Below are 288,358 nucleotides of genomic sequence, written 5' to 3'. Positions count from 1 at the left end.
TGGGATCAGCTGACTTAGCAGTTGGGGGAGGGAGGGTTACTAAAAATGATTTGGGGACACCACAAAAAAAAAGCCTCTGCCACTCTGCCTGAATTTAAAGCGATAATAACATTTCAAAACATTTTAGGGGGTGTTTGGGGTAAAGCACTACTATGGAGCTGATAAAATACATTGTTTTAAGTGACTACATTAGGTGAATATAGAGCCCGTAGAGCATGCTGGGGAGGTTAGTGAAGGACAATCTGTATGAAGGACCTAAAAAATTAATTACAGAAAAATCCAGCATGCATGAGAACAAAGGGGACATTCACAGCATATTCCAATCATGGTAATTAGGGAATGAGGAAAGAAATACAATACATTATCAAACATTAAATACAATAAAATGTGACATTAAAGGATAAAAATCTTACCTTCATATACTCCTTCTGCAGGACCTGGATGATGGCAGAACAGGTCTCTGGGATAATGATACCCAGAGCCTGGGGGGAGATGCCTGTCGAGAACTTCAAGTCCTGCAGACTTTTCCCTGTCGCCAAATACCGCAGGGTAGCGACGAGCCTCTGCTCCGAAGTGATGGCTTGCCTCATGCAGGTATCCTGCCTGCTAATATAAGGGGTCAGCGAAGCCAACAGACGGTGAAATACGGGGTCCGTCATCCGGAGAAAGTTCCTGAAATCATCAGAATTATTCTCACGGATCTCACGGAGCAAAGGCATATGAGAGAACTGGTCACGCTGAAGCAACCCATTCTTTGTCCATGAACTCCTCCCCACCCTGTTCATGGACTGGACTTGTGTCAAGGTCAGGACCCCAACACCAAGCCCCCGCACAGCACGAACTCTACGAGGAGTACGCATACGCAACATGTCTAGGAAACGGTCGGCTGCTCAGAACGAAGTAACAGAACGCACTGAAGAACAGCAAGGCCTGTGAAGAGCGACCTGAAAAACAGTAACGAACGCACAAGAACACAATGACTAAGTCACGTGGAACTTGCTTGCACGCATTGAAGAGCAGATACAAACCCACAAGCACAAAGTGAGCAGCAGAAAAAGATCTGAAAACCACAAGTCTGAAAAAGCGCGAATCATCTCTCACCAAACTTTTACTAACACGAGATTAGCAAAAGGAGCCCAAAGGGTGCCGCGCTTGGTTCTGAACTGGCCTTTTCTAGTCTCGTCGTACGTGCTTGACGTCACCGCGTTGTTGGCGTTCGGAAATTCCGACAACTTTGTGCGACCGTGTGTACGCAAAACAAGTTTGAGCCAACATCCGTCGGAAAAAATCCTAGGATTTTGTTGTCGGAATGTCCGAACAAAGTCCGACCGTGTGTACAGGGCATTAGAGTTGTGAAAATGTGGAATAGACTCCCTCCAGAGGTGGTTCTGTCCAGCTCAGTAGATTGCTTTAAAAAAGGTGGATTCTTTCCTAAATGTACATAATATAACCTAAAAAGCAAGTACAGAGACTCTAGAAATATTGAGGTAGGAAGGCGGGAGTTACATCCACTACCAGTGGCGACAGTGAAGAAAGGCAAAAGTATAGACATGTGTAATTTGTTTTCGCCCGAATACAGTTTCGGTCAAATTTTTGGCTATTCGGGGATTCAAATTTATCCAAATCTCTGAATTAAATGCTGTAATAACAAATTTTGTTGAAATTCATTAACATTTGTTTTGTTTATTTGTTTTCTAACGAATTCCAAATTTTCACAACGATCCAAATTCGGATCGGTCAAAAAATGATCGACCGATTCCAATTCTGTGTGAAGAATAGCTGGTTGTTAAGCAGCGGCCTGGGAAGCCGGTCACCACATCCTTAACAACCAATGACTCATAGGCTGTCAGCGGGCTTCCCCGCTGAGAGCTGAAATGTAAACAGAAGAAAGCCGGCAACAGAAAATTCCAGAAATAAAACAGTGTGGGGGCCCACGCCTAGATTAAAAAAAAAAAAAAAAAACAGCAAAGGGTCCCCCCCTAATTCCATACTAGATCCTTATCTGAGCATGCAGCCCGGAAAGCCAGGAAAGTGAGGGGGGGTGAGCGAGCACCCCCCCATGAACCATGCCAGGACACATGCCCTCAACATGGGACCTGCCGTCCCATTGGGAATCTGCTATGGGGGTACTTATCGGAATCTGGTCGCCACCTTTAACAAGAGGGCCCTTAGATCCCGCCCCCCTATGTGAATTGAGTATAGGGTACATAGTATCCCTACACATTCACTAAAAAAGTGTAAAAAGTGAATAAAGACAGTACACAAGTTTTAGACAATTCCTTTATTAAAAAATAAAAAACAATGTCCCACCGGTGTAGATCCATCGTCAATCACGCTGCCCGCCGCCACCGCCGGACCAGATCCAAATTCAAATCTAAAATTTTGAATTTGTTAGAAAATGATTACACACAACTAAATTTAACCAAAACTAAATGAAACTAAACTAATTCTGAAATGAATCAACGAAACAAAATTAGTAACATAACTAATCTATACAAAACTACACAAATTTTATGATCTGCACATGTCTCCAAAAGTACCTAGATTCCATAAATGTCTTACCCCACAACAAACCACATCCACTTAGGAAATGTTGTGCATTCAAGGGAAAAGCATTCAAGGGAAAGCCCTTGGAAGAATGCAAATACTTTCAAGAGCATCATGCCATTTGCTTTAAATTATTCTACCAAAATACTGATGTTCATCAGTTCATGGACTGTGTAACTTTTAACTCTAAATTCCTTTTCTATTTCAGTAGATGCTACAGAGTTGTACAAAGCAGACTAGTCCATGTCTATTAAGAAACTACATCTGACAACTGCAAAACAGTAAGGTCCCTATGCTTAGACAATCTCAATGAGAGTTCCAAAGATGTTGATTTCAAAGTCTTGTAACACAGTCTTGGCCTAAGCTGCAATTTAGCTACAGGTTTGGCCATCAAAACCCAAGCTGCTACACCTGACAGCTCAAGCATTATTATTGTTATAGGGTATTTATATACAATTTTACAAAGTATATGGACAGGGCCGTCTTTAAGGGCAGGGCAAACGGGGCACCTGCCCTGGGCCCAATCTTTCTTGGGGGGCCTAAAGCAGCTGCTGCTTGAGCCAGCCCTACCCACGATTTGGGGCCCCGATGACAGCTTTGCAGAGCGCACAGAGGACACGGGAGGCTGTATTCCCGAGCTAGCCAGCAGAGGGTGCGGGGCCGGGAGCTCCACTGACGCTCTGACCCCGCCCCATGCAGCCTGTATGCTCGGAACAGAGCGGCTGTAGTGAGAGCAGTGATAGGCCCCCACCCTCTCTATACTGGCTGGGGGTGGGGCTGGGAGCTCCACTGACGCTCCCACTTTGATCACTATTCTCACTACAGCCACTCTGTTCCGAGCATACGGGCTGCATGGGGCAGGGTTAGAGTGTCAGTGGAGCTCCCAGCCCGGCCCCCTCTATACTAGCTGGGGAATAGAGAGGTCTGGGGGCGGGGCCGGGAACTCCACTGATGCTCTAACCACACCCCATGCAGCCTGTATGCTCAGAGGGGGAGCAGTTGTAGTGAGAGAAGAGAATGGAACACCTCTGAATGTATGTAGTGAGCTCGGCTGGCCAGGTATGCCCCTACACCCATAGAATGCCTAACTGCTGAAACTCTGAGCTTTATTATTCAATTGTAAAGCCGTGCATTGCTGAAAGTTCTCTCACCATCTCCTGTATAATGTCCACAGTCTCTGATTGTCTCCTGTAGTATGTTCGCAGTCTCTGATTGTCTCCTGTAGTATGTCTGCAGTCTCTGATTGTCTCCTGTAGTATGTCCGCAGTCTCTGGTCATCTTCTGCAGTATATTTGCAGTCTCTGATGCTCTCCTGCAGTATATTTGCAGTTTCTGATGCTCTCCTGTAATATGTTTGTAGTCTCTGACCCTCTTCTGTAGTATGTGTATTAATGTGTCGCTTTGCTTGCTCACTTTTTTGGGATTGTTCCACTGCTAAGCGAGGGGTAATCGTGTGCATTAACCTGTAGCAACCAATCAGTGAACAGTAGTGATCTGCTGTAATCTCTAGCAACCAATCAGTGAGTGGTAATGATGTGCTGTAACCCCTAGCGACCAATCAGTGAGCGCTAATAATGTGCAGTAACCTCTAGCAACCAATCGGCTGGCAGAAATGATGTGTTGTAACTTCTAGCAACCAGATAGTGAGCGGTAAGGATAGGCTGTAACCTCTGGCAACCAATTACAATCGCTGTGTGACTTGCTGCAGTAAACTGATTTTGAGTCTACCTGCTATTTTTTGTATGTTTCAGAATGGAGGAGGGGCAAGAAAATGTTTGCCCACGGCCCAATCAATGTTAAAGATGGCCCTGTATACGGAGACAGTACAGTTACAATACAATTTTTTACAAGAGGAGGACCCTGTTTGTGAGAACTTACCATCTAAATGGAGTCGCAACTGATGATAACTACATTGGGGAAAGAGTTGATGGAGAAAGTAAAATTCCAGTTGATAGGGAGAGGTGGAATAGGTTTCCCTAAAGAGTTGAGTTTTTATGAACCAGAGTAGGAGATAGCCAGATGGATTGGGGTAGGGAGTTCCACAGGAAGGGAGAAGCTCTGAAGAAGTCCTGGAGACAAGCATTGGAGGAGGTGACTGGGAGGCGGGGATAGTTTGGGTGATATTATGAAAGCATCACACCAGGAGTCTCCAAAAGATGACCCCGTGAAGAAGTTTCTTCAACCAAATTCCCCACTTTCATCTCTAAGGGGCCCAGCAAATCTTCCTACCTTTGAAGAAGTGACCTTATGTTTCAAATGCTGTTCCAAATATCATGTGTGCAATGCTGCAGAATTTATCAGAAGACTTCATCCGAGCTTCAATAAACCCCTACATACAGTATATGTTGGCAATTTTCCTTTCTCTATTATGCCTATTAAGTAGAGAGCATAAATCGTGGCTTATAGAGTTGGACTGATGTTATGTTATAGAGAAATCTAAAGATGGGTAAAGTTGTGTCCCACCTATGATATATTTTGTGTAATTGAATAACTCAGGATTGAGGCTCCAAGGGCATAATGCAAGTGGCCATAGGTTTACTTTAAATCTGTCAAGAAAAAATAATTAACAAAGTGCACATAGTCAGATACTGTACGAGTTTATAGCTTCATTCTAGCCAATTAAATTTGTTCAAACCTCCAGTGGGCTTACAGCACTAACTCAACTCAACACCCTAGAAGGTAGTTTGGATTGTCAGCTAAGTTGCCCAAAAATGACACAACCACTTTGAAATGTTGTTTATTCTATGTGCTTCATGTGCCTAGTGTGCTTTGGCAACATTTGTTTTTGGTTAAATCTTTACTGCAATATCACAGAAAATATGTGTATTTTTTAACACTTGGCAGCAGTAACCAACAGAAGTGAAATTACTAATAATTTTACCCTGTGTCTCAGACTACAATAGACAAAGTAATGAAAGTATGGATGGAACTTATAAAGCTTATTTTAATTCTAAGGCTGATGTTGACTTAAATATAAATTGAAAATTGTATAGTCATAAATGTTCTTCTTCTCTTCCCTCCTAGAGACGTGGTTAACCGATACGTATCCTGTGTTTATAAAATTCCAGAAGGTTTGTATCATTGTAGTAGCGGTATTAAAGCCAAAGGAAGGATGAAGAAATGCTCTGAATGCTGAACTGGTTCCACTCCCTCCTAAGCCCTGAACCCAGACATTCATCAACTCCGTGGAGTTTGAACATTGCGCTATCTGCAGATCAAATGAATATGTCTCAGAAATGTCACTTGCAAGTAATATTCTAGCTTTGCATATATTGTTTAATTTTAAATAAAAAGTAACACTGAGGGGTTGATTTACTAAATGCAAATAGACCATTCACCTTCCAAGGAAATTCTCCCCAGAGCTTAGTGAAGGAGGTGCAGCTCTCTGACTTTCAGCGTCCAATCATGTGCAAACAAAAGTCCTGTTTTATTTTTCTTGCAACTGATTGGGTATTTTGTGAAAAGTGAAATGTTACCACATTCACCCAGCTCTGGGGGAGATTTGCTTACAAAGTGAAGAGTCTTTTTGCCTTTAGTAAATCAACCTATGAGCCTCTGTTATTTTAACTAAAAAAAGGGCACACTAGGTGCACAAATATTCTTGTTTAACCACTTACCGGCGTAAGTGGTATACCGGCGTATAGTAATATGACGGCCACAGATGGGATCTCCCATCCTGGGTGGCCGTCGTATGATGTCCTGGGCTTCCCGACCCATCTAGGGGGTGCTCGCCGCGTTGCTCGGGACCTGGTGCGCGTGCCCGGCGGCTGCAATGTCCGCCGGGCACCCGCGATTGCCCATTAACCAAGCAGGACCATGATACAGTTAGAATCACTCCCCTAGGAAACACATTTAACCCCTCGTGACCCCCTAGTGGTTAACCCCTTCTCTGCCTGTCACATTTATACAGTAATCAATGCAATTTTATAGCATTGATCGCTGTATAAATGTGAATGGTCCCAAAAATGTGTCAAAAGTATCCAGTGTGTCCACCATAATTTCGCAGTCATGAAAAAAAAAAAAAAAATCGCAGATCGCCGCTATTACTAGTAAAAAAAAAAAATAAATACATTTTTTTTAAAAATGCCATAAATCTATCCCGTATTTTGTAGACGCTAACTTTTGCGCAAACCAATCTATATACGCTTATTGCGATTTTTTTTTACCAAAAATATGTAGAAGAATACGTATCAGCCTAAACTGAGGAAAACATTTTTTTTTTTTTTTAAATTGGGACACTTATTATAGCATAAAGTAAAAAATATTGTGTTTTTTTCAAAATTGTCGCTCTTCTTTTGTTTAAATTGACATCCTTTTTCCCACAAATAGAGCTTTCTTTTGGTGGTATTTGATCACCTCTGCGTTTTTTATTTTTTGCGCTATAAACAAAAAATAGCGACAATTTTGAAAAAACACATTATTTTTTACTTTTTGCTATAATAAATATCCCCAAAAATATTTAAAAAAACATTTTTTTTTTTCCTCAGTTTAGGCCGATACATATTCTTCTTACATATTTTTGGTAAAAAAATCGCAATAAGCGTTTATTGATTGGTTTGCGCAAAATGTATAGCGTCTACAAAATAGGGGATAGTTTTATGGCATTTTTATTGATAATTTTTTTTTTACTAGTAATGGCGGCGATCAGCGAATTTTATCATGACTGCGACATTATGGCAGGCACATCGGACAATTCTGACACATTTTTGTGACCATTCGCATTAATACAGCGATCAATGCTAAAAAATTGCATTGATTACTGTAAAAATGTCACTGGCAGTGAAGGGGTTAACCACTAGGTGGCACTGTAGGGGTTAAGTGTGTCCTAGGGAGTGTTTCTAACTGTGGGGGGAAGGGGCTGTGTGTTACACTACACTGATCACTGCTCCCGACCACAGGGAGCAGAGATCAGTGGCAGTGTCACTAGGCAGAATTGGGAGATGCTTGTTTAGATTAGCATCTCCCCGTTCTTCCTCACTGTGAAATGATCGCAGGTATCCCCATGGACATGGGGTGGGTGCCCGTGAGCTGCCTCTTAAAGGGCAACGTACAGGTAGATTAATCTGCCTGTACGTGCCCTTCTGCTGCAGTATATCTGCGTGAGGCAGTTGGGAAGCGGTTAAGATAAAAAACCTTCTGTGTGTAGCAGCCCCCCTCAGCCCCCTAATACTTACCTGAACCCATCTCGATCCTGCGATGTTGTACAAGAGACTCGGCTGTCGGGGACTCTCCTTTCTCACTGGCTGAGACACAGCATTGGGCGCCATTGGCTCCTGCTGCTGTCAATCAAACTCAGTGAGATAATGAAGAGAGAGAGGGGGCAGGGTCCAGTCACGGCTCTGTGTCTGAATGGGCACAGGGAGCTGTGGTTCGATGTGGGTGCCCCCATAGAAGAGGAGGATTTGGGCTGCTCTGTGCAAAACCACTGCACAGAGCAGGTAAGTTTAACATGTTTGGTATTTTCATTAAAAAAAACAAAACAAGACTTTAGTATCACTTTAAGGCACCAAAATCACTTTCTCCCCCCCCCCCTCGTCCACCCCAGAAGCACCTGGGGTGGACGGGGGGGAAGGAGGGGCCGGCAGGAAGGAGCGTGCCATGAGAGGTCTCAGTGCAACATAGGGCATCAGCATGGGGTTTGTCTCCAGATCTCCCGACTCTGTCCCGCCCCCTCCCCTGGCCACAGTCAGAAGATGGAGCAGCTACAGGGGCCGTCGTGGCCGTACTCCATTTGGCCACTTGGGTTGCTCTGTCTGTGGCTGAATGATACTCCCAGCTGGGAGATCTCCCGGGGCTCGCGGTTGTCCGGGAGCCCGCAGTCAAATACGGGAGACTCCCGCGACTCACGGGAGACTTGAGAAGTCTGGATAGAAAGTAATGAGAAACAATACAATTGTTACCAGTACAGGGGAAGATAGGAAATTGTTCAAAGGGCACATCAATTTCTATGAATCCTATCTAAGGCCTGGTTCACACCTATGCATTTTTTGTGTCTTTTAAGTTTGGCAGAAACCCACTACAGTCAATTTAACATGGTTTCCTATGGTCACGTTCACATCTGTGCATTTTATGAAAAGGGCCAGGGACTTTCTTCTGTTTTTTGGTTTCATAGACTTCAGTGGATCAAAAATGTGTATTGAAAAAGGCAAACTGCACCTGGAATATGCAAACTGCAACCTGCAACCTGGAAGTTATAAATTTCTAACTTTCTGTTATGACCATGAACAAGAATAAAGAGAAAGCCCTGCATTCAGCAACACAGATACCAAGAGCTTGGAGGTTTGGCAAGCAGGGAAAATAGTTGCACCCAGCCACATTAATGCCAGACTAAAAATGAAAGCTACACAGCATGTAGGTGTCCCCCGAAATAATTTAAATGGAAAGTATTTATATGTATGTACCCTTAAATTATTAAGAAGAATCAGAAAGTTCATTAAACTCAGAATAATAATAATAGATTAGAACATACTGTACCTCTGACCTTGTAATCATTCTGAAAGAGATATATCTGACAGCAAAACATAGATGACCTGGAAAAACCAGGGCCCTTGGAAGCCTTCTGTATGCAAATGTTCTCTGTAATATATGCAAGGGTGGTTCAGATAATGTTCTTTATTAAATTCATGCATTGCTGTACCAGTTCAATCATCACACAGCTGTGAGGTAGACTATTAAATCAACAAAGATTACAAGGTGATTGCTCTGCCAAAAGTCACAACAGCTACACCCTATATATACAAAATAACACCACAGCTAGTGCTAGCAAATACGCTGCATTGTTGTCTAAACATGGGTGGATATCCAGTATATGACAGCCACCATTGCTCGCTTGGGTTATAAAGCTGCACATTTCAAGGTCGTTGCTGTTAAAGGGAGGAAATGCTCAGGGTAGAAAATAAACTGAAAACTGAGCAAGTGCAAAGTTACCACCACAGCTGCAAAATCCCTAGCTGAATTGGATACATGAACAGAAGGTGGAGATAGAGAGCAGCAGGATCAACTAGGTTTTTTGCAGAGTACAGAAAACAAAACTTATAGTGACTGAGTGAGTATAAACAGCATGTCATACAGCATTTATTGATAGCTTTTTATGATGTGGGTTTAGTGACACTAACCTAGAAAGGCATGCAGCCAGTGAAGTCACCACACTGAGCCTGCAAACCATAGGTTAGGTTTTTATTGCTAATTGGGACAATAAAAAACATGACAGAGGTTCTAACTGTTCCCCACTCTATCCTAATAAGGTTTGGTTGGAACACAGCTATTGCAGTGTATCCATATATGGCTGGATTTATTTTGAATACCACTAATGTGGATAACAAAAAAAAAAAAAAACTTATTGATGGCCCTAAAATTTTTATTAACTGTCAGAAATCATGAATCAGACTGAGACAGAAGTACAGTTAAATTACACTTGTTTAATAATACTAATAAAAAAGGTAAACTGAGTAAACGTAGTCAAAACATAGTTCCAGAGTTCAGGAACTGATAGTCGGACAAGCCAAAATGTCAGGGAGCCTGAGATGAGACAGGAGAACAGCAAACAGGACCTGGAGCCAGAATGAATGTCAGCCAAGCAAGTCTTTAACAAGAACACAGGAGAGCGCCTCTAGAGATGTGACCAAGGCGAAGGCAAAGATCATCTGGGCTGGATGTCTTAGAGCCTATTCACACAGGGGCAACATGAATTCCAGCGCGACTTTGGGAGGCAACTTGGACACGACTTGAGTATGAATCACAGCACGACTTGGGGCAACTTACAACACAACTTGAGGTCGCCTCCAGGACAGGGAACTTTACAAGTGGCCAATCAGAGCTTATCAGCTGTGTGTGAGAAGGAGGGGGCTGGCTGTTTAGTGGAGTAAATTACTTTCTGTTTCCTTTCTGCTTCCTGTAAAGTTGCCTCAGTATGAACAGTGATCAGACTTGGAGGCAACTTCCATTGAAATCTATGGGTACAAGTTGCCTTCTAGTCAGATTGAAGTAGTACAGGAACCTTTTCTGAAGCGACTGCAGTAGTGTGCATTGAGACGGATCCATTCACTTACACTGATTTTTTCATGTAGCGCGAATTGAGGCGACTAGGGGCGACTTGAAGTCGGATCCAAAGTTGCCCCTGTGTGAATGGGCTCTTAAGTAGGCAGGACTGACGAGCAGGATATTATCAACAGGTGAGTCACTGTGGAGAGAAAGGAGCTGGCAATTAGCCGATAGCTGAGCGGCTAGCTTTGAGAAGGAAGGGCCGAGCCCAGCCCTGACATTAACCATTTAACTGTTGTAAAGTTTATTTTTTTGCTGTAGCCAAAGTCAAGTCTGAGTGTCTCATATAGGTTATTGCACATGGCCTACATCACATTACCTTAATAAATAAGCTAATTTGAATGCAATGTCAGGAATGAAGGGATGCACATCATTGACTTCACTTGTTTCAATAAACAACGTCTAAGAGTGTAAGGGTGAAACACGTCAGTAGGGTGGTCTCTAAGCAAGGATCTGCAATATGGATTGTACGGACCAAAAGTTGATTGAAGAAAGTGATGAAATCAGTGGCAACCCTTCATTCTTCTGAGTGAGGACAGACTCTTGTGGCCGACAACCAGCGTTCCCATAGTGGAGGGAAGTTATTGAGGCCGTGGGGTTTTCAGTGATCTTAAAGCCAGTTTGAATTTTATTAAAATCTGATAACCTCTACTAAGGTTTTTTGAAAGATAGTTTCTTTGTTTTTCTTTCTTTTTTTTTTTAACCATTTACCCTTAATATGGTATATTGCAAGTTGCAGCCAGCTTGTAATGTGTGCCTAGCTTTGCTGCCTGACCATTCTGTACATGTCAATTCATCTAATATTTGTATCCTTAATATAGGATAAAAGAAAGTTCTTTACAAAATTTGATGACACAAATTATGACATGTATGGCAAGCTCAACTATCTGCTAATTAAAATGTCCCAATGTATTCAATCATTTTTTTACACAATGGCAACTTTTTTTATGACTATATTAAGTGCTATAAGAACACAGATTTAAGATTTTCTCTGCAATTCTATCTAAATTTAACAGATTATACAGTTTTATTGTATGCTGTCCTTTGAAGATTTATTGGGGTGGATTTATTAAAGCAAAACAGACTGTTTACTTAGCAAAGTGAATATTCACTGAGCTTAGTAAATTAGATAAAGTTGTATTCATTTCAATCAAGCAATTTAGCTAGCAAAAATTCTCTTGTTTTCATTTCCTTGACACATGATGAAGTATGTTTACATGGGTTCTACTTCTTGTGACTACTAAAGGTGCATTGGAACCCTACCTGTGAATAATAAACGCTTACATAAGCCCACTGAAGTTACTAGCCTCAGATGATACTCAAGCGAATGAAGCAAATCCTCCCACATAGGATGTACCTCTTTATCTACAGCCCTCTTTCCTCCAGAGCCTTCCAAAGTACACCAATCAGATGGTACTTCTCAGCTTTCAGGAGGCAGTGGGTGGGGATCTGACACCACAAACCCTACACAGCATAGAGAAGAAAGCTGAGTGTAATCTGAGACCTGAATGGAAGAAATGCACAGATACACCTACCCCTCTTCATAGACTCATAAAGAAACATGCACATCTGAGGTTGTCAATCACCTGCTATGTGCTAGAACACAGGTGGCAAACACAAGGCCCGCCCACTTGGCCATGTCATGTGGCCCACGCCTCTGGCCGCCACCTCCTGCTCTCATGGCTGTCTGTTATTTCCGATGTCGTGCCAGGTCTCCTAGGCAACAAGAATAAACATTTCCCGCTCTATCCCCTTCAGGCCCGCAAATGGCAGGCTTTATGTGAGCTGAGCGCATGCACGGCCAGTCAGTCTCCTAGGCAACAAGGATACAAATTTCCTGCTCTCTCTCCTCATCAGTCCCTCCAGCAGTGCCAGCTTTGTGAGCTGAGCACCTGCGCAGTCGTTCCGGCATAGCTGTCAGTGGCGGAGGTTCCTGGCAGCTCTGGCGACTGTGTCTCTTTACCATCCAGCAGGCTGCATCCTGAGAGCGGGCTTTTGGGGACTTGCTTTATCCAATAGTGGCGATGAAGAGAAGGAGTGCTGTAAAAGCCTTGTACATCTTACTCATGAGTGCAGTTGCTGCTGAGCAGAAAATGTTGATTTTGATGCTGAAATAGGACATATAGGGCAGAACTAAACACTGCCACTGGAGCTGAACGCACAGATCCGCCAACACAGGGAGGTACTAACTTGAGCCCAATACACATGGAAGGAGCCGCCTATACTGTACTAGAACTGGAGGAGAGAGTACAGATGTGAGGAAGCTTTGGTAAGAGTGGGGGGGGTTGGGGTGTTGAGGGTTGTGGAGGCAGATGTGTGAAGTAGGGGGGAGTTGGGAGGAGAGTGGTGGGAGAAATGTTGCACACTGTGCATAGCAAACTCCTGAACCCTGCACTTTGTACATAGCTCACCCCTGAACCCTGCTCTCTGTAAATGGTGCACCCCTGAACCCTGCTCTCTGTACATGGCGCACCCCTGAACCCTGCACTCTGTACGTAGCGCACCCCTGAACCCTGCACTCTGTACGTAGCGCACCCTTGAACTCTGAACTCTGTACATAGCGTAATCCTGAACTCTGCACTCGATACGTAACACACCCCTGTACCCTGCACTCTGTACATAGCGTGACCCAGGTACAAGCGGCTGCTGATGCGGCTTGTAATGGAATTGAGTTTGTCACCCCTGTGCTAGAGGGTGAAGCAGGCCGTCACTATGGATTGTCTGGTGTCAGAAAAACTGTCAGAAGTGACGCATGCAAATAGCAAGGGAAGGAGAGAGCAACAGGGATCCACACTAGGTGCTATGGACTGAGGCAAGTACACTTTATTTGAGGATTTGCTTTGTTAATTTTTCATTTCAGAGGTTTACAGCCACGTTAAACATGACCTCCAGAATAAGAGAATGTTAGGGAAGAAAGGTCTGGTCATTGTTTTAAGAAATGGAGTGGGAGGCAACAATGAGATTTTTGGCCCTGGCCCACACTTTCCTTAAAATGCCAGTTTACCTAAGCAAAAGAAGATAGCACAGACTATCAAAGGTTGCCATACTTTGTTGTCTCTATCCTATTCTGGTACATAGGAAATGGGCTATGGGTGCGTTTTAGTAACTTTAGCCCTGCAAAATAAAGAAGTGGGCATCATAAAAGACATACCATACTTAAGAGCATAATGATTCTGGAGAGGATTGAATTGAAAGTAAGTTTGTTTGTCTGGGAGGTATAAATGTGTGCATGACATCATGGTTCATAGTGCGCAATGTTCTTACTGTCTCCTAAACTACAGCTGCAGAGAAAGTAATATTTGGCAGATGAAGTGGAATGTCTCCATGCTAGGTGTTACTAATTTTCTTGTGTTGTGCTTTCAAATGTTGGCCTCACTTGAAAGAAAAAGTGATATTGGCTTAGCTAAACAATGACCAGAGAGGTCAACATTCTGTGACAGAATTTTAGAAATGGACTCAGTCCACTTAGTCAATGGGAAACCAAAAGACTTTACTGGAACCTCAGGGAGCTATAAAAATGCATTTAAGCTTTTGCACCTGTATAGCACTTATGAATCAATGCAACTTTCATAATTCAGCTATCAGCCTACTCATTCAGCAATAACTTTGTCATTACTTATGATACCGACATAATATTTTTGGAACAAGCCATTTTTTTTAGCAATATTGTCTTCCGAGTATATTATTTTCTTTGCTTTCTAAGGACAAAAACACATAGCAACATCAAAAATACAAAGAATACACCCATATGCTATACACAAATTTACCTGAGTATTGGGATATACTGGCATGCACCCACACACAGCCATTTATTTGCATTAGCAGCTGTATGCACACCTGTACTTTTTGAAAACAGAAAAACTAATTGAAGTTTGTATGAAAAAAGTGACCATGTGTATGAGACCAAATAACAGTATTCCCTCTCCAGAATAATTCCTAAGTTGCAACAATGACATTGGATGATCTGGTGACATTTGTGCTGCATCAAAATGCTCATGTAATCAAATGCAAAGTCATTGAAATCTTTAGCGAAGTCTTGGTCATGCTGCCTTGTGCTCTCATTAACCAGATTTAATGTTATCCTAATATTACAATAACAATTTATGCAAACTTCATGCATCATAATGTAACATCAAAAGGGGAACAAAGTTCTCCTAAAATAAAAACACATACATTCACTTTGAGATTTATCATTAAACTACATTACATAAAAGTTGCACTAATGTGGTGTGATTTTAATCATCAGAGTTTCTTGATTATATCTGAGATAATATTATGAGCATGCGCAAATTGCCCAGATAGCAAGCAATTGTGCTGCAAGTTTAAAAATGACTTGATAAGCTATTGCTAGACTTGCGAGGCTTCACAACTTTGTTGCACAATTGCAGCAAGTCCGCATTGCATGACTCCATATCAATTTTCTTTGCAAACATTCTGCAAGTTTGCTGCAAGTTCTGGTAAAGTTATGTTGTGCAATAGCCATCCCACCACAGGGGTCACTGTGGCTGAATTTTCGAGCTGTAGACTTGCAGAGACTTTCCTTCTGTAGACTTGCTCTTTCTAGAGACTTGGCACACATATTTGCTACAAATTGGACACATACTTCAAGTGCTCTGCAAGGGTACAACTCGCCAGTGAAAATGTGCAGCAAGTTAACAGACTTACAATTCAACACTGCAACAAATTTGTGGCAAGTTCTCTTTGCTATCTGGGTACATAAACATTGCATTGGGAATACTACAGAAAAGTGCATTTTTTTCTAAATAAAACCAAAGGAATTAAAAATATAGGTATCCATAATTGCTACAAACTAAAACTCTTTTTTGTCCTTAAAAAATTATGTACATTAGAGTAGACATTGTCGAAACAGAAAAACATTCTGGGAATCAATGTGATTTAGGTTCACTTTAGTGTTTTGCTACACTTTATAAAAGTCACACCAATGTGATATCATTATAATTTGCAGACTTATATTTTGGGGCAAATTTATGATGGTGTGCAAATTATGTAACTACTGGACAGGAAAGTGCAATTTTTCAAATTTTTTACTATTTTCAATAAATACTAAGGAAATAAAACATATAGATATACACATTTTCTACCAAATTAAAGCCCTATTTGTCCCAAACCTCCCAAGTTCCCACCAATTGACTAAGGCATACTTGCACTGCATGTATCCTAGTGCATGGGAGAGCTGGCTGAGCATATTGTTGGATACAATGTTTGCTATGCCATCAGTGAAAATTTTGTGTTTATTTTTTTTCCTAATCTTTCTGCCAAGAGCATTCTGAAAAATTAAGGTTCAAAGTGCAAGTTATATCTCTTCCCAAAAACCTTTAGAAGTCAACTTTTCCAAAGAGTAATTTGGGGGACTTTTCTAGGATCCTGACCCTTTTGAGCCACTGTAAATGCGGTTTGTTGTCAAAAAACAAACATGCCAGTTTTCAGCCATTGACAGCCAAAACACATACCATTGTTTCTGGCAGTTTCTTTTGACCTGTCATGCTCCCACCAAGTGACTAAGACATACGTATAATCTCAAAGGTGGAAAAATCATCAGTGATAATAAAAATCCACAGTGGTGCAAACCAAAACACTCCACAAATAAAAATATGTAGAAATAAGTCCTTTAACCACTTCACGGCCACCCTATAGCAGTTTTACTGCTACAGGGCTGGTACTGTAGTGGTACTCCCCCACTTCCAGGTGGTGGGCGCAACTGTGCGCCGCCAGCGGCTCAATCCTGCTCTTGCTGCAGATGAATCACCTTAAATCCACCACCAAAGTCAGAAAAATGCGTTCCACTCCCTGTAGAGTAACACCCACCGGACCAAACTGCCATTCATTCTCATGAGTGGCAATAGTGCTTAAATGTTGTTCAACTCCATTTCAGAAATTCAAGCTCAATCTCCAAAGCCCCTTTTCCACTCTCAAGAGAAAGGGAACAAAGATGCCTCTGATAGTGTATTACTTCAAACTACAAGCTTTTTATTCAAAAAGAAGTACACTCACATTCAAAATGATAAAATCACGCATTTAGCATATTATGGCGCCAGGTAATGTTTTTACAGAAGTTTCACCACTTTCATGCTAGTTGGGATGGCTGCTGTGTTCTGTTATTATAATAATAGTATAAAGTATTTTATAGCATCACAACCTACTTATAAGAAATTGAAAAACAGCTAGAAAGAACAATTTTGAATGTATTTTCATTGTTTTGCTTTAAAATGGTTGTAAACCTCTGACATGAAAAATGAACAGATCATATCCCTCTGTAGTGTGTACTTGTAGGCAGGTTAGTGGGAAGGTTGGAGTCAATTGTGTTTCTCAGGTCTTTCTTTGTGGGCTTTCTTGGGTCCGACCCCCCGATTCTGTGTGCTTTAAAAGGGATGGAGGACCGGACCGTGGGGGTCCTTACTAAGAAGAGAGACTGGGCCTTGCTAACTTGTCGCGGACCCACTCACTCCCGTTGCCAGAGTCTGAATTCCCAGTGCCATGCTGAGGTTGGAGTCCCTGCCACTAAGGTGAATTGTTGGGACTTGCAGTCCTCGCTGAAGAAACCAAGCATGGACTCTGCCAAGACTTTTTCTTATGCAGGTATGCTGGGGCAGTCACAAGCTTGAAGATGGGGACTAGGGATATTAGGGAAAAGACTGCAATTTATTTTTTAACAGAATAGAATGTGGCCTGGTTCACCAATGATGTGCCTCCATCCCTTTATTAATATAGCCATACAACAATCGTATTTGTCCTGGGACTTTAAATGAGGCACAACATATATGACCAAAGAATAACTAGTTTCCAACATTGTTGTTTAATAAATGAATAAATATTGCATACAAAAAGAGGATGAAATGGTACCAAGCTGATCTGTAATGAATCTATATTAAATTCAATGTTGACCATATACAATTCCAAGACAAATACATTGGTTGTATGCAATTTATTTTGGACTGTTGTCTGTGTATGTCATCATGTTAATTTATTCAAATAAAATGTTTGAAACTATGCCTGGTCTGAAGTGACTAAAGGTGTGTAATGCATGGGGAGAGTAGCTACAGCACACAGCCTGTGATTGACAGCCCCAGCTGTGCATGTTTCGCTATAAATTGTGTGGGGGGGTAGTACATTCCCTCCATTTAGGTTTCAGATTACACTCAGCCCTCCTCTCTGAGCTGTGCAATGTGTGACATCACATTCCTGCCCCTGCCCCTGGAAGAGCAGAAAAGCTGTGTAAATTCTGGACTTTAAACCAATGTAGAGAAGAGATTGGTGCAAATAAACAGATACAACTCCTGTAGGAGGATATGTTTCATCTCTGTGTATCACTTGAGGCCAGTCACTTCACTGGCTATATGTAAGGGTTTACAACTGCTTTCGTTTCAATTCCCCTAATATAAATCGATTATTTACAAATGTCCAAAACTTTCACAACCCAACACTTCCGACTTTTTTCTGTTGAAAATGGTGCAATTTTTTTTTTCAATAATTTTTCAAAGATAAGGCCTTATCATGTTATAGGGTGAGAACAAAAGCTCTGAAAGTAAAATTTTAAATGTACACCATTGTTTCAACAGCATATATTTTCCCCATAACTTGAATGGGCAAATTTGATATTGTTTGATTCTAAACAAATTAAAAATGTATTTCAGAAAAGAAAACACTTTTTACATTTTTATGTGGTGTAAATGAACAAAAAAAAAGTTTTATTATATTTTTCGCAATGTATTACTCATTTCTAAAATTAAATAAATGATATAATTTAAAGTATGGTCAAGGCCAGATTAAGGACATCATGGGCCTGGTTCTGAGGATTTTGGTGGGGCTTTTTATAACAAAAAATGCAAACAATTTTTTGTTATAACAAATTAAATTAAATAGAGAGAGGGAGGATGAGATAGAGAGAGAAAGGGGATGAGAGAGGGGTAAGGGAGGGAGCATGAGAGAGGATGAGCATGAGCATGCATGGAAGTGACATCAACACAGCCTGGGCAAGGCAAGTGAGCAAAGGCACAGAACCCGGAAGGAAGACCGGGTGAAGATGGAAGCGCCCATGACCCACCGGATTGATCACAGCTCAGCGCTGGAGGGCTCAGTCTGACAGGTATGTTTATCCTAATGTGCTAATATGCTGTGCATAGTTGTACATTATGGCATAACCTACCTCAGGGCCTCTAAAAAGTAGTAATGTTAGCGAAGTGGATGGTGAGGCACTGGCTAGTATCAGAGCCAGATACACACAGGTTACATATGCCACGAACGTTAGAGCAAGAGCAATCATTCTAGCACTAGACCTCCTCTGTAACTCTAAACATGTAATCTGTAAAAAAATGTAAAGCGTCGCCTATGGAGATTTTTAGGTACTAAAGTTTGGCGACATTCCACAAGTGTGCGCAATTGTAAAGCGTGACATGTTGGGTATGTATTTACTCGTCGTAACATCTAGACATGTGCAATGCGTTTTGTAACGAATCGAAATTCAGCTGAATTTTGCATCTTTCAGACATTCGGATGCATTCAAATGTCCAAATAAAAAATAACGAATTTCAACTAATACGAAAGAAATTATAGGGAATATAACAAATTTGACATGATTCGGTAATTAGTTAAAGATCTAATGAAACAAAAGGTCAAATCAAAGTAAATCTTACAGTCCAATCAGCTGATTAATTTTGGGCTGGAGGTTGGATTACTGGCAAAGTGCATTCCTGAGAACTGAGTGAGAAGGGTGTTGTATTGTATTTGAGCAGAGGAGAAGAGATATTGTCATTGTGTGTGTGTGTTATTTATATTTATATATATGTGTGTGTGTGTGTGTGTGTGTGTGTGTGTTTGTGTGTGTGTTTGGGGGTTCTGGGTAATTTTCTAGCAAAAAAAATGATGATTTTTACATGTAGGAGAGAAGTGTCAGAATTGACCTGGGTGGCAAGGGGTTACTTACCGTAAGTAAGATACAAATAATTATTATATATTGTTTTTAAGGTAATTTACTATATTTTCAAAAACTGTACTCAAGCAGGTGGCTTAACGGACAAATTACTGAAGTATGAAGTTATAACAAACTAGAAATTTCACAGTAAATAGAGAAATAATACATTATTATGTTATAACATATAGCATAATAATATAGTTACATAGTAGGTGAGGTTGAAAAGACAGTCCATCGTGTCCAACCTACTGTATGTGTGTGATAATATGTCAGTATTACATTGTATATACCTGTATGTTGTGGTTGTTCAGGTGCTTATCTAATAGTTTTTTGAAACTATCGATGCCTCCCACTGAAACCACCGCCTGTGGAAGGGAATTCCACATCCTTGCCACTCTTACAAAAAAGAACCCTCTATGCAGTTTAAGGTTAAATCTCTTTTCTTCTAATTTTAATGAGTGGCCGCGTGTCTTGTTAAACTCCCTTCCGCAAAAAAGTTTTATCCCTATTGTGGGGTCACCAGTATAGTATTTGTAAATTGAAATCATATCCCCTCTCAAGCGTCTCTTCTCCAGAGAGAATAAGTTCAGTGCTCGCAACCTTTCTTCATAACTAATATCCTCCAGACCCTTTATTAGCTTTGTTGCCCTTCTCTGTACTCGCTCCATTTCCAGTACATCCTTCCTGAGGACTGGTGCCCAGAACTGGACAGCATACTCCAAGTGTGGCCGGACCAGTCTTGTAGAGTGGGAGAATTATCGCTTTATTCCTGGAGTTATCCCCTTTTTAATGCATGCCAATATAAATATCATATAATATATGACTTAGCTTGATTAAACAGTACCTTTTCAGCAGCAGAAGATTCTCATTCTCCCTTTTAACTGTGTGAGAAAAACATGGGATTATGGGTAAACCTTATACCCATAAACCCATGTTTTTTCCTTCTAATTAAGAGGGCTGGGCTGGAAATGCTGCCTCCACTGTTGTTACTTTACCATTGGTCCAAGGCTCCAAGCTGAACTCAGTGCCTCTGACAAGAAGTGAGAGGCACTGTGAGCTCATCCTCTTAGTCTGCTGCAAACAGAGTGTGCATGCTTGTATTTAAACTGTCCGCTCTGTATGTAGCTTCTGACAGACTGCACAAGAAGCCCCGTATCTCCAGAAACAGATGATAGGAGCCCCAGTGGTGGGGTAGGTCTTTGGCTACCTACCCCCCAAATTTGGTGTCTGTACGACCCTCGAAATTCGATCCTTTTATTTATTTATTTATTTTTTTTTGGCAAATGGCCCTATCTTACAGTAAGGGGCCTGGAGCTGCAGCTCCAATAGCTCCTATGGTAATCTAGCCCTGCAATGATCCACTGTTTTACCATCAGATATCAGTCTGCTCAAGATATAAGGCCAGACAAGCCTGGACACACACTCTTTATGTGTCAGCATACATGCTGCTCCTGCAGCAAATCTATTCCTAGTAGCCATTATCTACCAGGGTTCTCTGGAATCCTAGGGACCTTCCAGAGGTTCTTTGAGCTGTGGCTGATTGACCTCCAATTCAGTGGTGGTGCCGGGGAGGGTGGTTGGGTGTGCTATAGCATCCCCAAAATATCATTAAGCACCCCTTTAGCACCTCCTTTAGTAGCCACCATCAAGCTCAGAATTAGCAAAAATAAAGTACCAGAAACGCTATGTGTTCTAGCACATTGCCTGTGCAGCCTTGTTCCTCTTTCGACGGAATGATCGCCTGCCCCACAGATAATTTAAATTCCAGCAGCAGTGCAAAACAGATGCTTCATTGGAGCAGGTGCTCAGAACTGAACACCAATTTCAGGGTTATTGATAGGGGCTATTACTGGCCCTGACATTTCCTGGAGGTTATTGCTGGAAGCTCTTGCAGTTTGAACAATCTGCAATTTATTTGAGGGCCTGCTTTGCTGAAAACTCAGAGAGTAGACTTAGGGACTGTCGTCTGAGGATCTAGTCTAGTATCACAGGGTTAACATGTCACAAGGATATTGGAGTGGTTTTTGTCGCTACTGGTAGTGACACAGAAATTGGTGGTTTATTTTTGAGACTCAAAAATATTATGGTATCAGAACTCCATTTACAATGGGATATAGTTTTCTTGGAGCAATATGTATCAGAACATATGGTCCCCCGGAGCCTCAGATGGGATGTTCACCCCCAACAGGGTGATACCGACCTTGAGTCATGGTATATATATTTTAATGAGGCTGGGACAAAATTCTTGAATTTTCTCATTACCAGGAAGCGTAACCGCCTTTCTACTCTTGACAGAGAGATCAAAGAGCTTAAGGACGGTCTCCTGGTGTATAAGAATTCTATTGAATACAATTCTTTATCTTCAAATCTTCAAGCTCACCTTATTAAGGAGGATAGAGATCAGAAAAATAAAAAACATAAGAAATACTCTAGGGATATTGGAGACTACAAATCTGGTACTGTATTTGGGTGGCAAAAATCACTTATATCGGATCCAGCTATGGAGGTCAGTGCTGCCCCCTCCATTCAACAAAATGAAGGGGCCACAGCTGACCATTCACCCAATCCAACCATTCCCCCAAGTATCAATACTAGCAAAGGGCATCCGCCTAGAGAGGATAATTCCTCTCAGAAAGGACGTTTTCCAGACATGTATACCCCTAATAACACACATAGAGGTAGAGGTCAACATTCAAATAGGAGGGGTGGTAGAGGCTCCTCTAGAGGTAACCACTCTGGTTCTAGGAATTCTCAGTATGAACCTGAGACATATTACCAGAGAGGTTCCCCTGCGCATCATTATGATGATCGCGTCACTCACCCCAATCCTCTTTGAGATCATTATAATGATGAGCCACGCTCATACTCTTATGGTAATATTGACCAATCCCCGTATGGTTATAACCAATCTAACCCTAACTTGCAAGGAAACCAGGTTTTTACGAGGACCCCCACGGGCGAAAAAGGGGTCCAGACGTAAGAGAGGTTCCAGAGGAAGGAGGAGGTATCAGAGGAGGAAAAAGAAGGTGAACATAACCTGTTTGGGAGTGTTCAACCTCAGTAACAAAGAACTCACGAAGTAAGAACAATTTGTTCTTGATAAGGGCCTTAAATTCACCCCTCCCAGGAGACTCGATAAGTTTAATACCTTTATCGATATCCACAAATACATTAGAGAAGTAAACATCCAAAGGTATTTGATAGCTAATCTCTGTAGAAATTTGGCTAGAGCAGCCACATCGGGAACAGTCCCTTCTGGATTATCCAACACGACTCTTTTTAACCCCCCTTCCCAGTTAGCCCCAGCTATCAAAATGTTTAGGAATTTAGTTCTGCAAGACCTTGCGAGTTTACCATTAAAAAGAACTCAGGTTAACCCTTTGTCCAGTGCAGGTCTCAAATCTCTGTGGGAACAGAAGGACTTGGTGATACGTTCCGCCAACAAAGGTGGAGGTATCGTATTATTGGATAAAACAGATTACGTTAATAAAACGTACAGAATCTTGAGTGACCATGATACTTGAAGGTAATTGCCTAATAACCCTACATTTAAATATAAGAAGGATCTCAACCTTTTGATTCAGAAAGGGTTTGACCAGCAATTACTTAACATCAAAGAAAAATCATTCCTAGTCCCTCTAGCACCAAGAATCCCAATAATGTATTATTTACCTAAAATACATAAAAGTTTAACCAACCCCCCCGGCCGCCCAATCATTAGCGGGATCGATTCCATCATGTCACATATCAGTCGATACATCGACCATTTCCTCCAACCTCTTATCCAAAAAAATCCCTCATATCTTAAAGATATGAGGGATACAATCAGATTGTTGGAAGCAGTGAATGTCAGTGGTGACTACATTACAGCCACGGTAGATGTAGCTTCACTGTACACCTGTATCCCCCATCATAAAGGTGTAGAAGCGGTATGCTAGCTTCTTAGAAGAGGCCATATCATCGCAGCTCCACAGGCCGACTTCATAATTGAACTGCTTGAGTTTGCTACTCATCACAACTTTTTCTGGTTCGATAATCACTTCTATTCGCAACAGAAGGGGGTGGATATGGGGGCAAAATTTGCCCCTAGCCTCGCTAATTTGTTTATGGCCAAGTGGGAGGAGGATGTCGTCTATGCGGAACATCGGCCTGAGCTCATTTTATGGGCTAGATACATCAAGGGCATCCTCCTCCTATAGGATGGCACTTTTGAATCCTTGGCTCAGTTCTTTGCAACTCTAAATACAAACAATATAAATATTGTTCTCTCTTATGAATGCAGCCAGACCAAAATAAATTTTTTGGATCGTGAAATAGAGCTATGTGCACGTCAGTTTAGGTTTAGTACATATTTTAAACCTACTAATCGCACAGTTTTTCTTTTTTAATAAGTCTGCAAAAATGTCAACAATTCTGTGTGTTTCTGTCAATATGGGGTGCTGTGTGTACATTAATGAGGAAAAAAAATGAACTGAAATGATTTTAGCAAATGGCTGCAAGATAACAAAGAGTGAAAAAATTAAGTGGGTCTGAATACTTTCTGTCCCCACTGTGTATATATATATATTTACCAAGGATTGGTTGATGAGTTGACAGTTGCCCCAAAAAACAGTCCTCTGGCACAAGTCTCAACCTATAAAAGGAATAGAGGATGCATCATTAGTGGGCAGAAGACAAGGATCAAAAAGGAGCATATCTGCGCTTACCTGTTATGGAGCATTTACTTCGCCTAATGATGGACCGGGCCGCAGTGGAAGATGGTGATAGCTGGATTCATCAGTATCTCTCTCTCTTCCTAGACCTTCCTCTGTTCTGGGTCATCCACCTGCCTTGACCGCTTCTGTCATGTTCCCCCCTGGATCCATTGTGTCTGATCCCCCGGTGCCGTGGACTGGAACGTATTATCATCTTCCTCCTTCCGTTCCTAATGCTGCCTCTGGATCTTCTGTGTCTTGGTATCCTGTGTTATCAGCACTGCCTGCGTCATCTTCATCTTCGGGCTGGCCTCCAGTCACGATTGACGCTCGGCCTTCAACTTCGGCAGAGATCGCGGACGCATGCGCAGCTAACAAGCGACCTTGCAGGTTCGATTCCCCGGCTGATCCAGTTACTAGGGGAACAAGAAAAAAAAGGTTATTTAAAACTAGAGGTACTAAAGTATCTCAGGAAGATGTGTTAATGTTAATAATTATTCTGCTTCTCAATTTAACCCTTCTAGTGCTGTTGCTTCGACTGCAATGCCACAGACAACTTCTGAGGGTCCTTTAAAGAGATCAGATCCTGTTGTCATGGTAACTGGTAGTGGACAAATGTCTCTTGAGCAGGATGGTTCGCCTCCATTAATGACGGAGTCGATGGGCTCTCCCATTCCTGTGATTTCAACTCCTTCTGGTGAGTCTAATGATTTTTCACGGTTTAAGGATTTTCTATGTAATTTCTCTAATTTTATGTCTACGTTTGCTGCTTTGATACTGGTAAAAGTCAACCCCAGTTGAATTCTAATGTTGCTTCAGTGTGGCTGGATCCTTTATCTGAGCCAAATAGTGTCCCTATTGCTACTTCCATTGCTACGGCAACTGTAGCTCAAGATGCCCCTGTTGTAGGGATTCTTCAGTTGTCCCAGAATCTTGTTTAAAAAAAGTTTTGACTCGCAAATTATCTTCTCTAGGCTTTCATTTATCCGGGGCGATAAAAGAAAAAAATTGGAAGGGGGAATTTATTGAAATTCTATCTTTACTTCTGTCCACTCAGGAATATAGATCAGATAAAAAAGAAAGTGATCGTAAGGATGAAAAATGCCCCACATTCTTTTAATAACTGGCTGCAGGCGTTTTACATTTACGCCAGTGTGTTGGGTGAGAAGCGCCCTGATATGTGTTCTGGTTTATTCAAGCATGTAGAGATTATTCTGAAGGCGTACAAACATTTTCCAGGTTTTTCGTGGTTTTATTACAACGAGGCCTTTCGCCAAAAATTATCTGTACACATATCAATGAAGTTTGAATTTTATTGCCTCAAAAACAAATGACAGTTAAGGTTAATACTTCTGTCAATGCAAAAGAAAACACAATAAAGTAGCGTTTAACCAAATCAGTAAACAAAACATCTGAAGGCCGGACGTAGGGCCCTCCCACTCAAGGGGGGGTCCTCAGACCGCAATCTAATGTCCCAATAAGTGACTGTATCCAAAAAAAGGGGGGCCTACGTGGGGAACGTGTGCCAACACAGGGAGGAAGGTAGGAAGTCCCATCCCCGTCCACCGCATCTTACAAGGCATTAAGAGCAGGTGAGGGGGTTAGTTTGGTTTGGGCAAATGTTCACGGACTCCTAGTAAGAGGCTGGGTGGTAAGGTTGGGGAGCCCCATGTATGGCCCTGGTAGGGGGCAGCAGATTGCAGCTGTCAAGGAACCAGGAACAGCATCTCTCTTTTCCTAAGAGGGCCAGGGTTCCAGCTGGTTCAGACCTAAAGGTCAGACATGAGTGTCAAGTTACATGGTTCAGTCTATGAATGGGCTCTATGTATGAGGGCAAAATCCCCCATAGCAACTGGACCAGAGAACGGTTACCACCAATTATCCAGGAAGGAGAGACGTCAACATCAGTCTCGGGTAGTAGATGGGACCATCGAAGGATCATGATTCGGGTGCTGTCTATCTCTCCTTCGGTTCTTGAGCGTAGCTGTCGACCATGGTGGAGGGAGTTTTATCCCAGGTGCGTCAGGTGTTCCCCTCCAATCTGGGAAGTCCACAGGGTCCAATCCAAGAGATGAGAGAAAGTGAGGGAGATCGTCTTTATTGCGCAGGGTGACCTGTCGGCCATCTTTAGTCACCTGCAAGAAGAAGGGGAAGCCCCAGCGGTAAGGCAATCCTGCTTCCTGGAGCATAGTCAGGAGGGGTCGGAGAGCCCTGCACTGCATAAGGGTGTGCCTGGATATATCCTAGTAGAAAGATAAACGTGCACCATCAAAGTCACAAAAGGGCTTGCCGCGCATTTTTTGCATAATGTCGTCTTTAAGAGTGTATTTGTGGAGCTTACAGATTATGTCTCTGGGGTTGTCCACATCCTGAGACGGGGGTCTTAGTGCTCTATGCGCCCGGTCAATTTTTTTGGGAGCAGAAGCTGGCAAGCCCAGTATATCTCTGAAAATATCCATCAACATGGGAATAATGTCTCTGGGAGCTGTGGCCTCCGGCAGGCCCCGAATCCTGATATTAGCCCTCCTGCTACGATTTTCAATATCATCCAGCTGACACAGCAGGGATTCAATCTGCTGATCTTGCATTTGGCACTTAGACTGCAGCAGCGCAATAGTGGGGAGAACCTCCTCTAGATTCTCTTCTAGGGATTCCACTCCGTTGCCTCAATGTGAAGTATCAGCCTTCAGCTGGGCGATTTCTTCAGTGAAAGCTTTCTCCACCCTACATGATAAGGCGCCTGATGTCCTCATCGCCCAGGAAGTCAGACACTTCAGAACGGCCATCCAGGGATACAGGGGAGACTGGGGGGGCTGAGGCACTCACCGACCCTGGGGATGGAACTGGAGACTTTGGGGAAGCTGTGCCTTTCAGCGGCCGAGCCGCAGCCGCGGCTGGCTGAGAGGATTTTGCAGCTCTGTGTTTTCCCGGTCGGCGCCATATTGGAGGCCTTGTCTTCAGGTACCCGAGAAATATGAATCCAGCTGTCCCTGCCGAGTTTTGTTGGTCCGTGGAGGTTGGGAAGACTGCCATGGTCGCTGTGACATGGGGGAGCCATTAGGTGCAGGCAACCCCTGTTCTAGCTTTGGTAAAAGCGGCGGTGGAGCGGAGCTGAGGCAAAGCACCTCCTCACTACTCCATAGCTAGGACACGCCCCCAAGGTTAATACTTCTACTAATACTAAGCTGTATAGACGAAGGGTGCCTTTTCATTTTAATGATGGGCTATGCAAATGGCCTAACAATTGATAATATAAGCATGAGTGTAGTTACTGTGCTGGTTCACTCCCGGCTTTGCGTTGTTTTAAGAAATTGTCGACCAGTAATTCTGCTCTGTCTAAGGAGCTTTTTCTTAAAAGCAACAACGCCAGTGAGAATAATAGGCATGTTGCCGTGGCTTTAAATATATTCAGAGCCTCAGACGGCGCTCGTCTTGCGTGATGGTTTTTTATTTGGCTCTCATTTACCTACTTTTTCTGGAATAGGTTGCCACATCTTTCCAAATCTACCTTTAGTTTCTTTTCACATGGATATTGTTTGTGAGAAATTGCAGAAAGAATCGCATGAAGCTAGGATTGCGAGTCCTTTTTCTAATCCTCCTTTTGTCACTTTTCGTGTTTCACCACTAGGTATAGTTCCGAAGAAGGAACCAGACACTTTTCGATTGATACATCATCTATCTTTTCCCATTGGTTCTTCTTTAAACAATGATATTGATCCAACTTGGTGTTTTGTGCAACATTCTTCTTTTGATGACGTGCTTTTCAAAATTAGAAAAGTTGGTGCTTCTGCTTTACTTGCTAAAGCTGATATTAAGTCAGCTTTTCGGCTACTTCCTATTCACCCGTCAGCATTTAACTCTTTGGGTTTTCATTTTCAGGGTGAATATTTCTTTGATAAGTGTCTCCCGATGGGATGTTCACTTTCGTGTCATTATTTTGAACTCTTTTCTACATTTATTGAGTGGGTTGTTAGTTTTCGTACGGGTTCAAATAACTTATTGCATTTGGATGATTTTCTTTTTATTGGTAAGGCTAGTTCGACTGATTGTTTGTATTTATTTACTGAATTTAGGATTGTGTGTAGAGAATTTGGTATTCCATTAGCTCATGAGAAGTTTGTCTACCCTATGTCTTGTTTGGAATTTTTGGGTATACAGATTGACACGGTTTTGATGGAATTTCGTCTACCGGAAGAGAAGATTATTAAAATTCAGATATTATTAGACTTGGTTCTTTCTAAAAGTAAAGTTCGATTGAAAATCTCGCAATCTTTGCTTGGTTTATTGGCATTTGCGTCCAGAATTTTATTGATGGGTCGCGTTTTTTCGAAAAGATTGTATGGCGCTATTTCTGGAATTTCCTCTCCTTCTCATTTCGTGCGGATTACATGTGGGGTTAGGGATGATCTTAAGGTTTGGTGTTGTTTTTTATCGACATTTAACGGTTGTTGTTTATAGCAGACTCTTTTTTGTGCGGCTTCTGTGCTTCATCTGTATACTGATGCCGCTGGATCTTGTGGATATGGTGCTTATTAGAATGGGCATTGGTCTGCTGATTTATGGCCTGATTTTTGGAAGGATTCTGGTTTAACATCTAATATTGTTTTATTGGAGGAGATTTTTCCTGTTTTAGTTGCTTTGGAATTGTGGGGTGCTCATTTTCAGAGATCGTCGAATTTTACTTTACTTTGACAATAAGAGTGTTTTTTGCTCTTAATTGTTTATCATCTAAATTTCTTCCTGTTCCTGCTGTACTTAGATTATTGGTGTTTATCCTGTCTTCATAGCTATTAAGGCTTCTTTGTGGGTGGGGTATAAAGTCGCGTGGTCCTTATGGTGTTCCTTCTTGTTTTCCTTTTCTAAAGGATTGATTTTCTCCTTTCTTAATGTCACGTGGTTATTCACATTCGCATATTGTTAAGACTCTATCAGGTGTTTCCTTTTTTATCCGTATGCAGGGTGGCAGATCCTGTTTGTCCTTTTTTCTCTGTTAAACATGCTTTGAAGGGTTACAGAAGAAAATACTTGGTTTCTGATACGAGATTACCAATCTTTGCTGCTCTTTTGGGTCGTATTTGTGACGTTTGTAAGGATGTATGTTATTCCCCTTATGAATCCTTATTGTTCACTTTAGCCTTTTTGTTTATGTTTTTCTGAATTACTGCCACATAGAATTGCTGATGACACTGGTTTATTGTTTAAGGATATCTTTCTTAAACTGGATTCTGTTCAAGTTTTGTTATGTAAAAGCAAGACTGATCCTCTGGGTCATGGTCGATGTATTACTCTGCGAGCTAATCCGGGTGCTCGCTATTGTGTTTTCTCATTGATACGCCAATTTTTGGAAGTAAGACCTGTGTCTCATAAACAATTTCTGATTCATGTCACGGGTGCACCGGTGACTATTTATCAATTCAAGGCTGTTCTGCGTAGATGCCTTAAATCATTACGTTTCCAACATCTACGAATTTCATCTCACTCATTTCGTATAGGTGCAGCCACTGAAGCAGCTATGATTGGTCTTAATGAATCTGTTATTAAAAAGACTGGAGGTTGGCGGTGTAATTGTTATAGAGCATATGTTAGACCTAAATTTTGTTTTTAATTTTAGATGCTCTCTGTAACATCTGGATTATTGGACACTCTTATGTTTTTTGGGCTCAGAAGAGAGCTGAGTGGAGAGTCTATGGTAATAATTTGGGATTACCTTCTTCTGGTTTTAATATACATTGGTATGGAAAACGTGGTATGCGTTGGAGAGATTTATGTCCTGTTTTATCTCATTTACATGATTGCTGGCCAGCACCTCAAGTCATTATCATACATTTATCTGGTAATGATCTTGGTAAACGCAAAACGTTAATTTCTCAAAGTAAGCTTGATCTGTTATGCTTGCATGCTATTTTACCTAATACTGTCTTAGTTTTTTCTGAAGTAAGCCCTCGACTTGATTGGTTGTTATGCTCTGAGCGTAAGTATTTGGAAAAAAATCATACAAAAATTTAATAGGACTATGGATAAATTCATGCCTTTAGTTCATGGTTTGTCGTTTCGACATGTGAGCTTGGAAGGCGGTTTGCCTGGTTTCTATAGACCAGACAATGTGCATTTATCTGATATTGCTCTTGATATCTTAAATTTAGATTTTCAAACCTGTGTTGAATTGGTGTTGCCATGGTGGGGTGCCAGGCTCATTAAGGATTGAGGTTAGTTTATGGGACATTATACTTAATGTTACAGTTATAGCTCAAGCTTAAATGGCTTAGCTATATATATATATATATATATATATATATATATATATATGTGTGTGTGTGTGTAGCAATAACTCACGGTGGAGCTGCTGATTTAAGCGGGCCTGTTACCTCTCGATACCTCTGTTTCACCGGTACCGGGTCTAGGGTACTGGGTCTCACTATACCTCTCAGCAAATAGCTTGGGGTGTCTACCTTCCAAAATGGGGTCATTTGGGGGGGGGGGTTGTGCCACCTGGGCATTCCATGGCCTCTGAAACTGTGATAGGCAGTGAAGAGTGAAATCAAAAATTTACACCCTTAGAAATCCTGAAGGCGGTGATTGGTTTTCGGGGCCCCGTACGCGGCTAGGCTCCCAAAAAGTCCTTGCCTCTCAGCAAATAGCTTGGGGTGTCTACTTTCCAAAATGGGGTCATTTGGGGGGGTTTTGAACTGTCCTGGCATTTTATGCACAACATTTAGAAGCTTATGTCACACATCACCCACTCTTCTAACCACTTGAAGACAAAGCCCTTTCTGACACTTTTTGTTTACATGAAAAAATTATTTTTTTTTGCAAGAAAATTACTTTAAACCCCCAAACATTATATATATTTTTTAAAGCAAATGCCCTACAGATTAAAATGGTGGGTGTTTCATTTTTTTTTCACACAGTATTTGCGCAGCGATTTTTCAAATGCATTTTTTGGGGAAAAAACACACTTTTTTAAATTTTAATGCACTAAAACACACTATATTGCCCAAATGTTTGATGTAATAAAAAAGATGTTCTTAGGCCGAGTACATGGATACCAAACATGACATGCTTTAAAATTGCACACAAATGTGCAGTGGCAACAAAATAAATAAATTTTTAAAAGCCTTTAAAAGCCTTTACAGGTTACCACTTTAGATTTACAGAGGAGGTATACTGCTAAAATTACTGCACTCAATCTGACCTTCGTGGTGATACCTCACATGCATGGTGCAATTGCTGTTTACATTTGACGCCAGACCGACGCGTGCGTTCGCCTTAGCGCGAGAGCAGGGGGGGACAGGGGTGCTTTTTTTTAATTTTTTTTTCTTTATTATTTTTTTGCTTTTTTATCTTATTTTTAAACTGTTCCTTTCATTTTTTTTTTAAATAATTTTTATTGTTATCTCAGGGAATGTAAATATCCCCTATGATCGCAATAGGTAGTGACAGGTACTCTTTTTTGAAAAAATTGGGGTCTATTAAACTCTAGATCTCTCCTCTGCCCTCAAAGCATCTGACTACACCAAGATCGGTGTGATAAAATGCTTTCCCAATTTCCCAATGGCGCTGTTTACATCCGGCGAAATCTAAGTCATAAAATGCTCGTAGCTTCCGGTTTCTTAGGCCATAGAGATGTTTGGAGCCACTCTGGTCTCTGATCAGCTCTATGGTCAGCTGGCTGAATCACTGGCTGCATTCTCAGGTTCCCTGTTGAGACAGGAGAGCCAGAGAAAAACATGGAAGATGGTGGGGGGGGCATTCCCTCCCACTGCTTGTAAAAGCAGTCTAGAGGCTAATTAGCCGCTAGGATTGCTTTTACATGAAAGCCGACCGCTGACTGAAAAGAATGATACCAAGATGATACCTAAACCTACAGGCATCATTCTGGTATAACCATTCAAAGTCGTGAATGGCGTACCTGAAGACAAAAAAATGGTTAACAATAAAGAACAGTAAACGGTAAAGTATAAAAAATTGCATACCTGAAAAGCAAACATGATAAAACATAACAACAATAAAACACTGCAGAATAGAATACAGTAAAAAAGAGCAGAACAATAGGGAGAGAATAGAGAGAGAGAGAACAATAAAACGACAACTATTTTTTAAAATTTCATATATTTTTTTGTTTTTGTTTTTTTTTTTACACTTTTTTTTGTAACTAACTTTTATAACTGTAACGGTTCCAGGTTCGGGTCTCTCAAAATGCGATGGCATCTTGGGAGACCCTGTGAAAGTGTGCCTAGTCTGTGCAATGCTGTACCCTACGCAAATACTCAACTAGTGCATGGTAGCGTTCAAAACATTCACCAATGCAAAGACCAGGATTGTCAGGACAGGGGGGAAAATAATAGCGGGTGTCACGTCTATATCCACGCTTGTTGCAGACACGACATCTTTTTTGGAGGGGTTCGTTGGGTAGGGGTACTCGGGAGGACATAAAGAAAATGCCTCTCATGCAGCCGACTGCATTTGGTTGGGGATGTGAATGGGGGAAGTACGGTTGCTGCAGAAGTGGTGGGTTCCCAATTAGGATTGGCGAATGCAGCAGGAAGGGCACTATGGGCACGGCGGGCCTGTGTTTGTCTTCTTCTTGGTGGCAGCGGGACACTACTTGTGCTTGCCACCTCACCAGCTTGAACTGCACTTATGGGACTCGCCACGTCACCAAGTGTTACTGCAGTGCTGGTTTGACTACGACTGGGGTGTACTAGGCCGCTGGTGCTTGCCAGTTCACCAAAACGCTACCAAAAAAACTGTTAGCGATCGCAGGGATCAGGCCTGACTCTGCGAACGCTGCAGTTATGCGTTTAGTGTTTTGTAAGTGACAGTGATCGATCGATACTGCACTTGGGTGGGCTGGGCTGGGCCGGGCGAAGGGGCAAAACGCAGGTGCTAGCAGGTATCTGGGCTGATCCCGCTAACACTGCGTTTTTGGGAACCCTAAACTGCTGGGGACGCTAGTATAGATCTGATCGGATCAGATATTGATCCGTTCAGATACTATACCACTAAGGGAGGTGTACGGTGCGTGCGTGGGTGTTAGCGGAACTGGCGCTAACCTGACACTGCTTGGGGCTGGTGCTTGCCAGTTCACCAAAATGCTACCAAAAAAACTGTTAGCGATCGCAGGGATCAGGCCTGACTCTGCGAATGCTGCAGTTATGCGTTTAGTGTTTTGTAAGTGACAGTGATCGATCGATACTGCACTTGGGTGGGCTGGGCTGGGCCAGGCGGAGGGGCAAAACGCAGGTGCTAGCAGGTATCTGGGCTGATCCCGCTAACACTGCGTTTTTGGGAACCCTAAACTGCTGGCGACGCTAGTATAGATCTGATCGGATCAGATATTGATCCGTTCAGATACTATACCACTAAGGGAGGCGTATGCTGCGTGCGTGGGTGTTAGCAGTACTGGCGCTAATCTGACGCTGCCTGGGGCGATGCATATCACCGCTGGGCGATCAGGGGGCTAAACCTTTATTCGGTAATAAACGGCGGGTGCCCTGACACTATAAAAAATAAACGATCTAACCAGCGTCACCCGTAACGGTTATACGGTGATCAGTGGTGAAAGGGTTAACTAGGGGGCAATCAAGGGGTTAAAACCTTTACTAGGTAGTATATGGGGGTCCCTGTCGCTATAAAACACTGATGGTGAACCTAAATATTTACCTCCCTAACTAGCGTCACCAGCGACACTAATACAGCGATCAGAAAAATGATCGCTTAGCGACACTGTTGACGGGGGGTGATCAAGGGGTTAAAACTTTATTAGGGGGGGTTAGGGGGGTACCCTAGACCTAAAGGGGGCTAACACTGACTGCCCTAACACACTAACTGTCACAAACTGACACCATGCAGTAATCAGAAAAAAAAAAAAAAAAAACTGCTTGGTGTCAGTGTGACGGGGGGGGGGGGGTGATCGGGGGGTGATCGGGGGGGTATTGGGGGGTAAAGGGGGGTGTAAAGTGTGCCTGGCATGTTCTACTGTATGTGTGTGTGTTGTGCACTCACATTACAGTCTTCTCACCTCGGCGCCGGAACGGAAACTGCCGAGCCGAGGAGAGATGACATCACATCCTCTGCCTCTGTGTACTACACAGAGGCAGGGGAAGATTCCGATTGGCTGGGAGCGATCGCAAGGGGGGGCCACGAATGGATGGCCTCCCCCTCATCTCTGATCACTGCCAGACCAAAGCCGAACGCCTCTGGCACCGGGGGGGGGTCCGATTGGACCCCCCCGCCCGCGGGAAGGCAATCACGTACAGGTACGTGATTTTGCCTGCCCGTGCCATTCTGCCAACATATATCGTCGTTAGGCGGTCGGCAAGTGGTTAAAATCTACCAGCGCTACATATACACATATATATATATATATATATATATATATATATATATATATATATATATATATATATAGTTATTAAGAAGATTTTAATATATGTTATGTATACTGATTATTTACAAATTTATTGTAAGTTGATATAAATTCAGGTTTTGGTGTGTTTTCTATTATTTATTTAACTAATGGAATATTTTGTTTAAATAACAATTGTTATTGAGTTCTGACTACGATCCCATAAAGTTGAAGGGCAGAGCATGAAATGTCCCCGCCCCCACCACCTGTGGCACGAGTCTCAACCTAGATAGACCAATAGAGGATGCGCCATTAGTGGGCCGAAGACGAGGATCAGAAAGGAGCACATTCTACTGTCCCTTCCTGTCGTGGCCCATTTTTATGAGGTTTTGTCCCTTCCTTTTGGAAAGGGACATTATAGTTAATGTTACAGTTATATGTTACAGTTATAGCTTGAGCTTAAATGGCTATATATATATATATATGTTATTAAGAAGATTTTAATGTATGCTATGTATACTGATGTAGCGCTGGTAGATTTACAATCTACCGCAGGTTAGGTAAATTTAGTGAATTGTGCGTTAGGAAGGTAAAAGTCTGACTCTGTTCCAGCTTGGCTGACGTTGTGTGTGTTTCCGTGGTGACCGGTGGGTGTCGCTGTTACCACTAGTCAGTGTTGGAAAGGCAACGTGTCGAAGTGTATAGATGCTCCTCTGTCTCAGAGACAAGCTCGGTGGGGGTGGTCCTCCGAGTTGCATTCTGGGAAGAGGGTATTTATGGGACAGATGCCATGTTCTAGGTTCGTTTTACAGCCACCTGCTGGCCCTCCTGGCCGACAGGTATGCGTTAAGGAGCTACCTTGTGGTCCTCCGATCGGGAGGCTCACGAGTCTACGGCGCAGGGGTGGGTCCAGAGGCTTGTCTGGGGCCTACCACCACGGCCGAGAAATGGTCCTGAGCTGTCGGTCCTGTGTGACGAAGCTGGACAACCGCGGAGATCCCAGGGGAGGACCTGTCTTGGAGAGATCACGCGGTGAGCTGGTCTATAGAGGGGCCTGGTGACTCGGTTGGAGGACGTATCCAAAAGAAGTAACCATACAGCATAGTGTTGCCGGTTCGGCTTAAAGGTTCAGGCACTGTGACTGACTTTCATTGCAAGGAATCTGATACATCCTGTGGCAGAGGATCGTATGGATTTGTTCCCCCAAACAAGTCTGTGGCAGAGACTTTTGACTCGTGCTGCGTACTGGCTGCTAGACCGGTGAGAGAGGCCTATCCAGATGAGCAAGGAGTGTGTCCCACGAGGGGAGCGCATTCCACATAATTATCTGAATTCTACCAGGACATTTCTCGCTAAGATTCTACAAGAAGATATTTGAGTTTCTCCTGAAAGTTTCCTTTTCCGTCTCTTTCCTGCTACTTCCTAAAGTTTGTCTGTTCAATAAAGCATTGAAAACGTACTCCAGTGTTGGTGCGTGTGTCGCCCAGAAGTAAACTCAACAGAACCCCTAGACCCGGTGCCGGTGAAACAGAGGGAAACAAAGTGAAGGTAACAGACCCACTTAAACGAGCATCTCCACCGTGAGTTAGTGCTACATGTGGGGGTGTTGTCCGGGATTTGTAGACCGACAATTATTGCAACCCAGTGGAGTGTTTTACCGGGAGTTTACAGAGAGAGCTGGACTTTGAAAAAAAAATCTTTTCAGGAAGAGGAAAGGTTAAACTGCAGGACTTTGCTTTTGAGTGCGTAGACGCTGGGCGCCAGAAGAGGCCCGGGAGCTATGTGACTGAAAGAACAAGTGGGAGGAGTTACCCTACTTGCTACCGCGTGGGACGCGTGTAGTGTGCTTGGCGCCAGAGGAGAAGCCTCGTGATCGTGCTGAAAAGATCAGAGTGTGGCCATGTCTTTTCCGGTGTTGCAATCGGTTGTGGGACCCAGAGTGTTCCCTGCAAGCACCGTGAATACTGTGTAATCTGGAACTCTGCTCACAGATACTGGAGTTCAAATGAAGCTGCAGGGGATGTTTGTCCTATATACCTCGGGAGATGTTGAGGGACCGGGCATGACCTGCCATCAATGTGGAGTATTGGCCGTACATCTTCATCCATTTGGCCGATGTCCGCAGTGTGGAGAGTACTTGTTTGTGGTGGAGCCACCTACCGTGCCGCCACGTGCCTATCGGATGGATTGGGTGATGGGTATCGCTACGGTGGAAGCTGTTACCGCTGCAGAGAGAGAGCGACGGGGCGCTACTTTGCCTGTTGCTACCGAAAATGTTTCAGAAGGAGACGCTGCTGCTGCCGTCTCATCAGGAGACATTACCTTGATTTCTGAGTCCACTACGCCTGCTCCTGTGGTGCCTACTCAGAAGAAGGTGGGCTATGTGAAGGCTTCCCGCGGCCGTGGTCGAGGCCTACCCCAGAGGTTACCTGAGCTGGAGCTACCAAAGTCTACGCCGGGGACGGGTAAGCTATTGTTGGGGACTGTAAATAAGTATTTGCCAGCAGAAGAATTGAGAGACTCGGAACTAGAATCCATGTCGGATCTTTCCGGAGATGATGACTTGTTTGAAACCATGTCACAAGAGCTATTGTGGTCACAAGGCGAGGATGTTGCCTCCACAATTACTTTTCCTGAATGGACTGCCATGAGTTCTGGAAAGACATCACCCTGTGTGGAGACGCACAGTGTTGCTGGGACTTCGTCAAAAGTTATCGTTTCGCTACAGACACCGGCTGGTTCTATGGTGAAAAAGTCATTAGACTCCTGTGTACTGCCTGGTATGGGGAAAGACAGATCTTTGCCAAAACTTGGTCGCTTGCAAAGGATGTTAAACAAGCGCGTGGCCGCAGAGTATGGTTTGGAATTCCCCTATGTGCCCCAGGATGTCATGCGGGAGATTGAAGCTAATCGGGAGCTTTGGTACAATGAAGCTATTTGGGACTACTTGTCTGTGCCTAAGCCCTTTAGAAAGACTGGATGTTCTGTTCGGATGGATGAACGTTTCAACGGATGCTTTGTACATTGGAACTATGGCCGGCATATCTATGCTGATAAAGTGGTAATCTGCAGACCGGGAAAGGACAATGCTGTGTACTTTATTACCACTGTAGATAAAGAAGGAAAATATGTGACTTTGCCAGATCCTCGGCTTTACTGGTAATTATGGACACTACCACTTTAAAGTTACTTAGCTAGATAGTGACAGGGTAAGGAGATCTGCGTGGTCAAGATCTACAGATCCTGTTCATTGTTTAAATCCAAGGACTTCTTTTGCTAGCCGGATTTCTTCTATAGGAAAAAAAAAAAGAGTTCTTATACAGGGATGGACTCCAAAAGTTTTGCAGTATAGATTGTGGGAAGAGAGTTTCATTTTTTAATGAGGCTTTGCTCCTACTGTTGTATAGGATATGTATATATGTGTGCTTAACTATGTTTCCTTTTCAGGGATCATTGGATCATATGTATAGCTGGGAGGCTTTTCAGCTAGTTAGTTAGTGAAGTTGTGTACAATTATATTGTGGTTTTGTTCGCGCCTGTGAACATAATGTTTTATAAGATATAAGTCTCATAATGTCTTTAAACTGTCCTTTTTCTCTCTCTTTGTCTAAAGTTATGAGAAACTCAAATGCTTACTCTCAGGCTTGAGAGTTACTGTTACTGTGTTCGGGACAGACGTTGGGGATAACGTCTATTGTAGTGGGGGGAGTATGTAGCGCTGGTAGATATACAATCTACCGCAGGTTAGGTAAATTTAGTGAATTGTGCGTTAGGAAGGTAAAAGTTTGCCTCTGTTCTAGCTTGGCTGACGTTGTCTGTGTTTCCGTGTTGACCGGTGGGTGTCGCTGTTACCACTAGTCAGTGTTGTAAAGGCAACGTGTCGAAGTGTATAGATGCTCCTCTGTCTCAGAGACAAGCTCAAGTGGAGGTGGTCCTCCGAGTTGCATTCTGGGAAGAGCGTATTTATGGGACAGACACCATGTTTTAGGTTCGTTTTACAGCCACCTGCTGGCCCTCCTGGCCGACAGGTATGCGTTAAAGAGCTACCTCGTGGTCCTCCGATCGGGAGTCCCACGATGCTACGGCGCAGGGGTGGGTCCAGAGGCTTGTCTGGAGCCTACTACCGCGGCCGAGTAATGGTCCTGAGCTGTCGGTCCTGTGTGACGAAGCTGGACAACCGAGGAGATCCCAGGGGAGGACCCGTCTTGGAGAGATCACGCGGTGAGCTGGTCTATAGAGGGGCCTGGTGACTCGGTTGGAGGACGTATCCAAAAGAAGTAACCATACAGCATAGTGTTGCCGGTTCGGCTTAAAGGTTCAGGCACTGTGACTGACTTTCATTGCAAGGAATCTGATACATCCCGTGGCAGAGGATCGTACGGATTTGTTCCCCCAAACAAGTCTGTGGCAGAGACTTTTGATTCGTGCTGCGTACTGGCTGCTAGACCGGTGAGAGAGGCCTATCCAGACGAGCAAGGAATGTGTCCCACCAGGGGAGTTCATTCCACCTAATTATCTGAATTCAAACCAGGACATTTCTTGCTAAGATTCTACAAGAAGATATTTGAGTTTCTCCTGAAAGTTTCCTTTTCCGCCTCTTTCCTGCTACTTCCTAAAGTTTGTCTGTTCAATAAAGCATTGAAAACGTACTCCAGTGTTGGTGCGTGTGTCGCCCAGAAGTAAACTCAACAGAACCCCTAGACCCGGTGCCGGTGAAACAGAGGGAAGCAAAGTGAAGGTAACAGACCCGCTTAAACCAGCAGCTCCACCGTGAGTTAGTGCTACACTGATTATTTACAAATAAATGTAAGTTGATATAAAAATATAAATTGGTTTAATATTTATACCTAGAAATAAAGGGCTATGGCCAATTTAAACCACGGGTTTTGATTGAAGTGTTTTTTTATTATTTATTTACTAATGGAATATTTTGTTTAAATAACAGTTATTGAGTTCTGACTACGATCCCATGTTTTTGCACAAAATTGTGTGGAGCAGTAGGGTTGATTTACTAAAACTGGGGAGTGCAAAATCTATGCAGCACTGCATAGAAATCAATCAGCTTCCAGGTTTTATTGTCAAAGCTTAATTGAATAAGCTGAAGTTAGAAGCTGGATGGTTTCTATGCAGAGCTGAACCAGATTTTGCACTATCCAGTTTTAGTAAATCAATTCCTGTGTGTCAAATGCTGATAACAGGCAGCCTCATCCAAGGAATAAAAACACTCTATAGGGACAGTCAAGTATTTCTACAAGATGTGCAGGATACACACTAGTAGTTGTGCTGGTTCTTACAAATCTATTAGGTCCTCGGGCTCTTACGCTCCAGTTAATTAATTCACACTGTTGGCTTTTGCTGACACAAGACCTGAATGCAATGTCAGAGCTTGCAGATATGAATATATTGTACTAAGTATGCACACAAGCTCAGACGCACCCCAGGCACCTGGAGCTATAGTCTCGCTTACTTTACTTTCTTTTTTACAACTCATTACCACAGGTTAGAGCATTAACAGCTTCCAGGAACATCAGGTAAATATTCCCACAAGCCACAAGACCAGAGTTGGGGTGTTTCACTTGCTCCCAAAATAGTCATTTACTCCATATTTTCCTCACCTGTAGGAGGGCCTGAGTCCATGGGCTACGGCTTATGTTGATGACATTCGTTTGGGATGCTTCAGCGATCATTCAAAATGTATTCACTGGTGCATTTGGGTTGCAGTTGACCTCTTTCTAACTTCCATGTGACCAGGTTTTACGTTCTTATAGATTGCTTTAGACAGATTTTACATGTCCATACCAAACAATAGCTCCTCAACACAGGCCCCTAGAAAGGTTTCCCATACTTGACTACTGAATGAGCTATAACTTTTTTTTTTGTTGGGGAACTCCATTAAAAGAATACAGGAGTTGACTTTGGAAGCCTTTACCTTACTCCTCGCAGTAACAGGACATTAGTAACATATATAAGGTAGAAAAGGACTGGGCCAGATCTAGCAACAATAGATACTATTTGCATTACGATGTTGCCTGGGTTTTGAGGTGCCCAGTGAGTTTACAGGGCTACAGGTGAAAGAGGCAGGTGTCTTCTATTCAGAGTAATTGAGACTTTAACCACTTGCGGCAGGTTGGGTCGGCTGCGCAAATCGACGTAGCTGTACGTTGGCCGCTTTAAGAGCAATAGCAGGCGTGCGCATCACCAGAGCCGATGTGTGTGGCCAGCCACCCGCGATCACTCCACAGGGAGTCAGAATGGGGATCTTTCAATGTAAACAAACAGATTAGTCCTAATGATCAGGAACAGCAATCTCTTTCCACTGCCCCCACAGTTAGAGACATCTCCCTAGGGAACACTTAACCCCCTGTTAACCCCTACCCTGCCAGTGCCATTTATACAGTAATCAGTGGCTATTTTTAGCACTGATCGTGTATAAATGTCTCTGGTCCCAAAAAAGTGTCAAAAGTGTCCAATCTGTCCGCTGCAATGTCACAGTCCCGCTAAAAATCGCTGATCGCCGCCATTACTAGTAAAGAAAAAAAAATAATAAAAATGCCGTAAATATATCCCCTATTTTGTAGACACTATAACTTTTACGCAAACCAATCAATATATGCTTATTGTGATTTTTTTTTTTTTTTTTTACCAAAAATATGTAGAAGAATACATATTGGCCTAAACTGATGAAGACATTTTTTTTTTTTTGGATATTTAGCAAAAAGTAAATTTTTTTTTTTTTTTTCCAAAATTGATTTTTTTTTGTTTATAGCGCAAAAAATAAAAACCGTAGAGGTGATCAAATACCACCAAAAGAAAGCTCTATTTGTTTAAACAAAAGGACATCAATTTTGTTTGTGTACAACGTCGCATTACCGTGCAATTGTCAGTTAAGGTGGTGCAGTGCCACATCACAAAAATGGCCTGATCATTAAAGGGGTAAATCCTTCCAGGCTAAAGTGGTTAAAGGGATAGTCCTACTTATGCAGGTAGGGGGCGCCTTTAGATAAAAACAATCTGTGCAGCTTGGATCAAATACACCTTTGCTATATGTATAGACCGTTTATGTACCTCCTGAAAGCAGACTGAAAGATTCCCAAAGATGGCATCATCCCATCCTGCCCAATTGCTAGGATGTTGCTAAGACACTTTCAGCTGATTCAAACTCGTTTGCATGTGCTCTCTGTTTCCTGTTGCAGTAGCTCTAAGCTCAGTGAAGCCACGGCAGGGACCACACATGTGCGGGGATTTGGGTGCTCGCTCCTGTGATGGTGGGGATGAGAAGGAATGGCTTGGAGTGTCATGGCAATGTCTTAGCAACAAGGCAGGACAGGAAAATGCCATCTCTGGGAGTTTTTTTTAGTTAGTCTTCAGGAGTCTTCAGGAGGTTTGTAAATGGCCTACACCTACAGTAAGGGCATTATTCGACTTTAGTCAACTTAAGTCAAATCTGCACAGTTTGTTTTTATGTACAGGGGTCCCTTACCTGCGTAGGCAGATTTTTAGTAAAGGTGAACTAAACCTTTAAAAAAGCATTTACCACAGCTTTGCTTTACAGTGTACTGTATGTAAACCTTAACAATAAACTTCTCTTTCCACCCTTTTGGTCTATTAAATATACTACTAAAAAGCATTTCGTTTTATCTGTTTTATAAGTGTAAAATGCCTGTGGATCTTGTCATAAATTCAGAGCTTGCCTGTGTTATCTTAAAGAGACTATTTAGCCCTCTATGTTTTTATCTTGGACCGCAAGTCAATTAGTCCCTATTGGAGTGGATAAGTACTTTAGCAAAAAAACAATGGGCAGGTCTGACACCACTTGTTCTACAAAAATTCTGTGTGTTTTCAGCCCACGATAGAAAATGAAGAGTTGGCAGATCAGCAGGTATTTTTCAGGATCTTTAAAGTGTCATTAAACCCACAGTCACCCTTTCACATGTATGATAACTTTACATAGCAATATAAGCATTCGTAATCATAACTGACCTTTCCACATACTTTATTTTGTTCTTTATAGATGCTGGTCATGTGCCCTTTATCCACTTGCTCCACACCATAATGTACAATCGATGGGGGGGGCAGCAGTAAGCCTTTTACGTATGCAGACATCAACGCAGGAACTTTTCTTGTGGCTGCCCACCGTTGATTGTCACTGTTGCAGTCACAAGGTTTCATTGAAAAAAAATTAAAATTGATATTAAAATGAAATGCCAATCCTGCAAGCTATTATTAATCCTGAAAATAACAGCTGTAATACAATTTATTAAATATTAAATATGTTAACTGGTGGAGGAGGGGTTTGTTCTGAAGTACAGCCCCAGTCATCATGTGGGCCGTAAAGGAGGAAAGAGGGGGCGAATGTCACTCAGGTGGTTTGTGCACCCCGTGTGACTCTTTTGTGGGGCGGCTTCAGCTGCTTGAGTGACATGCACATAAGAGGGGTACATAGGAGAAATGAAGGAGTGAATGTCACTCAAGCAGCTGGAGCACATGGGGCGGTGCCAGCCGCTTGAGTAACATTCGCTCCCTCTTTCCTCCTATGCACCCCACATGACTGGGGCTGTACTTCAGAACCAACTCCTCCACCACCAGTTAACATATTATTATCTAATAAATTGTATTACAGCTGTTTTTTTGTTTTTTTTCAGGATGAATTGTGGCCTGCAGGATTGGCATTTAATTATTTCATGGGGCAAAAAAAAAGAAAATGAGTGCCTTCTCCCAGCAGGCTGTAGGGGGAGCATGCGCACCAAGTGTGGCAACACAGCGACAACAGGATCGGCTGCATTTAGGTTGACACAGACAACACAGGTATTTAAAAAACAAAAACAAATAGACGATAACATACATATGCAAACAGGTACAAGGCAAAATTTTAATGATATAAACACAAAGATTTTTTGAAGGCTTATTGACACTTTAAAAAACATGGGGAAATGTCCATGTTGCAGACCGGTGCTGTATGTGTGTTTTTTTGCCTTGACATACACTTTAAGACTTATGGGTAAAAGTTTGATTAGTTCAGTGGCAGCATTATTGTGGCAGCCATCGATGTTCTGTCAGGCTGGGTTCACACTAGTGCAAATTGGATGAGGGTTTCCCCGCATCCAATTTACATGTTAGGAGACTGTGACCAGCTTTCAATGGAGCCGGTTCACACAGCTCTGGGATGGCTGCAGAGCGGATTGCACAGGAGTCCTGTGGGTCTTCTGGCTCATTTCAGGTTCAAATCCAGTCAAAAATTCATCCCTGATTCATCCCTGAAAAGGAGAACAGGGACGCACTAGACCCCTGCTGTGGGCCACCCCACACAGCAGTGTGAACCCAGCCTAAGGCTATCTTAAGCGGCCCATAGATGAATCAGCTTTTTTTATTTTTTTTTTTTTGTTTAATCAGCGGGTTGAACAAATAAACTGACCCGATTCCCCTATCCACACATTTGATTTGGATAGGAGAATCCTCCCCTCTGTGTCATTGTATTCTGACAGCGGGGAGACTTGATCCTGACATCAGAATACACTGATCAGCATTGTAGGTTTTAGCCTGCGGTGCTGATCAAGCGGGGAAAATCCAACAGGGTGGTTGTACGACTTCTGTACAATCACAGTTCCCATACATGGATCAAAATTTGGCTGGTTCCTCCAGAAGCGGCAGAATTTCAATCCATGCATGGTTGCCTTAAAGCGGAGTTCCGCCTGTGTAAAAAAAAAAAAATTAAAAGTCAGCAGCTACAAATACTGTAGCTGCTGATTTTTAATATATGGGTACTTATCTGTCCAGGGAGACTGCGATGCCGGCACCTGAAGCCGAACCTCGGCTCCGGTTGCAGGCACCGGCATCCTTACTAAGGGAAACAGGAAGTGAAGCCTTATGCCCCGTACACACGGTCGGATTTTCCGATGGAAAATGTGTGATAGGACCTTGTTGTCGGAAATTCTGACCGTGTGTAGGCTCCATCACACATTTTCCATCGGATTTTCCGACACACAAAATTTGAGAGCAGGATATAAAATTTTCCGACAACAAAATCCGTTGTCGGAAATTCCGATCGTGTGTACACAAATCCGACGGACAAAGTGCCACGCATGCTCAGAATAAATAAAGAGATGAAAGCTATTGGCCACTGAGCCGTTTATAGTCCCGACATATGTCACCGCGTTTAGAACGATCAGATTTTCCAACAACTTTGACCGTGTGTATACAAGACAAGTTTGAGCCAACATCCGTCTGAAAAAATCCTAGGATTTTGTTGTAGGAATGTCCGAACAAAGTCCAACCGTGTGTATGGGGCATTACTGCGCATTCGCCAGTCCCGCTGCGCTTTTTGAATGGTCCCTGCTGTCTTCTGGGACCTGTGTATCTCCCAGAAGGCAGCGGAGGGAAGGAGGAGGGGCCAGACATTGTGTAGTTCTCCGCACAAGATTGCGATGATCTTTCCCTGGAAGTGTGAGCAGATACCTGGATTTGACAGGTATCCGCTCCCCCCTGAAAGGTGTCAAATGTGGCACCGGAGAGGGGGAGGAATCTGATCTGCAGAAGTTCCATTTCTGGGTGTTTAGGTTTTGTCACAGACAACTGTGCAAGTAACGGGTGACAGTGATTATCAGCAAAGTTACAACATTAACAAAGGAGATAGTACTGGTGTGAGGTGTGGTTATTCATGGCAGTAGCACAAAAAAAGTTACCATGGAGATATTTAAAAACATAACAAAACAACCAGCTCTGTACCTCAGTATCACAGTAATGTGATAGCTTGGTGAAACAACAAGAGACTATTTTTCCTTAAAGTGTAACTCCACTTTCGTGGGGAAAAAAACTATTAAATAAATAAAATAAAAAATTACATAGCAGGGCGTGGCCTGGCACCGGAGCGAGATGGCTGCTTAGTTGGAGACCTCCGCCATCCAGGGCTTCTTTTCAGCTTCAGTACCAGGTAAACCTAGATCTACGAGCGGTAAAATGACGGGTAGGAGCCAGTAAGCCACCTGCTCTCAGCTGGACCCGTCTACCCAGCTGAGCAGGAACATACCAGCGATGTTCTGCACCCAGCACACGGACTCAAGCTGCGGACTGTAGTTTAACTGGCTATGCGGCAGTGGCTGACACCCCTGCAGTCTCCCAGGCAGGCTCGTCCTCCTCACAAACCTTTCCCTTCCTATACCTGGCGGACCTCCAGAGTGTGGCCCTGGACATCAAGAGCGGCAATTGCAGACCTAAAATTGGAGCTTAAAGCCGTTGCCTCGCGGGTGGAACATGTGGAGTCGGCGGCCATGACACATGGTACAGCCATACACCAGGTGCAGCAGGCAGTAAATGTACACAGCCAGCATCTCTTGGACATGCACAGGCATATGGAGAATCTCCGTGTCAGGGGGATCCTGGAGTCAATTTGAGGGCCCCCAATTGCAAGCTGTGGTCTGGGCTATATACCCTTTTGGGTAGACCACCAGATGCACCAGTGGAGATGGAAAGATGGCACAGAGCGTTGAGGCCAAGGGGTGGAGACACTGATCCACCCGGGAATGCCGTTTGCTGTCTGGTCAGCTTTACCCAGAAGGAAGAGATCCTACATCTGGCCCGAAATCATGTCCACCTGAAACATGAAGGGGCACGTATCCAGCCATTCCAGGACTTGTCCGCCATTACCCTACAACACAGGAGGGATCTCCGTCCTCTTCTAAAAGTTCTGTGAGAGAGGCATATTCCCTATTAGTGGAAGTTCCCATTCTGCCTTCAAGCGACGAACTGCAACTGCACGGCTCAAATGAGAATGCCAGCGGACTTGCGGCCTTTCTGTGATACCCTTGGCATCCCAGTGGCCAACTCGCCCCCGAGGCGCCGCGCTGACATGGAAACCGATGAAAGTCCACGTGTTTCCCCATCATCTGCCAGGCGCAAAACGGACCACTGAGTCACAGGTTCCGAGATTGTGAGCTGTTCCATCGCTTTTACTTGTCCCTTTGTATCGCATGTGAGGTAAGCTGGGTCACAACTTTGTGCCTATGGCCTGCACTTGGCGACTGACTGATGAGGAACTGTGGGGGTTCTTGACACCTGCTCAGGTATCTTAACGATCGCTGTGATGCGCACTAGTTCATGCTGCCATTGACAGAAGTGATTTCAAACTTGTTCATGCAGTACTGCCATCAGAGAATGCAACGGGTGATCTTACCAAAGGTCCCTGAACTGGTGCTATGCAAAGGTACGCCACTAACTTAAAGGAGATCTTAACACCCTTGTGCTATTCCCGGCTCAGGTCCAATCACAAAGAGAACTCTCTCATCCAAGGCGGGAGTTGTGTCTTGGAAAAATGTGTGCTCTTTCCCCTTTTGCTACACTAACTCTCTAGGCTAAAGGTGGACAGTCACTGACTGATAAGACTGGCAATCCCCTGCCGTCTACTTAGCTTATGCTACCCACACACAGTGTCCGGTTTCCTGGGCATAGCTATCTCAAGGTGTTATGTCAATCAGGCTTCTGTCGGTGGCTGCAGCATTGGAATCTCTGATCCTGATATCACCCCATAGCCAAACACCCCCAACCCCCCTACCCCCCCCCCCCCCTTGGGGGTAGAGGGGGCCTGGACTTGCCAATATGTGGCCGTTTAGAGACTCGTATATTATGCCACTGTCTTAGGCTCTAGTGATGAGTGTCTAGCTTGGCTCAGCAAGATTGTATTCAGTTTGTTCCTTTTACAGATGGTGTGTCATTTCATTTCATTGCCTTATTCAACATTATGACAGCTTAAAGGTCACTCTGAAGATGTTGGGCTCTATCCCTTGCATCTATGACTGGTTGTGGATGTGAGGGATAGTTGCCCCAGAAATCCCAGAGTCAGGGGAGGTCCTCACCCCGTTCTCACTGGTCCTTATAGGCTATAGGTGCTTGATCCTTGCCTCTGTTTCTCTTTCTCTTTACCCCCCCCCCCCCCTTTTTTTTTTAAACATTTCCTGGACAGTCCAACGAATAGAGAAAACTTTACGAAAACTGCTACTGTATTAGAATCACTGTGCTCAGGCTCCTCTTCCCAGAGTCACCTAATCTCAGGGCTTTATTCCACAATGTTTGGGGAGCCTTATGCCTCCCTGAGATCGGAACATGCCTATTGGGAGACTAAGCTGGATACAGTGATTAATGATACCGCTTGGGATCGAGTGCATTTGTATATCCACAAGGGCTCCCTTAGCACTTGATCAGCTGTCAGCCAATGACAGCTGATCATGTGATATAAACAGAGCCGGTAATCGGCTATTTTTTCTCCTCATGTCACCGGCGGCTGTCAGAGGGATATCAGTCCCCATCAAGGAGAGCAGCGTGGAGTCATCTGTGCCCACCAGTGCCACCTGCCAGTGCCACCAGTGCACAACAGTGCCACCTGCAAATCCTCTTGTGGATGAAATAGATTGTTACATAGTTAGTCAGGTTGAAAAACAACAACTTAGGTCCATTTAGTTCAGCCAATAGAAAACTTCCCTATACACTATCCAATACCCACAGTTTATCCAGAGGAAGGCAAAAAGACAATAAAACATCATCCAATTTGCTCCAGAAGAGAAAAAAATCCTTCCTGATCCCCCAGGAGGTAATTGGATAATCCCTGGATCAACTAGTGGTGTTATTACCTATAAAAGTTAGGATCTAGCTATATTTTGTGCCCTTCCCTGCACATTCCCAAGTTCTGCAATTCCCTTTTTGTGAACTGGTGCCCAAAACTGAACTGCACGAATTTCAGATTAAGTCTTACTAATGATTTATACGGGGCAAATTTATGTCTCTCTCTACGGAGTCCATATCTTTTTATTACAGGAAAGTATTTTACTAGCTTTAGAAACTGCAGCTTGGCATTGCATGCTATTATTAAATCTATAATCTACCAGAACACCCAGATCTTTCCCCACCATTGACTCCCCCAGCTGTTCTCCTAGTATGTATGATGCATGCATTTTTTTAGCTCCTGACTGCATAACTTTGCATTTATCAACATTAAACCTAATTTGTCACATAGTTACCCAATTATATATTGCATTGAAGTTGGCATATAAGTTGGATGAAAAGATGAGACCAAGATAAACTTATTTGATTCAGATTGTGTCAAGCATGTGTGGTGGCAACCAAGGGAGGAGTGCAAAGACAAGTGTGTCTTGCCTACAATCAATCATGGTGGTGGGGGTGTCATGGTCTGGGGCTGCATGAGTGCTGCCGACACTGGGGAGCTACAGCTCATTGAGGGAACCATGAATGCCAATGTGTACTGTGACATACTGAAGCCGAGCATGATCCCCTCCCTTCGGAGACTGAGCCGCAGGGCAGTATTCCAACATGATAACGACCCCAGACACACACCTCCAAGATGACCACTGCCTTGCTAAAGAAGCTGAGGGTAAAGGTGATGGACTGGCCAAGCATGTCTCCAGACCTAAACACTATTGAGCATCTGTGAGGCATCCTTAAACGGAAGGTGGAGGAGCGCAAGGTCTCTAACATCCACCAGCTCTGTGATGTTGTCATGGAGAAGTGGAAGAGGACTCCAGTGGCAACCTGTGAAGCTCTGGTGAACTCCATGCCCAAGAGGGTTAAGGCAGTGCTGGAAAATAATGGTGGCCACACAAAATATTGCACAATTTGGACATTTTCACTTAGGGGTGTACTTACTTTTGTTGCCATTGGTTTTGACATTAATGGCTGTGTGTTGAGTTCTTTTGAGGGGACAGCACATATACACTGTTATACAAGCTGTACACTCACTACTTTACATTGTAGCAAAGTGCACTTTCTTCAGTGTTGCCACATGAAAAGATATAATAAAATATTTACAAAAATGTGAGAGTTGTGCTCACTTTTGTTAGATACTGTATAACTCTGAGTGTATATCAACACTGTATAGTCAATGAAATTTATTTTATTAATCATAGAGCAGGATCAAAGTTAACATCCACACTTATGCTTTTCAGGCAATCTTGACCATAAGCATAGCAATGTTGGAGTTCAGCTTAAACCCTTATTACCACCCCTTATACCCTGGAACACAAGTTTAATTCAAGGCTGCTGTAGGCCCCTTTCACACTGGCTGTCCGATCAGGTCTGCCTGTCAGTTTTTCAGGCAGACCTGATCGGACTTTGCAGTGTCCTTGACATGTGTCCGCTGACACCCGCCGCTATCTGATTCTGCCCACAAAAACCAGACCATGGTGGTCCTATTTTCCATCCTTCTGGCGGATCGGATAGGATCGGATGGAAACAGACAGGCGGTCTGTTTCTTTCCAACCTCCCCATAAAGGAGAGCAGGACTGGGTCCGTCCCCGCTCTGCACAGTTAGAGAGACCTGTCATCTGCCTGCTCAGCAGGAATCCACTGTACAGAGGCGCCCATGTGAAAGGTGCCTGTAAACGCATAAAAAGACAAAAACACCAACTTCATATAGGATTGGATAGGTTTAGAACCACTGAGGTTTTATTGCTGTCTGTGTCCCCCAGGGACGAATTTCTGCATACCCAACATAGGGCACAGCCTAGGGTTGGTAGGACTTGCAGGGACAGCACACAGCCTACCACACATCATGTTACTGCCAGATATTAATTTGCTTTTGTAATAAAAGGATCCTGTCTGCCGTACCACTCTGCAAGGTTTTCATTGTTGCTGTTCCTGCATTTTTGTTGGTGGAAGAATATATGTACAATTCACCCACTCTGGGACAGTACTCCAAAAACCACCCTGTAATGCAGAGTAGGGTAACAACTTACCTTACTCATGCAGTCAGTTGCAGGCATACTGATGTGGTATGGCCAAAATGTTTCTTTCTGCCTCTCCAGCCTGATGGCTATGACATCTTATTGTAGTATTGTGATACAAATGCTAACCAGTCTACTGGAGAAAGGGGGGGGGGGGGGCATTTGGCCTAGTGGAGCAAGAAGTGTAAATCTTGACCTGGGGTTTTATTTGCCCTGGTGATCACTGTCACTGAGACAATAGTGATAAGAATTTTCATAGTGATGTTGGTTCCATTGTTTATTTGAAAATCTACTGTTGTATGGCAAAGCTTTACATTCACTACCCCATAGTGTACTGAGATAGCAATTTCACCAACTGATCCTTCATTCAGACAATTTAAAAAAGTCTGCAGCCTGCTAAGTAACTAAGTACACTGCTTAGTAACACCACAGATAGAACAATTATTTTTACGGTTATCTGTCCTCTGGGTGGCAATGCCCTCCTTAACATCCATGGATGTCTATGTAGTTTGTAATGTAGGGTTTGTAAACTGTTAAAGCGAAAGATGCTAATTGTGCACTGCACTGTGCGGGACTACATTTCGTTTTAAATAATGTCCAATAGTGTCTTTTGCATTGATTTAAAATGAACCTGGCAGCAAATTGTGTAATAGTGAAGTCAGAACTCCAGACCTGTATACTAACTCGAGAAGAACTGAAGCCAATAGACCAACATGTCAGTCAGGCAACTAGCATTTTCAGACGTCTTCAATGTCAGCTTCCATATTTCTTTACAATTAAAACAAGGTGTGTGCCACTGCCAGTACAGCGGAAACACCCACAAAATGATCACATTTTGGAAAGCAAACACCCCAAGGTATTGTCTACAAGGCATAGTGAGTCTTTTGAAACTTGATTTTTTTTAGAAATTTCAAATGTATTTTTTTTTTTACACAAAGTTGTCAATTTAAAAATATATTTTTAATACACAGCACAAACATACTTAGAATTACATTAGAGTATGGTAATATGTGTGAAACTTTTTTTTACAGCCTAGCTACAGAGAAGAGCTCAACATCCAAGGAGCACCTTCATGTGTTTTAGAGGCATAAATTACACATCGAATTTCCTGACTACCTATCACTAGGGATGGTCCTGATTAGAGGTCGACCAATATGGGTTTTTCTCTGGCCGATGCCGACACCGATGTTTAGAAATTGGGGCGGCTGGCAGGCGATATATGATGCCGATTTTTGTGGCCGATATTTTAGGCCGATTAAAAAAAACAAAAAAACCTCACCTACTCCACTCCTCCCTGCTTGCTCCTGTCACTCTACCACACACTTGATGTCCTCAGTACAGATGGTACTGGCTGTGGCAGGTGGCACTGGTTGGCTTAGGCAGGTGGCACTGATTGGCACTGGCAGGTGGCACTGGCTGGCACTGGCTGGCACTGACAGATGGCACTGGCAGGTGGCACTGATTGGCAGTGGCACTGGTAGGTGGCACTGGCTGGCACTGGAAGGTGGCACTGGTTTGGAACTGACATGGCACTGGTTGGCACTGGCAGGTGGCACTGGTTGGCAATGGCAGGTGGCGCTGGCACATGGCACTGATTGGCAGGTGGCACTGATTGGCAGTGGCACTGGTTGGCACTGATTGGCAGTGGCACTGGAAGGTGGCACTGGTTGGCACTGGAAGGTGGCACTGGTTGGCACTGACAGGCATTGACAGGTGGCACTGGTTTGAAACTGGCAGGTGGCACTATTGGCACTGGCAGGTGGCACTGATTGGTGTGGCACTGGCAGGTGGCACTGATTGGCGTGGCACTGGTTGGAGGTGGCAGGTGGCACTGGCAGGCACTGGTTGGCACTGGCAGGTAGCACTGATTGGCGGTGGCACTGGCAGGCACTGGTTGGCAATGGCAGGTGGCACTGATTGGCGGTGGCACTGGCAGGCACTGTTTGGCACTGGCAGGTGGCACCGGGTGGCAGGTGGCACTGGCAGGTGGCACTGACAGATGGCAATGATTGGCACTGGTAGGTGGCACTGGCAGGTTTCACACTGAGCCGAGTAACTGTGTGTGAAACTGACAACAGAGAGGAGATGTCAGAATTGAGATTACTGTCGGGGTGGGCGGGACTCGGGACCCGGCCGGGGTGGGCAGGACCCAGCAGCTATCAAACAGCAGCCAATAATTGGGCTGCTTAAGAAAAGGGGTAGGGCCACATATACGTAGCGGCCCGCCCAGATCCCATCCCATTGGCTAGTGTTTGATAGCGGCCGGGCCCGCCCACCCCCGACATCAACCTCAATTCTGACAGATCCCGCTCTCTCTCCTCTGTGTTATGTGTCAGTTTCACACACTCAGCGGCTCTGGTAAGCATCAAGTGCCGCGCTGAGTGTGGAGAAGGGAGGAGGAACGGCAGTCAATGTTAAATATCAGCCTAATTTTGATAACAATCGGCCGATACCGATTATCAAAATTAGCCAAATATCGGCCGATATATCGGTCGACCTCTAGTCCTGATGTTCGAGTCGAACGTCGTAAGTTCGGCTCGAACATCGGGTGTTCGTTTGTTTGCAGAACAAACTAACATATAGGGCATTCGTGGCAAATTCGAGAATGCAGTGCATTGATGGCTGCTGATTGGCCAAAGCATGCACCTGACCTGTATGCTTTGGCCAATCACAGCGAAAACTGCTGTGAGAGCCATGATTGGCCAAAGGCACCATGGCTCATGGGGCTAAGTCCATGCCCCACACTATATAAGGCTGCTTACATGGCGCCCGTATGTAGTGTGAGATGTGGAGGAGACTAAGAGAACTTGAGCTAGATTAGGCAGGTTAGTTAGTGGCGTGCAGGCAGTTTAGTATATATATATATATATATATATATATATATATATATATATATATATATATATATATATATATCAGCGTAGACTCTATATACAGTGCATTCAGTGTAGACTATATACTATATATACAGTGCAGGCAGTCTAGTATATGTGTATATATATATATATATATATATATATATATATATATATATATATATATATATATATATATACACACATATAGTGCAGTCAGTGTACAGTATATAGTACAGTGCAGGCAGTGTACAGTATATAATACAGTGCCGGCGGTGTTGTACAGTATATAATACAGTGCAGTCATGTACAGTATATAAGTGCAGGCAGTGTACAGTATATAATACAGTGCCGGCGGTGTACAGTATATAATACACTTCAGGCTGTGTACAGTATAAAATACAGTACAGGCGGTGTACGGTATCTAATACAGTGCAGGCAGTGTACGCAGTATATAATAGTGTGTACAGTATATAATACAGTGCAGTCGGTGTACAGTATCTAATACAGTGCAGGCTGTGTACACAGTATATAATACACTTCCGGCGGTGTACAGTATATACAGTGGGGACAGAAAGTATTCAGACCCCCTTAAATTTTTCACTCTTTGTTATATTGCAGCCATTTGCTAAAACAATTTAAGTTAATTTTTTTTCTCATTGATGTACACACAGCACCCCATATTGACAGAAAAACACAGAATTGTTGACATTTTTGCAGATTTATGAAAAAAGAAAAACTGAAATATCACATGGTCCTAAGTATTCAGACCCTTTGCTGTGACACTCATATATTTAACTCAGGTGCTGTCCATTTCTTCTGATCATCCTTGAGATGGTTCTACACCAGGGATATGCAATTAGCGGACCTCCACCTGTTGCAAAACTACAAGTCCCACCATGCCTCTCATGCTTGTGGCTGTCAGAGTCTTGCAATGCCTCATGGGACTTGTAGTTCTGCAACAGCTGGAGGTCCGCTAATTGCATATCCCTGCTCTACACCTTCATTTGAGTCCAGCTGTGTTTGATTATACTGATTGGACTTGATTAGGAAAGCCACACACCTGTCTATATAAGACCTTACAGCTCACAGTGCATGTCAGAGCAAATGAGAATCATGAGGTCAAAGGAACTGCCTGAAGAGCTCAGAGACAGAATTGTGGTAAGGTACAGATCTGGCCAAGGTTACAAAAAAATTCTGCTGCATTTAAGGTTCCTAAGAGCACAGTGGCCTCCATAATCCTTAAATGGAAGATGTTTGGGATGACCAGAACCCTTCCCAGAGATGGCCATCCGGCCAAACTGAGCTATCGGGGGAGAAGAGCCTTGGTGAGAGAGGTAAAGAGGAACCCAAAGATCACTGTGGCTGAGCTCCAGAGATGCAGTCGGGAGATGGGAGAAAGTTGTAGAAAGTCAACCATCACTGCAGCCCTCCACCAGTCGGTGCTTTATGGCAGAGTGGCCCAACGGAATCCTATCCTCACTGCAAGACACATGAAAGCCTGCACGGAGTTTGCTAAAAAACACCTGAAGGACTCCAAGATGGTGAGAAATAAGATTCTCTGGTCTGATGAGACCAAGATAGAACTTTTTGGCCTTAATTCTAAGTGGTATGTGTGGAGAAAACCAGGCACTGCTCATCACCTGTCCAATACAGTCCCATCAGTGAAGCATGGTGGTGGCAGCATCATGCTGTGGGGGTGTTTTTCAGCTGCAGGGACAGGACTACTGGTTGCAATTGAGGAAAAGATGAATTCGGCCAAGTACAGGGATATCCTGGACGAAAACCTTCTCCAGAGTGATCAGGACCTCAGACTGGGCCGAAGGTTTACCTTCCAACAAGACAATGACCCTAAGCACACAGCTAAAATAACGAAGGAATGGCTTCACAACAACTCCGTGACTGTTCTTGAATGGCCCAGCGAGAGCCCTGACTTAAACCCAATTAAGCATCTCTGGAGAGACCTACAAATGGCTGTGCACCAACGTTTACCATCCAACCTGAGAGAACTGGAGAGGATCTGCAAGGAGGAATGGCAGAGGATCCCCAAATCCAGGTGTGAAAAACTTGTTGCATCTTTCCCAAAAAGACTCATGGCTGTATTAGATCAAAAGGGTGCTTCTACTAAATACTGAGCAAATGGTCTGAATACTTAGGACCATGTGATATTTCAGTTTTTCTTTTTTCATAAATCTGCAAAAATGTCAACAATTCTGTGTTTTTCTGTCAATATGGGGTGCTATGTGTACAATAATGAGGAAAAAAATTAACTTAAATGATTTTAGGAAATGGCTGCAATATAACAAAGAGTGAAAAATTTAAAGGGGTCTGAATACTTTCCGTCCCCACTGTAATACAGTGCAGGCGTAGTACAGTATCTAATACAGTTCAGGCGGTGTACACAGTATATAATACAGTGTGCACAGTATATATACACTTCAGGCGGTGTACAGTATATAATACAGTGCAGTCATTGTACAGTATCTAATACAGTACAGGTGGTGTACAGTATATAATACAGTGCAGTCATTGTACAGTATCTAATACAGTACAGGTGGTGTACAGTATATAATACAGTGCAGTCATTGTACAGTATATAATACAGTGCAGTCATTGTACAGTATCTAATACAGTACAGGTGGTGTACAGTATATAATACAGTGCAGGCGGTGTACATAGTATATAATACAGTGTAGTGCAGTGTGAAAAAAAAAATCCCCATCATGTCCGGAAGGCCATCAAGGAGAGGCAGACGCTCACAGGCCACTAAAAGAGGGCAAGCAACCTCTGTTTCTACAGTGAAAAGTGGTGGTAGTGGACATGGTGCATCCTCTGCAGGCGGGGCACACTTGTCCTTTTTTTCTGCTGCTGGCCTTGTTATTGAGCCACAACATGCAGAAGAGTTGGTGGAGTGGATAACTAAGCCGTCCTCATCCTCTGTCACCCAGGCTCATACTAGTTTGCCTTTCAATGCAGCTGCCAAAGCGGCCTATTCCACTGGCTCCTTGTCCACTGTTACTCCTTGTGTAGCCCCACCATCATGCATGGTAGAATTATTTGACCATAGTGTTGGTTACATGCTGCTGGAGGATGTGCAGCTATTTGAAGGCTCTGATGTTGGTTCCCAGGTAGAGGAAGGGAGTAACGTGAGCCTAGAGAGAGGGGGTGCTACAGAAGGACAAGAAATTGGGGGGGCGTGGCCGGCTGTGAGGGAAGATGGCCGCCTAAACTGGCTCTGTGACAACCGAACTCCCTGAAGCAGCTAGAAGCCATTTAAAGCAGCCCTGGACACACGAAATAACCCTGAAAGTAAAAGGAACCTGACAGACATGACGGGAAAAAAAAAAGAAAAGAGACTCGCCCCGCAAATTGAGTGAATACTGGCATTCGGCCAGGACTCAGAGAACGGAAGATGGCGCTAGAATCTCCTCACAGCAAGGCGCAAGCAGTATAGAAGTACAAGCTGTGGAGAATGTAAAAGTGCAAATGGAAATGCATTCTAGTGACAACGAAGAATCTCATGATGACACTAATTACTCACCTCAACAGAAAAGAAAACTGGACAAACCTACCACAGGGCAGCCTGTTTCAGACTCGACCATTAAAGAAATTGTAATGTCTTTAAAGGGAGCCCTGCAACAAGACATGCTTAATTTCATGCAACAATCTAAAAGAGACATAGTGAAAATTGGTGATAGAGTAGACTATGTTGAAAACAAATTGTGTGAACTCACTGACGCACATAATGATCTGGTTGAAGCCCATTTTGATGTGGAAGAAGAATTAATAAATCTTAAACTGAAAGTGACAGATTTGGAAGATCGAGCTATAAGGAACAATGTTAAGTTCTGAGCCATCCCAGTGAATGTAAAATCTCCAGATTTTCTCCAACGGATGTTGGCTCAAACTTGTTTTGCATACACACGGACGCACAAAGTTGTCGGAATTTCCGAACGCCAAGAACGCGGTTACGTACACCATGTACAACGAGACTATAAAAGGGCAGTTCAGAACCCAGTGCAGCACCCTTTGGGCTCCTTTTGCTAATCTTGTGTTAGCAAAAGTTTGGTGAGAGACGATTCGCGCTTTTTCAGACTTGTGGCTTTCAGATCGTTTTCTGTTGTTTAGTTTGTGCTTGTGGGTTTGTATCTGGTCTTCAGTCTGTGCAGTGAGTTTGTATTTGATTATTCAGTGCGTTCTTGTCTGCTCGTTGCTGTTTTTCAGGTCGCTCTTCATAGGCCTTGCTGTTCTTTAGTGCGTTCTGTTACTTCGTTCAGAGCAGCCAACCGTTTTCTAGCCCTGTTGCGTATACATACTCCTCATAGAGTTCGTGCTGTGCAGGGGCTTGGTGTTGGGGTCCTTACTTTGACACAAGCCCAGTCCATGAACAGGGTGGGGAGGAGTTCATGGACCAAGAATTGGTTGCTCCAGCGTGACCAGTTCTGTCATATGCCTTTGCTCCGTGAGATCCGTGAGAATAATCCTGATGATTTCAGGAACTTTCTCAGGATGACGGCCCCATATTTCACCGTTTGTTGGCTTTGCTGACCCCTTATATCAGCAGGCAGGATACCTGCATGAGGCAAGCCATTACTCCGGAGCAGAGGCTAGTCGCCACCCTGCGGTACTTGGCGACGGGGAGAAGCCTGCAGGACCTCAAGTTCTCGACAGGCATCTCCCCCCAGGCTCTGGGTATCATTATCCCAGAGACCTGTTCTGCCATCATACAGGTCCTGCAGAAGGAGTATATGAAGGTAAGATTTTTATCCTTTAACATCACATGTTTTATTGTATTTAATGTTTGCTAAATATATTGTATTTCTTTCCTCATTCCCTAGTTACCATGATTGTAATATGCTGTGAATGTCCCCTTTGTCCTCATGCATGCTGGATTTTTATGTTTGTTTTTTTTTGTCCTTCATACATATTTGCCTTCACTTACATCCCCAGTATGCTATCCTGGCCCTATATTCACCTCATGTAGTCACTTAATAAGGTATTTTGTCAGCTCCATAGTAGTGTTTTACCCTAAATACCCCCTAAAATGTTGTAAATTCTGGCAGAGTGCCAGAGGCTTTTTTTTGTGTCCCAAAATCATTTGGAACCCTCCCTCCCCCCAACTGCTAACTCAGCTTATACCAATCATCTATCTGCTGACTTTGCCAAACCCATACACACTATACCCACCTCTTTTGTGGTCATATTTATGGATGAATTCCCCAAAGCATGTAGTGCAAGGGCCTGCCAGAATACTTTCAAATGGTACTGTTCAAAGTTTTTGTATCCTATTATTATCTTGATAGGTAATATCAGAATGTAAAAATGTCCTAAAATGTGTACAGTGTGTATTTATCTCTTTGTATTATGACACTTCTTACCTGTCCAGTGGGCTGCCAATAGTGTAAAGTAAGGAGGGGCTGACCAAAGTAATACACATTATTTAGGCATTAATCTCTCAATGAAGTGGAGAGGGTTACCTGTCCAAAACATCTCCCCCCCCCCATAAAATTTTACAAATGGCCCATGGGGGGGGGGATCTGATAGGTGAACCTTATACCTTTGTCTTTAAATACTCCCTAAAATAAATGATATACTGATGTTGGCCAAGAATGTTTGTGTCTAATCTGCTTTCCATGTTTATGTGCAAAATGATTAATTTATTTTTCTGGTTTTACTCCACAGTTTCCTTCCAACCCCCAGGAATGGCAGACTGTGGCCTCCCACTTTGCCCAGCGGTGGGACTTTCCTAACTGCGGAGGGGCAATTGATGGGAAACACGTCCACATCGTCCCACCATCCAACTCGGGGTCATACTATTACAACTATAAGGGGTTCAATAGTATTGTGATGTTGGCAGTGGTGTCGGCTACTTATGAGTTCCTGTATGTGGACGTGGGGAAGAATGGCCGGATGTCAGATGGTGGAGTCATCACCCAGACGGGGTTCTACAGGCGTCTCCAGAATGGCAGCTTGGACTTGCCACCTCCAGAAGACAATGTGGAAGGACTCCCATTCGTCTTTGTTGCAGATGAAGTGTTTGCGCTGGGGGACCAACTTATGCGGCCATTCCCTATGAGGACCCTCACCCCGGACCAGAGGGTTTTTAATTACCGGCTGGCCAGAGCCAGAAGAGTGGTGGAGAAAACGTTTGGAATCATGGCCAGTCTGTTCCGCCTATTTCTTACACCCATACATATGGCGGAGTATAAACTCAATCATATCATCCTGGCTTGCTGTGTTCTCCACAACTTTTTAAGGAGAAATTCTGCGAACTATGCTGGCTCAGTTGGGCCTGAATCCGGAATTCATGTAAATGAACCAACCCTGACGGCGCTTGAAGCTGGCTGTCCTGGCTTGCCCCCCCTGAGTGCCCGCGAGGTCCGTCTAAGATACCTTGAATACTTTGCAGGTAGGGGGGGCCATCAATATGCCAGACAATGTCTGAGACATTTTTTAAGTAAAAAACTAATTTTAACGACTAAAATATTTGCTGAGATTTACTGCTTGGTTTCTTTAACTGACCCTGACTGAAATTTGGGTAGTCCTGAAAATGGCGTTATTGTGTAACATTAGAAAGCACTGTTGGGTGTTATTTACTAAAGGCAAAGACACTTTGCACTACAAGTGCACTTGAGACTGCACTGAAACTGCACTTGTAGTGCAAAGTGGATTTGCCCTTAGGAAATAACCCTCATTGTCACAGAAAACCACAATTGTACCACAACATAAGTTTTGGAGCATTGAAACAATAATCCACACATTCTTGAGTATCAATCTTTTTAATACAAGCACAATCACATGTGCATTTATAAAAGGTTTTTAAAACAAACCAACATGTTTGTTGTATAAGAATTTTTTGGGTCACATTAATAAAAGTAGAAATGTCCATTTAAGGTAAAACAGGCATGTTTAAAACCAACAAGAAATACACAAATCTGGAACTTACAAAGTTCAACTTTTATAGAAATTGAAGGCAATATCAGACATGAGTATTTATAAACTGTTTGATATTGCGTTCAGATGGGGTGAAGTCACCCCTGGAAAAGCAAAATTTTGAAGATGCACACAAATTGCTGAATGTCAACATGTGCTAGCTGCCATCACAGGGGATCAAGGGACGTGTTTTGGGGGTGCAACCCCTTCCTCTCAGCTACTTTATTATTGAGGAAGGGGTTGCACCCCCAAAACGCCTACATTGATCTCCCGTGATGGCAGATAGCACATGTTGACACACTGTGTACATCTTCAAAATTTGGCTTTTCTATAATATGTCAAAAAATGTGAAAAATTTTTAGATTCAAATAAGCACAAAAAAGTAAGGGATTTGGAGGTGTTTTAAACTCTCCTTAAAACATCAATGATGTTCTTCATTTTGTTTTGAACATCATTGATGTTTTTCTGGATGTTTTCCAAGTCCCTATTATACCCCATGATCTCCCCGATCAGGATCTGTGCACTGGTGAAATGACCTGGATCCACAACATCATGATCACCTAAAAATATAGAAACAAAAACACCATGTATTATAAATATGCAGGCATCCGTCTCTTACCTGAGCCTGTGGTTGCAGACACTCACCTGTTGTGGTGACAATTTCCACCACGTCTCCTTCCTCCTCCTCCTCCTGTTGGCTTTGGGGGATTTCCACTTCTTCCTGAGGTGGGGGGTCTGTTGTCTCCTCGGATGAGTGGTGTCCCCCGAGTCTTTTCTCCCCTATGTCCAAAAAAAAGGTATACTTAGCACACAGATATTTGATGGCAGAAATAGGAATATGAAACATTGCTTGGAAGTGGGGTACAATTGTCTATTTTGGCAGAGTTCCAAGATGAAGAAATATTGTTTTCCTTTGTCAAGCTTGAATACTTACTTGTTTTGTACAAGCTTCATAGATGGAGACACCCCTATAGTATACACTGGAGCACCTGTGTGGGCACCCTAATAAAAAGGGTGTTCTGGTGTCCCTCACTAGTGCTCCAGCGTCCAGATGTGTAAACAGTTGCTGAGTGTCCTCTTCTTACACAGAATCTAGTTTGCATTACATTCTAGTTCCAAACCCATCTAGACACCAAAATTATTTTAAGAGAAGTAGGCTAGCAAAAATGTATTCAAATGCATATGGCCAAAACATGGTGTTTTCTATGCCGAACGAAAAAAGTTTCATACGAACGAACAATGTGCCCATGAGCATGAAAGTTGCCATTTTAAACTGTACAACAGTAAAGAAAAGCACATGGAGCAGCACGAATGTTATAAAAATAAAGAATAGGAACACAGGACAACTACTTACTTTTTTGCAACACTCTCCTGATCCTTCTGTACTGCTCATGCTCCCTTAAATTGCGGTCTGACCACCGCTTCCTGAGTTGATCTTTCGATCGTCCTACCCCAAAATTCCAGTGCAGACTCTTGACTACTTTAGCCATTATCTTGGCCTTTCTGACATTGGAGTTGGGGTAAGGTCCACAGTTCCCACCATAGTCGGCCCTCTTCAGGATGTCGACCATCTCCAACATCTCCCCAAAGAACATATTTGAGGCCTTAAATCGTCTCCTCCTGGATTCAGACGTTTCAGGCTCCGGGCTTTCCTCCTCCTCGTTGCTGTAATTAGCACGCACCTGCTGTGTCTCCGCCATGTGCTCTTCCCCCACCGCGCCGAACGAGAAGGGGCAGGGAATAGACTAGAAAGAATGTCAGGGGCGGGCGGAGTTTCACACATGCGCAGTGTATATAAAGCGTAACACGCGTGCGTAGTACTTACGATCTGTGAGCGGAGGAAGGAGTATCGGAGGCGACGATCGTGATAACGAAGATAAGATTTAAACTTGGGCCTATGCTGCTCTAGATTGAGGCCTATATTTTTACAAGATTAGGAGTCTTTAGCCTGACATTAGGGTTTGTCTTGTGTATTGCAGATAAAATGGATGGCTTCAATGACCACAACTTCCTCCCCCTTTTCATAGACAAGTACAGGGAGCTGCCCTGTATGTGGCAGATCAAACACCCCCAATACAACAATAAACAAAAGAGGCAGGCAGTGCAGGAGAAACTGCTGGAGTTGGTGAAGCCGGTGGTCCCCACGGCAACCATCCCCTATTTAAAAGCCAAAATTGGTGGCCTGAGGAGCACTTATCTTAGGGAGCGCAAGAAGGTCACGAATTCCCAGAGATCTGGAGCTGTAGCAGATGACTTTTATGTCCCCAGGCTGTGGTACTATGAGAGACTGCGATTTCTGCCAGACCAGACTGAAGTCAGGGAATCCCTCTCCACTCTTCCTTCCACTCTTCCTTCCACCCTATCTTCCACCCCAGCTGTGGCTTCCGATGTCCAACCTGGGACTTCCAGCCAGGAAGAAGTGGAGGAGCCCAGCTGGAGCCAGGTATAGCATTCTACTACAGATTTCTGGTCAATAAATAAATGATGTTTACTAGATTTTATTATTGATCACTAATTGCTGATTTAATAAAGTGTTTGACATGTCAATAGACAGTAGTGGGCAAACAAAATTGGGACAAGAATGAAAAATGCTGGTCTCAGAATGATAATCTGTTATATTTGTTAACATTCAATTTGCAACAGTCATGAGGTGAAAATTGTGTGTGATTGATGAAGAAAAAACTAAAACTATGTCCCTTTTTCATACACAGGAAGACCTCAGCCAGGAGGAGGAGGCTGTGGAATGTGGTACACAGGAGGAGGCGGGGTTAGTGGCAGCCAGGAGGAGGCGGGGCTAAGTGGTAGCCAGGAGAAGGCTGGGCCCAGTAGGAGCCTGACAGAATTGTAGGTCCCTCCCCTCCGCTTTCCAAACAAAAGACCCAGGAAGGGGAGTAACGTGCAGGATTCAGCACTCAGGCTGATTCAGGAGGCTGCTGTGTCCCTCAGAGCCTTCCCCACTCACGAAGAGGCCTTTGCCTCCATGGCTGCCACGAAACTGCTGGACATGCAGGAGGGTCAACGCCTCATGTGTGAGGACCTTCTTTATAAAACCTTAACTAAGGGGGTGAGGGGCGAAATCACACCCAATACCCACCTGTGTGAGTTGGACCATCCTCCTCCTCCTGCCACAAGTCCACCACCACAGACACAGCGTGGAAGGAAGCGTGGAAGGAAGACCAGAGAGTGATGACCTGGGTTCAGTTTGGTCTGACAAAAGATGCAGGCTCTTGTATGACCACAGCCTGGGGACATACATGTCATCTGCTGCTGTTCATGATCTCTTGGACTTCTGGACCGGACTGCATTCCCTTAGATATGGACTCCTCAGGCCACCAATTTTGCAGTAAAATAACTGATGTGTGCCCTGGGGGCCAAAGGCTTCACCAACTTCTGCTGTTTCTCCAGCGTTGCCTTCCTCTTTGTTTGGTTCTGAGCCCTTAATAGAGGATTTTTTTTGTTTCAATTATACTTGCCTATGTGTGTTTTCCTTCAAAAAGGACAGTTTGTTTGTGAGGAGGCAGGTACATTTCAAAAATACAATATATAAAATACAAGAGACATCAACACCAAGCAATCTCCTTGAGATTAATAAATAATACAAGATAAGAATGGTGTTGTGGTAACTTGACACACAAAACACACACCAAACTATTCTGGAGTTAAAAAAAATAAATAAATAAAAGATCAGGATTGAAAAAAATACTAACCAAAAAAAAAAAATTTTGAGTCAGATGTGACAAATAAAAATATTATATTGATGAAATCAACAGAAATAATAAAGAAAGAAGTTTGTGAGAAGTCTGTGTGAATATGAGCAGCAATAATACCTCATTCTTTAAGCATTATAAAGAAGAATAGAGTGCGCTGCATTAAACAATTTAAAACATTGCAGCCTGACGAAAGTGCTATATCCATTCCAAACGCTAATTTTACCAGACCGAGCAGTTCCGTCTCGGAATTTAGTCTGAGCATGCATGGCACTTTGTGTGTCGGAATTGGCCACACACGGTCGGAATTGACGAAAACGGAGTTTGTTGTCAGAAAATTTTATAGCCTGCTCTCAAACTTCGAAATCCGATGGAAAAAGTCCAGTGGAGCCCACACACGGTCGGAATTTCCGACAACAAGCTCCGATCGTACATTTTCCATCGGAAAGTCCGACCATGCGTACGGGGCATTAGAATGGAACTAAGATGTGCCTTAATAGCAGACCATGATAAATATCTAAAAAGAATTAAAATAAACTACTACTCCCAAAACAATAAAGCTAGCAAATTATTAGCATATCGATTGCGAGACCGCCAAAACAAGAATAAAATTATGAAATTAATTCATCATACTACTCAAGAAACACATTATAACCCCCAGAAGATTGCAGATTCATTTTCGGATTACTACGAATTATATATTCTTAAAAAAGATAAAAACACTCCGCAACCTACACCCACTAGTATAACAAGTTTTTTAGACTCGGTAAATCTACCTAAAATTGATACTATCACTCTTGAACAAATCAATGAGCCTATATCTCGATAAGAAATTCTTACTGTAATAAAATCCCTACCTAAAAATAAAGCACAAGGAATTGATGGTCTGTCTGCAGAATGTTATAATGCATGTGCAGATATCTTAATTCCACATCTAAATACATTGTTTAATCAAATCGCAAACACTAGACAATTCCCCTATCCCCCCCTTATTTTTTCATTAGCTATTGAACCTTTAGCGGAATCCATACGATCAAACTCAGATATAAAAGGGATCAAAATAGGACAATAGGAGCATAATATAGGATTATTTGCAGACGATGTTATAATCTCAATAACCAATCCTGATACTTCGTTACCGGTCGTACACAAAGTTTTAGAATTGTATGGAATTGCATCCTATTATAAGATCAACAGTAATAAATGTCATGTACTACCTATGAATCTTTCTGATGATACTGTAGTAAATTTGCGTGGAAATTATGATTTTAATTGGGAAGAATCATCTATATCCTATTTATGAATCAATCTTGCCTACCCTTCCTTCAAATTATATGGAGCTAATTTTCTGATTAGAAACAATCCACAAAGACTTACAGAATTTTCAGAAAACACAACTCTCATGGGTAGGTAAAATAGCGGCATTCAAAATGGTAACACTACCCAAAATCTTATATTATTTCCGTACCCTCCCTATCTTGATCCCTAACAAATTTTTTACGCAAATTGACATTAAACTCAAAGGATTAATATGGAATGGGAAGAAACCTAGAGTGGCATTTTCTGTATTGATTTCCTCCAAGTTAGTAGGTGGAATGGGTTTACCAAACATAAGAAACTACTATTATGCTTCCTTAATGGACCAGATGAAGCATTGGTTCCCCTCTTTGGAGGATAAATTATGGGCCGATATCGAACGAGAAGTAACTTTGGGACACAATATGTATGCGTTATTGCTGGCTACCCATTCTCTAAAAAAAAATGATATTCCCAACTTACTTAGTATTAAAGCCACTTTAATGGCATGGAAACATATCCTGTCCAAAACTAAAAGTTGGAGTGATAAATCTTTATTATATCTCCCTGTGAGCATAGTAGATTATTGTAAAATCCGCGTTAAGACAAGAGATTGGATTATACATAGTTACAATATTTATAAGGATTTACCCTCAAATTATAAAACAATGGTTTCGGGTAAAATTGAAAAATGCTCCTGCTTAAAAATCTTTAATCCAAATGATAAGATAGAATTTTTTTCAGCTGTCTGGGAATTTATATCTAACCATATGAATCAAAAGAGGAAAGGGATTTCACTATTCTATGATCTCCTCTCTGAATATCCTTTAAAATACAAAAGCCCTCATATGATAAAATGGGAAAAGGATTTATTGCAGACCTATACAGGAGAACAATGGAGGATCAATTTCTAAAAAGGCTCCTCTTGCATAGAGCATTGGGACAATTCCCAAAAAGTACTGAACAGATGGTATCTTACACCTTATAAACTATCTAAAATTTATCCTTCTTCTTCACCCTTATGCTGGAGATGTAATGAACACATACGAAATCTACACCACACCCTCTGGAGTTGTAAGAATTTACAAAGTTTTTGGAAAACTATATCCAAATTTATAGCAGATCTTACTGGCAATCTTATTGAACTTACTCCAGCAATGGCCCTCCTAGGATTAAATTTAGATTCCTATCCGAGTATGTTTAGAACAATAGTAACCCACATACTAATTGCTGCTAGAATCTCAATCTCCACTCTATGGAAATCCTGTGAAGCTCCAAACTTAACAACTGTTATTATTAGATTAAATATACAGGCACAATATGAATTGATGGTGGCCTATAAAAATGATCATATGACTACATTCAAAAAGAAATGGCAACCCTGGATTGCTCACCCTAGAGCCTCTCATTATTTACAAACCTGTCATGTGGAAGGCAATGTTTTGGCCTAGTTAGACAGGGAGGTCAGCAGCAAGGTTCATATTACCGCTGACTCATGGTCCAGCAGGCATGGTCAGGGACGTTACCTTTCCTTCAGGGTGCACTGGGTAACTATGCTGGCAGCTGGGAAGGATGCAGGACAGGGTTCAGTGGTGGTGCTTGTTCCACCACCACGCCTCCAAAAAGCTGGTGGTGATTCTGCCGCCACATCTGTCTGCTCCACCCCCTCTTCTTCCTCTATGGCCTCTTCTGCAGAATTGTCCTCTGAACCAGCAGTGCTCCCTAAGTGTTCAAGGGGCTACGCAAGCAGTCAGGCTAAAAGATGCCATGCGATGCGTCAGTTGGTTTGTCTAGGGGACAGGAGCCACACTGGGGCAGAAATTTTCAGCTCTTCAGGGGCAGGCTCAGACGTGGTTGACGCCACGGCAGCTTGAGCCAGGAATGGTTGTATGCGACATTGCCACCAACCTTCTATACGCCCTCCGACAGGGACACTTGACACATGTTCCATGCTTGGCACATGTCCTGAATTTGGTGGTGCAGCGTTTCTTGACCAGGTACCCAGGCTTACAAGATCTGCTGAGGCAGGCCAGAAAAGTCTGTGGTCATTTGCGGCGGTCATAGAATGGCAGTGCTCGGCTGGCTGACATTCAATGGGAATTCAACCTGCCCACCAACCGCTTCATTTGTGACATGGCCACCAGGCGGAACTCAACATTGGCAATGCTGCAGGGGCTGCACACACACAGCAGAGGCCCATCAATGAGTACCTGTGTGAGTATGGCACCAAGACAGGCTCAGGGGAGCTTAGCTTCTTTTCGCCACGCTAGTGGCTACTGATTAAGGATGCATGCACTGTCCTGTCACCATTTGAGGAGGCCACAAGGATGGTGAGCAGTGACATTGCATGCATCAGTGACACTGTCCCTCTAGTCTTCCTGCTGTAGCACACGCTTCATGGAATCATGAACAGGGCACTTGAGGCAGAACAGCGGGAGGAAGAGGAGGACTTCCTTTCCTCTCAAGGCCCCCTTTATGCAGATAGCATTCCTGAGGGGCCACCAAACACACAGGAAGAAGAGAAGGAGGACTGTGTTAGCATGGATGCAGAGAATAACACTCAGCAGTCTTCAAGGGATGGTGTTCAGTCCCCAGGAGGTAGTTCCTAACAATGTCATCCTTAGTGACCCAGAGGACTCAGAATCTCATGCCTCTGCAAACTTAAGCAGCATGGGCACCCTGATTCTGCAAAGCCTGTGAAAGGACCCTAGTATTCGTGGTATCAAGGAGACGGATCATTACTGGCTGGCAACCCTTCTTGATCCACGTTACAATGGTAAAGTTGCAGAGCTCATCCTGCCTTCAAAGAGGGAGCAGAGGATGAAACATCTTCAGGTCCCCTTGAGGAAAAGTTTGTGTAACGCCTTTCCAGACCCTGGGAAGTTACCATTTCCTGCACAAGTGGAGAGGCGCCTCTGGGTGCAGTCGTTTTTTTAAAAATCAATTTAGTAGACAACGTAAGATCAACTCACATGTAGTATAAAAATGAAAAGCATGGTATCAGAGAGTTGAGATGACGTTCCCACATCCTGTGACAAGATCCATGCTGTGTACGATGACCGGGGATCTTCCCGAATGATGTAAACGCCGGCTCCAGAAGAGCGGCCTCAGAACGAGGCTTTGAACACAGTGGACGGCTGGCAGCAGGGGGACAACGTCATCAAAAATGGACGCGTTTCATGAGCGTGCGCACTTGGATGCTCTGCACGTCGCGCTCTTTCCTCAGCAGACAAAGTCTGAATACCATAGAGAGGGATTAATTAAAGAAAAAAGACACAAGGGCGTAGCTGGATGAGTCAATGAGGGGGAGGTTGGAAGTGATAATGAAATTAGTAGACTAACCAAATTAAGATGTAAATACTATAATACTATAATATGCAAATAAAAAATATGGATATACTATGCTGGTCCGGACTGAGTATATATAATACTGGTAGGGGAGAAAAATATGTATATATAGTCTAAATTAACTAATGGACATATATAAAGTAGTAAAATAAAAACTGTTATTATATATGCTGGATATGAAATATGGAAAGAGAAGGACAAGCTAAACCCACAGAGCACCAATGCGCACGCATGGGAAGTATCCATAAATACAATGAAAATTATATAACATATGTAGGGATATATAAATAAAGCAATAACATTATTAAACATAGACGTACATAAATTGGCAGGCGGTACGCATGCTGAAAATGATAAATATATAAGACAGAATGGGTCTACATACAAAACATATATGATATAAATAATTAAGTGGGATAATATAATAGCTCGCAATATGCAGGGATAAAATGTAGTAATAAAACGCATATGTATATGCGTTTACACGCATATAAAATGCATACAAACGCACACACATACCAAATGTATCAATATGGAAATTAATACCATAAAAATATGCTGGGATAAAATGTGGTAATAAAACGCATATGTATATGCGTTTACACGCATATAAAATGCATACAAACTCACACACATACCAAATGTATTAATATGAAAATTAATATCATAAAAACATGTATATATAAGAGATATAATTAAAAAAAGGAAACAAAGATAGGCGGAAGTATACTAACAAAGATGACAGGTGGGTTTATATGATGGTGGAAATTTCTATACCTTCATTCATTCCACCAGGTGAAAGGACATCTAAATGATAAATCCAGTAAGTTTCTCTAGTGCAGAGTTTTTTGAATCGCTCTGCAGCTGGAAGAGAGTTGGGGATTTGTTTAATCACCCAAACTTGAAGCCCTTTCATGGATTGTTGGTGGGCTTGGGTAAAATGTTTACGCACACTGTGGGCCACCTTTAATTGGTCAATGCCACTTTTGATTGACCTCCTATGCTCCCCAAACCTTGTCCTGAGAGCTTGTATAGTATGGCCTACGTATAGTAGGCCGCAAGGGCAGGTAAGTCCATAAACTACAAAGTCTGAGGAGCAGTTGTAGAGGTCCTTCAGTGTATGGGTGATCCCCTATGTGGTGAATGACTTTTTACCATGTTGTACGTATTGGCACGTTTTGCATAAGGGTTTGCGGCACTGGAACATCCCAATTAGTGGAATGAGTATGGGCTTGTCCAAGACAGTGCGTCTGGATCGGATTTTGCTGGGAGCTATTTTCATTTTTAAATTAGGCGCTCTCCGATATGTTACCCATGGTTTATCTGTTCTCAGACTTTCAAAAGCTTTGTCAGTCCTCCAGTACCATCAAAACAAACAATTTGTCACCGCTAGAGACCAGAGCCCTTAAATCCTTGATGGAAGCCGACAATTTAGTTATCAAATCAGCAGACAAGGGTGAGGGAATTGTCGTACAAGATAAGAGTGACTATATGGAAGAGGCAAGAAGATTGCTATCTGATGCCACTACTTACCAGCCAATCAAGAAAGACCAAAGTTCTGAATTTGCCAAAGAGGTACATACCTTAGTGTCCACGACTTTCCATAACAATATTCTCAATAAATTAGAGAAGTCTTTTCTCCTTTGAGACTTCTACCAAATCCCCTACTTCTACCATCTCCCCAAAGTTCATAAAAGTTTAGACCACCCTCCCGGTAGACCAATTGTAGCAGCTATGGACAGTGTCACCACAGGCTTGCGTTTATACATCGATCATTTTCTACAGCCCATTGTCCAACAGCTACAGTCTTACGTTAGGGATGGGACACATCTCCTTGAACTTCTGTCTGCCTACAAGTGCGAGCAGACTTATGTCTGGCTCTCACTTGATATCAATTCATTGTACACATCCATCCCCCATTCTTTTGGCCTACTAGCATTAGAGTTTTTTCTAGCCAAAGATCCCCTTCTCAACCTGCGCCAGGCATCGTTCATTCTGGACGCTACTTCCTTCTGTCTAACACACAACTATTTTCAGTTTGATGGGGAATTTTTTGTACAAATACAGGGTACGGCTATGGGGGCAAATTTTGCGCCCTCCTATGCCAACCTTGCTATGGGCTACTGGGAGAACCTTTATATCCTCCACAATAACCTATATGCATGCAATATTGTTTTCTTTGGTCGTTACATCGATGACATCATCATCATCTGGAAATGGAGTCTGTGGACAGACGTACACTTTGATCTGTTACAAACCCTCCAGCAGCACTCAATGTCCATTCAGAAAGAATGCTGGATGCAGGACAGGCCCCATAAACACGTTGTCCAGCACCAGGAAATGGTAACTTGAACACAAGTATAGGCGCATCAACACAGAGATCATAAAAAGTCCCAATACAAATCTTCTAGTAATTGACAATATAGTCCATCTGGCATACACAGGCAAATCAGCTATGTAGTGGTATTGGGAGAGGGAAAAAAACATCCACAGGAAGCACACAAGGCTACCATCAATTTAGGGAAGAAACCATATTCCAAAGAGCTGAAAAAAAGCACAAGTGGAGAGGCGCCTCTGGGTGCAGTCGTTTTTTTAAAAATCAATTTAATAGACAACGTAAGGTCAACTCACATGTAGTATAAAAATGAAAAGCATGGTATCAGAAAGTCGAGATGACGTTCCCACATCCTGTAACAAGATCTGTGCTGTGTACGATGACCAGGGATCTTTCGAATGATGTAAACGCTCCAGAAGAGCGGCCTCAGAACGAGGCTTGGAACACAGTGGATGGCTGACAGCAGGGGGACGACGTCATCAAAAATGGACGCTTTTCATGAGCATGCGCACTTGGATGCTCTGCAAGTCACGCTTCTTCCTGAGCAGACAATGTCTGAATACCATAGAGAGGGATTAAATAGAGAAAAAAGACACAAGGGCGGAGCTGGATGAGTCAATGAGGGGGACATTGGAAGTGATAATGAAATTAGTAGACTAACCAAATTAAGATGTAAATACTATAATACTATAATATGCAAATAAAAAATATGGATATAGTATGCTGGTCTGGACTGAGTATATATAATACCGGTAGGGGAGAAAAATATGTATATATAGTCTAAATGAACTAATGGACATATATAAAGTAGTAAAATAAAAACTATTATTATATATGCTGGATATGAAAAATGGAAAGAGGAGGACAAGCTAAACCCACAGAGCACCAATGCGCACGCATGGGAAGTATCCATAAATACAATGAAAATTATATAATATATGTAGGGATATATAAATAAAGAGATAACATTATTAAACATAGACGTACATAAATTGGCAGGCGATACGCATGCTGAAAATGATAAATATATAAGACAGAATGGGTCTACATACAAAACATATATTATATAAATAATTAAGTGGGTTAATATAATAGCTCACAATATGCTGGGATAAAATGTGGTAATAAAACGCATATGTATATGCGTTTACACGCATATAAAATGCATACAAACACGCACACATACCAAATGTATCAATATGGAAATTAATTCAGTCCTGAACTCAAAAAATAATTCAGTCCTGAATCAGCAGCTATCAAGCCCCTGATGCTGATGTAACTGATTGAATTTTCTAGGGATCTGGGATCCCTTGAAGACTGCCTATGCTGCCTATCCTATTTCTTCTGAATCCTGATGCTAGCTTCCAACAATATTTTTGGTTTAGGGCACCACCAACACCCAAGGCCCAATTTTTTTGCCCCTGTTTAACAGGGGCATGTAACTTTATTTTTTAACACATTTTTAACAGCAAGGCTTGTTCCTGTGCCCAACAAGAGTAACTGCGAGGGGTTACAGTGTTCTGGCACCATCAACACCTTACCTTAGGCCCAATTTTTCTGCAGAGTATATAGTTCAGTCCGTATAGTGTATATATACTGCAGTTCAGATTATATAGTGCAGTCAGTGTAATGTATATATAATACAGTGCAGGGTATATAGTGCAGGTATATAATACAGTGCATTGAAGTGGTTAAGGGGAACCAAATAGCAGAATTTTGTAAAAAAACAGCAAGGGGTACCCCCAAAATCCATACCAGGCCCTTTGGGTCTGGCATAAAATTTAGGGGGAACTCTACGCTAAATGTTTTTTTTAAAAAGTGGTGTTGGGTCCCCCCAAAATCCATACCAGACCCTTATATGAGCAAGCAGCCAGACAGGCCAGGAAAGGGGGGGTGAACAAGCGCCCTCCCTCCTGAACCATACCAGTCCGCTTGCTCTCAACATGAGGAGTGTGCTTTGGGGTCTCCAAAGCACCTTGTCCCCATGTTTATGGGGACAAGGACGTCTTCCCGACAACCCTGGCCATTGGTTGTCGGGGTCTGCGGGCAGGGGGCTTATCGGAATCTGGAAGCCCCCTTTGACAATGAGGCCCCCAGATCCCGGCCCCCGCCGAAGTGAATGGGTACGGGGGCCAGGCAGCTTTTTATTGCAAAAAATAAAGACATACAAAGACTAGAAATGGGCCGCACACCCGCATTTTTTGTTTGCAGCAGAACTCACAAACAGAAAAAAAGTTCTGACCCGAATGGCGAACCCTATTAAAGTCTATTGGACCCAAACCTGAAAAATCTAAAGTCCCCATTTTGAAGGTTTATATGCAAGTTATTGGCCATAAAAGGGTATGGGGGTCCTGGTACTGCCCTGGGGATATGTGTCAATGCAAATTCTTTTTTAAAAAAAGATAGTTTCAGGAGAAGTGATTTTAATGATGCTTTAAAGTGCAATAATAAAAATGAAAAGTTCCTTTAAATATAGTGCCTGTGTGGTCCCCTTAGTCTGCCTGTAAAGTGGTGCATCTGTAGCATGTATAGCACATGCTGCAGCAAAAATGTCATTTCTAAGGAAAAAAAAATTAAATGACATTTAAATTTCCGGCAATAGAAAAATGTTAAAAAATGGCGTGGGGTCCCCCCAACATCCATACTAGACCCTTATGCAAGCACGCAGCCTTGCAGGTCAGGAAAGGGGGGGGCAAGTGAGTGCCCCCCTCCTTAACCACACCAGGCCACATGCCCTCAATATGGGTGGTGGGAGCTTTGGCCCCCTCACCCCAAAGCATCTTGTCACCATGTTGATGGGGACAAGGGCCTCATCCTCACAACCTGTGGTTGTGGGGGTCTGCGAGCGGGGGGCTTATCGGAGTCTGTAAGCCCTCTTTAACAAGTTGGCCCCCAGATCCCACCCCCCCCCATGTGAATGAGTATGGGGTACATATTATCTCTACCCATTTTCCAAAAAAGTGTCAAAAAGTAAAAAAAACACAGTTTTTGACAATTCCTTTATTAAAAAATACAAAATCAGTGTCCCCAAATGTAAAGCACACAGCACATGCATACCAATACACATGCAAAAATGCATGTTTTCTGGTGTGAATGGGCCCTACGCTGGGCTCACATCAGTACGGCGTGACCTAGCGTGCACATGCTTCTCCACATTGCTGTAGGGTAGCCCATTTCAATGGGCTGTCCTACCCGTGAGAAACACGAGGAAAAAAGTCCCCGATGCACATGATGCACATGCTTGCAGATGCATGGGGTGTCATTAACCACTTGCCCTCCGGAAGATTAACACCCCTTCATGACCAGGCCATTTTTTGCGATACGGCACTGCATTATTTTAACTGACAATTGCGAATTCATGCAAGGCTGTACCCAAATAAATTTATGTCCTTTTTTCACCACAAATAGAGCTTTCTTTTGGTGGTATTTGATCACCTCTGCGTTTTTTATTTTGTTGCCCTATAAACAAAAAAAACAAAAAAAGATCGACAATTTTGAAAAAAAAAAAAACATTTTTTTTTACCTTCTGCTATAAACATATCCAATAAAAAAATAAAATTTCCTAATGAATTTAGCCCAATATGTATTTTGCTACATATCTTTGGTAAAAAAAATCCCAATAAGCCTATATTGATTAGTTTGCGCAAAAGATATAGGGTGTTATTTACAAAAGGCACATCTACTTTGCACTACGAGTGCACTTGAAAGTGCAGTTGCTGTAGATCTAAAGGGGAAACTCTGAAATGAGGGGAGGCTCTGTTGATTTTATCATCCAAACATGTGCAAGCTAAAATGCTGTTTTTTATTTGTCCCCCTCAGATCTACAGCGACTGCACTTCCAAGTGCACTTGCAGTGCACTTGTAGTGCAAAGTGGATTTGCCTTTAGAAAATAACCCCCTCTGTGTCTACAAACTGTGGGATATTTTTATATATTTTTTACTGGTGGCAATCAGCAACTTATACTGGGACTGTGATATTGCGGTGGACAAAAATATGCACTGTCACTGTACTAATGACACTGGCTGGGAAGGGGTTAACATCATGGATGACCCAAGGGTTAAGTGTATTCCTAGCCAGTGTTATTCTAAACTGTGGGAGGTGCTTTTACTAGGGGAAGGCAAGGATCCTAGTCCCTGCTTTGCAGAGAGAAACACAGGATTAATGCCTTCCCTCCTGTCAGAACGGCGATCTGCCTTATTTACATGACTTATTTACAGACTGCCGTTCTGCATCTCTGCTTGATCATCGACGGGTGCTGGTGGACATCGAGTCCACAGTACCCGCTGCTGGGCTCCCACTGTGTGCGATCATGCGCGCCCCTTACCCGGAAGAAGTGGATCACGTATATATACGTAATCCGGTGTACAGGTGCCACCCTGTATCAGTAAAACTGCTATAGGGCAGACCTGAAGTTGTTAAGAATGAACACCACCCCCGTGCATCAGCAAAAGAGCATGTTGGGATTAGGCTTGCCAACCAAGCCTAATGGTGCCCATACACTCGATGAAAAATCATTTAAAAATCTGTCATTTGGGCCATTAGTTTGCTGTCCAGTTAATGGGCACAAATAGAAAGTCATTTTTGACTTTTAAGAGCCAAAAAAATCTAAGGAACAGGTTAGAAAAGTAATGCCAAATGAACTATAAATTGAAAGCTGAGCCCTCGTTCACACTGAATGAGGCTTTGAAAACGTGCAACTTCATCTGAAATCGCGCAATTTCAAAGCCGGATTTCGGTGCAACTTCGGGTCCGACTTGAAAGACATCTATGCGGCTTCATACACAGATGTCTATTGAAGTTGCACCCAAAATCGCCAAAAGTAGTGCAGGGACTACTTTTGCAAATCGGTGCGGTGCCGCACCATTGCCGGTGTTCTGCCGGAAACTCCAACTCACCAAAATCTCCAACCACGTCATTTCCGGTGAGTCTCCAGCAGCAATAATTGGAGATTTGGACGAGGTGGCTGTTTTCACTGAACACCGGCAGCGTATACACTACAGTATACGACGAGTTGGCTGTTTGCACAGTACACCAAGTAAGGAGGAACAAGTTGTCGCCACCTTGCAGGCGGCCATGTTGTTGGTTACTAGCGGGTGGACTAACAATGTCCACTTATTATATTGTGTACCGTAGTGTATACGCTGCCGGTGTTCTGTGAAAACAACCAACTCGTGGAAATCTCCAATTATTGCTGCTGGAGAGTCACCGGAAGTAACGTGGTTGGAGATTTTGGCGAGTTGGAGTTTTCGGCAGAACACCGGCAATAGGCAGCGACTTGTCATGCCATTTGACCTGTGAAATGGCATGACAAATTGCTCCAATGTGAACGAGGGCTTAATGTGTTTCTCACCTGTTAAAAATGTAACTGTTGGCACTGCTCATATGCGACAAAACAGACAAAAACTGATTCATTTATGTCCATTAGAACGTTTTATCATTTGAAAATCGGTCATTGCGCAATGGCACTATCGTTTGCTCTCACATACAAGATTTTCCATATAGTGTATGGATAGCATGAAATTCAAGGGGACGACTCCTAAAAAAACTTGCCTGTTCCTAAAAATGAAAAGCAGTTGTCAGCTAGGAAGAAAGAGCAAGCCAGGAAATAGGAGACTTCTTCTCAGCACAGCAGGATGAATGGCAAGACACAAATTTGGGGTTGATTTACTAAAGACAACTCCACTGTACACTGCAAGTGCACTACATGTGCACTTGGAAGTGCACTTTGAAATGCAGTTGCTGTAGATCTGAGGGGAAGATCTGAAATGAGGGGAAGCCCGCCTGATTTCTATCATCCAATCATATACGAGCAAAAATGCTGTTTTTTATTTTCCTTGCATGTCCCTTAAAGTGGTTGTAAACCTGAAGAAAAAAAACAAAAAAAAAAACAAACACTGTAAGACAAAGGCATAATGAGCTAGTATGCATCACATACTAGCTCATTATGAAATACTTACCTTAGAACGACGCTGTTTCAGCTGCGACCAGTGACATGTCATCCGGAGTCATTTCCGGGTTCGCGGGCTCCGGCGCTGTGATTAGGCGGAGCCGCAATGACGTCACTCCCGCGCATGCACGTGGGAGCTGCCGGTCACGGCACGCTGCTGAGGAAACGGCACGATCGAGCCGTTTCTTCAGTGCGCAAGCGCTGATGACGTTGGCGCAAGCGTATATGGTAAATATCTCCTAAATCGTAGGAGATATTTTCAGTACCTACAGGTAAGCCTTATTATAGACTCACCTGTAGGTACAAGTGGTGTAACTAGGTTTACAACCACTTTAAGACCCCTCTAGAAATAGCGCCCTTAAAGCGCCTGAAAACTGCCTCCCATTCATTGCAATGTGGGATTTCACACCCGGAGCGGTGCGCTTGCGGGACATTAGAAAACGTCCTGCGGGCAGCATCTTTGAGGCGGTTTGGGAGCACTGTATACAGCGCTCCCAAAATGCCCCTGCCCATTGCAAAGAACAGACAGCATTTCCGAAGTGCCTGAAAAGCGCTTCGGTAGCGCCGCAACATAGGAGTTTTTAACCCCTTTTCTGAGGTCAAAAGCGGCGCTTAAACAGTGGTAAAGTGCTGCTAAATGAGTGGCGCTTTACCGCAAACGCACGGGCGGCCCCAGTGTGAAAGGGGTCCCAGATCTACAGTGATTACACTTCCAAGTGCACTTGTAATGCACAGTGGATTTGCCTTTAGTAAATAAAAGCCCATGTGTACAGTGCAGGAATGAATGTTTGGTAGCATGCAGCACATGGTGTACTCCTCCTCCTCCATACTGCCTGTACAGTACTGAGCACAGCTATGAGCTCCATCACTGTGACTGCACCACACTGTCCCTCTGTCCAGGACGAGTTTTATTGTTTAAGCTCACTCTCGCGAGATGTCCTCTGTGTACCGGGGAAGGGAGAAGTTCTCGCCAGACTGGAGAGAGTTCCCACGCCTGTTGTGTCTGAGGATACGAGAAATCCTGCAGCTCTCCTCCGGGGAACTCGCAGGCAGGGGCTCTGCAGTAGGGAAACGAGAGCTTTAGTGCGTAGACACAGCTGTACTGTATACTGAGGCGTCAGGACTTTTATTGAAGCACACCATGTGCTTGTAGTGTCTGGGGTTGTGTAAAAGAAGATACAGCATCATAACACACTCCGTTCTTCAGCAGTATTAGGGCTCATGCACACTGCATCTCAAAAAAAAGCTGCTTTTACAGGCATTTGAGCTTTTATTTCAGCTTGAAGAAGCTTTTTTGTGCTCTTGTGCACTTTTTTAATGAGCTTCTTCAAGCTCCTTTGAGCTTCTTTCAGCTCTTTTTTTTAGCATAATCGTTTTCTTTTTTTTTTTTCACAAACCCTCCTAGAGGCTGGGTTCACATATGAGCACGCAGTGGCTCACAGCATGGGTCCGGTGCGTCCTCGTTCACCGTTTCATCAATTTCAATCTGAATTCGGACCTGAAATAGTCCAAAAGACGCACGGGACTCCTGTGTAAATCACACATCTCCGCTGCGGAGATGTGTGAACTGGCTCCATAGAGAGTCGGTCGCAATTTCCTGCTGTGTGAATTGAATGCAGGGAAACCCACATCCAATTTGCACTAGTGTGAACCCAGCCAGATAATATCTTCTTAACCACTGTATAAACAAAACAAAAAGCTGAAACAAATATTTTTGGGCATTTTTGAGCTTCTTTGAGCTTTTTTGAGCTCTTTGGGACACTAGCTCCTCTCAAAAACGCAAGTTTTTTTCTGCCTGTAAGAACATATGCCTGAAAACGCCTTAAAAAGCCATAGGGGTTGACTTACTAAAGGCAAATAGACTGTGCACTTTGCAAAGTGCATTTTCACTCTGCAAGTGCAGTTGCTTCAGAGCTTAATAAATGAGCAGAAGCTCTGCTGACTTCCATCACCAATCATGTGCAAGCAACAATGCTGTTTTTTTTTAATTTTCCTTGCAAGTGATTGGGTATTCTTTGCAAAGTGAAATCTTACCTTATTTACTAAGCTCTGGAGCAACTGCACTTGCAGAGTGCAACTGCACTTTTTAAAGTGCAGAGTATTTTTGCCTTTAGTAAATCAACTCCATAGGGTGATTGGACACATTGGCTAACATGGAGGGAAGTTTTCAGGCAGAAAAAATAAGAGCTCAAAAGCCTGTAGGAGCCGCTTCTTTGAGCTCCTTTGAGCTGCAGTATGCATGAGCCCTATGAAGCTCAAAGAATCGGCTCCTACAGGCTTTTTTGAGTTCTTATTTTGTTTTTCTTTATCATGTTAGCCAATAGTGTCCATGTAAAATCTGGTACAGCTGTGCATGGCAGCCAATCAGCATCTAACTTCAGCTTGTTCAATTATCCACTTCAGCCCTGGAAGAATTTACCCCCTTCCTGACCAGAGCACTTTTTGCGATTCGGCACTGCGCGGCTTTAACTGACAATTGCGCGGTCGTGCGACATTGTATCCAAATAAAATTGACGTCTTTTTTTTCCACAAATAGAGCTCTGTTTTGGTGGTATGTGCTCGCCTCTGCGGTTTTTATTTTTTGCGCTATAAACAAAAAGAAAGCGACAATTTTGAAAAAAACGCATTATTTTTTACTTTTTGCTATAATAAATATTCCCCAAAAATAAAAAATAAACCAAAAAAACTATGTTTTCCTCAGTTTAGGCCGATATGTATTCTTCTACATATTTTTGGTTAAAAAAAAAAAAAAAAAGCGCTATAAGCGTATATTGATTGGTTTGAGCAAAAGTTATAGCGTCTACAAAATAGGGGATAGATTTATAGCATTTTTATTATTATTATTTTTTTTACTAGTAATGGCGGCGTTCTGCTATTTTTATCATGACTGCGACATTATGGCGGACACATCGGACAATTTTGACACATTTTTGGAACCATTGGCATTAATGCAGTGATCAGTGCGATTAAAAATGCATTGATTACTGTAAAAATGTCACTGGCGGTGAAGGGGTTAACTGTGTTTCCTGGGAGGTGATTCTAACTGAAGGGGGAGGGACTAACTACAGGAAGTGACAGATTGTGGTTCCTAGCTAATAGGAACACACGATCTGTCACTCCTGTCAGAACAGAACAGTGAAGTGTGTGTTTACACATACTCGTCCCTGTTCTGTGACTCCTTGTCACGATCGCTCGTGGCCGGCGGTCTTTGCGACAGTCGGCCACGAGCATCGGCACTCCCACCGTGCGCGCCTGCTATCCGGACCTCGCGAGATCACATGCAGTAACGTGATTTCGCGCAGGGCAGCCAGCCTGAAGCGGTTAAGCTTTGACAAAAAAACCTGGAAGCCGATTGGCTTCTATGCAGAGCTGCACCAGATTTTGCACTCTCCAGTTTTAGTAAAACAACCCCAATGTAACTACGTAACTATATGACTACCTGGAGGTGTTCTGCACACCTCCAAAACATAATTTCCCGCTTGTGTGGTTGGCTCACCAATTGTCCCAGAAGTCTGCACTAAGATACAAGTCAGATATCAGGCATTCCCTGCAACAAAAAATGATGGTGAGATACTCCAAATAGGAATCACAGATAAAGGGATGCAGACTCAGCAGCTTTCCTTATTAGAGCCCTGCAGGTGCAGCAGCTGATTGATAATTATTAAACCACTCCCATTAGACTCCCTTTGCCACATGGACACAGACAAATACACAGGGAAGCATAAAAAATGGTAGGATTCTGCTGCAAACTTTGTTAATCCTTGTAATGTACACAGATCTCACAGAGGGGAATGTTTTTTCTCAACAAAAGTGGAGTTACGCTTTAATGTTGATCTAATGTAGCTGTGTACAGGGCTGGGTGAGCACACTTGAAATAACAAAGTCACTATAAGGCAGAAAACATTGGAACACATTTGAAGCAGTTACCCATAGCAACCAGATTGCTTGTTTCATTAAAAGATGAACCCTAACATGGAGCTATAACTAGCATCTGTTAGCTTGGTGGGTGGCATGTTTGTTTCCTAGTTCAGCAATGGAGTTTCCTGGATTGGGAATCAGCTGAGGGGAAAGAAGGAAAAGGAGAAGGGGGGGGGGGATGTGGAGGGGGGAGGGGGAGAAGGGGAGGGGGGGGAGGTTTATTAGGGGAAAGGGGAAAATGGTGGGATCAAGTAGAGAGGAGAAATAAAAATTGAACATTTAGAATTAAATAAAGGTGATGTGAGGAAAGAAAAATAATTGGAAAGACTGGTATACTAGATCACCGACCTATTATGTCAGGGTGTCCAATGTAGCACCCAGGGAAAAAGAGATACAGGAACGTTGATGGTTTCAACTGATTGTTGTTTAACAGTCTATTGCCAGGCAGTTGTTAGCTGGTGATTATTTAGCCGGAGATCTATTCATATTATTATTATTATTATTATTATTATACAGGATTTATATAGCGCCAACAGTTTATGCAGCGCTTTACAACATTAGGGCAGACAGTACAAGTACAATACAATTCAATACAGGAGGAATCAGAGGGCCCTGCTCATTAGAGCTTACAATCATATGGTATGTCTCAGCAAGGTAACATCCCCTGATAAATATACATATATATTGATCAGTGGGGAGAAGGGATATATACTACACGAGTTACATGTTTATATAATGGTTATTGCCTATAGCTCTGTGTCCGCTCATGGTGCCAAGCTTGGCATCCAGTGCACGGTTAGCATAGGGTCGGCACATGTATAAACAAAATACTATTGAATATAGTAGGACTCACAGTTTGTTTTCCTGCTTCCATGTAACCCCAGGGAGCGGCCGCCATACTAGGGGCCGTTCCCAGCATCCCTATATGCCTCCAATCCAGCTGACACTCATTACCCGGCGGATGACGTCGCTAGATCTAACTCTCCTCACTGCGCATGCGTGAAAATCGCGCACGCGTGGTAACCAAGTAGTGGGCGCGGCTGGCGGCCATCGTTCTGGTGGGGATGGATTATAGCTCTCTAACCATTCCCTGAAGAGGGAGCTAAACCTCAAGCTGTCTCACGCTGCAGTCAATCCAGGGGCAGTTCAAAATACATCAATTATAACAGTTTATAGCTTTGCATAACAATAGGATAGAAGATAACCAGGCTGTAGAAATTAACCGTGGTTATCTTAAAAGCCAGAATACATACAAATATATATATATATATGTAAAGGAATGTTAATATATTAACTCCGCATTTGTAGTATTTAATAGTTTCGATTCCGTATTGGAATCAAGAAAGAAGCATTGAATCAGTGGGTCTCACCAAAAAAAAAACATTATTAGTCCCGCACCACAGGGATGGGGACAGGTCCAGCCTAATCAATATACAAAGATATTTATCTCATAGTTACAAAAATGCTTTATATGTATGAGTTTAGTTTAGACCTGGGGGTATGTTAGCATTTAATTGCTCAATCCATACAGCTTCTTGCTGAAGGATTATGTGATCCCAGTCTCCTCCACGAGCATCCTCAGGGATTGTTTCAAGCACCACGAATTTGACTACTTTAGGCTAAAATCTGTGGTGCAGGCCTATGTGATGTCCCACTGTAGTGAACTTACCGTTGGTGGAAAATTATAGGTGATCTCCTATTCTTTCGTGAAGCACTCTTATGGTCTTTCCCACATTGAATGCATTGCAGGCACAGACCATCAGATAGACAACTCCTCTTGTGCTGCAATTAGCATGAAATGCAGATGTAAATAATTCTCCATTGGGGGGTATAAATTTTGTACCCTCCTGTATCCAAGGACATCGTGCACACTGTCCACAGTGAAAAATTCCGCAAGGATTCCTTTGGCCACGAGATCCTTCCTGATAGCGGCGACTTGTTAATTTGTCGTTCAGTGAGGTTGCTCTATGAAATATCAGCTCTGGAGTTGGTCTAACATATTTTTTGAGAATATGGTGATCGGTTAACAAGTGTCACTTTTTAATTGGTTGTGATGAGCAGAAAAGTTAGTTAAAATTTTGACTGTTTCTGGCTGTTTACTGCGAGTAGGGCCATATAGGAGCGAAGATCTAGTACGTGCCACGGTTTTATTGTAAGCTTTTCTAAGGTTAGTTTGAGTATAACCTCTTAACAGTAGGCGTTCACGTAGGGCAGAAGCCTGAGCGTAGAAATCCTCATCCTCTGTGCAGTTACGTCGTAGTCTTAGGTATTGGGCGTATGGTATACTGCGAACCAGAGGGCGAGGATGTTTCCGGCCGCAGATTTATGAAATAGGTCTGTTTTGATTTAGCCATTCTGACCTTTAATAATCCTCAAGTCTAGAAATGGGATACTGCTGTGATCATAGATGAGGGTAAAGCGAAGGTTGAAATGATTATTGTTAAGGTATTCAACACATTTTATTAAAGTTCTTTCTGTTCCGGTCCAAATTATGAATAGGTCATCGATAAATCTATGTCAGCAGAGAACCTGATTTAGAAAGGGCTGGAGTGACTCGTCAGCAAAGACTGTTCTCTCCCATCCTCCCAAAAACAGGTTGTCATATGGAGGTGCACAGGATGTGCCCATAACCACACCCTGTGTTTGCAAATAAATATGATCCATGTAGATAAAATAGTTTTTGGTAAGGATAAATTCCTGTAATTTCAAAATAAATAAATTTAAAGGCCAGGTGTTTTGGTCCTGCTCCATTAGGAAGATACCAGCCATTCGTACGCCCTGCTCGTGGGGGATACTCGAGTAAAGTGCCTCAATATCAATAGCCACGAGAAGGGCGTCTGGAGGGAACTGGACTCCCTCAATGTGCTTAAGTAAATCTGTTGTATCTCAAATATATGAGGGTAGGCTAAGGACATGGGGCATCAAAAATGTGTCGATAAATTTACTGGCGTTTTCTGTTAGGATGCCCATTCCCGAAACTATCAGTCTTCCTGGTGGAAGGTCAAGATTTTTATGGGTTTTAGGAAGTGTATAGAAGGTGGGCATGCGTAGAGTTTTTGTATTGATGAAATCTAGGGTGTCTCTGTCAATCAGGCCCTCCCAGAAGGCTCAGATGCAGAGGTGGAATTGCCAAGTGGAATTGCCTAGGACATCAAGGCACATTTTTTGGTATTGGTCATGTGTCATCAATACTATATTTCTGCCTTTATCAGATCGTTTGATCGTATCTGGGCATTTCTGTAGTTTAATTAAGGCCTGTGTCTGTTTTTTAGTTAGGTTCAAGGGTATGACCATTTTTATTTCTTGAGTGTTTTAACTGATTCATGTAAGATAGCCCGTATTGCTAGATCGGGAAATTTATGTGACTTGAGTTTAAACTTTTTTTGTTGTTGTATCTACTACAGGGGAAAGAGCAGAAGCGTTTGAAGGTATAGATGGAAGAGGGTCTTGAGATGAGACTGATGAATCCTCATTCTCAGTACCTTCTTCGTATAAAAGCATAAGATCACGCAGGGCCCTGAATTCTCGCATTGAGAAGTTTTTGGTCTTTTCAGCTAATTCTTTTTCCAAGTTTAGTTGTTGTCTATCCTTATCAAAGATGAATCTGAAAGTTACGTTCCGGGCAAAAAGATATAGGTATTTAATTGTATTAAATACGTTGATAGGTTCTGATGGACCGAACCCTAGACCTAGTTGACGAACTGTTTCTTTTTCAGGTGTTAAAATGGTGGATGTAAGATTAATAATGTTTAGATGAGTCTGAACATTATTTTCTAGTAAAGGCATATTTATGTGTAAATAAATTATGTGTACACACCCCCCTTGGAAATACTGGCAATTGATACACAGATGGTATTCAAGCTACTGCTTTGCAATATTAGAACTCCTGGTGGCTCTGTCTCTATAATATTTTTTATATGCATTTATTGCAATTATATCAGGACCTATGAGGCTTACAGGGCTCCCAAGGCAGTGTCTCAGGGTATAAATTCTGGACTAATTAATATATAATGCAAAAAATGTAGCGCTAAAACCAAATATAATGGAAACACATATATCAAAACTAATAATGTTCAAAAATTAGTGAATATTGAAATCAAACCAATGTAATATAGATGTGAAAAAATATATATAAATGTGATAAAGTCCAACAGTGAAATAAATAAAGAGTCCAATTAAAAGTGAAAAAATCTTCCGACGCGTAATTCATCAGCTAGTGAATCCTTAAAGTGAAGGAGGTTAAACACTCTTACCAGAGCAGATGGATTCGGATGCCGATGACACCGAATCAGACAAGCTTAGAAATCCAGATGGATGGCTCTCCCAGATGAAGGTAGGGACCCCTGGTCTCAGCAGACATTTCCACTTGGCTGGAACAACTTCAGCAGTATCCACCAAATCGAGGAAACGACATCCAATAGGGACATCCAAAGTCTCTCATCTAACCAAAAATAGGGGGAAGAAAAGAAAGGAGTGCTCCAATGGTGCAGATCAAAAAAGTAGGTTTATTGAAACCAACCAACATACAATGATTAAAAAAGTGATCACATGGAGATAAAAGCAATGTAGAGAATTATGAGCCTTGCCCGAATACTGGCAATGGATACACAGATGGTATTCAAGCTACTGCTTGGCAATATTAGAACTCCTGGTGGCTCTGTCTCTATAATAATTTTTATATGCATTTATTGCAATTGTATCAGGACCTATAAGGCTTACAGGGCCCCCTAGGCAGTGTCTCAGGGTATAAACTCTGGACTAATTGAATATATGACCTACTAGAAGCCACGATACAATAATCTCTCGCTGAGTATATAGTGATAAAGTTCAGCTACTCCAGAGACGCCAAACTGGTTCCAGTATGCATATCTGCTGTCTCCTGCCAGACTTCTGACCAGACTCATCTTCTCCAACTGCTATCCTCTTTTAAGGCCTAGCCATCCAATATCATTGGTTCTCTTGCCATTCATTCCGTGTCTACTACTCTATGTGTCTGTTGGTTGCCATCCATGGGACTGTTAGCTCTAGACAATGGCTTCTAACCACTCGCCTCCAGAAGATTTACCCCACTTCCTGACCAGGCCATTTTTTTGCTATACGGCACTGTGTTACTTTAACTGACAACTGTGCGGTCTACGAGTCCAGGCTGCCCAACGGGTCATTTGTCCGGCGGAGTGCAGCAGGGAGATTGACCCCTCCCCCACTGCCAGGCTCACTCTATCTGTGGATGCCGTTAGCTCCCCGTTGTTAAGCGAACCCCAGCAATAACGTAAGCTGCTTTTTAATACATTCAATTTTTTCATCATCCACATCATTATTCCATTGACTTTCGATTTTGGCTTTTCTATGTGCATGTCTTATTAAACTTTTCATGCTGTTTTTTGCTGCTTCCGAGAGACTTTTTTATTCTAAACCCACTGAGCGCTGACACCCTTGGTTTTGTTTTGCTGTCACCCATATCCTCCAGTATGGTTATTGTCTAGCTGCCTGGGATTTAGCCCCTATTATAATATCTGTGATCCCACTCCACATGACCACAGTTGAACGCTGATGAAACTTTGATATATAAAAAAACTATGATGAGTCATATAGGCAGCGCTGTATCTTGGCCTAGGCCGAAAAGGCCCAGGCCTAGGGCGGCACTTTGCAGGGGAGGCAGCACAAAAAAGACCCCCTCACACAAAAAAGATAGCCTTCTCCCAGCTCCCGCACAAAAAGAGTCCCCGCTGGCTTGCGCTACACTCTTAGTGTAGCGCCAGTCTTAGCAGCAGATTGGGCTGGAGGGTGGGGTAGGAGGCATATGAGTCTGGCGCTCCCATAAAGCTGCAACACTGCTGCCTGCTGATATGATAATACAGGCCAGCGAGGACGTTCGGACAGACCGGCGGCCGCCTGCTACACTTAATACAGCCAGTCTGGCAGCCGCCAATTTGGGCCCAAAGTGTCAATATTTTGTGTGGCCACCATTATTTTCCAGCACTGCCTTAACCCTCTTGGTCATGGAGTTTACCAGAGCTTTACAGGTTGCCATTGGAGTCCTCATCCACTCCTCCATGACAACATCATGGAGCTGGTGGATGTTAGAGACCTTGCACTCCTCCACCTTCCATTTGAGGATGCCCCACAGATGCTCAATAGGGTTTAGGTTTGGAGACATGCTTAGCCAGTCCATTACCTTTACCCTCAGCTTCTTTAGCAAGGCAGTGGTCATCTTGGAGGTATGTTTGGGGTTGTTATCATGTTGAAATACTGCCCTGCAGCCCAGTTTCTTAAGGGAGGGGATCATGCTCTGCTTCAGTATGTCACAGTACATGTTGGCATTCATGGTTCCATCAATGAACTGTAGCTCCCCAGTGCCAGCAGCACTCATGCAGCCCCAGACCATGACACTCCCACCACCATTCTTGACTTAAGGCAAGACACACTTGTCTTTGTACTCCTCACCTGGTTGCCGCCACACACGCTTGGCACCATCTGAACCAAATAAGTTTATCTTGGTCTCATCAGACCACAGGACATGGTTCCAGTAATCTGTGTCCTTAGTCTACTTGTCTTCAGCAAACCGTTTGCGGGCTCTCTTGTGCATCATTTTTAGAAGAGGCTTCCTTCTGGGACAACAGCCAGGCAGACCAATTTGATGCAGTGTGAGGCATATGGTCTGAGCACTGACAGGCTGACCCCCCACCCCTTCAACTGCAGCAATGCTGGCAGCACTCATACATCTATTTCTCAAAGACAACCTCTAGATATGACGCTGAGCACGTGCACTCAACTTCTTTGGTTGACCATGGTGAGGCCTGTTCTGAGTGGAACCTGCCCTGTTAAACCGCTGTACGGTCTTAGCCACCGTGCTGCAGCTAAGTTTCATGGTTTTGGCAATCTTCTTATAGCCTAGGCCATCTTTATGTAGAGCAACAATTCTTTTTTTCAGATCTTCACAGAGTTCTTTGTCCTGAGGTGCCATGTTGAACTTCCAGTGACCAGTATGCGAGAGTGAGAACGATAACACCAAATTTAACACACCTGCTCCCCATTCACACCTGAGACCTTGTAACACTAACGAGTCACTTGACACTGGGGAGGGAAAATGGCTAACTGGGCCCAATTTGGACATTTTCACTTAGGGGTGTACTCACTTTTGTTGCCAGCGGTTTAGACATTAATGGCTGTGTGTTGAGTTATTTTGAGGGGACAGCAAATTTACACTGTTGCTGTACACTCACTAATTTACATTGTAGCAAAGTGCAATTTCTTTAGTGTTATCACATGAAAAGATATAATAAAATATTATTTTACAAAAATGTGAGGGGTGTACTCACTTTTGTGAGATACTGTATGTGCTATCACAATATGTCACTGGATTAGTAAGATTACTCCTATCTTATAAGATATTTGGACTTGTGTTTGCTGCCACTGATTATTTCACTTATTTGTTTAATGATTGGGACTTCCTAGTCATTGTACAAATAAGTGAAAAGATCCTACGATTATAATCAGTGGCAGCAAACACAAGTCCAAATATCTTACAAGATAGGAGTAATCTTACTAATCCATTGACATAAGGCTGCACTGATGGCCACTGATGAGGCGGCACTGATGGGGCTGCACTGATATGCTGCACCGATACGCACTGATATGCTGCACTGATGGGCAATAATAGGCGGCACTGATGGCCACTGATGAGGTGGCACTGATTGTCACTGATGAGGCGCCACTGATGGCCACTGGTGAGGCGGCAATGATGGGTACTGATAAACTGAATTGATGGACACTAATGAGGCTGCACTGATGGGTGCTGATGAGGCTATACTGATGGGCACTAATGAGGCTGCACTGATGGCCACAAGGCTGCACTGATAAGCTGCACTGATGAGGCTGCACTGCTGGGCATTAATGAGGCTGCACTGATGGTTACTGGTGAGGCGGCGCTGATAAGCTGCACTGATGGGGCTTTACTTATAAGGCAGCACTGATATGCTGCACTGATGGCCATTGATATGCTGCACAGATGGGCACTGATGGGCTGCACTTATGGGCACTGATAGGCTGCACTGGTGGCCCCTGATGAGGCCGCACTGATGGCCGCTGATGAGGCCGCACTGATATGCTGCACTGATGGGCGGTGATGGGGCTACACTCATGATCACTGATGAGGCTGCACTGATAGGCACTAATGAGGCTGCACAGACAGGGCGGGTCTTAAACAGGAAGGTGTGTGGCCTTGACAGGAAGGGGTGGGTAATATTTAAATTAGGGGCTGCACGAGTTTAGTCAGGCCTAGGGCAGCACAAAACCTAAATGCACCACTGCATATAGGACAATAACGTACCAAAAATATCTATGTATACTTTTAAAAGCAGGCCTAAGCAACAACCTTAATTCCTCACTATCTAAACTATATTTACAGTAGTAGTATGAAAATAGGTTAGTGTTGATGACAGGTAGGGATGAGCTTCGTGTTCGAGTCGAACCCATGTTCGACTCGAACATCGGCTGTTCGATCGTTCGCCAAATTGCGAACGTTATGGGCCGTTCACGCTAAATTCGTGTGGCGCGTCACGGCCCATAATTCACTGCGGCATCGCAGTGCATTGCTGGCTGATGATTGGCCAAGCATGCACTATGACCCGCATGCTTGGCCAATCACAGCGCCGTCAGTAGAGAGAGCTGTAATTGGCCAAAGCCAGGGTGGCTTTGGCCAATTATGGCTCAGGGGATTTAGTACACACCCCACACTATATAAGGCCGCCTGCACGGCGGCCCTGTGTAGTGTGTGTTCCGGTGTGCTGAGAGATAGAGAGAGAGAGAGACAGTGTCATTTGATTTGAGTTAGATAGATTAGGCAGAACAGTCAGTCAGTTAGCTGCACTTACAGTGTATTGTGTATATATATGCATCCCAGGTGTTGCATATATATATATACACTGTATTCAGTTTAGCTAGATCCGTTCCTGTTATCTTCTATCTAGACTATTTACATTTAATGCAGTGCATCCTGCTCACAGTGTTCAGCTAGATCCGTTCCTGCTATTTACATTTAGTGCAGTGCGTCCTGCTCACAGTGTTCAGCTAGATCCGTTCCTGTTATCTTCTAGACTATTTACGTTTAGTGCAGTGCGTCCTGCTCACAGTGTTCAGCTAGATCCGTTCCTGCAATTTACATTTAGTGCAGTGCGTCCTGCTCACAGTGTTCAGCTAGATCCGTTCCTGCTATTTACATTTAGTGCAGTGCGTCCTGCTCACAGTGTTCAGCTAGATCCGTTCCTGTTATCTTCTAGACTATTTACATTTAGTGCAGTGCGTCCTGCTCACAGTGTTCAGCTAGATCCGTTCCTGTTATCTTCTAGACTATTTACATTTAGTGCAGTGCGTCCTGCTCACAGTGTTCAGCTAGATCCGTTCCTGCTATTTACATTTAGTGCAGTGCGTCCTGCTCACAGTGTTCAGCTAGATCCGTTCCTGTTATCTTCTAGACTATTTACATTTAGTGCAGTGCGTCCTGCTCACAGTGTTCAGCTAGATCCGTTCCTGTTATCTTCTAGACTATTTACATTTAGTGCAGTGCGTCCTGCTCACAGTGTTCAGCTAGATCCGTTCCTGTTATCTTCTAGACTATTTACATTTAGTGCAGTGCGTCCTGCTCACAGTGTTCAGCTAGATCCGTTCCTGTTATCTTCTAGACTATTTACATTTAGTGCAGTGCGTCCTGCTCACAGTGTTCAGCTAGATCCGTTCCTGTTAAATTCCTACTGACAGGCAGGCTTGTCTGGTTACAGTATATAAAGCTACCTGAAGAAAATTACAGGTGTTCTATTTGATCCTATTAGTACCACGGTCAGGCAGCTAGACTATTTACATTTAGTACAGTGCGTCCTGCTCACAGTGTTCAGCTAGATCCGTTCCTGTTATCTTCCTACTGACAGGCAGGCTTGTCTGGTTACAGTATATAAAGCTACCTGAAGAAAATTACAGGTGTTCTATTTGATCCTATTAGTACCACGGTCAGGCAGCTAGACTATTTACATTTAGTACAGTGCGTCCTGCTCACAGTGTTCAGCTAGATCCGTTCCTGTTATCTTCCTACTGACAGGCAGGCTTGTCTGGTTACAGTATATAAAGCTACTTGAAGAAAATTACAGGTGTTCTATCCCAGCTTAGTGCAGCTACAGGCCATTAGTATGTCTGGAAGGCCAAGAAGGAGAGGCAGACAGTCACAAGCCAATAAGAGAGGGCAAGCAGGCTCTGTGTCTAGTGCTGGTCGTGGAGACGGTGCATCCTCATCAGCACGTGGCCATGGGACACCTAAGGCCCAAATTTCTGCTGAGTATATAGGGCAGGACCCTACTTTCAAACATCTAACTTACAAACGACTCCTACTTGCAAACGGAAGGAGACAACAGGAAGTGAGATGAAATCTACCCCTAGGAAGGGAAATTCTCTCCTGTAAGAGTTAATATGGGAAAACAATTTCTCCTTTCCACTGATGCTTTCCAATCCTTGTTCCACAAAAAAACCCAAATTTTCAAAAAACATTTTTCATTGGGACAAAAAAGTGAGGTGAAATCTTCTGAAGAGGAGGAAAGACAGCAAAACAAATGTCACAGGGGTGATAACCCTTCCCTATGTTTTCCAAAAAGCTTAGAAAAGATTTTTTGGCTGGAGCTAAACACGTTAAAAATGTTCAAAATTACAAACAGATTCTACTTAACAACAAACCTACAGTCCCTGTCTTGTTTGCACCGCCTGTATACTGCTGTTCAGAGTATATAGGGCCTGGTGGCCCCACACCTTTCCTTATTTTAATTTGGGTGCGGGGTTCCCCTTAATATCCATACAAGACCCAAAGGGCCTGGTAATGGACTGGGGGGTACCCATGCCGTTTGTCTCACTGATTTTCATCCATATTGCCATGACCCGACATGACATTAAACCCGCAAGCAGTTTTAAATGAGGTTTTTTCCTTTAAAAATGACATTTGGTGCAGGGACTGTTCTAAACATGGGAAACACGCGTCACTTTACAGGCATACTATAGACACCCCCCAGGTACGATATTTAAAGGAATATTTCACTTTTTTTTTTTTTACTTTAAGCATCATTAAAATCACTGCTCCCGAAAAAACGGCCGTTTTTAAAAGTTTTTTTTGCATTGATACATGTCCCCTGGGGTAGGACCCGGGTCCCCAAACCCTTTTTAGGACAATACCATGCAAATTAGCCTTTAAAATGAGCACTTTTGATTTCGAACGTTCGAGTCCCATAGACGTCAATGGGGTTCTAACGTTCGTGCGAACTTTCGGTCCGTTCGCGGGTTCTGGTGCGAACCGAACCGGGGGGTGTTCGGCTCATCCCTAATGACAGGTTAGATTCCTCTCTCTCCTTAGCCAAGGAAGACGCACCGACACAGCAACACCTGAAAGAGAGTATCAACAGCAATGCAAATGCATACTATGCTAAAATTAACATGGTGCAGTATATACATACATGATTAAGCAAGTTTCAATTGTCCTCAGCCAAAGAAATCCTAGTAGTGTAAATACACCTTATAGAATATTGTATTATTTACATCTTTAGAAGCAGGTCCCATCCTCCGTGGAGAATACCACCTTCTACCAATTGATCAACAAACTTACATCAGCACATAATGTGAATAAAGTTCACTCAGGTCGACATCGCATATGGTTTAGTCCATTATTCACATGAATAGTGAGAATAGCACATTTTATTATAGACTAATCTAACACTAATGCCCCGTACACACGGTCGGACTTTGTTCGGACATTCCGACAACAAAATCCTAGGATTTTTTCCGACGGATGTTGGCTCAAACTTGTCTTGCATACACACGGTCACACAAAGTTGTCGGAAAATCCGATCGTTCTAAACGCGGTGACGTAAAACATGTTGTCACACAACACATACTTATAATCCACAAGGTAATAATACCATTTCAGGGATGTTTAACCAGTAGTACCCGGGGTCGGGCAGAATGACAGACTCTCCCTTCTTATTCACCGTGGTGACAAATCGCTTGAGATCCTTTTTATCTGGTCAGCAGATGACTACACCATCTAGGTTGATCTTCCTGACGTAACCCCAAGTATTCAGTACTGACGGGTACTTTCCGGACATCTTAGGCGTCAACTTTACAAAGTCTGTCTTGAGAGGATCTGAAGGAACCCACGCACTGCTTCATCCACCCATTGGATTTCTTTTTCTGAGATCTCTTCTTCCAAATTAGGGGGGAAAAAGGGGTATAATTATCCTAAGTCTTCTGCCAATCTCTTAATTATTATCCTCTGTATCTTGGACAGCTGAGGCAGGGTCTTAGGATCCCCATATCCGGGTAGAACCCGGGCATCTGGAGCACGCTGAACCGAGCACCCAGTGACCACATCAGGCTTATGATCTGGTTTAAGGTTGGGCATGGGCATGCTAGGACAAACTTTAGGAACCCATTGAGCCCCATGGTCCTCCTCAACGGACCTGGCAATGCTGATCAGTGGAGCTGCACTGGCTGACAGCGTAATGTGCATGCTGGTGGTAGTAGTGGCAGGGGTTTCACCCTCCTGCACATTGCTTATTAGCTCTTCATCCCTCTCACCCCACTTTCCAGTATAAGACAAAGTGTTTGAAAAGAGTTCCGATAGATCATCAGATGGAATGTCTGAATCTGGAATAGCGGAGCACTCTTCGGCCGGGATGTAGTTGTACTTGCCACGCGCCTTCACTGGCACAACCACGGCATCCTCTTTGATGGCCACTGGCATCACCTCCCCCACAGGCACACCACTCTCACTTCCCACTGGCTTACCCGGCTCCAATACTTTCTTCCCAGGTGGCTCGGACATCCGGGCGAGCAGCTGGGCCTGACCGCAGGCTCAGGGAGCAATCGGTGTGCTGGATCCTGGGGTAGTCATTGAGGCAGGGGTAGCAGCTTCCTGCATGACTCTGGTGATAGCCAGCAGGATCCGGACATCACTCCCAGCCGGAATAGCAACACTCTTATCCCAATTAACTTGTAGGATCCGCGGAGGTAGAGTTGGAGGGACAACCTCGAACAGATACTCTCCACAGCGTCCAGAGACGATCCAAGGCCTCAACTGCGTGGTCAGAGCACGTTTCACAAATCAGTCCCAGAGACTGGTAGCCTCCAGCCGTATATAAGGCAAGCTTGCACTCCGGTGTCAGTCAGGACAGGTTTCACATCACTCAGACCAAAACAAACACCCTGGGCATACTTTCTCCAATCCGACCATTTCACTCATGAACTGCGCCATCTTTCTCTTCAACCCACAATCAGACACACGTGGCAGCGCTTCCTTATCCTCCACTGCAGAGCTGGAACTCCCCCCCACCAATGGATTGGTGCAAGTGTTCTCTGAGAACTGCGGCGCCCTCCTTCTTCATGCTGCGGCGTGCCAAAACTGTACTGGAGTCCATTTTGGACTCTGTATTAACCCTTACAGCGCTGGTGGGAAGTGTCAAAAGACCAGGCTGATCCTCTTCCCGGAGCAGTGAGATTTCATGGTTCTTCCCCACATTGGTAGTACACACGACAACACAGTCCATTAGAAGTGTAAAGGTTACTTGCCACCTTCCCACGGAGCTAGATGAAATCCCGATGAAGCTAAGGCCGGTTGCTAAGGGCGACGGCTGCAGAGATAACGCCTTAGCTCCACGTTGGGCGTAAAACGTAGCAAGGTCCCAGGCCTCCTTTGGTCTAATGAGAACCTCCAGGACCAGGGATAGCTGATATCCTTCTGTATGTAGTGGGTTGTGAGGCATGGTGGGTGTATAGTTGTTAAAGTTATTGGGCGCCAGACACTTCTTGGATGCAAAAGAAAGTTTATTTCTCTTAACAAACCTTTTTTTGGGGGAGAGAGGGTTAGGGCCAGGACACCCTTAGGTAGTTGCAAGATTAATTGGCAGACTCTGAGACTTCAATAAGAGGACAGCCATGCAGAGAAAGGCATCCAGCAAGATGCCACATCTGCAGGTGTAGGAATACTGTTTCCTATGGCAAGAGTCTTTAAAGTGGTTGTAAATCCTGGTAAAAAAAAAAACCCTGCAAGACAAAGGCATAATGAGCTAGTATGCATAGCATACTAGCTCATTATGAATTACTTACCTTAAATCGAAGCCTCCGCAGCCGTCCTTGTCTCCCCCTCAGGCCGGCAACATCTCTCCCGGGGTTACTTCCGGGTATCGCAGCTTTGGCGCTGTGATTGGCTGGAGCCGTGATGACGTCACTCCCACGCATGCACGCTGGAGCCGCCGGTAACAGCACACGGACTGAAGCAACGGCAACATACATGCCATTGCTTCAGTTTGCCCCAGTGCGCATATGCCGATGACATCGGCACATGCCGGGGACAGGGAACATCTCCTAAACCGTGCAGGTTTAGGAGATATCCAGGGTAGCTACAGGTAAGCCTTATATAGGCTTACCTATAGCATAAAGTTGTTGCAAAGCATTTACAACTACTTTAACAGTTCCAAACACATGGCTTAACAGTTCCTTCACTTTCACTACAATCATTCCTTGTTCCTTGTAGTTCTTCAGCACACTGAGCTCCCAATCTCTCACTAGGCCCACTGATTCACTGCCATTGAATCCCTTGAGCTCCTTCAATCTTCACGGTGGTATCTTCCTCAAGTTCCAAGCTTCTCTGCTGGGTCACTAACTTGGCACTTTAAATACCTCTCAAGCTTCACCCACGCTGGCCCTAGCTTGACACACAAGGCTGCTCTGCAAGCGTCACCTCCGCTGGTTGAGTCCCTGGCTTGATCCCCACTTAAATCTCTGGATTTTTCACCATCCCCTGTTGGTGAAGATACTGCTCCGGTACTTGCTTCAGTTACTCACTGTGGTCCCTGGTAATAAGGCGGACAGTCCCTTACTGGTGACAGCTTTCCCTCTACAGATCAAAGTATAGGGAGTGGCGCTGTGTTAGAAGTGTGACTGAAAATTAACAAAAAACTCAAGTGCATAAATTAATTATTATTTAAAATTAAAAAAATTTTTTTTTTTGGTATGATCTAGAAATTTCTTACAGGAAATTCTGTTCTTATTTTAGTGAAAACACCTTAATAAGTGAAAAAATGCTACTATATGTGCAAAAAATGCGCCTCCGATGACGTCCGTGTGACGAAACGCGTAAGGCGGGACTATCTTGGCACGCACAACGTCATTTCCGCGGATCGTGGTTCCGGATATTCGACTGGTGGAACGCAAGCGGCGGTTCACGCTGACGCTGCGGCCCCGGATTACGGGGAGAGTATAGGAGACTGTGAGCTCTCTCTCCCATTTGGATACACTTATATACTTTTTAAACCGCTAGTGTGATATCAGCCTACTTTGACTGGACTGTTTTTTATCTAAATAAATGGATACATTTTAAACAGAATCATGCTATGTGGATACCTTTCTTTTAATGTTTTTAATACTTAAGTGGATATCCAGTGGGGATCTTTAATACATCAAGGGACAGGAAGTCCCCACCTCCCTGTGTGTAAACAGCTGCCTTTGGGACTGGGACGCGTAGAAGGAAACTGGCATCCACAGGACTGGAGTGACAGGACCAACAGTATACGCTCGTACCCCTGCAGGGGTGGAGCGCTCCGGTGAGTGCAACCACATTGGGGGGACTACCAGTTGTTACAGCACGGCACTTTATCACCAAAGAAGAACTCTCTGCACTATTGTTATGAACATTTTTGCACTAAACAACATATGGTTTTTTGATACTTAGTTGCGATTTTGACACACTATTATTGATTTATTATTGCGTATGATTATTGCACATTTACACACTATTGTTTGACAACCACTACTTCTGGCACTTATCACTTTATATTTATTAATGTGAAGATGTATTTATGTTATTTAATGGTGTCGTCTAATATTTGCGATTTTTTGCACATATAGTAGCATTTTTTCACTTATTAAGGTGTTTTCACTAAAATAAGAACAGAATTTCCTGTAAGAAATTTCTAGATCATACCAAAAAAAAAAACCAAAAAAAAATTTTTTAAATTTTAAATAATAATTAATTTATGCACTTGAGTTTTTTGTTAATTTTCAGTCACACTTCTAACACAGCGCCACTCCCTATACTTTGATCTGTATTTTTGTGGGGGATCACATAGGTGTCCCCTTTCCACCTAGGGGGGCTGCAGGTGTAAGTTAGTCTGTAAGCGCGGATCCGTTGATATATTTAGCTTTCCCTCTACCTCCGACCACGACAGGTTCTCCGGCCGACAGAATCGTCACTTTCGGTTCGACTGAAAGCCGCAGTCCCAACCCTACACTGCTCTCTTGCTTCTTGATAGGCCCTCAGACAGCCTAGCTGCCAGATGTGCCCAGGATAGGCCCCATCTCTGGCCTAGCAGCCCAGGCAATACGACACACGTCCACCCAGACAGCCGTCCTGGTGGCACAGAACACAGATCACCTGACCTCACCAGAATATATAGGCTCTCCCAGCAGGCAAGGGATTTAAGAAAACCCCTGTCCTTTGGCTGAGATACCCCATATACTCATAATGGGACCTTGCGTTGCCCTTCTCATATCTACTACCACCAAGTACCCGGCCACCTAGTGGTAGAAGAGAAAAGTGAAAGTGCAGGCAGGCCAAACTTATGGAGAAATCAATAGATCTCTAGCAATCAACCAGGATAACTACTCCTGGCAAGTAAATTAGTGAGGAGCAACCTTGCCTAAATTCCAGGGTGCTACACTAGTAGGTGTCCCTCATTCTCATCTTAAAATGTTGGCTAGTATGCACTTGGAAGTGCAGTCGCTGTAAATCATGCAAGGAAAATAAAAAACAGCATTTCTTCTTGTACATGATTGGATGATAAAATCAGCAGAGATTTCCCTTGTTTCAGATCTTCCCCTCAGATCTAAAGCGACTGCACTTCCAAGTGCACTTGTAGTGCAGAGGGGATTTGCCTTTAGTAAATCAACCTCTATGACTATAATGGAGCTGTGATCGAGCTGTGATTAGATCATAGGCAAAATGAACAGTGCCAGTCAGAGTGGCTCTGTGCTTTGTAATTGCTTCAATGACAAATCACAGGGAATACAACTGTAAAGAGAGCCTGTGTTTACAATGGAGAGCCCTCCTCTTTCTCTCACAACAAAGAAAGTGGAATTTTATGAATAAAGGGGTCCTAAGGAGGAAGGTGGCAGCAGATTCAAGATGTGTGTATGTATCCTTAGATGCAGACAAGCAAAGAAAGTATTTCCACCGCTCAGGCTGACACTGACCCAGGTGTAAGTAGAAGTTTCAGAGCAGAAGAGCTCCAGGTGCTGGCTGAATGCTAGGCAAAGCAGGCTTGAATGGAGGAGAAGATTCGGATGCCGCACACCGGATGTAGTCAAAAAATTTTCACTTTATTGAAAAAATGGGATCATCAAAATAACAAGACTGTCATGCAGAAAGTACAGATAAGCTGACGCGTTTCGCACTCAGGACTGAGTGCTTACTCATAGCTAACAAATATTAAAAAGACAAACTTTTATATAGCTCAATGGGGTATCACATGATTGCCCAATTAGATGGTCATTGAGTCTCAGCTGGAAGCCGATTTAATGAGGTCTTGGCATCTGCTGGCTATTTGGTGTGTTAACTGATTGAGAAATGTTTTCAAAACCGTGACATGTAAATAGATGACAAAGAAGGTGAAAAAAGATGTGTATATGCACATGTGTAGGCAAAAAAATATATATGTGTGTATATATATATATGGTGAATCCTATCAATAAACGTGTATATAATAATGAATATACTTCTATAACGTGTATATATAAAAGGTGATAAGTATCAAAAAAATAATTACTATTAGGTGAAAGGAAAAAATTGTGTAAAATATATTTCTCATTAAAAAAAAGAAAATATATTAATAAAAATATTCAGACACATTTACTTTGCACGTTGTCTGAATATTTTTATTAATATATTTTCTTTTTTTTAATGAGAAATATTTTTTACACAATTTTTTCCTTTCACCTAATAGTAATTCTTTTTTTGATACTTATCACCTTTTATATATACACGTTATAGAAGTATATTCATTATTATATACACGTTTATTGATAGGATTCACCATATATATATACACACATATATATTTTTTTGCCTACACATGTGCATATACACATCTTTTTTCACCTTCTTTGTCATCTATTTACATGTCACGGTTTTGAAAACATTTCTCAATCAGTTAACACACCAAATAGCCAGCAGATGCCAAGACCTCATTAAATCGGCTTCCAGCTGAGACTCAATGACCATCTAATTGGGCAATCATGTGATACCCCATTGAGCTATATAAAAGTTTGTCTTTTTAATATTTGTTAGCTATGAGTAAGCACTCAGTCCTGAGTGCGAAACGCGTCAGCTTATCTGTACTTTCTGCATGACAGTCTTGTTATTTTGATGATCCCATTTTTTCAATAAAGTGAAAATTTTTTGACTACATCCGGTGTGCGGCATCCGAATCTTCTCCTCCATTCAAGATGTGTGTATGCGCAGGATCATTTTTAACCACTTGCTTACTGGGCACTTAAACCCCCCTCCAGTCCAGACCAATTTTCAGCTTTCAGCGCTGATGCACTTTGAATGACAATTGTGTGGTCATACAACACTGTACCCAAATGAAATTTTTATCATTTTTTTCCCACAAATAGAGCTTTCTTTTGGTGGTATTTAATCACCTCTGCGGTTTTCATTGTTTGTTAAAAAAATTTTAAAAAGACCGAATTGTCCCAGAATGAAGGTGCCTGGGACCCGGGGACAGACCTGCAAAATGTGGGACTGTCCCGGGCAGTCCGGGACATGTGGTCACTCTACTTGTCTACCAAGAAGTGGTTAAATCAAACTCCACAGCCGGAAACAGCTTCAAAAGAACTCAAAGAACATCCGTTTTCTGATCCCTCCTGTGACCAATGACTCCAGCCAGAATCAATGTGTATTTTACCACTTCCAGGGTCACAGCTGTCATACCTCTACTAGTGCAGCAGAGGATGCAGCTTGTCTAACACAATCTGTGCTGGAATAGCTGCATTGGAGATATTGGGGGTCTAATAGATTTCCAGTGTCTCCATAAAAAGGACCTGTCACTTGCCCATGCTTTTACATTGGGCAGTGGCTTGTTAGTCCCCTTTTGATAGCAGTAAAGTAAAGAAAAAAAATTAAAAGTGTAAAAAAAATATATAAGTTAATTAAAAAAAAAAACGTAAACCATCCCCATTAGCCCCCGCACACACCCCATATAAAAAGCACAATGTAGGGTGAGCCGTGCATATAGACATCAGTTGTGTTTCACATGTGAGGTGTCAGGTCACCTTGAGGCTAGGTGACAGATGCACACCGTTGGGATCAGGAGTGCACCGCAAGGCAGTGGACCCTACGACTTACTACTGCGGATGGGAGTCAGGGTGGTCAGGAAGGCAGGGCCGCTGGAACACCAACACGGATCCCACCGGGGTTAGAGCGGAAGATTCCCTGGGGCGCGGAGTCTAAGAGCCAGCAGGTGTTCACCAGAGCCTCTAGTGGTGAGGATGGACTGGGCTGCAACTGGCTCCAGGTCGCGACCCCCAGCTCACACACACAGTAGGCAACAGGAGGATAGGGATAGTAAGGGAATAAGCCAAGGTCGAGGCTGCAAGTAGACAAGGACAACAGAGTTCACGCCAAGGTTCAGGGTCGCAGGCAAACAGGGATAGTCAGGGACACGCCAAAGGTCAGGGTCACGAGCAGACAGGAATAATTGAGAACACGCTAAGGTCAGTAACAGAAACAAACATAGACCACACGGCAAGCAGGAAACAGGAAGCCAAACACACAAAGGTTGATCAGCAGGGCTGGCTTGTAGTGCACAGGTTAATATAGAGTTCTCTGCTAAGAGCTGGGGTGGAGCCATGCTAGAGGAGAGATTATAAAAGCAGTCAGGTGAGAGTCATCTGGTCTCTAGAGATGAACATATGGAGACAGGTAAGCTGACAGACAAAACTCTATTGCATAACCATGACATGAGGTATCATCGCGATCTACACAGTGAGAGCAAAAATTCTAAGGCCATAATTTATGATTGACCCTAAACTTATGACCTATAAAGGCTTTTAAAGCATCACCTATGGAGGATTCGGGGGAACTATACGTTTTTATGATTCCATGGGTGTGCACAATTTTAAGATTTGACATGTTTGGTATCTATTTACTTGAAGCAACCCCATATTTACCCCAAACATTGGTATAATCTTGTGTTGTTTTGCATTAAAATGTATTTAAGTTTATTTTTCCTGAAAGTATGGGTTCGATAAATAACAGTGCAAATAACGCACAACATAATAAATTGCAACTGCCACTATTTTATTCTCCAGGGTCTCTGCTTTCAAAAAACATACTGTTTGGGAGTTTATAGTCATTTAAAGGAAAATAAAATGCTGATATAAATGTGTGTGCAAAAAAATGAGGAAATCTGCCGGGTAAATAGTGGACGAACAGTCTCATGTCCCACCGTTCAATGCTAGAGCTGGATATAGCAGGCAATCTTTGCTCTAGTGATGCAGCTTCAGCACACTTCCAGGGATCTTATCCGACCAATACACTGCAAAGACAAAAAGAGAACACCAATCTAACCATCCAACCACAGCTTGGCCTGAGGAGACCCCGCCCCTACACACCGCTACCCCTGACGTCACTCCCAGATAAAAACACGCAATACCAGCGTGGGAACGCTGACAGGGGCGTGGCCCCAAACATTGCTCCAGCACTAGGCAAGCGTCTGGTAGGCGTGGTTATGTCCCAGAGGGGCGTGACTGGCGTCTGGTGGGTGTTCTACCAATAACAATCCGGATCTCGCGAGGTTTGGAGTTTTGGCGAGAGTTTGTGGAAGATGGCGCCTGTTGTGACAGGGTAAGTCTGGGAGTCGGGCGGCTGTGTGGGGGAGCGGGGCGGGATGAGGGGGAGCCCCGGAGCGGGCAGAGGATCGCCGCGGTCTGCGGCTGGTGTGGAGAGGGGGAGGCCCCGGGCCCAGAGGGGAGGGGGAAGCGGCGGCCATAGTGCCTCACTAGTTGGGGCTTCTGTCGGCTTCCTCGCCCGGGTCTGCGGGGGCAAGAGTCTTTGTCTGTCCGCCCGGCTGTGTGTGTGATGGAGAGAAGCGGGCTTCATCCCCTACCATGGAGGAGAGACACACACACCCCTCACTCCTCACTCATCTCCTCTGTGGATCCATCACTCCTCTGTGTGGATCCCATCACTCCTCACTCATCTCCTCCTCTGTGTGGATCCCATCACTCCTCACTCATCTCCTCCTCTGTGTGGATCCCATCACTCCTCACTCATCTCCTCCTCTGTGTGGATCCCATCACTCCTCACTCATCTCCTCCTCTGTGTGGATCCCATCACTCCTCACTCATCTCCTCCTCTGTGTGGATCCCATCACTCCTCACTCATCTCCTCCTCTGTGTGGATCCCATCACTCCTCACTCATCTCCTCCTCTGTGTGGATCCCATCACTCCTCACTCATCTCCTCCTCTGTGTGGATCCCATCACTCCTCACTCATCTCCTCCTCTGTGTGGATCCCATCACTCCTCACTCATCTCCTCCTCTGTGTGGATCCCATCACTCCTCACTCATCTCCTCCTCTGTGTGGATCCCATCACTCCTCACTCATCTCCTCCTCTGTGTGGATCCCATCACTCCTCACTCATCTCCTCCTCTGTGTGGATCCCATCACTCCTCACTCATCTCCTCCTCTGTGTGGATCCCATCACTCCTCACTCATCTCCTCCTCTGTGTGGATCCCATCACTCCTCACTCATCTCCTCCTCTGTGTGGATCCCATCACTCCTCACTCATCTCCTCCTCTGTGTGGATCCCATCACTCCTCACTCATCTCCTCCTCTGTGTGGATCCCATCACTCCTCACTCATCTCCTCCTCTGTGTGGATCCCATCACTCCTCACTCATCTCCTCCTCTGTGTGGATCCCATCACTCCTCACTCATCTCCTCCTCTGTGTGGATCCCAACACCCCTCACTCCTCATCATCATCAACACCCCTCACTCCTCATCATCATCAACACCCCTCACTCCTCATCATCATCAACACCCCTCACTCCTCATCATCATCAACACCCCTCACTCCTCATCATCATCAACACCCCTCACTCCTCATCATCATCAACACCCCTCACTCCTCATCATCATCAACACCCCTCACTCCTCATCATCATCAACACCCCTCACTCCTCATCATCATCAACACCCCTCACTCCTCATCATCATCAACACCCCTCACTCCTCATCATCATCAACACCCCTCACTCCTCATCATCATCAACACCCCTCACTCCTCATCATCATCAACACCCCTCACTCCTCATCATCATCAACACCCCTCACTCCTCATCATCATCAACACCCCTCACTCCTCATCATCCTCCCCTCATCTCCCCGACCCCTCGTTTCATTCCCCGCATACTGGTGACAACTATCATGATGTGTGGGTTTCCTCAGGTACCAGAGTACCAGTATACAATCATTCATTGTAATGTACCTGTGGCTTCCTTCCCCCGCCTCCTTCATGTATGATGTACGCCCTCTTTTACAGCCGTGTGTGAATCCTGTTGGATATGGACTTTAGCTTTGTGATGTATTCAGACTTCTGTATAGAGCCAGTAAGACCATATCCAACACTGAAATCTGTAAAATGATGAGCATATTCATGTTCTGAGTGAACTGAGGGCTAAAAAGGAATAATTTGTATGACTCCGCCCACTTACCAATGCTTTTGGGTTTTGTGCTGGAAGCGAGATCGATCGAATACCTTCTATTATAAGAAGGTAATGCAGCATCTATTGTTTCTAATGAAATTGGGCCGTTTACGTTTTACCATTAGAGTGATGACAAATGGTCGTATCTAATCAGAGCATCGGAAGGGCTTGGTTTTACATGTCTAAATGTACCACTATATGAAAGAATTGGAGAACCAAATCCCCACTTGTTTCCTTTAGGTACCATTAGTTGTGTTGGGGATGGAGGGGACGCTGGGTCTGTTTACTACTAGACTGGTTGCTCACTGTCTGGTCTTGTCAGATTGGGCAGCACTTATGTTGGCTCTGCTATGTTCATGTGTTATGAGACTGTAAATAGCTGTTCTTGGGAAGGACATTTTATGTGAAAAACACTTCTGAAACTTGTTTTGATGGCATGTGAATACATCAGTCAATGGCTGTATAGTGATTGGAGGTCCTTAGCCTTTGTGAACAGTACGCCCATGTAGATCTGAGTTTACCCGCACAGGTGCTCTGTGTATCCCTGTGTAGGCAGTCCCATTGATGTCTATTGGGACACGGCCACTGTGCCCACGGTATGACATCCCATGTAGGGCGGGTATGTGTCCGCCAACGGACAGTATGAGTTTGGGTGGTGCACCTATACAGATCTTACAGCCGCTGTGTCCCAATATGACATCAATGGGACCGCCTAGAACACCTGGGCATCCTCATGTAAACATGGCCCTGCATGGTTGTATGGTATTGTACTCCCTGTGTCAACAAGGCCTAAACCAGACCTGAAGCTCAGCTCTGGGCAAGTATAAAAGATGCATTTTATTAAATCCGTAAAAGTATTTTTTTAATGTAATTACTTAAATCTTCCTCTTTAAAATCACCTGTACAGCAGCACTCAGACTGGGATAAGTGGGTGTTGGTATGCAAATATGCTGGCAGTGGACATGCTGATAGGAAAAAGTTGACTGAGCAGAGTGGTACCACATCAGTCCCCTGCTGCTCTTTTCCTGGTCTGTTAGCAGGGGGAAGATGACAATACTGTATTCCTTCTGCAGTACATTCTCTGCTGTGTAAATCCCATACTTGTATAATGTCTGTATTTCGCTTTTTGCCTTAACATCAGTATTAAATCAAACCAGCCAGTTCCAACCTATTCCTCTTGTTATCCCATCTAGCAGGACTATTGTAATCTGTTATTTCAGATCTCCAGTCTCCGGCCATTACTAGTTAGCAGCTGTCAAAACTCAGACTGAAAAGTAAAGTTCATTCCTCGCAGTCTCTGGATGTAATGACTACTTCCCTCTTTTCCTGATTGGCTGGAATTGAGGTTGGTTAATAGAAAAATATTTAATTCAAGTCAGTGGGGGAAAAAGGGGAGTAAAGGAAGCTCAAGACATTGGGGTTGATTTACTAAAGGCAAATCCACTTTGCACTACACGTGCACTTGTAGTTGAAAGTGGATTTGCCTTTAGTAAATACCCCCCTCCCCAGTTCTGTTAGATGCTGAATATGTGTGTGTATTATATTATATAATTTATTACTATTTATATTCTTTCTTTCTGTAATTGTGAACAAGTGTGGTGTGTGTGTGTGTGGTGTGTTTTTTTTTTTTTTTTTTTTTTTGGTTTGTTTGTTTGTTTATTGTGACATGATAGACTTTGGTGTTATTTCTGTCAAACTTCATCTGCTTTTGTTGTTGGCCTGTCTGTTAGGTGTCCTCTTTTAGCCATTACATCTTGTGATTTCTCAACTAGTAAAGCACATGATTATTGCATCAATGTGAAAAATCCTTAGGCTGGGCATACATTATACAATTTTCTGAACAATTTTCTCTTAGATTTACCAAAACCATATAATATGAGGTCAAACCTCAACACTTTCATTTTGTATGCAATCAGACCGGCCCTTTCACTACATTAGGGGTGTCAAACCCCCATTTCATCGCCGGCCGCATCAGCAGTATGGTTGTATCTGGGGTGCGCTACGTACAGACTGCAGAATTCAGGATTGAGACCTGGTTCACATTGGTACGATTTGACAAAATTGGCGGCAATGGCATCGTCCTAATTTTAAAAAGTAGTTTCTGTACTACTTTTTGTGATTTCGGGCTGCAATTTACATTGACGTCTGTGCAGAAACCCGCACAGATGTCACTGAAATTTGAAATTGGGACTGACACGCAGGAGTGAAATCGTGCGAAATCAGCTGAACTCGCACAGCTTCATATATATATATATATATATATATATATATATATATATATATATATATATATATATATATATATATATATATTCAAAGCTTTACAATCACTATCATCCCGGACAGTAAAACTTGGATTCCATTTAAATGTGATATGTGATTTGCAGTGTCTATATCTACAATCGCACTGGAAAGGTGTAGTGTTTCATGCTGCATTAGATCAGAATGGATAATAAAAGTGATTGTAATGCAGAAAACATGATTGTGAGTGAAATCCTAAGATCATATATTCATTTTCACATTGTATTTCAATTCTTTCTATCCTTCGTCTATTAATCTGAACAATCTTGAAGTCTGTAAACTGACTTTGTGAAAAATCCCACATTGATTCTGTGACACACATTCACTATGCCCTGTGAGGCCCTGTTCACACTTTGCACAGCGGGAACTTGTGATTTTGTGTGGGCGATTTTCATGCATAAGGCAACCCATGTACTGTCATAGGCTGTGCTTTGCGAGTTTGTTGCCCATAAGAAACCCCTCTTGGGCGACACGCTTCATGCGTTTTTTGCATTTTGCCGCGATTGTAGGGCGATTGCATTGTGTTTGTAGTCCCATTTAGATGGATGGCACCCAAACACGTGTTGTGTGTCTTACACTGATTGCCACGCCATTTGGAATTGTGGGAAGAATTACATTAATTCCACTTGCAAAGTGTGAGTGGAGCCTTAATGGGTTCTCTGGTGTCACACATTTCACAGAGCCTTCCCTCTAAACTACAGAGGTATTGAGAGGAGGGGTTTCAGGAGGTGGAGTCAGTACAGGAATCCCTGTTTGCAGGCAGAAGGGTACCATGGGATATGTAGTCCATAGAAATTGAAAGTAAACAGCAGAGGAGAATCTGCAAGGCATGCAGGGAATCCAGGAAGTTAGGGAAAGAGACAGCCAGGAGACAGGAAGAGCTCACAACGTGAAAGGATATATATATATATAATATTTTTTTTTTTTTTTTTTGTAAGATTATATTGGATTGGTAAAAGCTGATGTTTTTGTATTGCTGTTACAATTCTGATCTAAAATGAAAGTGTATCCTGTGACTATGGAACTTTAATACCACCTTTGTGACAGGTTGCTGCCTTTTCTTTTATCTTTGGAAAAATGTTCCTTATGCGTTCATTCTGCAAAAACTTTGACTGTAAAAGTAACGTAGACTAAGGCAACTGTTGCCCATAACAACCAATGAGAATTTAAGTCAAACATCACCTACTATATCTTGCAGTGTATTGATGTTTGATATGAAAAGTCTATTCTGTAATTTAGGATTCATGCACATGGCAGCCTGTGTAATCGCTCCCCTGGAATGGTTGTTTGCCTGGGGTGGCCTAAATCAGTGGTTCTCAACGCTGACCTCAAGTACCCCCAACAGGCCATGTTTGCAGGTTTTCCTTTATCTTGCACAGGTGCTTTAAATCAGTCAATGACTTGGTATTTAGGACAGCTATTTTATCTAAGAGAAATTCCCAAAACATGGCCTGTTGGGGTTACTTGAGGACAAGGTTGAGAACCACTGGCCTAAAGCACCCACACATCTGCATTCAGAGCTTACATCCATGCAGATTCCTTAGGCACCCGCAGTACATAACCATGTACAGCCCCCCCCGTATGACCGTATGAAGCAGCTACAGGTCCCAGGAGGCTGATTTGGCTCTGAACATAGCACTGCCCCGTACGGCCATGTATGAACCCTTATTCCCTAAATCAGTGGTCAACTCCTGTCCTCAGGGCCCACTAACAGGCCAGGTTTGCAAGATAACTGAAATGCATCACAGGTGATATCATTTGCTGCTCAGTGATTGCAGTATTCTAGTCTGCATCTCCCCAAGGTAATACATAAAACCTGGCCTGTTAGTGGGCCCTGAAGACAGGATGGATGGCCACTGTCCTAAATGAAGCCTTTATTTTAACATATTGCTTTGTATGATTTCTCTGCTGTATATTCTGTTCTGTTATATATATATATATATATATTTTTTTTCTTCGAGTCCGCCTGCTGATGACTGAGCTGTATATTCTGAATGCTGCAATGTTAGTCCTGTTTTGGATGATTTATAAAGGACTGAGACTAAACTTAAACTTAGATGAACTTAAAAAAATTGAGGCAGATCTGTGTTGTGTCGTTGAATCATTGTGGTATTTGTGCATATGAAAGTCTATCAATCATGATGTTGCTACTTGTATTAAAGTATGGTATCACATTTAAAAGAAATACAGCAAATTTCTGGAAAAATAAAGTTGTATGAAGGACTTCTGAGGTACCACTTGTATACATATACTTGTTTGAATGAATATTTTTAATTAGACATACGTAAAAGGTTACACATCCCAATTTGGGCCTATTAGTATATAAGACCTACATCTATTAGTGATTTTTGATAGACTTCCATGTATATGTTATCCATAACTCCAGACCAGCTAATTAGTATATTTCTTGGAGTTTTTCCATGCCTTGGTGCCGCTCTCACAGTGGAATGGACATATCGCTCAGGGTGTACTATTTTCTGAAAGAAAACCGCATGCACAGTTAGAATTTCGTCCTTCCTTCCTTCTTCTTTTTTTTTTTTTTTTTTTTTTTTTTTTTTATCCTGCTTCTTCGAATTTTCTTGTCACTTTGGTTGAAAACATACATCTGACACCACTAACCATCAGAAAATCAACCAACCATTGAACCCATTTCCACTGGTCTATGGGCAGCTTTAGTCCTGGCGGCCATACCATATATCGCTCACTGAGAATGAGGGTTGGTGAAAGTCCTGCTCATTGGTGGTTGAATTAATAATTAAAAAAAATCTCCTAAATGTGGTTGATAAGTTGAAACTGTGCATATGTGGCAAAGGATTGTCTTTCCTCTATAGGAAGGGATCAAATGGCATTTTCATTGTGTTGGAAAATGTCTAGAGCGCAGTAAGGACCACTTCAAATTTAAATAGTGCTCTTCATCATTGAGATTAGTAGAATTTACCTGGGAGGGGGTTAGTGTATTGAATATGGATGACAAAAGCAGACCCAGACTGTGAGAGGAAGGACCAGCCGTGTTGAGCTCTAGTGTGTTGCACAGTACTTGTCAGTCTTGCACTGGGTGCTTGCTGACAAGAGGAAAGATCAACATGTGGGATTACTCTTACACTGTTACATAAGAAAGTTCGGGCTGGATCAGTGAAAACTTTTTTTTTTTTTTAACTGCAGCAGGGAAAACTGAAGTCGCAGACCTGGAAATGTCATCTGCCAGAGACACTTGTATAATACTTTTGAAAGGGGTTGCACATTTTTTTGTTAGAACAAATATTTCACATGTTTGCTCTATGTAGCTGCTGGCCGGGAACTCGGCATTAAAGTGTAACTGCACCTTCTGAAAGGCTGGCCATACACTTTACAATTTTCTTCTTCTATAGATTTCCTTTAGATTTACCAAAACCATATAATATGAGGTCAAACCTAAACACTTTCAATTTTTGTGCAATCAGGCAGGCCCTTGTACTACACAGTTGAAGGTAAAGCTAAAGGAAATTGAATAAGAAAATTGTATGGTGTATGGCCAGCTGAAAGCGGAGTTCCACCCGTTTTTTTTCGTTTATTAAAAGTCAGCAGCTACAAAAAGCATAGCTACTGACTTTTAATAAACCGACACTTACCTGTCCCATGGTCCAGCGGCTGGCCGGAGGCTAGCTCCTCTCCCCCTCCTCGGCGCCATCATGGTAACTGTGGGCACCCGGCCGTGACAGCTTACGGCTTCACGGCCAGGCGTGCACTGCGCATGCACGAGTCGCTCTGTGCTCTCCTATTGGCCAGCCGATCTTCTGGAACCTGAGTTGTGTCCCAGAAGATTGCTGGCAGGGAGGGGCCGCCTAGGGCGAGAGGAGGAGTCTCCTAGGCGGCCGAAGATAGGAAGCAGGAAGTTGGACAGGAAGTCCCACAAAAAAGTGTGTAAACCCTCCAAACCCCCCAAAAAAAAATCACGTGCCCAATGTGACATGTCGGGGGCGAGGAGTGCTTAACTACTTCCCTACCTCACATAGTCAAATGAAGTCCTTGACTTTGTGTGGTGATATCTGAATGATGCCAGCAGATAGAGGCATCATTCAGATATCATTATTTTCAGCCGGTGATTCTGTGCACCATAAGTATGATCATAGCGGCAGTTCTGCCGCTTGATCATTCTTATAGGCGATGAGAGGGGACGTCCCCCCTCCCACTGCTATCCGGTGCTTCTCTGGCTCTCCCGTGCCATCTGGGGCCCAGAGAAAGAATCGGCCAGCGCCGGATGACTACGATAGAGATTTCTGGTGACCAGATGGTCACCAGTCATCTCTTTGACCGTTTGACACCCGGGCGCGATGTTATGACGTCGCACCTGGGTTCCCGGATGTCAACAAAGCCGCGATCGCAGCTGTCAGCATGAGATTGGTTAAAAAAAAAAAATTCACCGATCTCATGCTTTCCAGACTGGAGGAGAGATGTGGGGTCTTAATGACCTGTCACATAGATTCCTATTACAAGGGATGTTTACGTTCCTTGTAATAGGAATAAAAGTGATAAAAAAAAAAAAAAGTAAAAAAAAGTGTAAAAAAAAAAAAAAAAAAAAAAATTTATGTATAATAAAAATAATTTTAAAACACCCCTGTCCCTGGTAGCTCGCGCTCAGAAGCGAGCGCACACGCAAGTCCCGCTCACATGTAAACGCTGTTCAAACCACACATGTGAGGTATAGCTGCATGCGTTAGAGCGTGTGCAACAATTCTAGTACTAGACCTCCTCTTTAACTCTAAACTGGTAACCTGTAAAAATTTTCAAAGCGTCGCCTCTGGAGTTATTTAAGTAACGAAGCTTGGCGCCATTCAATGAGTGTGCGCAGTTTTCAAGCATGACGTGTTGGGTATCTATTTACTCGGCGTAACCTCATCTTTCACATTATACAAAAAAAAAAATGGGCTAACTTTACTGTTTTGTTTAATTCATGAAACTTTTTTTTTTTTTTTTTAAAGGCGTTTGAAAAATTATTGCGCAAATACCGTGCGAGATAAAAAGTTGCAATGACCGCCATTTTTTTCCCCAGGGTGTCTGCTAAAAAAACATAATGTTTGGGGTTCTGAGTAATTTTCTAGCAAAAAAATTACTTTTACATGTAGGAGAGAAGTGCCAGAATAGGCCCAGCATTGATGTGGTTAAACCACTTTTGGGTGGAACTCTGCTTTAGACCCCATTCACACAGGGACGACTTGTCAGGCGACCTAGTCGCCTGACAAGTCGCCTCCCGTTCTGTACTATGGAGCCGTTCTAAGGGGAGCGACGCAAGTCGCTCCGACTTAGAGAAAGGTTCCTGTACGACTTCGGGGCGACTTGGGGCGACTTGCATAGACTTCTATGCAGAAGTCGTTTTGCAAGTCGCCCGGCCATTCGTTTGCAGGTCGACCGGCAAGTCGTGTTGCCCCTGTGTGAATGGGGTCTTAAGGTTCTTACCTGATGAGATCTGCAATCAGAAAATCTTTATCTGACCTGGAGGTGCAGGCTCCGTAATCTATTTTTCAATTCAAAGTTTTTAAGAATATTTTATTTTCACTTTTATAATTTTTCAAGAAGCTCTGGGTACATTTTTTAAAGGGTGTGGTTTTTTTTTTTCCTTCGATTTTATGATGTGTTCCTGGACTATTGAACAATTGTATTGGGGTTTCCTTGTATTTCTTCATACTACATGTGCCAGACATTAGTCACAATATGGATGAGACTGCACACCACTGCATCCGTGTTCAATAAACTTTATTGTACAGTTCAATATATACAACCTAGCCAGTTTCTGTTTTATGCATTTCACCCTATCAAAGGAGTCACAGCTGGCACTTGCATCTGTAGTGTACAGTCTAATAAAGCATGGAACAGAATCGTACATCACAATGTTCTGAGCATCAGTTAGGTTTCTCTAGTTATTGTGAGTGCTCTAATAGGATGTACTGTAATGGTAAACAATTGCAGTTTTATAGTTTCTTTGTGGATTTGGATAGTAAATTGACATACATTCAAGTTTCAGTTCCGTAAACTAAGGGGGCCTGTTTATAATTATAGTTTATCATTTGATAGAAATTCTCTATACATTAGCCGAAAACTCAGTGTGCAACTGTTAGGCTATCGTTACACTATTAAAAGAAACAGGTGAGCTAATCTATAAGAATATTCACAGTGCAAAAAGTCCACTCCTACAAAATGTGTGTAAAAAAAAAAAAAAAAAAAAAAAAAAAAAAAAACTCAAAGTGAAAAATATGTTTCAGTTCATAAACTGTGCATTAAAAAAAATGTTCAACTGGCACACCCTTATACAAAAGGGAATGTGCATTTATTTTATTTTTGCTGATGTTTCAATGCCTTGATATTGGATATCCGCTCTTCCAAAGAAACCGTGATTCCTGTGTCCATTGAAAAACTGCGTCCACTTTTTATTTTTAAGGTATTGAAGCCTGATGGGATCATTGTCCAGTGTCTGATACCGCTGCTATCTGGTATTTGGTTTGTTTTTACAGCCCAGTCTGTTGGAGCATGATGGGATTATTATCCAATGCTTGAAACTATTGCTATCTGGTAAGAATTGAATCTAATGTGGTGATGGGATATTAAAGTCTTTGTGTTTTGAAGAGCACTTATTTGGTTCACCCAATTTTCTTAAGGACAGAAGTTTTCACATAATTGGTTCATTCAATTCCCTTTTGTATAAGGGTTTGCCAGTTGGACTTTTTTTTTTTTTTTTTTTTTTGAACTGAAACATATATTTTCCACTGTATGAGTCATCAATTTTTAAATTTTTTTTTTTTTTTTTTATAGTCTTGTTTTTGCAGGAGTGGACTTTATGCCCTTAATTTTCACAGTGCAAAAATACACAACAAATTTATTATAGATTAGCGCACCTGTTTCTTTTAATTATCTATGCTTATGGTAGGGGTTCGGACCTTTTTTAGGTTGTATCTTCTCTCCATATATTTTCTTTTATGGTTGATTTCTCAATTTCAATAGTCACACTTCACTTCACCAGGAGGGTAGGATAAGTGCAGGATTTTAACCCTTTTTTGATAAAGCATAGCTCTACACACATTTGCTTGATGAAAAATACATTCATTGACATTTTGCATATGGAAGGGGGTGATACTTTGGCTTCAGAGAAGGGTGAAATGTTACCATCCCTTTACTTGAAATTCCCTGAACACATTTAAAAATGATTTTCGTAAGGGTTGCATTTTATAGGGTAAAGGGAATGATTACTTTTGGATTGTGTTGAAGTCGTGCTTTTAACACGGGTTCAGCCTTTTATGAATCATTTGCAATGAATAAAGTTGGCAGTTATTAAAAAAAAAAAAAAAAAATACACCACATGCCCCCCTCCAGAAATAACCAGCCCAGCACATGTAGCATGCCAGCCATTATTCCCATAGCAGTGGGGCATCAAACATTTACTACAAAACACAACATTTTTTATTGAGCATTTTACAACTGCTTGTCATTCAGGTTTCAGCAGTGACTTTGCTTAACAATTGGTTAAAAAAAGCAAGTTTAACAAGTATCACTTTTAGATGCAGATATCATAGAAGATTACATTATAGAAGCGGTGGCCTCTTTGGCTGGAAAAGCATCTGGTCCGGATGGCCTTCCCCTGGAGGTCTACTGCAGATACTTGGATATCTTAGAACCTGTCCTAATGCAGATCTATTCCATGACTGATGCCATCCATGTATTCAGCTACAGTAGTACTTATACCCAAGCCTGATAAGGACCCCACTGACTGCACTTTCTACTGTCCAATTTCTCTACTCAATATAGACTATAAGATTCTCGCGAAAATTTTGGCCAAGCATCTTAAAGGGGTTGTATGCATTAAGGTGAAAAAAAACTTCTGTCACTGACTGGCCCCTGTTCTACTCACCTGAGTCCTGTATTCCCCCGCCGGAGACGCGCTCTTCCTCTCTTCCCGGCTCTTGATTGGATAGATTGATAGCAGCCTAGCCATTGGCTCCTGCTGCTGTCAATCAAATCCAATGATTTGGGCCCCCGAGTCCTACATTCTGAGTCTATGGATGCCGAATTCTGGACTCGGGAGTGTGCCTGCAAGGTAATCCCCGGGAGAGAGCTTCTCCTAGGGGGTTATACAATGTGGGGAGGAACTGCCAGCTCTGCCGGGGACCCCACATGTCGAGGATCGGGGTCACTCTCTGAAAAATGTACTGTACAGTGGAGATAAGTATGACATGTTTGTTATTTAAAAAAAAATAAAATAAAAAACAAAGCCTTGCAAAAACTTTAATACTGTAATTCTTGGTATTATCCACCCAGACCAAACTAGCTTTATGCCAGGGAAGTCCTCGTCCATAAATATTCGAAGGACGCAGCTATTTGTAAAGCTTAGAAATTACTTACCCAAGAAATAATTAAGAGTGGCCATTCTTACAGGCTGCATTACGGTCCTTTTGGATTTGGAGAGAAATTTTAAAAACGGGTCACTATTCTGTATGCAAATCCCATGTCCCAACTATTAATGGTCTACTATCAGCTCTGATACCATTGTACAGAGGAACGCAACAGGGGTTAAGGTGTTTCCCGTCCGAACTGTCTGCACTAGGTATATGTAAAAAAACGAACAAAAAATGCAATCATCTATGTCCACTGAGTGATTTATCGGTCATTACATGATGGCACTATCGTTTGCGCTTACGGCCGAATGCGCTATTTGCGGTGGCTACTGAGGCACTGCGATTTCGACAGTCTGCCCTCATTACAGGTATCACACTGGGCACTGGGTAATAGATCTGATGTCATAGGCCTATATGCAGCTGATCTGATTCTATATTTGCAGGATTTATTGACGTCATTGAAGGTGGCCATGCAGATGGTGGATGATTACGGTGCTTATTCTGGCCTTAAAATCCATTGACAGAAGTCAGCTCTGATGCCTCTTAATCCCCAAACATATTCCCACGTTATAGCAGTTTTCCCTCTTAAAGTAGGAGTTCTCATTACCTTATCACAAATGGAGGCTCTGAGCTTAAGGCTCTGTTCACACCTAGGCGTTTTTGGGTGTTTTTCTGCTCTAAGCCTCAGCTCTAAAAATGAAAAGACAAATCCCATTTATTTCAATGGCCCCTGTTCACATCTGAGCGTTCTGTCACCTAAAGCAAAACGCCTGTGGCTCAAAGTACAGGTCTTTGTCTTTTTGGCAGATTACAGGTGGTTTTTCATTCTTACACATTGGTGACCATTTGACTTGTACAAAATCGCGGTAAAAATTGGGCGACTTTCTGCCTGAAAACAATACGCTCAGGTGCAGGGTGGATTTGATTTAAATCACTAGTAAAAAGGCTTAATTTAAATCAACTCTATTTAAATCGTAATTTTTAAAGAGCAACTGTCACCTCTGTCCCACAGCGGCTCCTCTTCTGACCCGCAGCAGGTGAGTGGATGCCCGCTAACAGACGCTGCCATGATGGATCTGAAATGACAGGTGCTCTTTAACCACTTGCCAACCAGCCGCCGCAGTTGTACTGCGGCAGAATGGCACGGCTGGGCGAAACAACGTTATGTAATGTTGCTTCGCCCTGTGGCCACTAGAAGGCGTGCTCGCCCCCCGAGCCGATGCGAGTGCCCAGCGGTTATCACCACTGAGACACAGAGAACCCGGAACTGTGTGTGTGTAAACACACAATTTCCAGTTCTCTGAGGGGAGAAGTGACAGAAGATAACAGTGATCTGTTATCTTCCCTGCACAGTCCCCATCCCCCTTCAGTTAGAACACACACTAAGACACACTTAACCCCTTCACTGCCCCCTAGTGTTAACCCCTTCACTGCCAGTGACATTTTTACAGAAATCGCTGCATTTTTAATCACACTGATCGCTGTATTAATGCCAATGGTCCCAGAAATGTGTCAAAATTGTCTGTGTCCGCCATAATGTTGCAGTCACGATAAAAATTGCAGATCTCCGCCATTACTAGTAAAAAAAATAAATAAATAAATAAAAATGCTATAAATCTATCCCCTATTTTGTAGACGCTATAACTTTTGTGCAAACCTATCGATATTGTGATATTTTTTGAAAAAAAAAAAAAAAATGTAGAATACATATCGGCCTAAACTGAGGAAAATTTTTTATATATTTTTGGGGGATATTTATTATAGCAGGAAATATTGCATTTTTTTTTCAAAATTTGTCTTTTTTTTTTTTTTTTTTTTTGTTTATAGCGCAAAAAATAAAAACCGCAGAGGTGATCAAATACCACCAAAAGAAAGCTCTATTTGTGTGGGAAAAAGGACATCGATTTTGTTTGGGTGTAACCTCACAGGACCGCGCAAATGTCAGTTAAATCGACGCAGTGCCGAATCCCAAAAAGTGCTCTGGTCAGGAAGGGGGTAAAATCTTCCGGGGCTGAAGCCGTTAAATGTAAGAATGTTTAGAATCTTTAATATTTGCAAACAAAATAAAGGTTTCCTATTTAGAATAATAAGCTCTCAGGTTAGTAGAACGGCGATATAACCGATTCAATCATACAGTTTGTAGTGTACATAGATTTGCAAAACAATGGGATACAGAAATATTCCTGAACTTTGTTTTATCTCATGGTTACTGTGAAATTGTGTGAATGCATCAATGCAGTACATGCTATCTCAGCTTGCAGAGCTTGGATTCATTGAATGAGTTTACCAAAAATGTAAATATTGCAGAATATACTGCCTCATGCTACATAACTAAGCTCCATTTCATGCTGAATAAACTAAATTCTTAAAATTCATTTTTTTTTTATCTACCCTGTGTGTAAATGGAGCCTAAATCTAGACCCCTTACTCCAGATGGATAAACTTAACATCTGGGCCAAGCTGCCTCTGTTTGTGACAGGCAGAATTAACTTAAAAGGGTTCTAAACCCTTGTGTTTTTTCACCTTAATGCATCCTATGCATTAAGGTGAAAACTTCTGACAGTGACCGTACCCCCAGTAGGGGTGCAACGGATCGTTGCCGATCCGTGATCCGTACGGATCACCCTCCGCGGATCGGCACACCCGCGATCCGCGGATCACTTTTCGGGCCTCAGCCATAGGAAAGGCCCCGGCTTCGGCCTAGCTCCGGAGCGGCGGCCATCTTGGTACACCCGGAAGTGGCCGCTGTCTCGACAGGAAGTGACATTTCGTCGCCGCCATCTTGCTACACCCCACACTCCTGCACAGTACAATAATGATAGAGTGAGAAGGGGGCAAGCGGACATCTTGTTACACCCACCGGAGTTCTACATTTAAAAGCCATTTTCAACACAAAACTGAGCTTATATGCACAAATACTGTATTTATGCATATAAGCTCGGTTTTGTGTTGAAAATGGCTTTTAAATCTAAAACTCCAGTGGGTGTAACAAGATTTGTGTGTTTTTTTTTTTTTTTTTTTTTGTTTTTTTTTTTTTTTTATGCTGATCCGAGGATCGATCCGATCCGTGACTCTGATCCGAGGATCGATCCGATCCGTGAGATTTTTGATCCGTTGCACCCCTAACCCCCAGCCTCCCCCGCTTTACTCACCTGACCCCCTTCGACGCTTCGACTGATACCTCTCTGCCCGGGGTTCTCGACTCTTGATTGGATAGATCAGCCTTTCTCAACCAGTGTGCCGCGGCACACTGGTGTGCCGCCAGAGGTTCTCAGGTGTGCCGCGGGATCAGGGGAGAGAAGGGCTGTCAGATGAGCCCGATCTCCCGATCCCCTGCCGAACTGTACATCGGTACTGTGAGAAGCTCCGTCAACCTCAGCAAAGTGAAAGTAAAGAGCAGGGGAGTGTGCTCTGCTCTCTGCTTCCCCCTACAGTGCAGTACCTGGCTGAATGAGGAAACTGGAAAGGTACTGTGCTAGAAGCTAGATTCGTTTTAAAAGAGCTTTATACATGTGTCTGTGTGTGCATGTGTCTGTGTGTGCATGTGTCTGTGTGTGCATGTGTCTGTGTGTGCATGTGTCTGTGTGTGCATGTGTCTGTGTGTGCATGTGTCTGTGTGTGCATGTGTCTGTGTGTGCATGTGTCTGTGTGTGCATGTGTCTGTGTGTGCATGTGTCTGTATGTGTGTGCATGTGTCTGTATGTGCGTGAGTATGTGAGTGTCTGTATGTGTATGTGTGTGCATGTGCATGTGTCTGTATGTGTGTGTGTGTGTGCATGTGCATGTGTCTGTATGTGTGTTTGTGCATATATGTGTGTGCACGTGTCTGTATGTGTGTTTGTGCATATATGTGTGTGCACGTGTCTGTATGTGTGTTTGTGCATATATGTGTGTGCACGTGTCTGTATGTGTGTTTGTGCATATATGTGTGTGCACGTGTCTGTATGTGTGTTTGTGCATATATGTGTGTGCACGTGTCTGTATGTGTGTATGCACGTGTCTGTATGTGTGTCTCCATGTGTGTGTGCACGTGTCTGCATGTGCGTGTGTGTGCACGTGTCTGTATGTATGTGTGTGTGCGTATGTTACTTTTATTCCTGACCCCCCCTGTACCATCAGAACTGCTTTTGTAGGTCTTGTTTGTGATAGCAGCAAGGACTGCTTCTCCTGTGAAAAGCAACCTATGCGCAGATCGCTTTTCAGAGGCATTTGACAGGCGGTAAAGAGGCATTATGTTGCCTCCTCACCACCTGTTTTAATGCAGCATCACTACACCGCAACCGTGCAATGTACACAGTTGCAGGGTAGTTGCAGTTCAGCCCCATTCACCCTGGGTATACCTCCAGCTGCAGCCAAAACATGTGTACACCCCCAGCTGTTGTCTCTGAAGCTAAAGGGGAAGAATTTGGGGGTGGTAAAAACAGCTTAACCATGTGCTTTTACCACCCCTCCAACTCGACATGTGAACAAGCCCTTGGTTCACATCTGTGTTGCTGCGTGCTGTGTGTAGTGCAGCCCATTCATTTCAATGGGCTTCCCTAACCATAAAAATTCAGGAAAGGAAATCCCCGACCTTTTTTTTTTTTTTTTTTAAATTGCACTGCACCAAAAGCACCCCACGCTTTCCAATGTGTAAGGTACCATTAAGATTTAATGGCACCCCTAAAGAACAGAGCATTTGTCTGTGTGTCAGGAACGAGTGCGATTTTGCGCATGTTCCGTGACACACAGAAACGTGAACTAAGCCTTGGACTGGGGTGCCTCAAGACTGAAAATACTTTTTAAGGGTGCCCCGATTGGAAAAAGGTTGAGAAACACTGGGATAGATTGATAGCAGCGCAGTCATTGGCTTCCGTTGCTGTCAATCAAATTGCGCCGGGGGGTGGGGCCGAGTTCTACATTCTGCGTGTATGGACGCAAAGGCTGGACTCGAGAGCGCGCCCGCAAGGTGAAAAGGAGAAAAAATGAAAGATTCTGCCTGCATTGAATAGGTGATGTCATGGGCCCTCTGGCAAGATTGAGGAAATGCTTGCAGATCCCAAATCTCATGAGAAGATGGCTCTGTGCTGTGTAATGGAACATTTAAAAAAAAAAAAAAAGGGGGTGGGGGGGTGTTGTATCTCATGAAGGCTGCATTCACATGAGCGTTTTCAGCTCATAAAACGCCCAAAAAGCAAAATCCCATTCATTACAATGGCACCTGTTCACATCTGAGCGTTTTGTCGCCTGAAGTAATATGCCTTAAGCTCAAAAAAAGGAAAATTAGATTCTTTGGGGCAGATTACAGGCAACAGGCGCGACTTTGAGACGCTCAGGTGTGAATGCAGCCGAATAAGTGGATCATACAATTTAATGGAAGATCTGCTTTAAGAAGCTACCTTTTGAAAGGAGTGGCTAAACAACCATGTCGCTTAATTGACAGGCAGTTTAAGCCCAGGTTTTCTTATTTTAATTTATAACTTGCTTTTCCTACAAACTAAGCACATCTATGCGTGATTCTTAGCCTTGCCTCCGTACTTGTACAATCTATCCATTTGTATGTAATGTTTGCTTGTGGAGAAGTTACAGTGATCACAGATTTCCGAGATGTAAAATGACAGTTAAAGCTGAATTCCAGGAATTCAGACACTTTGTAAAAAGTGAAGGCAACGCTATGAGTTCAGCAGATTATCTCCTGGGCTTCTCTATTATTTACAGGTTTGACAGGTAGTATTGACAGGTTTTTTTGCTCTGCTGGAGAGACACTCTGGGATCTGAGGAGAGAAACAAACACACAGCGGCTATGCCTGACCCTCTCTTCTGCTGCCCATTCACAGAAGCCTCTGTATTTTATGATTGAGTTTACCTAATAACCAAGGCTTCTGTGACTGGGCAGGAGGGGAGGGAGGGCAGGCCTAGTAGCTGCAGGGACTCTCCTCTGCAAGATGCAAGGATCAGTGTCGCTCTCCCGGAACTGCAGCAATACTATAAAGCTATCATCTATAAATAATATATCTAAGCCCAGAAGGTGTCATGTACCGCTCTGGACCTAAATCGGTGTGCCTTCTTTTTTTTACAAAGGAGCTGAATTCCTGGAATTCAGCTTTAGGCCCATCACTTTTAGTGGAACAATGGGAAAAAGAAAAGAGTTATACAGTGCCATCTTTCAGTAGCATTAACACTGCAAATTTAATTTTTCTGTCTCCCTCTAAGGCCTCATGTACATTGCTGCTGGTAAACGGACATTTAGGAGCAGTTGGGCATTTTTCAGCTGCCCCTGAACTAGAGCTGCACGATTCTGGCTAAAATGAGAATCACAATTTTTTTTTCTTATAAAATAGATCACGATTCTCGCGGCGTATCACCTTTCACATTAAAACAAAAAAAATTGGGCTAACTTTACTTTTAGCTTTTTTTTTTTTTTTTTTTTTTTTTTCCCTTTTTCATTGAAGTGTATTTCTTCTTTTTTTTTTTTTTTTTTTTTTTTTCCCCAAAAAATTGCGTTTGAATTTAAGCATTCCCTACTCTATCCAAAATTAGTTGTCCTTGCATACAGTATACTTTAATCTGCCTTTTTTTTAGGCTAAGCTGCATGTTTGAAAGGGCTGTCCACCCCTCCGTCTCCTTTTTTGGTTAAAGCGGAGTTCCACTCAAAAGTGGAACTTCCGCTTATTTGCTTCCACCCCCCCCCCCCCTCTGGTGGCACATTTAGCACCTTTTCAGAGGGAGAGGGGAATGGGTGCCGGTTTTTGACAGGTCCCTGTCCCTACTGCTGGGAGACAGCGTCATGGCGCCTTCCCTCAGAGGTTTTGCCTCCTTCCTCCTCCGCCGGGCCAATTGGAAAGCACAGTGCGATTTGCACGTGCACAGTAGGGAACTGCCTGAAGCCGAAAGGCTTCGCTGACAGTTTTCCTTAGTGGAGAGGGCAGCATCGGCACCCGACAGCCAATCCGAAGATCGTCTGAGGTGCCGACATCACGTGCTCCCTGGACAGGAAAGTGTCCATGTATTAAAAGTCAGCAGCTACAGTATTTGTAGCTGCTGACTTAACTTTTTATCTTTTCTCCAGGCTGGGAACACATCTTTAATAAAGGCATCAATGTTTAATAAGGGTCTGTAAATGCAGGGCTAAAGTCATATCTTTTGTACCCAAGGAAACAGTCATTTAAAATATTTCTCCAGACATGTTCATTAAGTGGTGTTCTGGCCGAAATGATACTTTTTAAATAAAAATACCCCTATAATACACAAGCTTAATGTATTCTAGTAGAGTTAGTCTGTAAACCTAAGGTCTGTTTTGTTAGTTTATAGCATTAGTTTGCTATTTTATAAACTTACAGCAGGCCGTGGCCATCTTAAGTGTGGGCATCTGAAGCCAGACTGTATTTCTTCCTGGATCTCATCCTTGCAGATCTCGCACATGCTCAGTGCAGCACAAGCAGTGTAATAGGTTTCAGGACAGGTTTCCATAGCAATGGTAGTGTCAGAGGAAGTTGCCGCCCCTTCCCAGAAGGCATTGCAAACAGGAAATGATGCGATGGGCCATGGCCAGGGAGGAGGAAGTGAAAAATGAATACAGCAGATATACAGTAGGTGCTGAGAAAAAAAAAATTAAAAATATCCAATTTGTTTACAGTGCACAGTTTAGTGAGGAATGCTGAAGAGTTGTAAAAGTGGGTGGAACTCCACTTTATGTCGGCTCTGTCCATCTATGACAACTTAGTCTAGTTACCTTGAAGTGAATGCTAGTTCAGCTCTGTCAATAACATGAGGTATCACCTTTCGAGTGACAAGGTCATTGTGTCTAGCAAGGAAACCATTCCCTGCATTTTTTTCCTTCAAGTGGTTGTAAACTCTGTTACATCACTTTAACCTACAGATAAGCCTATATTAAAGTGGTTGTTAACCCACTTTCACATTTTAATATGATCCGTTTTGTTTCCTAATACTGTGCCCCCCTGTCTCTGTTATATTTAAAAAAATCCTCCTTTAGCGTTTTTCATGGCGGCTCCTGGCTCTCATGTCACCGGCTGTGTCTTTTCTCTGCCCGTCTTGCAGAAGCAGAGGGCGGGGCCGAGGTTTTCCCGCTGACGTCAGCGGGAGGAGAGGGGAGACAGAGTCGGTCATGTGGCCAAAGGGAGCTGCCGTGCGTGAGATACAGTAAAGGAGGATTTTTTTTTTTTTTTTTTTAAATAAAACAGACAGCGGTGCACAATATTTGGAAATAAAACAGATAGTATTAAAATTTAATGTATATTCATGTAGCAGGAGGGGAATGGGGCAGCACTGAACACAGAGAGAGGAGGAGGGAGACAGAGGAGCCAGACACAGGAGACCAGGCTGCAGGTGACAAAGGTATGCAAACGGACCACAATGTTAGGGGCTCAGCAGCCATGATTATCGTGGTCTGTTTGCAGAGGGGAGGAGAGAAACTGGCAGGATCTGCCAGTTTTTTTTATAGGTGTTACAGGAGTCCAAATTACACAGCACAAGCACTGTTCTGTATATAAAATGCTTTAAAGAAGCAGGATTATTAATATTTATTATATAATTTTCACATGCGATTCAGTGCTGTGCAGTTTGAGCCTTTTCATTGCACATGGGCTCAGATCACATGGCACCGAAGACGTGCATGCAGCAATTTTGGAATAGCACTGCAACCAGATCACATGCTTGTTTTGTACCATGTGATCCAGTTCCAGCAAAGCACTGTGTGTGTGAATTGTGTTTGGGGTATTGTTGAGATTGCACTGACTTCCACTGTGGATAGCGAGGGCAGTGTGATTTGAAAGCAGTTCGGGAAACATGCACAGATCGCAGCTTTTTTTTTTTTTTTTTTTCAGTCAGAAGGTGGCAACATTTGTTCTCGATTGTCCCATCGTAAGTAGGGGCATAGCCGCCCTCTATCTCTTCCAGGATGGACTATGAGATTTGTAGTGTGTATAGAGCAGTGCATATGACCGCAACTAACGTGCACTGCTCATTCAAATCGGAAGTGAAGGACAAAGGTAGAATGTATCTTCCCTGACATTTGCCCACCAGCCAGAACTAGTGCGGGTTCCCACATTGCGTCTTCCTCACAGGCAGCTCACACTGCCCTCTGTGAACCTCTACAGGTGTCAATACAAATTTAATGACACCCCCAGATTGGATCGCAGTGCGACTTGTGAATTCGGACAGAAATCGAATAGCGTTGGTGTGAACACGCATGCGATCCGATTCCAGTACGGGAAAAAGTTTCCTGCAGCATTTGCGTGTGAATGCAATGCGAGTTCAGCCATATATCTGTATGGTTGCATTTGCATCGCACAGACATGGCATGTGATCTGCACAGCAATGCGGTGCGAATCACATGCGATGTCTGGGATCGCACAAGTGTGAACCCAGGCTAAAGTTCAGAATCTAAACAGAAATCATTCAGTTCTTCTCATATAGTACTGGATGAACACCTTGCTTCTTATAGTTGGTGGAAACAAGTACCAAGCTGTATGAATGGCAAGTCAGGTACCTCTTACTACACTGCAGACACCTCCATCACAAGCAACTTCTTTTCAAATCTACATCTTATTTAGTGAGAATTATATTTTTGCAACCCCCACCATGGTAAGTCCAGAACAACAAGGTTGCTAAAGTTCTAGATTTTTCTGTAGCCTTTTCCTGGAAAGGTCAAACTTGGTTTTGCCCCGTATTATATTCTGAACCTCCATATTGATCAGCGACTCAACTAATCACATTAAAGGATTAATAGCTTGGCTTGTAAAGCAGAGAGGAGTGGAGCTTTTTGTAGTAAGTCAAGATTTACATACAGCTCATCTGCCTGTTTTCTTTGGATCTGCTGAGCATCCTGACAGTTTACTGTGAAGGGAACATCTGCTTTTGCATTTTTCTTCCTCAGATTTATTTGCCCAGATTTGTGACAAATTTACTTTTTCTGTAGAAGCTTTTGTGGGGGGGTTTAGATTTGTATTGTTGTCCTCCATCATGTGATAATGGCTATGCGTTTCAGTTCTATGTGTTTGCAAACTTCTAGAGTAAACCTGAAAGGTGCTGCTATTGCAGATTTATTTTTCAAGGCACCTGCTCATATCTTGGCTTCACTGCTTTGTGGCTCCCTGGCTGGGTCCATACATATCCATTTCCGGTGCTGGGACATTGGTCACATGCTTGTTCTGAGTCAGCGACTCACCAAGTTAGTGAAGCAAAATTTGCATTAGTTTCCTGACCGGTTCACTGTGAATATTTTATTCATGAAAAATTTAATTGATTGTTTTCCAGAACATTAATGTGAAGCAGTGGTTGACCTATACAGTGCTTTGAAAAAGTATTCATACCTCTTGAAATTTTCCCCATTTTGTCATGTCGCACCCAAAAATATAAATGTATTTTTATTGGGATTTTATGTGATAGACCAACATAGAGTGGCACAAAATTGTGAAAGGAAGATGGTTTGCCACATTTTTTGCAAATATGTGAAAAGTACGGCTTGCATTTGTATTCAGCCCCCCTGAATCAATACTTTGTAGAACCACCTTTTGCTGTAATTACAGCTACAAGTCTTTTTGGGGATGTCTCTTCCACCTTTCACATCTAGAGAGTGACATTTTTGCCCATGCTTTGCAAAATAGCTCAAGTTCTGTCAGATTGGATGGAGGGGTCTGTGAACAGCAATTTTCAAGTCTTGCCACTGATTCTCAATTGGATTTAGGTCTGGACTTTAAGGCCTGATTCACACCTATGCATTTTTAGTGCATTTTCAGTTTTGCAGAAACACACTACAGTCCATCTAACATGGTTTCATATGGGTCAAGTTCACATCTGTGCATTTTATGGAAAAGGCCAGGGACTTGTCTTTGGTTCCATAGATTTTAATGGATCAAAATCGTGTATTGAAAAATACAAACTGCAACCTGCATAGGTGTGAATCAGGCCTAACTGGGCCATACTAATACATGAATATTCTTTGAGCTAAACCATTAAATTTTGCTCTGGCTGTATGTTTAGGGTTGTTGTCCTGCTGGAAGGTGAACCTCCGCCCCATTCTCAAAGCATCCTTACAACATGATGCTGCCACCACCATGTTTCACGTGGGGATGGTGTGTTCAGGGTGATGTGCAGTGTTCATTTTCTGCCACACATAGCATTTTGCCTTTAGGCCAAAAAAGTTCAATTTTGGTCTCCTTTGACCAGATCAACTTCTTCCACATGTTTGCTGTGTCCCCCCACATGGCTTCTCTCAAACTGCAAACAGGACTACTTCTGGCTTTTTTTCAACAATGCATTTTTTTCTTGCCACTCTTCCATAAAGGCCAATTTGTGTAGTGCATGACTAATAGTTGTCCAGTGGACAGATTCTCCCACCTGAGCTGTGGATCTCTGCAGCTCCTCCAGGGTTACCATGGGCCTCTTTGCTGCTTCTCTGATTAATGCTCTCCTTGCCCGGCCTGTCAGTTTAGGTGGACGGCCATGTCTTGGTAGGTTTGCAGTTGTGTCATACTCTTTCTATTTTTGGATGATGGCTTGAACAGTGCTCCGTGAGATGTTCATAGCTTGGGATATATATATTTTTTTTTTTTTTCATATAACCTAACCCTGCTTTAAGCGTCTCTGCAGCATTATCCCTGACTTGTCTGGCGTGTTCCTTGACCTTCACTAAACTGTTTGTTCACTAAGGTTCTCTAACAAACCTCTAAGGGCTCCACAGAACAGCTGTATTTATACTGAATTGAAATTACACAGGTGGACTCTATTCACTAATTAGGTGACTTCTGAAGACAGTTGGTTCCACTTTATTTTAGTTGGGGATATCAGCGTACAAATGCACGCCACACATTTCACATATTTATTAAAAAAATAAATAAAATTGGAAACCAGTTATCATTTTTCTTCCACTTTACAATTGTGTCACTTTGTGTTGGTCTATCATATAAAATACATTTACGTTTTTGGTTGTAACCTGACAAATATGGGTAAAATTTAAAGGGATATGAATACTTTTTCAAGGCACTGTAGTTATTATACTGGTTTGATGCACAGACTCTAAAGGGATAGCTTTGTACTAGCACAAGGGCAATGTGCATTTTTACCTTTCTATTGATAACTACAATTGGGTGAAATCTTCAGGTACTGTATTGTGGATTTATAAATCAGCCAATTGTGTACATTCGCAATACTGTTACTGTTATGTTTTTAGAAGGAGATAGGACATACAATATAGATTGTATAACTGATTCCTCAGGTGATGCCTCAGTACATCAAAATGTAAAAATACAGACTCGGCATTTAAAAGAATAGTCTATCTGACTATACTTTGCTACACCCAAGCGGGACATCACTGCACTTGTAGTCCATTACTTTCAGCCCCATAATGCTGGATCTATATTTCCACACAGATGTTGGGCTGGGGAAATAGTCTGCGGGAGACTCTCCATTGCACCTGCGATGCCCCAATCGAGGTTGCAATGCTTTTTGCAAAAAATAATACAAGTACTTTTTTTTTTTTTTTTGGCAGATGATGCTTTTAAGGATAATTTAAAATGGAACAAAAGGCAAAACTTTTTTATTTTATTTGGATAGATTCTCCATCTGTGTCCTCTTAGGGCTAGTTTACACTTGCTTCAAAAGAAGGCTTTGGACACGCTTGTTAAAGCTCTCTGAATGCCAATCAAAGCTCTGGTCACTAAATAAAATGGTTAGCTTACAGTCCCGCTTACACCTTGCTTTTGCTTGGTACTTTGGTGGGGCTTCAAGCGAGCTTTGCCATAGACTTCTATGGAGGATTTGAAGACGCTTTGAAGCACCACTGAAGCTACATGGGGTAAAATTTTTGAAGTGAAGCAAAAGCAGGTGTAAACAGGACTGTAAGCTAGCCATTTTAATTAGTGACGGGGCGTTCAGAGAGCTTTCGCAAAGCCTGTCCAAAGCCTTGTTTTGAAGCAAGTTTAAACTAGCCGTTAATGTGTGTTGAAGCCGAAGCAAGTGTAAACTAGCCCTTAGAAAACTGGAGGAAGCGTTGATGGACTATGAGTGCTCTAATTACCATAGTCTTGTTCTATTGGGAACTACTAATCTCTCTGACAGGGTGGAAGTCAGGACTTGCAGTTTACTCATTCACGGATCTTTGTCAATAAATGTGACGCAAGTGTGGGTAACAAAACTAGTGTCCCCATTGAAAGATTTCCCTTATAATTGCTGTTTTAGTGATAGCCCAAAGCTTGGAATTTTATTTCACTTTCAAAACTGGACAAATGGTAAATGGAACAAATAGGATGAATCTTCTCAAGGAGGGCACCAACTGCAATAAAAACCTAAAAGGTGTTCTAATCCCTCTCCAAAGAAGTTTTGCCTTTTTATTTCTACTTTAATTTTTTATAACCCTTTAACACTTCTTATACCTTATGCGATACCAAGCAAATTTGACAATGTGTCCTCTTTCCTTCCCCGTGCTATGAACTTTGTTATCCCAGGCCCAGTTTTGATACTGTGTAGAAAAAACATACAGTATGTCTGCAGAACAAGACTGAGAACAGGAAGGTATCAGGATAAACTATTGTGCATTTTGGTTTAGACACTATTTAAAGGGCAATTAGAGGGCATTCAGAGCTGTGCACCAGGACAGATGTCACATTGGGACACAGGGGCTGTGTCCATGCAGCTGTGTGTCCCTATTAGACATCTATGTGGAACTACCAGCATGGGGATGCATGGGAATACCTGTGCATCCCCTTGCTGGTAAAACCTGGCGTTACATGGGGCACAGATGTAACTTCAGCTGCCTTTAAAATATTGGATATACAGGGCTTAAAGGAGAAGTATAGCCAAGGTTCTTTTGGCCATACTTCTCCTGTGGGTCACAGGAGTGCAGAACTGACAGGCTGACATCACAGAGCCGGTCCAGTCTGTGCAGGGATCCCAACAATAATGTCTGGATCCGCGTGTACTGATTCTGTCACTAATGTAGCCTGAAGGATTCCTGAAATGCGTTGAGTCCACATGTGACCTGTAATCAGAATCTTTGCATGTTGAGAACCTCTATGTGGAGAGTAATTTTAATGTTGTGTAAAAAAATTTTTTAATGGCATGTAAAAAATAGTTTTTATGGTAATTAGTTTCTATTCTGTATGTCCACACAAAGTCCATGACTACATATTCTGTTCATAGTTGTACATGTGTTTGCTAGAATGTATACATATAGCGCATATGGAGAGATTCACTAAAGTTGGTGCTGCTGTGCATGGTAGCCAATCAGCTTCTAACTTCAGTTTGTTCAATTAAGCTTTAAGTGGTTATCCCACTTCTACTAAATACTACATCCTCCTGTAACATTATAATGTCCCTGTGCTGTGTTCTGTAAAAAATCTGCCTGATTGTACCTATATGAGCTCCGCACTGCGCTCAGCTGACAGTCAGCTCTCTCTCTCTCCGCCTCATGGCTGCAGTGGGCGTGGCCGACGCTGACGTCAGCTGGGAAGGAGGGGGAGAGAGCGCTGACAATCAGCTGAGTGTCGGGAGCCGCACTCAAATAAGTACAATCGGGCAGCTTTTTTACAGAACACAGCACAGGGATGGGCGGATGACGGAATCATGCAAACTGACCACGGTGTCAGGGTACAGAAGCCACAATTATCGTGGTCAGTTTGCACAGGGGAGGGTACAGCCAGGCAGGATCAGCCAGGTATTTCAGGTGATCCAGGGGTCCAAATGACACAGCACAAGCACTGTGCTGCATAAAATGCTTTAAGGGAACAGGATCTTTATTTTTGTGGGGTTAAGAAACGCATTAACAATATAGCCTGGAAGCTGATTGGTTTCTGAAAAGAGCTGCACCAGATTTTGCGCACTCCAGTTTTAGTAAATAACCCTTACAGTCTGGGCTTCTCTCCTGCTATAGCAGGGATTTGCAATTAGCGGACATCCAGCTGTTGCAAAACTACAAGTCCCATCATGCCTCTGCCTCTGGGTGTCATGCTTGTGGCTGTCAGAGCCTTGCTATGCCTCATGGGACTTGTAGTTCTGCAACAGCCGGAGGTCCGCTAATTGCATATCCCTGTGCTATAGATTTGTTTAAATATAGCTGTGTGGGATGTCCCATCCAGAGAGCTCTCAAAAGTCCCTCCCTTTGCACCTTCTCCATTCAGTAAACATGTCTCTCTTTAGGGAATACAAGGCTTTCTCCTATTGGATAATGGTTGATTGTGACATCATAGGCCTCTCCTCTTCACCTCATCCAGTGAGAGTACACCTTGTATTCCTTTCAATGCATACAACACTTTTCCAGACTGGGGGGGGGATGGGGAGCCAGTAACTCCCCTGTGTTGCATGTACCAGAGGAGGAGGTGCTTCAGTGATATTGTAACAAAAATGCACTTCCTGTATGTGGCGCGGACTACTGCAGTGATTTGAAACTCCCCTGCAGCCTTCTGAATGTGACATATCAATTACAGGTAATAAAGCTGGCCAATGTAAATTTCTAAAAAAATAAATTATTCCTACAGATCAGCTTTCACATATTATGCCTGCACAGTCAGTTTTGGGTTTGCTTTGTACAGGAATGTATAGCTGCAGGGATTTGAGGTTTTTGGTATAATTGTAAAAGGAAAATATTGATGGTTTAATCGGAGTAATACATAAACTCTGGTGTTTCCCAATGCAGTAAACATGGGGCTGTATGGGTCATGTGGCAGGGTCTGCAGTGTGTGAGTGAAGGCATGCTTCACTTATCACCAGTTTTAGATATGAAGTGATCAATAGTGTTGTTCTGCTCTGACCACCTGCTTTCTTCCCACACCAATTCTCTACTGGCCTCTGCTAATAGCCAATAGCTGTCTGCAAAAGAGTGAGTTGTCAAAGAACACAAGATTAATTATCTTTAGGTTTCATGAGACCTATATCATTTTGTGTGTGTAATACAGAGTTTTTGAAATATAGCATTGAGAAGCCACTCATTTTTTATCTTGTGACATTTAGCTTTCAATTTAGTGAGGTGAATGTGAATTGTTCAGGTGTGTTCATAGACCATGCTATGAGCAGAGTATTGTACACGGGGTTAAAGGGGTGCCGAGGTCACAAGAGAAGTGTTCCTAAATGATGTACTCTACTGTGGCTTGCCATCAAATTACTGTATGTTTTTTAGGCCTCTTGAACACTAAACTCAGCATACTTCTGTATTTATATTCTCTTTTTATTATGGCCTTTGTCAAAAAAAACAATGCCTAGCTCGCCAGCCTGCAACAGACCAAAATGATCCTGTCTAAGGCTTCATTCCAACGAGACGCCGGTGCAAACTCTGCTGAACACATGTTTTTAAAATCTGAAACCGGCGTTTAGAAACGCCCGTTTTACCGCATTTGCGTCTAGAAGCGTCTGCAGAGCTGAGAATGACCTTTGTGATCCAAATTTGGGGCCTCGTATCTGGGGGCCACTTGGTGCTAGGAACCCCAAATTTGGTGTGCTAACACAGTGGAAATAGCACTACACCATATCCATTTGGGGGGTCCTAGCACCAAGTGGCCCCGAGATATGGGGCCCCAAAGTCTGGTCGCAAAATGTCATTCTCTGCTGCAGTTTACCATCATATTTCTGTGTTTTCTGGTCCAAATAATGGGGTTCCTTTAAAAACACTTATAAACGTAAACGTGGTACCGGCGTTTAGCCGCATTTGGCGTCTGAAACGTGGAAAACTTTTTGCTTCTGGAAAAACGAGGTTAAACGCAACTGCCTAAAAACGCCAAAAAGACTGTGTACATGCGTTTAACAGCTTCTCGTGTGCATGAGGCCTAACAGTTAACATTATAAAGGGGGTTTAGTTTGCACACATTTGCAAATACAGTGCTCACCATAAATGAGTACACCCCTTTTTGAAAAGTAAGATTTTAATCAAGATCTTAATGAACACTAGAACAATTTCCAATATTTCGACAAAACTGAGTGTTATAGAACATTTTTGTTTAGCTCATTACATGAAAGTAAGGTTAATATTATAACTTACAAAATCTTCAGTTTTACTCAAATTAGTTGATGCAAAAATGAATACACCCCACAACAAAAACAACTCCATCTGATATTTTGTATGACCTTCATAATTTGTAAGGACAGCACAAAGTCTTAAAGTCTTAAAGGCATGGAATGAACAAGTTGTCGACATATTGCAACATCTATCTTTTTTCCATTCTTCAAGAACGACCTCTTATAGGCTTGATTCACATCTATGCATGTTGCTTTTGAGCTCTTCTGCAGTGCTTTTTTGCTTTTTTTTTTTTTTACCGCAATTTGCTCTCTGTGCTTATTTTATTTTTTGCTTTACATTTACTGTATGTAGCCGGTTGCTAAGGAGCTGGCCAGGAAGCTGCATCATTAACAACCAATGAGTCATGAATGTAAAGATGATCTGCCGGCTTAAAAAAGTCAAGAAAAAAACGGGTCTGTGAAGTCACAATAGGCGGAGTCTCCGGATGATTTTTTTTTTTTTTTTTTGTTTTGTCAGCAGGGCGGCAGAGGAAGAAGACAACCTCCTTGTACTCCACCTTTTATGACGCCATACAGTTTTGAAGACATCGGTTCCAAAAACATTTTATCTTGGTCTCTTCACTCCAGAGTACAGAGTCCCAGTAGTCTTCTTTTTCAGTATGGGCCCTGGCAAATTCTAGGTGGGCTTTAGGAGAGGCTTCCTTCATGGACAAGACCCATGCATGGCATTCTTCTGCATTGTGTGTCATACACAACACAAGAAAGATGCATGAACAAACCTCACATTACAAAATTTCACAGTATGGCTTAGGTTGTGGCCTACTGGCGCACAGAAATGATCATGGAATGCTTAACCACCAAGTAAAATAGTATAACAAAAAGAGAAATCAGACTGAAGACAAATAACTAGAATATATTTCCTGTACATTCTCATACCACTTGATCAGTAAGGATGTTGATTGCAGTATCTTCAAGACAAAAACGTGTATTTCTCTAGTGGGCAATTTACTGTATATGACACAAGGACCCAAAAAGGGTCACAGTTTTACATAAATACATTTACACGCATCTGCAGGCCTTATTACTTTAAAAATGAAATTCTCTCTTCTTTTATAGCCTCCTATTTTAGACTCTAGCATCGCAATGCTGGGAACTATTTCAGCATGTTGTTCCCCATGGCGCTTTATTACACACTGCTAATGAACTAGCTCATCCTGAAATATATGTATTTTTCCCCTTTTCAACATAAAGGAAGCCATATGTGTTTGGCATGTTTTGGAACAGTTGAACATCAGTTCTTGGAATCTAGTCAAGTCTTCCCTCTGATTACCATGTGAGTTTTGACTAATTTTTGGGAAACAGAACTGAGACATCATTTCAAAAAAATGTGCATACTTCATGCTTCTGTCCTTGCTCCAAGAGTCCTCCAAATCTTAGTGATGAGTTAACATAAAGAGAATGAGTAGGCTTTTTCATTATTTTCTTTTGGCTAGATGTATATACAGTATGTGTGCTTTTTTTTTTTTTTTTTTTCCCCTATAGCTAGAAATAAAATATATATTCTCTCTCTCTCTCTCTCTCTCTCTCTCTCTCTCTCTCTCTCTCTCTCTCTCTCTCTCTCTCTCTCTCTCTCTCTCTCTCTCTCTCTCTCTCTCTCTCTCTCTCTCTCTCTCTCTCTCTCTCTCTCTCTCTCTCTCTCTCTCTCTCTCTCTCTCTCTCTCTCTCTCTCTCTCTCTCTCTCTCTCTCTCTCTCTCTCTCTCTCTCTCGTTTACATACCCTGGCAGAATTAATGATTTCTTGGCCATTTTTCAGAGAATATGAGTGATGACACAAACTTTTCTTTCACTCATGGTTAGTTTTTAGCTTAAGCCATTTATCAATCAACTGTGTTTACTCTTTTTAAATCGTGACAACAGAAATTGCCTAAATGACCCTGATCAAAAGTTTAAACACCCTGGTGATTTTGGCCTGATAACATGCATAAAAGTTGACACACAGGGGTTTAAATGGCCATTAAAGGTAACCATCCTCACCTGTGATTTGTTTGCTTGTAATGTGTGTGTATAAAAGTTTCTGGACTCCTGACAGACCCTTGCATCTTTCATCCTGAGTCATGGGGAAAGCAAAGGATCTGGGGGGGGGAACGGTAGGTAGTTTAACTATAAAACTGGTAAGGGATATAAAAAGATATCCAAGGAATTGAGAATGCCAATCAGCAGTGTTCAAAGTCTAATCAAGAAGTGGAAAATGAGGGGTTCTGTTGCAACCAAACCACGGTCAGGTAGACCAACTAAAATTTCAGCCACAACTGCCAGGAAAATTCTTCGGGATGCAAAGAAAATCCCATAAATAACTTCAGGTGAAATACAGGACTCTGTGAAAACATGTAGTGTGGCTGTTTCAAGATGCACAATAAGGAGGCACTTAAAGATGGGCTGCATGGTCGAGTCACCAGAAGAAAACCATTACTCCGCAAATGCCACAGAGTATCCCGTTTACAATATGCCAAACAGCACAGAGACAAACCTCAGACCTTCTGGCACAAAGTCATTTGGAGCAGTGAGACCAAAATTGAGCTTTTTTGGCCACAGCCATAAATGCTACATTTGGAGAGGAGTCAACAAGGCCTATGATGAAAGGTACGGAGGTGGATCGCTGATGTTTTGGGGGTATGTGAGCTACAAAGACACAGGAAATTTGGTCAAAATTGATGGCAAGATGAATGCAGCATGTTATCAAAAAATACTGGAGGAACATTTGCATTCATCAGCCAGGAAGCTGCGCATGGGACGTACTTGGACATTCCAACATGACAATGATCCAAAACACAAGGCCAAGTCCACCTGTCATTGGCTACACCAGAATAAAATGGTGTGGCCATCTCAGTCGCCTGACCTCCTTATCATTGGGCCACTCTGGGGAGATCTCAGATGTGCAGTTCATGCAAGACAGCCCAAGCATTTACAGGAACTGGAGGCTTTTTGCCAAGAGGAATGGGCAGCTTTACCATCTGAGAAGATAAAGAGCCTCATCCATAAATACCACAAAAGACTTTAAGCTGTCATTGATGTTAAAGGGGGAAATACAGGGTATTAAGAACTGGGGTATGGAAACTTTTGATCAGGGTCACTAACCATGAGTCAAAAAAGTTTTTGTGTTATTTATATTCTCTGAAAAATGGCCAAGAAATCATAAATTCTGCCAGGGTATGTAAACCTGTGTGTGTGTGTGTGTGTGTGTGTGTGTATAGATATTGATAAAAACTATAGATATCTCTCTATATCTTAAAGTCCAATCTGCAGCACCTTAAGGTTGCATTCAAACTATAGCCTTTTGAAAGCACTGATGTGTGAATGACAAATGGTGGGACTCGCATTTTGGGAGGCCAATCGTTTGAATGACACCTCAAATCATGGTATGGGTCTTCCGCAATTGTCGAGCTGCATCGCAAAAAAAGTTCAGGAGCTACTTTTGGATGACATGCTTTCCACAATGCGTTTTGCCGCGATTGCAGCGTGATTTATCACACGACAATCACGGCAGACGTACCACGATTTGAGGTGTCATTCAAATAATCGACAGCTCAAATGCAAGTCATTTGTCATTCACACATCAGCGCTTTCAAATCGTGGCAAATCTGCTCATGATTCAAAACGCTGAAACGCAGCTCAGGAGAGTTAAAAACTGATCAAAAAGACCTTCATCCTTTTAAGCATCGTCATAATAAATGTAAAAAGCGGTATAAAAATGCTTATAGTAGCTCACATTGCACAAGTGTTTGAGAGTTTATGGGCATTTGCTTGTACAAGTTTGTTTTTTTTTTTTTTTTTTTTTTTTTTTTTTTTCCAAAACATCCCACTCAATGTCTTCAGTGTACACTTGAAAATGCAAAGGCTCCTAAACACTGCGCGTTTTTGATGAGCATTAAATTTTTTTTTTTTTTTTTTTTGTTCCAAAAGATCCTCTCAAAAATGGAATACAGAAAGTATTTTTTTTTTTTTTTTCATACAGAATGCACAGTAGACTGCAAGAGGCTGGTATCAAATTCAGATACTTGCTCAGCTTGCATTAAGAAAATGCTAGGGATTCACCGAATGGGTTTTTTGGTGCCGAAACTGATACCGAAAATGAAAAATACACTAGGCGGAAAACTAAAACCGATACTGACTTTTTAAAAAAAATATACTTATACAGGAGATGGTCAGAGACTGGGGACATGGCACAGGAGATCAATGCAGCCTCACCAGTGCCCGTCAGGTGCAGCCAGCCAGGGTCCCCCATTGCAGCCAGCCTGTGCAGGGGAAGAGAGAGGAAAGCCTCCGCTGCCTGGTTGATTAGAGTGTCGGGAACATCACAGCTTTCATTTCAATAGCTGGGTGTTCCCCGCCGCGTGCCGTCACATACAGCCCCTCCCCTTTGGGGAACTTTGATAGATCACCCGCCCAATCCTGGGACGGGTGATCTGTATCAAAGTTCCCCGGACAAGGGGGAGGGGCTTATGTGACAGCACAAGGCGTAACACACAGCTATTAAAATGAAAGCTGTGATGTTCCTGGCGCTCTAATCAACCAGGCGGCGGCTCTCCTCTCTTCTACGCTATAGGAAGCCCCTGTGATAGGCAAAGCCCCGCCCCATTTTCGGCCCCATTATTGGCCATTTTTTTTCTCTTTCGGCAAATTGCCAAAAAAGGCTGTTTTTGGACGCTATGTTTCGGCAGCTGCAATTTCGATGCATCCCTGCACCGTAACTGTATTGTAGGAGGGCGGTTAAAGCGTGGCCTCATTCACTGCCGAACATGACGGAGATATCATACTTTTTTTTTTTTTTTTTTTTTTTTTTTTTGCGGCATGTATATAACCCTGTCCAGCTACTTTGATAGATTAAGAGGGACGGTTGGGTGGGCAATAAAACCACGGCTCAACTACCTATTTTTACTACCCTCTGGTCGGAAGTGTGAACAAGCCCTAAATTCTTTAAATAGCCAGTCTATAATTTTATGTTTAATACAATAACTAACTTAAAAATGGAAGGGCAAGTATATTAAATGTGAAAGTCAAAATGTCTTTAAAGGCTAAGTTCAAAAGTTTTTTTTTTTTTTTTTTTTTTTTTTTTTTTTTCCTAAATTCCAGCTCCCCTATCAAAGCTTTCCATAAAATCTACAGACCTTACTGTCCTTCATCCATGATTCCAAACGTATCTATTGCTTCTGTCTTGCGTCCTTACAGACTGTAGGTTATGACACAGGAAGGAGTTGACCAGCTGACCTCATTAGCACGCACCCTGCATCATCCACCCTCCCACTCCCAGCTGCACATTTTTTAAGTGAAATGCAATCAATCAGTGATTACCCTTCTCACTAAATACACAATCAGATTGCATAGTATATGGCCATCTTTATACAAGTACATGGGAGGGAGTGGACAGAAACACTCAGCTGTCAAGCCCGTGTTCACATCTCTGCATAGTAGGAACTTTTTTTTTTTTTGCAAGGTTGGGAGGTGTTTTGGAGCATTTTCACTCATCACACATAGGGCAGCCCACCCACCTGAATGGGCCACCCTACACGCAGCAATTGCCCCAAAGAAGCTTCAGAACTTTTTTTTTTTTTTTTTTCTGCCTTTTTTTTTTTTTTGCAGTGCATTTCTGAAATGCAAGGAAATGCACAGATGTGAATGATGTTAACGCACCAATTTCACTTTCAGGCCCCATTCACATCTAGCATAGTGGGAATGAACGTTTTGTTTCATTTTTTTCCTGTGACACGCATAGGGCAGCCTTCTTTTAAATGGACTGTGCTATATGTGGCTTATGGGACTTGTTATTATTATTTATTATTATACAGGATTTATATAGCGCCGACAGTTTACGCAGCGCTTTACAACATTAGGGCAGACAGTACAAGTACAATACAATTCAATACAGGAGGAATCAGAGGGCCCTGCTCATTAGAGCTTACAATCTAGGAGGGAGGGTCAAGTGATACAAAAGGGTAATATCTGTGGGGGATGAGCTAATGGAGAAAATAGTGCAGTTGTTAGATGGAGGCAGGATAGGCTTCTCTGAAGAGGAAAGTTTTCAGGGATCGCCTAAAAGTGGATAAAGTTGGAGACAGTCTGACAGATTGGGGTAGGGAATTCCAGAGGATGGGCGAGGCTCGGGAGAAGTCCTGGAGGCGGATATGGGAGGAGGTGATGAGGGAGCTAGAGAGCAGGAGGTCTTGGGAGGAGCGGAGATGGCGATTAGGTTGGTATTTAGAGACTAGGTTAGTGATGTAGCTGGGGGCAGAGTTGTGGATGGCTTTGTAACTTATTGTTAGTATTTTGAATTTAATTCGTTGGGCGAGTGGTAGCCAATGGAGGGATTGGCAGAGAGGGGTAGCAGACACTGAGCGGTTTGTAAGGTGGATGAGTCTGGCAGCAGCATTCATGATGGACTGAAGGGGGGATAGTCTGTTTAAAGGTGAGCCAATGAGGAGGGAGTTGCAGTAGTCAAGGCGAGAGATAACCAGGGAGTGACTCAGGATCTTTGTGGTTTCATTGGTTAGAAAGGGACGTAGTTTAGAGATGTTGCAGAGGTTGAGGCGGCAAGCTTTGGAAAGGGATTGGATGTGGGGCTGAAAGGAGAGTTCAGAATCCAGGATAACACCTAGTACCCTGACATGTGGGGACGGGTGGATGGTTTTGCCATTGCTCTTGACAGAGAAGTCGGGGGAAGAGGAACGTGGGGGAGGAAATATTATAAGCTCGGTTTTGGACAAGTTGAGTTTGAGGAAGTGGTGGTTTTTTTTTTTTTTTTCTGTGCGTTTTTGCAACATTTGACATTCGTTTTTTCACATGCGAAAATGTGTTTGGTGCGTCAACAATTAATGGCACTGAAAGTGCAACTAGTAATTTTAGGTGTATAAACATGGCCATACACTATGCGAGTTCCCGCCATGCAGAGTTATGAACGGGGCTTGACAGCTGAGTGTTTCTGTCCACTCCCTCCTATGTAATTGTATAAAGATGGCCATACGCTATGCAATCCGATTGTGTATTTAGTGAGAAGGGCGATCACTGATTGACTTTCATTTAAAAAACGTGCAGCTGGGAGTAGGAGGGTGGATGATTCAGGGTGTGTGCTAATGATGGTCAACTCCTTCCTGTGTAATGACCTCTAGTCTGTAAGGAAGTAAGACAGAAGCAATAGTTTTTGAATCATGGATGGAGGACAGTAAGGTACATGTCTGTAGATTTTATGGAAAGCTTTTGATATTTTTGCAAAAAATGTACATGAATGCTATATTGGTGCATAGGGGAGCTGGAATTTAGGGGAAAAAAAAGTGAACTTAGCCTTTAAGGTCTTTAAAATTGCTCATCTCACAATAAGTGCTTACTGGAAAAAAAAACTCCACTTTTGTAGAGAAAAATAAAATCCCCTCTAAGTTATCTACGCTGGTTATAGGAAACGTTGGTGTATAGGAAACAGTTTTGCAACATCGTGCCACCTTGTTTGAGGTACATAAATGATCAAAAAATGGGTTGGAGGCTCTATCTCAAATTTTATATATACAGAGAAAACCCATGACTATCACCTATGTGCTATGAGATCGTATGTGTTTACGAATACAATTAACAAAATCAACAAAACTGTACTGATTGGTTGTAACCCCTCTGATATACCCATTGAAGTGACTAGCCTCAGATGATGCACACAGATGACACAAATCCTCCTACATACATCATTTATCTTCTGTCTACTCTTTTGTGCATCCCTTCAAAGTGCTGATTTTAGATGAAATCTTTCTGCACAGATGAGGGGATGGAGAGCTGCGGTCAGAGGTCTGAGACACTGAGCTGATTGGAGGAAAGGAACACACAGCATAGGAACTGTGTTCTGAGTAGATAAGCTGTGTGCTGAGCTCTCCTCCCCGACACAAATTTATCTTGTGTGTCTGGAAAACTTGTCAGAAAGCACCAGAGAGAAACTACACTAAGAGCTTCCGAGATAGACAAGTGTAAACTACAGATTTATGTGCTTTGTTCAGATTTCATGACTGGGGTTTTACAACCACTTTAAAGCATTTGTAAAATCCATTTTTTTTCCTTGTTAAAATAACAAACATGATTTACTTACCTGTGGTCTTACTTAATTTGGTGGCCTCTGATTAAAGTGGTTGTAAAGTCTAAACATTTTTTTACCTTAATGCATTCCTTGCATTAAGGTAAAAAATGTTTAGGTGTCACATCCCCACCCATCTAATACTTATCCGAGCCTTCATTCGATCCAGCGGTGTGCACATCTGCAAATCTTTTCTCCCTTCACTCCCGGATCTCTCTGGCTTTGCCGGGGCAGCGGGAGCCTTTCAGAGCCTCTCAGTGCTGTCAATCAAAGCCAGTGACGAGGGAGTGGGGGGCAGGGCTGAGTCCCGCTGTCTGTCAATGGATGCAGCAGAGGGACTCGGGTGTGAGCACACACGTGCCCCCAAGGGAAGCAGCTTCCCATTGGAGGAGCACTGACTAGAGAGGAGGGGCCAGGATCGCCGGCGGTAGACCCAAAAAGAGGAGGTTCCCTGCCACTCTGTGCAATTCCATTTCACAGAGTAGGCAAGTATAGACATGTATGTATTTTTTTAAATGTACCTTTACAATCCCTTTTAAGCCCGGCACGGGTGAAACATGATAGAGGGCTTTCCTTATGGGTGGAGAGACAGCTTAAGCAATTTACTTTCATTTGTTTTGCAATTCATTATATTGGTGTGCAAGGTGGATTTGATTTAAATCAAGTCTATTTAAATCACTAGTATAAAAGCTTGATTTTAATCCACTTGATTTTTAAATCATAATTTTTAAAGAGCAACTGTAATCTGTCCTGCGGCGGCTCCTCCACTGACCCGCTGATGACTCACCGACAGTCCCATTCACTTTAATGGGACATCTGGTGATGTCCCATATAAGTGAATTGTTGCGGCAGTGACACAACAAGGTGAGGGACGTGGCGGCAGCAGGTGAGTGGATGCCTGCTAACAGGCACTGCCATGATGGATCTGAAATGACAGGTGCTCTTTAAATGTAAGGACTTATTCTTGCTGATTCGTTTTAATCTCTAATATTTGCAAACAAAATGAAGGTTTCCTCTGTAGAATAATAAGCTGTCAGGTTAGTAAAACAGCAATATCAGAACTAATTCAATCATACAGTTTGTACTGTACATAGATTTGCAAAAAATGGAATACAGGAATATTCCTGAACTTTGTTTTATCTCATGGTTACTGTGACTTTGTGTGAATGCATCAAACAGTGCATGTAATCTCAGCTTGCAAAGCTTGGATTCATTGAACGAGTTTACCAAAAATGTAACTATTGCAGAATATACCGCCTCATGCTGAATATACTATCTCTTTTTAAATAGATTTTTACTCCAAAAGCATTTTATTAAAATTGATAATAAAAAAAAAATCTATTTTAAATCCCATCTAAACAAAAAAGGAATAATTGATTTATATCCACCCTGTTTGGTGTGCGGTCATGTGAAACATTTTTGTAATATTGTTTTACTTCTTTCAACCGCTTTATTGCTATGGTTAAAATATGCTATAAAAGCTATAGCCGGGCCCTTGCTTTTATGACAAGTGAAAGTAATCGTACCCCCTGTAAACATAGGAAAGGAGAAGTCTTGTACCTTGAGGAGTCTTCTGGTTGTTTACGCAGCAATTTCAGCAGCAGTTTCATAAAGCATTATATATTAATTAGTGTCCCTTTAAATGCAGCTCTGTTACATCAAGCCACATATCCATACAGCTGTTTGCTTGCTGGGTCTCTCATTAGTGCAGAATTAGAATAGTGACAGAGGAGGCTTGCAGGACATTAGGATGGCAGCAACTGACATGAAGCATTTTACCATTTGACCTCTGGCAGCAGCCTATTTGTTGGCTCTAAGCTGTGTGTGGTGTAAATGTCATGGAGGAGGAATAAGGTGCAATCTTTCAGTTACACAACTGTTTTAAAAGTCGGTGAACAACAAAGGGCTTTTAGAATACAGGCTACACAGTTGAAAGTTATCATGCAGTGCAGGAAGCTTACATTCTGTGCTGGACGTCTTTCTTTTCATAAATCCCTGCTGAATTTGTTTCTACCCCGGAGCCCCTAGGTTCACTGTGGGAATGAAATCGTGCGAGTTCAGCTGAATGCACATGATTTAATTCCTGCATGTACTCCCGACTTCGGGGGGCAATTTCAGAGACATTGTGCAGGTTTCTGCCCAGATGTCAACCTGAAATCTCCAAAAGTTTTACAGAAACTACTTTTGGGAATCGATGCGTCGCACCAATTCGGATGCTGCCATTGCCGCCGATGTGGCATGTCAAATCACATCAATGTGAACCAGATCTGAAACGGTTTATGAATTGGGCAGACATGAAAAAAATACTGTAGAGAAAACATAAGCAGTTCATAGGTATATGAAAACCACCTTATATTGGCACACATTTACAGACACCAGACAAAATTTTGGGTAATGGTAAAACATTTCCCTTGACTTGTTAGAAAAATGATTTTCAATAATAGTGCTATTTTTCTATCTGTTTAGCTGAAGTTACTTAGAAGGAAAGTTTTTTTATAGTTAAAGTAGAACTAAAGGCAAAACATTTTTTTCTTCATTTTTGATAGAGTTAAAGCAGAGCTCCACCTTAAAAAAAATAAATATTATTAAAAGCCAGCAGCTACAAATACTGCAGCTGCCGACTTTTAATAAATGGACACTTACCTGTCCCAGGGTCCAGCGCTGTTGGCAGCCGAAGCCGATCAATCGTTTGGCTCTCGGCTGCCCCCGCCGCCATCCTCGGTCAGGGAATCGGGAAGTGAAGCGTTGCGGCTTCGCTGCCCGGTTCCCTACTGCGCATGCGCGAGTCGCGCTGCGCCTCTGCACTGGTCCCCGTTATGTTCTGGGAACTGTGTGTTTCCCAGAACACAACGGGGGCGGGCATCTGCGGATATTCTGCGACTATTTAAGCCCGGAAGTGGCTGCAGATACCTGTATTAGACAGGTATCTGCACCCCCCTCCCCCCTAAAAGGTGCCAACTATGGCACCGGAGGGGGGGAGGAATCCGATGAGCGGAAGTTCCACTTTAGGGTTAAACTCCGTTTTTAAGGCCACAATCAGACTTTTTGACAACAAACATGCAAATTGGCTGTTTTAAGGCAACATCCGACCGCGTGTACGCTCCATCGGACAAACTTTTTCGGTTTTCATCTGAAAAATGTTGGCTGTGCGAACAGACAAACTTGGCGGCAACAAAAGTCCTACATCGGCAGGTCCGATCGTGTGTACACAAAACCATCGGACTTTAGTACAAACACGCATGCTCAGAACCAGTGCAAAAGATCAGACAACAATACAGAAGTTGACCAAAGGGTGGCGTCAGAGAATTGAACGTCCTCTTTTGAAGTGTCGTCAGTACGTTGAAACGTCATTACGTTTGTGTTTCTTGCCTAAAAAGGTCCTGCCGTGTATGCAATACAAGTTCACGGTCAACGCCCTTTGTACAGAAATCCACGGTAAAGTTTGTATAAAGTCCGATCGTGTGTACGAGGCTTAAGGGAGGGATATAATCACTGACAGAATTTTATTTTTTTTGCCAACTTTGTCCCATTTTGGAGATTTCCCTCCACTTCCTGTTCCATAGCAAAACAGGAAGTGAGAGGAAATCCCTGCAAATTAAGGGAATCCTCTGGGGACCCCCAGGTCACTAGAACTAGTGTCCCTTGTTGGAAGATTTCCTTTTCTGGGGACAACCCAGAATTTGTGTGTGTGTGTTTGGGGTTTTTTTTTTTCCCACTCAATTCGAACGATAAACAGGATAAATAAAGAGGCTTAGTCTCATTAACCACTTCCATACCGGGCCTATTCTGGCACTCCTCTCCTACATGTAAAAATCAGTTTTCTTTTTGCTAGAAAATCTCTCAGAACCCCCAAGCATATGTTTTTTTTTTTTTTTTTTTAGCAGAGACTTTCAGGAATAAAATGGCAGTCATTCAACTTTTTACATCACACGATATTTGTGCATCAATTTTTCGAACGTTTCATGAATAAAAAAAGAAACAAAACTAAAGTTAGCCCAGTTTTTTTGTATAATACGAAACATAATGTTACACCGAGTAAATGGATATGACCCCACATCTCTCCTTCAGGCTGAAAAGGCCGAGATAAAAAAAATAAGCGCTCAGCTTTTCCAGCCGCGTCCCTGGAAATGTTTACTTTCGCCGGCCCAGATGTGACATTGTCATCATAAAGATGACTGGGGACCATCTGCTATGATTGTTCTTATGCTTTCACCGGCTGAAAAAGATGATATCTTAATGATGCCTGTAACTGCAGGCATCATTCAGATATCCCCACTCAGTCTATGACACCCTTGGGCTGGAAGTGGTTAAAGAGGAAGTAAAGTCTTCCTTTTTAATTGTACCTACAGGTAAGCCTATAATAAGCCTTTTTTGTAGGTACTGTAAGTATCTCCTAAAACTTGTACCGTTTAGAAAATATTTACTATATATATACGCCTCTGCCATGGACGCATGCGCAATGAAGGAACTGCCCGCTTGTGCCGTGACCGGCACCTCCCACACGATTGTGGGAGTGAGTCATCACGGCTTCAGCCAATCACAGTACTAGCTCATTATGCCTTTGTCTTACAGGTTTTTTCTTTATTGGGGTTTACAACCTCTTTAACAGTGCCACAGACAGCGATTAAAAACGGACAAGTGTTTTAATTTTCCATACTATCCAAAACTTTAGTTATACTTTAAATATTCCACTGAAATCATTAAAGCGTTTGTTAACCCAAAAAAAAATATGCTGCTCCCGTCCCTTTAATGTGAAAGCTGCAGCTTGGTGCTTTTGCTTTTTGCATTACGTCTCTATCTCTTACAATACCTGTTTAACCCTGCCAGCTCCTGTCTCTCCCCCCCCCCCCCCTCTTGAGAACAGACCACGATTATCAAGGCTGCTGAGCCAAGATACCGTGGTCCAATTACGTGTCTGCGTCATCCGCAGGTCTCCTCTCTGCCTGTCTTCAGCTTCCTCCTCCTCTCCCTCCCTCTTCCTGTCAACATGTAGTCTGGAGTGGGAAAGGGGGATCGCCTACACTCCCAGCCCCACCCCTCTCGTACACTCTGCATTGACGACCAAAGGGAGGAAGATAAAGAGATTCCTCTTATAGCATATCTTGCATACATCAGAAGGAATCTGTTCCCCCTCCTCAGCTCCCTCGGCTCGGATATGGAGATGAAATGGGACAATTGACAGAGCTAAAAAAGGCTAATAAAAAAAGGTTTTTGCACAAAAAAAAAAAAAAAGATGCTGCAATGCTTAGGGAACCATGTACTGTGTGCCTTGTTGGGGGCAATTGGGTTAACCACTTTAAGGTAAGCTCATTTCAAAGTTATGTTGCAAAATGCAAAAATTTTATTCCTTATTTTATTGTATTCCCTGCCTGTCACGTGACTACAGTCCCTCTCCTTTCTAAGGGCAGCTGGTGGACTTGCAGTAAGGAAGAGTTTTATGGGGCTTGCCTACGATTTTTTTAATATATTTTTTTTTTATTTGCTAATATCCACGCCTCCTGTAGATGGCAGTATAACTCAAGTTTCCTTCAATGGACTCCAAATAATTTTACAAATATATTTTATAGCTCAATGAGCAAGCTGTTATGTTTGGCTAAAAGGTTTCTGAACAGAATAGTTTAAAGCAGTGTTTCTCAGCTCCAGTCCTCAAGGCTCCCCAACAGGTCATGTTTTCAGGCTTTCCATTATTCTGCACAGGTGATTTGATTAGTTTTAGTGTCTTATGCCGCGTACGCACAATCAGAATTTCGGGCTGCAAAAGACCGATGAGATTTTTTTCGTCGGAAAATGCAACCGTGTGTATGCTCCATCGGTCTTTTGCTGGTGGAATTCCAGCCAGCAAAAGAGATGTCACTGCGTTGTTGATGGTCGTAATTTCAGCGAACCTTTACGTGACCGTGTGTATGCAAGGCAAACTTGAGCGGAATCCCATCGGAAAAGCCGTCATATCTTTTTCCAACGAGAAATCCGCTTGTGTGTACGTGGCATCAGTAATTACCACAGCTGTTTCATCTGAGGGAAATCCTGAAAACATGACCTGTTGGGGCACTTTGAGGACTGGAGTTGAGAAACGCTGCTCTAAAGGGCTGTTGTTTAATTGTCTAATTTGTATTATGCGGTCCGAAGGAGGTGCGCTGTGTGTTCTGTGTGTGTTTTTTTTTTTTTTTTTTTTTTTGAGATCTTTGATCTTGAATGCTCAGTTATTTGAAGTACAATCTCCTTGGGTATCTCAGATGCAGCGGAGTGGTTATCCTGCTTGGTGTGGTTCTCAGATTGGGATTCTGATTTGAAAGACTAATGTTGTAACCGCTAGATACCGATAGAAGAAAGAAAATGTTTGGCATGGACAATAATTTAAAGAATTTAAAAATTGGTTTCTTTAAAATCTGTGCCTGCAAAAACTGTACAGTTTCCATTTGAAAAATAGAAAAAATAAGAAAAAAAATAGCATATACAATTGTTACACAAGCCATATTGTAATTTAAGGGCCGGTTCACACAGGGGCGACTTGTCAGGCGACCTAGTCGCCTGACAAGTCGCCTCCCGTTCTAATAGGAGCGACGCAAGTCGCTCCGACTTAGAAAAAGGTTCCTGTACTACTTTGGGGGCGACTTGCATAGACTTCTATGCAGAAGTCGTTTTGCAAGTCGCCTCGGAAGTTGTTTGCAGGTCGCCTCGCTGAGGCGACCTGCAAGTCGTGCCGCCCCTGTGTGAACCGGGGCGAAAGTGTTACTAAACACAGGACCCTGCATTCACTATATCTGGTCTCCCACAGTACATACAACATGGAAATGCAATTATTTTAGTAAATATAAACTGCTAAATACCTTTTCTCATCGACATTAAATAGCAGTTTTGTGACTGCAATCCGTGTCTGGTTAAAGCTTGTAGGAGTAGTTTTCATTCTCCTCTGACTGTCCTGTGAGGCTGCAGGACCTCTGACCCTCTGTCTGGACAGCGCTGATTGGTCCTGTGTCAATCACATGCACTCTCCCAAAAACAAAACAAAAAACTCTCTAGTAATACACCCCAAACTGAGCATGTGCAGCTGCTGTAACTTTCAGTGAAATTTGATGCAATATGGCAACCTGTAAATGTTCAGTACATAAGTTCCCTCAAATGCCATTTCCTGCTTGTATGATTGGCTCACTGATTTCTCTAGAAGTCTGCACTAAGACCCCTTTCACACTGGGGTGGTTTTCGGGCGCTTTAGCTCTGTAAATAGCCTCCAAGTGTCTGAAGACCGCATCCCCTTCATTCAAGTGTGCCTTTTCACACTGGGGCGGTGCGCTTGTGGGACGTTCCGAAAAGTCCCGCCAGCAGCATCTTTGGGACGGGTTGGGAGCATTGTAATTAGCGCTCCCAAAACACCCTACCTATTGGAGTTTTTAACCCCCTCTTTGGGGTGAAAAGCGCCGCTTATACAGCGGTAAAGCGCTGCTCGTTTTAGTGGCGCAAATACGGCCGCGGCCCCGGTGTGAAAGGGGTCTAAGATGCAAGTCAGATTTTAGGCATTCTCTGCAACAAAAAATGTTTTTGGTGAGGTACTTCCAAAGGGTTATTTACTTTTGAAGGGATGCAGGCACTGCAAGTACATCAGCTGATTAGAATGAACACACATGCTCCATTCAGGAATCTGCCTTCCAAAGACCTACAGCTTTTTCTTAAGAACAGAAGCGGGCAGGACTCTGCTACAAAGTTTGTTAAAGTCCCTGCAATGTGCATTGACCATCCAGAGGGGTGTTTTTTGTTTAACAAAAGTTGAGTTCTACTTTAAATCTGCCTTTTCTAATTGAATCAAGACCACTTGTTTTACGGCGGAATAGAAAGGAAATTTAAAGCAGAACTCTATGATTGGCAAAAAATCCACTATTAGTTAGACCCCCTACACAAAACACTAAAATGGCTATTACATTTGTGAAATTCCTTACCATTGAAGAGAAAAGCCTAATTGAATTTTCAGGAAGTCTTCTCTGTAATTCAAAAAAAATGCAGCATCGATTCTGTCAAGGAGGATCTGTTGGAACAGGGATTACATCATATCCTCTCTTCTCTTTCTCTATGGTCTATGCCATAATCAAACTACATTTCCCATGAATCTTTGGGAATTGGAGAGAATGTGAGAGGGTAGACTAGGCCTGTGCATGTTAAAAGGGAACTGCAGTCTGCTCACATAATTTGTAATAAAAACATCTTTGCCATTCTGAAGTTTCTTTCCCTCCAACTACTTTGCATATTTTATATATATATATATATATATATATATATATATATATATATATATATATATATATATATATGTGTGTGTATATTATAATATATATAAAATATTACCGTGATTTTGTACTTGCCAAATTATGCTGCAGAAATCTCCCTCCACTGAGTCTGGCTGCTGCCTATCCACTTCCTGTATTTACAGACACACAGAGGCACACTCCCAGCTCTGCAGCCCTGTGGCTTTCATTGGCCCTTTTATGACTCATCACTCCCCCCCCCCCCCCCCCCCCCGGGCAAACACAAGAGAGAGAGCTGTGCATGATTTCATAAGCCTAGGCTAATGACCAAACAAACGAGAAGTGGGCTGTATAAGGTATTTTACTGGCAGAAAAAGTTTTACTATCCACAGTTAAAACAAGGGCAGAAGATTTAATAGATGGAAAGTTAAAAAAATGACTGAAGTTCTGCTTTAAATGTGAACAAGCCCACTTCAACATAAATCACACCCCTCCATTCTGCAGCCAGCCACACTACTCAGTAACACAATGCAGGATAGGTAGTTTACAGCCCTATAAATGCAAAGTATGTTTGTGCTCTCCCCCTCCAGACACAACAGGAGATAAACATTTTGCCCTTGCTTTACGTAATCATTACTGAACTGTAGCACATACCCATAATTATATATTCTACACACTGTACTGTGCTGTAATTCAGTATTAGAAATATTCCTCCTCCTTCTGTAGCTTTGAGATCTTTCTAACAGCAGTCAGTACTTGTATGGTGTATGAGCACATTCCTAGCCGCAACACTGAAAGAGAGCCGGCCATGCTGCTTTACATCAGCATATGGCACAAGTAAATGTTGGCTTGAGAAAATGACAATAAAGTGCAGCGCTAACCTACTAATCAATAACCCGATAATGGTGGAACCCTCTAATGTATGGAGATCTCGAACTGGGGGTGGTGCTGGCAGGAAGCAGAGGAGGGAGGAGGAGAGGAAACCACCTCCATGGGCGGTACAGACCGGGGTCTATGAGACTCCTCTGCCCACTACAGCAAGCAGGGATGGAAGTACATCCCTGCTTGCTTTAGAGAACTACTGGTGGGAAGTGCCAAGTCCGCTGGCTGAGAGTACTGAAGGAATAGCAGCCAGCTGTCTTGCGAACAGGAAATCACAGGAGATTGAAGGCTTTTCTGCAAAATCATCAGGCTGCTACAGAGGAACTACAGAGCTCAGAAGATGGATGGCATAGTTGGTGTCACCTGCACTTAGAGCGGAAGTTACATTTTTGGGTGGAACTCCGCTTTGAGTACGGATGAGTGTATTCGATTTTTTTTTTTTTTTTAATTTCAGGGTAGAGCATTCAAGAATTTGTGTTTTTCATTTACTTTGAGACCATAAATTCAGCCAGAATTGACATGAATGTTTGCAAAATAAATTTTGAAGTAAACTAGTTTCCAAGTATACCAGACAACAAAATGATTTGAGTGAAATGTCCTTACAGCCGTCTCCCAGAGAAGGGGGTTTTGTAAATGAGATCCTCAGCATCCCAGTTGCAAAGTCTTATTTTTGGTAGGATAGTTCATATCTTACACACAACACCCTATAGTCACTAGTGACCTTCGGATGAGGACGACTAGTCACGCGGGGCTGTTGTATACGCATGTATTTGCAAAGTTTTGACACTTTGTTCTCCTCTCCCCCTCCCTCCTTGCAGTCTTCTGGGACATGTCACAGGTCCCAGAAGACTGCCTGACCATTCAACAGGTGCATCGCTCAGCCGGCCGTGAAGCCGTAAGTTGTCACAGCTGGGTGTCCACAATTGAAATGCCAGGGAGAGGAATGGGAGAGAAGCGCCAATTCGAGTGACCACATCGCTGGATCCTGGGACAGCTAAGTGTGTGTTTAATAAAAGTGAGCAGCTACGTTTTTTGTAGCTGCTGACTTTTAATAAAAACACAAACGTCTGGAGCTCTGCTTTGTCTTACCGTATTTGGTATGTAATAAACGCACTCATTTCAGGTTATACGAAAAGCTATTTCCATTCCGATGTGTACATTTTTTGTTTGCATCCATAGCAGTAAAATGTTAATGTCAATACGGAAACCCGGCCTTGAAATTGGGTCACTGTGTCATACTCATATCAAACATTTTGTCATTTTTCACTTCTGCAACATAGTTTTGGTAAGGTTAAATTTATTTGGAAAGTCTTACTTTTAAAAAACAAACATTTTATACTGCTCTGCCCTGTAGCAGAGGTTTTGCACAGAAACCCGGATTCTCCTTTTTTTTTTTGTTTTTTTTGTTTTTGTTTTGGGGATCCTTCTTCACTGCTCCTGGCCCTCTCCCTTCTGATGAGTGCCCCACATAGACCAAGCTTGCTGTGCAGGCACCCGAGCTGAGTCAGATCTCCGTGTATCCATTCAGACATGGAGCCCCGCCCCCGCTCTCCCCTGATTGGCTAACTGACTTTGGCTGGGGCACAGCCGCGGAGCCATTGGCTCCCACGGCTATCAGGAGGAGAGTCCCAGGCGGCTGAGGAAGTCGTGGATATCGCTGGATAGAGAAGTGGCTCAGGGTTAGTATTGGAGTGCTGGGGAGGCTGCTACACACACGGTTTATTATCTTAATGCATAGAATGCATTAAGATGACAAACTTCCCTTTACAACTCCTTTAAAAGCCCTGCCAGTGTGTGTGTGTGTGTGTGTGTGTGTGTGTATATATATATATATATATATATATATATATATATATATATATATATATATATATATATATATATATATATATATATATATATATATATATATATATATATATATCTATATATATCTATATATATATCTGTGCCCCATTGCAGAAATCTTCCTTTTGCTTCCTGTTCCAAGAACCCGCCTTCAATTTACCACAGTTGTCCACAGAACAGGTGTTTCTATTGGAAAGTTTCACCTAAAGTTTTGTGGGAACAACTTGGATTTTGAATTTCTGTATATTTTCAGTATAAATAGGAGGGGTGAATCCCCCCAATAATGATACAGTACTTTAGAAACACCCCATAATAATTTACGTTGGCATAGTGACATCTATTTAGTTTGTCTCATCCATATTCACTTTAAGAGAATGACCTACTTTTTTGCTTTCTTTTGGGGAAGATGCATGTGATCAACACAGGGCCAATAAGCACTGTCCAGACAGAGGGTCATTGAAAACCTCCTACAGGCTACGAGGGGTGTTCAAGTCAAACTGGCAGGTTTTTCACCTTAATGCATTCTATGCATCAAGGTGAAAAACCTGTGATGCAGCAGCCCCCCCTTTTACTTAAAGTGGTGTTCCGGCCGAAATTATACTTTTTAAATAAAAATACCCCTTTAATACACAAGCTTAATGTATTCTAGTAAAGATAGTCTGTAAACTAAGGTCTGTTTTGTTAGTTTATAGCAGTAGTTTGTTATTTTATAAACTTACAGCAGGCCGTGGCCATCTTATATCTGGGCATCTGAAGCCAGTTGTATTTCTTCCTGGATCTCAACCTTGCAGATCTCGCACATGCTCAGTGCAGCACAAGCAGTGTAATAGGTTTCAGGTCAGGTTTCCATAGCAACGGCAGTGTCAGAGGAAGTTGCCGCCCCTTCCCAAAAGGCATTGCAAACAGGAAATGATGCGACGGGCCGCGGCCAGGGAGGAAAAAGTGAAAAATGAATACAGCAGATATACAGTAAGTGCTGAGAAAAAATTTAAAAATATCCAATTCGTTTACAGTGCGCAGTTTAGTGAGGGATGCTGAAGAGTTGTAAAAGTGGGTGGAACTCCACTTTAACTGAACCCAATCTTTCCAGCGATGGGGACGAGCACACCAGCTCCAGCCGGTGTCGTGGGTCCCGATTGGATAGATTGATAGCAGCGCAGCCATTGGCTCCCGGGGCCGAGTCCTGCTGTTTGTGTCAGCAGGACACGAGAGCGCCGCCCGCATGAGTGCCCCGAGGGAGGGCGGCTCTCCAACGGGGCACTCAAGAAGAGGAGCCAGGAGCGCCGCCGAGGGACCTCAGAAGAGGCGGATCAGGGCCACTCTGTGCAAAAACAACTGCACAGAGGTGGTAAATATGACACGTTTGTTTTAAAAAAAAAAATAAATAAAAGGAAACTTTACATATCCTTTAAAATCTGTACTACACTGAAGGAACGTTTTGACAGGGAAGGCCAGGATTTTCTGCATCGCATCATTACATCTGACAAAACCTGGGCACATCTTTTCACTTGGAATCAAAGCAGTGGAAACATGCGGACTCGCCACCAAAAATTTTTAACAATTGTGTCTGCAAGTAAAATGATGACAAATGTGGATTTTCTACCCCTTAGTGCCACTATCAGAGAATATTACTGTCGTGTTTTGAGTGATGTGCATACAAGTCTGCAGAAAAACCTGGAGGGTTTACAATCCTTTCAACTCTTCTGGTCAAAAGCAGGAAACATCATCACCACATGTTCCATGCATGTTGTCTGCCATCTTGATTAACCGATTCTGGACTGGCCCGTGACATGTGCACCCCCTATCAGTAATGGGACACGCTTACCACTTATTATTGTTGCCACGCTAGCATCCCTTTTTATACTTGTAAAATTAATTGACTTGAACGCCCCTCGTTTAACCAGTCCTCAGCCGGACACTAATGTAAGTAATAAGACTGCTATGTACTGCTGATGAGAAAAGGTATTTAGTAGTTTATATTTACTAAAATAATTGCATTTCCATGTTCTGTGTACTGTGGGAGACCATATTTAGTGAATGCAGGGTCCTGGATTTGGTAACACTTTAAAGCATAAAGGAAAAAAAAATATGCTTCAGCTTTCAGTTAATGGTTTCATCTGATTTCTTTAAGGGCTCATTCACACGTGCAGCAAATTCCTGTGTTTAAGTCATGTTTAGGCAGTGTTTTTAGTGCCTCTGAACCGCCTTTCAAGGCCTGCCATGAATATTACAAAGGGCACCACACAGCGCAAAACACACAGGTGCGGTAACGTGTTAAAAATGAAACACAATGTCACTTTCAGAAGGCATTGCTGCTTGCCAGCTGTCCATTAATTTCAATGATAGTGTGCCGTAACTGGGCCAGCATTTACGGCATGTTAGTGAAGCATTTATAAAGTGTTAGCTGGGTGCTGGGGGAGAGGCAGTGGATCCCAGAATGTAAATTTTGTAAAAAAAACAAATTTATATTAAATATATATATATCCTCCCACACTCCAAAGACATGCTGGTAGGTTAATTGGATCCTGTCTAAATTGTCCCTAGTATGTATGAATGTGAGTTAGAGACCTTAGATTGTAAGCTCCTTGAGGGTAGGGACTGATGTGAATGTACAATGTATATGTAAAGCGCTGCGTAAGTTGACGGCGCTATATAAGTACCTGAAATATATATATCTTTTTTTTTTTTTTTTTTTGCATAATTTACATTCTGGGATCCACTGCCTCTCCCCCAGCACCCATTTTAATCTCGTAATAAAATTTTAATCTTTTATTTGGCACATCATCATCACGGCCCTCTTCACCACAGTGGGGCGTGTCTGTTTACTAAGGGTGTGGGCTTATTTACAGCATACACAACCTGATTGGCTCCTTGTAAAGTCTTACTGTCCACTTTTTTTTTTTTTTTCAAATGTTGCGTTCCGACTTCAAGGTATAGTAAAATTGTAGCTTATAAGGTTATGACTAGGCTTAGGGTCTCTTTAGGGCATTTGGATGGTATCATTTCGATGTTGATTTACTTTTGACAATGTGACCGCTATCCCTGTCTGAGACCCAGGAAGATAAAATAACTTAACACAGGCAAAATGCCTTCATTAATAACGCGATGTCCCAGAAAGAGACCCCATTGACCTTTCATCGCCTTCATCATATCCAGATGTTTTAGCACTTGCTCAGTTTAATCTTGTCACTGTTGGCTTTAGTTTGCCTTGTGCAGGAGTCAGAAGGCTCTTCATTTGTCTGACTGTCACAAGATATTGTTTCATACTATAGTAGATGGAATTGTAGGCTCCCTTTCTGTTTCTGCCTGTTTTATTCTTCTTAGTATAATGACCATTTGGCTTGAATCTCTTGGCATGGCATACCTGCCATCTCTTTCCAGCAGATAGGAATGTGGATGAAAACAGAGCAATGTAGCATGCAAGGTTTACATTTACAGCAACAAAGCCAGAAAGCCATTCTCTGCATAGCCACACATAATTTATCAGCCAACGTAGGAGGAAGGAAAAGTAGATCTTCCAGTCGTAGCACTTCCACTTTTCTGTGGTTGACGGGCTGCAGTGCTATATGCATGCCAGGATAATCCCCTGACTGTCTGGGTCAGTACAATGAGCCAGGGCTTTCCCCTGGTGGATTACATCTTCATTCCTCAGCAGAGATATTGGGTTGGATTACACTGGCTTCCTTTCAAACACGCAGAGAAATTATTTTTTTTCCCTTTCACTTTTTTTCCCCTTTAAAATACACCGCCCCTTAGTATATCCATTTACAGTAAATGCCTATTGTTTGTTTTATTGCTCAGTCATCTACGGGGTTATAAATGTTTTTTTCTAAACAATTGTGTTGTGATATCTGTTATTGATATTCAGGATTTATATAGCACCGACAATTTATGCAGCGCTTTACAACATAAAACATACAACTGTTGTACATCCTTCATTAATATTGATCTCTTTGGGGATCCTTTGACTCTATAGACTTTAAATGCTTTGTACTCTTCAATTGTGATCATTTGGTTAGTATTTGAGAGCAGGACACAGGAGGGAATTTTAATACTTTGCCATCTAACATGATTCTTAACTTGTGTATGCAATACATTTTTGTATTCCATGTGAAAACTAGTTTCATTTTTTGGTATGTCCAAATAAATATAATTTTATATTATTCAGTTGTTCTCATAAGTTTACATACCCTGGCAGAATTTGATTTCCTGGCCATTTTTCAGAGAATATGAATAAAACAAAAGCTTTTCACATGGTTAGTGTTTGGCTGAAGCCATTTATTATCAATCAACTGTGTTTACTCTTTTTAAATCCTAATGACAACAGAAACTACCCAAATGACCCTGATCAAAAGTTTACATACATTAATACTAGGGCTGAAACAACTAATCGATTAATCGACAACTAATCGATTATGAAATTAATCGATTACTATTTTCATAATCGATTAATCGGCCAGTAACATAATGGGGTTAAAAAAAAACTAAAATGATCCCTTTATAGTACAAAAGAGCAAATAATCGCTACTGTAGATGGTACTTTCACAGTTCTACAGTAAAAAATGAACCCCTTACAGTAGTGATTATCTGCTTTTTTTTTTTTGTACTATAAAGGGCTAATTTTAGTTTTTTTAACCCCATTATGTTACTAAACATCTTAGACCTGGTTCACATCTATGTGTTTTTTGGTGCTTTTTTGCAGAAGTGCACTGCAGTTCATTAACATGGTTTCCCATTGGACACGTTCACATCTATGCTTTTTTCAGCCGCTGCGTATTTGGAAAGGGTCAGGGACTTTTTTTTAACGCAAAAACTGTGCTCTTTTGGTTCAATATACTTCAATGGAGAAGCTGCAGAAAAGCATTTAATGCATTTTGCAGCAATTTGTGTTTTTTAATCTGCCCAACAACAAATTGGCCAAAAAAAAAAGCAAAAACGCGAATCGCCGCAAAATCACATGCGCAAAAATCAAAACGCACAGCAAAAAGCACTGCAGAAACAGATCAAAAGCAAACTGCATAGGTGTGTACCGAGCCTTATTCTGGCCACCCGGATCAATTTTCAGATGAGAATATTCAGACGAAAAATCTTTGTACATTCGCTGAATGAAAGAATGTGGTTTGAAATTTTCACTTGTTTTTAACATTCTGTTTTTAAAATGAAAGGAATTTCTGAACGAAAACCACATCCACTGTCTGAAAATTCCTTTGACCAAGAAGTTTTTTATTTCCAAATTTTCCCGTCACTGTGGTTGAAAATGAACGTCGACTTGACCCCACTAATGATTAGAAAATCGAACGAACGTTCTTAAAATAAAATTTTTTTTTTGAAGGAAGACATTTGATCTGAGTCTGAAAATATTTATCAGATTCACCCTTTAATAGTATGTACAGTATATCTCTTCTCTAACAATTTATACAGTATATCTCCTCTGTCTGTTATTCTCAGAGTGAATTAGATATTTTGCTCCCTAACCATATAGTTAGTTATTTATATTTACTGCTGCATAGAGATATTTAAGAATTGCCTTTTTTTTAAACTTTACATATTAACTAAACTATATGCCACACTTTTTTTTTTTTTTTTTTTAAGGTTATTAACCGATTAATCGATTAATCGAAACAATAATCGGCCAACTAATCGATTATGAAAATAATCGTTAGTTGCAGCCCTAATTAATACCATATATTGCTCCCTTTAACATCAATGACAGCTTGAAGTCTTTTGTGGTATTTTTGGATGAGGCTCTTTATCTTCTCAGATGGTAAAGCTGCCCAGTCCTCTTGGCAAAAAGCCTCCAGTTCCTGTAAATTCTTGGGCTGTCTTGCATGAACAGCACAATTGAGATCTCCCCAGAGTGGCTCAATGATATTGAGGTCAGGAGACTGAGATGGCCACTCCAAAACCTTCACTTTATTCTGCTGTAGCCAATGACAGGTCGACTTGGCCTTGTGTTTTGGATCATTTTCATGTTGGAATGTCCAAGTACATCCCATGCCCAGCTTCCTGGCTGACGATAACGTACTGCATTCATCTTAACATCGATTTTGACAAAATTTCCTGTGCCTTTGTAACTCGCACATCCCCAAAACATCAGCGATCCACCTCCGTGTTTCACAGTAGGAATGGTGTACCTTTCATCATAGGCCTTGTTGCCTCCTCTCCAAATGTAGTGTTTATGGTTGTGGCCAGAAAGCTGAATTTTGGTCTCATTACTCCAAATGACTTTGTGCCAGAAGGTTTGAGGCTTGTCTCTGTACCGTTTGGCGTACTGTAAGCAGGATACTTTGTGGCATTTGCGTAGTAATGGCTTTCTTCTGGCGACTCAACCATGCAGCTCATCTTTCTTCAAGTGCCTCCTTATTGTGCATCTTGAAACAACCACACCACATGTTTTCAGAGAGTCCTGTATTTCACCTGAAGTTATATGTGGGTCTTTCTTTCCATCCCAAACAATTTTCCTGGCAGTTGTGGCTGAAATTTTAGTTGGTCTACCTGACCGTGGTTTGGTTTCAACAGAACCCCTCATTTTCCACTTCTTGATTAGAGTTTGAACACTGCCGATTGGCATTCTCAATCCCTTGAATATCTTTTTTATATTCCTTCCTGTTTTTTATACAGTTAACTACCTTTTCCCACAGATCCTTTGACAATTCTTTTGCTTTCCCCATGACTCAGAATCCAGAAACATCAGTTCAGCACTGGATGAAAGATGCAAGGCTCTGTCAGGAGTAAAGAAACTCATTGACCTTTTATACACACACACACACACACTAATTACAAGCAAACAGATCACAGGTCAGGATGGTTACCTTTTTAATAGCTATTCAAACCCCTTCGTGTCAACTTGTGCATGTTATCTGGCCAAAATCATCGGGGTCATTTGGGTAGTTTCTGTTGGGATTATGATTTAACCACTTGCCAACCGGGCCATTGCCGAAAGACGGCAACAGCGCGGTCGGCTAGTTCTGGGTGGACATCCATGGACGTCATTCCAGAATGTTGCTCCCGCGCGCCCCCTGGGGCGCGCACTCGAGAACATCCTTCAGGACCCGGCGCATCATGGATCACGGTAAATAGCTGCTGATCGCGGTCGCTTACCAGGTGATCATTCCGTCAAATGGCGGAGCGATCACATGTAAACAATCCGGCGTCACGTCATGACGCCGATTTCTCTCTCCCCTCTCTGTACCGATCTGTACAGAGCGGGGGGAGAGGGGGATAGATGGCAGTGCTGTGGGCTGGATGTTTAGTGCCCACAGCGCTGCTCAAAATAAATAATGGCAATACTCTGCAACACTGCGCTATACTCTGGCAACAAATTTTAACAGAAACAAAGAATTTTTTTTTTTTTTCTATCGAATTTTCTTTTTTGATTTATAGCGCAAAAAATAACCCAGCTGTGATTAAATACCACCAAAAGAAAGCTCTATTTGTGTGAAAAAAAGGACATCAATTTCATATAGGTACAGTGTTGCATGACTGAGTAATTGTCATTCAAAGTGTGAGCGCACCGAAAGCTGAAAATTGGTCTGGTTAGGAAGGGGGTTTAAGTGCCCAGTTGTCAAGTGGTTAAAGAGTAGACAGTTGATTTTTAAAAAATTAATTGAAGTGTATTTTTTTTCCCCAAAATTGCATTTTAAGGACCACTGTGCAAATACAGTGTGACATAAAATATTGCAAAAATCACCATTTTCTTCCCTAGGTTATCTGCGAAAATATATTTAATGTTTGGGGGTTCAAAGTAATTTTCTAGCAAAAAAATACTGATTTTAACTTTTTAAAAAAACAAGTGTCAGAAAAAGGTTTAGACTTTAAGTGGTTAAATTTCCTGCATTTACACACAGAAGTTTATCCCTTTGATCTAAGGAAGAGTTACAATGTTTTTAGTTATCTACCAGCTCAGGCAATGTTAAAAACTTGGCAGACTGCCTTTTTTCTTTTTTTTTTTTTTTTTTCTTTTGACAGCTGAGTGAGCAGAGAAGTCGCTACACTTGTTACATGAAAGGAAAACTCTGTCACTGCATAACATCTTTCACATTTTACAAAAAAATTGGGCTAAGTGGATTTTTTCCAAAAATATTGAGTTTGAAAGCCAGCTGCACAAATACAGTGTGACATAAAATATTGCAATAACCACCATTTTATTCTCTAGGGTCTCTGGCAAAAAAAAGTGTTTGTGGGTTCTAAGTAAATTTTCTAGAAAAAAAAATACAGATTTTAACGTATGAGTAACAAGTGTCAGAAAAATGTTTAGTCTTTAAGTGGTTAAACTGACCTCCTCTACAGACAGAAGTTCATTCTTTTGATCTAAAAGGAGGAGTTTCTCTTTATCTCCTCTGAGTGATGTTATTAACTTGGCAGGCTGCCTGTTTTTGTTTTTTCTTTTGACAGTTGTCTGCTTGAGCAGAGAACTCTCTGCACTGAATCTGGAAAATGCTGTGTTAAGATCGCAAGCGGGGTAGAATCGATTAATCGTGCAGCTCTAGTGTATATATGTGTGTGTGTGGAAGAGAAACAGGGCTGTCTGCCAAGAATCAAAACATTCTTTATCAGTTGAACTTAAGTAAAAACATTGTAACAATTTGTCAATGGAAAAGTGAAAAAAGTTTAACCACTTACACCTTTTTCTGACATTTGTTGGTTTGAAGTTAAAATCTTTTTTTTTTTTTTTTGCTAGAAAATTACTTAGAACCCCCCAAACATCATATATATATATATATATATATATATATATATATATATATATATATATATATATATATATATATATATATATAATATTTTTTAGTAGACACCCTAGGGAATATTATGTCACACTGCTGTATTTGCGCAGCGGTCTTTCAAATGCAGTTGGTTTTTTGTTTTTTTTAAATTACTTTAATGAAGAAAAAAAAAAACAAAACCGTAAAGTTAGCCCATTTGTATACTGTGAAAGATTTTACATTGAGAGAATCGTGATCTTTTTATTCTAAGCATATATATATATATATATATTCGACTTGTATATCGGCCGGCCAATTTTTGGCATATATTTAATCAGCTTCGGCCGATTGTGCTGATAAAAAAGGCCGATTTAAAATTTCTGTAATAGAAGTCAGTGGAAGTTGCCTGAATTCTTCCTGTGTCTCTCCTATCTGGGCAGCCTGCCAAGTCTGAGAAAAGAAGCAAAGAGATACAATGTTTATACTTATAAAATGGACTGAACTCTTCAACCATTTAAAGCGAGAGTCCACCAAAAAAAAAAAAAAAAAAAAAATATCAATCGCTCGGGTCTCGGCAGCTGCCGCCCCCATCCTCGGTGAGGGAATCAGGAAGTGAAGCGTTGCGGCTTTACTTGCCGGTTCCCTACTGCGCATGTGCGAGTCGCGCTGCGCATCTAACTGGTCCCTGCTATCTCCTGGGGCCTGTGTGTTTCCCAGGAGACAGCGGGGGGGGGGGGGGGGTGCGGGAAGGGGGGGAGTCTATTCCGGGAAGTGGGTGCAAATATCTGTATTAGACCAGTATCTGCACCCCCCCTTCCCCCTGAAAGGTGGTACTGGAGGGGGGGGGGGAGAATCAGATGAGCGGAAGTTCCACTTTTGGGTGGAACTCCGCCCTAAAGACTAAATCTTTTCTGTTACTTACAAGTAAAAACCCTGTGTGTGTGTGTGTGTGTGTGTATGTATGTATGTGTATATATATATATATATATATATATATATATATATATATATATATATATATATATATTATACATTTTATGTCACACAGTATTTGCGCAGCGGTCTTTCAAACCCATTTTTTTTGGGAAAAAATACACTTTAATGAATTAAAAAAAAAACTAAACAGTAAAGTTAGCCCTTTTTTTTTTTTTTTTTTTTTTTTTTCGTCCAAAAGTTTTGATTACCTGTTTTTGTGTATTTAAGAGAGGTGTGTTTTTAAATTTATACATACAAGTGAACTGATTGGAGGTTTGTTTTGTTTAATGTTTCAATGTAAGACATTTTCTGTATCACTTATTACTTAAGGTTGGTTTCAGACTGGAGCGGGCAGGCCTTGACGCTAAAATGCTGCCAGTTTTAGCGGCGCTTTACTGTCATTTTAGCGGCCACTAGCTGGCCGCTTATAACCCAGCTAGTGGCCGATGAAGAGGTTAAATGTGCCCGTGTAGCGCCGAAGCGCTTTGGCAGCGGTGCCCATTCATATTAATAGTGGAGGAGCGGTATAGACCACTCCAAAGATGCTGCTTGCAGGACCTTCTTTTTTTTTTTTTTACATCCTGCCAGTGCATCGCCTCAGTGTGACAGCATGCGGACTTTCACACTGAGACTGCAGGGGAGCCGTTTTGCAGGCATTTATTTTTAGCCCAAAAGCACCTGAAAAACTCCTCAGTGTGAAAGGGGTCTAACTGTTAGATTTTATGAGATGAAGGGAAAAAAAAAATTGGCCTAACACATCAGCCCAAAAAAAAGGCCTCCTATATCGGCCATCGTGATTTCTAAGCATCAGCCAGAGAAAAACTCATATCGGTTGACCTCTAATATATATTATAATTTTGTGCATACGCTCACCAGCCACTTTAATTAGGTACACCTTGCTAGTACCAGGACCCCCTTTTGCCGTGATTCTTTGTGGCATAGATTCAACAAGGTGTTGGAAACATTCCTCAGACTTTGGTCCATATTGACATGATAGCATCACGCAGTTGCTGCAGATTTGTCGGCTGCACATCCATGGTGTGAATCTCCTGTTCCACCACATCCCAAAGGTGCTCTATTGGATGAGATCTGGTGACTGTGGAGGTCATTGGAGTACAGTGATCTCATTGTCATGTTTAAGAAACTAGAGGTGAGATGATTTGGTCTTTGTGACATGGTGCATTATCCTGCTGGAATTAGCCTCTAGAACATGAGTACACTGTAGTCATAAAGGGATGGACATGGTCAGCAACAATACTCAGGTAGGCCGTGGTGTTTAAATGATGTTCAATTGGTACTAAGGAGCCCAAAGTGTGCCAAGATAATATCCCTCAAACCATTACACCACCACCAGCCTGATCCATTGATACAAGGTGGGGTGGATCCATGCTTTCATGTTTACACCAAATTCTGACCTCACCTTCTGAATGTCACAGCTAAAATTTGAGACTCATCAGACCAGGCAACGTTTTTCCAATCTTCTATTGTCCAATTTTGGTGATCCTGTGCAAATTATAGCCTCAGTTTCCTGTTCTTAGCTGACAGTAGTAGCACCCAGTGTGGTGGTCTGCTGTAGCCCATCTGCTTTAAGGTTTCATGTGTTTTGTGTGTTCAGAGATGGTATTCTGCACATCTTGGTTGTAACGAGTGGTTATTTGAGTTACTGTTGCCTTTCTATCATCTCAAACCCATCTGTCCATTCTCCTCTTACACCAGCAAGGCATTTTCCTCCACACAACTACCACTCACTGGATATTTTCTCTTTTTCGGTCCATTCTCTGTAAACACTAGAGATGGTTGTGTGTGAAAATCCCAGTAGATCAGCAGTTTATGAAATACTCAGACCAGCCCGTCTGGCACCAACAACCATGCCACAATCTAGTCGCCTAAGTTCCCTTTCTTCCTCATTCTGATGGTCGGTTTGAACTTAAGCAAGTTGTCTTCACCATGTCTAGATGCCTAAATGCATTGAGTTGCTGCCATGTGATTGGCTGGTTAGCAATTTGTGTTACATACAGTGAGTGTATGTGTATGTGATTGATATAGATATATATAGGTAGATATTAACCTACCAGCATGTCTTTGGAGTGTGGGAGGAAACCGGAGAACCCGGAGGAAACCCACACAGGCACAGGGAGAACATGCAAACTCCAGGCAGATATTGTCATGGTTGGGATTCGAACCAGCGACCCTTTTTTACTGCTAGGTGGGAGTGCTACCCACTACACGTGTGTGTGTGTGTGTGTGTGTGTGTGTGTGTGTGTGTGTGTGTGTGTTTTGTATTTATTTTATATATGGCAGTTTGAGGAGCCCACAGATCAGGTCTTACTGTATTTGAATTAGTACTTTTCTTAAAGGCGTGAAATGCACCCCTGTCATTTGACATTTCAAAAAAACAAAAAAAACCCAAAAGTGAAGTTTGGTGTGGCCTGATTGGTGAATTTCCTCCCTGTGCAGACTAGCATCTGTGCATCAATTGTTGCTGCTGGTGTGAACTCTCCTTATACATTTTCTTGTATGGTGTAAACTTTAGTTCTTTGCAAAGAATTTTATTAAATGTAAAAAAAAAAAAAGTAACATTTTTAAGAGGAAAACTCTCAGAATTGTGGATGAAATTAACTACTTCAGTACCAGGCACTTACACCCCCTTCCTGCCCAAGCCAATTTTCAGCTTTCAGCGCTGTTGCTGTTTAAATGACAATTGCGCGGTCATGCTACACTGTACCCAAACAGAATTTTTATCATTTTGTTCCTACAAATAGAGCTTTCGTTTGGTGGTATTTGATCACCTCTGCGGTTTTTATTTTTTGCTAAACAAATAAAATAAGACCTAAAATTTTGAAGAAAAGTTTTTGTGTTTCTGCTATAAAATTTTTTAAATAAGTTTTCTCCTTCACTGATGGGCACTGATAAGGCGGCACTGATGAGGTGGCACTGACGATGGACACTGGTAGGCGGCACAGATGGGCACTCATGGGTGGCACCGACGGGTTGTACCGATACTGGTATCGGCACCGATACCGAGCATTTGCCCAAGTACTTGTACTCGAGCAAATGCTTCCGCTGATACCTTGAGAGTCAGCAGTGATCGGTGCGTGGGGGAGTTACAAGCTTCTCCCCCACCGGATTTCAGCTGCTTAGTGACATACAGCGGTGATCGGTGCTTGTAACTCCCCCACACGCGATCACTGCTGACTGTCACCTCATCCTCCTCCATGCCCCCTCCATTCTGCTATCCCCCCTCTGCTCCGCTATTATATATATATATATATATATATATATATATATATATATATATATATATATATATATATATATATATATATATATATATATATATATATATATATATTCCCGATACCACTTTTTTAGGACCGATACTTTTTTTTTTTTTCCCCCCCAAGTACTCGACGATACCGATTCCCTTTTTTTTTTTTTTTTTTTTTTTTTTTTTTTACAATGCTTTCTTTTTTTAGGGTGGGGGGGGGGGGTTCTGTGTGTTTTTTATTATTTTTTTACAATAATATTTTATTATTTATTGCAATATGTGTTTTTTTTGTTGGTTTTTTTTTTTTTTTTTAAATCAGCCTTGTTGGGGGTCTGATTTAAAAAACTTGTACTCGGTCCTAAAAAAGTGGTATCGGGAAAATATATATATATATTTAAAAATGGCCATGTGCAAAAAAGATGGGCTTCTCTTACTGACCCTCTTCTATCTATAAGAGAATCGCTGCTTTGGGTGTTAACAATCGCTCTGTTCGAAATTGTATTTTTTAATGAATAAATATAACAGTATTTATTTATATCCCCCTCCGGCTGGAGTGCTATTTTCTGCAGTTTTCTATGTGACCAGCAGTGATGATTTTTAGTATGATCCCTTCGTCGTAGTCTTACATAAAGACAGTTATGAAATGGTTTGTGTGTGTTCTGGATAACCAAGTGAAATATCCAATTTCTGCCCTCTGTTGATTTAAAGGTATGTGTACAATTCATAATCGTTGTCTTGTTTGTTCACTGTCAATGCAAGACCTGTTCTTGCCTCTGATTCAGGCATGTCTCTATTGTGGAGTTGGTAGTCAAGACCCCTTGTTTGTCCCTGGGAAATAGTCCTGACGTCATTGGCTAACTAGTGCATAGAAACTGAGACATAAGTAAATATTGTGATTTACGGCTTTTCCAGTGCTGAAACGCCAGCCCACACTGTGGTCAAATGGCAAACCATATTCTTGACACAAGATTACAGGATATAAACTTTTTCCTTTTTTGTTAGTTTAACCCCTTAGCGCCGATCATATGCAAATTTATGTTCAGAGCCAGCAGTTGGCTTTTTAGTGATAACCGATGTGGCTAAAAGCCGCTCAACTCTTATCCTAGGGGGGGTGGGCTGAGACTGGAACGAAGCCAGAAACTGCTTTGTTCGAGTCTCTATTGTAAAAACACGGAAGCGGCGATATGGCACCGCTTCCAGTTTACTCGGCTACCTATGGCACCGATTTAAAAAAAAATTACAGTACAGTGGAACCTTGGATTGCAAGTAACGCAGTTAACGAGCGTTTCGCAATACGAGCACTGTATTTTTAAAAATCATAACTCTGTTTGGGAGTGTTTGTCTCGCAAAACGAGCACGATTCAGGCCGAAGCGGTGTGCAGTACCGCTTTTGGCCGGAGGTGGGGGGCGCCAGAGCTGAGCAGAGCTGAACGTCACGTTCGGAAATGCACGGAAAGGCCCGAGTACAGCACGTCTGACCTCGGCAAATCTCGGGTAGGAAGGCTTTCCGAGGTCCGCCGAAGTGTCCTCGGGCCTTTTTGGCCGTTTCCGAGGCTCTCCGGCGCCCCCCTCCACCTCTGGCCACATGCGGTATTGCATCCCATTGAAGTCAATGCGGAACAAATTATTTTCTTTTCCATTGACTTCAATGGGAAAACTCGCTTTGATATGCAAGTACTTTGGATTACGAGCATACTCCTGGAACGAATTATGCTCGTAATCAGAGGTTCCACTGTATTCAGAATCACCAATTTTGGTGATCTAAATACTTTTAAGTTTCAAAGGAGGGATTTGGGATCCCCCCCCCCCCCCCCCCCCGATTCCTCCATAAAGAGTACCTGTTGCCACCTATTACTGTCACAGGGGATGTTTACATTCCTTGTGACAGCAATAAAAGTGATCAGAATTTTATTTATTTTTTTTTAAAGTGACCATGTAAAAAAAAAAAAAAAAAAATTTTGAAAGCGCCCCTGTCCACGCATGATCGCACTGCAAAGAAAACGCATGCGTAAGTTGCGTCCGCATATGTAAACGGTGTTCAAATTGCACATGTGAGGTATCGCCGCGATTGTCAGAGTGCGAGCAATAATTCTAGCAAAAGACCTCCCCTGTAACTATGACCTGGTAACCGCAAAAAAAAAAAATGATAGTGTCACCTATGGAGATTTTAGGTACCACAGTAAAGTGTTTCTCAACTCCAGTCCTCAAGGCGCACCAACAGGTCATGTTTTCAAGATTTCCCTCTGATGAAACTGCTGTGGTGATTTACTAGGGCAGTGAAACTGATCAAATCAGTAAAGAACACTAGATATCCCCACTTAGGAGAAGAGAACTGCAGCCCCCCTAACAAGAAACATCACCTAAGTGAGGTTCTAACAAACAGAAAAAATCTATTTCAGGGGAAGTGGCGCTGTTCAAAAATGATTAATTGTATGTGAACCCACTACACTATTCTGAACAACTCTCCATAATAGTTCAAAGTGCTTCAAATAACTATAAGGTCAAAAATCTATATATAAGTGTAGGAAAAAATTGTGAACACGTGGAAAATAAATATTACAGTGATGATACACCACATCAAGTAATGATATAGTGTGACGTGCTAAAAAGAGGGGGTGACTCAATGAATGAGAAAAATTAGGAACAAAAGTGCCCCCATGTGAATTCAAAAAAACATGATTCAAATTAGTACATTCCAGAAAACAACACAATCAAAAAATAGAGAAAAAAATGCAAAAATATGTATAAATAAATAAAAAGTGACAATAGATGATATCAAAGTGAAAGAGTCCAAACAAATATATGTGTGTATACTGCTGTACATTCTAAAATAATAGTCTGTGGGCAGTGATCCGTGCACAAATTCAAAATAATGGTGATTCTCCAGTATTCCCCACTTTCCTCCGCAACTCCCACTTGTGCCCGCACTCACCAGAGCGCCTAACCCCTGCAGGGGTAACAGGCATAATAGCTGAATTGCAGTGGCGGTGTCCCCTTGTGACAGGTTACCCCTCAGTAGGTACCGTTGCCTTCCACCTCTCCAGCGACGGACATCCACATAAATATAGGCAAGATGAGCCTCATAGCATAAATCCGTAGAACCAGATGGTTTATTTAAAACTGCATGAGCAGGAGCTCCAATGCTCCGCTATACAAGTAATAGCAACTTCCGTATCATCGACGTGGTAATGGCGTGCATTCCACAGCCGACCTGGCAGAAACCAGAAGTTCAGAGAACACGGAAGTGACGTATTGTGTACCATGTGTGGTCCCGCCTTACATGTTTCGTCACACGGACGTCATCTGAGGCACTGCCATATTGGTAAACCATACGTCTATTAATAGTACATGGGGGCGCCATGATAGCCAATCAGGAATGTACAAAAACCACAATCGCAGCAAGGGGGCGGATAAAATGAAGAACTGACTCCACCGCAGGATGTGGAATAGTATCCTGAGCCCGGACGCCATCTATGGAAAATTTAAATGTCAGAAGCGGCGCCCCCATGAATAAAAATTAAAAAAAATAATATATAGGACATATATATAATGATTAAGGATAAAAGGGCAAGGGACTACAATGAATGACATTACTACGATAATAAAAATGAAAATAAAAATAAAGAGGAGATATTATTAATCTTTTTATTTCCTCCCCTCCAGTGGTCATTAATAGTATCAATACCATAAAAAATCAAACCAGATTTTTTTTATACACTTATATATAGATTTTGACCTTATATTTACTTATTTGAAGCACTTTGCACTTTTATGGAGAGTTGTTCAGATTAAATAGTGTAGTGGGTTCACATACAATTAATCATTTTTGAACAGCGCCACTTCCCCGGAAATAAACTGATCAAATCACCTGTGCAAAATAGTGGAAATCCTGAAAACATGGCCTGTTGGTGCGCCTTGAGGACTGGAGTTGAGAAACACTGCCATAGTTTGTCGCCATTCCACGAGTGTGCGCAATTTCATGACATGTTGGGTATGGATTTACTCGTTGTAATATCTTTCACATTGTACAAAAAAATTGGGCTAACTTTACTGTCTATTTATTTTTTAATTCATGAAAGTGTCTTTTTTTTTTTTTTTTTTATTGCGTTTGAAAGATCGCTGCGCAAATACCGTGTGACATAAAATATTGCAATGATCACCATTTTATTCTCTAGGGTCTCTGCTCAAAAAATATATATGATGTTTGGGGGTTCTAAGTAATTTTCTAGCAAAAAATACTGATTTTAACTTGTAAGCAACAAGTGTCAGAAATAGGCTCAGGCATGAAAGGGTTAAACTCTAAATTCTTCTCACCCCGTTTCTGTATTGTGGTTGTGCACTTCATCATAGCTGATCTGTCATACACATGGACCAATGAAGCTCAATTCCAGTATGTATACATTTTCCAAGTAATATACTATTTTTTTAATTGGTTATCGGGTTCATTCGTATTGACATTACTGGGAATCTTTTCACTGTCTTTTCCTTTCGCCTCCTCCCATGTTTCCCAGTAGGTTTGGTGTCCATTCATTGGAAAGCTTTATTTTTTCAGTCTGGGAACATAGAGTTGATGTGACTTGCCAGGACTTATCCAGTTTTCTCTCCTCTATTCAAAGGACATGCGCCTCCAAGCATTGTGGCTTGTTGATATGCAAATTCAGTTTGACTTTTTTTATGTTTCCCTTTCAACAGCTGAGACCTCCTGGGTCGTCTTCCTTTGAACCCAATGTTCCTCAAGCAGCAGTGGATGGTGTGACCAGACACTAGTGTACCTTGACCTTGAAGTTCTGCTTGTATCTCTTTGGAAGTTTTCCTTGGCTCTTTGTCTGCCATTCCTACGATCCTCCTGTTCAATTCGGGATTGATTTTCTTCTTAAAGTGGTTGTAAAGGCTGAAGGTTTTTTTGCCTTTATGCATTCTATGCATGACCTTCAAGCAGTTATTAAGGGATGATGCTATCATCCGGGTACCATTTTTAGAGCTGGTGATCAGCTCTCTGGTAAAAGCTATCTTAGCGGCTAACTAGCCACTGGATTGCTTCCACAAGCAGTGGGGGGGGACGTTTTTTTTACCCCCTCCCGCTGTCTTCCACGGCTCTCTCGGGCTCTCCTCGGCCCACTGGGAGACCCGAGCGGCCAGCCGGCCCGTCCGCCAAACGAACAAAGCGATGACCTGACATCACTTCCGGTTAACCCGGATGTTAACAGGGCTGTTTATAAAAAGCATTAAAATCGAAAGCATTAAAAAAACAGATTTTGGTGTTTTGAATGCTTTTAAGGGCAGAGGAGGTACCCCAGATCTCTCCATAGAGTACCTGTCACATGCCTATTTTTGTCTCACATGATGTTTACATTCCTTGTGTGTGATAGCAATAAAAGCAAAAAGAAAAGTGTAAAAAGAAGAGAAAATAATTATCAAAAAAACATTTAAAGTGCCCACGTTCTTCCCCCCCCCCCCCCCCCCCCCCACTTGTCCACAAAGGCGATCTCCTGCGTCAGTCCTGCATGCGCGCAAACAGCGATTGTCCCACACATGTGAGGTATCGCCGCAAACGTCAGATCACGGGGTGTAATTCCAGCCCTAGACCTTCTGTGTAAATCTAAAGTGGGTAACCTGTAAAGGCTTTTAAAGTGTTGCCTATAGATAGTAAAATTTACTTAATTTGTCACTGTTCCACAGGCATCCACACTTTAAAAGCGTTACTTTTTTGGTATCTATTTTCTCAGCGTAACAACATCTTTTATATTTTACAAAAAATGATGCTATGGATTGTGTGTTTTGCATAAAAATTCTAACAAAATTTTTTTTTTTTCTCAAATAGCGTTTAAAAAGCTGCTGCACCAATAGCGCATGACAGAAAATTGCAAAACCTACCAATTTATGTTTTAGGACCTCGGTTTAAAAAAAAAAAATGTTTGGGGGTTCTAACAAATCTTCTATAAAAAATAAATAAATAAATAAATAAAAACATTTTCATGTAAACGAGTGTCAGAAAAAGGCCTGGAGGTCAAGTGGTTAACTACCTGTAAAGGGGTTAGTCTTCTCATTGACTGATAGTGTAAGGGGAATTATTCCAACAGGTGCACTTTCTCTCCAATCAATTTAAAGGAGCACTACAGTGACCTAAAAGTACGAAGCATTTTTTTATTTTATTTATTTTTTTACAGTTATGTTTGGCAAAGTCTTATTTTCACTGACCGCCGGTGTGCGAAGGAATCTCTCTGTGACTCAGTCTCAATGACTGCCATTAAAAGTACTTTTTGATGTGATCCTGTTAGGCAATGGACATTTTAGTATTTACCTAGTGTTTATGAGCAGTAAACAAGCTTCAAAAAAGGCTCTTATTGTAGTGGCAGGTAAGTTCATTGCAGAAGCTCTAGGTGATTTCTCAGCCGCTTTAGCTCACATAGTTCCCTTTTGCCAGCAGTGACATGGCAGCCCTTAAATGTAAACCTAGAGTACTTGACTTTGCTATCTACAGTTCTTTGAGGATGATTTGCTGCACGGTGCCTGGTGCTACAGAGGTTAGTGGGGGCTTGTTTGAAATCACATTTGTGACTTGTCAAGAATATGTAAATAGTTTATTTAACCACTTGCCATACGGGCCATTTCTGATTTCTGACACTACGCTCCTACATGTAAGTCTACTTTTTCCAGCAAAAAAAAATAATTACTTAATTACTCAGCACACCCACACGTGTGTGTGTGTGTGTGTGTGTGTGTGTGTGTGTGTGTATAGGTGTATGTATGTGTACATATATTATTTTATTTTTTTTTTTTTTTTTTAGCAGAGACCCTATAGAATAAAATGGTGAGTGTTGCAATTTTTTATGTAACATGGTATTTGTGCAGCAGTTTTTCTGAATGATGAGATTTATGCAGAGTAAATAGATAAGTCATGCTTTAAAATTCATATATTCATCCATAGGAGACGCTTTAAACGCCTTTACCAGGTTACCAGTCTAGAGTGGCACAGGAGGTCTGGTGCTAGAATTATTGTGTGGTGCGATCATCGTTTACATATGCATGTGAGAGTAATGTATGTGTTCGCATTTGCACGGTGGGACGGGAGCGCTTTACATTTTAGTACTAACTTTATTGCTATCACAAGGGATGAACAAGATCCCTTGTGACAGGTCCTCTTTTATGGAGAGATTTAGACCCCAAACCTCTCCTGGCTGCTGGTAGCCAGGTAAACGAAGGGGCAGAAATGGAAGTGACTACTCGCCGCTCCCGATTTCCAAGGTTACAGAGAGAGGGGAACGACGTCGGTCCCTCTCTCTCTGTACAGGGCAGTCATCGCAGCTGGCCGCATTGCTCCCGGGCACTGCAATGGGACCGGAGAGCCCGGTAGAGGTGGTGGCGGGAGGGGCGTGGGACCTTTTTTTCCGCCACCTGCAGAAGTGATCAAATGGCTAATTGGCCACTCTGCTCACTTCTGCAAAAAAGAGAATCGCCGGGTGAAAAGAGATACCGGGATGATGCCTGTAGTTGCAGGCATCATCCTGTTTTAACCACGGAAACCAAAAGACGTCCATGTATGTAGCTTGGGCGTCAAGTAGTTAATGATTAATGCTGAATGTGTGTGAAAAATGCCCAAAGAGTTTAACAAACCTGCAGCGCTTTTTTTTTTTTTTTTTTTTGTAAAAAACACACCAGACAGGTCAGGGATAAAGTTGTGTGGAAGTTTAAAGCAGGACTAGATTATAAAAAAAAAAAAATCCCAAGCTTTTGAACATCTTACGGAGCACTGTTCAATTCATCATCTGAAAATGGAGAGAGTATGACACAACTGCAAACCTACCAAGACATGGCTGTCCACCTAAACTGACAGGTCAGGCAAGGAGAGCATTAATCAGAGAAACAGCCAAGAGCCCCATGGTAAGTTCATTTCAATCTATGACTAAATGGACTCTACTTAATCGTTTTTGTTTACTGAATGTTCTACTCATTTTTTTTGCATGCGATTCTTTTTTTTTTTTTTTGCATGCGATTTATGTGCATTTTTTTTTGTTATGAAACAATTCACTTGTGTTCATTCATAATTATGGTATTTTCAGTTAATATGATCATGTATTTGCACTAGCAGCGCAGCCTTTAAATTGTATAACTCTGGAGGAGCTGCAGAGATCCACAGCTCAGGTGGGAGAATCTGTCCACAGGACAACTATTAGTCATGCACTCCACAAATATGACCTCTATATAAGAGTGGCTAAAAAAAGTCATAAGAAGTTTGCGAGAAGCCATGTGGGGGACACAGCAAACATGTGGAAGAAGGTGCTCTGGTCAGTTGAGTCCAAAATTGAACTTTTTGGCCTAAAAGCAAAACGCTGTGTATGGCGGAAAACTAAACACTGCACATCACCCTGAACACATCATCCCCACTGTGTAACATGGTGGCGGCATCATGTTGTGGAGATTCTTTTCTTCAGCATGGACAGGGAAGCTGGTCAGAGTTGATGGGAAGATGGATGGAGCCAAATACAGGGCAATCTTAGAAGAAAACCTGTTAGAGTCTGCAAAAGACTTAAAGCAGAGTTCCACCCAGAATTTTTTTTTTTTTTTTTTATGTAATCCGTTCTTTTACACTATATTAAAACATTAAATCCAAATGTCATTTAACATATTGCCGCTCATTCCTGGTTTGTTTGGTTTTTTTTTTTCCTTTAACCACTTCAATACCGGGCACTTAGACACCTACCCGCTCAGGCCAATTTTCAGCTTTCAGCGCTGTCGCAATTTGAATGACAATTGCGCGGTCATGCTACACTGTATCCAAACAAATTTTTTATCATTTTGTTCCCACAAATAGAGCTTTCTTTTGGTGGTATTTGATCACCTCTGCGGTTTTTATTTTTTGCGCAACAAATAAAAAAAGATCGAAAATTTCGGAAAAAAAGGTTTTCTTTGCTTCTGTTGAAATTTTTTGTAAATAAGTATGTTTTCTCCTTCAATAACGGGCACCTGATATGGCGGCCCTGACGGGCACCTGATATGGCGGCCCTGATAGGTGGGCACAGATGGGCACTGACAGGTGGCACTCATAAAACATATTGGGGGCATTTCTGGGCAGATCTGGAACATAATGGTGCCAATCAGTGCCCATTTGTGGGCACTGATTGGCACAGATTGGGCACATGTGGATGGCCATGTGGTACATACCTGGCCATTCACATGTTGCCCCTTCCCAGGTGGTCCTAGTGGCGATCCCTGGTGGTCCAGTGTGGTGATCCGAGGGGGGGCTGTGCTGATAAACAATCAGCGCAGACCCCCCCCCCCCCCCCTTACCAAGATCGGTGGAGCGGTGTGTCAGGCTGACACACCGCTCCACTGATCACCGCGATGTGCGCCCCCGGGGGCGCGTGGGGGCATGTTATCCTACTAGACGTCATATGACGCCCAATCAGGATAACGGAACCACTTCCTGGACATCAATCCGCTATAGGGCGGGCGGGAAGTGGTTAAATGACTTACTGTCTATTTTTGCTCTGCAGAACGTTTCCATCTCTACTGTGGGCACATGTGAAGCCCACTAGCAGTCTGTTCCGGGATATGCTGATGCTGCATGCCCAGCATGCACCTCTTGTTCTCTCAATGCTTTGACCCGGTGTCATGTCAGAAAGCCACTACCCATCAGACTATGCAACCGAAATGACGTTACGTCGTGGCCATCTTGGTACACCCGCACTTGTCCGCAGTAAGCCTAAGCGTGAGGAAAGGACTGCCGATAACCGGAATATCCTGTTTACCCTGTGACCAGCTGTAATTTGACACAGTTGGTCACATGGTAAAGAGCTGCTGTGACTGGCTCTTTACTCCGATCTGATTAGCGATCACAGATCATGGCCGATGTGCGCCGCAGGGGGCGTGCGGCAAACGTGATCATAGTAGGACATTAATAGATGCCCTCCTGGAAATGTGCAACCACACTGTAGCCGTCATTTGGCTATAGCGTGGTCATGAAGAGGTTAAAGTCTATGTGAAACCTGATGAGTAGCCAGTGCAGGGATGGGGGTAATATGGTCACTTGTACCTGACCTAGTCAGGATTCTGGCTGCAAAATTTTGTACATATTGTAGTTGATAGTGGATTTAGATACACCAGCGAGTAGAGCATTTGGAGTAGTTGAGTCGGGAGTATACAAATGTATGGATCAACTTTTCAGCTACACTGTATATCATAGGATGCAGCCGAGCAATGTTTTAGAGAAGATGTTCCGGGAACTTTTTGTATCATATGTTAAAGGGGTTGTAAAGGCAGAAGGTTTTTTTTTTTTAATCTTAATGTATTCTATGCGTTAAAATTAAAAGCCCTCTGTGTGCAGCAGCTCCCCTAAGCCCCACTAACACTTACCTGAGGTCCAGCGATGTCCGCAAGCTGAGACACTGCAGCGGTGCCATTGGCTCCGCTGCTGTCAATCAAAGTCAGCTAGCCAATCGGGAGAGAGGGGGGTCGGGGCTCGGGGTCTGTCTGAATGGACACACGGAGCTGTGACTCAGCTCTGGTGCCCCCATGGCAAGCAGCTTGCTGTGGAGGCACTGAACAGGAGGGAGGGGACCAGGAGCACAGAAGAGGGACCCGAGAAGAGGTAGATCCGGGCTGCTCTGTGCAAATCCACTGCAACAAAGCGGGTAAGGATAACATATTTGTTATTTTTATAGGAAAAAAAAAAGCCTTTTTCAATCACTTTAACCGCTTCCTGACCACCACGCACCGATGTACGTCGGGAGAATGGCACGGGTGCACAGGGCGTAATCCCGGGCTAGTGGGCCCGTGCTCATGGGTCCCCCAGACTTGATGTCGCCGGTGACACACGATTGTGACAAGGAGAGGCAGAACGGGGAAATGCTTATGTAAACAAGGCATTTCCCTGTTCTGCCTAGTGACATGACAGGAATCTACTGCTCCCTGTCCCCCCCCCACAGTTAGAACACACTGAGGGAACAGTTAACACCTTGATTGCCTTCTAGTGTTTAACACAGGGCTCGACAAACCCCGGGCGCCAGGTCGCATTTGCGACTAGAATTAGCGACCTGGCGTGGCCCAGCTGGGGTATCCTGTCTCTGTGCGACAACGCCCCCCGGCGCGATCGTGTTGGGCCGCGCCGGTAATTGAGGCCACGGCTTTGCAGCCTTCTGCAGTCCTATGGTTCCTTCTGGAATCGGGCGCCCTCTTGTGGTGGCCGTTGGTATGACAAGACAACCACCAATGCTAATGGAGCTTCCCCTGCCTGTTTTCACTGCCCACCCATCTCCTTCCCTTTACTTAGAATAAAAAATATAATGTTTGGGAGTTCTAACACCCTAGAGAATAAAATGGCAGTCGTTGCAATACTTTGTCACACCATATTTGTGCAGCGGACTTGCAAGCGCACTTTTTTGGGAAAAAATCCTTTTTTTAATTAATAAATAAGACAATAGTAAAGTTAGCCCAATTTTTTTTTTATATTGTGAAAGATAATGTTACACCGAGTAAATTGATACCCAACATGTCACGCTTCAAAATTTCGTCCGCTCGTGGAATGGCGACAAACTTTTTTACCCTTTAAAATCTCCATAGGCGACGTTTAAAAAAATTCTACAGGTTGCATGTTTTAAGTTACAGAGGAGGTCTAGGACTAGAATTATTGCTCTCCCTCCACCAATCGCGGTGATACCTCACATGTGTGGTTTGAACACTGCTTTCATATGCAGGCGCTACTCAAATATGCGTTCGCTTCTGCTTCGGGGTGCATTTAAAATTTTTTTTTTTTTTTTTTTTTTTTTTATTTTAACTTTTCTTTTTTTTCTTTTTTCACTGTTCTTTTTTTTTTAAAAAAAAAGTCACTTTTATTCCTATTACAAGGAATGTAAAAATCCCTTGTAATAGAAAAAAAGCATGACAGGACCTCTTAAATTTGAGATCTGGGGTCAAAAAGACCTCAGATCTCATATTTAAACTAAAATGCATTAAAAAAAGTCATTTGGGAAAAAAAAAAAAAAAAATGTCCCTTTTAAGAGCTATGGGTGGAAGTGATGATTTGACGTCGCTTCCGCCCTGCAATGACTTGGATACCGGCGGGGGGCCATCTTCCCCTCACTCGTCTCCATGTCAGGCCAGGGACAGGTCCGGATCGCCTCCGCCGTTACTGACGGCCACGGTAAGCGGTGAAGGGCACCGGAGCGCAGCAGTAGGGGGGCCCTCTCCCACCATCTATAAAAGTGATTTGCGGCGAATCTGCTGAAAGAGAACCGCCGGCTCTTGAAAAGGATACTGGGGTTATGGTAGCTAGCTGCTACCATAACAATGGTATTTCTCTTCAAAGACAGGACGTATATAATCGTCCTGCGGGAAGGAAGCAGTTAATTAAAATGAATTTATTTGTCATTTCCCTGCTTTCACATGGGCTGTCTGATCAGGTTCGCCTGTCAGTTTTTCAGGCGGTCCTGGTCGGACCCTTAGCGGGGATATGGCAGTTTTGTGTCCCTGTCTGGCAGGAAATAAAAGCAGTCACATTAGTTTTAGTTGTCTTTCTGTGTAAATTTAAGATTGGTTAATTTTTATATTGAAAATAAAGCTTTATCGGTCCTTTAAAAGAAAAAAAAAACCTGGCTCCTAACTTTTTTAGCTGGCTCCTAGATTCCAAGCAAATTTGTCAAGCCCTGGTTTAACACCTTCCCTGCCAGTGATATTTATACAGTAATCAGTGGCTATTTTTAGCTCTGATCGCTGTATAAATGACAATGGTCCCAAAATAGTGTCAAGTGTTCGATCTGTCTGCCGCAATGTTGCAGTCCCGATAAAAATCACTGCCATTACTAATAAAAAAATTTAAAAAATAATTAAAAATGCCATAAATCTATACCCTATTTTGTAGACACTATAACTTTTGCGCAAACCAATCAATATACACTTATTGTGATTTTTTTTTTTTTTTTTTTAACAAAAATATGTAGAAAAATACATAGCCTAAACTAAGAGAGATAGATAGAGATAGATATATAGCTTTTTTTTTTTTTTTGCAGAGGTGTCAAGTATCAAATACCACCAAAAGAAAACTCTATTTGTGGGGGGAAAAAAAGGACAACTGCGCAATTGTCAGTTAAAGGGTCGCAGTGCAGGATCCCAAAAAATGCTCTGGTCATTAAGGGGTTAATCTTCTGGGGCTGAAGTGGTTAAGCTAGCATCAACTATCACACCTAGATTTTTCAGTTTAGACTGAAGCTCAAGTACAGTGCCATCTATAGATAGGTTATCAGAACTGGCCGTACATAATTGGAGTGCCAATAAGCATGACTTCAATCTTGTCACCATTTAACCACTTGCCATCCAGTCCGATTCTGGCACTCTGCTCCTACATGTAAAAATCATAATTTTTTTTTTTTTTTAACTCAGAACCCCCAAACATTATATATGTTTATAGCAGAGACCCTAGGAAATAAAATGGCAACTTTTTATGTCACATGGTATTTGCACAGCAATTTTTCAAGCGCATTTTTATTGGACAAAAAATGGTTTAATGAATTAAAAAAAAAAAAACCAAAAACACCAAAGCTAGCCCAATTTTTTTTTTTTTTATAATTTGAAAGATGTTACACTGAAAAACTAAATGTATACCTAACATGTCACGCTCTAAAATTGCACACACTCGTGGAATGGCGCCAAACTTCGGTATTTACAAATCCCCATAGGCAACACTTTAAAATTTCTTACAGGTTACCTTTTTAGAGTTAGAGGAGGTCTAGTGCTAGAATTATTAATGCTCTCGCTCCCACGTACCCAGCCGATACCTCATGTGTAGTTTGAATACCATTTACATATGTGGGCGCAACGTATGTATGCATTTGCTTCTGTGGAAAGGGGCACTTTACATTTTTTTTTTTTTTTTTTTTTTATTGTTTAATTTTTTTTTTTAATCACTTTTATTCCTATTACAAGGAATGTAAATATCCCTTGTAAAAGGAATAGGGCATGACCGGTCCTTTTTTATGGAGAGATGTGGAGTCAATAAGACATCTCTCCTACAGGCTCGAAAGCCTGAGATCAAAAAAAAAAAAAAAAAATCTTGGCTTTTCAGCTGAGTACACGGCAGTATTTACAACTGCCAGGCCGGATGCAACATCATAATGTCACACCCAGGCCTTCGAGTCATACCCTGCCAGGGACCATCTGGTCACCGGTTTTCTCTATGGTGAACTTCTGCCGGATTCCTTCTCCAGCTTGATCGCACGGGTGAGCTGGTAGAGGGCAGATGGGGGAGTGCGGTGTCCCCTCGTCCCCTCCCGCCGCCTGTAAGAACAGCCGCTATGATTGTTCTTACGGTGCAGGGAATCGCCGTCTGAAAAGATCAATACCGGGATGATGCCTGTAGATACAGGCATCACCCCGATATAACCACTGAAAAGCTGCCAAAGTAGAATCCAGTTAAGTGTGGGTGTATATCTGACGTGGCTGTGTGGGGGGGCTCCACTCAGCCGCGCTGTTTTCAAAAATTGACAAACGGGTGTGGGGAGAAGATCCCCCATCTGCTGCTACAGAGCAGGGAACACTGCTGAAGGAAGGTGTATGTAAAGGAACATCCGGGTACTCCGGTTTCCTCCCACACTCCAAAGACATACTGGTAGGTTAATTGGATACTGTCTAAATTGTCCCTAGTATGTATGAATGTGAGTTAGGGACCTTAGATTGTAAGCTCCTTGAGGGTAGGGACTGATGTGAATGTACAATGTATATGTAAAGTGCTGCGTAAATTGACGGCGCTATATAAGTACCTGAAATAAATAAATAAATAAAAATGTTACACTCTAAATATAGGTGTAATATATTCCTAAAGGTGGACTTAACTTTTAAAGTTATTTCATCTGCACACCTGTTGTGACCTTTTATATGCAGGTCCTGGTTTTCTTGTTTGGTATTTAAATTCTTTAATTTTTGTTATGGAGAATGCATTGACTAGAGTGTGCAATTATGATGGGGAAACCTTGCTTTTGGAGTATGCAAGACAGAGGCTAGTCTTCACCTAGAACTAAAATATCGTTTTCAGATGGACCTGCCATTTGATGTTTTTAAAGCCTAAAAAGTTGTGTTTTGGCGGTGAAGAGCACTAATCGGTTATCGCTGTGTATCACTATAGCACTAACGTATATACAGACAAACTTACTGAGCATGTAAAACCTTGTTGCTTTCTCTTTCACTAATCATACGTTTTATTTATTTTGAAGTGTCACAAGCTGGTTGCCCAACTTGGTGTCCGATTTGTTTTTTGCCCACAAAACCAATCATTTGTTGCTGCAGAGCCCACTTACCAGCCACAGAGAGATTTTTTTTTTTTTTTTTTTTTTCTTCCAGTTTTTAACCAGTAGTTCTTGACCTTTCTACTTTCATCTGCCTGTCTTGAGTGAGTAGTTGCCTTGATTCTTAGTAAAGAGGAAACGCTTCCACCTACTTCAGTATATGTGGTTAGATCTGTAGCTACGCTGGTGAAACATTTCAAGTCTGACCGTCGTAGATGGATTGGAGGCAGGACAGTCAGCTGGTGGTAATGGACTGGAGGCTTCATGGCTTTCTGAGAAATGGCTTCAGGTAGGATATGAATTGCTTTATAAAAGGAGAGTGTATAAAAAAAAATAATCTGTTGCCTTTCATTGTGTGAAAATGGTATGCATATTCTACTTTGTGGCTTTTGGTAATTTAAGGATACTTTTTAGAGAAGTCATTTTTCTTCAACCCTGCAGAGCTGCTGGTGTTTAGATTTTGCTGTACAGGTTTTGAGGACTTGCCTTGCCGTGCAATGTGCCCTTCAGTGACCTCTGCTCTATGCCGATATAAATGGTTTCGCACTATTAGTGTGCGGTGGAGATCAGATCTTCATACCCACGTAAGGACATCTTAACAATTCAGTAGCCACCAGTGTGTCTAAACTGTGTGCATTTCTGCTGCCAGTTCCAAAAGCTCAAAAAAGTGGGATTTTTGGCTATAACTTTTTTTAGGTGAAGGAACTCCTTTTTAGGACTTTTCTAGCTCTGAATTTTGAATGTCACCCACACTGGCAGTTTCAACCAAGCCTGGCCATGATTCACCCACTTGGTCTGATTCGTTTGTGTAGTGTGAGTGCTCTGATCTGTGCCCAGGAATAGTTGAGGGTACTGTGCCCAGGACCACTTGGCGGAGGTGGTCCTGGGCACAGTTCACTTGTGTTCCATTACAATTTGAGCCCAATAGTACAAGCTAAAATTTACATTCCCAGATGAATGAGTGACTTATCTTCTGTTTGGTAGCTCTGGAAATGGTTTCAGCCAGATACACTGAAAGCAGGAAATTGACTTGATCCCTTCAGATAACCCTTATTACTATCATTTTGTAAAATTCTGTGTGTGCACATATACATAGGGGGGCACCTGAAACTATTGTTGGCATAGTTTCCTATGTATCTTTGTTCTGTAGTTGAAAATAAACCGTATTGTTGTACTTGTTATCGTTTGTGCGGCAGCCCTTTGTTATTGTTAGATTTCGACTGAAGCCCGTTTGTTTTTATCTCTGGCTTAACACAATATGACTTTTTCTTGAGAAAGAAGAAAATAAATACGTGCATGTTGGAGCAGGAAGGGGCCATCTCCAAACTGTTCCCACACAGTTGAGAGAATTGTCCAAAATGTCGCCTTAAGAGTTCTCTTAACTAGAACTAAGGGGCCAAGCCCAACCCCTGAAAAACAACCCCACTTCATAATCCCCCCTCCACCAAATGATTTGGACCAGTGCACAAAGTAAAGTCCATAAAGACGTGGATGAGGGAGTTTGGGGTGGAGGAACTTGAATGGCCTACACAGGGTCCTGACCTCAACCTGATAGAACACCTTTGGGATGATATAGATTAGAGACTGCAAGTCAGGCCTTCTCGCCCAACATCAGTGCCTGACCTCACAAATGCGCTTCTGCAAAAATGGTCAAACGCTCCCATAGATGCACCTAAATCTTGTGGACATCCTTCCCAGAAGAGTTGAAGCTGTTATAGCCGCAAAGGGTGGGCCAACTCAATATTGAACCCTACAGACTAAGACTGGGATGACCTTTAATGTTCATGTGCGTGTAAAGGCAGGCGTCACAATACCTTTGACAATAAAGTGTATGTGCTCCAACCACGGTGGATTTGATTTCAGTTAAAGCGATTTAATTCACTACTAAAAAGGCTGGATTTAAATCAACAAGATTTAAAATCGTAATTTTTAAAGAGAAACTGTTTTCTCTGTCCCGCAGCGGCTCCTCTTCTGACCCGCTGTTGACTCGCCAACAGTCCCATTCACTTTAATGGTTATGTGGCAGTGACACAACAAGGTGAGGGACGTGGCGGCAGCAGGTGAGTGGATGCCTGCTAACAGGCGCTGCCATGATGGATCTGAAATGACAGGTGCTCTTTAAAAGTACAGACTTATTCTTGCTGGTAGGTGGAATCTTTAATAGTTGCAAAAGAAAATGAAGGTTTCCTTTTTAGAATACTAGGCTCTCCGGTAGAGCTGCACAATTAATGTCAAGAATCGTTATCTCGATCTTGACTAAAGTGTTTCACAATTCTTTTTATGCAAAGAATTCTCTCAGCTCTTCTGAAGCCACAGCCCTCAAAAGAAAGGAAGAGAAAAACCAGGCAGTCTGCCAAGAATCAAAACATTCTTTATCAGTTGAACTTAAGTTTAAACATTGTAACAATTTGTCAATGCAATAGACTTGTGTGTAAGTGAAAAGTTTAACCACCTAAACATGAAACCTTTTTCTGACATTTGTTGGTTTCACGTTAAAATCATTTTTTTTTTTTTTTTTTTTAGCTAGAAAAATACTTAGAACCCCCAAACATATTTTATATATATATATATTTTATTTTAGTAGAGACCCCTGAGCAGCCTTTATCAACCTTTTCAACACAGAGGAACCCTTGAAATATTTCTCCGATCTCAGGGAACCCCTGCTAAAAATGGGAAATCTACAACTCGTGATACAATAGTGTGATGGTCAGTGGGAAGAATGGTCCTTACACTTGTGTTCAATGGGAAGAATTACCTCCTTACAGATAGCTAAAAAGATCAGTGGTGTCAGTGGGAACGTATCTGAGAGGCAGAAATTGCCCAATGCTGAAGAAGAACCCCTAGCAACTTTTGGAGGAACCCTAGGGTTCCACGGGACCTTGGTTGAGAATCGCTGCCCTAGAGAATAAAATGGTGGTTGTTGCAATATTTTATGTCGCACTGTATTTGCGTAGCTGTCTTTCAAATGCAATTTTTGAAAAAATTAGTTTAACGAATTAAAAAAAAAAAAAAAAACGAATGTTAGCCCCTTTTTAAAATTTTTTTTTTTTTTTAATAATGTGAAAGATGTTGCGAGAATCGATCTTTTTATTCTAAGCAAAACAATAGTGATTTTCATTTTGGCCAGAATCATGCAGCTCTACTCTCGGGTTAGTAAAACAACAATATCAGAAACTATTCAATCATACAGTTTGTAGTGTACATAGATTTGCAAAACCATGGGATAGAGGCATATTCCTGTACTTTGTTTTATCTCATAGTTACCGTGAAGTTGTGTGACTACAGCAATGCAGTGCATGTTATCTCAGCTTGCAGAGCTTGGATTCATTGAATGAGTTTACCAAAAATGTAAATATTGCAGAATATACAGCCTCATGCTACATAACTAAGCTCCATTTCATGCTGAATAAACTAAATTATTAATATAGCTTAAATATAAAACGATCTTTAGAAAGATATTTACTCCAAAGCATTTTACTAAACAAAAAAAATCTGATGTTTATTTTTTTTTAAACCTTGATTTTTATCCACCCTGCTTGTTCCTCACATGCTTTGTAGGCTGTTCTGTAATTGTCGGTTCACACTGAGGCAGCACGACTTGCAGCGCGACTGCCTCAGGCGACCTGCAAAACGACTTCTGTATAGAAGTCAATGCAAGTCGCCCCCAAAGTCATACAGGAACTTTTTTCTAAGTCGGAGCGACTTGCATCGCTCTGATTAGAACGGTTCCATTGTACACAACGGGACGCTACAGTCGCCTGACAAGTCGTCCCAGTGTGAACCGGCACTAAGAGAAAAATCTGTTGAATCTGTAAGCCAACAAGATTTGCAGAGCTAAAGATATCGTGGAATTAAAACAGTTGGTATTTCTCTGTTTAGAAAAATCTTGGAAAACCGTACAAAGAAAAGTGGCCTTAATAGGGTTTGCATTGTGTTTTGTATAGGTTCTCTGTCAGGAATCAAGCAGATATTCTCCATTATCTTATAATTAGAAGAACTCCGTGTGTGTAGTTGTACGCAGTGCGTGAAGTAGCACACTACTGTTCTGTAATTGTAAAGCTACACCTGCCTGAAACTTTCATAGAAGCTATCATCATCTCTGGGTTTCAGTTTTTACCAGCTGAGATGTTGTTTTTGGCTTTTAGGCAGAGTGTTCAGATTAACAATAAACCGTTGTGGCTGAAAATGGTCAGCTTTTGAAGAAAGACTCGATATGAGACGCTTGAGTTGGTTGTATGCAGACGGAAAGGTATTTATCGTTTTCAACTGTGATTGAGACGTTCAGCTCTTACAAGGTTGTTGTAGCAGATGCAAATTGTAGTGTTTATGCATGACATCCTGTGGTTACCCCTAATTACAGGCCTGTTCACACTTGTCTGTTTCTGAAACTGCATTTATAAGCAGAAATCTCATTCATTACGATGTGGGTAGTTTATGTCTAAACCCTACTTTGAATGCATAAAAAAAAGACTTATTTTATATTTTTGTGTGCCAACGTGTATTAAGTAGGCAGTTTGATAGGAATTTTCTTCTCTATTTTGCGTAACATGTCAACAAAAATGTGTTCAATGCACACTTGGTGGTCAAAAAGTTTTTTTTTTTTTTTTAAATCTTCATGCATTCACTGCATTAAGGTAAAAACAATGCTCTTCTACCTGTCCTACCCACCCTCATCCCTAAACACTTAACTGACTCCTGTCACTGCAGCCCCGCTTCCCCTCACTTCCTGGTCTTACAGGAAATCCTAAGGGTAGCGGTGCCTTTGGCTCCTGCTGCTGTCAAACACCTGTGAGGAAGGAGTGGGGGTGTGGCATACCGACGCTGTGTGTGACTATGGATGTACACAGCTCACCTCAGGAGCACATCCACGGGTGCCTTCTTAGAGCCCAGCATGCTAAGGGGACATCAGAGGAGGGGGAATGTGACTGACTGTGCCAGTGGGGGACTTCAAGAAGAGGAGGTAGGTGACTTTTTTTGTGCAATATCGCACAGAGCAGGTAAATATAACCTCTTTATTTTAACCCAAAAAACAAATACACCTAATACTGTAAAGCAGCAACCCTTTTCACTTAAAGTGATTGTAAAGGCTCGTTTTTTCTATAAAAATAATAAATATGTTATACTTACCTGCTTCGTTGCAGTGGATTTGCACAGAGCAACCCAGTTCCTCCTCTTCTCGGGTTCCTCGTCTCTGCTCCTGACCACTCCCTCCTGTTCAGTGCCCCCACAGAAAGCAGCTTGCTATGGGGGCACTCAAGCTGAGTCACAGCTCCGTGTGTCCATGGACATGGAGCTCCGCCCCCTCTCTCTCCCTTGATTAACCAGCTGACTTTGACAGCAGCGGGAGCTAGTCGCGCCGCTGCTGTGTCCTGGCCAATCAGGAAGGAGAATCTCGGATGACTGAAAAACTTGTGGACATCGCTGGAAAGAGAGGGACCTCAGGTAAGTATTAGAGGGGCTGCTGCACACAGAAGGCTTTTTATGTTAATTCATAGAATGTATTAAGATAAATAAAACCTGCCTTTACAGCCTCTTTAATGCCGGATTTAGTGTATGTGAATGCATGGAGGGCCGCATTCACCTGCTAATAAATGAAGATAACATTACACAGCCCAAACCCCCCACCCAAGCTGTAGAAGCATGGAGGGATGGGGCACTTTTAAAAAAAAATGTCCTTATTTTATTTATTTTTACACTGTCCCTTATAAAAAAAATAAATTGGGATCACTTTTATTGCTGTCAGAAGGAATGTAAAAAACCTTTGTGACAGTAATAGGCAGTGACTGGTACACTTTATGGAGGGATCTGGGGTCTAAAAGACCCCAAATCTCTCCTTTGCACTTAAAAGCATTTAAAATGCCAAGTTTGGCTGTTTTGAGTACTGTAATTAATTTATTTTAAATTTGGAGCCTTTAAGTCTTGTGTAAACCGGAAGCGATGTCATGACATCGCTTCCGAGTTACCAGATTCGAGACCCAATCAAAGCTGATTCCAGTTTTGCTCGGGTCTATGGCCAGCCGGCGAAGAAATGGTGGCTGGTCGCGCAGGCCTCCCGGTGGGATGGGAGAGCCTGGGCAAGCCGCAGAAGGTAGTGGGACGTCCCCTCCCGCTGCTTGGGATAACACCAGAGCGGCTTGTTCATTGGTTGTTGCTCCAAGAAAGCCAGCCACCGGCTCTAAAAAAAAAAAAAAAAATAAAAAAAAAAATAAAACGGTGTCGTGGTGATGCATGCAGCTGCAGGCATCACCCCAGTACAACCCCTTCAAGCCAAGGCCGCATATTTGCGTATGGTCGGCGTGAAGGGGTAAAATGTCCACGGGCCGAGTGCACGTGACAATGCAGTAATACGCTGTCTCACCCTGCTCTGCACATACTCAGTTGCTCTCCATCTTTCGGCACTGTGCTGAAAATGTGGAGGCTGATCTGCTGCCAGCTTAAAGATTTACTGCTGTTCAGGGGTTCTGGACATCAGCAAAATGGCAGCTTCCAGCAAGAAGAAACGGGAGGAATGCTAGAGGAAATTTACTGCACACTCATTTTAGTAGCATCATTTTTAATGTGGTATGTATGTTCCTTGCTAAAGAACATTATTTTACAAACTTTAACTTGCAGGGAAAAGAAACAAAGTGTTTGTTCCCTCAATTCAGAGCCCTGTGTTGATTGTCGACAGCCGATTGGCATGTCCCGGTCATGAATCATTGGGTGGGATCTGCTGACCAACTCCTGCTGTGTTAAGGGGAGAAGGCGGGCAGGGGCGTGCATGTGCGCCCGAAATCTGGAAACAGGCCGAGAATGTACCAGTACATCGCTGTGCCTGTAGGAGCAGCCCCATCGCAGTATATGTACTGCGGCAGGTCGGCAAGTGGTTAAAAAAGCCCAGTTCCACTTGCATACTCTCCCTAAATCCACTTTCACATGGCTCTTCCGCTTAGACCTGCCTGTCAGCTCTTCAGGCAACTCTGAATAGAAATTCCATGCCAGTCTATGGGCAGGTGGATGTGCTTCTGTTTACAGCCGACTTCTTTCAAGTCTGTCTAGGTCCAGACTTTTTTTTTTTTTTTTTTTTTTTTTTTTTTTAATTTTGGGGCCTGAGCTTAATGGATTGGAGGTAAAAGGGTGTTAACGGTCACGTGTCAGATTACTTCGGAGCCGGAGGAAAAACATAAACTGACACAGATGTCACAAAAGTGACAGCCTTTCCATCCTGTTCAATTTCAGCAGGAGATCTTTTCATGGATGCCACCCATGTGAAAGGATCCTAAGGAAGACATAACCTGGAATACCTATTCTAATTTCAAGTGACGAGACGTGATAGATCTGCATTTTCGTTCGATTATGAGAATGAATGTCAGTTTTAGGTGTTATTTGTTCAAGTATATCGCCTTTCTCTGTGGGCATCGTTTAAAAGAAGATCCAATGTTTGGCTATTGGAATATGTTGCGAAAGTAAACCATGGGTTGTACATACAGTATTTCATAGGAATGTACATCTACCTGAAATGTTGCTTCGTCAATTGCAACTCCAGCCAGCTGAGGAGAAAGGAAATGAATATAGGGTAGTGAAAACCAAAATAACATTCTAAAAGCTGCTTCTTTGTGTTTCAGAGAAATACTTTTTTTTTTTTTTTTTTTTTTTTTGCTTTTCTGGTGAGTTTACGTCTGCCCTTGTGCTGTGCCAGTCAGGGATTCTCTTTCACCCTGCTTTCTTTCTTTTTTCTTTTTCTTTTTTTAACCACACATCTTCCCTTACTCACTAATAGTATAATTATACAGGATTTATATAGCGCCTACAGCTTCCGCAGCGCTTTACAACATGAGGGCAGACAGTATAGTTACATCACAATTCAGTACAGGAGGAATCCGAGGGCCCGGCTCGTTGGCATTTTTGCCTCTCCAGCTAACTCATGCTGCCTTTTACTGTGTCACAGATGGCACAAAATGCAAATGTTGGTGTTAGAATCCAGAGAGAATGTTGGGTTCACTGTCATGTGATGATGCTCAGGCCTAGAAATTTACTGACCACCGCACCATAGAAGATTGCATGTCCCGTCCGCGCCCCCCCCCAATACCTGGAAGCACTTGGTATTTTGTTATGGAGGACGGAGCAGTGAGGGATCTCTGGGGATGTATCAGTAGGTCAGGAAGGTGCGTGAGTTTTTATACTTTACCATTTCCCACCCAGCCTATTGCAATATGAGGTCCTCCCGGTACGCATCTCGTGCACTGCCTTAAAGCCACACTGGGCACAATCTGTCGAACACCGCCGATGACAGCTTACTGTACCGGCCCGCTGCCGGTATCATGTGATAGATCACATGACCGATGTAAACAATGGATGGCTTCCATTAATGCCATCCATTGTTGTGTATGATTGAGTTGCTAGCTGTGATTGGTCACCGTGATCACATGGTAAAGGCAGGGCCAACCACAGCCCATCTGTACCATGTGATTAGCTGTGGATAATCACAACACTTACTGAATGGATCAGTTTAATTTAGTAAAAATGATTGCTAAGCAATTGCAATGTGTAAAAAAAAAAAAAAAAAAAAAAAAAAAAAAAATCCTGACCACTTCCCCAGATTAGTACAGTATTATTACTATGGTAACACTGTGGTCACAGTGTGTTAAATAAACTCCTAATAAAAACATTTTTCATACTATCACCAGTCTGTGTCACTGATCATTGCAACACCAGTTATAAGGCTTTACTGCACTGATGACAGTATGTAAAAGAGCAGCCCTAAAATAAACCACCTTTTTTTTTTTTTTTAGAGAGATGTGGTCTACCATTGCTGATCTTTTTTTGAAAATACTATTTGCCGGTGAGATATTCTTTGTAGCCTAGATATTAGAGGTGCACCGGAATTTCGGCCACCGGAAACTGTTTTTTCATTCAGCCGATAGCAAAAAAAAGCCGATACCGAAAGGGGGCGGGGTCCACCTCGGGTGCCGTCCTTTCCCTCTTCCTCCCCTCCCTGCTCGCCACGATCTCCGCATGTTATGGAGCTGAATTGTCCAGGCTGTAGTAACAATGTCCCGCCTCCTGTGATAGACGACACACTGATCCAATGGCGGGACATTGAGCCAGTGCAACGTGATCACAGGAGGCGGGACATTGTTACTAGGGCCCGGACAATTCAAACCCTGCTCCATGACAGACTGAGATCGCCACTGTGATGTGGGCACAGGCATGCTGCATATGACAGGCACTGGTGAGGCTGCTGGGCACAGGCAGGATGCATATGACAAGCACTGGTGAGGCTGCTGGGCACAGGTAGGCTGCATATGACGGCACGGGTGTGGCTGCTGGGCACTGGTAGGCTGCATATGACATGCCATGGTGAGGCTGCATTTGATGGGCACTGCTGAGTCTGCTGGGCACTGATGGGCTGCATATGATGGGCACTGGTGAGGCTGCTGGGCACAGGCAGGCTGCCTATATAGACAGGCACTGGCGAGGCTGCTGGGAACAAGCAGGCTGCATTTGATGGACACTGGTGAGGCTGCATTGATCTCTTGTATCACGTCTGCAGTCTCTGACCATCTCCTGTATCATGTCTGCAGTCTCTGATCATCACTTAAACCAACGTGTTTAAGTGATTGCATACATGATACAAGAGATGGTCAGAGACTGCATTTTTCTTGACCTTACTTGCAATAAAGGTGCCAATAATGGCAAACAATAAATTTATATTTAATGATGTTAATAAAAAAAAGTTTAATACAAGTGTATGTATGTGTGTGTGTGTATATATGTGTGTGTGTATGTATGTATATATATATATATATATATATATATATATATATATATATATATATATATATATATATATATATATATATATATATATTTCTTTTTTTTTTTTTTTTTAAACTGACGGTTTCGATTTTCGGCCTAGTGCATCCTTCATTTTCGATATCGGTTTCGGCACCAAAATTTCCATTTGGTGCACCCCTACTAGATATCGCCTTCCAGACTACTTCTGCAAATCCTAGTTGCCTGGTTGTCCTGCTGTTGCTCTTTCTGAAATAGTTTTAAACACTGAACTAGAACAAGTTTTCAGCTCAGGACTTTTCTCTGACTTGATTTTCATACCTGTTCAGTATCAGGCTTACCTAGTGAGTCATTGGCCAGGAACAATAATGGCGGGGTGCTGGAGTTCAGACCTTTCCCTGGCTGTGTGTTTCTGGGTTGGTGACTCACCGGTTAGTTGAGCCAGGATGGCAGCTTCTGTGTTTCTATCTGCACAGGTTTCTTCTAATGATTTTTTGCCTTCCATCTGTACATGGGATGAGCACAGATCGTGTGCTGTGAGCAGTTCATGGCCTCTGCTAATGATCAGGAACTATCCAGTGTGGTCTCTGATCATGTTGATCAAATGAGGTTTGTTAGTAAACAAGTCTTCAGGCTGCACCTGTCAGTGGTTTCCTTTTCTCTGTGCCCAGTAAGAGCCGGTTCACACGGGGGCGACTTGTCAGGCGACCTAGCCGCCTGACAAGTCGCCTCCCGTTCTATACAATGGAACCGTTCTAATCGTCGCTCCGACTTAGAAGAAAGGTTCCTGTACTACTTTGGGGGCGACTTGCATAGACTTCTATACAGAAGTCGTCTTGCAAGTCGCCGCGGCAGTCGTGTGCAGGTTGCCTCGGTGAGGCGACCTGCAAGTCGTGCCGCTTCTAATGTGAACCGGCGCTGAAATACATTTTTAACTACTTTAGTCCTGGAGTCAATTTTTTGTTTACATATTTCAAAAGTCACTTTAGGCCTGAAGATTTCTTAAAACCCCCCAAATGGTATATATATTTTTTTGAAAGCAGACACACTAGAGAATAAAATGGTGGTAGTTCCGTCTTTTTTTTTTTTTTTCTGTCACTTGATGTTAGCAAAATATTAAAAACGCTAAATTTCAATAAATGTACTAAAGCTAATCATAGTACATATAAACACAATAGATGACACAATTATTGGTAAAATATTAAAGATGAGGTTGCGCCGAGTAAAAAGATACCCAAAATGTCAAGCCTTAAAATTGTGTCTGTCCGTGAAGTGGTGAAAAAGCTTCAATACCCCACATTGCGCTGGTTGTGGAAGTGAACTGCTTGTATCACTTCCACATGGAAGCCGTCAACTTTACAAATGTAAGCACACTCCCAACCGGTATAGCAGCTGGGAGTGGGTTTGAAAGCATGTGTTCCCAGTGCTGTCCCATTGAGTTTTTTTTTTTTTTTTGGTAAGATAAATGTTTTAAAAAGTAACCATTTTTTCCCAAGTGCATATGTATTTGTCAGCCTATAGAATGCACATGAACAAGGTATTTATTAAAACCTTGTACGTAGATGTCATTTATGTTTTTAGGTTGGCAACTTAAAGCGGAGTTCTGCTTGCAAAAAAGAAAATTAAAAGTCAGCAGCTACAAATACTGTAGCTGCTGATTTTTAAAATAAGGACACTTACCTGTCCAGGGCGCCCACGATGTTCTCGCCTGAAGCCGACCTATCCCTCGGCTCCCAGGTGGAGTCGCTGGCATCTTCAGTAAGGGAATCGGGAAATGAAGCCTTGTGACATCAGAGCCCGTTTCCCTACTGTGCATGTGTGAATTGTGCTGCACATTCTGACTGATCCCTGCTGTCTTCTGGGACCTGTGTGTCTCCCAGAAGACAGCGGGGGCGGAGGAGGGGCCGGACATAACGTAGATTGTCGCGGATACTGCGGCGATCTTTCGCCAGAAGTGGGAGGAAATGCTAGACTGAAAGATGCCAAATGTGACACCGGAGGGGGGGAGGAACCGGATAAGCGGAAGTTCCATTTCTGGGTGGAACTCTGCTTTTAAAGTGATTTATAAAGCCTTGGTTTTTTGTTTTTTTTTTTTTGGTTTTTTTTTTTTTTTTTTTTGTTTAAATAACAAACCTATTATACTTATCACCTCTGTGAAGGGAGTTGCACAGAGTGGCCCCTATCCTCCTTTTCTGAGGTCCTCCCTCGGCACTCCTGGCTCTTCTAGTTTGCCCCCACGGAGAGCCGCTTTCCATGGGGGCACTCATGCTCTCGAATCCTGCTGCTGCGCCCATTGACCCAGACAGCGTGACTCGGCCTCGGCTCCCGTGTCACTGGACTTGATGGACGGCAGCGGGAGCCAATGCTATCAATCTATCCAATGAGGACCCAAGACAGCGGTTGGAGCTGCTGAGCTCGTCCCTGTCGCTGAAACGATCGGGTTCGGGTAAGAGAGAGCGCAGCGATCTACAAGGGTCTTTGGCCCCCTCCTCCCCCTGCAGCCTACAAGACTGTGGGACCATTCAAAGTGCAGCGAGACTCACGCATGCGCAGTTGGAAATCGGCTGTGAAGTCAGAAGGCTTTACTGCCGGCTGCACTCAAAGCCGATATCGCTGAATCCCTGGACAAGTGTCCTTATATTAAGTCAGTGGGTACAGTATGTGTAGACTTTTTTTAATCTTCTGGGGGGAGACTGGAGCTCCTCTTTAAGACTAAGGCAGGCCATTCACCATTTGATTTTTACATGCAACCAGCGGGTTGAATGAAAAAAATGTATTTCCCTAATTGAATGTGTGGATGGGGGAATCCTCCTGCTGTGCCATTGTGTTCTGACAGCAGGGAGCCTTTCCTGCCATTAGAATACAATGATCAGTGCTGCCTGGCTATAGCCGAGGGCACTGATCTACCAAGAAAAACCCTCCAGGCTGGTTTTACCGAAGTCATTCAGTAGATAGACTTGTGTACAATCAGCCTGCCCATATGTGGTTCAAAAATGGGCCATCCCTGCTGATCCGGCTGAATTTTGATCCATGTATGGCCGGCTTTATAAAAACCTGTGTCCTGTAATTTTTACGTTTTTGAAAATGGGGTTTTGTCTTACATGTAAATTCCTCTTTTTTTTGGAGTACATTAGAGGGACCTCTTGCCTCAGTTTCCCATGGTGGAAGGAATGAAAATTGCATATATGGCCTGCTTTATGAGACCGTATTATGTTAGGATGGTTTAGATGCAAGCTGTGCATAGCAGAGAGCGCTTTTTTAATTTTTTTTTTTTTTATACCACTAATATATATGCAGATAAATGATTTAGATTGACTCGGCTCCCTTTTAGATAACACCGCTGTTTATCCATAGGTCAAATTCCGATGTGTGTATTGGCAGACAGTTTTATAGTGTTAAGATCTATCGTCATACTTTATGGAAATTACATTTGCCAGTCACTATACGTGTTATCCTCCTTTTTAATAGCTAGTGCATTATGCCTGTATTTTTTAATGTAATTCGGCGTTTTTGTTTTGGCTTTTTTTTTTGGGGGTTTTTTTGGGGGTTTTTTTGTCACATCAAAAATTCTTGTGTGGACATGTCACTGTATGTAAATGCTCACATTTACATACTGAATATTTCTTTTTTTTTTTTTTTTGGTTGAACTAGATGGACTTTTTCTTTCCAACCTAACTATGTAACTCTAAACCGGTAACCTATAAAAATTTTCAAAGTGTCGCCTGTGGAGATTTTAACTACCGTAGTTTGTTGCCATCCCACGAGTGTGCTCAACTTTAGAGCATGACATGTTAGGTATCTATTTACTCAGCGTGACATCTTTCATATTTTACAAAAAAATTGGGGCAATTGTGGTTTTTTTTTTTTTTTTTTTGTTTTTTTTAATAATCATTATGTGTATTTTTTTCTAAACAAAACTGCATTTGAAAAACCGCTGTGCAAATACCATGTGACTTAAATTGCAGCAATCACCATTTTATTCCCTAGGATCTGTGTGTGTGTGTGTGTGTGTGTGTGTGTGTGTGTGTATAGATATATATAGCTAGAGAGAGATTTAATGTTTGGGGGTTATAAGTAATTTTCTAGCAAAAAATACAGCTTTAAACTTGTAAACAAAGTGCCAGAAGTGGCTTGGTCTTCAAGTGGTTTCTCTATCCATGATAGGGAAAAAATTACCTTCTACTTTAAATGTAGTTGTTTGCTATGAGTAGCTGCACTTTGCACGTCAGTTTTTCCCTCTTTGCCACACAGTTTCTTGGAGTTTTCTGTTGGATTTATATGATCATGTAATCAAATCCAAGTCTTACCTCTTTTATGTGGTCTAATATATTTCTGCCCCACAAACCTCAGGTTTGAGGTTTTACGTTTTGTATGTCTGAATTTGCAGAGATCGAAATGAGGGCTTTGTATTGCTCGTTTGTATGAATTGGCTGTTTTGCCCATTTTCAGCGGCTCTCAACCTCCTGTTACATTGTAGACAGTGGCAGGTTTTTTGAACTGCATTGTAAAAACGCCTGTTAAAAAAAATAATAAGGTAGCATTTAAAAAAAAAAAAAAAAAAAAAAACCCGTCCTAGTGTGGTAATCATGAACTAGCAGTTGTAGGTCTCGTTGCATTCATTGTGTTCCATACAGACATTTGTAAAAATCATTTTGCTTTTGCCAATCTTCTCTGTTGTAAAATGTTTAATATTTGATATGTTTTTAATATGTTTTCTAATCTTTAGCCAAGAATGTCCCTTTCACAGGGGTGGCAGTTTCTACTGCCCTCCAAAAAGTGATCCACAGTGTTCTGTTTTTTCCAGTGGAATAGGTATTTTGTTTTGAAACATCGCACTTCAACAACAAAGATGTTGAATGAACATAAGTATACGACCCCTTTCTACACCATGTGAAAAAGTAGTTAAACCTGGAAAGGAAGTTCTGCTTCTCCTTCAGCCCCCAACGCTGGAGGAGTGGGTGGGTACCTGCTTCCACTTGTACTGCCTAGGCCACATGTGTCAAACACAAGGCCTGCACACCGAATCCGGCCATCCAGGCCATTTCACGTGGCCCTCACACCTCTCCTGCAGCTGCTCACACCCCACCTGCTTTAAATTAGCCCCAAACCTGTGTAATATGTGTTTGATTTTAAAGGGAAGAATTGGCAACCCTACCTCCAGACTCTACACTTTCTGCTTCCCACCCCCTGGCCTGCTCCCACCTCCTTATTGTTTCCATGACCATATAAATAAGCCTAAATATCAAGGTGGGTTTGACAGGCTCCATACAGTTTAATATATGTGGTTGCTGTATGTAGTGCTGTGATGTGCTATATTCTCAGGAATGTAATCCTGTGCAGTTTGTGGCTGCCAAGCTTATTTGTACTCCTGTATAATTTTATATCTTCATTCATTGTAGCGGTAAATGGTGTTTGTCAGATGTGCTGCTGATGTAAAAATGGCTAGTAATTGGCTGCATCATTGTGATGTAGTTTTATAACCTGTCTGTATTAAGCCATCATTTTCTATGCCTCAAACTTTAAGTGTATTTGACTTCTAGGTTACGCTCACATGAAGGTTTTTTCACACTGGTGGTTTATCTTGACTATCACCTTGTGCAAATGTGTCACATTTGTGTGGAAGTCATTGGAAAAGTCCAAGTACACAGATTTCTTTTTTGCTAAATCACACACGTGAAAACCTCTTAAGGGTTCCTGGCCTTTGAAGAAACCTGACATTAGAGAAATGACTGCCATTTTTGACCCCTTCCTGAAAATGTTGGCCATTTTGCTGGCCTTTTAATATACAGTGGGGGAAATAATTATTTGTTCCCCTAAAGAATTTTGCAAGTTTGCCCACTTACAAAGAAATGAAGGGTCTAATTTTTTTTCATAGGTGGATTTTAAATGATAAAGAATATCAACCAAAAATACAGAAAAAACACATAAAACAAATGTTATAAATTATGTTGCAGTTCAGTGAGTAAAATTTAGTATTTGATCCCCAAGGAAAACATGACTTAGTACTTGGTGGAGAAACCCTTGTAGGCAAGCACAGAGGTAAGACGTTTCTTGTAGTTGAGGACCAGGTTTAGTGCCGCCAGATTACACAGAACGGAGACCTCCCATTTACTCAGGTGGCCTCTGTAATACAAAGTCCCACCTCCTGGACCGGCTCCTATGATAGACGTTGCATGGATTGGACCAGTGTTCTTTCTATCATAGGAGGCGGGACTTTGCATTACAGAGGCCGCCGAGTAAACGTGAGATCTCTGCTCTGTGTGATCTAATCTCCGTACACTGGTGAGGCTGCAGATGGGCACTGATCAGGTGACAATGGTGAGACTGCAGATGGACAATGGGGAGGCTGCAGATAGGCACTGATCAGTCTGCAATGGTGAGGCTGCATTGATGGGCACTGATCAGGTTGCATTAATGGGCAATGGTGAGGCTGCATTGATGGGCACTGACCCTTATTTTGCTTCAAAGTGCTTTATTTAAAAATTTTGTTTTTTTCCTGAAACCTCCCTCTTAAAATTAGGGTGCGTTGTATACGCCCGTAATTATTCTCTCCAGCATAAAAGACACAACTGAGCATGTGCAGGTCGGCTTCTCTGCCTGTTAGGTGGCCTTCCCCAGATAGACTGTGGAGGAGGGAAGGATCTGTGCATACAGGATAAAATAGCCTTTTTACACAATGCAGAGGATTAACCCCTTAAGTTCCACAGTGAGTATAACAAGCATGCTATGCTGCATATACAGACTGATTTTACTGTTGTGGGTTTAGTAACACTTTATTGTGCTTCTTGAGCCACTCCTTTGTTGCCTTGGCGATATGTTTTGGGTCCTTGTCCTACGGGAAGACCCATCCATGACCCATTTTCTGTGTTCTGGCTAAAGAAAGAAGGTTCTCATTCAAGATTTTACAATACATGGCCCTGTCCATTGGCCCCTCAATGCATCAAATTTGTCCGGTATTTTTTTAGCAGAGAAACAGCCCCAAAGCATAATGTTTCCACCTCCTTGCTTGAATGTAGGGATGGTGTTCTTGGGGTCGTAGTCAGCATTTTTATTTCTCCAAACACGGTGAGTCGAGTTAATGCCAAAGAGCTTCATTTTGGTCTCATTTGACCACAACACTTTCCCAATCCTTCTCGGAATCATTTAGATGTTCTTTGGCAAACTTCAGATGGGCCTGTACATGTGCCTTCTTGAGGAGGGGGACCTTGCGGGCGCTGCAGGATTTCAATCTATGGCGGAGTATTGTTACCAATGGTTTATTTGGTAACTGTGAATGATCGCAAGGCAGTTGGGACCAAATCTCCTCCCGTGTAGTTCTGGACTGATCCCTCACATTTCTCATGATCATGCTTACCCCATGGAGCTCCAGACTGAGGGAAATTGAAGGTAAAAAAACTTCTGCCTTTTTAGAACCACTCACTTCCTGCTCAGGACTACATGTTCCATGAGGCATTGACACTCATGTTCTCGCACTTACTGACATGTATGGACGGTGTACTGAGCTGTATGTGTGCTGCACTGTATTCCCTGATATGTAAACAAATAATGCATTCTGTATGCAGGCCAACTAATCGGCTGGCCGATTTAATTGATTATGAAAATAGTTGACAACTATTTTCATAATCGATTAGTTGTTTCAGCCCTACACTGGTAACGTTCACAGTGTAGAATTACTTGACCCCCCAAAGTAAGATCAAATTCATCTTTCATTGGTCACTATAGTAAAGTGATGATTGCTGTATTTTCCTGCACATGCTATTTCGGACATAATCCGGGAAATTGCCTAAGCTGACTGCGCCAATATAATAGCATGGGAAACTTCCAGAAGTGGCACACACTACTTTACCAGAGCAGATGTTTCAGGTCTGTCTGCGTCCCTTGCACCAGTTTTCATTTCACAGTGAAGTAGACAGTAGTGTTGGTCTGCACCTGATTAACAGAGGGAATATGGCAGTTTTCTACAGTATATTGAAATCTGCCACAGATTCCTGCCAGGTGTGACGATGTTGTATGAGATATGAGCTTGTTAGCCTCTTCTCCGTGTTCTAAATTTAGAAGGGTTGGGCAATCTTGTACAACAAGTAGTTGTAAACACAATTTTTTTTTTTTTACCTTCATGCATTAAGGTAAAAAACCTTCCAACACCTGTACTCCACACTATCCTTAAACACTTACCTGAGCCCTCTCATGATCCAGGGCTGTGCCCAGCTGCGGACCCTTTCTCCTTCGCTTCCTATTCTAACAGGAGAGCTGTGGGAGCCATTGGCTCCTATTGCTGTCAATCAAATCCTGTGAGGAGGGAGCAGGGGAGAATGGCCAAGCTGTGCTGTGTTTTGTGAATACCCTGCGGGTGCCCCCATAGTACACAACTTGCTGAGGGGGCACTTGGAGAAGAGGAGGAGCAGACAGCGCCAACAAGGGACTAAAAAAGAGGAGGTACTGCATCGGATTCCCTAGTCAGAGGGAGAGGAACTTCCATTGTTCTTTCCACTGTGTGTCCTCAGAAACCAGAAGTGATTAGAATTTAGTCACTTCTAGTTTTGGTTTGTTTACAATCGGCTTGTAAGGCATCTGATAAAATCTCAGTTTGATCAGATGCTTTGGAGGGTAGAGGAGCGATCTGGTGTCTAATAGACCCTGGATCTCTCCAGAAAGAGGACCTGTCATGGCTCATGCTATCACAAGGGATTTTGTTCATCCTTTGTGATGGCAATAAAGCTTTAAATTTTATAAAAAAAAAAAAAAAAAAAAAAAAAAAGCAGTGTCAAAAATAAATAAAAAACTTAAAGCGCCCCCATCCCCCTGTATTCACACGTAAATGCATGTAGATCCCGTGTGCATATGTAAACGTTGATCGTACCACAGGTGTGAGGTATTGTCGTAAACATCAGCATAAGGGCAATAATTCTAGCACCAGACCTCCTGCGTAATTCTGAACTGGTAGTCTGCTAGTCCTTCTCCTCCCCTCCCCCAGACTGACACTGTTGCTGTCCAAAGGTGTGCCCTCTGTTCTCCTTCATCCAGAGTGTGGGCACTCTAATTCAGGAGGTGTGTTACTGGCCAGATCACCAGGTAAAAACTGAGGGAAATGAACCTAAAAAAAAAAAACTAATCCTGCCACCACATCTAACGATTGGTAAGCTGCAGTATGTTACATTTTGGTTTTGAGTTTATTACCGCTTTAAGGTCTTGGTTAACCACTTGCTGACCGCTGCACGACGATGTACGTCGGCAGAATGGAACGGGTGGGCAAATGGGCATAGCTGTACGTCCCTCCGTCATTGCAGGCTACCGGGCGTGGGTCCCACTGACTCTGTGCGTTGGTGACCCGCAATCGTGGCAAGGAGAGGCAGAACAGGGAGATGCCTCTGTAAACAAGGCATTTCCCTGTTCTGCCTAGTGACATGACAGATCTACTGCTCCCTGTCATCGGGAGCAGTGATCTCTGTCATGTCCTAGTGAGCCCATCCCCCCTACAGTTAGAACACAGAGGGAACACACTTAACCCCTTGATCGCCTCTGAGTGTTTATCCCCTTCCCGTCTGTGACATTTATACAGTAATCATTGGCTTTTTTTTAGCTCTGATCGCTGTATAAATAAATGTCAATGGTCCCAAAATAGTGTCAAAAGTGTCAGATCTGTCCACCGCAGTGTCGTAGTCCCGATTAAAAAATCGCTGATCACCATTACTAGTATAATAAAAAATAATAATAAAAATGCCATAAATCTATCCCCCATTTTGTAGAAGCTATAACTTTTGCGCAAATCAAAATACGCTTACCAAAAATATGTAGACTAATACATATCGACCTAAGCTGAGGAAGATGTTAGTACAGTGATCTCCCCCCTGCTGAGCCATTGTGTTATAATAAGGGGACTGGCCCCCGCCAGAACACACTGGTCAGTGGTCAGCCATTGACTGAGCACTGATTGGAAACCTTTTTCGGTCATACCCCTTCGACAGAAGCCGGCTGAATGACCGGCTGCCGTACACACAGGCCGAATGTTGGCTGGTTTCTATTGACCCGATATTCTGCCCTTTAAAGTCAAAGCATCTACATGGTAGCATTTTCAGGTAGAGAGGTAGGTACTGGCAGTCTGCAGATTTCTTTCATGGTCGATGGATTTCAAAATGTGTGTAAAATGTTCACAATCATTTGATTCGATCATTGGGCTTAGATTGTAAGCTCCTTGAGGGCAAAGACTGATATATACTGTATGTAAATTTATGGCGCTAAATAAGTACCTGTAATAAATAAGGCTGAGTGTAGTAACATCATCCAGAGTTCATAACTTTATGGTCTACTAAACTGATTGTGGTTGGCATGGGATATATCGACGTGCACCGTATATAGTATGTTTAGATACAAGCTTCAGGAATGTGGAGTTTTTATGTACAGAACTTTTTCATTTTCTCATAGATTTTATTTTACTGTTGAGTTTGCACAGCTTGGCTCACACACATTAGGTGGTGTTCATGTTCTCACCTTTTGATGGATGTTTTTCTGTTTGTTTGCAGGAAGTTTGGGGAGCGGCCTCAACCCAAACGTCTCACAAGGTAAGGCATATTGCATCTGTTTCCTATTTGCCCAGCGAAAAACACCGAAGTTTTAAAAACAAAAATAAAAAAAAACCTTTTTAGCACCTTGATAGCATCACAGACATTGATGAGTGTGCATGTGAATCTTCAGGCTTGGCTTTTCACACCTCACTTCACTCTACAGTCACAGCATCCCACCCATGGTATTGACTTCATAGCACTTGTTCTGATGTAAGCAAGCCAGGTAATGTGTGCAAACTAAATCAGACCACTACTAAAATGTTTCTTCAACTTACTATGATGAAATGTGTGCAAATATGGAAGATAGAGACCCTTCTTGGTAGCAGGTATAAGTGAACAGTTCCATAACCATGTATAGAGCATAGTTTTCATACCGTCATATGGGTTAGCCAACCTAAGATCTAACATCAGAGAAACTAGGACAGATAATAACAAATATATAAAGTATGGCATACAGTGTGTGCCTGTGGATTTGTCTCTCCTCGAAACACATGATCTCTAGGCTGGGTTAGAACTGCATTTGTCAGAACAAGCAGAGTATATAATTTATACAACTTATCACAATACTTGGTATTGTATCATCTGCTATGGACATAGGCATTATTGTTGCACATGGACAGTATAGCCAGCTCTTGACTGCTTCCAATTTTACTAAATAAATATATTGTCATTGCAACAAATGTTGTTTTACCATTTTAGATTGTAATTAAATATGATCTTTTCATTTAAAGTGATTTGTAATACAACCCATTCAGTTTAAAATAGAAATGCAAAGCAAAACATTTTTGTATAGATATAAAAAGTAATTATAAATACACTTTTTATAACAAAAGAAAAAAATTCTCACATTCCCTCTTTTCTCAGCTGCATAAGAGCTGGGGGGAGGAGAAGCGGCAGCACACTAATCTTCCCAGTGACTGGCTGTGCAGCAGTGGGGGTGTGTTAGGACAAGGCTGATCATTGGAGGAGAGCACACTGAGTTCCCAGCATAGCTAGAGAACTGACCACAGTGTGGACCACACTGCTTAGTGTGGTCAGTTTTAATAGGAAAGCAGAGGGACTGGCAGGAACACCATAAAGGAAGTAATACAAAGAGAACAGGATACTTTCTCATATAAGTACATGGTACAGCAGCCACATATCAGGAATAAGGATGAGCTCCGGCGTGTTCGCATGGCGCACGTGCCGAGCCCGCCAGGAAGTCGGCACGGGCGCAGCGCTAATCACAGGCAGGGAGACATTTCCCGATCTCTGCAGCCGCACATCGGGAAATGTCTCACTGCTTGTGATTAGCGCTGCCCCGTGCCGACTTCCTGGCGGGCTTGGCACGTGCGCCATGCGAACACGCCGGAGCTCATCCCTAATCAGGAATATGCAGTGTTGAGGTAACCAAGCTCCAGCCCCCCCCCAAAAAACTCGGTTGCCTCCGCCATTCCTTGTAAGGGAAACAGGCAGTGAAGCCCTTCACCTTCATGCACCAGGAAGCTGTAGATGTACCCCGGTAGTGGGGACGGGTACCTGTCAAAAATGATTACCTTCTCCCCCCCAAAGGTGCCAAATGTGGGGGGGGGGGGGGGGGGGGGAGGCAGATGAGAGCAGCTTGCACTTTTGAGTGGAACTCTGCTTTAAAGGCATAGTGAAGTCTCAGGGGTTTTTCACCTTAATACATTCTATGCATTAGGATGAAAAACCTTCTGCGCTGCAGCTGCCCCCTAGAGTGCCCCTTTTTCTTATCTGAACTCAATCATTCCAGCGACGAGCGTGAGCCAAACAACTTTTCCACTGGCTCCAATGTACTCAGCGCATTCAGGGGGGCATCTGGGTGTCCTTCCCTTCATACACCATGAAGGTGTAGATGTACCCCGTTTCTCGGTCACAAAGCTTGTACAGCTTAACCCCATATTGGGCCCTTTTGTTGGGGATAAACTGTTTGATGTCCAGCCTGCATCAAAAGTGACTTGTCGATGGAGAGAGTTTGGCCGGGGGGTATATAACTGGGGGAATTTTTCAGAGAAATGATTTAGTGGCTGAATTTTAAATAATTTGTCATTGCTGGGAGGGCACTGGGTGTTGTCATTATAATGGAGGAACCGCATAATCATAAGGTATCTTGACCTTGGCAAAAGGGATGAGAAGATTGGCATGTAGTGGATGGGGTTGGTGGACCAGTAGGAGTATAATTGTTGTGTTTTTTTTTTTTTTTTTTTTTTTTTTGTGAGTACCATATTAAAAAGTTAGGCCTAAAAAATGTTTATAAATTCCTCCACGGTAAGTTCTCTCCACCCAAAGGGACAGGTGTAACTGGAACCAGGGTTGCTTGCTATGAACTATTGTGCAGTTTTGTACTGGGCCACAATAGAAGATAGTAGGTCTTCTGTAAAAATTAAATTTAAAAAAATCAAGAAGGGCAACATTTTTGGTGTTCATCTGGACACCTGGCTGGGCGGTGAAAGGGGGGATGTTTGCTGCTCCGCAGTTAGAGGGAAGCCACAGGGGGTTCTGAAGGGCATAGGGAAGGCTAGCATGGGTCCTCACTCTTTGGGGCAGAGATGACACCCCACTAGTGCTTGGCCTTTGTTGCAGTGGTACTTCATTTCTCGTGGATGGCACTGCGCTGCTTGTAGTAGCCTGCTGCTCCTCACCAGAACGCCTTCGTTTCATGGGCACAAATTCCTCTTCCTCTGATTCTGTATTAGACCCACTGCTTAAAACGGGTTCATAATCCGAATCGGATGCAGACTCATAGCTCCCCGCTGCTCTTTGCTCAGGCTAAAACTGGTATGCCTCCTCAGTGGAAATTTTTTTTTCGCCATACTAGTGACTGTGAGCTGTGGTGCGATAGGTACACTAGGACAGATGTGGATGCACTGCTGGGTGCTGTTGAGGGTGCACTGATGTGTACTAATGCACTGCGGCTGCACTGACGGGCGCTGATGAGATCCACTGATAGGGTGGCACTGATGAGCACTCACTGATGGGCACTGTAGTGGCGCTGATGAACACTGATGGCACTGTAGTGGTGCAGTTGAACACTGTAGTTTCACTGTAGTGGTTAATGCCCTCATCATGCTGTGTATCAGAAATATTAAGTGTCTAGAAAAAAGACACCCTTTATATCTACAATCTTGCTTGTTTTAAAATTGTCACTGTTCAAACTGGGAAAAGGTGGTTTTGGTATTTTAACTTAATTTTGTATTTTAATTTCTAGAAATTGAAATAAACCTTTACGGCCGGTTCACACCACAAAAACACACTCCAGATGCATTTCTGCATGCGTGTTTTAAATGCGTTTTTTGGTGCATTTCAGTGCGTTTTTGATGCATTTTCAAAAGCATTCTGGGTACTTTTTTTTTTTTCTGTACCCCATGGGGGCCAGTGCATTTTTTTTAATGCGTTCCAGTACATTCCGATGCGTTTTACTGCATTCTAGTACAGTCCAGTACAGGAAAAAAGCAGCATGTTACTTTCTTTTTCTGGAACTGACTACACTGGTGTGACCTATGCCATTGGAAACCATATACAGGCGGTCCCCGGGTTACAAACAAGATGGGATCTGTAGGTTTGTTAAGTTAAATCTGTAAATCAGAACAGGTAAATTTTTTTAAGTGTAGCTCCAGCCAAAAAATCTATTTATAAGCTTTTTGGATAGCGTAGAGAATGGTTATTACCCCTGTAACATTTGTTTTGCTGTCTGTGCCCCTGTTCAGAAGATTTCACCTCACTTTCTGTCCCTGTGACAATTGGATTTTGAAAATTTGGAGTTGTTAGGGAAACGAGGACTGGTGATAATAAAGCATCAGTGGAGACACTTTTTTCCCATAATAACTCTTACAGGAGAGAATTTCCCTTCTTGGGGGTAGATTTCCTCTCACTTCCTGTTGTCTCCCTCCGTTTGTAAGTAGGAGTTGTTTGTAAGTCGGATGTTTGTAAGTAGGGGACCGCCTGCAACCTACTTTCCGTGCATTTTTGATGCAGAAAAAAATGCACTGGACTGCATGTGGTGTGAAATGGCCCTTAAAGATTTTACCCACGCCCCCAAAAATGCTTCACTTCTGTATCATAAGTAACAACAAAGGTATTGCTGAAATGTGACAATGTCTCTGGAGCCCAGCTATAGCTAAAGTTGTTTTGATTTTAGGTTTCATGTCTGTGTGATATGCTGAAAAGCTTCAGGTCTTGCTTTAGTAACCTAGCAAAATCTATTTTAGTTTAAAGGAAATCTAGAGGCATTTGCATGGAGACGACCTATACACAAAAAAAAAATACTTCCCATATTTACAAGTGTGTTTTAGTTTTTGCTTTGTGTATTTGGTTGCCATTTCCTATTTTGAGTTTTTGTGCAACTTCTGCTTGGGTTCAGTAGTGCACTGGGCACAGTATCCTATAAAGATTTTTTTTTTTTTTTTACATGTTATTTATTCCGTTTGTCATTGTTAGTTCCCCAATTGATTATGCTGATTGGAAGTGCATTTTAGTCGCTTCCATTTTTGGAGAGAATGGGCTACAATCTAACATTTTATGGTGCAATCCTAATAGTAACAAACAGTTCTAGGGTGCAGAACACTTGGGTGTATTTACAGGTTGTATGCATGCCTACTTGTTCATATCAAAGCTTCTTTTCTCATACAAGTCAGTGGGAATTTTAAAAGCAGATTAAAGCCAGCTGAGAAGCATCTCTAAGGGCTCATTTATGCTGTTGTGAAAAGGTGACTGTAACATTTATGGTGCACATTTGTTAGCAAAGTGGATTGGCAGGGCAGGCATTCAAAATGAATGGCTTCACACTGCACAAATGCAGATACTATGCAGTATTTAAAATCCCGCACACAGGAATGAGAAAATAGTTATTGAATACACAAGGGCTTACATCAAATGGTCCGCTAACACATTTCGGACGGATACAGCCTTAGTCATACCCAACATCAGTGCACATAGCATCAGAATGTGAATGGGCCCTGAAGGAACTTGGATGAATTTTAAACTAATACTAGATGTAAGCTGAATGCACTTGAAAGCATGCTTATTTAGCTGATCTCCTTGAGTCCTTTAAAAAAATGTGCCTGACTGCTACTCTGTGAGTGCCTTTCATCTTCCTTCTACATTGCCCAAACAGAAACCATTGTGCTAGTAAGTGAAAACCTCTGTAGAGGGTGGGGAAGTTCATCCTCAATGTCCACAGCAGAACCGCTGTCTAGGGAATGTTGTACTAGGAAAATTAATCTCTTGAGAGAGTACAACGTTGGGGGTACAATGTTGGCCAGCACTACAGAGGGATAACATTTGGGGGTACTTATTTCAGATTTCAAAATTTGTAAACCGTGTGACCAGGAAGTGGGGAAAGCAGATTGATTTCTAGAATGCATCACTAGAGCGATCGCCAGCAGGAGGAAGGAGGTTCTGATTCCCCTATATAGATCTTGAGTGAGACCTCATTTAGAATACTATGTCCAGTTCTGGAAAGCTCACTTACAAAAAGATATTGATAAAAAAAAACCAGTCCAGAGACAGATAACAAAAATGGTGAAAGGTCTGGGGGATAACGCATATCAAGAGTGACTTCCGGAACTTAATATGTACAGTCTGGAGGAAAGAATGGAAAGGGGAGACATGATTGAAACCTTTAAATACCTCAAGGGGATGAATCCGGTTCAAGAGGGCGGATTTTCAATATGAAACCAAAATCAAGACCACAGGGACATGACCTCAAATTAACTGGAGGAAACTAATTTTTGGAAAGTATTATTTTACTGAAAGGGTGGTTGATGCTTGCTTCCAGTAATGGTAGTGAGTCAGTCAACAGTAAGTGGCTTCAAACATGCTTGGGACAAACTTAAATCTATACTCAGAAAAAAGTAAGAAAAAAAAAAAAAAAATCTACACAAACATGTAAATTAACCACTTGCCGACCAGCCGCCGCAGTTGTACTATGGCAGAATGGCACGGCTGGGCGAAACGACGTTGTGTAACATCGCTTCTTCCTGTGGCCACTAGGGCTGCGCATGCACCCCCTGCTCACCCATGGAGCCGATGCAAGTGCCCAGCAGTCGCGATCACCGCCGGGCTCCTGCGATCGCTTGGTGCACACGGAGAACCGGGATCTGTGTGTGTGTGTAAACACACAGTTTCTGGTTCTCTGAGGGAGGAAGTGACAGATCTTCTGTTCGTACAGAGTATGAACAGCGATTTATCTCTTTCCCTACACAGTCCACCCCCCCTTCAGTTAGAACACACACTACGGAACACAATTAACACCTTGATCGCCCCCTAGTGTGTTAACCCTTCCCTGCCAGTGACATTTTTACAGTAATCAATGCATTTTTATAGCACTGATCGCTGTAAAAATGCCAGTGGTCCCAAATATGTGTCAAAATTGTCCAACGTGCTCGCCATAATGTCGCAGTCCTGATAAAAATAGCAGATCTCCGCCATTACTAGTAAAAAAATAAAAATGCCATAAAACTATCCTATATTTTGTAGACGCTATAACTTTTGCGCAAACCAATCAATATACGCTTATTGCGATTTTTCTTTTTTTTACCAAAAATATGTAGAAGAATGCATATCTGCCTAAACTGAGGAAGAAAACGTTTTTATATATATATATTTTTGGGGATATTTATTATAGCAAAAAATGAAAAAAAAGCAACATTTTTCACTATTGTCACACTTTTTTTTTTTTTTTTTGTTTATAGCGCAAAAAATAAAAACCTCAGAGGTGATCAAATACCACCAAAAGAAAGCTCTATTTGTGGGGGGAAAAAAGACGTAAATTTTGTTTGGGTGCAACGTCGCACGACCTCGCAATTGGCTGTTAAAGCGCCGCAGTGCCAAATCGCAAAAAGTACTTTGGTCAGGAAGGGGGTAAAATCTTCCGGGGCTGAAGTGGTTAAGTAGAAAAAAAAAGTGTGCAGACCACTTGGTCTTTTCCCCACCACTTTTCTATGTTTCAAAGTCAGTTTACTCAGCTCTTTTTACTTGCTTTTCCAGAACTTTGGCTCTGCAAGTTACATTAGAGATTAGGAGGCTGCCATATCATGATTGGGAGGGAAAGCAGGGTCTGTTGAGTGTTGAAGCTGAATTGCTACATAGTACCTGTAGCTAAAGAGGTTTGTGGGGGCTCTTTTACAGCCAATTTACTGTTTGGTAACAATATGTAAATAGTTGAATGGCCATAGCCTGGTCACAGTTACATTTTAAGCTTTAAAGTAGAACTAAACTTTTTTTTTTTTTTTTTCTGTGCCCCATTGGAGAGATATCCTTTCACTCTCTGTCCAATAGCCAAAGCGTGAAGTAAGAGGAAATCCCTCCCAATTGAGGGAATCCCAGGATGTCCCCAGGGTCAGCAAACTTTGTGTCCTCTTTGGAGATTTCCCCTCTCTTCCTGTTCTGGGGACTACCCAAAATTTGTCTTTTCAAAACAGCCAACTTGTCGTCCACTGTAGTGTATACGCTGGCTGTGTTATGTGAATGTGTTATGTGTTATGTGAAAAGAGGCATGTCGTCGATCTGCATTTTCTGTTGCTGGAGAGAAACCGGAAGTGTCGTAATTTTGCCGCGTTGGTTTTTTTGCCATTTACACCGGCCTTAGTTATACTTTAGGAATATGAAAGACAAAACAGCAAGTTCTATTAGCACATATTCAGTATAGAGCTGCACTATTGTTAAAAATCAAGATCACAATTTCCCCCCCCCCTTGCGATCTTAACAAAGCATTTTCTCCATTCTATGCAGAGAGTTCTCTGCTCAAGCCGACAGCTGTTAAAAAAAAAAAAAAAAAAAAAAAGAAGAAACAGGCAGTCTGCCGAGTTTCAGTGTTCCTCAGCCTCAGAGCTAACTATAAACATTTAACGTTTTGTTCTTTAGGTGAAAGGAATGAACTTCCGTCTGTAAATGAGGGCAGTTTAACCACTTAAAGACTAAACCTTTTAATACTTGTTGGTTACAAGTTAAAATCATAATTTTTTTGCTCGTAAATTGTTTAAAACCTCCAAATATATATATAATTTTAGCAGAGACCCTAGAGAATAAAATGGTGGTGGTTGCAATATTTTATGTCACACTGTATTTGTGCACTTGTCTTTCAAATGCAATGTTTTGGAAAATTAAATACACTTTAATGAATTAAAAAAAAAAACTAAACAGTAAAGTTAGCCCAATTTTTTGTATAATATGAAGGATGTTAAACTGCAAGAGTTGTGAGAGAATCGTGATCTTTATTCTAAGCAAAAAAATTGTGATTCTCATTTTGACCAGAATCGTGCAGCTCTAATTCAGTATCCTGTCAGGATGTGATTGGTTTGATGGCTCTCTAGAATTGGTGCTATATAAATGAGTAAAATAACTATAGACCTAGTGTGGATAGCTCATAGGTGCACCGCTCTAGGGATGTACCAATATATCAGCCGTCAAATTATTGAGCGAAAATAGGGTTATTGGCTGTTTGCCAGGGTGCAAAAAGGTGCTAATGGCTAAATACCGAAAAAACAATGCGTGCGATTTTTGACGCAATTTTTATAGGTTATGGGACTCAAAAACACAAAACGCGTATGTTTGTTTGTTTTTACCACATTTTTAATGGGGAGGTGCGTTAAACTACAATGGCAGCGCAACAAACCAGTGTGAAGTGCATCGAATTTAAAGGGATGCTTTTCTTACATTTTTTTTTGTTTTTGTTTCACACAAAAGCAGTAGTTTATATTAAACACTTACAGGGGTTGGACAAAATTATGAGAAAAAATGTATGGTAAATACAAAATCGTTACCTAATATGATGCTGGACCACAGTTGGCATCCAAGACTGTCAATTCCCAGGAGAATTCAGGCAAATATATAACTCTTGGATGGTGGATAATGTAATCTGATACCACTCTTCATGCAAAAATCCGAGTCACAATCCTGCGCAATGTCCTTTTTGTCTTAGTCAGTTGCCTACGTCGGCCACACTTCTGCTTATCAAACAACGTTTTCCCGGAGACTGTATATGCCATCATAACCTTTTAATATATTGTACCACGCGACACCGCAAATAAATTGGCAAATTTGGTCACAGAGACACCAGCTAAGCGGGCACCAACAATTTGCCCTCTTTGAAACTCGGTAAGCTCTGATATGACTCCATAATACTAGCGGTGCACGCAGTGAATGGTGAAAGTGAGGCTTCCAACCTGTTAGCGAGGTGTCTCATCACACAGCGGAGGCAAAAGAACGTGACATCACCTCCACTTTCATCGTGAAACATATCGCTTTCACACCTGCAAATCATGTGGTGTTTCCATATTTTTGTCCATGCCCTGTATTTATCCCTATGTATTAGGCCTCGTGTACACTGGACATTTTTTATTTTCTTTTATTTCCTGCCTCTAAACGCCCCTGCATGTTTAGCCTTACGTAGAGGTGACTTTATATATGTTTTTCTTTTAGCTTTCTTGGGTGTGGATGCAATTGCACAAACCCAAAGATGGCACTGCCAATGCCCAAGGCAGAATTTTTTTTCTTTTTATGCCTTTACCCCCCTCTCAAATGACAGATGTGGCTTCCCCTGGGTAGTGGTAGTGCTGCCACACAGGATAGTGACGTGCAGGCTCACTGTCGCTGAGTAAAAGCCCTTGCCTGGCTACTGCATCTGTCACACAGGCATGTGTTGGTGGTTGACAGTGCTCAATGTACCAGAGTGACTCAGCTACTGATTCTGCCTTTGTGACAGGTGCAGTGGCCCAGCATGGAGCTCAGTAATGCTGACCCTGTGATTTTATCTGGGTCAGCATTACTAAGCTGTATTGAGGATGGCGTGCGCTGTGTGGACACTCCAGCTTCAGTGTTGTCCTCCACCATGCATCCCTGATCGCTGTCTGATAAAACTGTGTAAGTTGGCCTCATTAGTGGAATGACCCCAACCTGTATCTTTAGAAAATGTATATTTTAGATATCCAACCCTGCTTCTGAAACTATGCTAACGGCTTCATATCACTCATATTGCAGAAAGGCTAGATAATATGTGAATTGCTGCAGTTAATAAATCAGCACTGTGAAGTCTTAAGTGGTTTTATAAGCAAAGTAAGCCAGAGCAATGGAATCACCAGGTATTTTGTGGTAGTTGATGTGAGAAGATCTTTTTACAAGGTGAGAATCTTTAGAACCACAAAGCTTTTCAAAAGCAGAGCTGTGTGCACCCTAGTTAGACTCAGCTGCACAAAGTGGTGGTGGTGGAAACCACAGCAAAGATCTGAAGATTGCATCTACTACTCCTCTACACAAAGCTGTTTACTGAGGATAAACTCCAACTGCTGTTTACAGCTGTGGTTCAGCAGTAAACTCTCCAATAAGCAATCGGCTACACGCTTGATTCTGATAAATATTGTTTTTTACTGTCTCCCCCCCCCCCCCCCCCCTTTTCTTTTAGATCTAGAAATTATTTACATATAATTTTTGTGTTTCAGGGAAGCAATGCGTAATTATTTAAAAGAGCGGGGCGATCAGACTGTACTTATCCTCCATGCTAAAGTTGCACAGAAATCCTATGGCAATGAAAAAAGGTGCGTAATATATTTGCTTTTCAATAGTATTATTTATATATTTTTTTTGTTTGCCTGTTCTGATAAAAAGAAATATAGCAGAGTACGTTACACCTTGAGATACCTTTCTTTTAACATACAGGTGGCATTCTAGAGCATCACCCACTGGATATACTCTAGGGATTCTGATGAAAACTAACTTTTTTTTCTCTCAGTCATGGATGTAACAGGTTGCACCATTAGAAAGAAAAAAAAAAAATCCTACGAGCTACACTGAATCTAATGCTAAGTATAAGCACTACTCAGCCGCATACAAAAACCACATCTTGTATTGCGTGTGGATAGCAAATCAATAAATAGTGATGCGCTAAAGCGTGCTAGGTGTGCCCATGTGGTGATACTACGAGTTGTATATCAAAAATATGTAAAAGCGTATCCAACACCAATTAATAAAATAATCACAAAAATAATAAATATTACTAAATATAAAGTGCATAAGAAAATACAGCAAACATAAACCAAATTTACTTTAAACTTGCATCATAAGTGAAAACAAGTACCAAAAAGTGCCATGTGCCAAACAAACTGTAATGTGCCACACATGCAATTACACAATATATCCTTAAGAGACTACACGAATATATTGAGCATGTAAACAGTCCTGCACATAGATAATAAAGTGCTTGTATAAGATCTTCAACGGTGGTCTATTAAAAATGTGCTTAAATCTCCACGTGCCACAGATCGTGCAATGGTGCAATACAGGTGACCCCCCCAAGGTAATATGCTCACCTCACAGTCTGTGACTAAGTCGCTAGACTAAGTCAGAAAACGCTTTTGAGCCACCCCGGGCTCTGCAGATTCCAGCACCACAGGCTCCAGCATGGGAATAGTTAATGAATGAGAAGAAAGAACCATATAGCGTAATACGTTTTAAATTATTTATTCCAAACCAGATAAAAACACTCACCCCAAGAGGGGGTACTCACATTTCCAGGGTGCGTCAGTGCACCACCCATGGAAGTTCCATTCTGCTGGTGTACATACACCACAAGCTCTGGCGACTCATCGGGCATATGCCTTACTGAGTTCCGTTAAGCCTTCTCCTAGTTGTTGGTGGTGGTTGTCTCCTTTACACACGTGATTCCTATGTGATCCCTGCTGATACCATAAAGACTTGCCCTCTATTTTTGGTTCAGCAGGGATCACATAGGAATCACGTGTGTAAAGGAGACAACCACCACCACCAACTAGGAGAAGGCTTACCGGAACTCCGTAAGGCATATGCCCAATGAGTCGCCAGAGCTTGTGGTATATTTACACCAGTAGAATGGAACTTCCATGCCTCTTAATCCTGGCCAGAATGGGAGATGATCCCTCCGTCCCTTGTATATGTCAATATGGCAATAGCCTGTCAGGACTGGCAGCCTCAAACGAAGGCTGGACCAAGTCTTCCTTATGCACTCATACAGTGTAACCAAAAAGGAAACAAATGCTCCACATAGCGTAATGCCTTCTCCTAGTTGATGGTTGTCTCCTTAACACGTGATTCCTATTTGATCCCTGCTGATACAATAAAAAAAAATACCCTCTATTTTTGGATCCATTTCAACACCTGTTCTTTACCTAATGTGGACGTTTTTTTGATTGTGTGATTTTTTTTTTTTTTTTTTTTTCCCCCACAAATTTTTTTCCTTTTTGTGTTTTTGTCACAATATTTATATCTGGTGCAATGTTTATTTACATATCAGTGTGAGATATCCATGCACATTTCATGGCACTTTTTATATCTGGGTTTTCATGGTATTGTCGATGCACGTATTTTGATCATCCTGTAGCTATACAGAAATTTTTTTCACTTTTAGCACTGCACATAGCTTTTTTTAAATTTAACTATTCAACTTTGTCTATTGCTGTGCTGGCTGCTTCATATATACATTTGTTTTGGGTTATCAGTGCGGTATTTCGTTTTTTTCTTTTGTATTTCCATCGCTGACGCAGATTGCCAAGCTGAATTGCTTGCTTGATCCAGAGCCGCTGCTCTGTGTGTCCATTCACACACAGATCTTGGCCCCGCTCTTATTGGTGCACTGGCTGTGATTGCCAATAGCGTGATCTGGGGGAGCTGCTGCTCTCGTACACATTGCTGAATTGAAATGGGGCTCAGGTAAGTATTAAGGGGGGCTAGGGTGGGCTGCTGCACACAGGTTTTTTTACCTCCATGGATAGAATGCATGAAGGTTAAAAACCTTGAGCCTTTAAAAAAAACTTTAAATGTTGGACTAAAAAGAATGTTTGGCAAATACACAAAATACCTGATGATTCTGCCAGAAAAAGCAATGCCCTTTTCACTTCCTGTGGTCAAATGACAAGCATTCTTCTTTCTGTTGTAAACTAGTTCAATACTCTGCCTTGTATTGGAAATGAGCAAAGGCAGATGTGTTTGAAGTCTAGCCTGTGTAATCACATGAATTCTTATGTAGATAAAAGGAAGAAATTGGTGTAGACGTAAAAGGAACAGGAAGTGTGGCGTTTTCAGGATCACCAGCTAAAAAATAAAGGGGGGGGGGGAACCCGACTAAAGTACTAATACCGTCATCTCATTTAAGGACTGATAAACTGCAGTAAATTTTTGTTTTTGGGTTTAGATCTACTTAATTTTCCACTTAGCTCAGTAAATGACATGAAGCTAAGTGGAAATTCCCTTTTCAATAAAATATCTAGTAGTGTACGAGGAAAAACAGGATTTTTCCTTGCACATATATAGATGATTGTCATGAGTGAAAACAGTGCAGCGCCTAAAAGCCATTCCTCCCTTAGGGCCCTTTCACACTGGGGCGGTTTGCAGGCGCTATTGCGCTAATAATAGCGCCTGCAAACCGACCCGAAAGTGCCGCTGCTTTGTCTCCAGTGTGAAAGCCCCGAGGGCTTTCACACTGGAGAGGTGCGTTAGCAGGACGGGAAAAAAAGTCCTGCTAGCAGCATCTTCGGAGCGGTGAAGGAGCAGAGTGTATACCGCTCCTGCCCATTAAAATCAGTGGGACAGTGCGGCTATACCGCCGGCAAAGCGCCTCTGTAGAGGCGCTTTGCGGTTGTTTTTAACCCTTTCTCGGCCGCTAGCGGGGGGGTAAAACCGCCCCCTGCTAGCGGCCGTATACTGATGGTAAATTGCCGCTTACAATAGCGGCGCTTTACCCCCGCCCCAGTGTGAAAGGGCCCTAACTGTATCTGAAATGATATGCCCCTACCTGCCTGCTTTGCTAATGAACATCTGAATGATTCAGCGGAGAACTGGGTTAAAGTGTTGTGGTCAAATCAAGCTTTTTGGCATCAACTCAACTGGCCGTGTTTGGAGGAGGAGGAATGCTGCCTATGACCCCAAGATCACCATCCCCACTGTCAAACATGGAGGTGGAAACATTATGCTTTGGGGGTGTTTTTCTGCTAAGGGGACAGGACAACTTCACTGCATCAAAGGGACTTGGCCAAGCACTGTCAAATCTTGGGCGTGAACCTCCTTCCCTCAGTCAGGGCATTGAAAATGGGTCGTGGCTGGGTATTCCACTATGATGACCCAAAACACACAGCCAAGGCAAAAAGGGAGTGGCTCAAGAAGTAGCACATTAAGGTCCTGGAGAGGCCTAGCCAGTCTCTAGACCTTAATCCCATAGAAAATATGTGGAGGGAGCTGAAGGTTTGAGTTGCCAAACATTGGCCTCAAAACCTTAATGACTTGGAGAGGATCTGCAAAGAGGAGTGGGACATAATCCCTTCTGAGAGTTGTGCAAACCTGGTGGCCAACTACAAGAAATGTCTGACCTCTGTGATTGCCAGCAAGGGTTTTGCCGCCAAGCACAAAGTCATGTTTTGTGAAAGGGTCAAATACTCATTAAAATTCAAATCAATTTATGACGTTTTTGAAATGCGTTTTTCTAGATTTTTCACTCTGTCTTTCACTGTTAAAATAAACCTAACATTAAAATTCTAGACTGATCATTTTTTTGTTAGTGGGCAAATGTACAAAATCAGCAGGAGATCAAGTGCTTTTGATAAGGTAAAATTTCACAAAGAATACCCAATCATATACAAGGAAAAAAAAATGCATTTATGCTTGCACATGATTTGGATGATGGAAGTCAGCAGAGCTCTCCCTCTTTTACCAAGTTCTGGAGCAACTGCACTTGCCTTTTTCTTTAGTAAATCAACCCCATTATTTCCACTGACCACCAATGTAAGGAGTATTCTTACCACTGGCCACCAGTGTACTGGGCCACTTCTTCCCACTAACCACCAATGAAAAGAGCATTTTTTTTTTCCTCTGGCCCCCAGTGTAAAGGGGTCCTTCTCCCACTGACCATCAAAGTCCCTTCTACATTGTATCCTAATGTAAGGGGCACCTCACAGACCTTCACTTTAAGGGAGCGCTTCTCTATTGACCGCAAATGTGAGGGAACACTCATTTTTTTTCACTGTCTGGGTTTTTCTGATTATTATTGTTTTTCATTTAATTTTCGTTACACTTTTTTTTTTTTGTATAGAACAGCCCTGGGTTGTCAAGTTTGCCACCTTCATTATTCTTTTATTTATTATACTTCAATTTACTATTCACACTATTGTATAGTGAGCGCTGAGAGTGATCTAGTAATTATTAGCAGGGGTTCCCTGAAACCTGGAAGTTATATGAAGTGTTTTTCTATGTTAAAAGGGTTAGAAAGCTGCACTAGAGTCAACATGGAAAAGTGGAGTGTATGAATCTAGCAGAAGCCAATGTGTAGCTTTAAAAGTATGAATCTTGCTATTGTGTATGCAGAATGTTACCAGTCTTTTACTGCCCCGCATTCCTTGACTTCTTTCTCCAGCCCAGTCTGCAGTAATAATTTTTATCCCCTTCTAAACTAATTGGACCATGCGATTTTACTGGAAACCCGCGGCACGCTGACATAGTGAAAAGCTTTATATAGAGAAATTCTAAAATTAAATGTTTTGTTTTGTTAGAAGGATTGTTTAATTCACATTACCCCCGTTCGGATCTTATTTTTCTGTGCAAAGCATTTCTTAATAGTTCGACCCCTGGGGGCATATTCACTCATTCAACCCTGCCACCTCTAAATTCCACAGCTCTGTTTAAATGGTTCTTTTTAAAATGTGTTTTTGTGAGCTCAGTGGCCTCTGGAGCATTGTGTCTGCATTGTAAAAAGCTGAACAGTATCATCTCGCTTTATTTTTTCTTCTATACGTAGAATGAGAAGCCAATTTTTTTTTTTTTTTTTTTCTGGCCAATTTGTAGCTAATTTTCAGAAAAGGCTGACTTATGAATACTATAGAATAAAAATACTCAATGAAAAATAAACTGTTGCCTGCAGCAGCCCCATTCTTTTTAGCTTTTTAAATATAATAGATTAGGTTGTTGGCAGCAGCTTCATTCTTCTTCAAGTTTTCATGAATTATCCTTCATAAGTGTCAGAGCCCTGGTGGTGGCCACTGTATTCCTTTGTTTACAGAATTGCACATTCTTTGGAAAGCGGTGGAAAAAAAAGGTTCTCCATAGCAAATAATTTTTATTTTATTGTGGGCATCTTTAAATGAGAAAAACTGAGTGAATGGCTTTTTCTAATATCAAAATTCAGTACAGACAGGAATGCTTAGTTTGGTGAGCCAAAAATATTGAACACAAAGTACAAGAGATATGGTAAGACCAAAAAATGCTATATACTCTCAGTAAACAGTAGGCAATACCGGAAGTTACTTAATCAACAAATCCTACTTGAGGTATGTGTTGATTGGTTATGACATAAAAACATGTGTCATCCATAGCTCCATTACTCACTGGGTGAGAACTACCTGAATGGTTAAAGAGCAGTAGAGAGGAAAAAAAAGTCCATGAGAGACAAAAAATTTAGGGGGGAGGGAAGGGGGCAGGTTTGCAGGAAGTTCAAGAAGGATTGGGGGGAAGGTGTAACCAGCCCATCCAGTATGTTCTTTCCTAGCCCTGTATGGCAATTCCCAGGATTAGATTACAGGATCAAATTTGGGAGGATAGGATATCATGATATTCAGGTGTGCAAGTGAATTCAGTCCAGTGAAACCAAGTTTTACTAAAGCAGTTTTCCTGTGGTTGGCCGAGGCCATAAGTTCTTCCATGAGCTTGATTTTGGTTATGTGCGCAAACCACCGATCAAGAGGGGTGTGGTTGGTTGTTGGATGCATGCCCTCACTGTGTTTAGTTGTATTAATAGGGAATTGGAGTTAGAGAAGAAAACTAGCCATGTTATTGGGCATGCAGATATCCATAAATGTAAACATCCAGTTTTTAAACATGTGCCCAGAAGCCCTGAATCATCAAGCAAGACTAGATGATGTGGAGCATGGTGCTCTTCTCCTGACATCTCCAGCAGAGTTGAGACCTCTGTGGGAACAATTTTATGTAGGGTCTTAGTATAGGGTTCCTATCTCGAGTGCACTACATCTATCGAACCAGGACTGCAGCATGGTAGACCAAGTGGTGAGATCCCTTCTAGTTTGAGTCAGGAATGGGGAGGAAGTTAGCCGCAAAAATATTGTCTACTCTAGGCGTGAGAAATGTACCCAGGTATTTATGGTGCCTGGAGTTCCAATGAAATAGGAAGTGTTGGAGGGCGGTGAATGGCGTTTTTATATTGCTGCCATGTTAGCGAATGCCTCTTTGCTGGTATATGGGTCACATAACCTTTGCTAAGGATACATAGAATTTACCCAGAATTTCTTGTTGAGGAGTGGCTTATTTACCTGCATTTTCAGGGCATTGCTTGAAGTCCACTTATACTTTATTCAGTTGGGGTCAGTTCTTTGGTGCTTTGCCCTCTGACCATCACATTGCTAGTTTAATAGTGTGAGGCTCTAAAAAGCCAGTGGGTGTGGTACTACGTTACAGACCTGCAAAGCATGGTGGCTTTTAAGCCAAAGTTTTTACTATTGTCTGATTTTCTTCTATTCTTTATATTTTTTTTTTTTTTTTTTTTTAAACCCTGTGGTGTGTGAACACACTCCCAAAAACTCCACTTGGTGCCAAAACATGCAACGGGTGTACACATGATCCCCTAATATCGAAGGACCTTGCCCTGATCCCCCGGGGCGTTAGGCTCCAGACCGGGACTGGGGTACTTACACTTGGTCCATCTGGATAAAACCAGACGGACCCCATTCTTTGGAGGGTCTGCCGAAACGGACCCACCCAAGTACTAGGTGGGTCTCCCCCGAAGGGAGACCCCATGAGAGAAGGCGAACCAAGCCAGAAGGCCATGTCCACCCCCTCCCAAGACTTTCAGGACAGGCCCGAGGACCTTCACTCTACCAGTCACACGTGCAAAACCGTATACAAACATAAAAAGACAAAAAAAGACAAGCAAAGGGCTTTAAGTAAAAAGTGGGGGGGAAAAAGGAAGCAGAGGTAAGTGAAACGGATCATTGTGCAATACAATGGCCAACCCTTTCGACCAGGAATAAAAAATTCCTCTGGTCCCAGCCAAAAGGCCCGGCCCAGGAGGCAGGTGTAAAAAAGAGTGTTACGAGGTGCAGTGACCTTGGTGCCATAATTTCAAAGTGATCCTCACTCAGTGAAGTTACGGCACCCCTGGACTGCCACTCCAGGGGCACATGTACCATGGGCTTCCGTTTCCAGGCCAGCTTCCAGACTGCTGGTTGGGAGCTAAACAGTGGGGACCTTGAGTGGAGAGTGTGAACAAGTTTTGCTTTTTGACTGCTGGTGATTGCCGGGTTGCATTTTTAGGTTCTTTTTGGGGCTTTTGCTTTTAGCTTTTTAACCCTTTTTCTGTCACTTTTCAAACAGCTTTATTTCTCTTTGCTTTCTTCAGCCTACTAATTAAGGGGAGTGGCTAATTGGTCACAGGTGCTTGAGGCCTATATAACCTTCTGTAGAACTCATTGTGAGCCTGCTCATCTTTGAGCTTGCTGGAACTTAGACCAAGTGGAACTGGACTAAGTGGTGAGTTAAAAAACCAGAGTTGAAAACAAGAGGTTGTAACAGGGGTCAAGTACCTGTGTAGAGTAAGTGTGTACCTGTGTATGGTAAGTACATGAGTGCTGCGAGTGCATGTGGGCTGTATTGAGTATTAGTGTCAGGTAGTACCTGTGTATTGTGAGTACCTGAGTGTTGTCTAAGTAGTGTGTGTGGATCGTTAGTACTTGTGTGTATGTGTGTGCACGTGTATTGTCTGGTTGAGTATTTGTGTCAGGAAGGTAGTTGTTAGCAAACTAATTTGGACAGGGTATAATCCCCAATCCTCATTAAAATAGTAGGTACGATGCCCGGTGGGTGTGGAGATGCGACTCTGTGTACATCTTGCGGCATGTATGCGTTCCTTGATCGTCCGATCAAGGGTGAATACTGCTGTGCAAAATGTAAGCACATTGTTTCCCTGGAAGCCCAGGTTCTGAATCTGGGGAAGCAACTGTCAGCACTGAGAAGTCCCTCCATACCAAAGGAGAGCCAGGAACGTACACGGCAGGTGCCAGCACAGAGGCGGGTGGAGACAGAGGTGCAGGCTCTAGGAAAGAGTAAATGGGTGACTGTCAGGAAGGGTAGAGGGGGAAGTGCCAGGGAGGCCGATCCAGGGCTGGAGGATCCCAACAAGTATGCTCCATTGAGTGACATTGGTGAAACCAGTCAGGGACCAACACTGCTGGAGCTGAGGGACTCTCCTAGCTGCCGGGGGAAGAACTCCTCTAGTGAGGGGGGGGAGACAGATTCTGGTGGTAGGGGACTCAATTCTTAGGACAGAGAGGGCAATCTGTAACAGACTTGAAGTGCCGAACTGTATGTTGTCTACCAGGCGCTCGGGTTCGGCACATCACGGAACTGGTGGACAGATTACTGGAAGGGGCTCAGGAAGACCCAGTAAAAGGACCTTTAAGGTAGTATTCTTAGCAATACTACCGGTACATCAAGCCACACCAGAAAGGCAGAGGGAGATTAGGGAAGTAAACAAGTGGCTGAAGAGCTGGTGTAGTAAGGAGGGGTTTGGGTTCCTGGAGGACTGGGCCGACTTCTCAGTTGATCGCCAGTACTATAGAAGGGACGGACTGCACCTAAATGAGGAGGGTGCAGATCAGCTGGGAGTAAAGATGGCCAAAAAGTTAGAGTGGTTTTTAAACTAGGCGACGGGGGGGAGGGCCCAGAGGTAGAGATAGTCAGCGTGGAACATATTCCAGAGGGTAGTATTGGGGGCATTAGTGGTAGGTTGACTAAAGCACATAAACCCAAGGTAAGTAGGTAAGTATAGTAACAATTTCTAGTTGCCATCTTGGAACACCCAATAAGAGGATAGTATGCGACCGGTCTACTACGTGGCATGTTCACCAATGCCAGGAACCTGGCAGACATGATGGGTGAACTAGAGATACTGTTGTACAAGGAGGATTTGGATTTAGTGGGAATTTTTGGAGACCTGGTTCAACAGCTCTTATGATTGGCTGGCAACCATTTATGGGGTATACCCTATATCGCAGGGATAGAGAGGGTAAAAAAGGGGAGGGGTATACCTATATATGAAGAATAATGTACAAGTGCATGTGAGAGATGACATCACTAAGGGAGCTAGGGAGGAGGTGGAATCCTTATGGGTAGAGCTCCAAAGGGATGAAGCTAAGGGGAAAATATTACTAGGAGTATGCTATAGGCCCCCTAACCTGAGGGAGGAGGGGGAGACAGATCTCCTATTACAAGTTGGATTAGCAGCAAGGATGGAAAGTGTTATAATGGGGAATTTAATTATCCAGACATAGACTGGGTGGAGGGAACCATGCATTCGTCTAAAGCTCGCCAGTTCCTAAATGTCTTGCAGGACAATTTCATGGGTCAGATGGTAGACGCACCAACTAGAAATAAAGCGTTACTGGATTACCAACAATACGGATCTGATCACGGATGTGGAAATACAGGGCAATTTAGGAAACGGCAATCGCAGGTCAGTTGGCTTCAGTATAAATCACGCAGATAGGAAACATAAGGGGAATACAAAGACACTGAATTTCAAAAGAGCCAACTTCCCTAAACTATGAACCTTGTTAGAAGGCACAAATTGGGATAAAATCTTAGGAACAAAGAACACGGAGGAGAGATGGGTTTGCTTTAAGAGCATTAAATAAGGGCATTAGCCAATGCATCCCATTGGTTAATAAATTTAAAAGAGCGAACAAAAGTCCTGGATGGCTTAACTCCAATGTAAAAATGCATATAAGAGCAAAGGAGAAGGCCTTCAAAAAATAAAAGCTTGAGGGATCATTATCAGCATTCAGACTTTATAAACAATGCAACAAGAAATGTAAGGGTGCAATTAGGGCAGCTAAAATGGAACACAAAAGACATAGCGGAGGAGAGCAAAAAAAAAAAAAAAATCCCAAGAAATTTTTTAAGTATGTAAACCGTAAAAAAGGAAGGACAGACGATATTGGCCCATAAAGCATGAGGAAGGACATCTGGTTAAAAAGGATGGGGAGATGGTGAAGGTATTGAATTTATTCTTTTCAGTCTTCACGAGGGAATCGGGGGGGGGGGGGGGGGGGGGGGCTTTCAGTAACCAAAACTGCAGTGTTTATCCTTATGTCACATCACAGGAAGCACCTCCATGGTTAACAGAGGACAAAATTAAAATTAGACTTGGGAAACTTAACATTAATAAAATCACCGGGACCAGATGGCTTGCATCCGAGGGAACTTAGGGAACTCAGTCAAGTAATTGCCAGACCGTTGTTCCTAATTTTTACTGACAGTCTACACCAGGTGATTGGAGAAAAGCCTATGTAGCACCAATATTTAAAAAGGGCCCAAAATACATCCCTGGGAATTACAGACCAGTTAGCCTAACATCAATAGTATGCAAGCTCTTGGGGGGGATAAGGGACTATATACTAGATTTTAGTAACGAGAACGGTATCATTTAGCAGTAATCAGCATGGATTCATGAAGAATCGTTCTTGCCAAACCAATCTATTAACCTTCTATGAGGTGAGTTGCCATCTAGATAAAGGAAGGCCCGTAGACGTGGTGACAACCTCTGGATATGACTCTGAGCACGTGCACTCAACTTCTTTGACCATGGCAAGGCCTGTTCTTAGTGGAACCAGTGCTGTTGAACGGCTGTATGGTCTTGACCACCGTGCTCGTGCTGCAGCTCAGTTACAGGGTCTTGGCAATCATCTTATAGCCTAGGCCATCTTTGTAGAGCATTAATTATTTTTTTCAGATACTCAGAGTTCTTTGCCATGAGGTGCCATGTTGAACTTCCAGTGACCAGTATGAGAGAGAACACCAAATTTAACACACCTGCTCCCCATTCAACCTGAAACCTTGTAATACTAACAAGTCACATGACATCGGGGAGCGAAAATGGCTAATTGGGCCCAATTTGGAAATTTTCACTTGGGGGTGTACTCACTTTTGTTAGCGGTTTAGAAATGAATGGTTAGTGTTGATTTATTTTGAGGGGACAGCAAATTTACACTGTTATACAAGCTGTACACTCACTACTTTACATTGTAGCAAAGTGTCATTTCTTCAGTGTTGTCACATGAAAAGATATAAAATATTCACAAAAATGTGAGGGGTGTACTCACACTATATATACTGTGTGTGTGTGTGTGTATGTATATATATATATATGTATGTGTGTGTATGTATATGTATATATATATATATATATATATATATATATATATATATATATATATATATATATATATATATATATATATATATATATATATATATATATATATATATATATATATATATATATATAATTATTTTTTTTTTTTTTTTTTTTTTTTTTTTTTGCCAAAAACTGTCCATTTCGACTTCAGCCAGGTGCATCCTGAATTTCCATTGGGTGCATCTCTACCTTTTGTGCTGCTATTCCAGATCCCTGCAGTAATCCATTGTGAAAAAATTCTGTGCAGGAGCTTCCTGCAATAAAGATTGCTCACTCTTGCTCTCTCTCCTTGTGCAGGGTGACTAGTCTTGTCTCTGCCCCCTCCAAGTTGCCAACCTCCTGGGGTGTTTTTTACTGACTAAACATGGGAAATTATTGACAGGGCACTTTATTTTTTATTTATTTTTACTGACACCCTGAAACATGACAGAGCTCCTAGTCAAAATGAAGACCATCAATATTGAGGCCCCTTGCACAAATGCGGACTGTTCAAGTCCGCCTGTCAGTTTTTTCAAGTTGACCCGAACGGACGCTCCATTTTCCATCCGTCTATCAGATCGGATAAAAACGAACAGGCGGTCCATTTTCATCCGATCTCCGCATAGAAGAGAGTGGAGATCTGACAGGTCCGTCTCTACACATCAACTGATCCCTGCTGAGCAAGCGGAATTTGTATAACGGATCAGCATGTGTGAAAGGGCCCTTAAACTGTATGAACACGATATGGAAACCCTGACAATACACATACCAAGTAATTTGCATGGTTTACATTTACTGTACAAAAGTCAACACAGCATGATGAATTAGCCCCTGATGTTTATGGACAGTTGTAAAAGTGACAGATTTTTACGAACTGTCAGTTACTGGCAGTTGGCAACCATGGCCCCTTCTCCAGTATTTTTTTCTTTTTTTTTTTAACAAGCGACCTATAGTGGGTGGAGCGTGCTTGGGTCCGTTCCTCAGCTCTATTTGCTAAGACATTTGGTTTACAAAAATGGGATTTTTATATATTGTCGCTATTGAGGAATATTTAAAAGAAATCTGTATAGAAAGACATGTATAGGTTGCCAGTGATTTACCTCTGGAAATGTGTTGCCTGACTGTCATGCTGACTTTGTATCTTCTGAACAAGCTCTAAAAGAGCTATAAATGAAGCTCACTCTGACCCCCTGTACTGGTAGGTGCTGTGGCATGTTGTGTGCATTAGGTGCATGGTAAAGCATAAATGTTAACGCAGCCTAAGTTGGGAAATGAGAATAATTCCTATCTCAGGCAGAATACATTTCTTTCAGTAATAATAATGGCAGTAGCAAATAAATGTAGACAGTGATTATTAGGGGTGCTGAAATTAATCGTTGCATCGATGCATCGCGATTCGGGTGTCCCCGATGCGGCATCGATGCATAAAACCCCGAAAATCGATGTTTGGTGACATCATTAGTAGCCCCGCCCCTCCCGGGAAAGCGCTCGAGAAAATTTTTAAACAGTCTTTATTTTAATAAATATATTACAAAGGATGGTGTGCCCCCGCTGTATGTGCTTTTTTAAAAAACAATGTCACTTCATACCGAACTTCGCCGGTATACGATCATGTGACTCCCGCCCCGCCCCTCTCCGCTCTTTTCTTCGCTCTCCGCTTCCGCCTCCTGAGTCCTGACGTCAGCGGGGATTTCTCAGTCCCGCCCGCCTCTCTTCTGATACGATAACTATAGTCAGCGGGCGGGACTGAGAATTCCCCACTGACGTCAGGACTCAGGAGACACGAGAGCGGAGAGGGAAGAGGAGAGCGGAGAGGGGCGGGACGGCCGGGAGTCACATGATCGTATACCGGCAAAATTTGGTATGAAGTGACATCGTTTTTTAAAAGCACATACAGCGGGGGCACACCATCCTTTGTAATATATTTATTAAAAGAAAGTAATTGGGGGGGGGGGGGTCAGTGATGGCTGCGTTTGGCGGGCACAGGTGGCTGCGTTTGGGCACAGGTGGCTGCGTTTGGGCACAGGTGGCTGCGTTTGGGCACAGGTGGCTGCGTTTGGTGGGCACAGGTGGCTGCGTTTGGCGGGCACAGGTGGCTGCGTTTTGGCACAGGTGGCTGCGTTTTGGCACAGGTGGCTGCGTTTTGGCACAGGTGGCTGCGTTTGGGCACAGGTGGCTGAGTTTGGGCACAGGTGGCTGAGTTTGGGCACAGGTGGCTGAGTTTGGGCACAGGTGGCTGAGTTTGGGCACAGGTGGCTGAGTTTGGGCACAGGTGGCTGAGTTTGGGCACAGGTGGCTGAGTTTGGGCACAGGTGGCTGAGTTTGGGCACAGGTGGCTGAGTTTGGGCACAGGTGGCTGAGTTTGGCGGGCACAGGTGGCTGAGTTTGGCGGGCACAGGTGGCTGAGTTTGGCGGGCACAGGTGGCTGCGTTTGGCGGGCGAGGTTCAGTATTTTTCAGTTTGTTTGCGCCCCCCAAAAAAATTTTGAGCACCAGCCGCCACTGGTCAGCACAGAGACAGTACAGGGAACTTCACAGGGCTGTTTGTCATCTGTGGATTCTATCCCTTTTGACCTCCCAGCAGCAGTGTGTGTGTGAATCTCTGTACCCTGTAGTGCACCGGATTAGTGCACTTTTTTAGGGAGTGAGGTTATTTTTAATTCAAAGCGGAGTTCCAGTCAATTTTTTGTTTATTAGAAGTCAGCAGCTACAAAAAAAGTGCATGTTCTGACTTTTAATAAAAAGACACTCACCTGTCCCACAATCCAGCGACGTGGCCACCCAAACCCTCCCTTCTCTCCCCCACCTGTCCACAGCGCTGGCAATACTACTGTGGGCATCCGGCTGTGACAGCTTGCAGCTTCACAGCCGGGTGCGCATGTCTCACTGCGCTGTCCTGCATAGCCGGGCAGTCTTTTGGGAACTGTGATGTGTCCTAGAAGATTGCAGGGTGGAAGGGCCACCTAGGCGGCGGAAGTGGGAGCTCGTCGGTAATCGTGATGCATCGTGATGCATCGCGGAATCGAATCGAATCGTTGACCAGATAATCGCAATCGAATCGTGAGACCAGTGAAGATGCGCAGCCCTAGTGATTATTGTGTAAAATAGTGTTCCCACTTTGGAGAAACAACTGCTTATGTTGAAAGTCAATTAAGACATGTCCCCTTATTTTGTTGATCAGTGAATTGTCCCCCTTTACATAAGTGGTAAGCAAAATGTTCCCTAAAGCCTTGTTTATATGAATGGTTAAGGGGGAAGTAAAAACAGGCAGTTGAGCTGTGGTTTTACCAACCATTGAAACCCATGTTGACATGGCCAGCAGCCATGGTACACATTGCTCAATTAAGCATTCAACCTGTCCTGTCCACTTTGGAGAAACAACTGCTTATGTTGAAAGTCAATTAAGACATGTCCTCTTATTTTGTTGATCAGTGAATTGTCCCCCTTTACATAAGTGGTAAGCAAAATGTTCCCTAAAGCCTTGTTTATATGAATGGTTAAGGGGGAAGTAAAAACAGGCAGTTGAGCTGTGGTTTTACCAACCATTGAAACCCATGTTGACATGGCCGGCAGCCATGGTACACATTGCTCAATTAAGCATTCAACCTGGCCTTTTTGTCAGGCAGCCCTTTTGAAGTGCATGAGATTTTACCGTTACCATTCAGCGACTGCATCTAATGCACACAGTTGTTCACTGTGGTGCAGTGGGCTTTTAGTGGTTTTAAAAAGTCTCAATTCACTAAGCTATAAAGTGAGCATAGTTTGTCATAACAATTACTTTCAGCTCTGAGAACTAAAAGCAACAATGTTATTTCTGAATAATAGAAAATAATGCAAATCTTATAGCTTTTTGAAATGAGCACGTAGACTCTTTGCTTGCAAAAGCTTGATTTGATAACATTTGTATTAATAATTTTTTTTTAATTAAAACTGAAGAGCTGTTTGTAACTAAATGATTTCAACCATTGACTGTATAAGCATGCATTTCTGGTATATGTTTGTCATTAAAACATGTCTGCCATCTAGTGGACAGCTGGGGTATTAAAGTCATTCTGAGTGTTTTGTTTTCGCTCACTTCTGGCCATAGATGAACTTTTAAAGATTAACTTCACCTTTTTAGTTAAAAAGATAACTAGATGTGATTTTGCAGGTTAAAATGTTTTCATTGGGTTCTTTGAGAACTACATGTTTTCTGCAGCCGTCCCGTTTTTAAAATGTGACAGCGGCTGTGGGAAGAACAACCTCCGCCCACTGGCACAGGGAAATGGGGTGAGGTAGGTGGTGCTGAACATGTTACACCCTAAATACTGATGTAACATGTTCAGAAGGTAAACTTAGCCTTTAAACTGCCACAGAATGGCTTACTGTGCTGCTTAAGTTGCCAAATATGCGCCATCTCGGACCAGACTGTGTCCTTCTACACTGTGACTTGAAAGTAAAATGAACAGTTGTGTGTTTTTTTTCCCCATCGTGTTTTTGTTTTTTTGTTTTTTTTCTTTCCCTTTTTTCTTTTTTTTTTATTGCACGTTTCTATGCAGTAATGTCAAGGCGCCTTAAAGTATAACTGAAGGCAAAACTTTTTAGTTTTGGGTAGAGGAGAGAGGGATAAGAATGCGTGTCCATTTTTAGTGCTGTCTGTGTCCCTGTTGGGGACCTTTTTGTCCTGTTTACCATTGTCATCGAAAGTGAAAGTAAAGGAAAATCCCAAATTTTGGGTTGCCCCTAGAAAAGTAATTGAGGGGAAATTTTCTAATGGAGACACTAATTCCAGTGACCTGGGGGTCCCCAAGGAATTCCCTCAAGATTTCCCTCAGATGAAACAGCTGTGGTAATTACTAAGGCAGTGAAACTGATCAAATCACCTGTGCAAAATAATGAAAAGCGTGAAAACATGACCTGTTGGGGGTACTTGGGAAGGAAGTGAAGGTAAATCTCCTGTAATTGGACACAAATGGCAGGAAAAAAAAAAATCTGACCGGGGTTATAACTCTCCCTTGTTCTATCCAAAATGGGGGGAAAAAAAGTTTTGCCTATAGTTCAACTTTAAGAAACCAGGGATGATTAGGAATCGGTCTGTATTTGAAAAGAGGTTACAGGTTGAATACCAGTGTTCATAAATGCTTTTTTTTTTTTTTTTTTTTTTTTTTTGTGCAAGAAATTGGAGTTGATGGTAAAAATCCATTTCTGGATAGTTGAATTGAAGGTCCTAACTAATGTATTGCTATATGTTTTTCAAGCTAGATTCAGCACATTTAAAAATAATTAAACAATCACTGGAGTTTGTCTACTATAAGCTACTGCATTGTACCAGTAATGCAATCCGAGAGCCTTGTTCGCAGAGGATCCAGTAACATTAAATTGAAAGGGAGGAATTGCTTCCAGAAGCCATGTTGCTCATTAACAGAGGACACTTTGGTGATGTTTCATGGCTATGTAGGGGTGTGCAAATATATAAAAAAAAATAAAATTGTGCAAGGGACTGAATCTGGGTCCCAATCTACTTGTCCCTCATGACAATTTACTTGTCCTGATTAAAAAAAAAGAACCAAAACCGTATTTAACCACTTAAGCTCCAGATGGTTTACCCCACCTTCATGGCAAAGGCCATTTTTTTGATACGGTATTGCGCTACTCTAACTGACAATTCAGCGTTTGTGTGACGCTGTACAAAAATACAATTTATGTCCCGTTTTCCCGTAAATAGAGCTTTCTCTTGGTGGTATTTGATTGCTTCTGCGGTTTTTATCTTTTGCGCTATTTACAAAAAAAACTATTTTTTACTTTTCTGCTATTAAACATACCCAATAAAAAAAAAATTAAATCTAATTTGTTCGTCAGTTTAGGCCAATATGTATTCTGCTACATATTTTTGGTAAAAAAAAATCCCAATAAGCATATATTGATTGGTTTGCACAAAAGGTAGAGTGTCTACAAACTATGGGATATTTTTATGGAATTTTTTTTTTTTTTTACTAGTAATGGTGGCAATCAGCAATTTTTAGTGGGACTGCGACATTGTGGCGGACAAATCGGACACGAAGTGACACTTTTTGGGGACCAGTGACACTAACAGTGATCATTGCTGAAAAAAAAAAAAAAAGTACTTTTACTGTAATAATGACACTGTCAGGGAAGGGGTTAACATCTAGAATCACAAGATCTCCATCTTCTTCCCTGTCAGAACGTCGATCTGCCTTGTTTACATAGGCAGGCCTCCGTTCTGCCTCTCTCGGGAGAGATCCCTGGGTGCCAGCGAACATCATGTCCACTGAACCCACTGATTGGCTGACACAACGGGAGCATGTCACCGAGGGCGCTAGACCCAGAAGACGGTACTTTTTGTGTAGCCAGGCTGCCCTGCCGCAGTAAATGTGCAATGAGCAGTCTGGAATCTGTTAAATAGGGTCTAATTTTTACATAAAAAGCCATAATTTACTTAAACATAATTTATGGCTTTTATTTATCATGTTAATAGAAAAGACAACTATCTCAGTTATAATACTACCGATTTAGACACTTTTTTATCAGTAGGGATTTTCAATGGATGTATGTCCCTTTTAAAACCTTGCAATGGCTTTGCCAGTCCTTTGTCTCATGAACAAAAAAAGGGAATCTGATTTCTAGGCAGGGCTTTTTTGCAGGGGGAACTTGGTGTAACTGAGTTCCACCACCTCTGGCTCAGACCCTGGGGGGGGGGGGGGCTGCTCACCACAATCACTTGTAAACGCAGAAGTCTGCTTTCTGTGTTTACAAGTGACAGCTCTGCACTCTGTGTGTAACCCCCTTGAACTCTGCACTCAGTATGTAATGCAATCTTGGTATTTAATGCCCCTTTAGGACCCTCCTACTGTTAGTGAAATTTCACTGACCACACCCACTATTTGATGCGATTTGGAGGGTGTGTGGGTGGAGGGGTTTTGGGGAGTCATGGTTGAGTTCCAGCACCTATTATTTGAGAAAAAAAGCCCTGTTTCTAGGTATTAGAAAGCTTGAAGTGATCAGACATGAAGGGGCTGAAGTTCCCACCAGGCATTTCCCAGAGAATCCCTGCAATACCAATGCAGTTTAGTTAAGGAATGCCCCAGAGAACTCACTTCACCCTTAGGGTAGCAACACACACATGACTAAATATGATCATATTGCTCATTCACTGCATCAAAACTGATTAAACAAACAATGCAAACCAAAAACCTCCTGTTTTTGACATGTAGCAGAATTTTAATGGTCTCTCTCCTGATCCCTCAAACCGATCTGTGAGCATGTGCTGCAGAAGTGATCAGAATACAGATTATTTATACAGTCAACTTTATTTGGTCATTTACATTTCTGATTTATCAGTTGATTGCAAGCAAGTACATCACCAAACATGTCGCTAAATATTTCAACTAATGATGAATTGCTTGTACCTAGATCAATCACAAATCACTGTGTATTGCCACCATTGGAGAGCTCCCTGGAAACCTCCTTGCCGTACATCCAAATGTAAAACTACTGCCAAAAGAAGTAGTAGTTTTATGCAATAGATTATATATGAAAATGTGTCTGACCATGAGCAAGGAAACATGTAATGAAAAAAACAACATAGGCTGCTGCCATGGCTGATAACCTAAAAATGCCTAATGGCTTGGCAGCTGTGGCTTCACTGATTTGTGTCGCTGACCTGGAACAATCAGGAAAGCCAGAACTCCTTATCTGCATGCTTGTTCTGGCTCTGCGACCTAAGCTATTGAAGCATAAGATTCTAAAGAGAGAAACTGTGGAGAGGTATGATAGCCTGGCACTTAATACTTTAAGAAGGAAAGGTCATCAGTATCAGCTTCTGTTTCCTCCATGACAGGTTTCCTTTAATCAATCAGTTCAAAGTGTGTGTGCTTGAAACCTGGCACAGATTACTTTCCGAGAAATAAAGGTAAGGGTGGAGCCGCATATCCACCCCACACAGGGTCTTTTTGGTGCCAGCTGCAAGCTACAACTTACACAAGTTTCTGTAAAGCAGCAATATTCACTTATAATTTTTATAGCAGCTCCAAAATTTTACCATGTTAAAGCGGAGTTCAGGGCACATTTTTTTTTTTTTTTTTTTTTTTTTTTTTCAGGTATCCGAGCATAATGCATTATTAACATAAAGAACAATTTTATATGTTTGCTAGTGGATGTTGATAATATATTTTATACTCACAACTTAGTAATTCCTCTTCTGGTCGTTTCCATGATGATTGTGGGCACGTGAAGCCCAAACGATACCTCTTCCGGGACTAGCGATGAAGAGGTGCATGCACCTCTCGATCTCCAGCGGCCGTATCGCCGTTTGTTTTAAAAGTTGCCATAGCAACGGGCAGCGACGGAGGAAGGTCCCATCCCGTTGTTATGGTAACCGCCTTAAATCGTGTCATTTCCTGTCGGGAAATAACACAATTTTTGCTCACGTTACTCCCCAGACTCCTGGAAAATGACTGACATTTCCCGGGAGCACAGGCGAGGGAGGAAATGATGAGTAGCTCCGCTGACCAGGAAGTGGCAGGTTAGGAGCACTACATAGCAACAGGGCATTTCTGGTAAGTATTTAAAAATTTCCCAAATGACTCTTTATAGGAAAAACAATTGCTCTGAATATATCTTAAGTTACACAGTCTTTAGCTGCACTCATAACCCTACACAGACTCATACTGTGAATCTGTAGTGTTTATTGCATCAAAGGCATCTAAGGAGACTGTGGGGATGTTTTAAAAGTACCGTACATGGGGTGTGCAAGGTAATAATTAAGACAATAGAAAAGAAAAAAAAAATTAATCTCGCGCTCAGTGTATGGGACGGCAGCACTCAAGTGTGTGAATACAGGGCAGAAACCATTTAATAAAACACAAATGAATGTGCATGTCCCATTTTAAATGCTATCACAAAGTAAAACACAACCAGAGAACATAAATATGATTAAGAAGACCAAAGCATAAATGCACGTGTGCCAAAAAAAATCCAAGAATGTATATAAAAAAAACCCACCAGTGACTCCAAGGAGCTTTAAGTGACTTTCAAACAAATATAAGTGCTTCCAGTGTTCAGGTGCCGCTCCTCCATGCCCAGCCTCTTACCAGAGGAAAGATCACTGAGTTCTTTGAAAAATACTGAGGGTCCCGGTTATCAGCTCCAGTATAACAGTGAGGATATCTGTCTCCTTAGCCCACACTCAAATCCACATATGATGGCCAAATGAAACAAAGGAGAAGTCTCGAAGTGCGGTACAGCTTAAAACATGAATTTATTTAAGAAGTATTGCACTCACATGTTCAGTAGACATGTGCACACTGAAATATTTTGTTTCGGAATTTCGTTTTCATACGAAAAATCTATTTATTTAGTTACTCCCGAAATTCGTTTTTATTTATTACGTTTCGTTAAAAAAAATGCATTCGTCTGAAAATCCGATATAATTAAGGTTGAATCTGTCATTGAAGGCTTATGGTGTCTGTCGAATGTGCTAAGAAGATTCGACGGAGCAGCTAAACTGTACGACGCCGCAATCGTACATTTCCAGTCGAATGTTCCGTCTACAAGCTATAGTAGAATTCTAATGTATGACACTAGTAATAATTATATTTATTATTTTTACTAGTCGCCCAACATTAGTTGTTCTATAGCCTATGGGCGGAGCATTTGACCATAAATGTCCGCTTGCGGCAACTGCTTCGTCGAATCTTTTCTTTCCATGTCGAATAATCTTGGACTAATAGAGTTAGGTTAGGCACATTCAACCTTTTTTGCTATATTCACTGTAATGTTGAATCTTTTCTCTGTCGAATAATCTTGGACTAATAGAGCTAAGGTTAGGCACATTCGACCACAGGTTTGATGGACACAGATCGCTATTGTCAGCGTCATGTCGAATCTCCTATCTATATCGAACTGTTGTTGCAGCGAAAATGAAAATTAAGCATTTGTCGGATCTTTCGGTTTTCGGATTCTGCATGTTCCAATAACGAAAATACCCGAAATTCGGCCGAAAATGCATTCGGACGAAAACTAATGCACATGTCTAATGTTCAGTAGGAACAAACCGGTAAAGAGTTTACACAGCGCCACCGCAAGACTGGCCAGCTTGCGAGATGTCACTGAGCAACTCCGCCCAACATGTTTCATCCAAACGTTCATCCTCAGGAAAGTTGACTCAGTTTAGATGGAGACAAGCCAGTGTGTTTAGCCATATTAAGCTTGCTCTACGCTTGTAGAATTCTGTTACAAAATTTTTGTCTTTGGAATGTTTGTTCAATTTTCCAATCAGAGCTTTCAAATTGATGATTTCTTGATGGTAGTGGCAAGAAAATTTGAAGGAGCAGAATTGAAAGTTGTTCTCAAACAGATTTCTAAAATTATATGTGATTTTTGTTCGGGAAATGCCAACTAAAATATTAGGAGCAAACCAAATTTGGTAGTACTTTCGAATGACGTTAAGTCTCTGTAGGCATTATCAAACTTACTGATGAGATTTTTCGTACAAACATTCGTATGAAGTTCTACCTGTGTTTTGGTCCAGCTTTAGTCAAAAGGTCCTGCTGAATTTAAAATGATTAATGTGTCTTTTACCTTAATAAATAGAGGCCTACACGCTCCAGAAATGTCAGTGTATTCTATGTAATGGGGGAAAAAAACGTCATCTGGTTTTGAGTGCTGGCCTTTTCTGCATTTTAAAGTTTTCATGTTTTCCATTAAAGTGAAATTTACAAAAAAAGTCATACCTGCTCTATGCAGTTGTTTTTGGCACAGGGCAGCCTCATTCCTCCTCCTCTTTTCAGGTCCCCCGCCGGCGCTCATGGCTTTTCCTCTTCAGCCAGTGCCCCCAATAACGAGCCACTTGCTCTTAGGGCACTGATGTGTGCTCGCTCCTGATTCCCAATCTGTGTCCATCACAGAGCTAAGCCACAGTTCTGAGGCTCGGCCCTGCCATTCCGTCCTCTCCTCTTTGGCTCATGGGCTGTGATTGACAGTAGCAGGGCCCAATGGCTCCAGCTGCTGTCTCAGCCAATGAGTAATGAAAGACCCTGGAGAAGCTTGGCTCTCGTGCACATTGCTGGATCGAGAGTGAGCTCAGGTGAGTATTAGGAAGGGTTAGGGGGTCACTGCACACAGGTTTTTTTATCTTCGTGCATAGAATGCATGAAGGTAAATAAAAAACCTTGAGCCTTTAAAATCACTTTATGCCTTGCACCTAGCTTTATATATAATACCCAGAAGTCTGTGTGGTATGGTATGCTTTATCTCTGGTTACTTGAACAGATTTAGAAGTTGATTGTTTGAAAAGAAGAACAATGTCCAAATGTATAACAGTGATAGTCTGCCTTGCTTAGCTGTCTTTTTTTTTTTTTTTTTTTTTTTCCTGATTGCAGGTTTTTCTGCCCTCCTCCTTGTGTTTATCTCATGGGTAGTGGATGGAAGAAAAAGAAAGAACAAATGGAAAGGGATGGCTGTTCAGAACAGGAGTCTCAGCCCTGTGCCTTTATTGGCATTGGGAACAGTGAGCAAGAAATGCAGCAGCTTAACCTGGAAGGAAAGGTGAGTGCTTAATGCCGTGCCTTACCAGTCATCAACAGCACTTTAAACAGAAATTAAATGAAGAGTTGTGAATATAAAGGGAGGAGTGCCAGAAGATTCGTTCATGCTGATCAATCCATATTAACTGATAATTGGGAATTATAATGTGCCATATGGCATAAAATGCTGTGGGACAGTCATGGTTACTGCCTTGATAAAATAAAATAAATTCAGACTGCAGCATATGTCCTTATCACCATTGCAGATCTTGTAGTTCACTTCACCATTGTTTTCACAGGATGCCCCTCTCTCACTTAGCAGTTTTAAGCCTGAAACACACAGACCGAATATCATCTGGTTCAACAGAAACCATGTGTACAGCAGCCTGTTTGACGAGCCAGCCCAAAGTCCAGCTTCTGTCGAAACCAGCATGCAGGGAAAACAGCTGCTGATTGCCATCCGATCAGCACTCCACTGGTCAGCTGACCGATGTGTTCTGGGGAGGGGGTTGATGCCCCTGTCAGATAGCTTAGCGGGGGAATCGCTGTACTAACATCACATAGCTAGTACAGCTAACTCATTGCAAGGTTTTTAACAAACTTTGTTGCAGATTCCTACCTTTTTATCCTGACATTTTTATTGCAGGGGATGCTCAAAATCTGACTTGTATCTCAGAGTAGACTTCTGGGAAAATCAGTAAGCCAATCACACAAGCAGGAAATTACATTTGTGGTTAGAGTTCTGTACAATCATCTTTGTACAGAACGCCTCCAGGTAGCCATATTGCACTTTACAGAAAATGACAGCGCTGCAGATTGAAAGGCAGGGTCATTTTTAATAACATTCAAATGCAATATGACTTGTGTAGCAATTGTATACACTAATTATAGATAGATAGATATGTAGATAGATATAGCTATATATAGATATAGATGGGTATAGGTATAGATAGGTATAGAGATATATATATATATATATATATATATATATATATATATATATATATATATATATATATATATATATATATATATATATATATATATATATATATATATATATATATATATATATATATATTCTATCTATCTGTGTAATATAATCTTGTATAACAGTGTAAATTTGCTGTCTCCTCTAACTCAACACACAGCTGTTAATGTCTAAACTGCTGGCAACAAAAGTGAGTACACCCCTAAATGAAAATGTCCAAATTGGGCTCATGACTCGCTGTGACTTGTTTGTGTTACAAGGTGTCAGGTGTGAATGGGGAGCATGTGTGTTAAATTTGGTGTTATCGCTCTCACTCTCTCATGGAAGTTCAACATGGCACCTTATGGCAAAGAACTCTCTGAGGATCTGAAATAAAGAATTGTTGCTCTACATAAAGATAGCCTATAAAAAGATTTCCAAGACCCTGAAACTGAGCTGCAGCATGGTGGCCAAGACCATACAGAAGTTTAATAGGACAGATTCCACTAAGAACAGGCCTCGACATGATCGACCAAAGAAGTTGAGTGCAAGTGCTCAGCGTCATATCCAGAGGTTGTCTTTGGGAAATAGACGTATGAGAGCTGCCAGCATTGTTGCAGAGGTTAAAGGGGTGGGGGAGTCGGCCTGTCAGTGCTCAGACCATACACCGCATCAAATTGGTCTGCATGGCTGTTGTCCCAGAAGGAAGCCTCTTCTAAAGATGATGCTCAAGAAACAGTTTGCTCAAGACAAGCGACTAAGGACCTGGATTACTGGAACCATGTCCTGTGGTCTGAAGATAAACTTATTTGGTTCAGATGGTGTCAAGCGTGTGTGGCGGGAACCAGGTGAGGAGTACAAAGACAAGTGTGTCTTGCCTACAATCAAGCATGGTGGTGGGAGTGTCATGGTCTGGGGCTGCATGAGTGCTGCCGTCGCTGGGGAGCTATAGTTCATTGAGGGAACCATGAATACCAACATGTACTGTGACATACTGAAGCAGAGCATGATCCCCTTCCCTCAGAGACTGGGCTGCAGGGCAGTATACCAACATAATGACCCCAAACGCCCTTCCAAGATGATCACTGCCTTGCTAAAGAAGCTGAGGGTAAAGGTGATGGACCGGCCAAGCATGTCTCCAGACCTAAACCCCATTGAGCATCTGTGGGGCATCCTCAAATGGAAGATGGAGGAGCTCAAGGTCTCTAACATCCACCAGCTCTGTGATGTTGTCATAGAGGAGTGGAAGAGGACTCCAGTGGCAACCTGTGAAGCTCTGGTGAACTCCATGCCCAAGGGGGTTAAGGCAGGGAAATGGAAAATAATGGTGGCCACACAAAATATTGACACTTTGGGCCCAATTTGGACATTCTCACTTAGGGGTGTACTCACTTTTTTGTTGCCAGCGGTTTAGACATTAATGTCTGTGTGTTGAGTTATTTTGAGGGGACAACAAATTTACACTGTTATACAAGCTGTACACTCAGTACTTTACATTGTAGCAAAGTGTCATTTCTTCAGTGTTGTCACATGAAAAGATATAATAAAACATTTACAAACGTGAGGGGTGTACTCACTTTTGTGAGATACTGTGTGTGTGTGTTTGTGTATATAATATAATAATAGATATATATTTTTTTTTATTATTTTTTTTTCCCCACTAAAGTGAAGTTACCCTTTAACGCGCTTTTAAAACCAGAAATGGGGAAAAAAAATGGCTGAAGACGTTCAGTTTGAACACTTTCCTTAGGTTTGTCCAGAGGGTTGCATGTGAAGAGGTAGCTGTTTATTTAAGCTGTACTTTCTGTATCCACAGAACTATTGCACTGCCAAAACCTTGTACATATCTGACTCAGACAAGAGAAAGCACTTCATGTTATCAGTGAAAATGTTTTATGGGAATAGTGATGACATTGGCGTATTCCTAAGCAAACGGATCAAGGTCATCTCCAAGCCATCTAAAAAGAAGCAGTCACTGAAAAATGCAGACCGTAAGTATATGTTCACATTTTTCTAATCAGATTTATCAAGTATGTAAGTCAGGCAAGCAGCAGGGTGTGAAATGAATCTGAAAATTTGATATCCTTTGTATTTCTGCAGTCTGTTGCTGAGGAGAGCTATACTTTTTTCATTTTTTAATTATCCAATTGTTTTTGGGTAATTGAGACAACGTTTTCACATGATACAACTTTTGATGATGCTTACCAGGGTGGCTATAAATCAGTGATTTTTTTTTTTTTTTTTTTTAAATTAGATTTTTTTTTTAAATCGGATTTATTTGATTTAAATTTGTTTTTTTTAATTTTTTTTTTATCAAATTTACTTTAATAAAATGCTTTTGGAGTAAAAATCTATCTAAAGATGGTTTTCTATTTAATTTTATTTTCTATTTAGTTTATTCAGCATGAAATGGAGTGTAGTTATGTAGCATGAGGCTGTATATTCTGCAATATTTTCATTTTTGGTAACCTTTTTAGTGCACCTTTCTGCTTGGGAACTTTATTTTTCTCTAGATTTTGGCAAGGTATTTAGCATGAGAGAATGCTAATGGCCTTCCTTTGCACGTTTTTTTTCCTTTGCACTGTTCCTGTTTCCTTTGTGTCAGAGCACATGTCATTGGTGGCTTTTCAAGTTTTTGGGAACATTAATTGGAGGTTATATAAGCAATAAAGTCTGTAAGAATTTGGGGTGAGAGCGGAGAACGTGGTCATGAATTCTAGCTTAGCTGTATCTCTTTAAAATGACCTTGTCATTCAAAAATGAAACGCGGATCACAGTTGTGTTGGATATATGGCCCCTACCAGCCCTGAAATCGCTACTGTGTTGTAGCAGGCAGGAGAAACCACAGTGTGTGTGTCCCGCGCGTGTTAGAAGTGTCAGATAGCAGGGGCTGGATTCCTTATGGTGACCTGTGATGAATGGAGTTTTACCTACTGCATTTAGCCTAACAGGATTTGGGGTGGACAAACATTCTTCTGAAAAAGATACAAATGAGCATCTAAAAAATTGTTCCCATGCTTGGTCGGAATTGCATACAGATATTGCATTTAAACCCCTTTCACACTGGTGCACTTTTCAGGCGTTTTAGCGCTAAAAATAGCACCTGTAAAGCACCTGAAAAGTGCCTCTCATGCCTGCCCAATGTGAAAGCCCGAGAGCTGGGGCAGTGCGCTTGCAGGACTGGAAAAAGTCCTGCTAGCAGCAGCATCTTTGGGGCGGTGCAGGAGCAGCATACACACCACTCCCAAAACGCCCTGCCCATTGAATTGAATGGGCAATGCTGCCAAAGCTTCTGCAAAGCGCTTCGGCAGAGCCGCAACACAGGCGCTTTTAATCCTTGCTTTGCCGAAGCGCCTGAAAAGTGTTTCGGCAGAGCCGCAACACAGGCACTTTTTTCGATAAGCACCACAATAACAGCAGTAAAGCGTCGCTAAAAGTAGTGACGCTTTACCGCTAACGCCGGTGTTCTGCCGAGAAAGTTCCGCTCGGCGGATAAGGACCCCCCTCTACTGTGCAGGCGGATCCAGCGGAAATAGCCGAAGGAGAATAGCTGAAAATCGGCTGTACACGGCGCCTGTAAGAGGGCCCCTCGCGGCCTCGCTTCGCTCGCCGCGCTTCGGGCACGGCCTCGCTTCGCTCGGCTCTTTTGATTCCCCCTCTAGGTCCACTTGGATGGTGGGGAAGGAACCTGGACCTAGGGCGCAGGCGCCGTGTACAGCTAATTGAAAAGTTTGAGCTTCGGCTATCTCCGGCGGCTGACAGTAGTTCGTACTGCGCAGGCGCTGCGCCGTACAGGGGGGAACTTATCCGCCGAGGGAACTTTCTCGGCAAGACACCGGAATCGCCCCAGTGTGAAAGCACCCTTAAAGAGATAGTAAACCCTGTTTTAAAAAAAAAAAAAAAAAGTATGTCAAAGACACAATGAGCTAGTATGCATCGCACACCGCTGAGCCGGCTGACTTTTCCTGAAATTTCTTCCTGGTTCGCGCGCTTCAGCACTGAGAGTGGCTGGAGCCGCGTTGTCACGCCCGTGCATGTGTGCGGGAGTCGGCGTTTACTGCAGAGCTCAGAAGGGACACGTTTAGGAGATATTTTCATTACCTATAAGGTAAGCCTTATAGCAGGGGTAGGCAACCTCGGCCCTCCAGCTGTGGTGAAGCTACAAGTCCCATGAGACCTTGCAAGACCCTGACCATCACAGGCATGACTCCTAGAGGCATGATGGGATTTGTAGTTGCTCCACAGCTGGAGGGCCGATGTTGCTTACCCCTGCCTTATAGGTGTACTTAATGTAAGCAGATGACCTTTACTTCCTCTATAAATTTGCAATAGCTTTGAATACAACCAATGGTTCACCCAGCATTTTAGGCGGTGAAACCGCTAAGGCCCCTTACACACATGCAAGACCGTTCATTTCATCAGTTCAGTCACGTTTTTCAAAGAAAAAACAGATGACGTTTTCACCCGTTTTTTCATCAGCTGCTCATCAGTTTTTGTTTTTTTTTTTTTTTTTTTCTTTTTACATCCACTACCAATGCAAAAATAGATTGTCAGTTTACATCTGTTTTTCTTCAGATCTGTTTTTTTATTGGAAGATAAATAGAGCTTTGATTCATTTCAAAAAATGAATGTTGACGGACGCGGATGTAAACTAAATCCTCATCCTTTTACATCCATTTCTCCATACAGATGCATTGATGTCAGTTTTTCATCCGTCGGATGAAAAACGGCCAAAATGTGTGAAAGGGGCCTCACTGCGCTCTTCCTCAGTGGAAATGGTCACGTGACATCAGCCATCCGCAGTAAAATAGATTTGTTCAGCATCCCAGTTCAGAATATTCTGCATGTTGTGTATACTATTTGGTACTATCATACCACTCACTGGATGTTTTGCTAACCTGGGTATTGTCTCTGTTTCAGTATGTATTGCATCAGGGACAAAAGTGGCACTATTTAACCGTCTGCGCTCACAGACTGTGAGTACGAGGTATTTGCACGTAGAAGGTGGAAACTTTCATGCAAGTTCGCAGCAGTGGGGCGCGTTTTACATCCATCTCTGTAAGTCAGTTGTTAAGTATGATTGTACTCAGGGGGGTGACCAGCACTAACTTTTCTAAAGGGGTACATACTTTAGTAATGTTGAGAAGCCATGGAGCATACCTTTTGTGAGTAGACCAAGTGTGTTTTTTCAATGGATGGTAACACTGGGGGTGGGTGTGTTGGCCTTCATTTTCATTTGGAGCTTTTTACAGATTCTGAGAAAGGTATCTGAACAGCTTTATCCCGTAGGAGCATTGTTTCCAATGTGCTTTGGTGTTGTCTTGCTTTTCTCAACCAAAGGTTATAAAAAAAACCCTAAACTCTACAGTCAGTTGCTTCACAGACCTTCTGGCACATTACAGTAGACAACTGTAGTGTGCAGCATTTTATACTGTTTCATGGAAACCTTTTTTTATTTGGACATACACTTTGATTTTTGTTCGATTGTGGAAGAATCAGTTATTTACAGCTACCCGGAGCTATGATTGAGGGGTTTCTCCTTACTTGACTGCACCAGTGACAACTTTTTCACCAGACAGGAAGTGAGAACTCTCCAACAACAAATCAGACAGAAATAAAAATGCTTTTTTTTTTTTTTTTTTTTAATTGCAGTCTGTGTCCCCTTTTGCAGATTTCCCTCATTTCCTGTCTTGTAAAATGGTCCTTGCCGTAAGTGAGAGGAAAATACCTTTAATGGCTCCATGGATAGCAGTAAAACCCAGCAGTTCTAATCCTTCCCCCCACTCTATCCTAAGAAAATGTTTTTTTAGTTCTTTGAGAAAATACATTTCCATAGGACCTGACTTCCTCACTGATGCTCTTCAGGAAAGCGGGGTGCTTGAAATCCTGCTCTAATGTACATTTTATTTTCAGTTCAAGCTTTAAATAAGATTACCTTTTGGGAGCATGTTACACCTATATATAGGGTGTGACATGTAACCTGCTCCAGCAGTCCCCCTTCACCCTCGTTATCCTCTGACAGCGGGCAGGGGTTCTTCTCCCTGCACAACTATCAGAATTTAAAAATAGCTCGGCTGTGCAAAGCTCTGCACACGCAGCCATGTAATTTATTCACAGCAATCTGTGAATGAATGGACTACAAGTACTGTCTGCCATCGTGGCAGATGGCTTGTAGTTCTCAATGAACTGTGAGGGTGCTGGTGAGTGCTCTTGTAGTTAATTGCTCTTTGTACTCTTCAGTAACTGTCCACATGGGAGATATGGGCAGACAGCTAAACTTGGAGTCTTCAGGAGCCTGATATTGCACCCATGATCTACTGATCACTGGTGCAATGCTTTCCAGGCAAGCTTTTTTTTTTTTTTTTTTTTTTTTTCAAAATATGAACTCCGCCTCTAAATCAACAGTTTTAGATTTTGAATCAGACTGCAGTATGTCATGTTCTTGTGCCCCAGTGGTGGCAGTCCTGTTTTAGGCTGAGCCAACATTCAGCCTATTGGTTTCCTAGGAATTGGTGACTTAAGTGAATGTTTAAGTTGTATAAATGCAAATAAAATGGTTTAACATGTAAAATGGTAATCTATATCCTTATGTGTGATCAATATAGATTAATAACCTTTCACTAACAGCACCCTCTCATTTGCATCTCTTGCTGTTATGATTCCTCTAGTGGACGATGAAGAGTCAGAAGGAGAGGAGTTCACTGTGCGGGATGGTTACATTCATTATGGACAGACAGTGAAACTTGTTTGTTCAGTTACTGGCATGGCACTCCCAAGGCTGGTGAGTTATTTATAATTCTTTTAAGCATAAGAATGTTTATTTCCTTTTATTGGACTGGGAAGGCGTGAAGGGATTAACATTTTTTACTGCTCCATTGCTCATCCAAGCGTAACAGATAATGAAGCTAGTAGCATACAGAACACAAGTGCAATAAGATGGCCTTCAGTGCTCAGAATTCAGTAGTAGTTCTCAGTGCAAGGCTTTCGTAGTGGTAAACTTTATTTAAAAGTAGCCCAGAGTTTCGCCTTCTGATGTTGAAAACTCACTAATTTTAAGCACAGATAACACTTTGGGGTTAATTTACTAAAACCCGAGAGTGCAAAATCTGGTGCAGTTCTTCATAGAGACCAGTCAGCTTCTAAGCTTTTTTTTTTTTTTTTTATTATTTATTTTTATATCAAAGCTTAAAGTGGTTGTAAAGGCAGAAGATTTTTTTCTTAATGTATTCAATGCATTAACCTCCCTGGCAGTCTGATTATGTCAGTATTTTTGAATGTCAAAGTTGTACATTGTTTTGCATGGAAATTTAGTTGTTTTAAATTGTAGGCCTGTAATTCTTAGGAACAACTCAATTAAATCTGTCCAAACAAATGGATACAATTGTACTATCTGATCCTGTAAACTACTTTCTATCAAAACAAATAAAAACTATTTAAAAAAAAAAAAACGCAGTACCAACTACTGTCCACACAAGAGTCTAGTAGACATCCCGGGTATGATAAAGTTTGAAACATGAAATCATAAATTATAAATAATTATTAAAAATAATATAATAATAATTTTATATCACTAATGTAATAAAAAAAAAACACTGAAATTTGTCCAAACGAATCACTATTGCTCAATTCTGCAAGTGATTCTAATTCACTGTCGCTGTTTTCTAGTCTAAAATGGCTTTTGACCTCAAAATTTGCATTTCACTCTTATGTTTACCAGTAAACGGAGCATATATAGTGAAATACTGTATTTTCAAACCCATCAGACTGTTTTAATGTTGAATTATAAAAGCAGTGGTGTTCTGTCAGATCAGCAAACCTCTGAGATCAGCATCAAGTCAACATCAAAACAGTGTCGCGTATTTCTAAATACTGTATTTTAGTATTTAAGCTCAGTTTGTTACAAATAACAGTGAAATGCAAAACTCCGGTGGGTGCAATAAGATGTCTGCTTGTCGCCTTCTCACTGTATCTGTACTGTGGACGAGTGCGAGGTGTAGCAAGATGGCGGCGATGAAACGTCACTTCCAGGCTATGACAGGTCGCCTAATCTGATGGAACACCGGCATCGGGGATTGCAGGGACAAGGTAAGTAACACTACAGTGTAATCCCGAGTGGCGCATTGGGTTACCGCTTTTGGTACTGAAAATTAACCCCAAGCCACCCTCAGGATTACCGCCGGGAAGGTTAAGATGAAAACCTTCTGTGTGCAGCAGCCCCCCTAATATTTACCTGAGCCCCATCTCAATCCAGCGTTGTTGCATGAGAGACTCCGCTCTCCAGGGCTCTCCCTCCTCATTGGCTGAGACAGCAGCGAAGCACCATTGGCTCCTGCTGCTGTCAGTCGGTGAGTCAATGAGGAGAGAGAGGGGGCCGGGGTGCGGCTAAGTGTGTGAGTGGACACAGAGCTGCAGTTTGGCTCAGGCGCCCCCATAGCAGGCTGCTTGCTATGGGGGCACTCAACAGGAGGGAGGGGCCAGGAGCACCGAAGAGGGACCTGAGAAGAGGAGGATCTGAGTTTCTCTGTGCAAAACCACTACACAGAGCAGGTAAGTATGACATGATTGTTATATTTAAAAAAAAAAAAAAGACTTTAAAATTTAAAAGAGAAGAATGGGTTTTTTTTATTTTTTTTTATTCATACTTACCTAGGTGGATGCAGCATCGGTCCCCCGGCACCTCTTAACACTGAAGAACAAGCGATCGAACACCGCCGTTCGCTTGGTTCTCGCAGCTCTCTGCTCTGTTCCCTCCTCACTGGAGCGTTGGGCAGTGGAGGAGGCGGGGGCAGCCGACTCAGGCTCTCAGCAGTTCGCTGGTGCTGGTCCAGGGATCTGGGTGGATCCCGACTCTCTAGTCATGACGCCCAAGCCTGGACTGACTCTGTGATGTCGGCAGAGAGCGGACTTCAGCCCACTCTCTGCTGAAAATGGGTCACAGGGGTGCAAAACGAACTGCACTCCTGTGATCCACAGAAGTACAGCCAAACAAGCTTTGGCTGTACTTCTCTTTTTAATATCACTTTAAGTTGACAAAGCTAATTGGCTACCATGCACAGCTGCACTGGATTTTGCACTCCCTAATTTTAGTAAATCCATTATTTATTTATTTCAGGTACTTATATAGCGCCGTCAATTTACGCAGCGCTTTACATATACATTGTACATTCACATCAGTCCCTACCCTCAAGGAGCTTACAATCTAAGGTCCCTAACTCGCATTCATACATACTAGGGACAATTTAGACAGGATCCAATTAACCTACCAGCATGTCTTTGGAGTATCTTGATAATACTGACAATTTAAATCAACTTGACAATTTGGAAATCAAAGCTGTGACTTTTACTCTAAGCTTTATCTGATGGGAAAAACAAATTTGCAAATCAGATCTCTGAATGGTTTAGACTGTAAGTTCTTTGTGTTCATTTTCAGATCATCAGGAAGGTGGATAAACAGACCGCATTGTTAGATGCAGATGATCCAGTTTCCCAGCTCCATAAATGTGCATTCTACCTGAAGGATACAGAGAGAATGTACTTGTGCCTTTCTCAGGAACGAATAATCCAGTTTCAAGTGAGTGTTATTCATACTGATATTTTTCTGACTTTGGCGTACCACAAGGATGTTTGGGTGGGCGTTACTTTATTTAGTTTCATTTTGATTGTCTAATACTAATTATACATGATATGATCATTCAATAGAGCAAATATTAAAAAAAAAAAAAAAAAAAAAATAGTATTTTATAGAAATCGGTTGCACTTAATCAGTAATTCAAACCACAATCTCATTTTTATAGAAACGTAATCTGTCGATCTTGGCAGAAAAGGATCAAATTTAACCAAATCTGCATTTTCTTGGTTGTTTTAAGCAATCCCTTTTAAACAATGAAGTCTACGATTCGTCAATTTTTGTTACATGTATGGCCTCTGTGAGTTTTCAAACCAGTATACTGGCTGCTAAACTATTTTATTTTTTTAAGGTCATTCAATAGTCTTATACCGTTGAAGCCATCAGTCAATGAAGAATGTTTAAAGTTTAAGTGATATTTTTTATTGGCTAACATAAGTCATTAAAAATGCAAGCTTCCAGGACCACCTTTATACAATTTTTGAGGAAGGTCCGCATGTTGCCCATGTGAAGTTTTCTACCATTTAGCACCTAATATCACCCTTCTTACTGACAATTTGCGGGAGAGGCATGGTATCAAATGATTTAAGACCTGTTTATAACCAGTCCATCTCCACAGCCCAAATAGGCAGCCAGTGGGTATCCCATTTCCATTGCAGTAGCATTCTCTATGAAATGTAATAAAGCTTGAACCAAATTAAAGCATAATTGAAACTACATCTAAAAGCTCTTTTGGCAATCTAAACAAGTACCAATTAAGTTGTTATATGCACAAACCTCAAAGAAACAAATTCTTTATGCCCTCTGAGTGAGACAAAACCTTCATTCCTTTTGTCCATTGAGGAACACAGGAAGTCTAATACTGTCGCCTACAGGAGGACATTGACAAACTAGGAGAGCCCAGGATAGCCCCTCCTACTCCTAACGAGCCTTACTTATTGCTACTTGGAGGATGGACACCTTCTCTTTCCTGAAAAAAGTCTAACCCTTTTTTTGCTAGTTATTTTTTCTTTTCAATCAAGATTGCTGCTACATTGCTGCTGCACAGAATATGCAGCTATTCAGGCCAGCCTTTTCTCAGCTTGACTTTGGAGTACTATATCTGGAGCTTGTTGTGGACACAGACTTTACAGGGCACTGAGTTCTGCATTTTGTTTCTTTTCAGACCTAAGTGTACTGATAAAAGTTAGCTGCAGAGCACTTTTCAGGTCCAGAGCTGTGACAGTCTCTCTCTTTGGTTATTTGGACTGCGCACCCTAAACTCTGACGACATTGAGTGTTCCAAGAGCTTTATATTCTTTTTCAAGCATTCAACATTGAGGAAGTACTTTCCCGCTGGTGCAGCGCCCTGCAAGAGCCACGTGGAACTCCAATCCTTGGTCAATTCCTACTGCTTCTTGGTCATCTTCACTCACCTAACCCTACACCTGCACTCAGCTGTGGGAATATCTGAAACCTTGCCTCATACCCTGAGCTATATTTCCTTCTGCCTTGCAGTGCAACATGTCTTACTGTAGAGGTGGGGGAGGGTAGTTCTACTGTACTGGATGCCTCTGTCCCACACCCCGCAAACGAATCATGAGATTCCTGACACTGTCGGCTTGGAATTTTGCCATTTTCTAGAGTCTATACCATCATCAGAGTTTGCCCTAGCTCTGTCGGGCATGCCCATTTTCTGCATTCTATCCAGGGAATATTTCACTGCAGTCATGCAGGACTTTATGAGCCAGATAGAACTAATGATTGCTGATTCTGTGGTTCTGGCAGCAACCCAGCTTAACTAAGCATTTGCTATTCCAGTGGAGGAGGCACTCTCATTATTGGGGACCCCACTAACAAACAGCTGGAGGCCCTTTCTAGAGCTGTTATCCCTGGCAGGTCCTGAATTGCAACTTTTCCTGACCATGACCATAGTTTTTCAGACTCTGATTAGTCTAAGGTTATAAGAAGAGATTTAATCAATATTGCACATGACCACCTCGTTGTAGAGAGTTAAAAACTCATGCCTGTAGCCTTGAGCTCTAGTGTAGATGGATTGTTGTAGGTTTTCTGCCTCATCTCCCATAGAAATCTCCTATCATTCAGCATGTGGACTCTGGCTTAAGTGTTGGGCTGTAAAGCCCACATGCTCTGTTTGCTCTGTATCACCTTCAATCAATAATGCCTCTTCCGGGCTGCCTTAGATGGCCTTAATAAGGATAACACCATCAGCAAGAGTATTATTCTTCCTCCGCAAAAGAATACTAGAGCTCACTCTGGGGCGACCCATCCTTCAATGGAGATCAAGAAAAGTCCTTTTCTTTATTTCACAACAAACTTCAAGTCTGGGTGGAGTAAGTGGTAGGATCTGTTAGCCTTTGTGGACACTTAAATAGCTTGCATCCTTTTGGTTTATAGGGACTACAAGGTAGCCCGTAGGTCCCCCCTCCCTGGTTCATTACTTCCAACCTGCCTGTGCCAGCCAGCCACTCCTGCACCCTCCACAGTTTGGTGCTTTAATGAGTGCAGGAGGGGCAGAGCACAGAGCGGTGACTGACAATCGCCATTCTGTGCTTAGAGCGGACCCAAGAACTGAGCGATCAGCGATCTTTAATCTCTCCTTTCTCGGTATAGAGCCGGCAGCCAACAGCTGCAGCATCAGATCGATGCTTCAACAATCTAGGTGAGTATGTTTTGATTCCTGCACTTTTTTTTTTTTTTTTTTTTAAAGCGGTTCTAAAGGCAGGACTTTTTTAACCACTTGAGGACCGCCTCACGCCGATGTACGTCGGCAAGGCGGCACAGGCAGGCAGAATCACGTACATACACGTGATCTGCCTCCCGAGGGCATCAACCCCCCCCATTCCTTTGCTGCTGTATGCTAAACAGCAGCAAAGGAAATCATGTCATCTCTCCTCGGCTCGGTATTTTCCGTTCCGGCGCCGAGGAGAGAAGACATCAATGTGAGTGCACAAACACTACACCTCACAGTAGAACATGCCAGGCACACAAAACACCCCCGACCCCCCCCCCCCCCCAATCACTCCTCTCCCCCCCCGTCACACTGACACCAAGCAGTTTTTTTTTGTTTCTGATTACTGCATGGTGTCAGTTTGTGACAGTTACTGTGGTAGGGAAGTTATTGTTAGCCCCCTTTAGGTCTAGGATACCCCCCTAACCCCCCCTAATAAAGTTTTAACCCCTTGATCACCCCCTGTCGCCTGTGTCGCTAAGCGATCATTTTTCTGATCGCTGTATTAGTGTCGCTGGTGACGCTAGTTAGGGAGGTAAATATTTAGGTTCGCCGTCAGCGTTTTATAGCGTCAGGGACCCCCATATACTATCTAATAAATGTTTTAACCCCTTGATTGCCCCCTAGTTAACCCTTTCACCACTGATCACCGTATAACCGTTACGGGTGACACTGGTTAGTTTATTTTTTATAGTGTCAGGGCACCCGTCGTTTATTACCGAATAAAGGTTTAGCCCCCTGATCGCCCGGCGTAATGCTTCGCCCCAGGCAGCGTCAGATTAGCGCCAGTGCCGCTAACTCCCACGCACGCAGCATATGCCTCCCTTAGTGGTATAGTATCTGAACGGATCAATATCTGATCAGATCTATACTAGCGTCCCCAGCAGTTTAAGGTTCCCAAAAACGCAGTGTTAGCGGGATCAGCCCAGATACCTGCTAGCACCTGCGTTTTGCTCCTCCGCCCGGCCCAGCCCACCCAAGTGCAGTATCGATCGATCACTGTCACTTACAAAACACTAAACACATAACTGCAGCGTTCGCAGAGTCAGGCCTGATCCCTGCGATCGCTAACAGTTTTTTTGGTAGCGGTTTGTTGAACTGACAAGCACCAGCCCCAAGCAGCATCAGGTTAGCACCAGTACCGCTAACACCCACGCACACAGCATACGCCTCCCTTAGTGGTATAGTATCTGAACGGATCAATATCTGATCCGATCAGATCTATACTAGCATCCCCAGCAGTTTAGGGTTCCCAAAAACGCAGTGTTAGCGGGATCAGCCCAGATACCTGCTAGCACCTACGTTTTGCCCCTCCGCCCGGCCCAGCCCACCTAAGTGCAGTATCGATCGATCACTGTCACTTACAAAACACTAAACACATAACTGCAGCGTTCGCAGAGTCAGGCCTGATCCCTGCAATCGCTAACAGTTTTTTTGGTAGCGTTTTGGTGAACTGGCAAGCACCAGCGGCCTAGTACACCCCGGTCTTAGTCAAACCAGCACTGCAGTAACACTTGGTGACGTGGCGAGTCCCATAAATGCAGTTCAAGCTGGTGAGGTGGCAAGCACAAGTAGTGTCCCGCTGCCACCAAGAAGACAAACACAGGCCCGTCGTGCCCATAATGCCCTTCCTGCTGCATTCGCCAATCCTAATTGGGAACCCACCACTTCTGCAGCGCCCGTACTTCCCCCCCATTCACATCCCCAACCAAATGCAGTCGGCTGCATGAGAGGCATTTTCTTTATGTCCTCCCGAGTACCCCTACCAAACGAACCCCCCCCAAAAAAGATGCGTCTGCAGCAAGCGCGGGTATAGGCGTGACACCCGCTATTATTGTCCCTCCTGTCCTGGTAATCCTGGTCTTTGCATTGGTGAATGTTTTGAACGCTACCATGCACTAGTTGAGTATTAGCATAGGGTACAGCATTGCATAGACTAGACGCACTTTCACAGGGTCTCCCAAGATTCCATCGCATTTTGAGAGACCCGAACCTGGAACCGGTTACAGTTATAAAAGTTAGTTACAAAAAAAGTGTAAAATATATATATATATATATATATATATATATATATATATATATATATATATATATATATATATATATATATATATATATATATATATATATTAAAAAAAAATAGTTGTCGTTTTATTGTTCTCTCGCTCTATTCTCTCTCTATTGTTCTGCTCTTTTTTATTGTATTCTGCAATGTTTTATTGTTATTATGTTTTATCATGTTTGCTTTTCAGGTATGCAATTTTTTATACTTTACCGTTTACTGTGTTTTATTGTTAACCATTTTTTTGTCTTCAGGTACGCCATTCACGACTTTGAGTGGTTATACCAGAATGATGCCTGCAGGTTTAGGTATCATCTTGGTATCATTCTTTTCAGCCAGCGGTCGGCTATCATGTAAAAGCAATCCTAGTGGCTAATTAGCCTCTAGACTTCTTTTACAAGCAGTGGGAGGGAATGCCCCCCCACCGTCTTCCGTGTTTTTCTCTGGCTCTCCTGTCTCAACAGGGAACCTGAGAATACAGCTGGTGATTCAGCCAGCTGACCATAGAGCTGATCAGAGACCAGAGTGGCTCCAAACATCTCTATGGCCTTAGAAACCGGAAGCTACGGGCATTTCATGACTTAGATTTCGCCGGATGTAAACAGCGCCATTGGGAAAGCATTTTATCACACCGATCTTGGTGTGGTCAGATGCTTTGAGGGCAGAGGAGAGATCTAGGGTCTAATAGACCCCAATTTTTTCAAAAAAGAGTACCTGTCACTACCTATTGCTATCACGGGGGTTTTTACATTCCCTGAGATAACAATAAAAATGATTAAAAAAAAAATGAAAGGAACAGTTTAAAAATAAGATAAAAAAGCAAAAAAAAAAAAAAGAAAAAGCACCCCTGTCCCCCCCTGCTCTCGCGCAAGACGAACGCAAGCATCGGTCTGGCGTCAAATGTAAACAGCAATTGCACCATGCATGTGAGGTGTCACCGCGAAGGTCAGATCGAGGGCATTAATTTTAGCAGTAGACCTCCTCTGTAAATCTAAAGTGGTAACCTGTAAAGGCATTTAAAGGCTTTTAAAAATGTATTTAGTTTGTCGCCACTGCACGTTTGTGCGCAATTTTAAAGCATGTCATGTTTGGTATCCATGTACTCGGCCTAAGATCATCTTTTTTATTTCATCAAACATTTGGGCAATATAGTGTGTTTTAGTGCATTAAAATTTTAAAAAGTGTTTTTTCCCCAAAAAATGCGTTTGAAAAATCACTGCGCAAATACTGTGTGAAAAAAAAAAAAAAAAATGAAACACCCACCATTTTAATCTGTAGGGCATTTGCTTTAAAAAAAATATATAATGTTTGGAGTTTCAAAGTAATTTTCTTGCAAAAAAAATAATTTTTTCATGTAAAAAAAAAGTGTCAGAAAGGGCTTTGTCTTCAAGTGGTTAGAAGAGTGGGTGATGTGTGACATAAGCTTCTAAATGTTGTGCATAAAATGCCAGGACAGTTCAAAACCCCCCCCCCAAATGACCCCATTTTGGAAAGTAGATACCCCAAGCTATTTGCTGAGGCATGTCGAGTCCATGGAATATTTTATATTGTGACACAAGTTGCGGGAAAGAGACAATTTTTTTTTTTTTTTGCACAAAGTTGTCACTAAATGATATATTGCTCAAACATGCCATGGGAATATGTGAAATTGCACCCCAAAATACATTCTGTTGCTTCTCCTGAGTATGGGGATACCACATGTGTGGGACTTTTTGGGAGCCTAGCCGCGTACGGGACCCCGAAAACCAAGCACCGCCTTCAGGCTTTCTAAAGGCGTAAATTTTTGATTTCACTCTTCACTGCCTATCACAGTTTCGGAGGCCATGGAATGCCCAGGTGGCACAAAACCCCCCAAATGACCCTATTTTGGAAAGTAGACACCCCAAGATATTTGCTGAGAGGTATAGTGAGTATTTTGCAGACCTCAATTTTTGTCACAAAGTTTTGAAAAAAGAAAAAAAAATGTTTTTCTTGTCTTTCTTCATTTTCAAAAACAAATGAGAGCTGCAAAATACTCACCATGCCTCTCAGCAAATAGCTTGGGGTGTCTACTTTCCAAAATGGGGTCATTTGGGGGGGTTTTGTGCCACCTGGGCATTCCATGGCCTCCGAAACTGTGATAGGCAGTGAAGAGTGAAATCAAAAATTTACACCCTTAGAAATCCTGAAGGCGGTGATTGGTTTTTGGGGCACCGTACGCAGCTAGGCTCCCAAAAAGTCCCACACATGTGGTATCCCCGTACTCAGGAGAAGCAGCTAAATGTATTTTGGGGTGCAATTCCACATATGCCCATGGCCTGTGTGAGCAATATATCATTTAGTGACAACTTTTTTTTTTTTTTGTCATTCAATCACTTGGGACAAAAAAATTTAATATTCAATGGGCTCAACATGCCTCTCAGCAATTTCCTTGGGGTGTCTACTTTCCAAAATGGGGTCATTTGGGGGGTTTTGTACTGCCCTGCCATTTTAGCACCTCAAGAAATGACATAGGCAGTCATAAACTAAAAGCTGTGTAAATTCCAGAAAATGTACCCTAGCTCTATAACTTTTGCGCAAACCAATAAATATACGCTTATTGACATTTTTTTTTACCAAAGACATGTGGCCGAATACATTTTGGCCTAAATGTATGACTAAAATTGAGTTTATTGGATTTTTTTTTAGAGCAAAAAGTAGGAAATATCACTTTTTTTCAAAATTTTCGGTCTTTTTCCGTTTTTATAGCGCAAAAAATAAAAACCGCAGAGGTGATCAAATACCATCAAAAGAAAGCTCTATTTGTGGGATGAAAAGGACGAAAATTTTGTTTGGGTACAGCATTGCATGACCGCGCAATTAGCAGTTAAAGCGACGCAGTGCCAAATTGGAAAAAGTCCTCTGGTCCTTAGGCAGCATAATGGTCCGGGGCTGAAGTGGTTAACTTAATGCATTCTCTACATTAACATTAATGTCCCACTTGTTTGACTCCCCCTTCCCCACTGTCCCGGAGGGAGCCTGCCTGTGTGCCCCCATAGCAAGTGACTTGCTATGGTGGCACACACGGAAGAGGAATGAATAGAGAGGTGGAATACCATTGCACATTGCAGGTAAGTACAACATGTTTGTTTTACAAAAGAAAATTACCTTTTACAATCACTTTAAGCTTCATTTTTAATTCAATAGTCTTTTTTTTTTTTTTTTTTTCTTGTTTATTTTACTTAAAGGCCACTCCATGCCCCAAAGAGCCAAACAAAGAAATGATCAATGATGGCGCATCATGGACAATCATTAGTACGGATAAAGCAGAATACACTTTCTATGAAGGCATGGGACCAGTCCATGCACCTGTGACTCCTGTACCTGTTGTGGAGAGCCTGCAGGTATTGTAGCCTATGTTTAGACTTCTGTTACGTGTGCTTAAATCAATAGTAAGGCCAACTTGTGGTGTTTTTTTTTTTTTTTTTTTTTTTTTTGTTTTTGTTTTTTTTCCCATCTTTTTTCCAAAACCGTGTATTATTCTGTCTGTCTGTTGTCTCTTAGACCCGGTTCACACAGGGGCAGCACGACTTACAGCGCGACTGCCTTAGGCGACCTGCACACGACTTCAGCGGCTGCTTGCAAAATGACTTCTGTACAGAAGTCAATGCAAGTCGCCCTGAAGTCGTCCCGAAGTAGTACAGGAACCTTTTTCTAAGTCAGAGCGACTTGAACTGTTCCTATTAGAACGGTTCCATAGTACAGAACGGAACGTGACTTGTCAGGCGGCTAAGTCACCTGACAAGTTGCCCCTGTGTGAACCGAGTCTTAGGGGGGAATCTTTTCTGTTGCAATAATTTGATGGAAAATTGAATGGGAATGGTACATAGACCTTGATTTGTTCGATCGAGATTTTAACTGTGTAGGCTGTTCTAAAGCAGTGCACATTAATGCCCCACAATGTGTAATAATAAGTGAAATTCCAGCCAGAACTTTTTGTATTTTATTTATTTATTTTTTTTTTTTTAGATGGAGTGGGATAGTTTAATTATAGAATGGGAGTGGGATAGTTTAGAAGCTGTCAGGGTTTTTTTGCTGTAGGTTTTCATGTTGGAAAGGTTTTCCTTCACCACCTGTTGCTTCACCAGGACAGAAAGTGATTGAAACTCTCCAAGGGGCACAGCTATAGTTGTAAACCGTGGGATAATCTAGCTTTAATGTGGGCTTCCAATGAGCAGTTCAGCTTACCCTTCAACCCCCATTCCAAGAATTAACTTGAAGCCTGTGTATATAGAATGTAATTGCATGCAACTGTATTTCAATTAGAATTTCCAATAGTTACAATGTGGATCATGCACTGCTGCTCAGGGGATTTTTAAAACATTGTACATGTAGCATATTTGTGTATGTAATGTCACAATTTATGCAATTTTTGGATAGAGCAGAGAAGGTTTCAGAACCTCTGTCATTTTATTTTTTGCTGTCTGTGTCCTGTTCTGGGGATTTGTTTATCTTGCGTCTTCGGAACAGGAGATGAAGTTAGAGGAAATCTGTTAAAAACTGAAGTAAAGTCCCCTTTTAGATGTCACCAGGACAAATGTCCCTATTGGAAGATCTCACTTCTATCTGTCTTTGTAGTAAATGTAAAATATTTATTTGTCACCATGACAAAGGGTGAATCACCCCAGTGGGGGGAACAGACAGCATTAAAAATCTGACAGGTTCTAATCCTTCCCTACTCTACTCTACACTACAATGCTTGGTAAGCAAATGGTAGAAGCACAAACCTACATATATTTTGCAATGTATGTGATTTGTAGAGTATTTGCTTAATGGTAAATCCCTATATTTTTAAATACTATTTATCTTAGGTTTTGAGTTTGAGTCCGCCTGTCGGTTTTTTAGTCAAACCCATTCGGACCATCCATTGCCCTCTATATGGCGGCAGGTGTCAAATGACGTGTTGACACCCGCCGACATCCGATCCTATCTGCTAAAAACAGACGGTCTGTTTCCATCCAACCTCCTATAGAGGAGAGCAGGCTGTGTCCGAATCGCACACAGACTTGTCATCCACCTGCTCAGCGGGGATCAGCGTAAAGATTCCCCTGCTGAGCAGGCATATTCGCTGGCGGAAAGTGCCAGTATGAAAGGGGCTTTAGAATAACCCAAATCACAAATTAACATGCATTATAAATGCACAAGAATGCACATACATTTTCATAAGCGGCTGTGAAAATGTGCGTTGCTACATGCACATTGGCGTGAAGGGGCCCAAATAGGTTTTACAGAATAATATTTAAAAGGAACCTGTCAATACAGAAATCTTGGGATTGCCATTGTTGATCCTACCCCCGTCAGACTTAAAGGAAATCTCTGGTCACAGCATACCCTTTCTTTTCCGACTGTGAAGTGTCTCGTTACTTCTTCTCTAGCTCTAAAAAAAAAAAGTTTGTTTGAAATATAACCTGCACACTATAAGGCAGACATTAGGGATGGAGAGTATGTGTTGAGAAAATATTTTATTTTTTTTCCCCAATAGCTGAATGGTGGTGGAGATGTAGCAATGTTGGAACTTACAGGGCAGAACTTCACTCCAAATTTGCGTGTTTGGTTTGGGGACGTGGAGGCAGAAACCATGTACAGGTATTTATATAATTTTAGGTATACTTCTATTTTGTCTCCTTTTTGTTTTGCTTCTAGTGTGTCACAGGAAAGTACAACATGCAGGTCTCTAGCTATGTGCTTGATAATTGGGCAACTTGCAGCCTCCAGCTGCTGTGGAAGCATAAGTTTGATATATAATTTTCATAATTTGTTACCCCTTGCCTTTTTGTTTAATAAAGCAAATCTTTTACATTAACATAATACAGTCATGTGCCTGTTTCTGCCTTTAAGTATTTTTCTTTTTATATAAATGTTTTGCTCTGAAGCTTCCATCTTCATTATTCTAAACCTGCATCAATTTATGACTTTTCCACCCAGGTGTGCAGAAAGCATGTTATGCGTTGTCCCTGACATTTCCGCTTTCCGAGAGGGCTGGAGATGGGTACGCCAGCCAGTGCAAGTGCCAGTTACATTGGTCCGGAATGATGGCATCATATATTCCACCAGCCTTACCTTCACCTACACCCCAGAGCCTGGTCCTCGGCCACATTGTAGCGCAGCAGGTGCCATTCTGCGAGCCAACTCTAGCCTCCTGGCCTCAAACGATTCCAGCACGAACAGCGAGGGAAGTTACACAAACGTCAGCACAAATTCCAGCAATGTCACATCATCCACTGCAGCAGTAGTGTCCTAACCACAAACTTTTGTATCTGGACTTCAGCTGACTTTTAGTTTTTACATGAAAGGACATGTATAATTTTTTTTTTTTTTCCTTTTTTTTTTTTTTTTGGCGGTTTCTTTTTAGGTTTTTCTTTTGTGCTTTTATGGGAAAAAGATCTTTCTCCATAATCGTTCGTATCACCTGAACCTTTTTGAACTGCAAGTGCCGAGCAAAATTTTAAGCCACAATAATGACATGGAATAAAAACATATACAATAGGTCTAATAACACCACTGTATATCTGTTTTAGCCATATTTTTTTAAGAAAAAAAATGGGCACAAATAGAAAATGTGGTTTTTGGGGGTGAAAAACTTCAGCAAACTAGACTGCATGAGCGTAACACAGATTTTATGGACCAACAGCCTTGTATAAGCTTTAGTAAAAGGTACATTCACCATACCTTTTTATATCACGGCATATAGTACACTTTTGTTACCAAATATTTGTTTTTCCTAAGGTATAATCGGGCTCTAACCTGATCATACTGGTGTATTTTAATCATACTCTTCCAGTTACAAAAAATGATATATATATATTTTTGGTCAATGGCTGGAATTTTTTTAAGAGAACTTTTCTTTTTTTATACATAAACTGATTTTGTTTTTAGTTCAGCATGTCAAACCTTGTAAAGGCCAACTTTTTTTTTTTTTTTGATTATATGAAGTCTGTGCAAAAGCTTTAAAAAATGCCTCTACCTTGCCTGCAATACAAACTGTGTATGTGGATAGTGCTCTCTATTAAGTCATTGTCTAGTATACCCAGTTTTTGTTAAGTGTAGTTGAGGAGCAGTGATCCTGTGCCTCTCCAGCTGGTATTAAGAGAACTCCTCCCAAATTGACGTTATTTTCTGTGGAGAGTGATCAGCGCCACTGATGTGTAAAGTCATAAAACAGTGCTGTAAAATATTTGCCACTGTGTAATACCTATGTTAAAGTGAACTCATGTCCAAAATTCTAACTGTTCCTAACAATATAAAAGTAAGCTTTAAAAAGAAAAACAAGCTATCACTAGCATCTAGCTGCAGGCACTATGGAACTATTCATTTTAAAGTTCACAACAGATACTGAGAAATCGGTTTACTATCTATGTAGGATAATCTTAGAATGAACACCTGCTGGTGGTTTACATTAGAAGGCTGGCACACTGTCAAATAGCTGTTGGCAAGTGTATACAAGGGGAGATGAGCTAAAACCTGGTACACATGGTAAGGGCTCGTTACACTTCAACATGCTTCTTGACGTGTTTTTGATGCTTTGGTGGTACTTTTTTGAAGCTTGGCGGATGCCCTGTGTGTGTGCTGATATCTCATACCTGCAATACCTACATAACAAAGCGAAGCTAAAGCTGAATAAAAGCCTCTCAAACACTTCAGGTGCTTCAAGCTTTGCCATAGACTTCTATGGAGGCTTTGAAGACACATTGAAGCACCACTAAAGCGACATGGGGTATAATTTTTGAAGCAAAGCAAACAAAACATGTGAACAGGACTGTAAGCTAAACATTATATTTAGTGACGGGCTCTAAATGCCATTCAGTGTTTTAAAAAAGCAAGTGTTAACAGGTCCTTACTCTTTTTTTCCATTCAGCCCAGCAGGCTGAACAAAAAAATTGAGGAGGTACTGTACGAAAGATGTGATGTTAGTACAGCAATCTCCCTGCTGAGCTATTGTGTTCTGACAGGGGACCCCCCTGTCAGAACACACTGGTCAGCACTCGCAGCCATTGGCTGAGAGCGCTGTTCAGATGTTGATCGGCTGCTGGTTTTCCAACATGCTCGTTCGACAGAAGCTGGTCGTGAGATCGGCTTCTGTCAGACAAGGACCTGTACACACAAAACGAATGTCGGCTGGTATTTACTGTACCTGGTGATTTCGGCCGATATTCTGCCTGTGTGTGCGGGGGCTTAAGATTTCTATTATGAACTTCAAGAGTGACTTTCTTCAAAGAGTCTACAGCTACAGAGGCCCATGATGGCTTGTTTTAAAGCTAATTTACTGCTTATTATGGATATAGAAATATTTGAATGCCCATGGCTTTGGACACATGTTTACTTAACTTACAACTGATCCTATCAAGAGCACTTGTTTGTACAACCTAGAGACAAATGTAGACAATGGGTTGGAGTTGATGGAGGAATACTATGTTTGCAGGGTTTCACAATAAAGCTACATAGGTTAACTTCACACATCAGATGCCATAATCGCACTCCCCACTAAATGAAAAAGTTTTGGTTGGTGTTCTTTAAACGACCACTGACATCTGTGATTTGGACAAGAGCAGATAGATTTAGTGTTCCGATACCAACTGAAGACCCACTGTTAGTCGTCACTGTTGTATGTAAATATATATGTATATGTTTTCTTACCTGTAGCCTCTTCATCGACAAGAGACCATAGCTGTTCTCTTCAATGAAGAAGCTAATGTATTTATAGAGACTATTTATGGTCCTAACGTAACCCAAAAAACAAAAAACAAAAAAAAAACCTTGCAAAATATACATGGCATTTAAACAATCATTTTCATATCCTGCAACTCCATGCATCAAATATGAATATTTTATTTAATTCTGTTTAAGTAAAGAAACAAAAATAGCATCATTTTTATGTTTGAGGTTCAGGTTTTTTAAATTTTGTACATATCTTCTATTACATGTAAGTTAAGTGTCTCATTACATTTTTTTTTCTTATTTGACTTGTCCGCTATGGCTTATGTTGCTGTTTTTTTGTTTTGTTTTTTAATGCCTTTTTGGCACTGGTCTTCATCTAGATACCTTATTTTGTTTTACACTGCTTAAAGTGTACCTGCCTCATGAGGCAGAAGGCAGAATATATTGGACTAAGCCAATGATCTTGCTCCTGTGATATTACTGGTTTATGTCGATGTAGACAACAGGTACTTTTCAAGTGGTACGCTTATTTTAAAGCTACCTATTCTGTTTAATTAAGAATCAAACCTTTTTGAGGATCTTTCACTTTTTTCTTTTTTTTAAATAGAATTTTAAATTATAAATTGTTTGCTTCAGAGCTATTGCCACTTTAGCTAAAAGGTTGTCTTTCAATGAGTCTTGCTTACAGGACACTTCTTCATTAATCTGTTCTGCATCAGTCTTCAATAAACTTTTTATCCCTCTAGCAAAGCCATCCCTACTATAAACCTCAAAGGGAATCTCTCATCAAGCTAAATACCTTTCTGAATACAAGCTACATTTTGTGTGTAGAACAGAGAAGCACCTGTTTGACATTACTGCAAACTAATTGACTCCCTTGTAAATGGTATACAAGTTTGCAAATCGGACAGTAGCAGCTACCACTAGAAATCTGTTTGGCTTAATGACAAATTGCCTTTCAAAATTGAAAGAAATTGGGACCGGGAAAACAGCTGGGTGATTTTCAGTGCATGCTGTGTTTTTGATTTGCATTGTGTTGCCTCTCACTTATAATGGCACCCCAAAGTGCATTTACTATAATAACAAACACCCATGCGCTGTAGCACAGCACACAGATGTAAATATTGTGTGCATTGTGAGGCACTGCATTGCCAAATATAGTGCACGTGCCTTGTCTTGTGCATTAAAGTGGTTGTAAAGGAACTTTTTTTTTTTTTTTTTAATCAGACTTGTCTAAACTTTCCTGCTCTGTGCAATAGAATTGTACATAGCTGCCTGACCCTCCTCTTCTCGGGTCCCTCGCCAACCCTTCTGACTCTTGCTGGTGCCCCCAATAAGAATCCAATTTCCACGGGGGCTCCCGAGCCCCACTGCTGCATCCATTGACACAGACAGTGGGACTCTGCCCTGCCTTCTACTACCGCCATCACCGGAGTTGTTTGATAGGAGCGGGAGCCAATGGCTCCCACTCCTATTAATCTGCCCAGGGAGGAGGGACAAAGCCAGGTGAGCCGCAGCAATCGTGCACAGCGCTGGATTGTATTGGGGTTCAGGTAAGTATAAGGGGGGTGAGTCTGTGACACAGGTTTTTTTACCTTAATGCATAGAATGTATTTGGGTAAAAAACCTTGAGGTTTTAGAACCACTTTAAGGGTTCATTCATAGTGAATGGGCTAACTTAATCCAATGCACATCAATGCACATAAACATGTGACCAAACCCTAAAGGAACTAATCTGGTAGGGGTTGGAGTTCATGCTACAAACCATCCTTTAGCCGGATGAGGGACTTTTTTAGATGCCGAAAATGAATGCCAAACAACTTGTTACATAAAATACATTGTAATCGTCAATACATAGCATTATACACACACACAAAAAAAAAAAATTAACTAATAGTTCTTGTATCCCCAGAACATTGGACATAGGAAAACATGTCAGTGCTAATTGCCTCATCGCCACCTAAGATAGCTATATGATACCAACAAAAACATTTCTTTCACCTATTTCAAATAAATTTTATGTAGCAAAGTTTCTATGCATGGTGGTCAATCGATCTCAAAGCGTTTCACTGATCACTTTAGGAGAACAAGAGTCAATATTGATATTTAAAGTGTTACTGAACCCACAACAGTAAAATCAGTCTATTAGCAGTGAAGCATGCTTGTTATACTCACTGTGGAACCTAAGGGGTTAATCCTCTGCATTGTGTAAAAAGGCTGCTTGATCCTGTCTTCTCTGATCATCCCCTTCTTCCACTAGCGCCAGAACACTCCGGTCAGCGTTCTCAGCCATTGGCTGGGAGCGCTGATCAGGAGCTGATTGGCAGATCTTTTTCTGTCATGCCCCTTTGGCTGAACCTACTCCAATATTCACGGGCCGGTATGTCGGCCACTATCTATTTAACCGGCAGATGCCATCCGACATTCGGTCCGTGTGTTCTAGGCTTAAGTAACCAGATTGCTGCACCAGTAGCTAACTTGGTGAAAGGTATAGTTTAAATCAGAGGAATGAACAGACACCTCCCTCCAGAGCAGAAATACAATCTGTATTCACAGGAATAAGTTACCCTATGTTTGTGTAACTATCCAGGTGCCAATATTTTTTCTATTTGGATCATATAGCTATGTTAGGTGGCAATGAGGCATTTAGCGTTGCCTTTTTTTTTCGATCTACATTGTTCTAGGGATATAAGGACTATTACTAGGTCATCAATCTTTTAACAAACATTTTTGTGTATATGCTATGTAACAATTTATGTGCAGTGTGTTTTTGGCACCTAAATGATTTGCAGACTTTACGTCATATAGGGATGTGGTGACCAGTAAATCCTAATGTATCGGAGCGTACACTGTGGCTTAACTTTGAGGGATGATAAAGGTAAAAAGGAAGATTGACTGAGATTTTAAAGCAGAACCACATTTTTTATTTAAATAGCTGTGTTAAAATAAAATAAAATACTGCAGTACTTGCCTCCTATGTAATGCTGTCCCCACAGATTTACTGCTCTGTGGTCAAGTGCTGGTCACTCTCTGGGTGGAATGACATCTAGCATCATTTAATCCTGTTTTTTTTTTTTTTTTTTTGTGAGGCCGGGCTGTCATGGGCACGCCACACCAGGTCAGCCTCGGCTTACAGTACAGAACTACAGAGTCTGCCTCTGAAATATCAAAAATTGTCAACACAGGGAGAAGAGGATCGAAGGTTGTTGCATAAATATGATATTTCTAAATTACAGATCCTCTTGAATGGCTACTAAAATTAAAATACACATTGGTTCAGTATGAAAAGTTATATTTAATATTCTGAATATTTCTTATGCAATATTGCACAATTCAGGAGTCTGCCAGAGCAGTCTTGGGAGCAAGATACATTTGAGCCATGGAATTTACTCTTCCATTGGCTACAATAGAAACGCAATTATGTACTAATTGTAATGATCTAGGTATTGGCAACATGGCTCCTGAGATTTTTGCAGCCCTGGCTTTGAGGTTAGACCTGCTTTAATATCTTCTGCATGCCTTGTATGTCTTCACACTTCCGACATTACTAGAGCAGATTTACATAGATTTGTGTTTTTCATATCTGGGAATATTATCATTGGCCTTTTTTGTTAGTATGTATTTTAGTTTTAGTGGTCATTCCATAACTTCCCATCCACTTTTGTGAATCCATTTCAGACATTGTCTATATGTGTAGGATATGGAGATCATATCCAGAGGATCTGTCTGCAGCATATTCCTGTGATATCACATTGGGGCGTGTGTGGCTGCCATTACTTGACTACTTGTTCTGTCAGTGCTAGTTGCCTGGCTGTCATGCCAATCCTCTGACTTCTAAACAACTATACAAGTAGAGTTCTGACATTGCTCTGATTTTTTTTTTTTTTTTTTTTTTTTTTTTTTTTTTTTTGATCTGCATACCTGTTTAGATCAGTGGGTCATTATAATATCCAGACAACTAGTTTTTTCAGAAGAAAGTTCATAATAGCAGCCTATGCTTTTCGCTCGGGAAAGGTTTATTTTAAGCCTCTTGCTGTTCCACTTGCTGGGTGATGTACTGCATCAATAGCCATTTTGCTGAAATTACCTAATATGTATTGCACAATGCCAAAGTGTTATGGGCATTAACTAAATTTAAGCACTTAAAATATTCTTATTCCCAATCTTCACACGTTGTACTCCTGTTATTTATGCATGCGCTCATATCTCTATTTCTAATATGTTACCACAGCAGCTCTCTGACACATCATCTTTGTGTCACTAAACCCAGTTAACCTTCATTAAGTGGTTCAGCAGGATTATTTTCTTTGTACATTAGGCAGGCTTAGGCTTCCAGATTTTAAGAGATGTGATTATGCCTTGCTATCCATTGCTTGGCAGATTATGCTGGAAATTGTGGGGCAGCCAGTTGCTGATTTCAGAGGTAGACTCTAAATATAAGGAAGTAACAGAAAAACAACCAGCCTTTTAAAATTGTGTCTGCATTATCTGAATCCACCACTAAGAATTATATTTTATCTTTCATAAATACGTGTGTTGTTTGTTTTTTTTTTTTTCTTTTTTTTTTTGAATTTTACATAATCGTCAATTAAATTGATAAAAAAAAACGTTAGTACTCAGAGCCTATGTGTCTTCGTATTTAGTGTATTCACCATTTTACCTTAGATGCTACTTGTATTCTGCCATAGATGCTGTGTATGTTTTTCTTGATAGATATTATTCACTAGAGCATTCCAGAGAGGGATAAATGTTACAGTATGCTTTTTCTTTTCAAGCATTCCCAGATATGTGCAGTAGAGTTAATGATTTAACAACTATGGAAAGAAAGTTATATAGGACTGGCAAAGCTTTGATGAACATTTACAATTTCAACCCTGTTGAAACATGAATCCTGTTCTACACAACCTTAAAGGATACAATTCCTCATTCTTTTTTGCTCCCTTTTCCTAGCACTTTTTAGTCTAAGGTTACACTTGTATGTTCTTTGCTGTACTGCATGCCTGGTCCTCCACAGCCTCTGACTGACATCTTCACAGTGGTACTGATATGTGGCAATTGAAAGATTGCCGTAGATTCATTTTCTGTTGAAGTGAAAGGAGGCTATGGCTCACCTATGCAAGTAATGCCCTGAAACATTTTGCTAGAATACACATGGTGCCAGATGGGCTACATAAGGAAGGGCTTAGAGTGTCTGTCTTTTTTGAAAGTGCAAAAGGAGGATATGAAAAACAAAACTTAACTGCACTAAAAGTGGACTTGTGCTTCCAGCAAGAGGGAATGACCAACCTCTGTGGAACCGACTGGTGCTTCTGTTTGGTCATTGTTGATTCTGTGTAAGAACAGCCATAGACAGAGTGAATTCCTTTCTGACCGGGAAATCCCTCCCGCCGAGCCATTATGTTTTCCCAGCGGGAGAAGCTGTCCCCATTGGGAGAACACAGTGATTACTGCTAGGGGCTATAACAGCCGCTTGAAATAATTGCATGTAAAATCTAGCAGACTGGTTGTACCCAAGTTGATCGATCAACTTGTTGGGTGCATTCAGCCTGCCCATACATGGTTTGAATCTCAACCGGTTCATTTGAACTATGGCGGCTTAAGTCACCAACTCTAGATGGGTTCAATCATACCCACACCTGCATATTTCTAACACCAAGTGAAATTTCAGTATATAGATGGTGAGAACTTTTTCTGTGGATTAAGGCTTCTGTCTTGCAAAGGCTGCAGCCTGCCAGTCACTGAAATGGCCCCAATTTAAACTAAGATAGGTTGTTGTTTTTACTCTGTCTTTTAACAAAGTCTGCTTGATAATTGGGTCTTCAAATGCTATTGTCACTCTAGGCCTGCCTGGTCTTGCTTTGGATGAAAACCGAATTGGTTTGTGAAAAATCCAGCCTGCAGCGAATTACTCCCTTGGACATATTCAGTTTAGCTGCAGTTTGGCACTGGAATAGTTTTTTAAGTGCCCAGGAGAACAATTCAGCTTCAAACAGAATCACTAAGCTCTTTTTCAAATGGTTAAGAACATCTGGAAAATGTTTCAGTAGTTCTTTTCAAGCAGTAGCAAACGTAACACTTAAGGAATAACACATTTAGATACCTTCCGGTATTAACTCTTAAAATCCACTCATACTGTGTTTGGTCAGCACTTGGTACCATTTATATTGTGCCTATACAAATAAAAGTAGGTCAATGCAAGGTATTCAGGTAGTAATGTATGTTACAGGCCCATAGATTATCTTCCTAAACATAATCCCCAGGTGGATGCAACATTTCTTGCAACATGATTTTACTTGGTCTCCTAACAACAAACATTAAAACAGTTGAATCATATAGTTGCAGGATAGGAATTTAGAATTGTAAGCAAAAAAAGATAAAATACACTTCTTGAAGGTGGACTCAGATATGTGGACCCTACTGCATATGATATAGTATCTTAATCCAGACAGCTGTGTGATCCATATGCTTCTATTCAGTTTGGAGCAGCTGTTTGGCGTTTCAGTTCAGTGACTCATAACTGTAACCTATCTTGTCTTACAACGTATTGTCTTGTTTTCAAGTAATATTTTCTTAAGGTCAAATCGTGAAGAAAAAAAATCACTTATTTGTAGTGTGGGCTGAAGGCGATTGGGTCACTGTGTAAATTATGCTTGCACCTGTTGCCCCTGTTTGTTGATCTCATGAAGTTAAGTGCCTCTGTCCATTACCTCCACTGTCTGTTCATTCTATGGCTTTTGGACCATGTCGCCCTTGTTTTGACATTCCAAAAAGCACAGCAGATGGAGCAGTAAGGAATGGCAGGTGGTTGCTAGACTATATTCATGATAAGGGGATTTGGGGTAAGTATAAATGGTAGTCACTCTAAATCTAAAACAAACTGAAAGGCTTTTTTTGAACTGTTGGTGTTTGGAATTTGTAGAATAGTTCTGGTTTACTGATCTTGTGCCAAGTCTGATATTGTTGTTTGTATCTTGTTCCCTTTTTAGCTGCCCACTGGGCAGTTGAAGAGTACACATTGCCATAGAGCATGTTTGGACACCCTGTCGCGCTCTTGTATTTTACAAACCTTCGTGTGCTGGAAAGAAATTGGTTGCCTACTTTATGTATAAATGCCAGCAGTGTTTGCTACTTGTGTGTAGCTTTAACCTTATTATTCACCTTTCAGTTAAGACCAAATCATTTGAGAAGAAGCATAATTAATTGGTCATTCTTATGACTGAGCCTGTACCTTTTGCTAGACTACATAGCATCATGTGCCTTCCAGGTGTGCTTCTTTATAACATTAACCAGCAAAAATATCCCTTACCCCTAATGCTTCCTTCATTTACATCACTGGTATTACTGTGCAGTTCATAGCAACATTTAACCCAGAATGGTTTTTCATTTCTCTAAATTGTATCACCGCAATCTGCATATAATTCTCCACATTTTGGTAATGAGATCTTTCTGTTGGTGTTCCTAATTCCATGCCCTTCCACAGCTACTGTTAAATGCATGTGCTTTATACCACTAAGGAGAGGCTGGTTGGTGAAGGTTGCAGAGTTAAAGCAGAGCTCCAGCCCCCCCCCCCCCCCCTTCAAAAATTAAAAGTCAGCAGCTACAAATACTGTAGCTGCTGACTTTTAATATTAGGGCACTTACCTGTCCAGGGATCCCACGATTTTGGCGCCCCAGCCGATTTTTCAATCGGCTCTTGGGGGCTGCCGCTGCCGCCATTTGACGTAAGCGAAGCCAGCAGTGAAGCTTTGCGGCTTCTCTACTGCTCAAAGCTCGCTGCACTTTTTAAATGGCTCAGTGGCATGAGGAAGTTGGGACGAGTACCTGTCAAAAAAACAGGCACCTGCTCCCCCCCGAAAGGTGCCAAATGTGGGGGGGGGAGCAAACAAGCGGAGCTTCCCCTTTTGGGTGGAGCACCGCTTGACGCTGGAATCAAAGGTAGTCTAAGCAGCTAGTGTGTGTGATTCAGCATACTGGCAATTACCCAAATCTCAGCATTGGGTGAATTCAGCCTTTGATAAACTTCTGAGTCTCCCTTCCTCCATTCATATATGTATAGCCTGGCCAAAACACTACCCTACACATTTATTGCTATTAAAAAAAAAATAAATAAATGGGAAAAATTCCTGGCAGAAGTTAAAAAAAAAAAAAAAAAAATCATCTTATTGCCTTTTCTACTGTCTTGTATTTTTATATGCTCTTTGTATAGAAATGGAAGCGTTTTCTTCTCATGCTTTTAGAAACACTGCTTTGCCTCATCTGTCTGTGACCAAGAAATTAATCCATTGTGGCCTTATTTCTTGTTTTTTTGTTTTTTTTTTTAAATTCCTCTTGATGTGAATAGTTTACTGGAATTCATGTTTTGGAGTCTGAGGACTTGCTGCACCCAGAATGTTAATGAGTTATAGTATTGTCATACCCTTGTGGGGAGGGATTTGTATCTGTTACCTGCCCAAATTCAGCTCTGCAATTTGCTTGTGTACTTTAATTAATTGAAAATATGTATTAAAATTACCAAAGGTGTACTTTTTTTTTTTTTTTTTTTTTTCCCCCCCAACTATTAAATTGTGTAAACATGGATAAATGGAGGGATAGACCAGCATAGAAGATCAATGTTAACTGTACATATCAAGCGCATTTTGATTGCATCACCAGCAAAACTTTACCCATATTTTCACCCAAACACTACAAGGCATTGTATATTGTTGTGCCTATTGACAGACTTTCATGATGCTGTATCTCTAGCGCTGTCTTCCATAGTTTTAGTGTCCTCAGTCTGGAGAAGTATAGCTTGTGTTCCATGTTAAGTGTGTTCAGGCAACTTAACTATCATTAGTCTGCTGCACTGTATCCACGTGTGGAGTTTTCTGTGTTGAATCTGTGAATTTTTATGCTTAGCAGCTAACATTTTTTTTCTACTAGCTGAACAGATGGACATTTCTATCTTGCCATGGTTTCCACCGCTGCTGCTGGACTTAAGGTGTTAAACGTACTTATAATACGCCTTTCTTTTAAAAACCTTTACTAATTGTTTGCTATTGAACTGCCAGATATTTACATGTGTACGTTTTTGCCAATTTTACACCAGCGCCATGGATCTTATTTGTTACTGCTGGTTTGCCTAAAATAGGGCTGCAGAATCCAGATGTATTAACATGAGCAGTTGTATTGTGCTAGCTTGGTAAAGGTTATACCAAATAATTCTGCGAATGCTTGTTAGAGATGGCAGGTTTCAATTGAATACGTGTGTGTGACTTATGTTATGTGTGGAACAAATCAAAATACCTTTATGTGCCAGATATTATTTTTCATTGTGACTTTCAAGTAGGGTTGATTCTGGAAGGATGTAGCCTCTCTACTTAGTGGAACACTAGCCATTCCGCTAGTTTCTAATGAGCATGCCTAGCACATATGGTGGCTGCCTCTGCTATAAAGTGGTCGCAGGTACCTTTTTATAAATAGCGGCTTTTTTTTTTTTTTTAACCTCCAGTATGAGGCACCACTAGCACGCAGAAGGCTTTAAAAGGACTCTTATTTCGATTCTTACCTGTTTGTTTAGAAGGCTATCCATTGCCATCAGAGAGTAGTCAAAGTCACATTGTTATCCTGGCACAGGAAAAGTTTGTATGGCTTTGCTGTGATTGCCCTGTGGCATAAGTGTTTAAGAGCGCTGTTAAAATCTTAGACTTTACAGCCAGGCAAGAATCTTCATGACTGATCCCTTTTAAGAATGAAATGCACCTGAAATTTAATTTTGGACGGGGCAGTAATAAAGGCATCATTATTTGGAATTCTATATACCTACCAAGCCCTGCTTTGAAGATCCACCATTGTGATGTTCCTGTATTAACTCCCTCCCCTGTTGCTTGAAGTGAGATGGATCAACACTTAACTATCAGGTAAAAGTAAGAAGGGTGGCAATGGATGGATTGTGCTGGGATTTTTCCTGTGGTGCTGAGGAGATAAGTATGACATCAAGTGCTTTCATTTCTCTCCAGCCATCATGCAAACTGTTGGGAGGTGTAGTCCTTTATTTAAGGAGTCAGTCAACCAAAGTCTAAATTCAAGTATTAGTTGCTTGAGAGTTGAATGACCCACTAGCGCCTTATATTTATATTAGGATCTCAGCTGTGCACACCCACCACAACCTTTACAAAATAGTCCTGCTCTTCCTGAATTTCCTTGTATATTAAAAATTCAGCAAGATGTGGGGGTGCTGAGATGTTGAGTTCTTGTCACCGAAGTTCGTAAGAAAAATAAAAAACCTAGATATTTAAATTTAACTCCTGAACATCAACTAGAAAATAAATTGTATGGTTTGAATGGACTGACTCTTTAAATTTATTAGTTGGGGTTGCTGGGTAACCCTTTTAGAACGGAATATGTTTTACTTTTATTTTTTTTTCCCTTCTATAAAATTGCTACTATTTTAGTGATTCTTTTGGATCGGTAGTCTGCTGTTATGGTTCTTATATGTATGTCTTGTAAAGAAGCCAGCTTTGTTTTCAGTCCTCAAAGGTTGTGTTGTTCTGTGCACCTGGTTTCTTAGCAATAAAATAGAGTTCGGCAACCTTATTACTTTTTTTTTTTTTTTTTTCATGAGTATCTGCTCGGTTAAATTTACATCAAGCGAAAACTTCCTGCAACTTGGGCAGTCTCAATAAAAAAGTGAAATGCAAACCATTTTAAGAGTGTTATTTTGTATGCTTTCTTTGATTTTTGCTGTTTCATAAAGCACAACCTATAGAACAGAATGACTAACAGTTGTTAAAAGCTTGCCATCATTAGTCTTGCATAACATAAGCCAGATCTTTAATCTGGATTCAAGGTGCACTCTATCTCCTCTAAGCCTTCATAGAAAGGTTACATTTTTATACCATTGTGTCTAATCCTGTAACTGTGTTTTATTTGTGTATATATTTTTTGACAATTTTACACATTAAATTTTGTTAATGCTCTATTTCCACATATGAGTGTGTCCTATTCCTTTGTATGAAGGATGCTTCTGTTAATACTGTGTTCTTTGAAGGTTAATTTAAAATAAAAAAATGGTTTACAGTTCATGTTGCTTCATGTTCGCAGTTGGTTTAAGGACAAGCAACTTTTGTATTTAGAATGACCACATATGCACCATATCATTTCAGAGATTCAGTGTCCCTTTCTGTGAAAGCACTTGTATAGGTTTGCTATTAAATTTTAGACTTCTACAACTTTCCAAAAGTAAATATTCTGCCTTATAAGAAGACACAAGTGCCTACTGTGGGCTTTATTAAACCCTCACATATACCCAGTGACGTAAACAGCCTCAGATGATACACAGAGATGAAACCAATAGGTTTTACTTTTATCTGCAGTCAAATTGTGTTAAAAATTTCCTCATCTGTCAGGAGCGGGGGGGGGGGGGGGAGCGGGGCGGTCGGAGAGACTGCAGTTACAGTGTGAAAGCTGATTGGAGGAGAAGGAACACACCCCCTTCACACACAGCAGGATGGTGTTCTGAATAGACCAGCTCCATTCTGAGCTCCCTCCCAACTCAAATTTTATCTAATGTGTCTGGAAATCCTCCCAGAAGTGACTCATGCTGATAATAGAGGAATGGAGCATCAGAATGAAACGATACTTGGAGAGAGATAAGTAAACACTACAGATATATGTGTTTTGTTCAGATTCCATGACTGAGGTTTAAAACCACTTTAAAGTCCAACTCCGGCCAATTCCCCCCTCCCCCCTCAAATACAGTGGGGCTTTGCCCTCACTGCATGGGTCAGCTGCTTGTTTTTTTGTAGGGGTGAGCCCAAAGTTTATACTAGCCTAAACCACGGATCCTCTGGAAGACCACGCTCCCCCACAGTCCAGCGGTGGTTTGCTCCTGTCTATGGAGCATGCTGATGTCAGGAACAGTCCATTTTCAAAACTGGTGGAGCTTGGGGGTAATGTGCAGGGAGGATTGGCGGGTCAGGTAAGTATATCTCTGCTGCCCACTCCCTAGAACAAAACGAGCAGTTGTGCAGTGCAGGCACAGCCCCACTGCAAAGGGCGAAAAAAATGCTTTTAAAAAAATAGCCTATTCCCAGTAAATATTATTCTGTGCGTTTCTCTGATTCAGCTTCACTTTTGACCGTGCCACACAAGCAATCCTGTTTCCATTAACTTGTCACCTGTGACTGGATTTGCTCTCTTGCTAGCCAGGACCAGTAAAATCCTGTTCCTTTGCTGAGCAGTTGCTAGGAGGTGAGCTCTGTGTCAACAATTCCATACAGTTAAGTGTAAGACTTTGCTGGGTCATATGGCCCTAGGCATTACTGTGGCCTGTCTTTCCGTGAATTGATGGCCCACCAACTGGCATTGTTCTGTCCATTAAGAGTGCCTTTTACTGGCAACTAAGGCCCCATTCACTGTGGGTTGTCTTAAGGTAGTCTAACTTATTCATTCATGGATCTTTGCAGTAATTCAGCCTAAAACAACATACATGTGTGAAACTGGCCTACAGCAATTAAACTGGACAGTGAAATGACAGTTAGCAGTGCTTAGCAGTAAAGTCTGTTGATTTCAAGTCCCAGTAGAATAATTGAACTAGAGCAGACAAAGTTTAAAACTGAGTGAGGTCCACTTTAACAGTGACATAAGGAATTAAATCATCTGAGCTCCCATAATGATATAGAGAGTATCTGTGTTGTAACATAAACTTGTCATAAGAGTGGCCATTACTATTGATGTTGAAGGACACAGCTGAATATTTAGATCTTGATCGATTTGTACCTCGTGTCCTCCTGGAAGTGACCAAACAAAAAGGCAACCCAGGGGTGGCACTGCTGGTTCAAACCTCCCCATCTGCAACAACCAACTCATTTTTTCATTTATACTTCAGAGTTCTGACCAAAGATGGCATCTTGGGTCCAGTTTCCTTTTTTTTTTTTTTTTTTTCCCTCTTCAAATTGCTGGCTGGTTAACAAGCTGGATATATAGATCTTTGTAGGCCACCTCCAGTGCAGCCTATGAGGGTATGCAGTTGCCTGCACTATCTGCAGAGTGGCTCATGAAGGGTGCATATTCTTTTTGGTTGCTCATATGAATCATTCGTTAAAAGCTGTTTTGTGTCGCAGTGCCTTGACTGCCCACTTCAACTCAGCCGCCTTTGTTGATTTGGGTTCCTGCATTTAACTCTAGCCTTTCTGACCGTGGTCAGAAAGTCTTGGGGAGGCCGGTCCCTATGTCTACTAGAGAACTAAACAGTCAGGTGTTCTGGCTTCTGTGGAAGGTACCTTGGTTTTTATTGCTTCTGGTTAGTACCAACTTCCCTGGCCCTCCCTGGCGGTGGCCGTTGTGATCTTGTGGTGGTGGTGGTGGTATCTGCAGCTTTCATTTCTGTTTTAGGGTGTCTCCCCTCTCCACTGTTTCCCACCCTCGTGAGCAGAAGGCTGTCCTTGTTATCGGAGTGCAACATGACTGCAGCCTCATTCAGCAGCTTTAATTCTGTGTTGAATGTGGTGCCCTTACTAGCACTAATGGTGCTGCATGCTCTGCCTGGGATTGGTAAGGGTTTTTTTTTTTTGTTTTTGTTTTTTTTTACCTGTTTGTACACGCTTTCTGGTTGGTGGCATAGTGCGTGGGGAAGTTGGAGACTTCCGGGGGCCAGGCAGCGAGTGAGTTGTCTGACGCTGCATCCTAAAACTACTCAATTTTGTCTGCCTGACTATTGGCCCCTTTTTTACAGACCTTCATTGTATCCTCAGGCTCCTTGCATTAATCTTCTGGTGTCTCATGCACACTATTTTCATATGGAGTACAGGGCACTCCACAGCAGAAGTGACAGGGTCTTGTGTTCGAAGTTATGTAAGAAATACTCCCTCCTCCTCTGACTGCTGCTGAAGATTCTGATGAGGAACCTGCTTCGTTGGCAGACTCTAATCCTTTGTCAAGACAGATTTTGAACCTGATCTTTCAGGTAGTAAGGGTGAGGCCCTAACTGTGAATCTGGCTCAGGAGAAAAAGTTTGTATTGGATCTTGGGGCCTCAAGAGAAACTTACAATTTAAGTTGACTTGTCCTCTTCTAGTTTGGCACCCACAAGCAGTCTACTACGTTCTTCCCTTATTTTTGCTTTGATGGTTTTATCTACAAAGACTGGACACATCCAGCGCTCACGATTTTTAAAAGCCTGCCAAGGAAAAATATAAAAAGGCTCATGGTCCTTCCTTTTCAGCCCATAAGTATATGGCCAAAGCATTTCAGACAAGGGTAAATCTGCAATGTCTCCATGGTACAAGGTGCCAGGCATCCCTAGCCAGTGGGTAAGCAATTTTTAGACTTGGAACTAAGTCTAACTCGATGTTGGGGCTGTCCTTGGCTGGAATATCAGGTCAGTGAAATGACTGGGTATAAAAAGAGCATCTTAGAGAGTCTCCGAAGTAAAGATGGGCAGTGGTTTAACAGTCTGTGAAAAACTGCATCTAAAAGTTGTTGAACAATTTTAGAATAATGTTCCTCAATGCAAAATTGCACAGACTGGTAAACATCTGCCCATCTTTACTTCTGAAACACTCTAACTCTGAGATTAAGCAAGAATGGGACAACATTCCTCCCCCAAGCTCCAGCAACTGGTCTCCTCAGTTCCCACACATTGACAGAGTGATATTAAAAGAAGGGATGCTACACTGTGGTAACTATCCCTACCTCAACTTTTTTTAGATGTGTTTCTGCCATCAATTTCAAAATTACCTTATTTTTTTTCTTAAAAGGGTATATTTTATAAGTTTAAACATCTGACTTGTTTTCTGTTGTATATGAATTATGGGTTTATGAGATTGCAAATCCATTCTATTTGTTATGTGAAATTTACACAGCATCCCAAATTTTTTGGAACTAGGGTAGTATTTGAAAATTGATTAGTCTTGGTGTTCTGTCTTTAAAAAAAAAAAAAATTCCCAGATCACTTAGCTAGCCTGCAACAAAACCGAATTGACCCTGTTCAACCACTTCAGCCCCGGAAGATTTGGCTGCTGAATGACCGGGCCATTTTATGTGATTCGGCACTGCATTGCTTTAACTGATAATTGCACGGTCGTGACACTGCACCCAAACAAAACTGATGTCCTTTTTCTCCTCACAAATAGCTTTCTTTTGTAGGTATATGGTATTGGTTCGCCTCTGCGGTTTTTATTTTTTGCGCTCTAAACAAAAAAAGAGCGAGAATTTTGAAAAAAAACAAAACAAAATATTTTGTACATTTTGCTATAATAAATACCCCCCCCCTTTTTTTTTTTTTTCTTTTTTCTTTTTTTTTTTTTAAAGTTTTTCTTAGTTTAGGCCAATATGTATTCTACATATTTTTGGTTTGTGCAAAAGTTATAGCGTCTACAAAATGGAGGATAGATTTGTAGCATTTTTATTTTATTTATTTATTTTACTAGTAATGGCGGCAATCTGAGATCGATCGAGATAGAGATCAGTGCTGATTACTGTAAAAATGTCACTGGCAGGGAAGGGGTTAACTGTTCCCTGTGTGCGTTTCTAACTGTAGGGGGAGGGGACTGACCTAGAGGAAATGACTGATCGTGGTTCCTAGCTATTAGGAACTCACGATCTGTCAGTCCTCACAGAACAGGGATTTGTGTGTTTACACACACACACACACACACACGTCCCTGTTCTGCCTCTCGTGCCCGCGATCGCTTGTGGCCGGTGGTCATCACGACCGTTGGCCACGAGCATTGGCACCCCAGCAGTGCAGCGTGCACGCACCTGCTATCCTGATCCCGTGAGCCAATGTATAGTTACGACGGCTCGTGGGATCATGCCGACTTGCCACTGTATAATGACGGCGACTGGTCGGCAAGCAGTTAACAGTTCACGTTAAAAACAAAGAGTATGCATTTGCAAACATATGTGTGAACTAGTGGCCGAGTCAAGGCACCCTAGTTTACTGAGTCTCCCAAATTGGAACATCTATATAGCAGTTGGATATATTAAGCGCAGGTGTGCCTGGAGGGAGCCCACTCCTCCTTAAAGGTATAGGGACGCACAAGACACCCAGCAAGGACACAGCAGCTAAAGGAATCATGTGTGCCTGCACCAATCCACAAACTCTGCAAACAAATGGCAACCACCCCAACCTATAACTAGCCTGTACTGCAAAAGCTAGTTATAGGTTGGGGTGGTTGCCATTTGGTTGCACTGATGTTCTGTCTTTCTATCTCAGTTCTTGAGGCCCTAAAATGCCAGGACAATAAATATAGCCCCCTTAATCAGTTAATGAAAAATAGGTGTATATTTAGTAAGGGACATTGTGATTTTTTTTTTTTTAAGTTCTGAGTCTTCTTTCCCGTAGTTCTTTAGAAATTGAAAGTGAATGAATTTTTTTTTTTTTTTTTTACTAAGTTATTTATCATACAGTCTAGGCATACTTACAATTATACCCACACATTGTGCTGCTACTCCCAGGTATGGGGTTACCACATGTGAAAATTTTTACAGCTTAGACGCATGGAGGGGGCAAAAACCCAAAGAACACCTTAAGGCTTTCTAGGGGCATAAATATACGCATCAAATCTCCTGACTACCAATTAAATTTTGGAGCACCAGGAGAGTGAAAACTCCCACAAATTGACCACATTTTAGAAAGCAAACATCCCAAGGTATTTTTTTGCTGTGACTTAAAAAGATATTTAACTATAAAAGTAAGCACAGGCTTACTTTTTTTTTTTTTTTTAATGAAGAGAATGTTTTTTTTTTGTTTGAAAGAAATATGGTATGATACAGTTTATGAAGTACAACATGATAGCAGTTAAAGTTACATGTAGGGTGTCTTACATCAGATATATATATATATATATATATATATATATATATATATACATACACACACAGTTCAGAGAAGTATCAACACGACATAGATATCGAAGCAACCCCTGATTGGGGGTAATAGGATTACCACAAGAGGGTTCGGCTACACCCTGTACAAAGGTCCCGTAAACAAGTACCTGTGCCAACTATGCGGTCCAGGGCCGCCTGACCCTCTCGTATTTCTCAGGGCAATTCCTGTTTATGTAAGTCAGCTTATACATGGGAAGAGCCGAATTAATGGATTGTTCCCAAGAACTCACGGGGGGGGGGGGTCGGGAATTCGACTTAAGTATAATTTCTCTTCTAGCATAATATAGCAAAAAACATACAAGTATTTTGGTGTATCTTGGTCTTTCGTCATCATCATTAGATGCTAAGGAGCAACAGCTCAGGGGTGATCGGCAAAGCCAATTTGAGATGAAAGTTTGAGCTCAACCACCTGGGTCCAGAACCGGGCCACTCTAGGACAGCTCCAGAACATATGCATGTATGTACCCTCCTCTCCACCACATCGAGTGCAGTTAGCAGATCTTTCCGGGTAGATGTTATGTAACCTCTGAGGTGTAAAATAAACTCTGTAGAAATTTGACTTGGATCAGCCTGTCCCTAGATGAAATTTAATGCTTGGGTACTTTCTCCAAGACAGTCATCCCAGTCTTCCCTGTCTAAGTCTGGTATGGCCGCCCTCCACTTCTCCCAAAGTCGTTCCATCCTGGGGGAGTGACAACCTAGCAGGTCAAAATACAGTGTGGACAAAGGCTTAGAAAGCTGTACCAGGGCCAGTCTATCTTCTATCGGGTCCATGTCTAGCTTCGGGATGATAGGGAACTGGGCTCATATGGCGTGACGTAGATGGAAGTATCTGAATGTCATCCATCCGGGCAGATGGAATCGGATTCTGAGGTCTGTCAGTGAAAGCAATCTGTCAGCCGTTAGAATGTCTCCTAAGATCCCATACTTGGCCCAGTGTTGGGGGTCAGAGATGGTATGGAGGTGCGGGAGATTGGGATTACCCCACAGTGGGGTGAAGGGAGACCACCTGTTGGGGTAGGTAAATTTTGATCTCGCTGCAGCCCACACCTTGAGTGTGGTTTTAGTGGAATGACGTAGCGCAACGTACGCTCGGGATCCCCGATAAATTGGATTCCCCAGTTCCTGTAGTGAGCCCAAAATGGCTGCCTCAAGACAGACTGTGGCGTTAGTTCGAGACCGCATGAACCACCATCGGACAGTAACCAGCGCTGCCGCCCAGAAATAGACATGCAGATCTGCCGGACAGGCGGATCAGGGTAGCTTTTGCTATTCTAGGAAGCGTTCCTCCCCAAATGAAACTGCTCATACATTTCTCCACCTCCTTGGAAAAAAAAGGTTGGGCAACCAGGTCAGGCAGTTCATAGAGAAACTTAGGGAGGAAAATCATTTTCAGGAGGGTAATTCTGCCCATAAGATTCAGGGGTAGTGAGGACCAAGTCGTACATTTCTCCTTTAGTTGGGTGAATATAGGGGTTATATTAAGGTGAGAATAGCTGGCCGGGTCCCTCCTGACCTGGATGCCCAAGTATTTAAACTGCTCCACCCACGCCAACTGGCTGTCCAGGGTCATGGGGGAAAAGAATTTATCTCAATTAATCCGCACCCCAGAGTAGTGCCCAAATTCGTTAAACAGATCTAGGGCCGCCTTGAGAGAGCCATGTGCATCTTGTAAATAAAGCAGCGCGTCATCAGCGTATAAGGAGAGCTTCTTTTCCAGTGGGCCCACCCTGAGTCCCTTAACCTGGGCAGACTCCCTAATAAGTATCGCCAGTTGCTCCAAGGCCAGGGCCAAAAGGGAAGGGGAAAGCGGGGAGCCCTGCCTTGTGCCCCCCTGTAGCAGAAAGGATTCAGATAACCTATCATTGGTTCGTATTCTGGCCCTGGGGGAGCTGTATAATATTTTAAGCCAATAAAGGAAGTGGGGGCCAAACCCGAACCTGTACATCACCTCCCATAGGAATTACCACTCAACCGAGTCAAAGGCCTTCTCCGCGTCAAGGGAGGCTATGACTCTGCTTCCACTGTTGGTGTGGGTGGCCGAAAGGTTCAGAAAGCGGCGTTGGAGATTGATGTCGGTGCCCTTGCCCAGTATGAAGCCAGTTTGATCGACATGAATTATGTCTTCCAAGACTGCCGAAAGTCGATTAGCCAGTATCTTGGCTAAAATCCCGTAGAGTTTTTTTTATTGCGTGTAGAACTCTACAGGTAAATCTGTAGAGTTTTGCCCGGCTTAAGTTGGGTCATTGCCTACTGAACCTCTTCCAGAGTTATTTCTTGGTCCAGGTCAGTACGAGTGTTGTCGTCAATCCTAGGGAGGCTAACTCTGTCGAGGTAGGAGTGTAGGTCTGAGGTGGTATATGATACCTTGGTGGAATAGAGCTGCTTATAGTAGATGAGAAAGCGGTCATTAATTTCAGAGGGTGTGCGTAGTACAGTGCCAGTATGATCCCTAACCCCACTGATAGTAGTCACTGCAAACTGACCCTTCGCCAGCCAGCCCAGCATCTCACCATTTTTATTTCCGAACTCAAAAATTCTCTGGGCTAGGTGTAGACGGGATTTGTGTGTCATGTCTATCCTTAACAGGGATAGCTGCTGCAGAGCAAATTGCCAGGCCCCATAAGCAATGGGGTTCGGGTTAACCACGTTTGCCTCTTTAAGGTCAACTTCCCTCTCCAGCTCATTTAGCAACTGTGCAGAGGCTTTGCGGGCAGCAGCTATGCGGGATATGTAAGCCCCACGGACCCAGACTTTAAAAGCATCCCAAGTAATCTCAGGGGTGGTAGAATCCGCGTTAGCAAGCCAATAGTGGCAAACACCCTCCTGAATGTGCTCCTGTATGGCAGGATCGTCTATCCAGAATCTGAACAGATGCCCTGGCCACCAACCCAATCCACAGCGGAGCGTGGTCCGAGACCCCCCTCGGGAACATGCTGGCCTCGGATATCTGGCGCATCATGGATCGGGGGGCCAGGTCAATGTGCGAGAATGACCTGAAGGATGCTGAGTGACAGGAGAAACCTCTGTCTTTAGGATGATAGTGACGCCAGACACCCACCAGGCCGAAGGCGCCCATCCACTGGGCCAAACCAGGGGCCCACCAAGAGGCGGAGGGGAGTCTATCCAGATCATGGGACAGGGTCATATTAAAGTCTCCTATAATCAAAATATCAACACCATATGTAAGCACGTTCTGCATAACTGTGTCCGAGAGCCCACCAGATGGGTCTCCTGAAGCACAACTAGCTGAGGGGAGTATTTTTTTAAGGTTGTTAAAGACCAAGGAACGTTTCGTAGCAGAATTGAGACCCCGCACGTTCCAGGAAATTATATTGTGCATAGACGTCGTGTTAAAGTTTTTAAAAGTTTTTACTCCGGAGGGTTATCATAAGACCCCCCCCCCCCCCCATTGTTGGCACATAACAGGATCGAGCAACAGTCAGGCTCCACAAATGCAGGAAGGTTTCCCCTAACCTCCATTCTCATAAACAAATGGGGTTTGTACGTGAAACAGAGGCCCGCTGGCCCAACAGAAATAATCACACAGGTAGAGCCTGATTCAAAATGTAGTCAGTCAGGGGGATCATCATCCATGTGGCGGCAAGGATTCCAGCCAGTGTGTTGCCTCTCTAGGAGAGGTAAAGAATCTCACAGTCTTACCGTCCACGACTCGCAGCCTGGCTGGGAAGAGCACACCGTATTTAATATTCCTTTCTCTGAGAGCAGCTTTAACCACATCAAAAGACCTGCGGAGCTTTTGCGTCTCCATAGAGTAATCTGGAAACAACATGAGCTGGTTGTTTTTGTATTGTATGTCCCCTGCCAGTCTAGCGGCTCTGAGCAATTCATCCCGGTCTCTGAAATTCAGCAGCCGCAGGATAAATGTGCGGTGGGGGGGCTCCCTGAGGGCCAGGCTGTGGCGGCATACGGCGAGCCCTCTCCACAGTAAAGTATGGGGATAGCTGGGCTGCAGGCAGGAGGGAGCGCAGAAGCTCTTCCGTAAAAACCGTGGGGTTCTTCCCCTCAGCCCCCTCTGCTAGACCTATGATGCGGATGTTGTTGCGGCGGCAACGATTTTCGGCATCTGCTCTGTATTCTAAGGTTTTCAGCTTGGAATGCAGTGTGCAGAGGGCCCCATCGTGCTCCACAACCATGTCCTCCACATGACTCACTCTCCCCTCCATGTTAGTCAGGCAGGACAGGACCTTGTCCATGTCCTGATGGATAAGTCCCATGTCCAGCTGCACTGCCTCTATCTTGCTGGTAAGGGTTGTTTTGGCAAGTGGTTATGGCAGTGTGGCAGGATGCAATAGCTGCCATAACCTCCGATATCCCCGGGGAATTAGCTGGGGCCTGTGCAGAGATGTCAGTCTGCGACGCCATACTAACATGTGCGATGGATGAAGGCCACGGCCGCAGTTCCGGGCTGATATTATCCAGAGTACCAGGTAGAAAATGGAGCTTCTTACCACCCTTGCCTAGGTCCGGTGTTCTGGATGGCATCCGCCGGCTATCGGTGCTGTCCTGGGCGACGATTCCCACAGGTACATGGAAGATAAGGAGATCTTTCCAGCAGAGCTTCGGGATGTGTGTGTGATCACTCCGCCATCTTGGACACGCCCCCTCTTTTTTATTACTTTTACATACGAACAACATACAACCCAGGCATGTATTGAGAGAGGGGGGAAACCCCCCCCCCCCCCCCCCCAATTACTCATAGATTTATCTACTCCTATCTCATTATACGTCCAAAATGTCAGACCATCTTCTCCATATCTTTTCAAATTTCCCTGGGCAGCCTCTTTGTAGAAAAGTATATTTTTCCTTAATTAGGGTTTCCCTTACTTGTGTTTTCCATTCTGCTGCTGTAGGTGGAAATGGTGATGTCCACTTTTGTGCTATAAGCTTACGAGCCTGAAATAAGCTCCTTATTATAAATACTGTGTATTCACCTGGGATTCCCGATTCATCCAGGATACCCGGAAGACATCCCCCAGGCTCTAGAGACAGCCCAGTCCCAAAAACATTGTTAATCATTGAAACCACTTCATGCCAGTAACGATGAAGTTTAGGACATCTCCATAGCATATGCATTAAATTAGCGGGGCTCCCTTTACATCTGGGACATTGGGCTGTATCTCTACATTTCCATTTAAATAATTTCTCTGGTGTATAGTGAGCCCTGTGTAAAACGAATAATTGTGTTAAATTTTGTGTTGGGGATAGGGAGGCCAGGGGTATTGCCAACAATGCCAGTGCCCACTGTTCATCCGAGATTGGCCCTATATCACAAGACCAGGCTGACCTTGCTGGTATATCCACAGCTTCTTTAAATTATAATATAACATATTATATAATATATATATATTCTAATATATATAATTATAATATATTGTATAATTGTGATATCAAACCCTTTTTCCTTTCTGTCTTATCCAACAAGGCTATTACCACTGATTTATTAAATTTCAATTCATGCGATCAGCCCTGTGCTTTTAATGCATGCCTAAGCTGTAAAAAATGAAAAAATCTTGACTTGGGATAGCATATTCGTTTCTTAATTCAATAAAGGTATTCATAACATCTTCCTGGAATAGCTGTGCCATATACCTTAGTCCCTTAAGCCTCCATATCTCAAACCCTTCCAGTTTCATCAGTTCCACATAACTACTATTGTTCCATATTGGGGTATATAACGTATAACCCTTTATTTCAGTAATTTTTTTCATCTCCTGCCATACCTTGTCAAATAATTTACCCCTAGAAAATCTTTTATGAGACAATTGATTTCTCGTCTACAATAAAGCAATGAATGGGTAATCGTCATATACTGATAGTTGCAAACTCTGTATAGGATCAGAGGTTGCTACTACTGTCCATCCACAAAATTGTTGTAATTGTGAGGCTAAAAAGTACATTTTTGGATGGGGAATCGCCAATCTGCCAGCTTCTTTGGTTAGCATTAATGTTGTTTACGTGATTATTTTTTCCTCCAAATAAGTCCTCTGAAAAGAGATTCTATTCTAGATTTTCTATTTTTCTAAACCAAAATGCTGTGATCCGTACGGGTGAGTTATTAAACACATAGAGTAATTGTGGGGTCCAGATCATTTTAATAAGATTTGTTCTACCTATCACTATCAATAGTAGCTTACACCAACTTTGAGATCCATTCTTAAATTTCGCTAATAAAGGTTTAAGATTCAAGTTTTTTACATTCTGAGATATCTCTATCCCCAGATATTTCACTGTATGCTTATTTTGAATTTAGGCAGCTTGATTTAATAGTGGGGTTTTTAACTCATCTAATTGTAATAGTACAGGCTTATACTAATTAATCTGGAAGCCCGGAAATAGCCCAAATGTGAGGACGAGGCTCATAAGTTCCGTTAATGACTTTGAGGTATCCCCCAGGAAAAGAAGAGCGTCAACTGCATAAAGGGCCACTTTATCTTCTCTTCCTGCCCAGCGGAACCCAACTATTTCCGCTGATTGTCTAATAGCAAGGGCAAGAGGTTCCACTGCTATGGCAAACAGTAGTGGGGACAGAGGACAGCCCTACCTTGTCCCTCTAGACAGTGTAAATGGACTAGATAGTGTATTATTAATTCTTACCCTTGCTTTTGGGTCCTTGTATAACATTTTAATCCATTTTAGAAATCCCGAGCCTATACCAAAAGCCTCCAATACGGCCCATAGATATTCCCACTCCACCATATCAAAGGCTTTTTGGGCATCCAAGCAAAGTATTGCTCTAGATCCCATATTTTCCATAAGTAGCTGCATATTTAAAAAAAAGTCTATGAATATTTATTGATGCTGCTCTCGTTGGAATAAAGCCCGTTTGGTCCCCATGGATCAAGATGTTGATATAGCTTGATGGCCTATTTGCAAGACCCCTAGCCAATATCTTAATATCTGAGGTGAGGGGAGAGAGAGGGCGATATGACTCAAGTAACATTGCGTGCTTGCCCTGTTTTGGAATCGCTGTTATTGTTTCCTGCATTGACTCTGGAAGTTTGTTTCCTGAAAGCATTGTTTAGTACCTCTAATAATTCTGGTAGCAAGATCTTACCAAATTTTTTATAAATCTCCGTCGGTAGTCCGTCCATCCCTGGTGCTTTATTATTATGGGTCTGTGCAACTGCTTGTTTTAGCTCTTCCAGGGATTTGGGACTATCAAGTAATTCTCTTTCCTCCAATTTAAGTTTTGGGAGAACCAATTTATCCAAAAATTGTTTATTTAGATTCATTGACTTCGACACCTTTGATTCGTAAAGTGAGGTGTAGAAGTCAACAAATATATTCTGAATGCTACTTATCATGCATCACCACCCCTTCTGCATCTTTGACTGCTGTGATAGTTATCAGGCCCTCTTGTGCTTGAGCTATCACAGCCAACATGCATCCCACCTGTTCGCCCCATCTCATAATATTTTTGATTTTGAAAAAATCTGCCATTTTCTGCTTTAGTTAAAGAAAAAGTTTTATAAATTTTCTGGGCCTCCTGCCATGCTAAATGCTTTTCTTCTGTGGGATCCGTAATATAGTCCTGCTCTGTTTGAGTCACCATTTGCATTAGTTCCTCCTCGCGCCTCCTAGATGAACTCTTAATTTTATAGATTTCTTTAATCATTACTCCACGCATATAAGCCTTCATAGTGTCCCAAACTACTAATAAAGATGTTGAGTTTTTTTCTATCAACTGTAATTCTATCGAATCCTCCTCCAACATTAATAACAGCCACTGTGGATTAATTTTCCAAGGTGGAGAAGATAACTGTCCCTCAGTCTGTATAGTTCATATAAGTGGGGAATGATCAGAAAGCCCCCTAGGGCCATACTGAATTGGCTCTAACCATGGGAGAAAATTATCATTCCCCAGGGCCAAGTCTATTCTTGACAAAGATCCATATGTACTTGAGCAACATGAGTATTCTCTTCTTAATGGGTATCTAATTCTCCACAAATCTATTAACCCCATCTCTTGTAGATGGCTGGCAAACCTAGTTCTCCTCATCCTTTGTTTCCTTTTTGTGGTGCTATGTCTGTCTTCCTCCTCGTTCATTATGTTATTAAAATCTCCCATTACTAGGGTTGGTAAATTTGGCCACTTTACCATTTTCCTAAAGACATTTTTCAACACTTCGTCATTATAAGGGGGAGGAACATAGACATTCACCAACATAAAGTTTTTATCATATTTTACCAAAAATATATAGAAGAATACGTATCGGCCTAAACTGAGGAAAAAATTTTTTTATATATATATATATATATATATATATATATATATATATATATATTTTTGGGGGATATTTATTATAGCAAAAAGTAAAAAATATTGCATTTTTTTTTTTTTCAAAATTGTGGCTCTTTTTTTGTTTATAGCGCAAAAAATAAAAACCACAGAAATACCACCAAAAGAAAGCTCTATTTGTGGGGGAAAAAAGACGTCAATTTTGTTTGGGATCCATGTCGTACAACCGGGCAATTGTCACTTAAAGCGGCGCAGTGCCAAATCGCAAAAAATGCTCTGGTCAAATGGTTCGGGGCTAAAGTGGTTAATGAGCACCATAGCACAATGTAATGACCTTCTGGGTCTTTAAAGCTCTTTTTTTCATGAGAACCGTACCGAGCGGGAGACCAAGAAACTAACGCCTCGAGAGTAAGTAGAGTATACAGCATGAATTTGATACGGGAATCTTGTTCTTTCAAAAAGCGTCATCCTCTCGCTCAAGATGGGTCTCCTGCAGAAATATTATTGCAGGTTTCTAAAACTCAATTGCTTGTCATTTCCCCCTGTCTCCCATCCCCCTCACATTCCATGACAACACCTTCATTTTACCACTCATTATTTCATTACACCGGCTGGTAGTCCAATAGGTCCCTAGCAAACCATACATAATATCCAGTAGACCTCATATAAAAAAAATACTTCCCAAGTTTTAAATTAACGGAGTATATGGCGAAAGGGACCCTGACAAAATAACAGGAGGAGAGAGAGAGAGTGCGCATGGAGCCACACAAAAAAAAAAAGGAAAACTACCACAAACCCCCCCAACCCAATCCTAATCCTCTTACGTGCTCATTCATTCATGGGAATACCCACTACCCAAGCTGGTTGGAGATAATCCCAACCCCTTATCACAGTCCACACGGGACTCATACAAGGGGACTGTCTGATGGCTATAAACAGTTGCAAGTGTTATGCTTGTGCCAAGTAAATAATCATAAATAGTCCACCACTTCAGTATTAAAATATAGATATCTGAAGGGGAAAGAAGAGGAGAAAAAAGTCAATAAATCAATTAACATTCAGGAAGTTTTCTTTTTGTTTTCCTTTGTATATCTTTCTTTCAACCATACATTTGCCACTTCTGGATTTTCAAAAAAGAAGGCATTTTCTCCATCCATAATTCTCAACTTAGCTGGATATAACATTGAATATGTTATGTTTTAATCGCAAACTGCCCTTAATTTCTATACATTTTGTTTGTTTCTTCTGTACTTCAATCGAGAAGTCTGAGAAGAAGGAAATTTTATTACCATTGTACTCAATATTGCCTCGTTGACATGCTTTAGAAGTCTATCTCTGTAGTTTAACATTGTAATAATAACTGTCCTGGAGTTGCTTGAAGAAGGGAGTGGGCGACTGGGAATGCAATGGGCCCATTTGATTGTAAAAAGTCTTGAGAAACCCTCCGTACCCAGTGTATCCATTATTTAAAAAAAAGATCATTGATTGGCTTTCTTCATGCTCAGGAAAGCCAAAAATGCAGACATTATTACGTCTTTGCCTATATTCCAAATTATCCAATCTCTGTACTTGATCCTTTATTTGTACTTTGGTTTGTTGGAGTTTTTATTGAAGGCAAGGCATCCTCCGTTGTACTAACCCTGTTCTCCAAGTCCGTGGTGCGCTCACAAGTTTTTTGATATTCCTGTCTTCTAACCGTGATGTCCATTTTTAAATCAAGCATTTGACTTGTTAGAGAGGTAGCCCTGGTAGATTTGCAATCTACTGCAGGTTAGGTAAATTTAGTAAATTATGTGTTAGGAAGGTTAAAAGTTCGCCTCTGTTCCAGCTTGGCTGACGTTGTGTGTGCTTCTGTGCTGACCAGTGGGTGTCGCTGTTACCACTGGACAGTGTTGGAAAGGCAACGTGTCGAAGTGTATAGATGCTCCTCTGTCTCGGAGACAAGCTCGGTGGAGGTGATCCTCCGAGTTGCATTCTGGAAAGAGGATATTTATGGGACAGACGCCACGTTCTAGGGTTCATTTTGCAGCCACCTGCTGGCCCTCCTGGCCGACAGGTATGTGTTAAGGAGCTACCTCGTGGTCCTCCGATTGGGAGGCCCACGATACAGCGGCGCAGGGGTAGGTCCAGAGGCTTGTCTGGGGCCTACCACCGCAGCCGAGGAAACCTGGTCCTGAGCTGTCGGTCCTGTGTGATGAAGCTGGACAACTGAGGAGATCCCAGGGGAGGACCCGTCTTGGAGAGATCACGCGGTGAGCTGGTCTATAGAGGGGCCTGGTGACTCGGTTGGAGGACGTATCCAAAAGAAGTAACCATACAGCATAGTGTTGCCGGATCGGCTTAAAGGTTCAAGCACTGTGACTGACTTTCACTGCAGAGAAAATCTATACATCCTGTGGCAGAGGATCGTACGGATTTACCCCCCAAATGAGTCTGTGGCAGGGACTTTTGATTCGTGCTGCGTACTGGCTACTAGACCGGTGAGAGAGGCCTATCCAGACGAGCAAGGAGTGTGTCCCACCAGGGGAGCGCATTCCACATAATTATCTGAATTCTACCAGGACATTGGTCGCTAAGATTCTACAAGAAAATATTTGAGTTTCTCCTGAAAGTTTCCTTTTCCGCCTCTTTCCTGCTACTTCCTAAAGTTTGTTCAATAAAGCATTGAAAACATATTCCAGTGTTGGTGCGTGTGTCTAGCAGTAAACTCAACGGAACCCCTAGACCCAGTGCCGGTGAAACCAAGGGTAGCAAGGTGAAGGTAACAGACCCGCTTAAACCAGCAGCTCTACCGTGAGTTAGTGCTACATGTGGGGGTGTCGTCCGGGATTTATTGACCGACAATTGTTGCAACCCAGTGGAGTGTTTTACCTGGAGTTTACAAAGAGAGCTGGACTTTGAAAACAAAATCTTTTCAGGAAGAGGAAAGGTTAAACTGTGGGACTTTGCTTTTGAGTGCGTAGACGCTAGGCGCCAGAAGAGGCCCAGGAGCTACGTGACTGAAAGAACATGTGGGAGGAGCTACCCTACTTGCTACCGCGTGGGACGCTTTTAGTGTGCTTGGCGCCAGAAGAGAAGCCTCGTGATCGTGCTGAAAGATCAGAGTGTGGCCATGTCTTTTCCGGCGTTGCAATTGGTTGTGGGACCCAGAGTGTTCCCTGCAAGCACCGTGATTAATACTGTGCAATCTGGAACTCTGCTCACAAACACTGGAGTTTGAATGAAGCCGCAGGGGAAGTTTGTCCTGTATACCTCGGGAGATGTTGAGGGACTGGGCATGACTTGCCATCGATGTGGAGGATTGGCCGTACATCTTCATCCATTTGGCCGATGTCCGCAGTGTGGAGAGTACTTGTTTGTGGTGGAGCCAACCACTATGCCACCCCGTGCTTATCGGATGGATTGGGTGACAGGTATCGCTACAGTGGAAGCTGCTACCGCTGCAGAGAGAGAGCGACGGGCCGCTACTTTGCCTGTTGCTACTGAAAATGTTACAGAGCGAGACACTGTTGCTGCCGTCTCATCAGGAGACATTACTTTGATTTCTGAGTCCACTACGCCTGTTCCTGTAGTACCTACTCAGAAGAAGGTGGGCTATGTGAAGGCTTCCCGCGGCCGTAGTCGAGGCCTACCCCAGAGGTTACCTGAGCCGGAGCTACCAGAGTCTACACCTGGGACGGGTAAGCCAGTGTTGGGGACTGTAAATAAATATTTGCCAGCGGAAGAATTAAGGGACTCGGAAATAGAATCCATGTCAGATCTTTCCGGGGATGATGACTTGTTTGAAACCATGTCGCAAGAGCTATTGTGGTCCCAAGGCGAAGATGTTGCCTCCACAATTACCCTTCCTGAATGGACTGCCATGAGTTCTGGGAAGACGTCGCCCTGTGTGGAGACGCCCAGTGCTGTTGCTGGGACTTTGTCAAAAGTTATTGATTCACTACAGACATCGACTGGGTCTATGGTGAAAAAGTCATTAGATTCCTGTGTACCGCCTGGTATGGGGAGAGACAGACCTTTGCCAAAACTTGCTCGCTTGCAAAGGATGTTAAATAAGCGTGTGGCTGTAGAGTATGGATTGGAATTCCCCTATGTGCCTCAGGATGTCATGCGGGAGACTGAAGCTAATCGGGAGCTTTGGTATATTGACGCTATTTGGGACTACTTGTCTGTGCCTAAGCACTTTAGAAAGACTGGATGTTCTGTCCGGATGGATGAACATTTCAACGGATGCTTCGTACATTGGAACTATGGTCGGCATATCTATGCTGATAAAGTGGTAATCTGCAGACCGGGAAAGGACAATGCTGTGTACTTTATTACCACTGTGGATAAAGAAGGAAAATATGTGACTTTGCCAGATCCTCGGTTTTACTGGTAATTATGAACACTACCACTTAGCTAGTTACTTAGCTAGATAGTGACAGGGTAAAGAGATCTGCGTGGTTAAGATCTACAGATCCTGTTCTGTGTTTAAATCCAAGGACTTCTGTTTGCTAGCCGGATTTCTTTTACAAGAAAAGTTCTCATGCAGAAATGGACTTCAAAAGTTTTTTTTCCTAATATAAAATAATAGGAAGAGAGTCTCATTTTAAATGAGGCTTTGCTGCTGGTGTTGCGCAGTGTGTATATATGTGTGCTTAAATATGTTTCTTTTTCAGGGGTCATCGGATTATATCTATAGCTGGGAGGCTTTTCAGCTAGTTAGTTAGTGAGGATGTGTACAATTATATTGTGGTTTTGTTTGCGGCTGTGAACATATTATTTTATAAGATATATAAAATTCATAATGTCTTTATACTGTCTTTTCTCTTTCTTTGCCTATCTAAAGTTATGAGAAACTCAAATGCTACTCTCAGGCTTGAGAGTTACTGTTACTATTTTGGGACAGACGTTGGGGACAACGTCTATTGAAGTGGGGGAGTATGTAGCGCTGGTAGATTTGCAATCTACCGCAGGTTAGGTAAATTGTGTGTTAGGAAGGCTAAAAGTTCGCCTCTGTTCCAGCTTGGCTGACGTTGTGTGTGTGCTTCCGTGCTGACCGGTGGGTGTCGCTGTTACCACTGGACAGTGTTGGAAAGGCAACGTGTCGAAGTGTATAGATGCTCCTCTGTCTCAGAGACAAGTTCGGTGGAGGTGGTCCTCCGAGTTGCATTCTGGGAAGAGGGTATTTTTGGGACAGACGCCATGTTCTAGGGTTCATTTTGCAGCCACCTGCTGGCCCTCCTGGCCGACAGGTATGCGTTAAGGAGCTACCTCGTGGTCCTCCGATTGGGAGGCCCACGATACAGCGGTGAAGGGGTGGGTCCAGAGGCTTGTCTGGGGCCCACCACCGCAGCTGAGGAATGGTCCTGAGCTGTCGGTCCTGTGTGACGAAGCTGGACAACCGAGGAGATGCCAGGGGAGGACCCGTCTTGGAGAGATCACGCGGTGAGCTGGTCTATAGAGGGGCCTGGTGACTTGGTTGGAGGATGTATCCAAAAGAAGTAACCATACAGCATAGTGTAGCCGGTTCGGCTTAAAGGTTCAAGCACTGTGACTGACTTTCACTGCAGAGAAAATCTATACATCCTGTGGCAGAGGATCGTACAGATTTACCCCCCAAATGAGTCTGTGGCAGGGACTTTTGATTCGTGCTGCATACTGGCTGCTAGACCGGTGAGAGAGGCCTATCCAGACGAGCAAGGAGTGCGTCCCACCAGTGGAGCGCATTCCACATAATTATCTGAATTCTACCAGGACATTGGTCGCTAAGATTCTACAAGAAAATATTTGAGTTTCTCCTGAAAGTTTCCTTTTCCACCTCTTTCCTGCTACTTCCTAAAGTTGTTTGTTCAATAAAGCATTGAAAACGTACTCAGTGCCAGTGAAACCAAGGGAAGCAAGGTGAAGGTAACAGACCCGCTGAAACCAGCAGCTCCACCGTGAGTTAGTGCTACAGAGATAATAAAGAACTGTTACATGCCTGTATGGCAGTAAAGACAGCACTCAGTGTTGGTTCCTTTATTATGGTTTTACCAGCATTGCTGCCATACTGATTTAAACTTCCAGCAGCTTTGTTCCGACCTGTGCCCTGTTGGTCAGATTCCTCCATACTTTCTAGTTGATCTTGATTTTGAATATGGTCTCCATTGGATACAATGTCCGATACCATGTCAGATACACATCTTCGCTCCAGACCCCAGGAGACCTGGGAAACCCTTGGGGGCTGCGTTTTATTAAAATCTTCCTGTATGTTCTCCTTTGAGACCTGGTCTTTTTCATCCCTGGATCCCCGCCGGGACATGCTATGGGTTTCAGACATCAACTTTGTCATATCTTCCGCAACACCTTTTTTAGGAATATCCTGCGTTTGTATTTTAATTGTACTCTCAGCGCTTTCCTGGATTAAGCTTTCCCCAACATGCATTTTCTTTTCATCTTTATTTCCTCCTTCACTCTTTTGCTTGACATATTTCCAGTTAATATTTTCCCTCCTCTCCCCTCTCCCTCCACTCTCCCCTCCCCCCTCCACTCTCCCCTCTCCTTCCTCCCTAAACCCCACTCCCACCTCCCCTTTAGTTTAAATCGGGGTCTAGACGCGGCTTTGTTTTATGACTCCTCCTTCCCCTTCAATATCAACAATCTTGCCTATTGATTGTTTCCCTACGTCAGGCCAGCACGTTTAAGGAATAATATCAGTTCAATGACGCTGTTAATTTGATGTTCAGAATTCCGTACTCAGTGCGGTGTTTAATACCAATATCATTTCAATATTTGGCATTTAACCACTTCAGCCCCGAAAGAATTTATGCATTGATTACTGTAAAAATGTCATT

General features: G+C 42.3%; 1 protein-coding gene across 2 annotated transcripts; it reads left to right on the top strand.

Moving 5' to 3' along the window:
• Positions 1-101,456: 101,456 nt before the first annotated feature.
• RBPJ (recombination signal binding protein for immunoglobulin kappa J region) lies at positions 101,457-267,374 on the top strand. 2 transcript variants are annotated; one of them, XM_073609116.1, is made up of 11 exons: positions 101,457-101,546; positions 198,591-198,629; positions 209,069-209,164; positions 232,205-232,370; positions 235,135-235,309; positions 238,239-238,376; positions 239,987-240,099; positions 242,749-242,889; positions 250,943-251,098; positions 253,237-253,340; positions 253,680-267,374. In XM_073609116.1, the coding sequence occupies exons 1-11, from the start codon at positions 101,527-101,529 to the stop codon at positions 253,993-253,995; spliced, it is 1,464 nt and encodes a 487-aa protein (XP_073465217.1). In that variant the 5' UTR covers positions 101,457-101,526; the 3' UTR covers positions 253,996-267,374. The 2 variants fall into 2 exon arrangements, with proteins under 2 accessions (XP_073465217.1, XP_073465226.1); XM_073609125.1 differs by lacking the exon at positions 101,457-101,546 and adding an exon at positions 178,381-178,585.
• Positions 267,375-288,358: the final 20,984 nt, after the last annotated feature.

This window comes from Aquarana catesbeiana, linkage group LG01 (genome assembly GCF_042186555.1).
Source record: "Aquarana catesbeiana isolate 2022-GZ linkage group LG01, ASM4218655v1, whole genome shotgun sequence".
NCBI classification, from domain to species: Eukaryota; Metazoa; Chordata; class Amphibia; order Anura; family Ranidae; genus Aquarana; species Aquarana catesbeiana.
This window is presented reverse-complemented; position numbering and strand designations above follow the sequence as displayed.

Bases quoted from the DNA above. Each gene is read 5' to 3' on its own strand.
- RBPJ (XM_073609125.1), top strand. From the start codon at position 178,512: ATGGATTGGAGGCAGGACAGTCAGCTGGTGGTAATGGACTGGAGGCTT. The intron at 198,630-209,068 runs GTAAGGCATATT...TTTGTGTTTCAG, and splicing joins CAACCCAAACGTCTCACAAG to GGAAGCAATGCGTAATTATT. The intron at 242,890-250,942 runs GTGAGTGTTATT...TTTTACTTAAAG, and splicing joins AACGAATAATCCAGTTTCAA to GCCACTCCATGCCCCAAAGA.